The sequence below is a fragment of the Phascolarctos cinereus genome, unplaced genomic scaffold (assembly GCF_003287225.1).
Source record: "Phascolarctos cinereus isolate Bilbo 61053 unplaced genomic scaffold, phaCin_HiC Scaffold_4;HRSCAF=312, whole genome shotgun sequence".
Lineage (NCBI taxonomy): Eukaryota > Metazoa > Chordata > Mammalia > Diprotodontia > Phascolarctidae > Phascolarctos > Phascolarctos cinereus.
In genome coordinates, this window is record NW_027555847.1 from 158,374,331 (window position 1) to 158,657,789 (window position 283,459).

General features: G+C 43.9%; 10 protein-coding genes, 1 long non-coding RNA gene and 1 pseudogene across 25 annotated transcripts in view; 5 read left to right on the forward strand and 7 right to left on the reverse strand.

Annotated features, from left to right (window-relative positions):
• Positions 1-319: 319 nt before the first annotated feature.
• On the reverse strand, positions 320-11,404 carry LOC110201432 (uncharacterized). Of its 3 annotated transcripts, none has more exons than XR_002322495.2 (4): positions 10,920-11,404; positions 7,451-7,536; positions 3,828-4,494; positions 320-1,262 (listed from the first exon to the last, which is right to left on the reverse strand). It is a non-coding gene; the product is annotated as an uncharacterized LOC110201432 (long non-coding RNA). The 3 variants fall into 3 exon arrangements; XR_002322496.2 differs by having other exon boundaries at positions 7,451-7,583; XR_002322494.2 differs by having other exon boundaries at positions 7,451-7,629.
• Positions 11,405-11,636: 232 nt separating this feature from the next.
• Positions 11,637-111,444, forward strand: RUSC2 (RUN and SH3 domain containing 2). The gene is given in 14 exon segments (XM_078152710.1): positions 11,637-11,727; positions 12,307-12,361; positions 87,226-89,274; positions 104,939-105,613; positions 105,954-106,139; positions 106,418-106,561; positions 106,952-107,028; positions 107,353-107,379; positions 107,381-107,528; positions 107,706-107,811; positions 108,998-109,044; positions 109,481-110,273; positions 110,502-110,639; positions 110,725-111,444. Coding segments are annotated over 12 exon segments (4,524 nt in total). The 5' UTR covers positions 11,637-11,727; positions 12,307-12,361; positions 87,226-87,293; the 3' UTR covers positions 110,927-111,444.
• On the reverse strand, positions 94,400-132,038 carry CIMIP2B (ciliary microtubule inner protein 2B). Of its 2 annotated transcripts, none has more exons than XM_078152715.1 (9): positions 131,951-132,038; positions 116,262-116,362; positions 115,305-115,461; positions 113,746-113,886; positions 112,995-113,212; positions 112,571-112,779; positions 112,334-112,385; positions 112,035-112,226; positions 94,400-94,748 (listed from the first exon to the last, which is right to left on the reverse strand). In XM_078152715.1, the coding sequence occupies exons 4-9, from the start codon at positions 113,802-113,804 to the stop codon at positions 94,732-94,734; spliced, it is 747 nt and encodes a 248-aa protein (XP_078008841.1). In that variant the 5' UTR covers positions 113,805-113,886; positions 115,305-115,461; positions 116,262-116,362; positions 131,951-132,038; the 3' UTR covers positions 94,400-94,731. The 2 variants fall into 2 exon arrangements, with proteins under 2 accessions (XP_078008841.1, XP_078008842.1); XM_078152716.1 differs by lacking the exon at positions 94,400-94,748 and adding an exon at positions 111,488-111,618.
• Positions 132,039-132,140: 102 nt separating this feature from the next.
• TESK1 (testis associated actin remodelling kinase 1) lies at positions 132,141-138,562 on the forward strand. Its single transcript, XM_020977040.2, has 10 exons — positions 132,141-132,858; positions 133,074-133,195; positions 133,291-133,339; positions 133,705-133,851; positions 134,091-134,173; positions 134,472-134,562; positions 135,283-135,366; positions 135,541-135,630; positions 135,880-135,997; positions 137,253-138,562. Exons 1-10 carry the CDS (start codon positions 132,142-132,144, stop codon positions 138,176-138,178), a joined length of 2,427 nt encoding a protein of 808 aa, XP_020832699.1. The 5' UTR covers position 132,141; the 3' UTR covers positions 138,179-138,562.
• Positions 134,767-147,197, reverse strand: CD72 (CD72 molecule). 6 transcript variants are annotated; one of them, XM_078152712.1, is made up of 9 exons: positions 146,952-147,195; positions 146,082-146,189; positions 145,731-145,805; positions 144,933-145,022; positions 143,013-143,363; positions 140,792-140,967; positions 140,183-140,274; positions 139,314-139,457; positions 134,767-135,208 (listed from the first exon to the last, which is right to left on the reverse strand). In XM_078152712.1, exons 1-8 carry the CDS (start codon positions 147,031-147,033, stop codon positions 139,319-139,321), a joined length of 1,113 nt encoding a protein of 370 aa, XP_078008838.1. In that variant the 5' UTR covers positions 147,034-147,195; the 3' UTR covers positions 134,767-135,208; positions 139,314-139,318. The 6 variants fall into 6 exon arrangements, with proteins under 6 accessions (XP_078008838.1, XP_020832700.1, XP_078008839.1 ...); XM_020977041.2 differs by lacking the exon at positions 134,767-135,208 and adding an exon at positions 136,609-138,825; XM_078152713.1 differs by lacking the exon at positions 134,767-135,208 and having other exon boundaries at positions 136,609-139,406; positions 146,952-147,197.
• A 38,140-nt stretch (positions 147,198-185,337) lies between these two features.
• On the forward strand, positions 185,338-190,586 carry LOC110201458 (uncharacterized; annotated as a pseudogene). Its single transcript, XR_013485967.1, has 6 exons — positions 185,338-186,046; positions 187,210-187,344; positions 187,938-188,057; positions 188,527-188,583; positions 189,849-189,944; positions 190,044-190,586. The product of XR_013485967.1 is annotated as an uncharacterized LOC110201458 (transcript).
• On the reverse strand, positions 190,546-192,501 carry SIT1 (signaling threshold regulating transmembrane adaptor 1). Of its 2 annotated transcripts, XM_020977115.2 has the most exons (5): positions 192,285-192,501; positions 192,023-192,158; positions 191,813-191,871; positions 191,642-191,703; positions 190,546-191,546 (listed from the first exon to the last, which is right to left on the reverse strand). In XM_020977115.2, exons 1-5 carry the CDS (start codon positions 192,316-192,318, stop codon positions 191,304-191,306), a joined length of 534 nt encoding a protein of 177 aa, XP_020832774.1. In that variant the 5' UTR covers positions 192,319-192,501; the 3' UTR covers positions 190,546-191,303. The 2 variants fall into 2 exon arrangements, with proteins under 2 accessions (XP_020832774.1, XP_078008843.1); XM_078152717.1 differs by lacking the exon at positions 192,285-192,501 and having other exon boundaries at positions 191,813-191,900; positions 192,023-192,228.
• Positions 192,502-197,291: 4,790 nt separating this feature from the next.
• On the forward strand, positions 197,292-210,860 carry CCDC107 (coiled-coil domain containing 107). 2 transcript variants are annotated; one of them, XM_020977084.2, is made up of 6 exons: positions 197,292-197,571; positions 197,675-197,808; positions 197,942-198,005; positions 198,093-198,174; positions 198,265-198,371; positions 203,456-210,860. In XM_020977084.2, exons 1-6 carry the CDS (start codon positions 197,307-197,309, stop codon positions 203,716-203,718), a joined length of 915 nt encoding a protein of 304 aa, XP_020832743.1. In that variant the 5' UTR covers positions 197,292-197,306; the 3' UTR covers positions 203,719-210,860. The 2 variants fall into 2 exon arrangements, with proteins under 2 accessions (XP_020832743.1, XP_020832744.1); XM_020977085.2 differs by lacking the exon at positions 203,456-210,860 and adding an exon at positions 198,463-200,178.
• ARHGEF39 (Rho guanine nucleotide exchange factor 39) lies at positions 198,785-203,460 on the reverse strand. Of its 2 annotated transcripts, XM_020977082.2 has the most exons (9): positions 203,154-203,459; positions 202,883-202,977; positions 202,672-202,792; positions 202,177-202,292; positions 201,083-201,153; positions 200,782-200,910; positions 200,336-200,565; positions 199,179-199,267; positions 198,785-199,025 (listed from the first exon to the last, which is right to left on the reverse strand). In XM_020977082.2, the coding sequence occupies exons 1-9, from the start codon at positions 203,283-203,285 to the stop codon at positions 199,010-199,012; spliced, it is 999 nt and encodes a 332-aa protein (XP_020832741.1). In that variant the 5' UTR covers positions 203,286-203,459; the 3' UTR covers positions 198,785-199,009. The 2 variants fall into 2 exon arrangements, with proteins under 2 accessions (XP_020832741.1, XP_020832740.1); XM_020977081.2 differs by having other exon boundaries at positions 198,785-199,267; positions 203,154-203,460.
• A 7,897-nt stretch (positions 210,861-218,757) lies between the features above and the next one.
• On the forward strand, positions 218,758-227,583 carry CA9 (carbonic anhydrase 9). 2 transcript variants are annotated; one of them, XM_020977077.2, is made up of 11 exons: positions 218,762-219,447; positions 221,365-221,394; positions 221,938-222,108; positions 222,313-222,455; positions 222,560-222,652; positions 223,093-223,159; positions 225,079-225,236; positions 225,652-225,814; positions 225,909-225,935; positions 226,858-226,939; positions 227,390-227,583. In XM_020977077.2, exons 1-11 carry the CDS (start codon positions 219,084-219,086, stop codon positions 227,454-227,456), a joined length of 1,365 nt encoding a protein of 454 aa, XP_020832736.1. In that variant the 5' UTR covers positions 218,762-219,083; the 3' UTR covers positions 227,457-227,583. The 2 variants fall into 2 exon arrangements, with proteins under 2 accessions (XP_020832737.1, XP_020832736.1); XM_020977078.2 differs by lacking the exon at positions 225,909-225,935 and having other exon boundaries at positions 218,758-219,447.
• A 1,332-nt stretch (positions 227,584-228,915) lies between these two features.
• Positions 228,916-240,731, reverse strand: TPM2 (tropomyosin 2). 2 transcript variants are annotated; one of them, XM_020977080.2, is made up of 9 exons: positions 240,476-240,731; positions 239,274-239,399; positions 234,392-234,525; positions 234,167-234,284; positions 233,916-233,986; positions 233,146-233,221; positions 232,700-232,762; positions 232,441-232,510; positions 228,916-229,130 (listed from the first exon to the last, which is right to left on the reverse strand). In XM_020977080.2, exons 1-9 carry the CDS (start codon positions 240,587-240,589, stop codon positions 229,048-229,050), a joined length of 855 nt encoding a protein of 284 aa, XP_020832739.1. In that variant the 5' UTR covers positions 240,590-240,731; the 3' UTR covers positions 228,916-229,047. The 2 variants fall into 2 exon arrangements, with proteins under 2 accessions (XP_020832739.1, XP_020832738.1); XM_020977079.2 differs by lacking the exon at positions 233,146-233,221 and adding an exon at positions 233,572-233,647 and having other exon boundaries at positions 240,476-240,723.
• A 10,766-nt stretch (positions 240,732-251,497) lies between these two features.
• Positions 251,498-283,459, reverse strand: part of TLN1 (talin 1) — a 39,721-nt gene continuing 7,759 nt past the window's right edge. Inside the window, 58 exon segments of the mRNA XM_020977036.2 lie at positions 251,498-252,015; positions 252,018-252,111; positions 252,236-252,364; positions 252,562-252,744; positions 252,856-252,918; positions 253,035-253,160; positions 253,306-253,430; positions 253,661-253,766; positions 254,326-254,433; positions 254,557-254,742; positions 256,724-256,840; positions 256,915-257,040; positions 257,122-257,305; positions 257,500-257,666; positions 257,794-257,940; positions 259,442-259,561; positions 259,649-259,750; positions 259,860-260,009; positions 260,111-260,281; positions 260,362-260,463; positions 260,759-260,891; positions 261,015-261,196; positions 261,312-261,452; positions 261,681-261,842; positions 262,482-262,625; positions 263,390-263,512; positions 263,607-263,696; positions 263,869-263,962; positions 264,250-264,389; positions 264,665-264,862; positions 265,148-265,267; positions 265,754-265,792; positions 265,794-265,963; positions 266,085-266,187; positions 266,381-266,509; positions 266,707-266,841; positions 267,191-267,304; positions 267,461-267,577; positions 267,851-267,979; positions 270,730-270,896; positions 271,605-271,899; positions 272,169-272,336; positions 273,276-273,374; positions 273,599-273,807; positions 273,960-274,068; positions 274,172-274,285; positions 274,422-274,602; positions 275,129-275,205; positions 275,398-275,499; positions 275,905-276,060; positions 276,316-276,420; positions 277,094-277,154; positions 281,117-281,244; positions 281,399-281,541; positions 281,889-282,041; positions 282,145-282,274; positions 282,541-282,638; positions 282,988-283,150. Of these exon segments, the coding sequence (XP_020832695.1) occupies positions 251,981-252,015; positions 252,018-252,111; positions 252,236-252,364; positions 252,562-252,744; positions 252,856-252,918; positions 253,035-253,160; positions 253,306-253,430; positions 253,661-253,766; positions 254,326-254,433; positions 254,557-254,742; positions 256,724-256,840; positions 256,915-257,040; positions 257,122-257,305; positions 257,500-257,666; positions 257,794-257,940; positions 259,442-259,561; positions 259,649-259,750; positions 259,860-260,009; positions 260,111-260,281; positions 260,362-260,463; positions 260,759-260,891; positions 261,015-261,196; positions 261,312-261,452; positions 261,681-261,842; positions 262,482-262,625; positions 263,390-263,512; positions 263,607-263,696; positions 263,869-263,962; positions 264,250-264,389; positions 264,665-264,862; positions 265,148-265,267; positions 265,754-265,792; positions 265,794-265,963; positions 266,085-266,187; positions 266,381-266,509; positions 266,707-266,841; positions 267,191-267,304; positions 267,461-267,577; positions 267,851-267,979; positions 270,730-270,896; positions 271,605-271,899; positions 272,169-272,336; positions 273,276-273,374; positions 273,599-273,807; positions 273,960-274,068; positions 274,172-274,285; positions 274,422-274,602; positions 275,129-275,205; positions 275,398-275,499; positions 275,905-276,060; positions 276,316-276,420; positions 277,094-277,154; positions 281,117-281,244; positions 281,399-281,541; positions 281,889-282,041; positions 282,145-282,274; positions 282,541-282,638; positions 282,988-283,117 (7,629 nt within the window). The 5' untranslated portion in view covers positions 283,118-283,150 and the 3' untranslated portion in view covers positions 251,498-251,980.

Here is a 283,459-nt window from a genome sequence, read left to right on the forward strand (position 1 = left end):
ATACATAACTTTGTATTTCCAGCACCTAGCAGAGTGCCTTTCACACTGAAAGAACCTAATAAAAGCTGGCTGAATTGAATTGAATTGGATTGGATTGAACTGAATGACTGAGCTGGGCAATCACAGGGGGAAATTACTATCCTAAGCCTAAGACTTCCAGACCCTTAATTATGGGCTGGAGAGTTATATTCCAAAGGTCTAAGCATCCTGGATGGCCAGGAGAACTCGAATTGAATTACCATCAATGCCAAGACTGGATAAGAGATTAAAGAGCTTTTAAAAGAACAGACCTAATGCCCTATAAGAAATCTGCAACCTGTATTCAAAAAGTATTTATTAATAGCTCAGTGCCAACAATGACAGATGTCCATTATAGAGCCCCGGGGATCTGTGTTTGGTCCTTTGCTTTTAACACATTTATCACTGACTTGTATAGAGGCATAGATGATATGCAATCTTGAAAATGACACAGAGCTGGAAGGGAGAGCTAATAGATGCCAGATTCAGGATCCAAAAGCATCATGACATTGGACTGAGTCTAATAAGATGAAATTCAATAGGAGTAAGTGTGAAGTTTTACACTTGGATATCCCACCCCACCCCAAATGGAATTCACAAGTATAAAATGGGAGAGGCATTGATAGCAGTTCTGAAAAAGATCTGGAGATTTTAGTGGACCCAGCCAAAAAAGATAATACAATCCTGGGCTACAGTAAAGGACAAGACTAGGTCCATTATGCTCTGCCCTCATTAGACCTCATCTGGAATACTGTTTTGTGTTCTAGGTACCATTATTTAAGAAGGATGTTGATAAGCTGGAGAGTGTCCAGAGAGCAATCAGCATGGTGAAGGGCCTTAAGTCCATAACATACATTGATTAATTAAAATGCTTAGGCATGTTGAGACTTAAAAAAGAGGACTAGACTCCGGAGGGATATGATAACTTTCTTTGAGTATAGAAAAGGCTGTTATATGGAGGAGTAAGGATTAGATTCGTTCTGAATGACCCCAGAGGGCAGAACTATGTGGAAACCTCAAAGACGCAAATTTAGGTATGATGTCAAGAAAAATTTCCTAACATTTAGAGTTGTCCAAAAGTAGAATGCACTGCCTCAAGAGGTAGTGGGTTCACCCTCCTTGGAGGTCTTCAAATAGAGTCTGGATGACACATATGCTGTAGTGGAGATTCCTTTTGTGTATAGGTTGAGCTAGCTGGCTGCTGAGATTTCTTCCAAATCTCAAATTCTCTGATTCTGTGAGACCTAGGGGAAATTACAGTAGTAAGAATCCAGCAGGAGGCACCTGAGAAGCAAATCACAGGCAGCATGGCACCATAGTGAAACAATTTGCCAAAATGAGTTGCTAAAGAAAGCAGCAGTAATCCCTTGCTCTTTAGACCTAAGCCTTAATTAATGGCACCAAACACTTTCATCCAGTAATTTATTTAAGCTTCTTTTGAATCAGTTTTTATTTCTAGCCTGTACCTTCTCTTAGATAATGAGTTCCATAAGTTTACCCATGGATGAGAGTAAGACAGCCTTTGATTTGTCCTAACCTTATAATAACCTAAGGTTATTATAGAGATAATTAGGTCATCCCACTTGGAGGGAGGCCTTTAGCTTTGTAACTCTTAGGGCCTCCTCTGGAACAGCAGCAACTCACTCAGCTTCTTCACTATTTTTAATAACAGGTCATAAATTTGCAACCAGCAAATACCATCCAGTCCATATTTTAAAACTCTTATCTCTAGTTTATTGACTAGGTCTAGAGTCAGAGAATGTTTGAATAGGAAAGTACCTTAAAGATCATTTTAGAGAGGAAGAAACTGAGGACCATAGAAGTAAAGAGATTCTGTCAGGGTTATACAGTGATTTAGTAGCAAGTGGAACCTAGAATTAGAACCCAGATCTACTGGCTGCTAATCCCATCCTCCTTCATTAACAGTGGGTACCAGTCCAGTATTAAGGCTGTCCATCTAATATCCTACAATCATAATAATGACAACAGCAACAACACTAGTAATAGGTAACATTAATATAAAGGTTATAAGTGATTTGTCTGAGATAAGATTTGGACATTGTCTTCCTGAATCCAATTCCTGCAATCTATGTTTGGCTCACTTCCATTTCCAATCATACATTTTATAAATTACTCCCTTATGCCAAAAGGCAGCATGATGTAGTAGACAAGAGAGCCAACCTGGCAGTCAGAAAGACCTAGGTTTAAATCCCATCTCTGACATATACTATTGGCTATATGACACAAAGTAAATCACTTAATTTCCCAGTGCTGTAGGTGACTATAAAATGATATATTTCATAATACTAGCCTACCTGCATTTATAAAGGGAAGTTCTCACTTGGAGTTCCCTCTACTGATGAATTGCATGTTTAGACCAAAACAAAAAGTCTCTTATACCAATTCTAATATGAAAAGTATTATTTCAAATGTGCTGCCGCTTACTGCCATCAACCATTCATCTCTACATTGTCTTTTAGAGTATTGCAACTTGGATTCCTTAGAAATTATGGTGTTCCAAAATCATAACCATATATGACATTACCAAGAGAATGTGGAATTTTAAAAATGTGGGGTTTGGTTTTGTTTTGGGTGTCAGGGAGCAGCTTGAGATCATTAAGAATACTATGCAGTCTTGAAATACATCTTACTCTGCTTTCTTCCTTTGATTCAATTATGGGCCCAGGTCACTGTCCATGTGCAGTGTCTGTGCTAAATATACTTATTAATGTATTCACTCAATGGACTAACTATACAGTGGTCCACAAAACCAACCTATCATTTTCAGTCATACTTTTTAAAATGACATTCCTCACACAATTCTTTTAGAATTCCTGATTTATAAGGTATTATAGTCTGCTCATTCCCACCATGGCAATTCTATATTGCTATTTAGGTGTTCCACAATTTAAATTCTTCATTGGCTATAGTGTTTCACAACTCATAATAATATGAAAATATCATCGCATGTTATTTTAAGATGATCTTTGGTTTCAGAGAGGCTTGGGGCCACTAAAAAAAGTAGGAAGATTTATATGAACTGATACAAAATAAAGTTCGTAATAATCAGGAAAAATAATGTACAAAACGAAAACAACAATGAAAATGGAAACAACAACAAAGCAAAACAAGAAATGAATGCTGTGAAATTATAATGACCAAGCTTGGTCACCAGAAGTATAAGACTGTATAAGACTGTAACTTTTTTCACTTCTTTATGGAAGTTGGGGATTATAGGTGAGGAATATAATGTTGGACTTAGTGTTGGTTAGTTTTGCTAAACTTTAACATTTTTTATTCTTTGTTATAATGAATGGCTCCATAGAAGGAGGGGAAAGATATATTAAGACGTGAAAGTGATTTTAAAACAAGAGCCAATAAAAATTTAAACAAATAATTTTGAAATTTCCCAAAAGCAATCCAGCACACTTCTTCCTCTTCAGTTCTGTTCTCTAGGTTATCCATATAACTTCAATGTGGATAGTTAGGCTGCACTCTTTTTGAGCTTTTATGGATCACATTTAAGAGGCCCTTGCCTAAGTTTGAAGAAATCATCAAAATGTTATGATGGAAGCAACTGTTTTGTCTTTATCTTTGTAGCCCTAGCATCTAGCATAGTACCTGATACGTGGTATGCATTTAATATTGACCTGACTCCCAGATAGAAACATCTCAAGAACCTCATTCTCTATAGGAATTCCTGAGACTGGATCCTTCTGTGCTGGATCCAGCAAACAGCTAAGCAAACATACATCTCCCCGTTTTCTCCCTCACTTGATAGTAATGATGAAAGAATCAAACAAAGTTACCTCTGTTGTTACAGCTTTTAAAGAATTTTGTATAATGTTGCCAGTTGCGTGGTAGATACCTTGTTGTTGTAGAGCATTTACAGTGTTTTGTGCTACTGAACCAAATGTTTATTTACAGTCACCAAACAAGTACAGTGGGATCTTGTATTTTCTACATCTTTCAGTCATTTACCTAATGGTAAAGTTGTAGTCAACTGTGGAATGTCAATTGTGAAAGCCTATTTGCTTCTAACACCTCAATCAAGGATGTCCTCAGTGCATATGGAGATTATTCTCCTAAAAGTATTATTTAGATGGAAAAGTAGGCATATGGGCAAATTATTAATTGATCTTTTCTTGGTTGCCTTTTTTTGGCAATAAGGTGTGAGATTTTTTTTCTGGCCCTCTGGTATCTTCTCCTTAAAATACCTTGAGAATCTATTCTGGGACACGGCTTGGGAGACAAATGTGTCACCACCAGTACAGACTTCCTCTGTGTACACTTGATCTTGCCCAGCTCTTTTTCTTTTCTTTGTTTTCTTTGGTACCTTTTCTACTTCTTCTATAAGCACAAAAAGGACTCTGAATTCATAATCTAAATGTAATGGCTCCAGCTGGGTTTTTTTGGTGGGTTAATTTTTTTTTAAATTTTCAGTTTCAAATTCTCTTCCTCTTCTTCCTCCTGCATCTATTGAGAAGACAAAAAAATACATTACCCATTATACATATGAAGTCATGAAAACATAAATACACATTAGCCATGTTGCAAAAAAAGCAAGAAAAGGAAAGTAAAAAATATATATATATATCCTTCAGCCCACACTCAGAGTCCATCAGTTCTCTCTCTAGAGGTGGATAATATTTTTCATCACGAGTTCTTTGGAATCATTTATTGATTAGAGTAACTAAATCTTTGAGAGTTGATTATCATTAAAATATTGCTGTCACTGTGTATAATATTCTCTTAGTTCTTGTCACTTTGCTTTGCATAAGCTCATGTAAGTCTTCCCTATTTTTTGTAAACTATCCCCTTCATCATTTCTTACAGCACAAGAGTACTCCCTCAGAATCATATGCCACAACTTGTTCGGTCATTCCCCAATTGATGGGCATCCTCTCAATTTCCAATTCTTTGCCACCACAAAAAGAGCTGCCATAATCCGACCTCAGATACATGACACTTACTAGCTGTGTGACCCTGGGCAAGTCATTTGACCCCGATTGCCTAAGGAAAAAAAAATTTTTTAAAGAGCTGCCATAAATATGAGATGAGGAGGAGATAAGAGGGAGCTCTTGGCAAATGGCTTCAATTTTTTCAGTGAAATATGGGGTAAGGTTCTCAGCAGAGAGGGTGGGGGGAGGAGAAGCCATGAGAGGTTTGAGAAAGGATGAAGAGGTTTGAGAAAGGATGAAAACGTTTGGAAAGGCTGCTACGGTGAGTAGGATAGTGAACTGATTAGGGAGGTATAAAAGGATTGCCTTGCCATATTGAAAACCCAATTGAGATTATATAACATAAATTTATAGTAGACCTACTCAACACAGTTTAATCATTTGCTCTAGCTCATTCAGCAGCATGTAGTAGTGCAAAGGAAGTAGATGATGGAAATAACCCAAGGCTCACACTTGGCAGGGCAAGATCAGTAATAGGATGAGGGGGTCAAAGGACTCAAGGAAAATCAATAGTGTAAGAGGTGAACTAGTTCACCTAGAGGTCAGCACAGGGAAGGGAAGGAGAATATCCAGTATAAGGGTGATAATCTAGCAAAGAACTGAGGGGCCAAGAGATTGGAGGTCACGGTGAAGATCCACTGAACTATCTAAATGCTTTGACTAAAAAAAGAGCCTAGACATCATTATTTCAAGAAATCTTAAAGGGAAACTACCCAGATCTTTTAGAACTAAAAGGCAAAGTGGAAATAGAAAGAATTTATTGGTCAATTCCTGAAAGAAACCCCAAAAGGAAAACTCCCAGGAACATCACAGCCAAAATCTCAAGTTTTCAGGTTGAAGGAAAAAATGCTCCAAGCAGCAAGAAAGGATTCAAGGAGCCAGAGTCAGGATCATACATGATATAGCAACCACAACTATAAAGAAGATAACTTGGAATAAAATGTTCTAGAAGGCAAAGAGAGTGTGGGCTTACACAGAATAACTTACCCAACATGAGTACAATCCTACAAAGGAAAAAACTGACCTTTAATGTAACAGAACTTCCAAGCCTTCCTGATTAAAAAAAAAAAAAGACCACAGCTGCACAGAAACATTGAAGTTCAAACACAGGAGTAAATTGAAACATAAAAGGGTAGGCAGGAATGGACAATATAAAGGACTAAACAAGTATGAACTGTTTATGTTCAAATATGGGGTGATGATACACATGTTCCCTCTAAACCCCATCATCAACAAGGGTCAAAGAAAGAGTCTACTTAGACAAGGGCCAGGAGTAGTCGTTATAGCTCAATGATATTAAGGAAAAAATGGAAAGAGGAAGGAAGGAATACATAGGGTGGGGAGGGAGAAATGGTAAGGAAAATTATCTCAATCAGGGAGCAAAAGTAGATATCTATATAAACAATGAGTAGGGGAGAGGGAAAGGCTGACACTTGAACCTCACTTATCTGAACTGGTCAAAAGAAGGAGGAATACACACACACACACACACATACACACACATGTAACACACAAAGTTGGGTACAGAAATACATTTCACTCAACAGGGAAATGGGAGGGAAAGAAGAGAAAGGGTAAAAGGTAATGAAAAAGAGTACAGATTAAGAAAGACTAGCCTTAAGCAAAACAGATTCTAAGGATGTACAAAAATGTAGCTCTTTTTTGAGGTGGGAAAGAATGGAAATTTAAGGGATGCCAATAAATTGAGGAATGGCTAAAGCAATCATGGTCTCTAAATGCGATGGAAGACTATTGTGCTGAACTCTTATCAGCATAACAATCAACCAAGATAAAACATGCTACTCACCACTTTATAGAGAGATGAAATACTTAGAATGAAGAATAAGACAATTTCCCCCCCTGCGTGGCCAATGTGGAATTTTGCTTTGACTATACTTATGTTGTAATGGGTTTCATTTTTCTTGTGTTCTCACCCGGAGGTAGGGTTAAAAAGAAGATCTTGGCTGATTAAAACAAAATTTTTTTTAAAGGTGGGTGAAAGATCCTTTGTTTGGGGTTGTGGTAGTTAATTGGGGGAAGTGTATTACGGGCATAAATATTATGAGTTCTTAGGAGTCAATACCTGTATAGGTACTTTTGGTAGCTCCTGTGGTGGTTATTATGAGGAGGGCTAAATGGAAGCCCTTGCAGTTGTCTGATAATTAAACAATATCACGTCCTGGTGTTCGATGAAAGATACTTCCTCTCTAATAAAGGGAAAGAAGGAGGGTGGAGTACTTTTCTATACACACTTCTTTTATAGCAGTCCTGTAGGTAGATGGTACTGGGTAACTTCCAGCCAATCCATGGGAGTGGAATAAAACTGTCATGTCAGTTGCTGTGGCTAATCCTGACCCTATCCATGTAATAGACCAAATAGCTCAGGCCCCTTTTGAGTAGGTTACTGATCTTGCAAATTACTTTTTCTCTGTTCCTGTGGATGAGAGCAGTCAGAAGCAGTTTGCTTTTACCTGGGAAGAAGTTCAGCACACATTCACTGTCCTTCCTCACGGTTACTTGAATTGTCTTTCATATTGCCAGTTGTGCAGGCAGAGATCTGAAAGAGTTCCTTCTTCCTTAGAGCCCACTTCTGTATTGATGATCCTGGATGTAGTCCATAATAAACTACAGACACACTCCCCCTCACAGTCTAAAAAGGAAGCTCAGAGACTTATTGGATTCTGGAGAGTCCATATTGGCTACCTGGGTATCCTGACGGCCCCCATTTACAGAATCACTAAAGGGTAGGGTCTGGAATAGGCTATAGCCTTAGTAGATTTAAAGTAGTCCATCTAGCAGTTTATCCTCCTGCGTCTTTATGAGCCTGTAGGGCAGGTGAGAAGGTGGGGCAACTACCCCTGCATCTTGATGGGAGCTGATCAATGCATGCAAGCATTTCAGCTTGTGCCCTCCCCTAAATCCCCCCAAGCCTCAATGGGGGCCAGTTGAGGCAGGTACATGCCTCTATGCATTACCCAAATCCCAAAATGGGTTCCCCACTCACTGACCAGTGCCCCTGATTTACAGGGCAACAGACAAAGAAGGCATATTGCCAACATTAAACTCACAGGTTAACTTTAGCAATATCGTCATGATCTAGCACAGTGTAGGCATACGTTATGTCATCCCTATATCTCACCGTGCAAGTGTGGTGGAGATGTTTACAAACCATGACCATGAGAAATATTATCTAGGACTTGGAAACTAAAGACTGATATGGCCACGGAGCCTGGGAATTCAACTGTAAGAATAACAAAAATCCACCTTCTTTACACTGCCCTTTATTAATGGGTTATGTCTTCTTTGGAGGCTCCGTCCCAACACCAAGGCTTTGCTTTCTCTTCTTAACCAATGGAACCCTGTCAATGAAGACTCGGCTCTCCAGGAATGTTTTTTCACCAATAGCCCTGCCATTTATGAGAGAGGCATATCCACCTTGGTAGTTATTAATCCAGCAATGGGGGATAGAAACCTTGAGGGATGGGGGTCCTGGCAAGTTATCCCAGTGGGCCTAGCTGCCAGCTGTATGGCTGACACCCTATTCAGCAATAGGGTAAATAAGATTTTTTTATTTATACCAATTCCTGTTCGGTGGCCATAGTCCTGAGTGATCTGGGGCCTGCAGCAAAGTGAACTGGACAATTAAAGGCTCTTCATTTTGGTGGATCAATGAAGGGCTTTCCCTGATGCCTCCTTCCACATACAGTTGTTTGCAATTAGTGCCTAATAATGATGAACTGCCTTTGGCCATCTTCCTAGTTAACCCTCTCTGGTCTTTTCTGTTGCGGTTTTGAAGTTCAGGGGTGCTGGTATCCCAAAATCACAACACACAGGTCCTGCCCAAATGAATTAGACCCAAGCCTTTCAGCCAGAGACAAGGTTTATTAGAACATCCACCACACTGGCCAGACTCTTAAGGAATCTAAGCATTTGTATTGCTAACACAAGTAATGTTAAGAATCTGAGCTCTGGCTAGATTATAAGATTATATAGATTATAAGAATTTGAACGCCTTAAGGGAGACAAGATGGACCTTATATTACAGAAAGACTGTGAGGGATCCAGGAGTGGCCAAGTAGTCTGGGGTGACTGCAGGAGGGGTCTAAGGAGGATCTGGATGGGAGTGGCTAGTAAGCTGGGATGAACAGAATGCCAGGGACCTGGACCACGTGGCCAAGGGAGAATGGAGTCTAAACAGGATTAAGGGTGGGAAGTGGCCAGGGACAATGGGAGGTAACAGAACAGAATTGGGAGATTGGGTTTAGTCACAATGAAAGGCCAGTTGAGTGGATTATAGCCTCAGATTTGGGGAAAATCCAGGGATTTTCTTTTTTGGGGTCCAGATCCTAAAGGCATGGTCTTTTCCTTTTAGGGGTTCTGATCCCATCCCCATCATTTCCATATTTCATCCTGTGTAAAGTTACTGAGTCCTCAAGGTTTGTATCCCCTGAGAAGGTCCTATACAACTTGAAGAAATGGTAGTAGTGGTGGTGGTAGTAGTAGTAGTAGTAGGTTTTCTTTCCCCTAGGATGGTTCTTAGAAAAGGTTTGAGGCATCAAAGGGCAGAATTACTTTTTTTTTGGTATTTTGCTTTTTAATGATATTGGGGGGGTGAAAATAATGGGGTAAGTGAATTGGAAAAGTGGGGAATCCCTTGGAAAAATGGGGGATCTTTGTGCTAAATTGTTGGTAATCTTGAGCCTCTGCATTAAGGCAAGGCAGAGTCTTCATCTTAAGAATAGGGTAGCTCCTCAGAGATCTCTAAAGGAGCCAAAATTTGGCATCAATCCCCAGAAGAAGCTCTTAGGGACAGGGAAGTTTTGGCTGGTGCCATGGGAAACACTGAGAGGGTGGTGAGTCTTAGAGTCAACTCAGGCCCCAGGACAGGTTGCATGCATGAGGTCTGAGACATTATTAGCTGCTTTGATACAGATGACCCATACCTGTGCTAGGGACCAGAGATGGCAGTTGGAGGTATTGTCATTGTATTACATCTGTGCTACAATGTTCCTGTCGTTGCTCTGGGTCATTATGATTGTTTTTATATCATATCTACTTGGAACTGTCCCTGGCATTACCCTCACTGTTTAAATTATACCTTTTCAAGGCTCTTTTAAATTGTTTTTATCTTTTTATCATTTGTATTAAGCTCCTCCTCTAACGCTGAATATGAGGTCAGAGACTTTTTAAAGGCTTTATTTTAGTGGTGGAAGAACTTGGGGAAAATTTTGGAACTTTGCCATTGAGAGAAATGATTATTTTTCTACTATTAATAACGAATTATTAAACTAGGACTGAGGTTTTTTTTCCCTTTATTTCCTCATTCAGGGATCAGTCCTTGTAAGTCAGCCAGTCCCTGAAGGACAGGGCTGCGGATGAGATTCACATAATCTTCGGGGAACATCCTCCTCAGCCTTGGGTGGGACCCTACCCAAAAGGGAGAGGTTACTTCTGATTAAAGTGTAAAGATAATCTAATCTAGGTGAATTCCAGCCCTAAGAAGCATTAGGCTCACGACCTGGGAACTCGCCCTCCCACCCCCATTATTCAACTTCAAGTGGTCTGGGTGGAGATGGATCAATTTCTCCAGATATAGCTGAAGGCTGCTGAGTCTCATTATTGAACCATTCCTCAGCACAAGGAGCAGAAGGCTTTCAGCCCACCTCCTCATTTGAAAGTCCATCCCTGTTCACCAATAAGGGCTGATCTCTGCCTGACACGAACACCCACTTTTCCAAAGGTATTTAAGCATGAATACTCCCTACGCATGGGATCATGGTAACACCCATGGCCGGGGATTACAGATGCACGTATGTAAGTCTACCTCCCCTATTGGATAGTAAAAAGATCCGTTAAGTTTTCCAACTTTGTATCCTTAATACCTAGCACACTGAATATTTATTGAACGAATGAACAAAAGACGGCACGAATGATTCATACCTGTTTCACGGAGAAGCCTAGATCCTGCATTTTCTCTTCCTTGATCACAGAGCATTTCCTGACACTTCTTCCTTGGGGCAGTTTGCCACCTTCCGTTCGCATAAACATCCAAGTTCAGGTCTGGAAGAGGCGTTGGAGGTGAAGAGGGTTGCTGCTAAAGAACTTAGTAAAGAGATCCAGGGCAGCTAGACACTTAGCGCATCCTTACTTCATGCAAAGAAACTCTCAAATGCCCACGTTCTTCGCGCAAAGAAATACGCCTAAGCGCATGTTCAAGATTCTAGGACCAAGAGGCCCTCGGTGGAGGTGCGGGGTAGGCACGAGCCCCAGCTGGGCACTTCACGCCCGCAGGCAAAGTCCCACCCGCCCTCGCGCAGAGTTCGCACGCGGTGAGGGGCGGAGACAGCTTCCTCTAGGCAGAAAGAGCTGCAGAAGGTGGGGCTAGGATTAGTCCCGTCCCCTACGCTCCTGGGACAAACCGGGCGCGTGACTGGACCCCGGCCTGCAGAGGCCAGACCAACCGCAAGGGGGCAGGGCGGGAGAGAGGGCCGGGCCAACCAACCACGAGACAGGGAGAGGGAGACTGCTCGAGCTCTGCCCGCTCAACTGTCTGCCGGCCCGGCCGGGAGAACTGACGGACCGACGGAGAAAGAAAGGCTTGGGCCAGGGGAGCCCGGGACCGCACCATCCGTACTGCGGCCGGGGGGGGGGGGAACCGGCCGAACCATCAGCCCGACGGGACGGGAGGGAGCACCCTCGGGGCGGGAAGACGAGCCCCCGGCGGCGCGTGACAGGGCGAAGCGAGGAGGTAGGAGCCCCCCGCCATCCCCGAGTGGGGAGGCCTCTTTCGCCCCCCACGCCCCTAAGGAGAGGTCGCAAAGAGAAAAAGGTCCCTGCCCCTCAAGGGAGGAAGAGAGATTCCCTTGATGCCCTGAGGAAGAGGGGTCCCCCCCCACAGAGAGGAGGAGGGGTCCCCTGCCCTTCCAGAAGTACCTTGTCCCCACGGAGAAAAAGAGGACTCCCCTGCCCCCCCCCGAAAAGAACTACCCCCCCGGAGAGAGAGGGGCTCTTTCTGTCACCTCAGAGAGGTGCCCCTGGGCCCTAGGAGAGTCTCACCCTGTCCCCTCAGAAAAGGAAGCTCCTCGGTCCCCTAAAAGAAAGGCCCCACCCCCTTAGAAGATGAGGTCCCCTAGGTCTTCGCAGAGAGCACCAAGACAGCTGACTTGGGTCCCTCCTTCTTTTGCGCCCCTAACTCCCCCCCCCAGAATGAGAAGCCTTGGTCCTCCCTTGGCCCCTCAGAGAGGCTTCCTCCCTGTACTTCCCTTATGTTCCCTGCCCCAAGGAAATAATAGATATTGTCATCAGCATCCAAACTTTATTCCTCTAGTGAGCTGACACTAAACTGAGCTAACCAGGCCCATTCCTGCACAGTTGATCTTGAGGTAAGCCTTCATCCTTCCTACCCATATAATAATAATTACCACTCACTTGTGTCGCTTCACAGTTTGCAAGAAACCTTCTTTCTTAACAACCCTGAGAAGTAAGTAGTTTAAGTGTTATTATCCCCATTTTACAGATAAGGAAGCTGAGGCCCAGAAAGGCAAAGCGATTTGCCCGAGATCACACAGTAGTAACATCTCCAGGATTTATATCCAGATTTCTTGACTCCAAGTCCAGCTTTCTATCCACTGCACCATTCTGTTCACCCTTCTCCTTTGGCTTCTTACTCTCTAGGTAGACAGAGTATCTGGACAGAGGTGCCAGGCTGCCCTGTGGACTCTTGGGACCTTTAGGGAGTCCAAGGATAATCCTCTTCTTTTTAGTTTAGCAGCCACTGTAAGCAACCTTATTCTCCCTCTTCCTGACCCAGGGACACTGCTCTCTGACCTTTTATCCTGAAAGGGTGGTATGAATAATTCTCCTATCATCTCCAAGGTAACCATACCTAGCCTCCTTCCATCAAAGCCAAGAGCCAGAAAGGGATTTTTCTTTTTCTGTAGCTGTGCTGTGGCTGCCTAGGCCTTTTAGCCTATTATCCAGGCTGAGGAGTCTTCCTTTGATCCTTGAGGAGAAAAGCAAGAGATTTCAGAGCCTTGAAGCTGACTCCTTTAAACTCAGAGCAAGCTGGTAGGGGCCAGGGCTCTCCACACAAGGGAAGAAAGAGAAAGCAGTGTGTTTGCCATTTATGTTTATACCCAAATCCTTTTACTGAATATAAATCAAACAGTTTTTTGATGCTAGTAACAGCCTTTTTCTTCAGGTGCCTTTAAAGACACACAGATACTGCTGAGGCCGTGATCTGTGTTTTTTAAGGGCTCTTAAAGCATGCAGTTGAAAAGTACATAACCTTAAATGACTCCCTGAACTGTATTAGTAACATGGTAAATGGTGTGGGAATCTCAGAAGCAGTCATTCTTCAGCCAGTATAGCTGATGGAGCTTAAAACATGAGGATTCTTATTGGGTGGCTGGCACTTTGGACAGTTAGTTGGTTGAATGCTGTACACTCTCCAGGGTCAGATTCATGGATATTTCTCCACACTGGAGATAGAGGGGTCAAAACTCCCCAACAGGAGCAAACAAGCCCAAGTCCCATGGCCATTAGAGTCCTAATTACCAGCATGACTCCTGAACTATCCTGGGCTATTGATGTTTTAGGAAAGGGTATAGACAAGTGTACATAGTAGTAATTCTAATAAATCCTAATGAAATTGACACTTTAGAAGATATGTTGGGAGAACAGAAAACTGAAATTTGTTTTGTCTTTGATTTTGAGAAGGAAGAATTCTTTCAAAAGATTTGACAAAGGCAGATAAAGCCTAACTCACAAAATTTCACATAGAACAATCTTCATTCTAGGAGTTCTTAACCTTTTTTTTGTATCATGAATGCCTTTAGCAGTCTGTTAAAGATTGTGGATTCAGAATAGTTTTAAAATGCCTAAAATAAGCTATACATAAGATTACAAAGGAAACCAATTATATTGAAATATGATTTTTATCAAACTGTTTTAAAAACAAGTTCATGGACCTCAGGTTAAGAACTTCTGAACTAGTCCAACCTATTCTGAACCACCAGGCACCTATTGGATATTTCCAGTTAGATATCTTGTAGGCATCTTAAATTCAGCGTGCACAAAATGGGTCTCATTGTTGTTTGTCCTTCTTTCTCAGAAAGGACCAATGACATCAAGAGGGTGATATCACTTGCAAGTGAATTGGATTTAAGTGAGGCAGAGCTGTGCAAAGTTATCAGCCTCACTCTCTCCTCCTGGGTCATCTGAATTCAGTAGCAAGATAGGTCAGGATGACTGGAGATGACACCAGATCCAGTGGGAGACCTTGGCCTTTTTAAGCTAAGGTCTTTCCTAGGTCTAAGTTTGTCTGAGGTAACACCCATTCAGTGATTTAAGACTAGGTAAGAATTGTTACTGTGGGGACAGCTAGGTGGTGCAATGCATAGAACACTGGCCCTGAAGTCAGGAGGACCTGAGTTCGGATTCGGCCTCAGACCAAACACTTGACACTTACTAGCTGTGTGACCCTGGGCAAGTCACTTAACCCCAATTGACTTTAAAAAAAAGAATTGTTACTGTGTACAATGTTCTTTTTCTGCTCACTTCACTTTGCATCAGTTTATGTAAGTCTTTCCAGGTTTTTTCTTTTTATCATCCTGCTTGGTTTTTTTGTTTGTTTGTTTCATTTTTGCTTTTTGGTGAGGCAGTCAGGGTTAAGAGACTTGCCCAGGGTCACACAGCTAGTAAGTGTCAAGTGTCTTAGGCTGGATTTGAACTCAGGTCTTCCTGACTCCAAGGTCAGAGCTCTATTCACCATACCACCTAGATGCTCTTACAACACAATTGTATTCTGTGACAATCATATACCATAACTTCTTCAGTCATTCCCCAATTGATGGGCATTCCCTCAGTTTCCAGTTCTTTGCCGTTACAAAAGGAGCTGATATAAAAAATTTTGTACAAGTAGGTTCTTTTACCCTTTCTTTGATCTCTTTGGGATGCAGACCTAATAGTGGTATTGCTGGATCAAAGGGTATGCAGGGTTGGGGTTTTTTTACCCCTTTAGGCATAGTTTCATCCAGATTGTTCTCCAGAGTAGTTAGAATCGTTCACAACTCTTCCAGCAGTGCATTAGTGTCCCAAATTTTCCATATGCCCTCTAAGATTTGTCATTTCCTTTTTCTATCATGCTGGCCAATCTGATAGGTATGAAGTGATATCTCAGAGTTGTTTTAATTTGTATTGCTCTAATCAATAATGATTTAGAGTATTTTTCACATGACTATTGATAACTTTGATTTCTTCTGAAAACTGCCTGTTCATATCCTTTGACCATTTATCTGTTTTGGAATGGCTTTTATTTTTATTAATTTAGCTCAGTTCCCTACACGTTTAAGAAATGAGGTCTTTATCAGTACAGAGAAACTTGCTGTAAAAAAATTTTTTTCCCCAGTTTTTTTTTGTTTTCCTTTTCCTTTTGGCTGTACTGGTTTTGTTTGTGCAAAACCTTTTTAATTTAATATAATCAAAATTGGCCTCTATCTCGTTTAGTCATAAACTCTTCCCTTATTCATGGATCTAACAGGTAGTTTTCCATGCTACTGTAATTTACTTATGATATCACCCTTTATGTCTAAATCATTTATCCATTTTGACTTTATCTCGGTATACGTTGGTCCATGCCTAGTTTCTTCCAAATTGCTTTCTAGTTTTCCCAGCAGTGTTTGTCAAATGCTGAGTTTTTATCCCAAAAGCATGGATCTTTGGGTTTATCAAACACTAGATTACGATGGTCATTTGTCATTGTGTGCCTAATCAATTACACTGATCCACCACTCTTTCTTTTTTTTCTTTTTTTCTTTAGTTTTTTCTTTTTTTCCAATTACATGTAAAAATAGTCTTCAACATTTGTTTTTAAAAATGAGTTCCAAATTCTCTCCCTCCCTCCCCATCCCCCTCATTGAGAAGGCAAGCAATTTGATATAGGTTACACATGTGTAGTCATGTAAAACATTTACATATTAGTCATGTTGTAAAAGAAAACATAGACCGAAATAAAAACCCAAGAAAAATAAAGAAAATTAAAAATGTATGCTTTGATCTGTATTCAGACTCCATCAGTTCCTTCTCTGGGGATGGATAGCATTTTTCATCATAAGTTCTTTAGAATTGTCTTGGATCATTGTATTAATGAGAATAGCTAAGTCATTCACAATTGATAATTATACAGTTTTGGTATTACTTTATACAACTTTCTCCTAGTTCTGCTCATTTCACTTTGCATCAATTCGTATAAGTCTTTCTAGGTTTTTCTGAGAGCATCTAGTTCATCATTTCTTAAATCACAATAGTATTCCATCATGATTATATATCACATCTTGTTCAGCTGTTCCCCAATTGATAGACATCCCCTCAATTTCCAGTTCTTTGCCACCACAAAAAGAGTTGCTATAAATATTTGAAAACTTCATATTTTTTGATCATTTATCAATTGGGGAATGGCTTTTATTTCTATAAATTTGACTTGGTTCCCTACATTTTTGAGAGATGATGCCTTTGTTAGAGAAACTTGCTTCAGAAATTTTTTTCACAGTTAAGATTACTAACTGTATTGCCCTCCATCCTATTCCCCCCCACCCTTTATTCTGTTCTCTCTCTCCTTTTACCCTCTCCCTCCTCAAATGTTTGGCTTCTGACTGCCGCCTTCCCTAATCCCTCCTCCTTTCTATTAACACCCCTCCCTTCTCTTATCCCCTTCCCCTCTTACTTTCCTATAGGATAAGATAGATTTCTATACCCAATTGAGCATATATGTTATTCCCTCTTTGAATAGTTCCGATGAGAGTAAAGTCCAAGCATTTCCTGCCACCTCTCCTGTTTTCACCTCTACTGTAAATGCTCTTTCTTGCCTCATTTATGTGAGATAATTTACCCCATTCTACCTCTTCATTTCCCTTTCTCCTAGTGCATTCCTCTTTCTTAAACCTTGATTTTAATTTTTAGATATCATCCCATCATATTCAAATCATTCCTCTGCCATCTATCTATATATACTCCTTCTAACTGCCCTAATAATGGGAAAGTTTTTATGAGTTATAAGTATCATCTTTCCATGTGGGAGTGTAAACAGTTTAACCTTATTAAGTTCTTTATGATTTCCTTTTCCTGTTTACTTTTTTATACTTCTCTTGAGTCTTATATTTGGAAGTATGATTTTCTATTCAGCTCTGGTCTTTTCATCCGGAATGCTTGAAACTCCTTTCTTTCATTGAATGTCCATTTTTTTCCCCTGAAGATTATACTGTTTTGCTGGGTAGGTGATTTTTGGTTGTAATCCTAGCTCCTTTGCCCTCCAGAATATCATATTCCAAGCCCTTCAGTTCTTTAATGTAGAAGCTGCTAAATCTTATGTTATCCTGACTGTGGCTCTACCATACTTGAATTGTTTCCTTTTGGCTGCTTGCAATATTTCCTCCTTGATTTGGGAGCTCTGGAATTTGGCTATAATATTCCTGGGAGTTTTCATTTTGGGATCTCTTTCAGGAGGTGATTGGTGGATTCTTTCGATTTCTATTTTACCCTCTGGTTCTACGATATCAGGACAGTTTTCTTTGATAATTTCTTGAAAGATGATATCTAGGCTCTTTTTTTTTATCATGGCTTTCAGGAAGTCCAATAATTCTTAAATTATCTCTCCTGTATTGTTTTTCCATTGAGATTTTCCACATTGTCTTCTATTTTTTCATTCTTTTGGTTTTGTTTTATTGTTTCTTGATGTCTCATGGAATTATTAGCTTCCAGTTACTCGGTTCTAATTTTTAAGAAATTGTTTTCTTCAGTGAACTTTTGTACCTTCTTTTCCATTTGTCCAGTTCTACTTTTTTTTTTCATTTTAGGGAATTGGGGCTAAGTGACTTGCCCAGGGTAACACAGCTAAGTAGGTGCCATGTGTCTGAGGCTGGGTTTGAACTCAAGTCCTCCTGACTTCAGGGCCAGTGCTCTATCCACTGCGCCACTTAGCTGCTGCCCCCCATTTCTACTTTTTAAGGAGTTCTTTTCTTTAGTGAATTTTTGTGCTTTTTCCATTTGGCATATTCTGAGGGGTTTTTTTGTTTGTTTTTTGGGAGGGGTTGCTTTTTTTCTTTTTTTGGTGAGGCAGTTGGGGTTAAGAGACTTGCCCAGGGTCACGCAGCTAGTAAGTGTTAAGTGTCTGAGGCTGGATTTGACTCAGATCCTCCTGACTTCAAGGTCAGAGCTCTATTCACTGTGCCTCCTAGCCGCCCCAATTCTGTTTTTTAAGGTGTTATTTTTTTCAGTATTTTTTTATGCCTCCTTTACCAACCTCTTGACCCTTTTTCATGACTTTCCCTTCCAATTTTTCCTCTCCCTCTCTTACTTGATATTTAAAACCCTTTTTAAGCTCTTCCATGGCCTAAGACCAATTCATATTTTTCTTTGAGGCTTTGGATATAGGAGTTTTGACTTTGTTGTCTTCTGAGTGTGTGTTTTGATCTTCATTGTCACCATAGTAACTTTCTGTATTCAGAATTTTTTTCTCTTTGCTCATTTTTCCAGCTTATTTCTCAACTTTTAACTTTTTTTCTCTCTCTTTTTTTTTTTGGCTAGGCAGTGGAGTTAAGTGACTTGCCCAGGGTCACACAGCTAAGTAAGTGCCATGTGTCTGAGGTCGGGTTTGAACTCAGGTCCTCCTGAATCCAGGGCTGGTGCTCTATCCACTGCGCCACCTAGCTGCCCCGACTTTTAACTCTTTGTTAAAGTGGGCTCTGGCTCCAGTGTGGAGGGTGCACTGTTCTAAGGTTCAGGGCTTTTGTGCAGCTGTTTTCAATGATACTTCTAGGGACCTGTAAGTTTTATTTTCTTCTGAGGTAGTATGATCTAAGGAGATGTGCATTTACTTCTCTTCTGGCCTGTGCTTTGGTCTGTGAGTGACTACAAGCACTCTTTTCTGCCCTGGAACTGTGACGAGGGTCCCTGCTGCCCTGTGGCCCCAACCTCTGGTGTCTCCTTGCCCCGCAACTGCCACTCAGAACTGGGACCTAGATCCAAGTGTGGGCAAATGAAGAGAGTCCTGCCCTTGGTGCCCATGAAAAGACCCTTGTAATCTCCTTTTGACTACTTGTTTGACCTCCTTACCGTGTGAGTTCTGGAAGCAGTGGCTGCTGTTGCTGATTCAGTCCCTCCTAAGGCCTGCTCCTGGTTTCCTAGTGCCTGGTCTTCTCTTTTGCAGCCTGAATTGAACTTCACTCCACTGTCACCCAGGTGAGACAGACCTTTCCTGCTGACTTTCTAAGTTGCCTTGGACTAGAAAATTGTTTCACCCTGTCCTTTTGTGGATTCTGCTGCTCCAGAATTTTTTAGGGCATTATTTAAAATTGATGAGAGGAGTTTGTCTTTTCTCAGCCATCTTGGTTCTGCCTTCAGAATTCATGTTCACCACTCTGTTTCTTAGCCAGTACCAGATTGTTTTAATGATTACCACTTTGTAATATAGTATGAAATTTGTTATTACTAAGCTGCCTTCCTTTACATTTTTTTCTTTGATTCCTTTGATATTCTTGACATTTTGTTCTTCCAGATGAATTTTGTTGTTTTTCTAGTGCTTATAAAATAATTCTTTGGTAGTTAGATTGATATGTAAATTAATTTAGGGAGATTTGTCATTGGCTTAGCCTACTCATGAGTAGTTAATATTTCTGTAGTTGGTTATATCTGTCTTTATTTGTGTGAAGAGCATTTTGTAATCATGTTCATATAGTCCCTGTGTTTGGCAGGTAAACTCCCAAGTATTTTATATTGTCTACAGTTATTTTAAATAGAATTTCTTTTTCTATTTCTTCCTGTTAGGTTTTGTTGGTAGTATATAGAAATGCTGATTTATATGGGTTTATTTTATATCCTGCGACTTTACTGGAGTTGTTAATTGTTTCAACTTTTTTTTTACTGATTTGCTTGGGTTCTTTATATGTCATCATATCATCTGCAAAGAGTGATCATTTTGTTCCTCATTGCCTATTTTTATTCCTCCAATTTTTTTTCTTGTCTTATCTGTATAACTAGCATTTCCAATACAGTATTGAATAATAGTAGGGATAATAGATAATCCTTGCTTCACCCCCAATCTTACTCAGAAGACTTCAAATTTATCCCTATTACAAATAATAATTGCTCTTAGTTTTAGATCAATGCCACTTGTCATTTTAAGAAAGGTTTCATCCCTTCTCTCCATTCTTATGGCCACAAATATGGTTTAGGCCTTTAAAACTCTTCACCTGGGCTGTTGCTGTAGTTTTCTAATTGGTCTCCCTACCTCTCCTCTCCTCTGCTTTAGTCCATCCTCCATAATACAAGTGTCAAATTGATATCCTATAGTACAAATGTGACTGTTAGACCTGCTCAAGAAGTGCCAGCATAACAAACTCCTTCCTTCGTTTGATATTCAAAACACTTCACTCTCTGGCTCTGGCCTACCTTTCCAGCCTTATTGCACATTGCTCTTTTATATACACCACGTTCCTGTGTGCCAATGTGCCATTTTCTCTACGTGCCATGTTACTAAGGAACATATATTTAACTTTAGTGCTTACTAGTTACATGGTAGAAGCAGTAGTTAGCCATATCCTCACCATCATTGAAGGCTGTATCAATATGTAATGCTGTTGGAATTATTCCATCCCAGGGGGAAGATTTTTATGTGTGTGAAACAATCCCAAGCAGGAAAGATTCAATACTCAGTGACCAACATGAAACCCAATCCTACGTTAAGGTTTTTAAAAATTATTTAATGGACTTGTACTCCCAAACAGCCAGTATGGTGGCCCCTTAATTTCTCTATAGCAACTACCAGTTATTCACTGACTTTTAGGATTCTCTTAATGAGAGTAGACATCCTTATCTTTCTCCCTATTTTCACCCAAGACAAAACAGGTTGAACTTTTTAAAAATAATTTTTATGGGGGCCTCATGTGGCCCTCACTTACACTTATACTCATTGGTTGGGTTCCTATAAGACAGGTGCTTGCTCAGGTCCCTTGACCACTTATCTGTTGAGTAATGACTCTTGGCCTTACATATTTGAAATAATTTCCCTACATATCTTAGATATTAGACGCTTATCAGAGATATTTGATGCTAAGATTTTATCCCTTAAAATCAACAGTTTTCCCAGGAGAGGAAGCAGTGTGTCTTCTGGTGATAGAAGATGATCACTCAAATGGTTCATCGTGCTCTGAGGAGTAGCAGTAAGGCACTAAAGCCACAACATTGAGGGAAAGGGGTCCTGGACTTCACACTTATTATTAAAGCAAATTATTCAGATAATGCAGAAGATATTATTCAAGCCCAACGGGAAAGGGTTTACCTGTCTAGCAGCCCCAAATGTGTTTCCTTTTGGAGGGGTTCCAAGCCACTCAGAACAGTCCCTTAAGGCTAAATATTTATATGAGACTCTGGGATAAGAGAGGGACTTGAGAATTTTCTGGTATTGCCTGTGTAGCAGTCCCAGGTATGTTTTTCTTCTAGGTGGAGTTCAGTCCCCAAGGTGGCAGTTTAAGTTTGAGAGGGTTGAGGAACTGTATACCTCCATGTAACAGTTTCTACTGAAGTTCAGCTTTAACCATGAAAGACAGGGTTGAATTTAACCCTTCTCTGGCGGTTGAGATTTTCTATTCTCCATCTCCCTTTTAAGCTAACTGGAAATTGGGGAGTTGAGGTGGCCAGTGATGCCTGAGGGGTCTTCCAGCTCTAGATCTAGGATCCTATGGCTGTATTATAAGTAGTTTTGTGAAAAGTGGAACTCACTAAAAATGTTCCAGTGACAGTTCCATGAGTTTCCCTTCCAGAGGGAGTTCAAACTTCAGGCTGGAGCTAAGTCTAAAGAACTTTAAAACCCTCTGGAAAGTGAATGGAACTTTAAAAACTGGGAATATTGGATGGATTTTTTTTTTATATGAGTTCTGGCTTCCCAATACCCAATAAATGGATAAATGCCATGTTACCTTGAGTGTGCTGGATCTGGAGAACATTTTAAAACAAGAGTTACTCTTGTAATTAGTTTGACCCAGAGCCTTCCTTCACAGGGATGAGATGATTACTCATCCAACTGGTTTGCTTGAGTAACAGAGCAAGGCAGCTTCTATTCCGTGGTTTGTGTTGGTTAATGGTTCCAAATAAGCTCTTGGGAGAAGAACTTAAGTGCTGTCTTCTGGAAGTTTGGGGGCCCAGTCACCTGTTTTTAGCCTTGGAATAAATTCCTTAAGAGGGTCTTGATTTGAATTTATTTAACAGCTTTATTCCAAAAAGCCCTGAGGATTATAAACTCGTGGATAAAACTGTGTATTAACATTCAGAGCTATAAAGAAAAAAAAAAGTTAGAGAAGGAATAAGAAAAGTAGTCAGCAGATTCCAAACTTAGGTCAATAATGGAATTGTCCCGCTTAACCCAGGACTTTGGTAACCATTGTCTCTGAAACAGTGAACTTCTGGCTGCTTTTTCCAGGAAGCCAGGTCTGGAGCCCAGAGCCCTCCTAGGAAGGAGCTGTCAGTGTCTGTGTATGCTCTTTGTGGGTGGGGCCTCACAGACTGGCCTTGCTAACTAGCATGTTTTGTTGGCAGTGTGGTTTGCTTATCTTTGTGCTCTAGCTTTGACTATAAATGGACTAAGCTCTTTGCTGCCCTCAGATGACCCTAAAAGGACTGCAAGCTGGAAATGGGAGCACAAGCTATAGTTTTCTCTACGATTCTCCTAGGGTAGAATACAGTTTATAATAGCCAATCTGGGAGCTACCCTGTCACCAGTTCTCAGAGACAAAAAAAAAAATCTAAAACTTTTCCTGAAGCTCTGGCATTGTGCCTAAACAGTGTTCCTGGAGCTGTAGCAGAGCAGCTCCCAGTCACAGAAGAAAGGTTCTTAAGTAACCATGTAGACTACCCTTTTTAGGGAAAAACAAACTGTTCTCCAGCAAGGACTAGACTTTATGGTACACATTCTGCATTCTTCCCTAGCTACTCATCAGTCCAGCAGTCCCAAGAAAAATCCCTTGAGGTACAAAGGGCTGAGACTCAGAGAAGAATGGAGATAGGGAAAAGTCTGCAAAAAGCAAAGGAGACAAGTAAGGGGAAGGGGTGGGGGAGTGGAGGAGCAGGGAGCCTGCCACTGGCTGGAACATTCTGTTCTGGTTCTAATATAGTTGTGCTCACTTTGGCTCTGGTCTAGTGGGAGTTCCAGGGCTCAAAAAGAAAGTGAACTTGAGGGAGAGCTGAACCTGTAGATATTCCTTCACACGTACAACTGCTAATCTATGCCCCATATATCTCACTCAACACTGACAAGTAGTGAGATTGGGAAAAAAAAGTGAGCTTTGTATACAAGTGTCTCCTTGTATCCTCTATAGCCCAAAGAGAAAGAAGTTTGCCCTAGGGCCTCAAGAGAATATCAAGGATAAAGGTGTTTCCTTCCTGTGTAATGATTACAGGGAACCCCTTTTTTTGTTTCTTTTTTTTTTAGGCAGTTGGGGTTAAGTGACTTGCCCAGGGTCACACAGCTAGTAAGTGTTATATGTCTGAGGCTGGTTTTGAACTCAGCTCCTCCTCAACCCAGGGCCAGTGCTCTATCCCCTGCACCACCTAGCTGCCCCGAGAACCCCTTTTTTTGAACCGTGAATTCTACTATGTAATTTTGGGGGGTCTGGTCAAGCAATGAATAGTTATGCGGAGTTCCAATCTGTAAGTAAGGCTTGTAATTTCAAGATGAAGAGAGATAGCAGCTCCTGATTCACAAATGTTATTTCTTCAGTGCCTATAGCTGTGTCTGTTGCTTGCTAGATTGGGTGGAAGTCTTAATTTCCACAGATGTAGATAAAGTGATCCACAAGCAAGCAGTCAAGGTCATAATGCTTATCACACACACACACACACACACACACACTTACATACATTTATATGTCCCTATATATATCCCACAAAAAATGCAGAAAACACATAAAGCATTTGGAATAGCCCATAATTAGATGACACAATTCTCTCCACACTTCCAGTGAATCCTACCACATACAGGATTCTAGCTTTATGGCACTACCTAAGGGCTTACATTACTCCCAGAGAAGAAAATTAAGTTGAGGGTGCTGCAGAGGGAAATGCCTTTCCATCTGACCAGCACTGTCTTAATGATTAATGGCTATAACAGAGAATAGGGTCCATATCTTTTGCTTCCTCGTATCAAGGCTTAGTTAGTCCTTTGCTGCCCTCCTGCCCCACCCCCAACCGTGGTATCCTGTTCCTAAAAAGCTAGAGCTATCTAAGAGTTCTACCACTCTTCCGAATAATATAGTCCAAGAACTTTTCATTGTCCAGAAAAATCCCCTCTCCTCTCGATAGGAAGTTGGCATTCAGAACTCCATCACTTTCCTTCTAGTTCCACTCTCTTAGACTTTCATCTCTTAGGCTGAGATATTGTTCTGCCACTGCTTCTCCACAACTAGGAACTCTCTTCTAGGCCAGATGGGTGAGAGCACATGCAACTGGGATATGCATCTGCCTAAGTTTTGGTGAATAGACTATTTGGATTATTAGGCTTTTTCTGTCCCCCTGTGCTCCCATTTCTAGCTGCAGTGCTTTTAGGGTTATCTGAGGGCAGCAAAGAGCTTAGTCAGTTCTTAGTTCTGATGTTAAGGGATTGAGTCTCTTGGAATTTCTTTACAGGCACTAAACAAAAGCCTAAATCATTCAAATGAATGATAAGGTCAGAAGCCAGACTGTAGCGAATTAAGAAGAGAATGAAAAGGAAGTAGAGGCATATATTGTAAATGGCCTTTTCCAAGAATTTAGTCAAAAGGGGGTGGGAGAGAACAAGCTATCAGGGATAGATGAATCAAGTGAGGGTTTGGTTTTTTTTTAGGGTGGGGACAGATGGGGGGGTATGTTTATAGGCAGCAGAGATGCAGCCAGTGGACTGGGAGAGACTGAAGATTAGTGATAGAGTAGGGATGATAGAAGAGGCAATCTGCTGGGGAAGACAGGATTGAATGGAATCATTTGTACATGAATTGAAGCTTGACTTGACAAAAGGGACCACCTAATATGAGATGAGTGAAGGAGAGGAGATAGTGACAGAAGGCATCTAGGTGATGTGAGATGAGGAGGATATAAGAGGGGACTTTTAGCAAATGGCCTCAATTCTCTCACCTTTCTAACCACCAGAAAGTTTTTCTTGACAAAAGAGAGAACTGACTGGGTTTCTAGCCCATATAAATTGTACAACCCCACCCCAAGAATTCTTCAATGACCAAGCCAAAATTTAACCTAAGATGGATATGCAGAGATGGAAAACAACAGAATCTCTGCTCTCAAGAAGCAAGGTTTCAACATAAATATGATTCAAACTAGAATGTCATACAGGCAGAGGAAAGATCCAAAGTGTTTTAGGAAAGTTTAAGGAAAGAATGATCACTTTTACCTGGGAGGTGAGGGAAGATGGGTTTTTTTTTTGGGGGGGGAAGGACTGAACTAGGTCTGGAAATACAAGGATTTCAACAGATTAAGATGAGAAAGAAGTGCATTCCAAGCAATCTGTGTGAAGAGTGGGAGAGTGTACAAGATTAAAGAATAGCTAGTAGTCTGATTAGGCTGGCTGGAATGTCAGATATATGAAGGAAAGCAGTGTGAAATGAAATTGGTAAGGTAGGTTAGAGGCAAAGTGTCAAGAGCATGGATGCTAGATTGAGGAATTTGTCTTTTGTCTCATAAACTATAGAAAGTCATTGAAGACATTTGAGCAGAGTAATGATTTCGTGAGTCCTGTGCATTATGAAAATTATTTTGGCTAGGTGTGTAAAAAGATAGCTTGGATAGGGGAGCAACTGGTATCAGAAAGCTAGTTAGAAGAATATTATAGTAGAAAGAACAATAAAACAATTATGTAATTATAATGACCAGGTTTAGGCTGGGAAAAAAAATTTGAGAAAATGCTCTTTCTGCCTTCATTGCAGAGGTGGGGAACCTGCAGCTTCCAGGCCACATATGGCCTTCTAGGTCCTTGGGTGCAGTCCTTTTGACTGAGTCAAAGTTTTCTAGAACGAATCCTTTTATTAAAGGGATTTGTTCTGTGAAGTTTGGATTCCGTCAAAGGGCTACACTTGAGGACCTACAGGGCCACATGTGGCCTTGAGGCTGCAGGTTCCCCATCCCTAGTATGTAGAATATTGTTCTCAGACACCTTCCATGTGATTGTTGGATTCAACTATCTCTATGCAGATAATTCTCAGATTTGTCTAGACTTAACTCCTGACTTTGTCTAGACTTTCTCCTGACTTTCAGTATCGCATCTCCAACTGTCTTTTAGCCTTTTCAAAAGTAATATCCTATAGACATCTTAACCTCAACATCCCAAACTGAGCCTATTATCTTTCTTCCCAAGCCTCTTTTCTAACTTCCCTATTACTACCAAGGGTACTACCATCCTCCTAGTCACCTAGTCTCCCAACTTAGATGTTATCCTCATCTCCTTATTCTCACCCTTCTCAACACAATTAGTTGTCAAGTTCTGTTGTTTATACCTTTATAGCATCTCTTGCACATGCTCCTTCTCTCCTTTGACACAACCACCACCACCCTGGTACAGACCCACATCACCTCACACCTGGACTATTTCAATAGCCTTCTGATTTTTCTCCCTGCTTCAGATCTCTCCCCATTGTAGTCCCATCCTTTACTCACCTGTGAAATTGATCTTCCTAAAGCACAGTGAAAGTGTGACTGTATCACTCATCTCCCAACTCTGAGCATTTTTGCTGGCTGTCCTCCCATACCTGGAATTCTCTCCTTCATCTCTGCCTTTTAGGTTCCCTGGCTTCCTTCAGATCTCAACTAAAGTCCCATCTTCTGGAAGAAGCCTTTCCTAACCACCCCTTACTGTTAGTGCCTTTCTTCTGTTGATTATTTCCAGTTTCTCCTCTGCATATGTCTTGTTTGTATAGAATTATTTGCATATTATCTCCCCCATTATACTGTAAGCTCCTTAAGAGCAGGGACTGTCTTTTGCCTTTTTTTGTATCCCCAGCACTTAGCACAGTGCCTGGCATGTTGTTCAGTTGTTTCAGTTGTGTCTGACTTTTCATGACTCCGTTTGGGATATTCTTGGCAAAGATACTGGATTTTGCCATCTCCTTCTCTAGCTCATTTTTTACAGATGAAGAAACTGAGGCAAACAGGGTTAGGTAACTTGCCCAGGGTTACATATCTAGTAAGTATCTGAGGTCAGATTTGAACTCAGGTTTTCCTGACTCCAGGCCCGGCACTCAATCCATTGCACCACCTACTTGTCCACCTGGCATGTAGTAGATGCATAATAAATGCTAGTTGACTGCTTTTTTCCCCTTCCTTTTCATTCTTTGTTACAAGGGATGGCTTGCTGGGTAGGAATGCTGAGAGGGGATTATATTCAGAAGTGGTCATAGATTCAAAATTGGAAGGTATATTAGAGGTCATCTATTCCAATCCCTTCATTTTAACTGGTAAGGAAACTGATCCAGAGAGGTTAAGTGACCTGCTGAGGGTCATACAGCTATACACAGATGTCTGAGGGAGGGGTTGAACCAAGGTCCATCCTGGCTTAAAGTCCAGCATTCTATCCTATACACCACATAGCCTGTCAGTGAAGTTTCATTAAATGTTATATTAAAAACAAAAGTTATAATTTCTTTAAAAAAAAGAATATTACAATAATTCACAGAACATGGGATGAAGCCCTGGACTAGGGTTATGGCAGAGAGTGAAAAGGAAAAAACCTCTGCAAGATATTGTGGAGGTAGAAGCTTATCTGGCCACTCATGGCCCCTAAAGGGGAAGAGCTTTCCTTTGTGAAGAAGATCAGTGAGCTCAGTGTGCCATGACAATTGATCCTTTAATGCGATCTTTATGGGGACATACCTCGGTGTGCTGTACCTGAATGGAACATGTAACCTAATACAGATCCCTCCCAGAGATGGAGGAGAACTGGTTTTGATGCAACTCAGACAGTATGAGTATAAGATGATAACATTTGGTCTATAACATACCTGCCACCTTTCCAGCAGTTCATAAACATGATTTTTCACTCCTACTAGAGCAGGGAGTAGTCAACTACTTAAACATTATGATCTCCACAAATGAGATCAAGTAACTACAAACTTTAATAACTCTCCACAAATGCCACTTGTAGCTAGGAAAATGCCCATTTGGATAGTTAGAATTCTTAGGACACTGAGGGTTGCTAAAGTATAAAGGAGAGAACCCCAGAACATGGATGCAGTTTAACATAGGTAGCCTTCGTGACCACAGAATATTTAGCAGTTCGTGGAGTGCTCTTACTACTTCCATCACACATTACTCATCATTTTCTTCCCTTATTACTGACACTAAAGATCTCTTAGAACTTATAATGACTAAGCAGCAGCTCAGTTAATCTAGTAGTTCAAGATGTGCATCATTACCACTACCCTCATCCAGGCTTACCCTGATGCTCAATGTTCTTATGATGGAAGCAAATGCCTTCTTTATCAGTTTGGTGGTGATACTTTCAAAGATTGAACCATGATTTACTAGGCTTATTCTGTTCCTGGAAACTGTCTTCAGCAGAGCAGCCCTAGAAAGTCTGTAAGAAGGAGTTAATGCCCCCCCCCAAGGCTTCCTTTGAACCATGGCAACAGTTTCTCTAAGGAGCTCAACACCTAGTGGTGGTCCAGATTGATCATCATAATCTCATTGCATGCACAGTAATTCAGTGGAAATATGATCTTACCGGTATGCTAGGAGTATACAGATGGCAATCCATCCACACAAAAATTTCTTATCCTGTGCACCTCTTACCTATGTTCTCCCATAAGTCTTCCATAGGGAATCCACCCAATAGGATAGGTGTTGATTTTATTGGGACAATTTTAAAAGAATTGATGCTTATGCAATGTATTTTTTAAATGTTCGAAAAAGTTTTTCATTTCAACAGCCTTCCTCAAAGAACCTGAGTCTCCGACTCTTGATAGGCTACAGCAGCCTCCAAGATACTTTTGCCACTGGAAAGATATAAAGGATCAGGGATGGAATTTTGGCCTTTCTGATTTTGATCTGTTTCACAGGGATTCCATTTCCTCTTTGGAACTAATTCAGAAAACCTTGCCCTCAGCCTCAAGGCTTTTGCTTTTAACTTTTTTCTAACCTTTCCAGGTTCACTGACCCCAAATGGAAATAATAAGTCCCCTGGATACAATTTAACAAATTCAGTTCAAAAAACATTTTTTTAATTACCTGCTATATGTGAGATGCTATATTAGACAATGGATCATCCCTAGTCCTTGAACCTACTTGGGTTTCTGGGTTAGAAGTTCTGCCACACCTAACTCTCAATTGTCTGTCCCTTATCTGCTACTACTACCATAACCAGACAGCCAATTCTGACATCTGTGCCTTCTTTCTCTTCTAATCCGTCAGTCAGACATCTCATACCACCAAATTTGGGTCTTCTAGGTTTTGAGGGGAAAATAATATTCAAATTAAGAAATAACACACCAGGGTAAGATAATTAGAAATATATATAAGAAAGCTACTTAATAGCAGATTGGCTATTTTCTGACATGATTTTCTTTCTGACATAATATTTAACTAAAACTGTAGATAGATGGTATGACCCCCTGTAGGCCTGGGATAGCTGAACCCTAAAGAGAATAACATCTTTAAGGTTCAGAATAATCATTGCTAATCTGGGATTCACCTGAGTGTTCTGAATTGGGTCCATTGGTACATCCCACAATCCCAAGTTTGTATTCAGACAATTAGGAAACTTCGTAATTGGAGGGTATTTGATGAATCACTTACATGCCTCCATAATTATTGGTTATATAATTTCTTCAGTCTGACCAAGGGCTTATAAACAGGTTTTGACAATGTTTCCATCACCTCAAATCAAATACTACCACTTTGATAATACATGAAGATATACCAATCCACCACAAAGATGCATATACTGTTTTCTGTTTTGTCGGTTTAAAGGTAGGAAGAAAGATAGATAAACAATTGGTTACCCAGCTGCTGAAGAAAACCTTCTTGGACTCTATACTAGGCAGTAGGTTGGTGCCATTTAATGCATCTATTCCCTATTTATCAGTCTATTTGGAGAGATACAGCTAGTCTGGACATAATTAACCCATTGTTGTTCAGAGTCCCAGAATAAAGAGTGTATATATCAGTGAAGAACTTATTGGTATTCATAAGCCGTATATGAACTGTAGCTACAACAAAAGAAAAAAATTATTTTTTAATAAACACACAAAAACTTACATGTCAAAATGAGTAACATGTTTCAATATGTTCCCTTTGAAGGATATCAGTTTATTCTAAAAATTCTGCTATTGATCAAAAAGAATTAGGAATTGTGCATTTTGAACTTGGCTTCTGAGCAGAGAGGCCAGTGTACAAACCACAAAATTAATTTCATTACACTGACCTCATTTTGTACTCAAAATGATATTTCAAAGCTTCAACACTGTGAGAGAATAACATTTATTGTATTACTAACAGAAGTTATCTGTTCTTTTTAGTGTTTTGTATTTAAAGTCTGGAAAACCATTCCCTTGGGTGGGAAGAGAGGGCACCTGAATAATATATGTATTCAAAAACTTAAGGGATTCCACATTTCCTGCGTGATAAATTCTAAATATCCAAACTTGGTTTTCAGGACCCTCCCCTGATCTGGTCCTGTCTTTCTAATTTTATGTGACACTATTGTAGTCTGCTATTTAGACCAGGCCTGATTCAGGCCAGTTCACTGGTTCAGGCTCTGGATTTCAGTGTAGACCATGTCATCAGTGAAAAAGAAGTCAACTTAACAGTAACATGGAAAGGTTAACATCAGGTACATAGTATTGTTTCAGGAACACATAGTCCCCTTCATCTTCATTCAGAAACATCTGGGCAGAACCTGTGTTGGGTCAAAAGGATGTATTAACTTCTATAGTAGTGGGATGTCTGTCAAGTCTGAGGGGCTCTGATAGCTCATAGACTAGGCTTTTATGCCTGGGAAACCTGGTTTGAGTCTTAGACAAATCAAGACTCGAGGATGACTTCCTTAACTCTTACGGGAAAAAATAGCCCACCCTGTGTGGCAGGGTTCCTAGTGTATGTTGTTCCCACTATAGGTATCTACAATGGGGGGTGGGGGGGGATAATGTGGAGGGGATATGTGGGGGATGACTCTACAGTAGCAATAGCAACCCACATTGGCTAATATGCTGCCTCCCTTAGACCTGTGGGAAATCAGGATGTTACTTTATTAATTATCCAAAGAGGTAGTGCAATGTATGTATTATATACTTTGATGATACTATATTCAAGCTACCCGCCAATTTTCCTATCTGTGTTATGCTGGCTGCTCTGTGGAATAACTTCCCTTACAGGCTGCAGTACCGGCACTGGCCACCAGAGGGTACCTAACTTACAATTAATTGTTCCTACTTCTAAGAAAGATTGAAATGAATTTGTCCCAGGCTGCCTAGACTGACTAAACTAAGAGATGATGAAATATGGCTTTGAATTATTGGAAAATCATAGGAAAACATATGGCTTCACCTACACTTCACATCTGGAATTTCCCTTCTCAGTCAATGAACCTATAAATATAGTCCTTTAATTCACTGTGGCCACATTGGATATTATACATTAAAAAAAAATTTTTTTTTTGAAAGAAACTAGTTAGGTGATCTTAAATTCTGCCCATTCATCTCCCCAAACTCCTTCTACCTGCTGTCCTCTTTCCCTTTTGGGAAAGATCCCAAAATGCCCACTTCTACCATTTGTGGAGCAGGAATAAAGGAATATATCTGGGTAAGTACAGGACCCCAGCTCTGGACCTCATTTAAGATAATTTAAACAAGACAAGGGCTGCATAGGGAGAGAGATCAGCCAGTTTCCTAAAACTTGCTTACTAGTTCTCTGAGCTTCACGATAACTATAGTCTGGCATTCCAAATCGCTTCTTAATCCAATCCCCTGCTTTTACTCCCAATCCTGTCTGGTTGCTTCTGCCACCAGTTCTAGCAGTCAGAAGTAGAAGTGGCAGGGGTGGCCACTAAGGGAGTCTTAGTCTCACTCTCATTTGGCTCTGTTCCCTGTACTCCAAAGAATGTTCAACAGCAGGTTAGCATTGGGAACTCAGGACCCTAGTTCCCAGGGTCACCACTTAGCCACATGGTAGAGAGAGAGCCTCAGTCCCCTCACAGCAACTCTCAACCCTCTGCTCCCTGTATGGTTGGCAAGATGTCATTCTCAAGGGCACAGGAAGAAAAAAGAGTAAAACTAGAAATTGTGTAGTCATGCCCAAGGGTCTCCCATTTCTTAGTGTTTCTCCAGTGTTTTCTTCTATTGGAACTTCCCAGGGCTCCCTTTACTTCCATCAGAGATAAAATATATAGATATTACAGACACCTGCTATACTTATTTCCCACCACCACCCCTCATGTTCCTTCCAAATTGGATGATTCACCTTTCCTTAAACTCTACCAGAATTACATTTTTGTTATAATTAAAATTAGAAAACATAAAGAAGTTACAGCTAAATGAGATGTTCCTGTCTAGGTTTTGGCACTAACTTGCTATGTGACTTTGGACAAGTCATTTCACTTCTCTGGGCTGCAGTTTCCTCATTAGTAAAATTAATAGTTATGAGCCCCAAAATCCCTCCTACTCCTAAATTCTATGAATCTTTTCATCTGTTTTTCCACCTCTGTGCCTCTTCTGTTTCCCCAGAATACCTTGTCCTCATCTCTACATGTCAAAAGTCCTTCCCATTTTCAAAGCTCAATTTAAATGTAACATGCTAGACTTTTTGGTTCCTTCCTTGATTCCCCTCCAAGTGTTTCGCTCCTTCATGTAGCTGTAGCTACATGTAGTTCTCTCTCGGAACACTTTTCAGCACTCTCAGAGTGTGCTGATTCTTTCCTACCTGGCATTTTTCCTTATAATAATTTGTCAAAGAAACATTCTACCTTGTACTCTTGTTATTTGTGTATTCTTATTACCCTACTAGATTATAAATTCCTTGAAGTTAGAAACCATCTTATCTTTGTTTTCACTATTTTACTTAACACATTGCCTCACACATAGTAAAGTCTGAATAAATATTTGCTGAATTAAATTGAGCTGAAATCAGAGGAACCAGCAGAAAGACATGATCTTTGGACTTAAGCTTACAGCTGGAGGCATCATTCCATCAGGAAACCAGAGTTTAGAGTGGTCTGTTCAACTATACACTCTTTTCCCTTGTCTTTTTTCCTATCAAATATTTTGCCCTGCCAAGCATTAGTCTTAGATTACTCCCACAATCCACTGCCCTCACTCCTAGTCATATGCTACTGAATGAAGCTGGAGAAAATGACAAAACCATGCTGACTGGTCCACTACAAATTTATGATCTTAACCTAGCTTTCACTGTGGCAAGGCAAGCCCTTTTCACCTCCCTAACTGATTCACCACAGCAGTTTTTCCAAAACTTTTCCTCCCTCCTCAAACCTCTCCCGGGTCCCTTTGTCCTCTACCCTTTCAGCTGAGAACCTTGCCTCATGTTTCACTTTTTGAGGGCTTTTGCCAAGAGTTCCTTCTTTGTTTCTTACTTCATACTACTCATATGCTTTTTTGTCACCATCTCCTCCACTCATTTGACATAATGAAGTGATCTTTCTCCTTGACAGGGCTAAATCCTCTACGTGCATGAGTGATCCCATTCTATCCTGTCTTTTCTAGCAGATTTCCTCCTCTATCTTCTGTACTTCCTCATTTATCTTCCATCAATCCCTATCTACTGCCTACTTCCCTGTTGTGCACAAACATACCCATATCTCCCATCCTCAAAGAAAACTCACTTTATCCTTATTTCTATAGCTATCCTACATCTCTTCTCCCTTTTGCAGCTAAATTCCCTCAGAAGGCTATTTACAATATATACCTCCACTTTCTTTCTTCTCATCCTCTTCTTAACTTTATAGTTTGGATTCTGGCCTTTCATTTAACCAAAACTGTTTTCCAAAGTTACTGACCTTAATTGCCAGCTCTAATTACCTTTTCTCAATCCTCATCTTTCTTCACCTCTCTACAGCCTTTGACACAGTTGATCACCCTTTTCTCCTTGATGCTCTAGGTTTTGAGGATATTATTCTCTCTTATTTCTCTTCTTTCCTGTCTGACCTTTCCTTCTTAGTCTCCTTTACTGGATCTTTATCGAGGTCATGCCCACTAATGATGGGTCACTCACAGGGTTCTGCCCTCTTCTGCTTTTATGTCGTTTCACTTAGTAATCTCATCAGTTCCTATCATTTAAATTATCATCTCCCTTTATATTATTTCACTTTATATTATTAGTATGTATTTGTATTCTTTCTCCCTTTATGTTTATATGTTTATATATTATTTCACTTAGTAATCTCATCAGCTCCTGTGGTTTCAATTATCATCTCTATGCAAATAACTCTCTGAACTATTAATCCAGCCCTAATCTTTCTGCTGAGAGGCAACTGGGTGGCTGGGACCTGGAGTCAGGAAGACTTGAGTTCAAATCTGGCCCCAGTCACACACTAGCAAGTCACTTAACCTCTCTTTGCCTTAATCCACTGGAGAAGGAAATGGCAAACCACTCCAGTATCCTTGCCAAGAAAACCCCACGCAAGGTCAGGAGAGTCAAGACATGCTGAACAACAACAAAAATCTTTTTGCTGACCTCTAGTTCCATGTTTCCAACTGCCTTTTAGACATCTCAAACAAAATGTCTCATGGACGTCTTAACCTCACTATGTCCAAAATGGAGCTCATTACCTTTCCTCCCAAACCCTCCCTCTTCCTACCTTCCCTATTACTGTCAAGGGTATCACCATTCTTTTGGTCACCTAGGCTCAAAATCTAGGTGCATCCTTGACTCCTCACTTTCATCTCCCCACATCTAATCGCAGATCAAGTCCTGTTATTTCTACCATACATCTCTCAAATACAGTCTTTCCTGACAACTGCCACCACCCTGAGACGGGTCCTCAGACTCACACCTGGAATATTGAAATAGTCTGCTGGTTGGTCTCCTTGCTTCAGACCTCTCCACTCTAATCTATCCTATATGAGCCAGTGACACGGGCTTTCTTACTTGACATGACACACCATCTGGAGATTGAGCATTTTCAGTGGCTGTCCCCCATGCCTGGAATTATCTTCTTCCTCATCTCCACCCCCTGACTTCCCTGGGTTCCTTCAAGTCTCAGCTAAAGCCCCACCTTCTGTAGGAAGCCTTTCCTCATCCTTAATGTTAGTGCTTTCCCTCTGAGATTACCCCCAGTTTATCCTAAATGGATATATCTTGTTTGTTTATAGTTGTTTGCATACTGTCTCCCCCATTAAACTGAAATCCATGAGAGCAGAGACTGTTTTTTGCCTTTCTTTGGATCCCTTTGTATTCCTAGCACAGTGCCTGACATACAGTACACACTTAGTAAATGATATTTGACTGACTGGTCTATTAGGGCATTCAATTTTTGCAACTAGAAGAGATGAGAAGCTTCCTCACATACTTGAAGGGAACTGACGGGGTCCAGGAATGATTGTAGTAGACACTTGAAGACTTGGAGTGAAGTTAGAACAATTGCTAAAGAATCCCAGGATTCATGCTAGTTAATCAGTAAACATTTATTAAGCACCTATTATGTGCTTAAGCACTGGGGATATGACAGTCCCTGTCCTCAAGAAGCTCACAGTATAATCATCTAAGGGTTGAACTGGAGTGAACAAGTAGGGATCAGAGGTGAGGAGAGAACTCCCGTAGGCCAAAATCATAAAGACCACTAGAAGGAACAAAATACTGTAAATTAATGGTGGCAAACTCAGATAGAAATGGATCCTTGCTAGCCACACCTTGACTTAGAAAACCACAAATTAACAATATTTGTGTTGTATTTTTATTTATTTTATTAAACATTTCCCAATTACATTTTGATCTGGTTTGGGCTGCCCTCCAGGAATTTTGCTGGGCACTTGCAGTGGGCCATGAGTTTGACACCCCTGCTGTATATGACTGCCGTTGTCAGTTTAGGGATGGCATGAAATCCAAGGAACAAATTCTGGGGACCAGATAGAAAAAAACCTTCCTTATCCCGGGATCCAAGGATCAAACAGGACTAAAGCAGCTTCAGATGGGAAAGACAGTGCAACCTAGAGCTAGAAGAGACAACTTTGGTGGCTCAGAGCCAAGGAAAAGAGTAAAAAGCAAGTGCTTAGAAAGAATAAGAATCCCACCTACATAATAACGTGATTGTGCTGTGAACCTGAAGTACATGTAACTTGGTCCAGTATTCAACCATATAAAGCTAAAATTAGAAAAAGAATTTATATCTGAGAACTCCATTAACTAAGTCAAGCAGATCAACCTATAGTTAAGAAATACATTCTTTGTAAACTTGTCTATTTCTGTATTTTTGTATTTTTATTTTCTTTTGCTTCTTTTCAACTCAGAATTTATTTTGAAAAATTCCAAATGTGTTTCTGTGAACTAAGTGGAGAGAGAGTTTGTCTGTGCCTGGATTTGAATAGAGAGAAAGATCAGGGCACCACGAAAAGCCACATATATATGGTAGTGAATATTCATTCTTGAAATACTAGAAAAAATAGGTAGAGCTAAGGCAGATAGAAAAGTCAAAGTTTAGAATAAAATGAGCCCAGGATAGAGATGAGTGGGTTGATCCCATCCTGCCTGTGATTTTCTTTTATGTGGTTTTTCCTAACTAGAATTGAATCTGAATTACTTCGTCCTAGTTCTAAAAGCTAAATCCATACTCAAATGACTAAGTTTTGCTACCACTAAAAATATTCAAAGGAATGTGCTGCTGGTGCTTAAGGGAATTCCATAAGAGAAGTTTGAGAAGTTTTAAAAGCAATGCTGCTCCTTTGTGGAATATGGGTATAAGCCAACCAAAGTGATTACTTTAAAGGAAACAATATTCATTTGGATATATTAGTTTGGGAATGTTTTTTAAGAAAGCTGTAACTTAAAAGCTTTTATAATATAAATTTTTTGTAACTAATAACAAGGAAATGCCATGGGGCTCGATATGGGTGTCCAGCAAAAAATATACAAACCCATCCTTAGCTAAAATTAAAGCCACCAAACAATCACAGTCAACAGAGGTGATTGTCATCAAGGAGAAGCTTGTGGCAGAGGGTTGAGCAGGGCAATCCCTGATCAATTGAGTCTTCCCTTCACCACAGTGTACTTGATAAAATTACAGGACGTGGACCTTTGTCAAAAAATAGGTACCTCCCATGGAGCTGGACACATGATAATAGATTTAGAGCTGAAGAGGACCATCCTAATAATATTTTTATAGCATTTTAAGTTTTTAAAAACATCTTACGTATATTATCTCATTTGATACAACAACCCTATGAAGTAGGGCCATTTTATGGATGAGAAAACTGAGGCTGAAAAAGAAGGACTTGACCAGGATAACACAGCTAGTAGGTGTTTGAGTCAGGATTCAAACTTATGTCTTCCTGACTTGTTCACAAGTCTATACACTGGCTCCCCTTGAGTTCATCTAGACCAACTCATTTTATTTATTTTTTCTTTTTATTAAAATTTTTTCAATTGTCAGGCATTTTTTTTCTCCCTGCCATATCTCCCCCCCCGCCACACACACACACAAAAAGAAAAACTCTTTTAACAAATATGCATAGTCAAGCAAAACAAAAAAATCCTTATGTAGGCCATATCCAAAATACATGCATCTCATTCTCTGTATTAGTATATCACCTCTCTGTCAGGAGGTAGGCAATATTCTTCATTAGCTCTCTGGCATCATGAGTGGACATTCATGTTGACTAAAATTCTAAAGTCTTTCAAAGTTGTTTTTTCCATTTAATCTGTTCAACTAATAACAGAATCACAGGCCACTGTATATATTATTCTCCTAGTTCTGCTCTTGTTCAATTTTTTTCAGTCGTGACTGACTCTTCGTGACCACATTTGGGGTTTTCTTGGCACAGATACTGCAGTGGTTTGTCATTTCCTTCTCCAGTTCATTTTACAGATGAGGAAACTGAGGCAAATACTCAGCCTCAATTTTCTTATTTGTAAAATGGGAATAGAGAGTAATACTTGCCCTGTCTGCCTCATAAGGTAAATGTAAGAATCAAATTTAAAAAAACATGTGAAAGCGTAAAGGTGGGGTTAGGGGTTGGGGGGGGTGCAAGATTTGGTTTCTACCACCCCCAGATAAATTGATATGAACAACTTTCTCTGATTGAATGTGAAGAAGCAATGCCATTGGTCAGGCTAAAAATTGACCATGACTCTGTGGGCTTTAAATAGTTGAGTCTGCCAGCTGTTGAGAGTTTGAATCAGTCTAGACCAAAAGTACTTTGTGCAGTGTGACCCTTACAGGAGGGAGAGGATGGAAGTTATCCCCCTTCATTCCATCAGCCATAGCATGTAATGGAACTACTCACCTAGGAGATCCTTGTCCTGTAGTTGCAGAATCATTTCAAGAATGTTTAAGGCACAGTGGAAGGAACAGGGAGACACATACTCTCTCCAAGCAGATGCAGGTGCAGAGGCTTGGTCACTCAAGACTAGAAGCAGCTTCAAGGAACATGACCTCTGGCAGCAACGAAGAGAACTGGCTATGACTAGAGAGAGTATTATTCCTGGTAATCAAGAGCAGATGTGAAGAGAGAGAGGAGTAGACCCTGTTAACTCAACTAAGTGACCTACCCAGAGAAATATAATGTCCAGGTAGAAACCTCATGAGGACGACCTGAGGAGAGAGAGAACACAGTCTCTGCAGTTCTGGAAGTGAAGATGACTTGGCCACGTTTGTGTGTGCCTTGTGACCATTGTACTTTAAGTTTGTGCCTTCTGTTCCCATGGACATTTGTTTATTTATGGAAGAGTGTCCCATATTAAATCAGGGGAATGTTTTGTAGCTACTATTCTTCCTGTGTTGTTCAGTAGTTTTTCAGTCATGTCTGATTCTTCATGACCCCATTTGAGGTTTTCTTGACAAAGATACTGAAGTGGTTTGCCATTTCCTTCTCCAGCTCATTTTACAGATGAGGAGACTGAGGCAAATAGGGTTAAATGACTTGCCCAGGGTCACACAGCTATTAAGTGTCTGAGGTCAGATTTGAACTCAGGAAGATGAGTCTTCCTGAGTCCAGGCCAAACACTCTAACTACTGTGCCACCTAACTCCCCATTCTGCCTATACCGTTTTAGTAAATATCTTTACTTTGAGCTAATTGTGTCTCCTGGCTGACTGTTAAAGGCAATCAAATTGGTGGAGACTCACAAGCTATAGTGGTAAGAATTCAGACTTACAAGATACCCGAAAACCTGGGGACGTAAAGACCCAAATCACAAATCTGTGAGTACCAGATTTGGGGGATAGGTACAAAAGCACTTTGTAAAATACTTCACAGCCCTGAAGAATTAGGGAGAAGCAACTAGAAAGAGCATTAGGATGGAAACTGAAACTCTAGGCCTTGCTGCACTGTTACTGACTTCTGCAACTGATTTTAGTCAAGTTGTTCCACCTCCCTAGGCCTGAAATCAGAAAAGCACATGGAATATCAAAGTGTCAGGTTTCATATGCTCCAATCTGTACATGTTCCAATGTTGTTGTTGTTATTATTATTAATAATGAGGAAATAGGGTGAAAATATGCACATGTACTTGCCCTACCCACATACAAAACAAAACAAGTGAAGGGAAGAGGCTTGCAGCCTAAAACTAAACCCAGTGGAAAGTAAACAACCATGCTCCTCTGTGCTAAGCCTATTAGCAGCAGGAAATCCATGTTACTGTTAACAATTTTTAAATGCCAATTACTGTAGTAGGGTGATTTCAAAGATGCTGCTGCTGCTCCTGCTGCTGCTGCTCCTGCTGCTGCAGCTGCTCCTCCCAGGGTGTGATGTTTATTACCATGGGTCTCCAGCTGTGGGGTTAGGTTGCCCTGAATTTTAATTCCCATGGGCTTTTATTAGGCCACAGCCCTAATAGATCAGTAACTCACTTATCAATGTGATGTAGCAGAAAAAGTACAGTTCACAGTCAGAGGACTTAATATCAGATTTCACCTCTTCTACTTCATGTGTGATCTCAAGTGAATTGTTTAGCTTCTCTGAATCAGTTTCCTCATCTCTCAAGTGGTGGTTGAATTTAAATTATCTTTAAAATCCCTTCTGGCTATAAGCCTTGTGATCTTGAGTTTTGAGGTGTTTTTTTTTTCTTTTGGTCTGGGTAGTCAAAGAGTTACCCATTAGCACCTAATTGAATTTATTGGGAATTCCAGCTGAGGAAGTACTTTATACCAATATAGATCAATACTTGATCTTCAACTTATAGTTTTAGAGAGCTGCTTGGGACACTGTGAAATTAAGGAACTTGCCCAGAGCCATGCAGCTAGGAGGTGTCCAAAGGCAGGACTTGAACCCAGATCTTTTTGAACCTGAATCTGGCTTTCTATCCATGAAGCCAGTTACCTTCTCAGATTATATACATACATATATTACAAGTGAAAGTGGACCAGTATGGACAAGTATGGAAAGTGGACCACTTGAAAAGAATAATTAGCACATTTATTTAAGGTCCCGTAGCATATTACATAAAGGCATTGCCTGGGCAATATGGATGTCAGGCTGAAAGATGGAGCAGATTCCAGTTGAGGGTTGTATCACTATTGCATGAAATTAATGTGTTTTTCTGAAATTTAAACACATCATTCGTAGAGACACAGCATGGTATAGTGGATAAAGAGCTGGCCTCAGTCAGGAAGATCTGACTTCAAGGACTGCCTCTGATATATCCTAGCTGTGTGTTGAAGACACACCATCTTTCCAGCCACCCAGGTTCAAAACCTTGGTGGCATCTTTGACTCCTCACTCTTACTCCTCCTATACGTGTAATCATTTTCCAAATCTTGACATTTTTGCTTTTCTAGCTTCTCTCATATCCTTGCCCTTTTTTCCACTCACACAGCCACTTTCTTACTTCAGACCCTCATCACTTCTCACCTGGACTATTGCAATAGCCTTCTAATTGGTCATAATCTCTCCCTACTCCAGCCCATCCTCCACACAACTGCCAAAATGTTTTTCCTAAAGGGCAGGCCTGACCATGTCATTTCCTTATTCAGTAAACTGTAGTGGCTTTCTATCACTTCAAGGATTAAATATAAGCCCTTTACTCCCTGACCCCATGTAGCAGACACCTGCGTCCACTACGATGTTTAATCTCCGGTGAGGCGTAAAAGAGAGAAAAAGAGAGAGCAAGAGAGAGAGAAAGAAATCATGCGGACCAGGGGATAGCAAGTTATGAACAAACTCCGTTTATTGATCTGAGAGTTAAGACTTTTATACCCCACTCACGGGAACAGCATCCAGAGTGGAAAAGGCAGAAGTATCAACAATAATTTTTCTCATGGGAACAGTAACTGGGGGGAGTTCCCCCGGAGTCATCTCCTCACTTCCCGGTTATCTTTCAAGGTCCTTCTGTTCTCAAGGGAAAGGCAGTACAGGGGAGGGGTCAGAGAGCCTACTTTCAGACTTAGGTGGCTCTTAGGTTTTAGAACAGGCTGGAAGTAAAATCCGGCCTAGCCTATATTCCTCAAACCCATCAGTGCAAGCCCTCAACAGTCTCCCCCCTTCTGACTGTTTAACTTGAGAAGATGAAGGGACATAAAAATCTCACCTAAAGTATGGCAAGTGTACTTTAACAAGTAGGGAAGGAGGAAACACAAAATTAATACAAAATATAGCCAAGATGAACAATGTAATAGCAAACTTAATACATTCTTGAAAGGATCAAGTTGATCAATCCAATCTTAACAATTTGTTTGCAACATCTTTAGGATCAATACCATCAATACAAGAATCAGCAATTTCATGTTGTATTTTGGATAGGTAGCTAATTTTCTATGTAATAATTTTAGAGTGCCAAGCACCCTGGAGCTTCTTTAATATTTGTTCAATAGTTACATTAGTAAAGTTTGAAGACACATATGGGCTTACACAAATAGAAGAATAATGATAATTACATTTCAAATTGAGGTACATTGTTAATTGTTCTGTTTGTTTTCCTAAAGCCATCACTGACTGCTCTGAAACATCCAATTCTTGTTGCATCATACTATCTATTTAAATTTGATATTGTAAAATCGTAGACCAATTGTTAGCATACTGAGCAGTTTAAAATTGGCAGTAATATCATGAAGGGTATTAATATTGAGGGTAATATTAGAATTGTGCCATGCCTTCAATAGGCAGGTACATCTCTTGTCTCATGAAGCATCATAGGGTAGCAGGGTAATGTAAATACATGAATATTTATAACCATATTGCAATAGCAACCTTGTTGTCAAGGGTTTCTAACTTATTTCCTAAATATAATGCTGATTGCTCTAATAAATTGACTTTATACAATATATCAATAGCTTCTTTGCTTTAAGTACTAAACATTGCTAAGTAATATACAAATTATGCAGTTTAAATTTTAAATTGAAGCACAATAGATAAAACAGTAGTAGATACAATAAAAGAAGCAACAATGATTAAACCAATAACAAGGAGACCAATAAATTGTTTTGATTGACTTAAGGAGGAAGTAATAATTTTAGGAGCACGTTTTCCAGAGTTCTGGAACTATTCATGTGAAATATTAGTAGGGAAAATAACAAATGATTATTGTTTTACCAAAAGTACAATATAGTCATTATTATTATGATCAACACATTGTCTGAGAGTACAATTGACACAAGTAACGTTCCAATTCAAAAATACTATTAGATTGAATAAAATTTATATATCCATTAGACAAATGGGTATTAACAAATGATGTAACAAAGAAAAGACATGATTCAATATTGTTGCTAAATTTTGAAAAACGCATAGGTGTCCTGGATGCTAGAGATCTGAGGGTAATCGTAACATTGACTTTGTCCTGGAGATAAGGATCTTCTTGTCTTCCGAATATACAGGTGTTAGTATGTATATAGTCCCAATTTGTCCATATTTGTGATAGGTTGCAACCAGGGTGGAAAAGGAAAAAGAAGTCCAGTGCTGAGCATTCTGTACATTACACACTTGAGCAGAAAGTAAAGCTACTATTGCTAAAAATACAAGTTCAGCAGTCTTTTGTCACTCAATGAGAGGGAGCTTTCACTTGGCCTCTATGTGGGAAGGTGACTCGTCACTGTAGATTGGCTCGTTCTGCGCTTCCCCTGAATTCTCATACTCTGCATTTGAGCTGTGAGTTGTTGTACACACTCTGACATTTTTCTCCGGTATCCAGGCAGGTTTATCAAAGTTTTCTGAAAGAATATAAGCACGCCCTCATCCCCTCATTAGTAATAGATCCAGTAATAGATCTGGGCCTCTGGATGTTTTTAGGCTGGAGTGTATTCATCTTTGTTAATATTTAGAAAACTAATAGCCAATTGTAAAAAATATAACCAATTATCAAAAATTAATAGCCAATTGTCAATAAGGGGTAATAGCCCAGATTCCCCCCTTTTTGTAAAAAAAATAATAATTTTAATATTTTTGGTTTTAATTATATAAAATATTGGTGATTAGAGAAATGTAATAAAAAGAATAAATAGAAGAAAATGTTTAGTAACATACGTAGGAGTATTATTTGTTTTAATTTGTGTAAGTACACACAATAATTGTGAAGGCTTGTAAAATATGATTGATTACATGTTTAATTGTTCCACTTTTCTGAAAAGTGGCAAAAATGAAAGAAGAAAAAAATATCAATTATAATATGAATATAAGAAAGCTTTTCAAAAGAAGGCATATAAGTTACATTCGATTGTCAATTATGTTTGGGAGAAAAGCCTTTTGATATATATATATATATATATATATATATATATATGAAATAGGCTATTAATTAAAAAAATAATAATTATTCTTTATGCAATGTTTGTAATATTGTAGGAGTTTATTAAAAAAATAGTCTCAAAATATTTTCTTCTCAATAGTTAAGGTGGTTGTATTGGCAGAATATAATCAATAAAAGGTTCAATAAAAACTTAATAAAAAGTCAAGTGTTAGCAATTAATAACTTGTAAAAGTGTTGGGTAGAATTGTAATTAAGAATCAATAATGGTATTACTTTTCAGTAAAAAGTCTGGACAAATTAAAATGTACTTGTATGTAGGTAATATAGATAAGGTAATAACATGAACAAAATGAGTTTTGAAGTTGGTATAAAGGGGTATATAATTGTGTATTAGTAATATATTTTAACTTTGCAGTCTCTATATTTTGAGAGACATAAATAGATTATTTGCTAGTAGAAACAATATTAATAAGCTCAGCAAAATCCTGTTATATATTTGTATTTAACCCATTGGTGAACGCAGTGGGTGTTGAAGGAATGAGGTTAAATTTAACAATTTTTTGAAATACCCATGAATAATTAGTAAAAAGGGTTAATATTCTGAGAGATGGTTAGTGATTATCAATATCAATATGACCAGAAAAAATAATAACAGCAATTTGGCAATCTTTTAAAGAGGAAACAAGAGTGTCTGTTTATTTTTTATTATAAGGTTGATGAATAACTGCAAATACATTTTCTGTAAATTAAAAATTGTAGAGGACACTGGAGTACTAAGAATAGCACCTTGCACTTCTATAAAGAAATTTGGGTGAAATGAGTTTTAGGAATTTTTCTGTGTGACTAATTAAAGCTCATGTTTTGCTTTAAGAGTTAATATGCTAGGGGACTTTCAATAAGTATCTTCTCTTAATGTAAAAAAGAAATTATATAAATGTTCTGTAGTAATTTGGAGTGGTGGTCGGAGCCAATTAATATGCTCTAGAAGTTTTTGAAAATCATTAAAATTAAATGCTGTTAAAGAATTAAGAGGTAAATGTACTTTTTGTGGTTTCACTGTTGTTTTGGTGACAATATGACCTAGGTAAGGGAATGAAGATTTTTTTCTTAAACTTTTTCCAGGGCTATAGTAAGCTCAGAATCTTATAAAGCTAATTAAAGCTGAAATTAAAAAAAGGTGTGAGTTCACTTTAAATGGAACAGCTACAAAATATGTCAGTATATAATGTATCATTTTTAGCTTTTTGTAACAGAATAGTAAAAAAGCAATCTTTTAAATCAATAACTATCAAAGGCTAGGAAGTCATAAAGCATTGTCAATTTTCCTGATTTCTTTTTAATAATAAAAACAGGTGAATTTTAAGGAACCCAAACAGGTTTATTAGATTTCTTTTGTATTTTGTCAGTTTTATGCATAGGAAAAGCACAAACAGTGGGCGGGAGAAAATAACAGCTCTCATTAAATGTGAAATATTGTGCCCCACAAATTAAGGGGACTTAAGTTTCAAATGTTTTGTTCTACTAGTTTAAATTCATCTTAAAATAATTGATTAGTAGTGATCTATTAGGCAGGCTAAAGCTAATTAATATCTTTTAAAAAGTCATTTGAAAATTATTAAAAGTTTTAAGGAATCTTGACTAATTTGTAATATTTTGGTGGTCTAATTGTAGACTGTGAACCAATATGTCTAAAGTTTAAAGTAAGCAAAAGGTGATTTCTTTGGTACCTTTTAAGGAGTAATTATAAATCTATGAGACTGAAAGGCTTGTTAAAATTTAGGCATTAATAAGGAAAGTTTGGTAGTAGTAGGATAACTGTAAAGTTTATCATCCATATAATAAATCATTTTTGTCTAGGAATATTTTTGCATAACAGGTATAATAGTTTTTATGAACAAAATTTTGGCCCTTGGTGGGAAACATTCTTTCTTAGAAGAACATAATAAGAAAACTTCAAATACTGATTTAATGGAGGCAACTATACTTAAATTTAAACTCAAAACAAAATTAGTTATAGTCCTAAGAGTCTTTTACTTCAAACAGTAAGTTTTACTAATTATGGCTTAAAGCTATATACAGTTAATTTTATTTTCATGGAAGTGTAATAAGCAGTAAAGATTTACTAGGACACATATAAGAAATTTTACTTAACATCCTTTCTTTCCCAAATTTAAACTTGTCTTGGTGAAAAAGCCAATTATTAGAAATCATTTATATAAAGTTGCAATTTCTCAGTAAGCTAAATGAATTGTTTAGGAACTCAATAACATAAGCAAATTCTTCTCTCAGAGCAGACGACCTTGCTAAGAGAGCAGATTGCTAAGAGCCTTGGCAAACTTACAAAGTAAAGGGAATTGCCTTGTGCCCCTCTTTTTCACTCATAAGTAATTAAAAAGTCTAGGTTTTAACTTTAAAACAGTGACTTCAAATAACTTAGTTAACAATTTGGTAATTTTCATAAATGATATTTAAATTGTTTTAGCTCTAAGTTGTTTGTTAATCATAGGTAAAGATGGGAATACCTGATTTTCTAATTGACAGTTATAGAATATTATAAAACAAGATTAACTGGACTTGATAAAATATGCTAGCTGGCTTTACACAGCTTTCCCACTATCTTTTAGTTCACATTTTAATAACATCCAAATTATTAAAAATTGTCTAACATAACACATAAAAATTTACCAATTTGAAGCAATATTATATTTTTAAAATTTGAAACTAACATATTTCTAATTTGAATGAACTAAATTATCTTTTGATTGTGTTCCAATACTTAAAAACTTTTCTTTTTGATCGGAGGAGGAAAACTCGTCCTCCTTATCTTCTCGTTCTTTCTCCCCTACCGCAGTCTGGCCAGGGTTGGAATTTGAGAGAAAGGAAGAGAATATTTTTCAACAACTTATCTTTGATAATCTTTCAATCTTACACCCAAAGCTTTGGCCAGAGCTTTAGAATGCAAAAAAGAAAGAGAATTTTTCTCCAAAAGTTTCCAAATCTTTTACTCTCAAATCATCTATTTCTGCTATTCATACAAACAAATTATACTATTCTTTCTACCAATATTTTTCTTATTCCTGTATGCTTAAACTGTCTTGCCTTTTGTCAAATTATATAACCTAAATAATGAAGTACTTTTTCTCCCATTCTCTCCCCCATCCACCCACTCCCGGGAATGCGGCTGGTATTAGGGAGGGGGAAGAGGAGAAAGTCACTAACAGCATTTCAGAATCCAGTTGCAGCCCTTGGCTGCCTGGCAGTAAAAGATCAAACAAATTACAAACATTAATCACAGACCATCATTCACACAGACACAGACAAACATAGAACAAAATGACAGGGAGAATCCAAAAGCGAAAAATTTGTCAGAAATCCCCTACACAAATCAAATAATACTATTTTGATTATATTTTATCTCTTTTTTTATCTCTCTCTCATTTTACTTTTTTTATTTTTTTATGTTTTTTATTTTATTTATTTATTTATTTATGATAGTATGGATGTTATGGAAACCAGGCAAAATCTTTCTTAAGGTTTTGATGTTTATAAGAGGCAAAGCAATCTGTAGTTTTATAGAGATCGCTTGAGCCTTTTTTACAGCTCAGGGCGTGGAGAATGTGGAGGGTGTGTTGAAACTTCAGCTACTTTATTACTTACTTCATTTTTAATTTCTGTTTTGGTTAACGTTTCTGCAACTTTTTCCTCCTTTGTAGTGGAACAAGAGGCTTCTTCCTTAATTACTTTTGTGGCTAAAGACACCTCTTCTGGTTTTTGGAGACATATTTTAAGTATATTCCAAATTGCAAAAGTAGACACTGGAAAAGCACCAGGTCCATATTCTTGAAGATAGTAATCACTTAATTGTTTACCTACTATTTCCCATTTTTCTATGTCTATCATCCCTTCCTTGAAAAGCCAAAGACAGCATTGTTCCACTGTATCTAAAAATTCAACCAGCTGTCCAAAAGTGATTAATAATCCCCTGTCTATTACTAATAATTTTAATACTTGTAAATAATATTCTTTGCCTTTCTGCTCTGTTGATAAAGCTTGTCCCATTTTTTACTGCCTATATGTTCAAAACACACACACTAATCTATTTTTCTAATTCCACTTAACCTGGTGAATAGAGTTACTTAGAAAGAATTTACTGCCCTTACCTTATTCGCCATCTTCTTCTTTCAAATGACATGGATTGCCTCTTTTCCCTTCCGGCAATCCAGTCGCTGTCTTCTTTCAAACAGTGGGGGTCATCCTCTTTCATACAACCCGTTGCCCGTCTTGTTTCACACGGATGGAGCGCTCCTCATTAGGGCTGCTGGCCAGACAGCCCATCTTTGGTCAAGGGCCCCTCACCGGGGGAGACCACTCTTTCAGGCTCCCAAATGCCCCATGTTGGGCGCCATCTGTAGCAGACACCTGCATCCACTATGATGTTTAATCTCCAGTGAGGCGTAAAAGAGAGAAAAAGAGAAAGAGAGCGAGAGAGAGAGAGAGAAAGAAATCATGCAGACCAGGGGGTAGCAAGTTATGAACAAGCTCCGTTTATTGATCTGAGAGTTAAGACTTTTATACCCCACTCATGGGAACAGCACCCAGAGTGGAAAAGGCAGAAGTATCAACAATAATTTTTCTCATGGGAACGGTAACTGGGGGGAGTTCCCCCGGAGTCATCTCCTCACTTCCCGGTTATCTTTCAAGGTCCTTCTGTTCTCAAGGGAAAGGCAGTACAGGGGAGGGGTCAGAGAGCCTACTTTCTGACTTAGGTGGCTCTTAGATTTTAGAACAGGCTGGAAGTAAAATCCAGCCTGGCCTATATCCTCAAACCCATCAGTGCAAGCCCTCGACAACCCCAACCTACATTTCCAGCATTATTATACTTTATTTCCCTTGTTCACTATGGTCCAACCAAACTAGCCTTCTTACTGCCCATCATACAAGACAGTCCATCTGCCAACTCTATGCTTTTCCACTTACTATCACCCTAGACATAGTATGCACTCTTTCCTCACTTCCACCTCTTAAAATTCCTTAGAGCTCAGATCAAATGTCACCTTCCACGTGAAGCCTTTACAATCACCTCAGCTACTAGAGCTTCCCACCACCTATCCCTATTTGCCTTATATAGGTGTAAAGTCCCGCAGCCAGAGATAGAGTTGGATAGCACATGCCTGGCAAACCTCCCACCAAGGGGCCCTGGTTTTTGGATCACAAGGACCTTATTCAGTTCTGAAGGTGCCTAACCCCTAACAAAGCAGATCAAGTTCTTCTTAAACTCAGTGCCTCATTCTGTTCCCAGTAAAGAGCCTCTGGGAAAATCTCTTGGAGCTTAGGTTTTGTCTACTAAGATTTCCCCAGAATGGATTAACAGTCTCTTCTAGAAACATACTCAATATATAAAATAGATAAGGTATAGGACAGCTATTTATTTCCTCTACCACAAAAGAAATGCTTAAAATATAAATGACTCATAAGTGTGCATTGACACATACTTAAAGCATGACCCAGTAACCTGTGACTTTTATCATACTCTCCTGGGAGAATGATATTAAAATGTTGAAATTCGAAACCCTTTATAGGCTGTTAAACAGGCATAATCATCTTTATCTTAGCTGTGCCCTGCCCAAGCAACTCAATGAAGCTCTGTCTATTCTGGCAAGCTTGGCTTAGACTTATCCTCCTCTCAATGGTCATCTCCAAAAAAATGTGGAAATCACCTCCCACTAGGCAAATAGTATCTTGGTCAAGGAGCTTGGTCCTCTCAAACTCACAAGGTTGCTACCAAGCTACAAACAGTTTAGTCATCTGTGCTTAGGGAAGGAAGCACAAAGCAGAAAAGGCAGCTGGGGCCCTAAGATCTGATCTCAGATTCACCCAGACAAGCACATGTTCTTCCTGTCATAAGCAAGTGGCTATCATCTCTACTAAGGAGAAGAGGAAGATACCCCTTCCCCCACCACCATCCTCAGTGGAAGTCCAAAGGAGAAGCTCAAAGAGTCCTAACACTCTACAGATGGGAAGAGAAAGAGTGATCATAGAAATTGCCTTTCTTTTTAAAGTTACCTGAGTATTGTCCACAGTTCTTCCTGTGGCCAATCTTTTAAACAGCGCCCACTGCTGTCATGGGGACCAATCCCAAAGTGAAAGTGCTTCAGCACTGCCAGTGTAGGTGTGTCAATAGGAAGGGACCAGTGTGCATGTTCATGCTTATTACCCCAGTTACATCTGTTTTGTATATATTGTAAATATACATTTATATTTTCATGTCATCTCCCCAGATGGATTGTAAGATCCTTAAGGGCAGGAACTAATCTGTATCCCAAGTGGCTGGCAGCACATAGTACTTAGTAAATGCTGACTGATTGATTATGACCCTGGATAAGTCTCATTTCTCAGTGCTCCAGGCAGCTCTCCAAGGCTATAGAACATTCAGAGCAGCTGCCAGTCTGCATTGGGAGAGAGAGATTGCTTCCCAGGTTTCCATTACAGTGAGGAGAGGAGAGAGCTTTAGCAAAGGGGTGAGGGGCACAGGATCAGGAAGAGCTTCCCTCTAAGAGGAAGTAGCTCCTGAGCTGATCCTTGAAGGAAGATGAGAATTCTGAAAGATAGAGATGAAGGGGGAAGCACAGTATAAGTATAGGGGGCAACTTTGCTCATGTGTGGAACTGAGAAATGAAATGGTTGAGTTTTGAGAACAGCTAGAAGTAATCAAATTTGGCAGGAGTGCAGAAAGAATAAAGGAGAATAATGTGAAATAAGGCTGAAAAGGCAGAATTAAATCTAAATGTTAAGGAATTTTTGTATTTTATCCTAGGGGTAATAGAAAGTCACTGAGGGTTTTTGAGCAAGGGAATAGCAAGTACCTATTCTCTCTTGTCAAAGTTATGTTATAATGAGCATTACACAGCAGTACCAGAAAACTGGCTATCACCTGAGGCCTGCCTTACATTTCTATTCAGAAGCTTCACAGGTTATAGAGATAAAACTATCTGTGATGGTGAAAGTGACATTTCAGACAGGATTTTTGGCCATTTTGTGTTAGTGAGTTTTACTTCTAGTATATCCCACTGAAAAGGCCCCACCTTAACACCTACCCTGACCAGACACTAGTGATCTCCAACTGAACATTTGATTTCTGGATCATTACCCTAAGAGATCCAGAAAATGATCTGGGTTTGGGGAGTGGTAATTTAAAAGCAGAAATAGAAACACAAAGATGGCTTGTGATTTAGTCTGCACTCCAGGAGGATAGTGCAATAAGTGAAATTCCAGAGGAGCTTTTTGAAGCTCTATGTATGAGAGAAATGAGCCAGTCTGTCTGCTCCACCAGACACCCTCCCAGAATGATCAGAACACATTCCTAGGTGGCTCCCTCCACGGAAAGCAGGGAGGGAGCTGGGAACTGGCTTTGGAATTTCTAGATCAGCCCTAAAGAAGGGGAAAGGGCTTTTCTGCTCAGAGCTGTCAGGGACAGAACTTTGGGATTTTGGCCTTAGATACAAAAGCCTCAAAGTCCTAAAGACCCTTTTACTGAAAGGAGATAGTTGTCCCAAAGGTTTTCAGCTGGCAGAAGGTGGTAGTCAATCTCCAAGGAGATTGGCTTCTGGAGTTTATAGCATCAGAGGTCATTTAGAGGCAATACTGATACTTAAAGGCAAATTTGGGATTTCTGTTCGGGAGTTCAGAGAATTCAGTTTAATTCAACAAGCATTTACTAAATTCTTATTGTATGTGAGATGAGCTAAAGCAGGCAAAAAATCTACTGATGATTAAAGAGTAGAGGTTGATTTGGTTTTAAACCACAAAATTGCTTATGCCCTGACTAGACCAAAAACAAAACCATCACATGAGTGTATTTTCTCAGCCTGTTTACACAAAGTCGTTTTAAAAATCTTACTGCTAAATGCTGAATCTGCTGAAGTTTAGGATACTAGACAGTGTCCTGGGAGCCATAGGTAAAGGAGAAAGAATGAAGAGCAAGCTCCTCTCCCTTGGGAAGCACTGAGAACTGCCCTAGAGCAGGGCTTCTTAAACTTTTTCCACTCATGACCCCTTCAGCACTTCTTAAACTGTGGTTGTAACACCGTATGGGTTAAACCCACAGTTTAAGAAGGGCTGTTCTAGAGCAAGCTAAGAGAGAAATTTCCTTTTCTTGAGTATTTCCAGCTTTTTCCTAAGCACAGGTGTCCGTCCCTTTGTTTAGTGCTCCTTTTCTCCTCCCTACACAGTCTTTCTTGGTGTACTTATCACTGATTATCTCTTGAATCTATATATTCAGTCTTAATCTGTCTCCTAAAGTCCAGTCCCACATCACTGACTCTCTGCTGGATATCTCCACCTGAATATCTAATCCATATCTCGTATTCCACATGTCCAAAACAGCACTTATTATCTTTTGCTCTAAATCTGAATCTCCCTTCTATTTATTAAGGGCCTACTGTGGCAAAGCACTGGGGATACAAAGACAAGTCTCTGCCTTCAAGAAGCTTACATTTTCCTGAAGAGTGGGGATAGAGGGTATACAAGTAAGTAAAATTAGAGGGGGAGATTGTACCTGACAAGAGAGATGGCACCTGGGCTGATCCTCGAAGGATCAGTCAAGGATTCTTATAAGCAAAGGTGAGAAGGGAGGATGTTGCAGAGAAATGCAAACAGGAAGAGAGGAACTGTCCAATTCAGAAAACAACTTCCCCATGGAGGGCATTAGCATCTTCCCAGTCAGCTAGGTTCATGACCCTAGAGTCAGTTTCTGTTCCACCTCCTTCATCTATCATATGCAAAGTCTTACTGATTCTACCTCCACAACATCTCCCGTCTATCCTCTTCTCTCCACTTGTGTAGCCACTATGCACTTCTCCAGCCAGCTATTGTGATAATTGGTTTCCAGATTTCTAGTCTCTCCTCTCATCTGTCCTCCACATCCTTGCTCAGAAGCCTTCATTAGCTTCTGACATTTAAGTTGTAAGCCTCTACAAACTAGCTAAAGCCAACCTTATCTCATATTTACTCCCCTTCAGAGTACACTACGCGTTCCAGCCAAACTGGACTACAAGCTGTAGCCCAAACTTGACATTTCATCTACTGCCATGTATGCATTTGCAAAAGCCATCCCCTATAGTATCTAGAATGTCCTTTCTCCTCATCTCTGCCTCATAGAATCCTTACCTTCCTTCTAAATTCAACTCAGGAGTCACCTCGGTGAAGCCTTCCTACATATACCTAATTGTTAATGTCCTTCCCTTTTTCAAATTATCTTGAATTGATCGTAAAACATAGATTGTAATCCATCTCCCAGAAGAATATAAACTTGAGAGCAAAAACTTTTTGTCTTTGTAGCCCCAGCAAGTAACACAGTCTTTGGCATAGTGTTTGTTGAATTGAATTGAAATTTCCATTGTCCTTCAGTAGGTGTGATTAACTCATACTAGGGTTATAAGCATGCAGATTCCCGAGAGACTTAACCTACTTACTCTCCAAACCAGAGATAGACCATAACAGGTTCCCTTCTGGAGAACTGTAAGAATCCCAAGGCAGAGGGCACTGTGAGGTCCAGCCTAGCCTCCCAGCAAGCAGCCACTATTGTACGAAGAAAGCACCTGCCTTGGTAGAGCAGGCCTCTCCTCCCTCACCTGTCTAAAGAGTGCACAACTGTTATAGCCTGCCCTGCCAGTCTTAATGTTTGACTACAACTCATCTGGACAACAGTCCTGGGAGGTTGGTGAATTGTTGCATTTTATTGATGAAGAAGGTAGGGACAGTTCTCAGAATCACAGATACCAAGCCCCCAAGTTCCCCAAAGAAGCTAGGAGCACAGCTAAGAATGAAATCAAGTTTCCTGCCTTGTAGATCAGTTCTCTTACTTCTGGGCACCAGGCCTGCATCCTAGGCATGGCTAGCATCCACGCAGAAATGAGATCAAGCCCACATCTCTACAGAAGTTTGGTTGTTTCTGAGGTTATATTGTTTTTCCTATGGCTTGAAAGTCAGAAAACCTTCATGGAGTGCCTGCCCCTTATCCCCCCTCAGACTACTCCAATTCTTGGCTTGTTGTTTCTGTCATGGTGGTGAGTCAGCTGTGGGTGGAAAGCTTAGGAGTCACCATTGATGTGCTCATGGCTACATTCCTGCATTCCTGCCTGGTGTGCTGTGCATTTTTATCATTCCCCAGGAGCCCTGTGTCCACAGGGTGCGTGATTCATCCTCAGGGCACTCTGGCTTTCAGGACAATACTCCAGCTTCCAGCTGCTCCACAACTTTACCTGGTGGGAATTGGAGGAGTCTCACAGGGAGCTTCAATACTTTGACATGGTGGGCTGAGAAGTGTGGGGGCCCTGTCTCTGGCCTTTGAGGGCAAACGAGTTTTCAGGTGTGGCTTCATGGGAGCTGGTTGCCTAGGATGGATAAACATTGTTCCTCTGTGTTTGTTCCCTATATTGTCTTTTCTGGTTAAGTAGGAAAAAAGTTGCAGCCAAACAAGCTTGAACAAAATCCACTATTTTTATGATGTCCTATAAGCATGGCTCCAGTAGATTTTTTTTCCCCTTCTTTCTTTAAAATATCAGCACTCATCTTGAAACCATGACCACTTAGAGAGCTAATGCTGTTTTGGCTGTTGACAGTTCCTTAGTGTCGCCTAGGGATCTTTCTGTGTAAAAACAATGTACCTTTTTCTTTTCTTTTTTTCTAATCAAATCCATAAATATTAATTGAGCAAATAATCTGCATGACTCACAATCACAGCCTTTTAACTAGAGGTCATGGGACTAAAATTCCTGAACAATGACTCTCAAACTGAAGTCTACCAGAGATGTGATGGCAAAGCTTGCTGGATGCTGAGTTTCAATTCAGCCTCAGACAACCTCAGGACAAGAGTCCTTCCTCTAATCTTTATTGCTGCTTCTCATGGGGCATTTACAGAAAGACTCGGTTTTCTCTGGAGACCAACTCAGTTGTGCTGTTCCCATTGGCCCTAGAAAAGCCCAGGGCTGCTCTTGAAGTAGAAAGCTGCCCTGGATTTGGGCAATAACTAGTAGAACTTGATGCTGACGCCAGAGTGTAAAAATAAACACCTCCCACAGTGTCTTCTCAACCTGCTTGGCATCAGAGCTGCTATTATTAACCTGAAGACCTCACAGGCAGCTGTAATGGGCAGAAAACAGCCTGGACAGGACACATCAAGCCAGATTGGGAGTTTGTTGCCTTCTTCTCGCACCTCGGGGGGCCTGATTCAAGGCCCCAGGAAAAGTGTGGCCAATCTAAGAACATGCTGTACTTCAGGTAATGTCAGATGTGGGCCTTCTGGTCAGAACTCTTATACACCTTGAAAGAGTTCTGGATTTCAGAAAGCCTTATATTATTTGGCTAAATAGTTGCAGGAGTGATGGGGGAAGGGATGGAACATTACAGAGGAGGGAGATAAGAGATAGCATCCTTTCCTGCTCAAATTTAGAAGGTTCTTTCTTCTAAGCCTCTCTTAGCGAGTGTTTGAAAAGTGTAGGAACAAAGAGCAGGGTAAAAGAAGAAAATCCTTTCCATTCCACTTTCCTCTCCTCATCCTAAACTCCAGCAAACACCAAAATTCAGATTGGGGCCAGGCTAGTCCACATAGATACACTGGGAATGATGCTGTTGCCTGCCTTCCATCTGAGACTGGAATCTCACTCTGGGAGCTCCACAGCAGCATTGACATCCAAACTACATTGTATAGTCTTTGGGGATCTGAGCACTGTACCCTACCTTTATTTTTTCTTTTCTTCTTCCATGGTGGTAGAAGGGAGGTTATTGGAAAAAAGGTAGGGACCCCAATGACCACCTGCCAAAAGATGACCCAGAATCAAAGATTCAGAGCTCAGGTGGTAGAATTCCAGGTACCTGCATCTCCAGCAAGGTATTCAAATCCCTCTGTCGCTGAGTGGGCTGAGGTAGGTTTACGGTGTCCTAACCCGTTTGCCTCAGTTCCTCATCTGTAGAATGGGGACACACTGGAATAGGAAATGGCAAACCACCCCAGTATCTTTGCCAAGAAAACCAGGTCCATGGGGTCACAAAGAGTCTGACTAGACTGAACAACAGCAAAGGGTAGATAGGGGCAAAAAAACCCAAACAAAACGCCTCCACAATGCAATTGGGAAAGAGCTTTGACCCAGGAAATGGCCTTGGGGGCACTGATCCCTTTTCTAAGCACTTTGGCTGAGTCTTCTATCTGGACAGTCAGTGCTGCTGCCACAGGCAGAGGGGCTGGGACTTGACCCTTGGAGCTGAAGATTGGCTTCTTTTGCCTAACTGGGCACTGGACAGTGCTGAGGGAGAGGAGCATGTGAGTGAATGCCAGCAGCTTCTCCCTCCCTGGGCTGCCCCTCCCATCTTTGCTCTCTCTGTAACGGGCTCTGTGTAATCCAATCTAGATTCTTCTCTTAGCCCACTTCACTGCGCATCTGTGGCCCTTTATTTACAGCAGAGCTTCTGGTGAACCAATTGGGCAGCAGCTTGCCAGCCTGCACGCCTCAGTCCACTGCGTAGGGGGAGGGGAAAGAGAAAATACCCCGGCCTTGCTCCCAGGGCCTAGAAGCAGCAGTAACACCCCTAGAAGCAAGAGACTAGCCTCTTAGGACCGACAGCCTGAGAAGAGCCTGGCTTGTACAGTTCCAGCCCCACCCATCCCTGCTTCTGCCTGCACCATCAGCTCTGAAAAAGAGAGCGGCAGCCCTGAACCTCCAAAGCAAGCTTAACTCTGCCTCTCACCTCACACCCTTGGGAAAGGGCTCCTCTTCCTGCAAGGATCAGTGCTTTCTGCAGTTTGCTGCCTCCCAGATCTTCACCTGCAGCTGCCATTGAGAGGTTCCATTTCTTCATCCTTTGAGCCTGGCTGCCCCCTGCATTCTCCATCCTTACCTCCGAAGAAAACATTCTAGGGCCAGACTCAAGGTAGGCCCCGACTTTTCTAAGGCCTAAGTCCCAGTGGCCCTCCTCTTCCCCTGGGGGGGAACAGGGTTTGTAGCACAGAGCCCCTGTCTTCAGGGACTTATCAAAGCTCTGTTTATAATTGTGGCAGTAGAAATTAAGGCACTTGGGAATGTAAGTTATTGTTAAGGGGGAGACAGGATTTTATTCATGCTTTGCTTGTGGAGTCTTTCTCTTTGGCCCCTGGTGTTCAGCTTGGTTCAAAATAGAATCTTAGAGTTCCCAGGGACCTCCTGAGGTTGTCTGGCTTAGTTCTCTGCCCTCAGTCAGGAACTACTAAGTGAGAAAGTCTGAGGTCCACTGGCTGCCTAAAGCTTGGGAAAATAGTTGGTGTTTTCTAACCTGCAGGAGATAACTGTCTCTTTTGTCATGGGAATGACTGCCCTTGGGCAGAGGTTGTTTGGGAGTGGTTTGGAAACCACTGAGTCTGCCTATTATGGGGATAAAGGGAAAGGAATAACCCCCTCTCCCAAACCGGTCTCTGCCTCCTAATTCATTCCTGTCTCAGTTGAAATTCAGAATGGCAACTCCTTCCATCCAAGCCCAGCCTTCCAGCCCAGAGGCTGCAAGTTTGGGAGACTTTGGGCCTACCCCCCTGACTCTAGCTCAGATCACAGTATCCTTGACTTTGATTTTAATGAACTGTTCTTTGCCTGCCTCAAGGAATTTGGTCAGATTTATGTGAGGTCACTGTGGCTGGGCTTTGAGGAGAAAGTGCTGGACTTGTAATACAGGATTTTGTTGCTCTGGGCAGTAAGCTAAGGACAGTTCTTTGAGGGGAGCATCCTATTCCACCTAATGGGCAGTGATAAGTGATTTAGGGGCAGCCTTCTGTAGTGTTATGTTTGACTCTTTAGAGAGGGCTTTTAGTCAAACATTGACCTTCCCTATGAGTCCCTCGAGAGCCTTTGGATAGGAAGTGAAAGGAAGGTATTTTGCAGATAAATATCAAGACTAGCTGTGATCCTCTGATTCTAAGAGAGAGCAGTAGAATAAATAAGAAGCAACTGGGTGTGGGTGGGCTGGTTTTTTAAACTAGGGATCTCATTGCACATTCCCAGCATGCTGGCCTCAGATTTGAGTCCAAAATAACAACACACTGGTTGGGTCCCCGGGGTCATTGCTGCAGCAGCTCCCTTCTGCAGGGAGCAGTTTCTTGCCAGCCATAGGAGGCAAGAGCTGACCTCAAGGCCTTGGGTAGGGGAGTGTGGACTCTTATATTGTCATCACCAGGTGCCCTCTGCTTGTAACCTAACCCTCAGATAATCTTAGGGTCCAGTAGTTTACCAACAGTGCCTTAAACCTGAAAGTCTGTCTCTTCGTATTTCCCTCCCACTCCAGATCTAGCTAGGGCTTCTAGAATTAGAAGAGCAGGCTGATTGGTGCAAGATATGAAAGGGCTTTTCCCATTAGCCAGACCTACAGGAGAATACCCTTTTAGTCTGTTTTTCAGTAGCTGATCAAGAAGGCAATTCTTTCTCTTGGGAGAGTTAGCAAAGCAGTGAATGATTGCCCTGAGATCATACCACACCCTAGGTTTCAGACTTCAACAAGACTGGATTGTAGGGCCTACTGTTTCTCCAGCCCTGTGTACCAGTAGATCCATTAGAGGCTATCAAATGACAAGTAGCCAGTCACAAGGGGAATTAGCCCTAAACTGATGGAATAAGCACTTGCCTTTTGTCTGATTTCCAGACCCTGGCAGCACCAGTTTCCAAGGAACTTAGGGCTTTCTCTAAACCTCAAAATTGTTATTTCTGTAGAGCTTTGGAGAGGAAGAGAGACTGCATGGACTGTTTTACAAGTAGTAACTGGCCTCTAACACAGAGACCAATCAGTGATTCAAGGGAAGCACTATGGTACAGTAGAAAGAACACTGGGGGCAGCTAGGTGGCTCAGTGGATGGAGCACCAGCCCTGGAGTCAGGAGGACCTGAGTTCAAATGTGGCCTCAAACACTTGACACTTGACCCTGGGCAAGTCACTTAACCCTGATTGCCTCACCAAAAAGCAAAAAAAAAAAAAAGAAAAAGAAAGAAAAGGGAGGAAGACCACTGGATTTGGAATAAAAGGGCCAGGGTTCAAATCCTGACTCTGCCAAGCTATGTGTATAACCCCAATGGATAAATCAGCTTCTCTGAGACGTACTTTCTTTTTTGTTGTTGTTGTTTTGTTTTGTTTTTAGGCAATTGGGGTTAAGTGTCTTGTTTGGTCTGAGGCTGGATTTGAACTCAGGTTCTCCTGACTTCAGGGCCGGTGCTCTATCCACTGCACCACCTAGCTGCCCCTGAGACCTACTTTCTTCATTTGTAAAATGAAAGTATTGTGTCAGAGAATAATAGATGACAGTTATATAGCACTTGAAGGTATTCAAAGTTAGTGCCTGCTTTGAGTCAGGTCCCATTTAAGTCACTCCTCTTCCATAAAGCCTTCCCTGATCATCCTAACTCACAGTGACCAATACCTCCTCTGAACTCCTATAATACATATTGCCTGTGCCACTCATGAACAATTTAGTTACTGCAAACTAAATTGCAAGGTGTTTTTGGGAGCTCCACAGTGCCTTTCACATTGTAGGAGTCGCTAACAGTTTATTAACTGATGGGAAGACATGATCCCTATCCTCAAGGAACTCCTAATCAGAGTATTAGGTGGAGGCAGAGCATGTCATGGTTCAAATTGCTTTTTAGTTAGTTGGTCACTTTTCTCCCTTGTTGATGGATTGGTCACTCAGACTATATAAACATTAAAGCCAAACAAGGAATCAAATGGAAACTATCATTCACCCAGAGGTAACCTAACCTCAGTTAACATAAAAAGAAATTTTTTTCACCAGTTTGAAATGTGAACAGCCACCACAGTCCTTACTTTTCTCCAAAAGGTAAGAGGAAGAGTAGTGTTTATTAAGTCAAAGGCACTGAACTGCTGAGATGTGAGATGCTGCTTGCTTTCTCTTAAAGAGTTTGGACTTGGCCTCTGTGGGGCCCTAGCTTTCTGATGTATTTGTAAGAATTACAATTCAAAGTCTTCTTGTCCCTTTGTCACACTCTGTGTCTGGATCTAGTCGTCTTCATGCCATCCAAGTTTAATTTGTCTGAGGCCTTCTGTAATAGTCTTCGTTCTCAAAGCACAAATTTCTGTTCCTTATTCTTGAAATATGCAGTGCCAGAGCAACCCAGTCATTTCCAAAGTAAACTTTCCTTCATCTAATATACCTTTCCTCTTGACCTTTCTTTGCTTATTTTATCATTGAAATATTCCTTTTCCCAAACATACCATCATTTTGGTAAATTAACAAAAAACTTTTTAGAGTTTCCTTGTCCTTTGTGGATAATCAAGTAGCACATCTTGTTGAATGGAAAAGATTTATCACTTAGCTCTAGTAAATCCATAGCACCAAAAAGTGGGTGGTTTTAATCTGTGCCATGTGCTCTGCCATTCTCAGAGGTCCTTGGCAACCCCAGAGAAACTTCTAAGGCCTCAGGTTATGAGAGGCCTAGCCAACAAACACTTTGTCTTGCTATTTTCTCCCTCTACTGTAGACTTTAATTAGTGTTATTCCTTGCTCTCTCTTCCTACCCCATCCCTAACATGGCTTCCTTAAGCTACAGAATACAACCCTGGACTCAGGATTGTTCCCTAAGCCCTAGTCAGAGTCTCCTCAGAGAGAGAAAATGACCTCATTTTTTTTACAAGCTTTGCTATTGTTTATCCTCCCCATATCCAGGTTATTTAACAGGGGTATATAAATCTGCTGACTCAATGTGCTCATCTATGACCTCTGGACTTTTTTCTATCATTAAACATAGTCATCACTATCATTATCATTAATATCTTAAAATATTTATGTCCGCATTACTGTGCAGATGCTCTATGCTATATTCTGGTATAATCTATATGTGACTAAATAACAAGGTCATAGCCCCCTGACCTTATAAAGGTTACTGGCTAAGTTTAAGAGTCAATTCAATATTAAGTAACTTCTAGAAGTTCAACACAGGTAATAATAATAATAATAGGCACTACATTTTTTTTAAAAAAAGGCTTTCATTTTCTTTGCTGTTTGGAGACAATTTTATAGAATATGTTTTTTCCTGCTTTGTTGTATTGGTAGAGAAAATAAAAATTCATGCTTATATAGCACCTTAACATTTACAAAGCAATTACCTTACAACAAATATATGGGATAGGTAGTACAAATATTCAAATATTATTATTACTCTTTTATATATAAGGAAACAGACCCTGGGAAATTATTATTGTTGTTGCTGAGTCATTTCAGTTGTATCCTTCTCTTTGTGATCCCATTCGGGGTTTTCTTGGCAAAAATACTAGAGTGGTTTGCTGTTTTCTTCTCCAGTTCATTTTACAGATGAGGAAACTGAGGCAAGTAGGATTAAGTAGCTTATCAGGTCACTCAGCTAGTGAACGTCTAGGGTCAAATTTGAACTTATGAAGGTGAATCTTCCTGATTCCAAACCCAGTCCTTTATCCAATGGCTATTAAATGTCCTAGTTGGAATTCAAATTCAGGTCTCCTGATTCCAGGTACAATGTGCCACTATACCATGCTGGCTTGTAGTAATTAAGACAAAAAACAGGAAAGTTTGGTGGAAATCAAGAGAGAGAGGAAGTAGAAAAGCAACAGACTGACTAGTTGGGCCATTTAGTGATGGGGACATACCCTGAGCACTGTTTTAATATCTTGGGCAGGGGGACTCTCAGGGCAGTTTTATTCCCTGATAAATTTGAGCTTTGGGAAGACTAAAAATTACTATACCCCAGTTGATGCTTACAGTTCTTTAGAGGTCAGAAAGGGAATAAGACATTTTGTCTTGTCAACCCTTTTAGTTTTGGTGCAGACTGGCAAGCAAATTTGAGTAGGAACAGAGGAAAGATTACCCTTGGTCTAATAATATAGGCAAGAAGAGACCTTGTCCTCTCAGTGCTACTGTGATCAAAAAGAACTGTGCGTCCCTAAGACCAGAAATGGCCCAAGCTTCATAAGATCAGAGCTGGTCCAGAAACTCAGGGCACAAGGATCTCCGTATCTCCCAAGGCCTATAGTTAGCCGTCTGTGACCCAAACTGGCCTTGTAATAAAGAAAGTCTCCATTCAGTGTTATCCACTGGGTGAATTTTAATACTGGCCCCTATCTCATGAGTGCATGCACCTTACTATGGGATTAGGAAATGTGAGGTCTCCTAGTAATGACAGGTCTGAGGTTTTTTTTTTTTTAAAGGGAAACTTGTTTCCTACACAGAGACCCATTGTGTCAGCTGGGAACTATGCCAGGCAGTGTTGCTTCTTTGGGGGAAGCAGTCACATTTCCTAGAGTGACTGACTACGCGTATACACACACACACACACACACCCGCACCAGAAGTGCTCCAGTCAGTTAATCCCAAGGGGTCTTTTTGCTGATCATACTACCTTCTTGAATTCCAGGACATTGGCCCTCATAGTGTTCCTGGAGGAAGGACAGTGATATTGAGATAAGCTAGATATGTAGTCCTATAGCTAACAAAGCTCCTGGGGAGAAAAGCCCAAACTACTCTCTGACCCAGAGGCTAGAAAATGGAAAAAAGGGGCAAATGGGGACCAGAGAAGAATAAAGAAAATACCAGAACTATCATTCCGTGGCCATGATTCATTGCAGCCACCGGTGGAGATAGATGACAGAAGTAGATTGACTAATGATATCGCCTTTCTCTGATAGTAATTCTAGAAGGCACCTACATGAAGGAGGGGGCTGTGGGTAGAAAAAAACCTATAAGAAGATTCTTAGAAGGAAGGAGAGACAGTGTGATTTAATGAAAAGAGTTATATGGACTTGGAATCAGGAGGATCTGGGTTCACATCCTTAACTACCTATGTGACTTCTAGGAACACAGAGTAGTACAGTATGAAGAATACTGGTTCTGGACCTGACCTGGGTTCAGCTCCCTCCTCTGAAGCATCACCTTTGTGACCTTGAATGAGTGATTTAATCTCTCTGAGACTGTTTTCATATAAAATGAGGGGATTACACTAGGTGACCTGAGGTCCCTTTCGGCTCTAAATTCAGTGACCCTGGCCAAGTCATTGAACCTCCCTGAGCTCCAGTTTCTTTCTATATTATAGGGTTATCTTAAGGATCAGAGGAGATTATGTAAAGTACCTTGCAAACCTTAAAGGTTATATGAATGTTAGCTATTATTAATTAATTTCCTGAAAACCTGTTTGGAGCCTTCTGCTAATCTCAGGCCAGTTCCCTGAATATTGACCTATGTCAGAGCAGCTAGGTGGCACAGTGGATAGAGCACAGGCCCTGGACTGAGGAGGACCTGAGTTCAAATCCAGCCTCAGACACATAACACTTACTATCTGTGTGACTCTGGGCAAGTCACTTAACCCCAATTGCCTGGACAAAAAAAAAAAAGAATATTGACCTATATGACTTGTCTAACCTGCTTGGCCTGACATTCAGCAGCAGCATCAAACATTTGTTTAGCTTCTATCTATGCAAAGAGAATTCAGTAACATATAAGATATGGTCACTGTCCTCACAAGGCTTACAAATCTTGTTGGAAATACAAAATATACCAACAAAAAGGTAAAGAATAATATAATATACCATACTAATTTCCAATGGAGAGTACAAATAAAAGCATTAAAGGATTCAAGGTGAAATAATAGATGAATGTTAATAGAGAAATCTGGAGGAGGAGGTAGGATCTAGCAAGGGTTGGGGAGGACCTTGAAAGAAAGATAGGACTTAGACATGTATAGAAAAAGAGGGAAGGCAATTTAGGCAGAATAGTATAAGCAAAGGCAGAGGGACTAGAATGTATATGACACGTATAGATGACAGTGAGTAAGTAGATTAATTTGGCTGGATGTAAGTATCAGAAAATACAAGAGTAGTAAGATATAAGGTTTAAGAAGATCAGAGCCACGAATGCCAATGTTCATGAACGTGATGTTTTCAGAAGATCAGTATGGCTTGTGTGCATTATGAATTTGCAGACAAATGACACAGACATACACCAGTTAGAAGACTACTACTACTACTACTACTACTACTACTACGATTATCTAGGTATAAAAAACAGACCTAAGATAGTTAAAAGGAAAAAGGAAAGGAAAGGATGAATGTGAAAGATATTACAAAGGAGAAATAGAGATGACTTAGTAATGGACTCTGTGTATGAGTAAGGAAAAATAGGAATCAAAGATAAGTAAGGTTTTGAGACTAAGTGACTGGAAGAATAATATAGCCATTAACCAAAATAAAAATACCCAGAAAGGATACAGGGTTTGGGGGAAGGGGAGAGGAATAATAAATTCCATTTTGGACAAGTTGACTTTAAGGTGCTCAGGCAGGCCTAAATGAGGCCAGTCTAGTGATTTAGGATCAAAGTTAGAACGTAGTGAGGCACTTATTGAAAGGCAGAGAAGGGAGGGTGAAGCTAGGTGGTTCAGTGGATAGAGTGCCAGGCCTGGAGTCAGGAAGATTCATTTTCCTGAGTTCAAATCCTTTCTTAGATACTTATTAGTAGTGTGATCCTGAACAAGTCACCTAAGTTATTTCCCTGTTGAATGAAATGTATTTCTGTATGAGCTGTGTGTGTGGCTGTGTGTGTGTGTGTGTGTGTGTGTGTGTGTGTGTGTGTGTGCCTTCTTCTTCTGACCAGTTCAAATAAGAGGTTCAGTTGTCCGCTGTACTCCCCTCCCCTAACCCACTACTCCTTGTTTGTATAGATGTCTGCTTGTACCCTTTTTATGTGAGATACCTTTCCTGTCTTCCTTTCTCTCTCCTCCCCCTTAGTATATTCCTTCCCTTCTCTTTCTGTTTTTGTTTTTTTTTTAAGATCATAAATACATAACAGAACTACTCCCAGGCCTTGTCTAATTAGATTCTCTCTATTTGAACTCTAATGAAGATAGGGTCAGAGAGGATACATGTGTCATATCTTCATATCTAAATGTAAGCAGTTTATCCTTTAGTCCTTTATCATTGTTCATTCATGTTTACCATTTTATGTTTCTGTCACTGTTGTGTTTGAACTTCAAAGTTTCCCTGGTCTTTTCGTCAAGAATGCTTGAAAGTCTTCTGTTTCATTAAAGATCAATTTTTTCCCCTGCAGAATTATACTCAGTTTTGCCATGTGAGTTATTTTTTGGCTGTAAGCCTATGTCCTTTGCCTTCTGGAATATCATATTCCAAGTTCTCCACTCCCATACAGTGGTGGCTGCTAAATCACATACAACTCTGATTGTGGCTTTGTGGTGCTTGAATTCATTCTTTCTGACTGCTTGCAGTGTTTTCAGTTTGCCCTGAAAGGTCTGGATTTTGGCTATGATGTTCTGAGAGTTTTCATTTTGGGATTTCTTTCAGAATGGTGACTGGTAAATTCTTTCAATTTCTACTTTTTTCTCTGCTTCTAGGAGATGTGGGATGTTTTCTTAATATAATGCCCGAGCTCAACTTTTGGTCATGGTGTTCAGATGAATCTTAGTGCAGTGGTTCTTAATTTTTTTTTCCTTGATATGTTTCCAGGTCAGTTGTTTTTGCTTTGCAATCCTTTTATTTTCTTCTATTTTTCCAACCTTTTTACTTTTTTTCACTATTACTTGTTGTATCACGAAATCATTGGCTTCTATTTGGTTCATTCTAATTTTCAGGGAGTTTGTTGCTTGTGTAAGATTTTGTGCCTCTTGTACCAAGCTGTAACTCCTTCTCCAGTTCTTTCTTCCATGACTCTCATTCCTTCTCCAATTTTTCCTTAAGTTGCTCTCATTCCATTTATAAAAACATTTTTAACTCTTTTTTAAATTCTTGCTTCATCAATTCCAGGAAATCTAGTTCAGTTTGTGCCCAAGATGTGTTTTTCTCCGAGGTTTTGCTTGTAAATGTTTCCGAGTCATTCTCTTCTGCTTGTGTCTTTTTTTTGCGAGGCAATTGGGGTTAAGTGACTTGCTAGTAAGTGTCAAGTGTCTGGTCTGAGACTGGATTTGAACTCAGTCCCTCATGACTCCAGAGGCCAGTATTCTATCTATTGTGCCACCTAGGTGCCCTGCATTTGTGTCTTGAGTGTCCCCTGCCACCATAATTGGAAATTCTGATTGAGTTCTTTTTTGTTTGTTTGTTTGCACATTCTTCCAACCTGCTTCCCGACATCAGACTTGAGGTTAAGGCTGTGCTGTGCAGCACTTCTAGAGGAAAAGTCTGTTTTTGCTTTTTGGGAATATTGAGTATTGTGTTATACCAAGATCTCAAGGACAGGCTAAGTTTCTTCGAGCTGTCAGTGCTCTGAAATTGGATTGATCCAGGGCAGAGTCTAATTGCTTCTCCCTGCCCCACCTCTCTGTAAGTTCCTGACCTGGGTTTGGGTCTGAGCAAGAGCAGACTGCTGCTGGACTTCACCCCTGTCAGATAGCTAAAAAGCTCTATTGGTTCAAAGTGGTGGCAGAACTATAGGCTTACCTTTGGACTGGGATTCCTGCCTTGGTTAGTCTTTTGCAGGCTGGGCTAATGCTGGAAATGAGTCCCTGCTCTGAGTCTGGGGTCTTAGCCACACTGCTGCTACTGCTGCTGCTGTTGCTGGCTTTTGAACTTCATACTTTCTCATTACACTGGCTCAGGGAGCAATACTCCATGCACAAGCCCTATTCTCATTTCACACTGGGAGTGGGCAATAAATCTCTCATTTGGCACCTGTTCCAATTTCAGTGCCCTGGTATGGGTCTTAAGGATGGCTCAGTCTGAGTCCGAGACCTTCTGTTTCCCTTGTGCATAACGGCCTGAGCATGACACTCCTATACTGACTCTGTTCAGTGTCCACAGACCTCTCTGCCTATGCCGAGCTGGGCTGGACAAATGACTCACTGTGACTTTTTCTGAATTTCCCCATCAAATTCTGTCTGGTGGGGGAAAAAAATTCAATCTGGTGCATTTTCTAGATTTGTTTGGAGAAGTTTGTAGAAGAGAGTTCACTGCACTGCCTCTATCACTCTGCCATCTAGGCTCCACCTCCTGTCTTTCACCCACCTTAACTTGGGCAAAGGTGCTCCTTTCCTCAGCAATCTTCTCCCCACTTGGAAAAGTAGAGTATCCAATGGGAGGGTGCCCTGGTATAATAGTAACCTGGCTGCTAGCATTGTGCACCCTTTTCAAGACACAGTGATTTGAGGATATGGCTTCTAGGCCCCCTGTAGTCCTGCAGTTAGAATAGACTGAGATTTGGCTATAACCCTAGGGAAACTTATCTTAACAGTTCCTCAAATCTGGGTATAAAGATATGGGTGGTTTTGAACGACCAGATGTGTCTGGGGGCTGAGGAGAGGGGCTTTCAGGGATATCCTGAATTTGGGCAAGGCATTACAGCCCCAGTCCTGGATATCTTGATATAAATTTACTGATACCCCTACCAACTGATCATCAGTCATCATCATGTCCTCCTTGTGTTTCAAAAATCATACTCAAAGCTCTTTATGGGAAAGAGTATCACTCTCTACTTAACCTACCATCGTGGTGGGCACCTTGTCACCTGCCATCATCCCCAAAGTACCTTATTTATGTGGGCAGCCCTATTTGCCTAGACAGCTGCCCTTAAGACTTCATAACTTGATTTGCCCAGGCCTATATGGTGATCTGGCAGCGAAGACCCATAGCTAAAGGCTGACACCATACAGATGGGGCTCACCCCCAAAGGCACAATCTACTTGTATCTGAAGCAAACTGGTAATAGAAAGTGGAGAGTTGGTGAGATAGTTGGTGAGATACAACTATAAATCCAGTCCATCATAGCCATTTCTTTTAAAAATGCCATCTCTTCCCTTGCTTTCACTCATTGGGAAACTAGAGAGGAATTCTATTCTAACTCTCCATTTTAACCACCTAAAAAGGGACAAAGGACAGTACTCATCTTGGGCCTTTAATTAGTTCCACTGACTTTGGAAGTTCTAAGCCAGTGAAACTCTGCAACCGACAAAACTCTGAGCTGCCTCCATTAGAACATTAACCATGAGGTTTTGTTAACCATTGTTCTACTGATACATTAGCTTTCTGTTTAAACTTCTGCAGTGTCCCTAGTTCCTTGATGGTGAAAGCACATCCACCCTCTGAATCCTCTGTGGAGGAAATCACTCCCTGGAACCTAATAATGGGATAGGCCTAAGACTTTCTTACCACCTGTACTGGTTCCCAATCTCCTTCTCCTGTTCCTATTCTCTTCACTTATAGCCCTGATTCTGGCAGGATTTAACACATTTTCCAGCGAAGCATCTGAGTCATACTTCCATCTGTGACCTATCAGTCCGCACCCCAATTAGCATTATCTCTTTTGCTGTGTTCTTACTAGATTTTTAAACTGCTTCTCTTACCTTCAAGGTATGATCCTTAAAGATCTTAAGTTCCTTCATTTCTGCCTCTAATTGTCCAATACACAGGAGCAATTTCTGTCCATTTTCCTTATGTTGACATTCCAGCTTTTTAAAATTCATTAACAAGAGCCAAGGAATACTTAAATTTTTCTATATTTCTACTTTGCTTCTCAAACTCCTTAAGCATCCATCAAGTTAACCCTAAAAGGTAAATGGGAGCTTCCTCCTTACCCTACCAAGAGTATTCCCCATGTATCCCAAATAATTCTGCAGCTACAAGGTGCCAGGGTCCTGTGTATGGACGTCCAGTCACTTGAGGATTCTTATCTTCTGCAACACCTTTCCCCCACTTTCAATAAGAAAATCAACCATGAAATTATTGCAACCCCTGCCAAAAATAACAAATATGCTAGTCTAGGCCTAACTTATGCCAGTCTGGTATTTCAGGCTCAGCATTAGAATGCAACCAGTCACCTAAAAACTACAAAATCAAATAAAGCAATTTTATTGGTGACAAAGGTTTAAAAAAGGATTCAATTCCTAAAGGTTTGTTGATGTTGGGTGTTTTTTAAGCACTAGTTCAAATAATGTGTCTTTTCCCTTCCATTGCCCAGCTAGGACAGAAAAGACATTTCTTTGGGGTTTGGAAATTCTGCTAAAATCTCTTAACACCAACTCCCCATGGAATAGGCCTTGCCTTAAGTGGCAAGGATGGGCCACCTCCTTAAAGGACTAGCCCATCCTGTATAAAACAGGTGTCATTCCTATCATGCAGTGGGACATACAGGTGGAAATGTCCAGCAGGCAGTTGAAGATATGGAATGAAAACTGAAGAGAAGAATCAGGACTGAAGAAGTACATTTGATAGTCATCTTGATAGAAATGATAACAATGGGAGTGAATGAGGAAGAGTGCATAGAGAAGAAAGCTAAGGACAGGATCCTTTAGGGAATGCTTGCTTTTGGGGGTGGAAAAAGGTAGTGGAGACAGATGAGAAAGAGATGTGGGAATAATACCTAAACAATATAGTACAGAAGAATTCCCAGACAGAACAAAGTTTTAAGAAGTGCAAAATCTCAAGGAGAATGAAAAATTTTTAAAGTCCATTAAAGAAATAATTAGGAGGTCATTTCTAATCTTGAAGAGAGAATATTCATTGATGGGCATAGAAACTATATTTCAGGGAATTAAGGAATGTGTTTGTCCTTGGGGATAGTGATTCTAGACAGCTGTTATCAAAAATGTTGAAGAAAAGGGAAGGAGAGACATATCTGCCCATCCAGGGTCTTTGTGTCTCTAAGACCAGCAGTCAATTTAATTCTGAGTCTTGATTCCTGTGAGGTCTCTATATACCCCACTTCTTACCTCCCCATACCACTTAGCCTATCCTCCTTCAAGTTCCCTGAAGTCTTTATACCATTTCCTGCTTCTCTTATCCCATTTACTGGTGCTCTCACTGGCAGAGAAATTACTCTCAGCAACCTGCCTTCCAGCTTACATCTTGACTGACTTGACTCTTCTGCCCCTTTGTCTTACGTTGGCACTAGGAATTGCTGTTAACTCTTTCAAAGACTCCCATCCCAATTGATCTCTTACCCTACCCAGGTCTCCTGAAAAAGCTAGATGAGAAATGTCATCTTTCGTAGAATATCGTTTGCAAGTCTGTTTTATGCATTTATCATATCTTCATCATGGATGCCTTTGAAGCAAATTTATAATTTTATAATAATTATAATTTGTTTAATGGGTAGAGTTGGAAAAGTAGGCATGTATGTTAATAGTTATTCTCAGTTGCCTGATTTGGGTCAATAAGATCTGAGTTTGGGGGAGGCGGGGGTCCATGACTTCAGTATTCTCCCCTCTTTCAAATACCTTGGCAATAGATTTCTCGAAGCCCTCAAAACTGTGTCACCTCTAACATGGGTTTCTTCTCTAATCCAACTGCTTTTTCCACCTGTCTACTTTCTCAAACAACCACCTGAGACTGACATTATAGTACAAATGTGGTGGCTCCACTCTTAATGATAAAAAGAGATTGTTATAAAAAATCTTTGTAGATCTTTTCTGTTTTTTAATCTCTTGGCCTCCTTCCAATTTCATCCTCACATGGCTTCAGCATGACTTTGCTTAGTTGGATCTCTTGCCTAGTTTTTCTTAAACTTATTTTTCCCTACATTGCTTCTCACTGTTGGGCATTTCTACTTATATCATTGTTTTACAAACAAGTTCATATTCTATACCAATGTTATGCTTGGCTGCCATATTTCATCTCTTGGTTAGGTGATACATTTGCTAGCTGGAACAGTTTCTAGTCTCTTTTGGTCTCCTCATTATAACAGTTGATTTACATCAGTTAAGCTTCTTTAAGAAATTGCTATAACCAGTGTCAGTGTTCATTCTTCCATTTTTAAGTTCTCATTTTTAAGCATCAATAACCTTTTAAAAGGTCAGGTTAGAGTTTTAATTGCATATCTTTCTCCATTTTATTCTTTCTTCAGGATTTATATTAATTTTGATCCTTATTCTAAATATAAACAGGGCATTATTTCAGGAATGACTCCTGTATCAGTGATAAGTAGTTTCTTAACTGATAAAATATAATTAAGTTTCTTTTTGTGATATTATTTGGTGTTCAACAAGTTCAGCATCTTCTAACTGTTTTCCCAAAAAAATTTCTAAAAATAATATTTTATAAGATGCAGATATAATGCTTTGGTATAGTCTGTAAGCCTTTGGCTTCTTATGTTTCTTATTCCTGAACTGTATTTTCTAATGTGTTTTTTATCATCCTCCCCTATGCTCACCTTTGCTTTGAAGTCTCTGTATATGAAAGTATATATTGGTTCAATATGGAGAAGTTTAGTGAATTCTTCATAGAATTTCTGTATCCTCAGTCTCTGCAACAGAGGTTAGTATATAAACTATAATTATTTTATAGTGATATCATGAGTACTTATCATGGGCATCATAATACAAGATGACCAAGTGTCCCATGAAATTTTTTTAAAACATACTTCATTTATTTAACATTCATTTTTAAAAATTTGAATTCCAAATTAATCTTCTACCCTCTAGCTCTTCCCCTGCACATTGAGAAGACAAGTAATATACCAGTTATATGTATGAAGTCATGCAAAACATATTTCCATATTAACCATATTGGGGGGAAAAAAAGCAAAAAAAAGTGAAAAAAGTATGCTTCAATTTGCACTCAAGATTACATCAAGTTCACATCAGTTCTCTCTCTGGATGTAGATAGCATTTTTCTTCATGAATCCTTTGAAATTGTCTTGGATCACTGTACTGATCAGAGTGGCTAAGTCGTTCACAGCTGATCATTGTTACAATATTGCTGTCATTGTGTACAATGTTCTCTTGGGTTGTGTTCCCTTCACTTTATATCAATTCATGTAAGTCTTACCATGGTTTTCTGAAACCATTCCCCTCACCATTTCTTATAGTATAATAGTATTCTGTCACAGTCATATGCCACAACTTGTTCAGCTATTCCTCAGTTGATGGGCATCACCTCAATTTCCAATTCTTTGCCTCCACAAAAAGAGCTGCTGTAAATATTTTTATGTGTATAGATAATGTGTGTGTATTATACATTTGTATATATAGATCCTTTTCCTTTGATCTCTTTGATGTACAGACCTAGTAGTATTATTGCTAGGTCAAAGGGTATGCACAGTTTGATAGCCCTTTGGGCATAGTTCCAAACTGTTCTCCAGAATGGTTGGACCAGATCACAGCTCCACCAACAGTGCATTAGTGTACCTGAGGAAGGAGAGCATTCCAGGAAAGGGAAATGGCCTGTATTGAGTGATAGAGGCAAGAAATGGAATGTTTTGTGGATGGTAAGTAAACCAATTTGGCTGGAGTATATAGAAAGTACGTGAGAGGGAGCAATATGTATTTAGTCCAAAGACAGATGTGAGGGCCAAATTGTGGAGTACTTTGAATGCCAAAAGAAATCTGTGTTTAATCCTGAAGACAATGGAGTTACCAAAGCTTCTAGAATGTGGGAGTGGAAATAGGAAGATGTGTATTTTTAGAATGCCAGTTTATCAGCTGTATAGAATTCGATTGGAAAAGAAAGACTGTATGCAAGGAGATAGATAATATCCTTTATTTGGTGCAGCTAGGTGGCACAGTGGATAAAGCACCTGACTTGGAGTCAGGAAGACCTAAATTCAAATCCAGCTTCAGATACTTAACTAGCTGTGTGACCCTAAGCAAGTCACTTAACTTCAGTTTCCTCCAGTGTAAAATGATGGTGATGATAATAGCACCTACCTTCAAGGATTGTTGTGCGAATCAAATAAGATAATAATTGTAAAGCACTTAGCGTAATTCCTGGCACATAGTAATACGTAAATGTTAATAATTATCACTATTTGCCTCTCCAAGGAATACCTGTGAATTATCCTTAGTTCACATCAATTTAGATGCAATTTCCTTTTGTCCTCTGGTTTCATTTATAGCAAGAAATGTCAAAATTAATACAGTAGAGTTTCTTCCATAGAATAGCGAATTCTTGACCACTGGACAAGGATATTACATTTAGAGTACCAAAAGCTAAGAATATTTTTAAATGGATTATAAACTGTCTGATTCTTAGCACCCTTTACCTTGTTTCCCCTTATTCTTCCACCAAGAAGCAGAAGTAGGCTGTGTGGGCCTGAGGCCAATTTTATATTTCTTCATTTCATGGGTTGCATTCTGCAGTAGAACAAAGGAAGGAAATATTATTAGTGTGGACTGGAGTAGTCAAGGAACACTTTATAGTGGAGGTAGGAAGAAGGATGGGTAAAATTTAGATAGGGAGAAAGGATAGAGAAGAGCATTCCAGGTCAGGAAGAATATTATGGGCAAAGTTGTAGTTGGTGGGAAGGAGCAATATGTGAGGGGCATCAAGGAGACCCAGCCTGACTAGAATGAAGGGCAAGTGTTGGGCTCCAGGGGAAATAAAGTTGGGTAGACAAAATTGAGCCAAATTACAGAGGGCCTTAAAAGCCAGAGCAAGGAGTTTGCATTTGATCCTATAATCAATAGGAAGCCAGTGAGAAGGGGAAGTGACCCGAAGTGATGTGAATAATAGATGGATGGTATAGGGAGAAACTGGAAGCAGAATAGAAGACTGCTTATGTTTATAATGTGACAATTTATACATTTTGCTTCTGACAAATTAATAACTTCCTTAGGATGAGTCCACTGGTGTCTCATCAGAAGTCCTATAAATCCTACTTGTAAACTCCAGGAACACTTTTTTTTAGTGATGGCAACTGTATGTGGGTGTGGCAGGAGGTCTGTGGTATAGTTAAAGTGGGCCAAACCAATAAAATTAGAGAGCTGCTGTCCTGTATCAACAGCAAAAATAAATTCCTGAATGCTGGCTGTCCTGTGTGATTGAATCACAGAATTTTAGAATTAGAAACTCAGTGTACATCTAATCTAACCTATACCACCAAAATAATACCATAACATACACAACAAATAATCATCCAGCCTCTGCATTAAGACTTCCAAGTTCAAATTCACTACCCCTCAGAAAAGTACTTATGGCTTAGCTCTAATCTTAAGGACATTTTTCTTAACATCATGTAGTCCATGAGAAGGGTGCTGGATTGGGAATCAGAGGACCTTAGTTTGAATCCCAGCCCTGTCACTTACGACCTGTATAACCTGGGGCACTTAGGTCCACTTAATCTCTCTGGATCTCAGTTTCTTCATCTGTAAAATGAAAGTTTTGGACTAGATGGCCTCTGAGATCTCAAGCCCTAAATCTCTGGTGCCAGGATTCTATGACTACAGTAGATCCAGTCAAAGTCTTCTCTCACCTCAATAGGACTAGCCAGGCCTGAGACCTTCTTTGGCCTCTGATGGAATCTTAGAGTCAAATAACAGAGTGAAAAGATACAGTACTGCTGATTGTTGTAAATATAGTTCTTTTGGGCAGAGTTGCAGAAGTTCCTGGGATGACAGAATGTCTGCTATAGACCAGCCCAGCCCACCCCACCCTTCCCCTTTATTCATAGAGAGCTGGTCTTGAACCATGGGAGAAAGGGCAGGACTCTGCCTGCCTGCCAGAAACCCACCTTCCCACAGAACTCCTTCTGATGATCCAGGAGTTATTCCCTTTTCTCAGCACACTGTCCCTTAACTATCATCATCAGACCTTTCTCCAGTGGTTCTTTGGCTGACTTGAAGCCTCCCTCTTCAGCAGGGATGCCTGGGAGGATAAGGTTTGGCCCCACAGTGACTAAAGGCAAAACTGTAACATTGAATTTGGGGAGAGATCTCAGTTTTTGCTGCTGTATGGGATCCCAGTGCAGGGATGAGAAACTGAGCCCCATGTTGGGGCAGGGGGCCATTCCTAAGGTAAAGAACACAGGTTACTAGAAAGCCACCGCCCTCTCTCCATACCTTCACCTTCCTAGAACAGACCTTCATCTCTTAATCTGGGGCTTAATTGCAGTTTCCCCAGAAGTTGAGGCTGACTTCATTTGGATAAGAGATAGATATCTCCCCCAAAGAAGCCCTTCCCTCCAGTTAAACTACCTGGAACCCATAGAGAATGGGCATGTTGTCACTATTTGAATCCTGTTCCTTGGTCCTAAACCTCAGCGTGACTCTCCCAGGACTTGGTGAACTTCTATAAATGACTGCCCTGGAATCAATCCAGATATACTTCCTGGCCCCTCTCCCACCCCAATCTCCTGCACCTCATCTCATTCCCATTCTGGGCCCACTGAGGTTAAGCAAAGGAAGGTAGCATGGGGAGGAAATGAGGTAGCACTCAAAGGTGCAAGAAGGAGAGGTTTCCAGCCAAGAACTGAAAGGAGGGGCCCAGAGTAAAGGAGGAAACCCCAAGTCTGTCTCCATCCCAGGTTCTTTCCCAGGGACCTCCTAGGGAATGAGGAGGGCTGGGCCCAGCCCATCCTGCTTCCTCCTCTGCTGCTCAGAAAGAATCCTCCATCTAGTTCCGCCTGCCCTGGATGTCTGACTCCTTCCTCCTCCTTCCCCACCCCCCACTTTCCCTGGGCTGAGAGCCCACAGGGACTGACAGGGAGGGAGGCTGAATGGCTGTGCCGTGGGCATGCCTATTCCTTCCCTTTCCCTCTTCCCTCAGCAAAAACGTCACCGCAGCAGCAGCAGCAGCAGCGGCAGTGGCGGAGGCAGTGGCAGCGGCAGCAGTAGCAGCAGGGACACCGGGGGATGGAATTGCGCAGCCCCTCTGCATGAGCAGAGATGCAACTGTGAGGAACAGAAAATAGAGCTGAGGAAATCAACCAGATTCCCCTGCCCAGCCAGGCCAGAGCCGTCAGGAAAGAAGGTCTAGTTGAAGGCTCCTCACAGAGGTACAGCTGGATGGGGAGGGAAGAACAGGGAGGCTTGGATGGTTGCCTGGATCTTTCTTTTGCACCCCGAGATCCTAGAGGCTGGCTTTGTCTATCTGACTCAGGGCTAGGAAGATGAGGTCAGATAGAATAGCCGCCAGAACTCCTAAATCATATGTGTGTGTGTGTGTGTGTGTGTGTGTGTGTGTGTGTGTGTGTGACTACAGCACAGGGATAACAAGCAACCAGGCCAAAAGGATTTGCCGGTGCTGCCCTGTCAACGAGATAGAATGTCTCCCCCTCCCCCCTCCCTTCTGCTAGCCAAGACATCAGCATTTGTTTTGGTTCAGGGAGTCAACCCGCTCCCTCCATCCTACTGCACTCTATTTGGGAGAGGTAGACATACCCAAAGACAAAAGGCTGGAGTGTTAGGGAGTGGTGCCAAAGGAAGGCTGAGTCTGTAACATTCCCTGGTACAGGGTGGCCATGAAGGATTAAACTATCCCTCCCCCCTAATTCTATAGAGATCAGAAAGCCCTCAGTATAAGCGTTCCAAGTGTACTGACCTACAGTACTGACCAGAGATGCTCTGAGGTGTGCAGAACAGCCAGCAAGGGGGTTGAGGGTAGAGATGGACTGGAGTGGGGGATGGAGTAATATTCAGGGCAGCTAACCCGAAAGTCAATAACCTAAAGAGGCCCCTGGTATCACATTCAGACTCCCGGTGAAATATGTTCCCTTCTCCCATCCTTTCCCCTTCCCTGACCATGCCCCTTCACTCTGCCACCTGCCCGCTCAGGAGACCCTTTAGTATGTAATAAGTTAGCATTCCTATTGAGGCCCAGGTCCTTGCAGCCCAGGCCCGTCAAGCCAAGGTCACTGAAATCTGGGCCCAGACCCAGTGTTCCAACTCTTCATTCTCCCCACTTCATTTCCTACCTTTCCCTGGAGATGCCAGGAACTGAGAAAGATAGGCAAGGGGAGACCCAATAATAGGCACTAGGATTGGCTAGAAGATAACACTGGCTATAAGGTAGGGCCTTCCTCCCCAAATACTAAACATTTTTCTAGCCAGGAGTGGCCCTGGGATGTCCTATGGGTCTGAAAGAGGCTCTCATGGTGTGGGCTCACCCAGGAATAGGAAGAAACAGCTGAGTTGCGTTGATGGGAGGGAAAACAGAGGGGGCCTGGTACAGAGCCCTAACTAGTTAATTTTACGTCTCAGGCAATATCAAAAATTTGCACAAGCCTCCTCCCTCCACTTTCATTTATTTTGTATATTTTTTATATTCTTGTGGGGCATCTGAAGCAAGTACTTCACAGACCTTACCTCTGTTACAACTTTGTCCTAAAAGAAGAGCCCAAGGGAGGGTGTTGTGGTTTCTCCTGGTTGTAATCTTTTTTCCTGTTATGGTCAGTAACATGCTGCCCAGGAGTCCCCATTAGTTCCCTGTGGAAGGGGCAAGCAGGGATGGAGAAAGGGCCCCCCAAAAAATCTTCCTCCCTGGTCTTGGGAATTGAGACTTGTGGTCTTGTGTTGATTGAAGCCACAATTTGACAGCTAGACTTGTTAAAGTTATTAAGTCAGTCAACAGGCATTTATTAAACACTATGTGCCAGATACTGTGCTAAATTAAACATAAATACAAAGAAAGGCACTGTCCCTACCCTTAAGATGCTCATTAATCTAATGTGGCAGATAACATGTAAATGTCTCCTCCTCTTGTATCTCAACCTCAGAACTGTGGGAGCTGAAGGAAGAGAAAGTTATATGTGACTAGGTCTTTCCTTTTCTGGAGCCATCTGCCCCCCAGGAAGAAAAACCAGGGCTTCTCTGGATGGGAGTAATATCTTGGGGAGTCAGAGCAAACTCTGACTTGCCAGTAGCTGACCTAGAGTGCTCAGTTATTAAGTTTCCTGAACGACAGGGAATTAGTCTTCCAATAACTTCTCAGATGTGCCCTTTGACTCAATCTATCCTTATTCTGGGGATGACTCTTCCTCATCGATATGGTTGGCCTCAGACTCATCTTATTACAGAGGAAGTCACATCTGAGGTCCCTGAACAAAACTCTGAGCAAACATTTCCCAGATGGGAAATGGCAGGGTGGCATGTTGAGGAGGTATGATCCTGAGCACTCTTTGGTGAAGCAGCCAAGGCACTGGTCAGGAAGCCCTCCGTTCAGATCCTCCCTCAGACCCCATGGGGCCCTTCATCTTACATCTCTGCCTTTATTTCCTCATCTGTAAAATGAGGATAATAATACCATCTACCTCAAAGGGCTGTTTTGAGGATCAACCAAAATAATATATGTAAGGTACTTTGCATACCCTAAGGCTCTATAAAATTTTAGTTATCATTATTCTTATTAATCTTGGTAAATGTTCTCTCTAGGAGAGAGTCTACATCATATATATTTTGTGTTCCCATCTAGACTCAGCTGATCCGGTGAAATGAACATGTGCTGGGAACAAGGGGACCTAGGTTCTAGTCCTGGCTCTTCTAAAACCAGATGTACCCCCTTAAACAAGTGGCTGCCTTTCCCTCTGGGCCTCATCTGCCAAATGTAGATTGCAGCACCTAACCCAGAAGGTTGTTTTAAGGATAGAATGAGATTATAGATTTGAAAATTCTTCCAAATAGTAAAAGCTTCTGTACAACTCTAAGGTAACATGGAGATTATTTTGATTTTGTCCCATTTCCAGTGCCTCAGACACTACTACCACAGATAATAAATGAATAGTGTTTTCAAGCCTCCCTACCACCTCTTTACCTAAGCAAAACAAAGGCCCCAAGTGGCTTCTAGTTTTTCTTTTATTGGAGTTTGGTTTTAAATTCAAATCCATTTCTAAATGCCTTTTCAGCCCTTCATCTCTTCCTCCAGAGACTGGAACACAACTTCCCCACTGTGGTATTCACAGGATATTCTAAGGAAAGGGGCATCTTACCTGTATGTCTTTCCTTCCCAACCATACTATGAGCTCCACCAGAGTCAGGGATTATGTCTTCTCCTGATTCCCCCACAGCACAAGGGTGGGGACATAGGAGGTACTCCCTGTAGTCTGACTGATTGGCCCTAGATTAAATGAGGGCACAGGGAGGGAAGAAGGGACAGAATAAGCATTTACGTAGCACCTATTATGTGCCAGGCACTGTGGGAAGCACTTTTTACAAATATTATCTCATTTGAATACTCACAGGAATACTTCCTTTTGAAGCCTAGGGCCCGTTGTATGAATAAGGGAACAATCCCTGAAAGCTAAACCAACTACTGGCTGGTGAGGTGATTTCAGTGAGGCTACTAATGGGAAAACTCGCTCTTCTCAAGGCTTCCATAACCTACTCTCTAGCCTGAGCCTGGGAAAGGGGAAAGTACAGGTTTTACAGCAGTCCATGTGGGTGACCACAAGCTCAGTGTGAGCCAGAAGTATGCTGCAATAATCAAAAAATATCTCTTCTGGCTGCATTAATAGAAGCATAGTATCTAGATTGAGGGAGGTCATGGACATACTTATACTCTCTCCTAGTCAGGCCACAACTGCAATATCCTATTCAATCAGTCAGTCAACAAGCATTTACTAAGTACCTTCTGTGTACCAGGCACTGCACTAAGTTCTGGGCATACAAAGAAAGGCAGAGGACAGTCCCTGCTCCCAGTGAGCTCCCAGTCTAATGGGCCACCACATCTTAGGAGAATGTTGATAATCTAGAGGAGGAAGATGACCAAGCTGGTAAGGAGACTCAATATTGAGTCATCTAAGGTTGGAGGAACCAAGGACACTTATTTACCTTGGAAAGGTAAAACTTTGGTGGAGATACATAATAGTTAGCTTTGAGTATTTGCAAGATTATATAAAAGATCTATCCCTATTTTTTCCAAAGTTCACTGTCCTGGTAGCTGTAGACTAGCAGGGGTAGGGAACCTGCAGCCTTGAGGTCCCATGTGGCCCTCTGGGTCCTCAAGTGTGGCCCTTTGACTGAATCCAGACTTCACAGAACAAATCTGGATTCAGTTAAAGGACTGCACTTGAGGACTTAAAGGGCCACATGTGGCCTCAAGGCCTCAGGTTCCCCACCCCTGGACTAGGGGTTGATATCCTACCACTGTCCACCACTTGCAAAGTCTCTAGCCCAGGTTCTTAGGCCTTACTGATCTCTGTCAGTCTCCTAGGGATTCCAACTGCTTCTTGCAGTGAATTCAGATCATCTTAACCTTTGGTTCCACTGCTTTCATCTTTCTTTTTTTTATGTGGATCTTTTTTAAAATTTTTTATTAATTTTGAACTTATATACAAAAAGACATTTCCACGTACACAGCACAGAATAAAAAGAGGATTCAATATAAAACCATGAATTTTCATTTCACAGTTTGCTTTTTTTGAAAAACTATTATACAGGAAAATGAATAAATGTTGGAGATGTGGGAAAATTGGAATGCTAATGCATTGTCGGTGGAGTTGTAAACTGATTCAACCATTTTGGAGAGTAATTTGGAACTATGCTCAAAGGATTGTAAAAATGTGCATACCCTTTGACCCAGCAATACCACTTCTAGGTCTGTATCTCAAAGAGGTCATACAAGTGGGAAAAGGACCCAAGGTACAAAAATATTTATAGCAGCTCTTTGTGTGGTGGCAAAGAATTGGAAATTGAGAAGATATCCCATCATTTGGGGAATGGCTGAACAAGTTGAGGTATATGAATGTAATAGAATACTATTGAGGGGCAGCTAGGTGGCTCAGTGGATAGAGCACCAGCCTTAGTTCAAATGTGGCCTCAGACACATAACGCTTACTATCTGTGTGACCCTGGGCAAGTCACTTAATCCTATTGCCTAACAAAACAAAACAAAACCAAAAAAAAAAACAAACCAAGATATGATGAGCAGGTGGACTCAGAAGAACCTGGAAAGACTTATATGTAATGATGCTGAGTGAAGTGAGCAGAACCAGGAGAACATCGTACTCAGTAATAGCCACATAGTTCTATGACTAATTTTGATAGACTTAGTTCTCCTCAGCAATGCAAGGATCTGAGACATCTCCAAAAGTCTCATGATGGGAAATACTATCCACATCCAGAGAAAGAACTATGGAGTCTGAATGCAGATCAAAGCATACTATTTGCTTTTTTTTTTCCTTCTTTTGTTTCTTCTTTCTTGTGGTATTTCCTATTGATTCTAATTCTTCTTTACAACATGATTAATGTGAAAATATGTTTAATAGGAATGTATATGTAGGCTATATCAGATTGCTTGCCATCTTGGGGAGGGAGGGGGAGAAAGTTTAAAACTCAAAAGCTTATAGAAGTGAATGTTGAAACCTAAAAATAAATTAATTTAAAAAAAGAAAGAAAAACTGTGTTATAAATATTATACATTATTGTTAAAGCTGCCTGCTTTTCTGGGCTTCCTTCTAAGTTTTATTTTGTTCTCTGCTGTTCGTTTTATTTTTTTTTCTCCCTCCCTCTGCACCTTGCCCTAGAGAAAGTTACCATTAGACACAAATATCTGTGTATATGCAAACACATACTATACGTACTTCTATTTATCAATTGTTTCTCTGGATGTGGATAGCATCTTCCTTCATAGGTCCTTTGTAGTTGATTTGAGTACTTATAATACTCAAAATGACTGAGTCATTCAAAATTGTTTTTAGAATAATATTGCTGTTGCCATATACAACATTCTCTTGATTTTGCTCATTTCCTTCTTTATTATTCCATGCAAGTCTTTACATGTTTTTCTAAAATCAGCCAGTTCATCATTTCTTATAGAGCAGTAGTATTCCATCATAATCATTCCATTTCACTTAAATTGTCAAATTTATTGGCATGTAATTGGGCAAAATAACTCTTTATAATTGCTTTCATCTAAAAAAATTAAAAAAAATTTTTTAATAAAAAAAAATAATTGCTTTCATCTTCTAAGATTCCCAGATTACTGAGTCCCATCTCAGTACATTTCCTGAATCTTTCTAGTCCCTGAGCATTTTAGCCAACTCAAATTCAGAGTGCTGCCACAGCTAATCCCTAACTAACCTTCCCTCTTCTGCTGCTGCCACCATGACTGAGTGCTTGACTTTGACATCTTCTTCCTCTTTTCCTTCTACTACCCTTACCACTCAAATTACAAGACTGTTTCCAGAGTTTGGGCACTTAATACATGCTAGCTGATGGACTGACTGTTTAGAAGAGAAAATGATACATTCTCTTTTCAAAGATAATAGTAAGATTATTAGAAATACATATAAAGGGAATTTACCCGTTCCCAGACTAGCTGGCATTTATCCTGTCTTTGCTTCCCACTTTGTGTCCATTACCTCCCTACAATTGGAGCCTCACACCACGGCATTTGCTCTCTCTTGGCCCCGGAAGGGAATAGAGTCCTTGGAATCAAAATATTCCCATGCTGTTTTGGGGAGTTCATTCACTTGAGCTCCCCAGATCAAACTTATTGGCTAAATCTGCAATTCCAGGGTCATTCTCAAATAATCAAAAATCCTCTTGATTACATGACAGGTTAAGGGGGTTCCACCTACAATCCTATTTCATCATTGGCTACTTGATGACTACCACAGTGCCTTACATGTCATCCATGCTCAGCAAACATTTGTTGACTGAATAAAATTACATTAAGCAGAGCTGCCCAACAGTAGAATGACCTCTCTTGAGAATTAGTGAGTTCCAAGTCAAAGGGAGTGATTAAGCCAAGATGGGCTAATTACCTTTCAAGGATGTTGTAGAAAGTATTCATAGTTATAGATTTGCAACTGAAAAGGACTTTAGAGGTTCTATTATCCAATTTCCTTGTGTTATAGGTAAGGAAACGGCCTCAAAGAAGTCAAGTGGCAGCCATGATCACAGAGACAGAGCTGGTATTCAAATCCAGGTCATCTGACACTGAATCTAGTGTTCTTGCTATGCTGCCCCAAATGCCTACGTTGGCAGAAGTATTGTAATAAACTTTTTCTAGGACCTCATCTGCCTCTTAAGATTCTGTGATTCCATGATGACCGCTGATGAAAGAGTAGGTAAATTCATCCAGCTAGATACATGGCTTCTCTGGTTAGGGGAAGGTAATTTGACATAGTTTGGTTGCAGGGATGGCATCAAACTTTCAGGGAGGGTTAGAAGAGTGAGGAGTAGAGGGGTCAGTGAGACTGGAGTTGATTATCAGGACCAGGGTTTATATAGACCAGATGAGAGAAGGCCAAAGAGTGTATATTGAAACATTTTTCCCAAAGGAGGGGAAATTGGGAAGAGATTGTACCCCCACCCCCCCAAACCCACATCCAGGTAGGAGTTCTAAGACCTGAGGTACCAAGTTCCTTATGGCAGCAAAGGAAAAGAGGGAACTTGGCATTACATCATGCATAATCGAAAAGTGTACTGTGTTTTGAAGGAATAGGGTGGGAAATAATGGTTCTGTCTTTCAGGGAAGGTGGTAGTTCTGTTTCCCTCCCCTCTTTCTCAGTGTGGAGGAAGCTGATCTAGGATGAGGTATTTAGGGGTTTGATTGTGAATAGAGAGGAAGGTCAGTGAGACAAAATCAAAATGAGAAAAGAGAATTTGAAGTGTTCTCTAAGTCACCAACTAGGACCTGGATGTGGGAGAACAAACTGTCAGAAATTAGTTGTCAAAGGAGGAAGTTGATCATGAGATAAACATGGCCAGCAGTGGGAAGAGGGGAGGGAGGAAGGGATCTGCATGTGTATATGCACGTGTGTGTGTGTGTGTGTGTGTGTGTGTGTGTGTGTGTGTGTGTGTGAGAAAGTGAAATATGTGTATTCCATTTGAGTTTGAGTTTGTTAAATAAAACTGCCTAGTAATAGAGGAGACCTTCTAGCTTTGTATTTATCATTCCTGGCTCCAGCAGGCCCCTTTTCTACTTCAGTTCAGCCACAGGCTTTAAGGGAAAAAGCTGCTTTATTATCTGGCCCAGAGATCCATAATCATTTTGCAGACTTCTTCAGGCTAAACTAGTCTGTCATCTCTTGCTGGGTAGGGACAACAAGAGCAGCCCCCAAAAACCAAGACAATAAGACGTCACACCCCTTATCAGAATTGAGACACTGTAGCAGGATCCTGAAAGACAATTTTCCCTGGAATCATTCAATCAGTATTTATTTAATGCTGCAGTAAGCCATGAATTCAGGGTTTAGACCCTGGGTGGAGGCTCTTAGTGTAATTCTCACAGTCAAATATCAAAAGGTGCTATGCCCCACTTACACTTGTAGCTGTGAAAATGCAACCTGGCTTTAAAAGTGCTTAGCAGCAATTATCTTAAAAGACCACAGGATGGAGATGTGACTCCATGAAATTCCTTCTCTTCATCCTACGTCAGTAAGCACAAGGCCTAGCTCTATCTGTGTTGCCTTGCTTTTTGTTTGACTCCTCTCTTTGTTCTCCTTGTTTCCCGTTTTTCCTTCTCTTCATTATCCCGTAATTGACCAAAATATTGACTTAAATTGTATTGTATTTTTCATGTTTATTCTGTGGGCTGCCATGACCAAAGAAGTCATCAACCTCTTGTCACCTTTCTGGAGAGAAACCTTTCCTTACCTCACTGTGGGTTCTATCAAAGGAAGAATAGAATTTCTTGTTTTTCTAAAAGAGAAACTAGAGAGATAGATAGACTGACTGACCTGTGTATCTATATACATATACATGTACATCCCTCTGTGTTTTTCCTAAGGGTCAATGGCCCCTAAGAAGTAATAATAACAATTACAACAACAAAAATAGTTTTAAAGCTTACTGAATGCTTTACATTATATTATCCCATTTGATCCTGTGAGGTAGATGCTGTAGATAATATTATCCTCATTTTACAGACGAGGAAACTGAGGATCTGACAACTTACATAACTTGCTTGTGATCACATACTCAGTAACCATTCAGCTTGGAACTTGGGTCTCCCCTAACACCAAGTCCAAAGCTCTTTCTGCTGGACCCTGATTAAATGAATCAAAGCAGTTAACTATATTTAAGTGTCTTTGCAGTTTTCTGTTGTACATTTGTGTGTGAATGTATGTACCCCTGAGTGATTTAGTGTTTGTGTATAAGCATGTCACCATCTATGTATTTTTGTATGTCTCTGCATGGGGTGTGTGTGTGTGTGTGTCCCCTGAGGATGGAATTATAAGTAATCTCAGATGAGGATCCTGCATTGTGGTTATGATTTTGTAGAAAGAGGTACTAATATACAACCACAATAACTGACAGAAAACTATATATTTCTGCATATATCAAACTGTGAAGTAGTTTCCATGGCTATTGGGGTCTCCAATGACAAGGGGAAAGGAGAGCACCATTATCTATGTCCCCGTGAGCCACACAGACCAACACTTGAAAATGATATGTTAGGAACATATGAAACAGGAAAAGAACCCTCCCCACTGTACATCTTTGAATACTCCCTTTGCTGTGGAATAAATGTTGCAATGCATCACATGTGACTAGTTGTGCTCATGCGTGTAAATTCACAAGAGTTAAATATTTAAAAACAGAAAGCTGGAAAGTAGCATTAAACAGCAAATATCAGAATAGAAAGGTGATAAGAAAAGCACCCTGGAGTAGAAGATAGGAAAATAGTAATAAGGGAAGGAAGAAAGGAATGAGTGAGCAGTGAATTGAGTCAGAGATTCTGTTGGAGTGAAGACTATTTGATCAGGTAGAAACTGAGAACTCAGAAACAGGAAAACTGGAATTAGGGGAGCAGTAGGAATGGAGTTTCAGCCTCAGCCAGAATAGGAAACTGTAGAACCTGATAATAATAGTTAACATTTATGCAGCACTTTAAGATTTGCAAAAGTGTCTGATATGTCTTATCTCCTTTGATACTCACAACCCTGGAAGGTAGGTGTTATTATTTCCCCCATTTTACTGAGACGTGAACTGAGACTGAGAGAGACTAAGTTCCACAGCTAAGTAAAGGTCTGAGTCAGGATTAGAAGCCACGTCTTCCAGATTCCAAGTTCAACACCCTGTCCATGGTATTACTGAGCCAATGACCAAGAAGCCTCTAGAATAAGGCTTCTTCTTTTTTTCACTTAATAGTGTTTTATTTTTTCCAACTACGTGTAAAGATGGTTTTCAACATTCACTTTTATAAGATTTTGAGTTCCAAATTTTTTTCTCCCTGCCCCCTTTCCTTCCCCCCCTCCCCAAGATGGCATATGCTGTACATGTATAATCATATTAAACATGTTTCCGTATTAGTCATGTTGTGAAAGAAGAATCAGAACACAAAGAAAAAATAGATGCTTCTATCTGCAATTCAGATTCCATAGTTCTTTCTCTGGATGTGGATAGCATTTTCCATCATGATTCTTTTAGAATTGTCTTTGATCATTGTATTGCTGAGAAGAGCTAAGTTTATCGAGGTTGGTCATCATACTGTTACTGTATTCCCCTGCTTCTGCTCACTTCACTCAGCATCAGTCCGTACAAGTCTTTCCAGGTTTTTCTGAAATCCGCCTGCTCATCATTTCTTATAGCACAATAGCATTCCATTACATTCATATACCACAACTTGTTTAGCCATTCCGCAGTTGATGGGCATCCCCTCAATTTCCAATAGAATAAGGCTTCTTAACTATGTCTGTGTCATGGACTTGTGCAGTTTGGTGAAGCCTGCGGATTCCTTCTTAAAACAGTTTTTAAGTGCATAAAATAAAATGTATTAAGTTACAAAGAAAACAAATTATAATGAAATATAGTTATCAGAATATTTTTTAAAAGATCTATGTTTTGTTTTCTTAAAAGAAAGCCCACACTAAACCCTGAAGACTGGGGGAAAATGTTGAAAGATAAACATACAACATATGTGATATTATTAGTCTCTCAACATTATGCTTAAGTTCCAAAAACTGGGATGATGAATGTTTTTGAGGGTACTCTTATTGTCAACTCTTCCATCATAGCTACTTGGTTCTCTATTAGAGCCAATAATATTTGTTGAAGACTCTTCTGAATTTTTTCTTTCTTTTTGGAACAACTAACAGAAGATAGAAAAATTTCCTACACAAAGAATATTAAAAACATCTATTATCGATTGAAACTCAAGGGAGATGAAGCCTATAAGTTTGCCTTAATCTTCAAAAAAAGCATATAAAACTGAATCTAGGTTCTCCCAGAACATGTTTTATTCTCTCAGGAATAGGGCCCTATGGTGCTATAAAGTACTAGATTTGGCAAAAGAGAACAAATCTGAACTCTACCCCTTATTCCCTGTATCTATACACAGACCTCTTAGGCCTCAGGTTCAAATTCCTACTTTAAAGAGAGTAAGTTCTGGCTCAGGGAGCAGGTCAAGAAGGCTCTGGGATGTGGGCTAGGACTTAGAGAATGCAGGGGACAGTTTGAGATTGTGATGGCACAAAGCATACTGCATTTAGAATTAAACTGTATTTGTTCTAATCTTGGCTCTGTGACTTATTGCCTGTATAACTGTAGACACTTCCCATCTATGGGTCTCAGTTCCCTCATCTGTAAAATGAAAGTATTAGACTAGATGATCTCAGGTCCCTTCCAGCTCTAAGTCTTGTGATCCTAGCATCCTTCCAGATCTTCTGCCCCTGGGAATGGGGCAGGGTTCTGTGTATCCTGAGTACAGACAGGAAGGTTATGTTAGGTATGGTGGGAAGCTGTGTGTGCCCCTCACTTCTGGCAAGGTGACATTGGGTTCCTTTTCTCTCTTTTTCTGTCTCTCCAGGTGCCAGGCCTTCCTGATGAGATGTGTCCTGCCCCAGAGGGCTCCGGGGGCAGTATCTGGGGCCATTGATGCCCTCAGCCGAACTTTCCAGAATGGATAGTCCCCCCAAGCTGACAGGAGAAACCCTCATCGTCCACCATATTCCCCTGGTGCATTGCCAGGTTCCCGACAGGCAGTGCTGTGGGGGTGGAGGTGCGGGCAATGGAAGTACAAGGACCAATCCCTTCTGTCCACCTGAGTTGGGCCATGCTGACAGAGACCTGACACAGGCTGACTCTCTGCTCTATAGCAGAGTGCTCCCTGCCTCAGGGGGTGCTGTTGGGCCTGGGGATGGTCCTAAAAGCAAGAGCCGGGATGGGCGAGGTCCTGGAGTTCCAAAGCGGCACAACCCCTTCCTAATGAAGGAGGGTGAGCCAGAAGACCCATATGGGGATTGCGACAGTTCAACCCAGCAGTCCTTTCACCTACATGGAAGCGGACAGCCCCCCTTCCAGCTGGCATCACTTGGCCCCAGAACAGGGAAACCCTGGGGAGCCACAAACAGTCGAGCTGGAGTGGTAGAAGGACAGGAGCAGGAGCCTCTGAGCAGTTCAGAAGCACAGAAATGCAGCCATGGGCATCACTGTCCCCCAGAACTGGAGGCAGAGACCATGGAGCTAGATGAGGGGGGTGGCCCTGGGGCCAGTGACAACTCTGGTTTTTCCTTCGACCAGGAGTGGAAACTTAGCTTAGATGAGTCCCCAAGGAACCCAGGTGTCCGAGACTGTGGCTGTTCGGGCTCAGGATCCCGACATTGTCGTTGCAGCAGCACATCCAGCCAATCAGAGGTGGCCGACCAATCCATGGGCTATGTTAGTGATTCTTCCTGCAACAGCTCAGATGGTGTGTTGGTCACCTTCAGTGCCCTCTACAACAAGATGCATGGTCACTCCCGTGCCAATCTCAACTCTGCCCCCCTATCCTGCAGCGACTCTTCCTTCTGTAGCCACTCAGATCCTGGAGCCTTCTACCTGGACCTGCACCCTTCTCCAGCTGAGTCTAAGATGTCCTGTGAGTCCCATCACCCCGACAATGGGGGTGGAGATGAGGGCTGTGGCTGCCCTCACACCTCCTCCCCTGAGCTAGATGCCAACTGCAACTCCTACCGCCCACACTGTGAGCCCTGCCCAGCTGCAGCTGACCTCACCGCCTGCTTCCAGAGCCAGGCCCGCCTTGTGGTGGCCACACAGAACTACTACAAACTTGTCACCTGTGACCTGTCTTCACAGTCCTCACCCAGTCCCGCTGGCTCCTCCATCACCAGTTGTTCAGAGGAACACACGAAGGGCAGTCCTGGCCCAATCTCAGGCCAGCCCACCGAGTACTACCTATTCCAAAAGCCGGAGACCCAAACAGAGGAGCAAAAGGCCAAGAGTTCTCCAGCAGAAGTGGAATCTGGGACAGGCCCAGATTTGATAGAGGGACAGGTATACGTCAACGTGTCTCCTCCCAATCTCAGCAGCGGACGCCAGCGTTCCCGTAGCTATGACCGAAGTCTGGAACGAAGCCCCCCAAACCGGCTGGGCTCCCTGGAGCGCATGCTGAGCTGCCCTGTTCGCCTGAGTGAGGGACCCTCCTCATTGGCTGGGCCTGGCTCCCCACCCAGACGGGTCACCTCCTTTGCTGAACTGGCCAAGGGCCGAAAAAGAGGTGGAGGCTCAGGTTCACCTCCCCTGCGGTTGAGCACTGGTGACTCCTCCCTTGAGTTCTCACCCATCCCTGAGGCCCATCGGGATGGGGCAGGCCCACTGGATGAGGGTACTCGCTGTAGCCACAGCCTACCATCTCTTCCCCTTGGGCTCTGCCTGGACCCCAGCAGCCTGGAAGCCCAAGCTGACCAGGGCTGCAGGGATGGCCTTCAGCAGGGTCCCCAATCCAGTGAGTTGCAACCCACCAGTTTTGGAGCTGCTGGGCAGGCACCCCTGGCTCTTTTGATGGAGCCAAGTTCTCCTTTCCCAGTGATCCCAGCCAGCAACCATGCACAGAGGGATATAAGAGCTAGAGCTGACGGTAAGGATTGGGTAACCTAGATGAGCCACAGAGAGCTGGAATGCTACATGCCCGTACCTTGGGGGACCATTCTTGGCTGTGTCTGTGGAATACCTAAATAGATTCTGGAGTGGAGGGAAAGGATGAATGACTCTAGGGAAATAAAGAGCTTTGAGGACACTCCAACTCAGAAGTATTATGAAGATTCTGAGGTAGGAGGTGCTGTGGGAGAAACACAAGATGTATAAAATACACTTTCTGCACTCAGGGGGCCAACTGTCTAGTGGGGGACATAAGACCAACACGTATGAAACAATTACATAAGAGCACCTTATTAAATGATCAAGTTTCCAAATGCATTCAGAGGAGAAACAAATTGGTGTAGGGGAATCAGAAAGGTCTTCCTAGAGAAGATAGGACTTGAGCTTGGCTTTGAAGGAGGTGTAGGTATAGGGATTGGATAGGCAGATAGACTGAGTGGAGGGTATTCCTAGCTCAGGGTACATGAACTGGTACAGAAATGAAACTAACCACAACTTGCAACCTTCAGCAAGACACTGAAGAGACTTGACCAGAGTGGAGTGGAGGGCACATATTGGAAAGCAGGTGAAATCAAGTTGGATACTTAAAGGTAGAGTAAAATTATGGAGGGCCTTGAAACCAAGGGTGAGAAATTTAGATGTGATGAAGCAGGCAATAGACAGTCAGCATAGGTACTTAAGCAGGGCTGTGCCATGATGAAAGCAATGCCTTAAGAAGACCAGTCTAGTATTGATGCACAGTCTGGATTAGAGCAGAGGTTCTTAACCTTTCTTGTGTCATGGACCCCTTCTGGCTAGCTGTTGAAGCCTATGGATTTCAACCTTCTCACAATAATGTTTTCAAATGCATAAAATAAAATACACATTATTACAAAAGAAACCAATTATATTAAAATACAGTTATCAAAACATTTTTTAAAACAAATTTACAGACCTCAGGTTAAGAATACTTGGATTAGGGGGCAGCTAGGTGGCACAGTGGATGGAGCTCCAGCCTCAGAGTCAGGAGAACCTGGGTTCCAATCCAGCCTCAGACACTTGACACTTCCTAGCTGTGTGACTCTGGGCAAGTCACGTGACCTCCATTGCCAAAGCCAAAAAGAAAAAAACTTGGATTAAAGGAGGAGTCAGCCTGGTGCAAAATTGTGAAGTTTGTCCTCATAGTTTGACTGCCTTTCTTCTTCCTTCTGTCCCCTGTCCTCTCACTACCTTTGTTCAGGCACCCAGCCCTCTGGCTGTCCCAAATACCTCTAATTTGGCTCCCTCCCCAGTAATACTCAGTACTCCAAAATCATCCCCTCCCTTCTCCCAACACCCCATTTAAAACTCCTAGTCCCTCAAGAATAGCTGACTTAGCTAGTTCTTTGGAAGAAAGCTTCTTATGGATGTGTGACTTTAACAATTCACTGCTCCTCTCTGGGTCTCAGTTTCCCCCTGGCATAATGAGGGAATTGGATTAGAGGATCTCTTAAGACCTAGCTAAATTCTGTTATATTAGTAAACAAATTTGTATCAATGAATGTATTAGCTCTGCCAGGAGCATTTACCTTGTTAACTCAAAAGAAAAAAAAAGAAGTTATAGTGGTAGAATTCTTAAAAATGGTTTTGAGCAGGGATGAATTTCCAAATTTTTTCAAATCACAATATTATCACAAATTACAATTACCTATATGTAAGAATGACTCTGACTAGCCTGGAGGTAGGGAAACCATTAATATGATAATCCATGCATAAAGTGAAGAGGGCCCAACATATTTCATAGGTAAAGTCTAATGATAATATAGCATTTATAGAGTGTATTATGGGTTGCAAGCACTTCACAAATGTTAACTCATTTTATCCTTACAACAACCCTAGGAGGTAGGTACTATTATGATCCCCATTTTACAGATAAGGAAACTAAGGCAGAGGTTAAGTGACTTGCCCAGGTAAACACAGCTAGTGAGTATCTGGGGCTAGATTTAAATTCTGATCTTCCTGATTCCAAGTCCAGGAATAGTCCAAGTCTATTCACTGTGACACTTATATGCCTATGACTGTAAGATTTATCATTTGTGTGGAATGGCAGTGCTATTGACAGATAATGAAGCCTAAAGACAGAGCTAATTTGGGGGAAATGTAGAGAATTTACTTTGGATATCTTGAATTCATATAGTCATAGTATCTAAATCTGGAAGGGGCATCAGAGATCACACAGTTCAGACCTCTCCCTTATCTCATAGATGAGGAAGCTGAGTCTGAGAAGGGTCACATATGTAGAAAGTAGCAGAACTAAGATTGAATGCACGTCCCTTGAACCCAAATCCAAAGTTCTTGCTGCACCATGCCTCAGAGATACTAAGTATCTTTCTAAGTTTGAAATGATGGCAAGACACAACAGTAAAAAGGTATGGCATTCAGACCACTAGGCCACACATGAAGTAGGTCCTTTGATCAGTGAGTGCAACTATTGGCCCAAGAGCCTCCTATCACTATTTGACAGTCTGGGACCTAGGATGGACCTGAAGCCTTGATCCCCAAAGAACCATCCTGAACCTTGGAGCTACTCCCATGCCCCTCTAAGGCAACAGTTATTTCCCAGATTCTAAAATCTCCTTTAAAAAATGAAACACTCGGCCTAGGGCACATATGGTATAACTAAAGATATAATTTTTTTTGTTCAGTTATGTCCAACTCTTTGTGACCTCTCGGACCATACTGCCCATGGGGTTTTCTTGGGAAAGATAGTGAAGTGGATTAAGGCAAACAGAGGTTAAGGGACTTACCCAGAGTCACACAGCTAGTGAGTGTCTAAGGCTAGATTTGAACTCAGATCTTCCTGGTTCCAAGCCCACCACTTTATTCACTGAGCTGCCTAGTTGCCTTCTTAATATAGTTGTATGTATGTATACACTCACACACACACAGAACAGGGAGAATTTTTCAATGACCTGTATTCAGTACATGTTTGTATTTCTTCCATGGCCAAGTAATTTCTAGGCCCAAAGTGTGAATTGGTCTACCTCCTATAAGGGAAGGTAAAAGGGTTTGAAGAACTCTTCCCCATTCTCCACAGAAAAGGATATGAAAAGTCAAGAAGTAACATTAACTTGTGTCAGAAAATTAGAGAATGGAAAGATATGACACAAAAGAGAAAGGGAAGAAGGACCACTGAACATTGGAGGCTAAGTAGTAGACATTAGCCTCTTCCCAAAGAAAAAGGTTGATTCTCTGAGGAGGAAGCAGCTACTTGTCCTCCAATGCGTGATGATAGGAATCCAATGATACTATTAGATCACCTATAAAGAGAAAGAGGAAAAAACAAGCAGTGGTGACTGGTGACTCCCTGCAAAGGGAAAATGAGGCAGTTCTGTGTCTGCCTGGTAATAACAATAAAAGGATCCACTGTTTTCTCTCACTGTGTATTCAAGATGTAAGAGGAAACCACCCAGGACTTGTCCAATCAGTGACCACTTCCAGCTTCTGGTGATTGATGTAGGCACAAATGATGCTGCCAGAAGGAATGTTGGAATCACTGCTAACAATCAATCTTGGGCAAGAAACTGAAGAATTTATGGGCGTAGGTAGTGTTTTGATCACTTCTACATAATCATAGAAGACAAGAACTTCATAAGGGAAAGGGAGATTTGGGATTTGAACTAGTTAAGAAATTGGTGTCTGAGAATAGGATTTTAATTTCTAGGCCACAGTTTAAAATGATAAGCTTTTGACCAGGAAGGAAGTATGCATATAAAGACCAAGATTCTCTCTGGCTGGAGTCTTTGAATCTAATCAAAGGGGCTTAAAGTGAAAAAAGGAGGGAGAAAATTAGTTATGTATATAATTTTGGGGGGTTTGTTTTTTTTTTTTTTGCTTTTAGGCAATTGGGGTTAAGTGACTTGCCTAGGGTCACACAGCTAGTAAGTGTCACACAGCTAGTAAGTTTGGTCTGAGGCCAGATTTGAACTCAGGTCCTCCTGACTTCAGGGCCAGTGCTCTATCTACTGCGCCACTTAGCTGCCCCTGTGTATATAATTTAAAGAGGAAAGTTGAGCAGCATTAGAATTTTAAGAAGATGGACTCTTGTGAAAAAAAAAATTAGGATAAGGGGACAGCCTAGTAGAAAGCATTTGAATGAAGAACAATGGAGGTAGAAATAGAAATATTATTGTCATTGGAGGATATTAGAGCAGACAAGAAAAATAGATGAGTTCCAGAAACATTGCAAACCTGGCATAGAGGCATTATATTATAGTGATGGGGGAGGAAGGGTAGTTCAGTTATCCAAAAAATTGCTAGAGTGTGTGTGTGTCTGTGTGTTTTCTGCCCAAAAAAGAGGAGATAATTTTCTGGCTTGTCTTAATGATCATTTCGTACTTCAGAAGTTGCAGGAATCAATCAGAGAATCAGGAATCAATCAATCAATTCTGGACCTGACTCTCACCAACAAAGAGGAAATGGTTGTTGAAGTAGATGCTATGAAAACTTTTGAGGGAAATTGATTACTACATCACAGCATTTGTGAGAATGAGAGGAAAGTCAAGCATGTGCCCTAAATTCTGGGAGACTGTAGAGTTCAGAGGAAGATTAGGTAGGATACTATGGACTAAAAGTCCATAGGGCAAGCCAGCCCAGGAGGAATGAAAAGCTCTCAATAATGAAATTCTGAAGACAAAAAGAGTTCACTGGAGTTGAAAAGGAGGGCAGGGTTGTGTAAGGATACCAATTTGTGAGTGCTTAGAGAATTCACCAGCCAATAAACACTTAAAATAGAAAATGAAAGCAAGAGCAAGAGGATAGTTTTTTATTTTTATTTTTTTAATAACTACTGATAGCAAGAGAAAAAAAAAGTTTAGGAACACAGCTCCCACTAGATGGGATGATAACAATGGCTGTTAGTGAAAAGGGTGAATTACTAAATTCTCATTTTGCTTCTGTATTCTTATCCAAGGAGAATAGTCTGGACTTTGAAGGACAGGGGGAGAAAATGATTAGCAGGAGTAGAAACCCAAAATAAGTGAGGAGTTGGTCAGACAGCATCTAGCTGCCCTCATTGTAACCCCAAGTCCATAGAAACTACTTCTTGGGGTAGGAAAATGAAATAAATAGAAATAAAAGAAACAAGCACTTATTAAGCATTTATTATGTACTGGGTGGTTTACAGATATCTTGTTTAATCCTCACAACAACCTGTGAGGTAGGTGCTAGTACAATCTCCATGTTACAGTTGAGAAATGAGGCAGACAGAGGTGGAATGACTTGCCTAGGGTCACACAGCCAGTAAGTGTCTGAGGCTGGATTTGAACCCAGCTCTTCCTGATGCCAGGCCCAACACTCTTCACTGTACCATATAGCTGCTTCATAGATGATTGCTGAAATGCTTTTGATGATCTTGAACAATATTAGAAAACAGAAGAGGTTCCAAAGGTCTGGAGAAGAGGGTGAAGTCTGCAAATTTCTATTCCTGGAAGAATTCTAGAACGCATTATAGAGGAAATGTATTAGTGAAATCTTTCTGAATCCTTTGTTGTGTTTGCTTTACATTCCTTGAGAAAGCTAATTTCTTCATTAACAAATTTAGCTCTTTGATAAGGTATAAACTTGCCTTCCTCCTAACGACCTCTCACTTAAGGCCTTATTAAGGCTGATGGAGTTACAGCTAGCCATACCCCTGAGCTATGTATGCCTTACTTGGCTTTTGAAAGAGGACTGGTGAGATGGATGTGGAAAACCTGAGCTGAGAAATATTGAGAGGAAAGGGACTACACATGGAAACTATCATGCTCCATCACCAGTGTTGGAACCAGAGGAGTTCCCAAAATAGCCCGTATTAAGAACTCAAGGGGGCAGCTAGGTGGTGCAGTGGATAGAGTACGGGCCCTGAAGTCAGGAGGACCTGAGTTAAAATCCAGCCTCAGACCAAACACTTAACACTTCCTGGCTGTGTGACCCTGAGCAAGTCACTTAACCCCAATTGCCTAAAAATAAAAAATTTAAATTAAAAAAAAAAACAAAACTCAAGCCTGTGGCAGTGGGATGACAGTGGCAGAACACAAAAGATGTTCCTGGTCTGAGCCTTCTGGACCCAAAGAAGTTCTTGGATAATTCTGATTATCCCTAAACCAAACAGAAGCTGGTATAGAAGAGTATCGGGACAGAACTATGATGTGGAAAATTAAACTAGAACTTTTTCTTTTACTGGACCAATGAGTTATGTGGACTCTGCAAGTCCAAGAAAAGTGGTCAACTCCATAGTAAGTTATAGAGGAGGTAAAACTTGCCAGATGGAATCTCAGCCTGCCCTAGGAATTGTGTTATCTAGGAACTCTTCTTCTGGTTCCAAGAGTTTTGATCTAAGAATTCTTTTCCTTTTCCGAAAATTCCTCTATTACTCCACCGCTACTTCTCCATTCTATCAGTTCCACATTTCTGCAGCCACCAGTCTGGCCTAGAAACTCCTCAGTGTCTTGCCACTGCCTCCATCTAACACTATCTGGGACCATGTAGTTGCCTAAAGATAGTTCAGAGATGTGCAAACTTCCTTCCATTCTAAGACTAGCCGATATCATAGAGAGGTGGATTTGGAAGTGGTTGAATGACCATACCTAAAGAAACTAAGTGAATAATGATAGTGCAGTGCCAGCTTGAGTATCTATAGTTGAGTATCCTTGACCTGTGCTGTGTAACATTATATCAGTCACTTGAATAAAAGCATAAATGGCTTGCTCACAAAATTTGCAGATGTAAAGCTAAGAAGATCAGCTAGTATGTTGAATAACAAGCTAAAAACTGGACTGACTCTAACGAGATGAGATGTAATATGAATAAATGTAAACTCAGAAAAATCTACTTTAGTCCAAAATGGAAGAGAACTGAGTCTCCACGTATTGTCTGTCTGCTCTCCACCTCTCTCACATCTGATTCTCCCCATTTGTCTCTCTAGCTTTGCTTTTAAAGGCCAAGTCTGAAGCTCAGGCTATAGCTAGCCATGACCCTATCATTCTTAATATCTTGTTAAAGGGGCAACGGGAGCATATGATGCCAGGTGGGTTTATACTTTATCAAAGAGCTAAACTAATTTTAATAAGGATGGATTTACACCTTGTAGGGATTTGAAAGGGATTCAGAAAGGCCTTACCAGGTTCCACTTAGTCATTATTAAAAGGAATAATTCATGATAGACAGATATAAGTAGATAAAGCATGTAGTAAGTGTTTACTGTGTGCCAGGTACTATGCTAAGTTTTGGAGATACAAATAAAAGGCAGCAAGACAGTCCTTCTCCCTGAGAAGCTTATATTCTAACAGGGGTGATAATACATAAAGGGCAGTTACAAAGGGATATGTAAGTGTTGTCAAAGGTTTAAAATAGTGTCTGGGAAATGGTAGCCTAATTCTGGGCAAGATAAGGTAATAGTTCACTTTTCAGATCTTAGTATCAGAAGAGCAGAGTTACTGGCGGAGGGGGTTGGGGAAGAGATATGCTGAAATGTAGCAGATAACATAGTTCGAAAATGATGCCCAAGAAGTAATATCTAGGACTGGAAAGGAGAGTAGTGATCACTAAAAGCCAGAAGGACTTCTTCAAGTGAAGGCCATGCCAGACTATCCCCACCTCCTTTTTTGACAGGACTTTTTGACTAGTAATCAGGGAAATGCTACAAAGTATAGATTTCAGCAAAGTATTGCATGAAGTCTTTGATTCTAAGATAAGATGGGAGGATGTGGGTTAGATGATAGCAGAATTAGGTGAATTTAGAACTAGATGAATGGCAAGACTCAAAAAGAAGCAATTAATTGTTCAGTGTCCACTTGGAAGACCTGGGGTTAAGTCCTACCTTTGACACATACCAGGTGCGTGTCCCTAGGCAAGTCACTTAATCACTCCATGATCTTGGCAACTGTCTAAGACTGAGTTACTGATGAGGTGCTGACTTGCATTGATAGGAACTTCTCCATTCAGAGTTACCTACACCAGTAAAATCACAAGTTCAATCCCTATCACTATCTCTATATGGAAGAAGGTCTCTAGTGCAATGCCTTAGGGGTTTTCCCCATGGAAGAGGGATTAGATTTATTTTACTTGGTTCATGGGAGAAAAACTAGGAGTAGTGAGTGGAAGGTACAGGGAGGGAAATTTAAGATTGATGTACAGAAAAACTTCCTAATAATTAGAGCTATTCAAATATAAAATAGGTTTCCTTGGTCAGTAGTGCACTGGTACGCACTCACTGGAGGTCTTCAAGCCAAAGTTAGATGACTACGTTCTTGTTGGATGTGTTGTAGAGAGAATTCTTTGCTCAGGTGTAGGTTGAACTAGATAGTCTAACATACCTCCTAACCCTGAAATTCTGTATTTTTTGTGATTCACAAATATGCAGCACAAAAGTTCTTTCATAGAACAAGAGGTTGACTAGACCAAGAAGGGAAGGAACAAGCAGAAGGCCAAAGGAAAAGGAAATCCCAGGATAGGATTGGATCCCTTTGGATCTGTGTGATGCTATATGTAGATATAATTGGGAGCTGTGACTGGCTGGAAGGTGGGAGGAGGAAAGGACTTGTGGTTGTCACTTTCCTGTGATGGAAGCAATCCTTTTACATGGGAGTAGTAGCCAAGATTATCTCATGGGTTTTTTCCATCCAAGTCCATGTGTGCACCCTGGGGCAGAGAAGGGGAGGAGGTTGGCAAGAGAGAAGGCTCCTGGGTTCTGAGTTGCTAGTCTATTTCCCACTGGCATTAGGCACTTCGAATTATGGCAATACAGAGGGCCTGCCTAACCCTGATAGGGCTGTGGGTATATTCTATCCCATCATTCATTTCTGTCTTGGTGCAGTCTGTCCAGGGCCAAAAATCAGGGTAGAGCTTATAGACAGAGAAGCAGGGGATTCAAGCGTAAGCCGCTTCTGTTTGTTTGAAAACATTTAGTATCCTTCAGAATACAACATTAACCACTTTTAGCCCTTTGTCCAGTTGATCAACAAGAGTTTGCTAGATCTCTACTGTGTGCCCAGCCTTGTACTAGGTGCTATGGGTAATACAAAGAAATTTAAGACATTGTCTTTGTCCTCAGGAAGTCTGTAATCTAGGTGGGAAGTTAAGAGACACACATAACAGTGAAGAATGCAAGTATTATTAAATGCTAGATTATGTGTTTCATGCACCAAGTCCTACAGGAGGTCAGAAAACGGAGACATCCATGAAGGCTGGAATAGTCTTCCATTCCCAGTTCCAGATACTTCCTTTGGTTCTTAAGGTTATGGTCATTTGCCAGTTGGTTCCTACCTCTCAGGACTAATCATCCAAAGCCAACTTTATACTTTCTTTACACTTATCATAATACATAAAACCTAGAGTACAGTAAAAACATACAATTTCCACTGACAGTAATTCGAGTTATTGTAGCACAGCATATTATGTTTTTGGCATTGTACTAAAGCTATGTATATTCAAAGAAGTATAAAGCACAGTCTTACAGCCTAATATGAGAGCTAAGACAAATATGAGACAAGCTAACAATACATTATGGTACATGGCTGGTACGGACAGAAAGGAGTTCAGAGAAGGAAGTTATTGTGACCTGGAATGGCCATAGAAAGCTTCTCAGAGAAGGCAGGACTTAACCCAAAAAAGTGAAGAATAGGTAGGATTTAGATAGGTTAAGATCAGGGAAGTGAGCATTTCAGGTCAGTAGAGAATAAAATGAGCAAAGGCGTAAAGGTGAGCATGCATTTTAGAGAGAAGTAAAAGCTGTACTTGGAGCACAGGGTTATAGAAAAGGGTTATAAAAAAGCTTGAAATGCCAGGATAAGAAATTTGGGCTAAATCCTGTAGATAGTAGGGAGCCATTGAAAGATTCTGAGCAGGAAATTGAAGTGATCTGAGTAGTGTTTTGGGATAAATAGGACATCAGCTGGAAGTCTAGCCACAGAGCACCTTGATTAGCATAGTTTATGAGGCATGAAGCCTCAGTATCTTTTTCTCTGCTGCAAAATTGACTAGTTTAGATGCCAGAAAAATAAGTATTTATTATAAAAGAATTGATTTTACTAAATGTATTAAGAAGTACTTATTAAGTGCTTACTATATATTGTGCCAGGCACTATCTTAAGCACTAATATTACACAGAGAAGGCAGAAACAGTCTCCGCTCACAGACTTCAAGACCAAAAGGAATTTGAACTGGGACCCCTGCCATGTCTGATGAGGTTTCTAGCTCCTTCCAGAACCTGTTTTCTAGTCTTCACTCTGAACTTGAGCACTTAGACTGTTCCTTTTTGGCCCTGGTATGACACTGACTTTACACTGTTTTGTAATCACTAAACATCTTGAAAAGTAAGAGAACTAGATTGTCCTGAAGATTTTTTTCCTGAAATTGTCTCCTTGTCCCCTGGCTACAACCCCTAAAAGTTATATTCTCACCTCTTAACTCATTTCTCTCTTCTGTTCCATTTGTCTGAGGAACTGTTTATTTAATGCATATTGTTAAGACCAGTTGTGCCTCAATTGAAAACCCCTCTAAACCCTGGGCCTAGTCTCACGAGGGGCCAAATGGCCATCAAGGCATCATCGTCTTTGGAGCCTATATCAGTATTTCAGTTACCCCAATCCCCCCACCCCCTCTAGGAAACTTCCTTTTCTTCTAATTTCAAGTTTTTTGGTGTCCCCACTTAGACCTTCCACAGAGTGCCTATTTTCGATCTCTTGGATCATTTCCAGAGCACATAAATGATATATCATGAGTATGAATGATCAAGTTCATGTTACCAGCTCTGCCCACTTCCCTAGTATTATTTTTTTTTTTGTCAAGGAGATTGGGGTTAAGTGACTTGCCCAGGGTCACACAGCTAGTAAATGTCAAGTGTCTGATGGTTGGATTTGAACTCAGGTCCTCCTGACTCGAGGGCCAGTGCTATATCCATGCTGTCCCCCAGTAGTATTAATAATAACAATAATAATACAGTTCTTTACATTTGATAGAGGTTTGGAATTTACAAGTTGTTTTCATATGACATATTATGTAATGAGATGCCAATTAGGTATTTCTAGAGGCTGATTTTTTCTAAGAGCCTACCCTTACATTTTTATACTAAAATTGCTTTGTACATATAGTAACAAAAATTGTCAGTTTCTACTAAAAGAGGAGTATTGTTCTGTCAGTCTCATTCTGCTAAAATAATAATAACTGACATTGATGTAACACGTTAAATATATTATCTTATTTGATTCTTATAACAATCCTAGAGGTAAATACCACAGGTATTTTCCTCCCGTTCTATAGATGAGAAAAGCCCCACTCAAAGGGAGGTTTCACACAGCAGTGGGATTCAAACTCAGGCCTTTTCCTATTCAAATTCCATTATACCACACTGCCTCCCTAAAGAGCAGAAAATCTGATTAATTCTTCAGGTGTCTTACTGACAGTGGCGTCTTTCAGAAGATTAAAGAGACAATGAAAGAGAACTTTGTTCTATCTCCTATGAAAGAAGAAATGGTTTGTAAATTAAAGGAGTTAGGAAACTTGGAGAAAAGTAAGCTTATCATTTTAGAATTTCTAATAGACAAGGAAAGGAACACTGGATTGTCAGATATATACATAAACTTCAAGGCAGCAGATGTCAAAAGTTCAAAGGAGAGATATTTATGATGCTAAGGGCAGAGAGTACAAAAAGGAAAGATGACTTGAGGGAATGGATATGCTAACAATAAAAATCTTAAAATCAGAAATTATTCTAGTAAAGAAGAAAAGGGGAAGACTTCTAAAAATAAAAATGACTATGTAAGATGCTCTCTGATGAGCTCAGGTTTTGACAGCACATATGCAAAAGACAGAAAGGATAAACATGTGAAAGAGGATAAATACAGAGTGGCCAGCAAGGATATCAGGAAGGCTAAAACCAGAATGAGCTAAGGTTTATGAGAAAAGCTAGAAATAACAAAAAAAGTTATTAAAACTATGTTCAGAAGGAAAAGAAAGGGTTGGACCCACAAATTAAGAGATTATAAAGTGTTAGCACTTAAAAGAGAAGAATTACTCTGCTCCTGCCTTCCTTGAGTGTTTTTTACCTAAGAGAATGATCTTAAAACTAGAGTGGAAACAAATTATGATTAAGAGATAATTGAAGGGGCCACTCGTTAGGCAGTGGATAGAGCACTGGCCCTGGAGTCAGGAGGACTTGAATTCAAATCCAGCCTCAGACACATAGCTATGTGACCCTGGGGCAAGTCACTTAACCCCGATTGCCTCGAGGAAAAAAAAAAGAGAGAGAGAGATAATTGAAGCTCAAAACAGGTGTGGAGATAGAGAGTAGAGAAGACCTAACTCTTTTGAATGTCTTTTCACCAGGCCCAAATGAATTATAACCTCAGCTTCTAAAACAATATACCTATGTGATTAGCGACACTGAGGAATTATGAAGAATGAAAAAGGTATAAGAAGGCTGAAGACAGTTAAATGTAGTTTCGATTTTCAAAACAAAGTGTGCATTCTAGAAACTCCAGATCAGTTAATCTCTATCAACAGCAAAATTCTAAAACTAATTATAAAACAAAATGGTTTTTAGCATTTCAGAAATGAAGCAGTGATTACTAGAATTTAGCTAAATTAACTTAATTTCATTTTTTGTTCACTATTAGACTGTCAGGAAATGTTTTTGCTATTATCATTGTATCTTAAATTCAAGGCATTAGAATTATTATTGAATAATGAATGGTATAGTCTGATGTATTTCAGTTTAATTCAACACATATTAAGTACCTATTGTATGCAAAGATATAGAGTTTAAATAAGTTTACAGTCTAGTTACTTGATATGATATGTAAAAGCACCAATAATACAAATTAGTAGGTGATAAATGCGTAGAAGGGGAGGCAGGGTTAGGGAGGCCATTGACCAACTAGAAACATCAAAGAGATCATTGAGGAAGGCTTAATAGAAGAGAATTTTAATTGAGTTTTAACAAAGGGGTAGGTAAATTCAATAGGCAGAGGTGGTAGAGAGAAAAGACATTCTAGACTTGGGGGACTAAAGCACAGAGTCAAGTATATGGAGAGAATTAGTGTGGAAAAAGTACTGAAAAGATAGAGTGCCCCCAGATCGTGGAAGATCTCAAAAGTCAACATAATTAGTTTGGACTCTATTCTCAGCAGAGAGACATTTCAGGATTGCCAAAAGAGGATGTTCTAACTGGTTGAATGACTAACCAAGAATAGTTGATTAATGTGTCCACATGGAGAATAATCTCTAGGGAAATGCCTCAAAGAGCTTTCCTTTCCTTTGTCTCATTCAGTATTTTTATCAGCTTGGGTGAAGAGATGGATGGTGTGTTTATCAAATGTGAAGATGACACAAAAGTACCTAACGAGTATATTACAAGGCAAAATGTGACAGGCGCAAATAAGAATCCAGACAGCGTCCCAGAAAAATTTGAGGAAGGAGAGACTGCTGTCACCCAGAGAAATCAGAGATAGTTTCATGAGCCAAAGCAAACCACAGGGTGAACCAGATCTAACATGATACATCCCTGCTTTTAGAGTTAAAAAATTATTTACATAAGGAAAGAGCAGGGAAGAAACAGATTAACAACAATTCATGTTAGATAATGCATGCAGCTGCTAGAAAAAGCTTGACAGCCTTAGACTACATTAAATAAAAGCGTAAGTATAGAAATTTAGAAGTTAATAGGCCTTCTGTACTGCACTGATATGACCATGACTAGAATATCATGGTCAGTTATGGGCCTTATGTTTTTAAGGGATTAATGACAAAACCGAACCATAAGAAAGCAACCAGGTTGGTACAGTATCTGGAAACTATATTCTATAAGGAACAGATGAAGGAGCTTAAGGAAACTTGAGGACAGATGAGTAGTCTTCAAACATTTGAAAAGTATCACATAAAAAAGGGCCTATAGACTTCTTTAACCTACAAAGAGCCTATAACAGATGGATAGATGTTAAAGATTTTTTTTTACCTCAATGCAAGTGTAGCTTTTACTCCGAGATACTTCCCCAACTTCCCCCAGAGGGCAACTGCTACTCCCAGGTTCCAGGGAATAGTCTGTGGATCTGCACTTGTACTACAATTGCTTTTGAGCCCCCACCAATGTGCTTCCCAAAAATAGTAATTCAGTAGACACAATCGGTTATTAGCAGAAGCATTTAGTAAGATAGTAAAAAACAGTATACATAAAAAATTCCCCACCCCCAAAACCTGGGTCTCACTGTCTCACAAATATAGCATCCATGGGAAGGGTGAGCTCAAATTTAGCATACAGTAATGAGGCATACATGCAGTGAACACATATGGCCAAGGAAGACCACAACTACAAGATTCTCTCTCTTTCATGAAATTGTCGTGAAGTCTACCCACCCCACCTTGGGTTCATCATCTCTGTTGAACGGAGTTGATTAGGTGGGTTCTCATGGTTCACCCCTCCCAGCTGAACTTGTGATTACCAGAGTTAACTCTTTCAAATCCATGCTCTCTTCTCTGCTTGAGAGGCTGTGCGCTTTGAAGCTGCTTCTGGACACAGATGACTGTCTCTCCTCACATATTTCTGTCTACAGAGTATATCTTTGCTTCCTCAACTGTGTCTCAAACTCTTGAATTGACTTTCCAACTGCTGGGGGGGGGGAGGGGTGCCCCTTTCTAAGCAAGTTCCTCTCACCACTAGATGTCTTGACCAATAGGGCATAGAGGAAGGAGATATCACCTCTCCCCACCCCCTGCACAGTTCCTTCTCAGGGACCTTCCTCAACTGCTAACTCTTGCCTAAAATGCCTCAAACTGATGGGGCATATTTTAAGGGTTACTTGGGTTCATGACTTCAATGACATGGGTCTCTTCTGAGTCAAAATGTTCATACTTCATAAAAGGATAACAAAGTGTTAAGATCCTATGACTACATTAACTGAGATGGAAAGGTAACCAAATCTCCTCTCCTTTACACAAGGAAGAACTTACTAATTATCATTATTGAAAAATGGGCTGCTGTGTGAACTAGGGAGTTCTTCATAGCTAAAAATATTTCAGCAACTGTCAAGAATATTAGCCATAACTTATCCATACACATGAGAAGGGTTAAAATAAATGAGCTCGAAGGTCCCTTAAAACTCAATCCTAGAACTCCAGATTGAGTATGGGAGACCAGGATAGGAAAGGAAGGAATGAAAACCAGTTTTGGAGAGACTGTAGTGAGTGCAGTTTTAAACATGATGATTTCAAGGTGAAAATGGAATATCCAGGTAAAAATATATGAAGGCAATTGGAAATAGGGGCTAGAGCTCAGGAGAAAGCCTTGGGCAGTGGGTGGGAATGAGGGGGACACTGAATAGGAGAACAGAAGAAAATTGATGACTGATTTTTTTGTGGTAAACATGCATTAAGGGGGAAGGAAGAGACAAAAAAGCCAGACAAAGAGCAGTTAGAGGAGTAAGAAGGAGTTAATAGAATGGAAGCTAGGAGAGGAGAGAATTTCATGAAGAAAGAAATAATCAAGCATCCCATGGTACAGCTATCAATATTATTCCTTCATCTTTCTCTCTCTCCAGGTCCTGGTGATATCCCCATTTCCCACTAGGTTTCATTTTCTGTCCTTGCTTCGTCACCATTTTTTTTCTTCATTCTCATTTTTCTACTTCTTTGATTCCTTTCCCTTCTCTCTACAGGGGGCAGTACTGAAAATCGGCCCATCTTTCGCTACAGCAAGGAACAGAGACCAACTACCCTGCCCATCCAGCCTTTCGTGTTCCAGCATCATTTCCCTAAACAGCTGCCCAAGGCCAGGGCCCTACATAGTCTCTCCCAGCTCTACAGCCTCTCTGGCAGCAACCGTTCACAGCCACCTGTTGTGCTGGCCTCCACATCCCAGGCCCCCTCAACACGGCCTCCTGCTCCTGCTCCCCGCACAGTGGATGGAGCTGCCTCCCTCCCTGAAGAAAGTACCAGAAAGGCTGCACCTGACCCAGACACCTCTCGGCCATCCCCTCTGGGAAGCTATTCTCCCATTCGAAGTTCAGGCCCCTTTGGGCCCAACACCGACTCTTCATCTGCCTCCTGTTCTCCCCCTGAGCACACTGTGGATGGCCCCCCACCACGAAGCCATTCCTGCCCTGCCGCAGCCAACCTGATCCCTGTCCGACAGGCCCTGATGCCTGGCCCCGCTCACCAGCTGGAGGCCCCCGAGAGGCTACCACCAGAGCCCAGCCCACTGCTCTCTGAGTATCGGCTCCATGGGGCAGGCAACCTGTCCCACCTGGGTCCCACAGGACCTAGCCTGAGCCGAGCTGAGAGCCTAGCCCGGGGAGGTGGTGAGGGCAACATTGCATCCCGGCTTAGTAATGGTACTAAGCATGTCTTTCCAACCTCCCCCAGCAATACCCATATGCATTTAGAAACACCCCCAACATATCCTATGGGGACAATTCCCACCCTTCCTAGTAAATGGGGAATAGCTCTTTGCCCCTCACTTGGGTGATCCCTTGAGGAACATTTTCCCAGGGTCCAGACTCCTGGTCAGAGGTTAAAGAATGTTTGGGGCCTTCTCCCCCCTATTAGGAATGCCTCCTCCTACCCTAGCACTCCACAGGGCCCATGGGACAAGCAGTCTGATGGGTGGAAAATGCTGGTAACTTGTAGTTAACTTTCCTTCTCTGTCTCCCTTGTTTTCCTGCCATGCCATAGCCAATCACCTATCCCCTCAAGCTCTCAAGTGGCGAGAATATAGGCGGAAGAACCCACTGGGGCCACCAGGTCTTGGGGGAAGCCTAGACCGGAGGCCACAAGAGACTCGACTGGCCCGGAGAAATCCCATCTTTGAGTTCCCTGGACCCCTCAGTGCTGCAGGTCACCTGCATTGCCGCCTAAATGGTACATGCATCAGTGAGAAAAGAGGAGTGTATGGACTTTTGTAGCTGAAAGCTTGAGAGAAGAAGGCTGGAGATGAGGCCAGCAAGCCAGTCCCAGGGGCACAAATTCTAAATGACACAATCCCCAAGGGATGAGCCACAGGGATAAGCCAAGAAAGTCAGGGGAATTCATGAGGTCAGAGTCAGGGAAATAAGTAGGCTAAGGTCAGCATCAGGGCGGGGATCAAAAAGTTATAGCTAGAGTTGATTGAGTGATTGTCTCTCCCACCCTCCTTCCAGGTCAAGCAGTGAAGCAGTTGCCATTGAATCATACTGATTTCTTCTCTGACCCCTTCTCCTTGGCTGAGAAGCCACCAGCTGAGTTCTGTCTCTCGCCGGATGGCAACACAGAAGCTGTCTCCATTGATCTACTACAGAAGAAAGGTGGGAACCTGGGCCAGAGGCACTGCTGTCAATGCCACACCCCACCCTTATCCTAAGCTGAAGAGATCCTTGTCTCTCCACAAACCCCCTAGATCATCTCCTTGCCCCAAAGTTTATCAGCCTGGTGCATCCTAGCATGAGGAAAGGAACCAAAAAAAAAGCTGCCTGTTTAATTGTATGTATATATGTATACATTAAAATCAATATTTGCCTCAGCGCAGAATTACTAGAAACACCAGAGCTTCTGGGACTCTTCCCATCCTGGTCTTTGTGCTCCCTCCCTATGACCTCCCTATCTTTGTGGTGTCACTATCCTTAGACAATGTTGGAAGCAGTTACTGTGTTTGGGGGTCTCCATCAGCAGAGCCACTTTATCTGTCTGTTCTCCAGGACTAGTGAAGGATGTCAACACTGCTGTGGACCTCATTGTGGCACATTTTGGAACCAGCAGGGATCCTGGGGTTAAGGTATTGAAAAAATTAATAGGACAATTATGTCTTGACTTTTCTGACTAGGGAAAGGGGAAATGTTCCTTGCTGGGTTGCTCTATTTCCAACATATCTTGCCTCTTCAGGTTTGGCCCTAGAATGTATGGGGAAAGAAGGATTTGAGAAGGAATGAAGGTTTGGGGCTGTGGAAAGGGAGAAACTATGAAGACTAACCCTAAGGAAAATAATTAAAGGGGGCTAAGGAAGGGACCAGCGATGAGCTGAGAGTCACTGTCCTCCCCCTTTTCAAAATCTCCTGTGCCCCTATATCTTCACCTCTCCTTACTCCTATTCCTTCCTCAGGCCAAGCTGGGAAACAGCTCTGTAAGCCCCCAATGTGGGTCATCTAGTGCTGAAATACCTGTGTCCAGCTGTTCAGGCTGTGCTGGGCGATGGACTCAAGGCCTTCGTGCTGGATGTCATCATTGGGCAGCGCAAAAATATGCCCTGGAGTGTGGTTGAAGCTTCCACGCAACTTGGTATGGGGTGGGGGTGGGGGGAGGGAAGGAAATGGAGGGAGAAATTGAGAGGAGGGGAAGGAGGGAAAGGTTGGGGGAGGCACAGGAAGATTATTAGAAATGGGAAGACTTGGGAGGCACAGTGCTGAATCCAGTACTTTTGAGACCAGACACCTCCTTCCCCTGGATTCTCCTTAGGTCCATCTACCAAGGTTCTACATGGCCTCTACAACAAGATCAGCCAGTTCCCAGAGCTCACCAGTCATTCTATGCGTTTCAATGCCTTCATTCTTGGCCTTCTCAAGTGAGTACATGATCATATACATACACCTGAGTTTATGAACCCAGCCCACCTCACTCCTGCAACCCTACCACTGAATATAAGCAGAAAATTCCTGAGCAGAAACACAAGGCACCAGTCCCACAATTGGTCCCGTACTCATTGCCAGGGTTCTATCCTGCAGCCTCTCTCTGGCATACTAGCCCTCTTTCCCTCATACACACGTGCCTTCCCTAACAAACATCCATGGAAATCACTTCAGTTTACAAAACCAGCTCAAAATGTTTAAACAGGAATATTTACTGAAAAACTAAAGCAAGACAATAGAAGTCCAAAAAGGGAGTTAAGAGTACACTATCTAGCTAAAGCTAAATAATATAAACTAGCCATAGGTTGTATCTTCAATCCCACCCAGAACCTATCAGGTCTTTTCCCCAGATATAGGCCCTGAAGCTATTACTTCTGGCCCTAGACTACAAGTTCTCCTGATCTGTAGTTGTGCTGCCCCTTGGGTCTTGTCCTTATCTCTTGACCCAGAAAGAATAAAGATCCCTTCTGTGGCTTCAGGTCACCCCACAATGCTTTTGTGTTTAACAGCTTCTTCACCCCCTCATGGAGATCTCTATGGCTTTTCCTAATCCTTAAAAGTCCTATACTGTCCCCTGGAGCTTTATCTGTCCTATTTAATTTGCCCATATATTTAGTTCACTAGCCAGATGTTAAGGCCAGTTCTGCCTTCGTTAAAGCTTAGTTTCACTTGTTTCCATGCTTGTACTGGGCTCTGGATCACAAGTTGCCATATGGACCATTGGCAGAAGTCGTATTGATTCCTCATTCATTTATTCACATGGACAAGCATTGTGCACCATCCAGAAAAAGACTGCCCTTTTACTGTTTGATAGTTCTGCCCTTCTCCCATTCAGCCACTAGGTTTTTAATTAATTCTGAGCTCAAGAAATAATCAAGCTCACCCTCCTGTTATAGCTACTCCCTGAGGTTACCAAGCTTTCCCTACTATGTATGTGACTGAATGATACATGATCCAAGTGCTCCTCAGCCTCCACAATGGACCATTGGTCTTCCAAGTTTACAATACTTTCAGTATAGTCCTGTCAAACTCCCTGTATCTATCCCACACATACCCTCTATACAACTACAAAGTGTAGGGTCAAAGCTCAAAGCTCAGACCTCTGCTTTCATCTCCCTTCAGCATTCGTTCCCTGGAGTTCTGGTTCAATCATCTTTACAACCATGAAGGTAACACCACCACCACCACCCCCTAAAACATGCCCTCCAATACCAAACTTTGGCCCTAACCTTATAGATTTCCTTAACTCTGCACTACAACCTTCTTAGAGGCTGGGCAGAATGAGACACCTGCTCCCTTCTGGTGTTTATCACCAAGCAGCCCTAAGCAGAGAACTGTTCCATGTTCCCCAGCCCCAGCCTGGGTGGGAAAGAAACAGCCCAAGACTCAGAGCTGTGACTCTTCTGAACCACTGCTGGCCTGTCCTCAACACCCAATCAGCTGGGGAATAAGAAAGGAACCCAAGGCCTTGTGGGGAAGTTGTTCTCAAAAGCCTCCTGTTCATCAGTGTACCAATGCCTCCTCTTCCTACATACACCCCACCCCTCCCCTCTTAACCCTTGTGTATCTCTGGGTGGGTCACCCACCGTTCCCTCTTCCTTGCAGATATCATTCAAGCCCATTACCAGCCATGGGGTTTCCTGAGTGCAGCTCACACTGTGTGCCCAGGACTGTTTGAAGAACTGCTGCTACTGCTGCAGCCTCTGGCACTGCTGCCCTTCAACTTGGACCTGCTGTTCCAACATCGGCTCCTCCAGAATGGCCGGCAGCAGCAACAGCAGAAGGAGCTGCTCCGAGTGTCCCAAGGACTGCTTCTCTCAGCCCACTCCACTCTGCAGCTGGCACGCTCCCGGGAACAGGAGGGCCATGGGGGCACAGATGGGGCAGCCCCGGGGGAGCGGGTGAAAGGGGTGGGTGCCCCAGCAGGAGGTGAAGAGGAAGAGAAGGTGGTGGCAACTATAGCAGAGGTACAAGCAGGCACAGGACAGGGTGGGCGGGCACGAAGTGGGCAGGCTGGCTGGTGGTACCAGCTCATGCAGAGCTCCCAAGTCTACATTGATGGCTCTGGGGAGGGCTTCAGATTCCCCCGGAGTGGTGAGAAGAAGAAGGGAGCGGGGGGCTCCCAGGCCCCACCCCCCCGGGAAGGTGTGGTGGAAGGGGCTGAAGCCTGTCCCACTGGTGAGGAAGCCCCAAGCCGAGACAGGGGCTGGCCTTTCTGGATGGGGAGCCCTCCAGACTCTGTGCTAGCCGAGCTGAGGCGAAGCCGGGAGAGGGAAGGACCTGTAGCCCCCCAGGGAGGCAGTGAGGAGGGGACCCAGGAGTCCACTACCGGAGGTATCAAGTGGGGACACCTGTTTGGCTCCCGGAAGACCCAGAGAGAGGCTCGACCACTCAATAGGTGAGAGAAGTCACGGGATACAAGGGGAAGGGATAGAGCGAGAAAAAGGATAGAGTTGGGGTTGAGGGCACCTTGGGTATAGTCAGAGTCCTGATGCCTCCAATGATATTATTGCTCAGGCATAAAGTTGGTCAGTGATGGAGAGATACTGGTGCTAACACAAAGAGCAATGCTTGGGGGAGAACCTGAGGCCCTGTCTCCAATCCTCTCCCTTCCACCCTCCCACAGGCTGCCCTCAGACTGGCTAAGCCTAGACAAGTCAGTGTTCCAGCTGGTGGCGCAGACAGTGGGCGCTCGCCGAGAGTCAGAGTCCAGGGAAGGCCCTGAGGAACCACCTGCCCTGGACCTGCCCCCGAACCTGCCCTGGTAAGCATGGAAGGAGGTGGGAGTGGGGATGGATATAGGGCCATTGGCTGCAGTGGATTTGACTTCTATTTCTTTCTCTTCCCAGCGAGGTGCAAGCACTCTGCCACCACTTGGCCACAGGGCCTGGGCAACTGAGCTTCTGCAAGGGGGACATCCTGCGGGTGCTGGGACCTGCTGGGGGTGATTGGCTTAGGTGTGGCAGAGGCTCTGACACTGGCCTGGTGCCCCTAGCCTATGTGACACCGACCCCCACCCCAACCCCTACCCCCAGGGGCACCCAAGATTAAGGCCCTTGTGCATGCTGGAGCCCACCAGGCACCTTCACTTTCCCTAGGGACTCAGAGCCCAGGATGGGGCACAGACTTGGCTCCCTTAACCCCCAGGATCCATTAGCCTGAAGGGCCATGTCTGTGTACCCATGCCTGCCCTCCCCATATGCTCTGTATTCATTAATCCCTCATAATCTGTCCCCATGACCCTGGCCCAGACCACCCACCCCCAGGGAAGAAAGAGGACTAGGCCCTGGGATGCCAGGACTTCAACTCCTGCCCCATCTTCTAGCGGGAAGATGCCCAGCTGTGAGGCTAGGGTACAAAGAGAGGGGTTGTGGAGGGGCCCAGGGGGCACTCTGGGCTGGTCAGTGCTGTGGAGAGGGGGGAGTAACAGTATTGGGGCTGGCCCCTCCCAGCCCCCCCCAGCTGTAAATAGGCTGCTGCCAACACCCTGGCCATATGGGGGAGGGCCCAGGCCAATGTTTATTTATTTATTTATTATGCATATTAATAAAAAAGGTGCTCAGCCTCTGTCCCTGCTCCTCCCCCATCCTCAGACATCTCTCCCCACCCCATTCAGTATGCCTGGCGTTGGGGAAAGTAGGATTGGAGCTGCTTTTGGAAGTTTCTGAGGCCCAGAGCCTCATGGGTGAGAGGCCCATAGGTGTGACCAAACTGGAACTTATAGCCTGTGGAGCCAAGGGAGGCTGTCACACAGAGCAGAGACACAGAACAAAGACAGTGGTGTTGGGGGTATCTGGTGTGTGCCTTGGAAGCATTTTTTCTTTCAGCCAGGCTCTGCCTAGTACCTCTCCATTCCCAAACACCCCCAGACTGTCCTTGCCAACAGAGAAAACTCTAAGAACCTCTCTCAGATCAGTCACTAACTTGGACCTTAGGTAAATCCTCTTTTGGTGCCTCAGATTAGACTAGATGATTGCCAACATCATACAGTTTGTAACTTCGTGTGGAGCTGATGTTCCATCCACCCCATCTGGTATTCTATAGCAGCCCCAACCTGTTTTAACCCAGGCTTCTAGAACCTTTATTGTCCTGTCCCTCTAGCTCCCCAAGGATTTCTACTCCCCCCCAATCTGATTCAAACTTCTACCCCAGGTCTCACCTGGCACATAACCCTTATAGCAGGGCACCATGTTCTGTAAGTAGGTCCTGGAAAGGCTGGGAAGAAGCTTATGGTCCCTCTGGCCCCTGGCCCCTGGGCACATCTGCCCAAATTCTTGCAGAGCCTGATTGGTGAGGATAGGGAAACTAGAGCCGAAGTGGAAACGGGCTCGGGGCACATATCCAGTAAACCCTGTGAGGAAAGAAACACCCAGATTCTAAGAGGAGGGCCCCCCACTCTTCATCCTCTGCAGTGTTCTCCATTCCTCCACCCAGCCACCCACCATACCCATCATTCACCTGAGATGAAGAACTTATCAGGATCTCTGTCATCCATGGAATAGGGGGAGGCCTAAAGGTACATCAAAGGAAATTGGGGACAGAATTAGAGAATCTGGCCCCATCACACACACACACGTTCTAGAGGAACACAGACCCTTGGGGCAGCTTCCTCCTAAAAGGGTAAGAAAGGAAGCCCCTCTCCCTTCCCCATCGCCCTTGTCAATCTCTTCCATCCTTTTGGTCATAGCCCCTCACTTTTAGTTTGTGCTCTGGCTCCAGTTCCAGCTTCAGGTGCTTTTCTGGCTCAGGCTCCTGCTCATCTGTCTTAGATTCCAGTTTCTTCCTCTCAGCCTCTGGCAGCTCTTTATATCCTGTACCTAAATGGCTAGTGAAGTCCCTCAAAGCTTCAGCCCAGACCTGGGTGCATCTCTTGGCAAAGATGTGCTGAGACCGGGGCACAAAGCCTGGAAGGCCATATTGAAGAAGATGATTAGGGAGTCCTGTCTGCAGGGAAAAGGAAGTGAATGCCCTTTCAAGGCAGTGAAGATAAGAGCTAAATATTGAGGGCATGTGCCTATTTCCCTGGGGCTTGGAATGGGGAGGAATGAGTATTACTCATGTGTCATTTTCCCCCAGTGGGTATCTGAATATCAAATATGCCTATTTGAGATGGCCATACCTGTGTACCCTGGGATCATGTTGGACTTAATCCTCTCATGTCCATGCCAGGAGTGCTTGTCTGTCCCAGGAGATCCAAGAGTATTGATCAGGGGCAGAAGCATGCGGTGGGCGGGGGTCCAGGCTAGGCCAGAGGGACCAGACAGCAGCAGCCGTCCAGTCAGTTGTCCATAGGTTTTACCCAGGCTGAACCCAAGTTGTGGGCAGTGTCCAGTATACCTATGGTATAGGGTTCATCCACTCAGTCCCTGCCTTTAACATCTGCCCATCATCCCTGTATTTCCCATACCATCATATACTGTTGTGGCAAACGTGCTTTCCTGATGATCCCTACATATATCTGATATCACCATACCCCACTACACCACCCCCTCCATAGAAGCAGAAGAAAACAATTCTCCAGGCCTCAACTGTCCCTTATCATCCAAGGGACAGGTGAGTGTATTGGATAAAACAGGCTACCCATCTCAGAGCTAAGGGGCCCTTGGCTCAGCGGTCATGTTCTCCAGCTGTTACCGAGGAGATGACAACATGCTAGTAGGGATGGGAGTTGGGAAACTGCTATTGTAATTTCCCTGCCACACTGTCCCTGTGCTCCTGGGTCCTTCCACCCCATTTTGTCTTCTAGGCCTGATGTCACTGATTTGATCATTACCACCGCCACCACCACTACCACCCCCGACACTCCTAGCTCCCTACTCAATCCCCCTGCCACCTTAGGTAGAGGAGTACTTATAGTGGAGAAACCTTACCCTGGGATGTAATAAGGACCTCGAGGTGGTAGCCCTGGGGGGAAGGCAGAGCTGGCCATGGCCCTGCACTAGAAAAGGGCTCTCTTCTCAGTCAGGCTCCAGCCTGTGTATACCTGTTGTGTCCAGGGCTGCAGGGCAGGGCTAGGGGGAGTGGATGGAGCAAGGGGAGGGACTTAGAAGAAAGGGGCAGGTTGCCTTAGAGTCAGAGACAAACAGACCCCTGTAAAGCAGTCCTATTTGCTGTAGTACATCTGCCACATGTAGCCCAGGGTAAATTAAACCCTGATGCAAACACAGCCTTATCTGAGAGGATAGGATGATATAGCAGGAATAAGCATTGTCCTTACAATGAGAAAATTCTTAGTTCAATCTCTGAGCCTCAGTTTTCTCTTTAAAATGAGGATAATACTTCTTACACCACCTCACAGGGTAAGTGAAGAAAGTGCTTCAAATACTTTGTGAGTGAATGCATTATCAGGGAGAACACAGAAAACTCAAAAAAATTACACCCTTCTATTCCCCTTCTCTGAGTTAACTGAGTTAGAGGGCACCTTTCACAAGAGGGAGAGAGGGGGCAGCTAGGTGGCGCAGTGGATAGAGCACCAGCCCTGGATTCAGGAGGACCCGAGTTCAAATCCGGCCTCAGACACATAATATTTACTAGTTGTGTCACCCTGGGCAAGTCACTTAACCCCCATTGCCCAACCCAAAAAACAAAACAAAACAAACAAAAAAACACAAGAGGGAGAGAGGGATAGGATCCCATCCCTGCCTTGAGCAGATTTTGTCTACATCCCTTCTGGAGCCCTTGGTCCAAAGAGGATAACATAGTTTCTGTCTGTGAAGAGGCCCTGATCTGGTGGTGATGGGGTACACAGGAAAGCAGTCTGATTCAGTGTGTAGTAAAGATAAAGCCATTATTTGTGAGGCAAAAGAAGGAAAGGTAGAAAGAGAGACAGGAAGGTTGGGCTGGGGAGTGTTGAGTGACTGCTGAAAAGGGGTAATTTTTTAAAATTATGCATAATGCAACAAGAGATTAGTGGGCATTATATAACCAAATCTGTGCTAATCCACTGCAGAGGATTCAATTATGACACTGTCCCTGATCCTCAAAGGGTTCACACTCTCCTAGACACAGGCTGTGAGTACACAGAACATTTGTACAACGTTGTATTGGCACTAGATGACAAAATTAGTGGCATACAGAGCAATAGGAGTCCAAAAGAGAAGCACTGAGGATTAAGGTGGAGCAGGCTAGGTGGCGCAGTGGGTAAAGTTCCAGGCATGGAGTCAAGAAGACTCCTCTTCCCTTCAAATCAGGCATCAGATACTTAACATTTTAATCCTGTCTGTACTCAATTCCTCAATAGTAAAATGAGCCGTGTAAGTAAATGGCAAACTACTGAAGTATTTTTGCCGAGAAAACCCCAAACGGGGGTACCAAAAGTCAGACACAACTGAAAAATGACTAACAAGGATTAAGGTAAAGAAGTTTGGTCTTTTCAGATTCAGATTCTGGGAGAAGAGACTAGGAACCCATGACTAAGATGGAGAAGCACCTGGATTTTCCTTGGTCAGACCATTTTGGAGTATTGAGTTCAGTTCTGAGAGCCACAGTTTAAGGACACCGAGGAGCATCCGAGGGCAACCAGGATGGGAAACGGCCTTGAATCCGTGGGATGTGAGAATCAGCTAAAGGAACCAGGGATGTTTAACCTAGAAAAGACAAGACTCATGGAGGCCATGATAGCTGTGTCTGAGTTCAGGTATCTAAAGGACTGCCATGGAGAAATTACACTTAATCTCTTTAGCCCAGAAGGCAGAATCAGGAGCAATGGTTCCAAGTCACAGAAAGGCAAATTTTGCCTTAATGTCAGAGGAAGCTTCTTAACAATGAGAGCTATCTGAAGGCAGAATGGGCTGCCTCCAGAAGTCATGAGTTCCCTCTTCATGAAGGTTTCCAAGCAGAGGCTAAATAGCTACTTGTTGAATATGACACTCTAGAGATTCCTTGTGTGTATGGGGTTAGACTAGATGACTGCTGAGGTTCCCTTGCAGCGCTGAAATTGTGTGGGTGACAACTGCAGCTTTTTTACATTTGGAGAATGTTCCATATGATTGACACCTGGGGCACTGCCCAAGTCAGCTGGTACTCTGACTTCTCGAAGCCTGTGGAGAGACTCTCATTTATCAAGCAAGAAATTATAATATCCTCGAGATGGCGCTCTCCTCGAGTTACCAGATCAGTGGACTCATTTGAGTTTGTCTGGCACACATGGGTGAGCCTCTTCTGCCACCAAGCCATGCAATTTAAAACACTGAGGCAAGCAGAAACTCCTGGCCAGGATTCAGTATTGGTCTATGGAATTAAGTGAAATATTTCTTTTTTATTTTTTTTTAAGTGAAATATTTCTCAAAATTATTTAAAAATAGGAAATCTCTAGTTCTGTCCCCACCCCATATCTGGCCTTTCAGAATATCAAACAGCATTCACAGAATACTGGCAATCAACATACCACAGGCACACATAGTCAGGGAACCCAGGGAAACTGCAAGAATTGTTATGTCCTCCCACACGGAACCCTTCAAACTCCTCCAGATTAGCTTCATCCTGCACCTGTATATTGTGGAAAGGATTAAAGGAGGGGTTATATTCTGGGACTCCAAGATCAAGATATCTAGAGTTAGATTTGGATCCCTACCTCCGTAAGTTATCTTCTGGGCAACCTTGAACAAGTACATCACTTAACCTCCGTGGACTTCAGTTTGTTTATAAGACAAGGGGGTTGAAAATTCAATGGCCTCTAACGTCACATCTAAGTCTGTGCTTCTAAGTCATCTCCCCTCCATCTCTCCCACCAATGGGATTTTCAGTAGGTGCCAGTCCCTAACACTCTGAATCTACCTTGAATGATCCGAGTTCTGCAATCTGAGTCTCAAGGCTCTGTGAAGCCTTTCTATAAACTGACCATTCTATGTGGTCAGCTTCCCCTATGACCCTGACCACCAGAAGGCAGTCTGTAGACACATTGGCTCAAGTGCTGCAGCCCTCTGATTCCCACTGAAACCCAGGTATCCAGCTCCCAAAAGTTGTCTGCTCTTGCCCACATAGTGGCAGGCAGGCCAGGAGCCTCAGTCCAAATGCAGAAGTTCTCTGCTCCCCAGCTTCTGCATGGTAGACAGAAAGACTTTCTCAAACGCAAAAAGAAGAAAGAGAAAAAGTCCCATTCTGGAGCCAATGTCCAGATCTCATTTCCCTCCTAAACATTTCTTCCTGTTCTTAGGACATAAGCTTTCTGAAGCAGTATCACCCTCCCTGTAAGTTCAAATACTTCAAAAGTTAGAGGGAGAAAGGCAATCATCCATAATATCCTACCAATCATAAGAGTCATTGGTGTAGAGCTAGAAGAGACGGCCTTAAAGGCAAGCTAGTCCAACCCCCCCCCTCCCATTTTATAGATGAGAAGACCTAGAGAAGTTAAATATCTTGCCCACAGTCAAACAGGTAGTATCAGAAACTTAGGGTAAATGATTGAGTTATCTTTCTCTGTCACCAGGTTATCATCATCCTGGACCCTAAGATTAATAATAACTCAGAATAGATAAGGGAACTGTCTAGATACAGGTTATACTCAATTCCATACAGAAGGAGGGTCATCCTTATTTACAAGTGGATTAATTAAATGCTTCTCTACTTGTGATATAAAAGATATGGAAATCTCTTAACTAGGCAACAAAGTGCTTTAGATTCTACCATTAATTCCTTTAGAGGGCATACATATCATTGGGAAGGATATTTGTTGGGTGTTGGGAAGAAAAGATTTTTAAAAGATTCAGAGAAAGGATAAGTAAGCCCCAATGGCCTAAAAATCTAAGGGGGATATTCTGAATACACAAATTATTCCAATAAAGAGAAAGAGGGGACACTGTCTAAAAGAAACCAATGTGGAAACAGGAGTTCCACTGACAAACTCTGATCTTAACAAGACAAGTAAAGAAGATGGAAGTAAGAGTAGGTAATGATGAATGACCTTTAAGGCCTTTGAGAATAGTGTCAAGAGCACTAAGACCTAGAATGAGCTTTACAAGGCCAACAATGAGCGCTAAGGACATTAAATGTATTTTAAAGCTGTTTTGAGGCAAGAGGAAAATTGATGAATAGGGATGGCTATTTTGGACTATATTATTTAAGACTATATTATTAAAGGAATAGTTTTATGAGCATTGGGAAAGGAAAGCAGTGGTCACTAAAAAGGCTGATGTGGCTTCTTCATCCAGAGCAGGTCATGCCAGATTAAGTTCACTTTCTTGTTTTGACAGGTTATTGGAATGACAGATCAGATGAATGTTGTAGTATACCTAAATTTCAAAAAAGCATTTAACAAAAAAACTTTCATAATTATCTTAATTACCTGAGCAAGATTGAAAAATATGAATTAGATGTAAGTATATGACAACTTGAAGGAAAATCTCTGGAGAATGGTTCCAATGCTATTCAACCTTTTTGTCAACAATTAAATGAAGCCATAAAAGACTGTCAATGTTTGTCAAAACTGCAAGTGACACAAAGCTGGAAAGGATAGCTTACACACTAGATAGCAAGAGTCAGAATCCAAAAACATCGAGACCTTAAAACAATGATGCAAATCAAATAAAATTTAATTCAAATTTAAATGTAAATTTCTACAGTTGGATTCAAGCAATAAACTTCATAAGTATAGTTTAAGGGAGACATGACTAGACAAACCTGCGTGAAAAAGACTTGAGGATTTTAATGGATTCAATGATCAATATGAGTCAATAGTCATGATATGGCAGCCAAAAAAGCTAATGCTATTGTAGGCTATGTGGTGTCCAAAACAAGGGGAAAATAAGTCCCCCTACGCTGTTCCCTGGTAACAGCACTGTGTTCAGTTCTGGAAACTGTTTTGGGAAAAAATATTGACAGGCTAGACTATGTCCAAAAGAGGGTATCCTGGATTGGTGAAGGGAACTGAGAACATGGTATATTAGTACCTGCTTGAAAGACCTGGAGTTGTTTACTTTAGAGACAAGACTTGTGGGAATATAATGTCTCAGTTATTTGAAGGACTATCACATAGAAGAGGTTTTATACTTGTTCTGAGTGGCCTAGAGGGCAGAACTAACAAAAGAGCTTGACATAAAGAAAAACTAACCCATGAGCTATCCAAAAGTTGAATGAACTACCCCTAGTATTTAGTAAGTTATATCTCACTGAACATTTTCAAATGGAAGGTCAATAATCAAGCCAACAAATCATATCAACAAGAATTTATTAAGCCTTTACCACGAAAGGGTACTGTGCTAAGAATTGGGGATACAAAGGAGAAAAAAGGCACATTTCAATGGGGGAAACAAGCTGTAAACAACCAGGTAATCTGAGAAGGCAGCCCAGGGGATCAGGAAAGGCCTCCTATAGAAGACAGAATTCTGAGTTTTGAAGGCAAGAAACAGAGGTGAAAGGTCAAGAGTGTTCCAGACATGAAGAAAAGGTACAGAGCTGGGAAATGGAGTATCATGTCAGAAACTGCAAGTAGGCCAGTATTGCTGGGTCATAGAGTGTATGGAGCACAGTGAAATAGAAGAATTGAAAGTAGGAAGGGGCCAAGTTGTGAAGAGATTTAAATACCAAATAAAAGAGTTTCTGTTTGATCCTGGAGACAATAGGGAGCCCCTGGAGTTTACTAAGTGACACTGTGGTCAGACCTACAACTCAGAAAAAAGTTTTATCATGGCTGCTGAGTGGAGGTGGGAAGACCCTTGAGAGAGAACAACCAGAACTGGCTACTGTAATAGACCAGGAATGAGATGATGAGATGAGGAATGAGGGTCATGGTTATGTGACTGGAGAGGAGAGGATGTTTATGAGTTGTTGCAAAGGTACAAACAACAATGGATTGGATATGTAGGGTGAGAGAGTGAAATTGAGTATAACACCAAGGTTACAAAGCACAACTGGGTGAATAAAAAGATGGTGGTGCTTAGAAGAGGGGAGGGTTTTCTGGGGGAAAGATAATGAGTTCTATTTTGGAAACAATAATAACAAGATAGATAGATAGATATAGTGCTTTAAGGTTTTCAAAGCACTTTACATACGTCATCTTATTTGATCCTCGTGACAAACCTGTGAGGTAGGTATTATTATTATCCCCATTTTACAGATAATGAAACTAAACCTGAAAGAAGTTAAATGATTTGCCCAAAAGGACACTCAGCTGTCTGGGACAGGATTCAAATTCAGGCCATCTTGACTGCACCACCTAGCTGCCCTTACATTTTAAATCTGAGATGTCTCTGGGACATCTAGTTTGAGAGATCCAAGGAACAGTTGATGATGGATGACTACATACATGAACTATATATGAACAGACTAGGGATGGATATATAGGTCTGGGAATCATTTGCATAGATATGATAACTGAACCCATGTGAGCCAACGAGAATATATGAAACCTATGGACCCCTTCTCAGAACAATGTATTTAATTGCATAAATTGAATATATAACATTACAAAAGAAACAATTATATTGAAATATAGTTATCAAAAAATTTTAAAACAAGTTTATGCACCCCAGGTTAAAATCTTTTGGCATAAAACAAAAAGAGAAGATCGTCCAGGATAGAGCCTTTGGGAACTGACTCAAGATGTAGGTGTGATGTGGGATGAGGAATTAGCAATAGAGATACATCAGTGTCACAAAAACCCAAAGAGGTCAAGAGTATCGAGGAGGAGAAAGTGATCAACAGTATGCACATCTTCAGAGGTCAAGAGGATAAGAACTGAGACAAGGTCATTAGCTTTAGCAATTAAGAGATCTTTGGAGAGAACAGTTTCACTCAAATGATGAAGTACAGAGGGTTTTGAATTGAAAGAAAACAAAGTGAAGGCACTGATTGTGGGTGGTTTTCTCAAGGAGTTTAGCCATGAAGGGGAAGAGAGTCAGAATGAAAGCTAGTGGGGATGATAGGATCAAGTGAGGGTTTTGGTTTTTCTGTTTTATTTTTTTTTTAAAGATGAAGGAGACCTGAGCTGTTTATAGTTGGCATCAGGGTAGAAACCCAGTAAATGGGGAGACATTAAGGATAAAAGAGTGGGGATGACAATAGGGGAAATTTGCTGGAGAAGTTGAGAGGGATTAGGATCAAGGGAGCATGTAGAGGGATTGTCCTTAGCAAAGAGAATCAACACCTCTTTTTCTGAGATTGGAGTAAAGGAAGAGATAGTAGGGAAGATGTCTAAATGATGTGAGATGAGAAGAAAGACATAAGAGGGAGGTTTCAGCAAATGAGTTCAATTTTTCATTCAGGTATGAGGTAAAGTCCTCAGCTGAGAGGGTGATCAAGAGAGGGAAGCATCATGGGAGGCTTAAGGAGAAACAAGAATGCTGTAGAGTGGGATAGTGAATTAATGAGAAAGGAATAGAATGTTTACATTCTGCAGTGAGGACCCAGTTGAGATTGGATGGCATATTTGTAGTGGACTCAGTCAACATAGCTTCATAATTTCCTACAGCTTCTTTCAGCAGGTGCATAGGAGCAGAGGATGTTGATATTGGTAGTAATCCAGAGTTGAGGTTTGACAAGGCATGATTGGTGATTGGACAAAAGAGCAAGAGAATGGTCTGGGAAAGAACTAAAGGGTTAAGGAAATAGAGGTCAAAGTAAAGACCAAAAAATTGGGTAGGGATTGTAAGGCAAAGGGAAGATGGACTAGTAAAAGAACTAGCTCGAACCAGTTAGGATTGAGAATTCTTATTCAAGTATAGGTTGAATAAGTTGGCCTCTGAGGTCCCTTCCATGATTCTGAAGGTATGATAGTAAGACCTCAGCATGAACTGAATTAAAAGACTGAGCCCTGGTTAAATGTCTGGGGGTCCAAGAAGATAAGGCTTAGAGCACCCAGATTTGTTTTGACTATTTTACAATTCTGACACATGGGCTATGGTCAGGAATAATTTAGGACAAGAACTGGACATGATTCAGAGTTAGCAAATAGTAGTATATAAAGATTGTGATAAGAATTAGTCCACCAGTAAGGCCTCATCGTGGTGAGACGATAACCTTGTTCTTGAGGTTATGTCAATGGTTCAAGCTCTGAAAGGTCCTGTAAAGTTGAAAGGCTTCAAATACAGACAGATTCTGTGATAGGTATAACTTACCTGAGGACCAGATTAGCTAAATTTGAAAAGGAACATCACTACAAGGTTGGCAATAACTTAAATTTTTTAACCACAGAAATTCATGTAGACTAAAGTAGAGAAGGATTTGTTCTACACCAGTGGAGGGAGTTAAGTTCTGTCTCCCTGAAATATTGAAGCTTGGTTAGTTAGAATTGAGTACAGGGTTAGACTTGGGATTAAAGAATGAGTGAGGTGAAGTCATGGGTTCCAGGTAGGGTTAGGGCTCTCTTAGCAGTAAGTAAGGGAAAGGAAGAGAAATGAGATTGGGAGAGAAAGAGAGGAGGAAAGGGCAATAGATGAGAAAAGTGAGTTACTGTTAGGCAGTGGGATGATTGAGATTGTAATAGAGCCAGGGGAGGGAGGAAGAGGTGGGAAGAGTCAGACACAGTATGTTACTAAGGGAAACAGGAAGCTCAGGAGGATTTAGAACTAGAAGGGAACTCAAAAGATCATCTTTTCCACTTCCCTCATTTTATAGAGGAGGAAACTGAGATCCACAGAGATGAGCTGACTTGTCCAAGGTCTCATAGTAGCTAGCAAGCCAGAATTTAAACTCAAATCTTCTGATTCTGTGTCCAACACTCTTTCTAACATACTGCCTCCCTTGAAAAAAAAATAGGCCAAATAAGGTGTACTGAGGTTAGAGTTGTGGTTAGGTTTGAGATTAAGGTCTAAAATAGAAGGAAGGTTATGACATATTTAAGGGGTGGTTCAGATACTTAGAAAATAGGGTGCATATTGGAAGAATTAGGGTATCTGAAGAAAAAACAAGTAGAGAGAGAGGCAGCAGTTTGGGTTAGGGTAGGAATTAAGCCACAAATTAGAGATCAAATTTGGACTAAAGTTGGGATAAGGAAGAGGGAGAGAGGGAAATGAAGAGGGAGAAAGAGAGAGCTACAAAGAGATATAGATTAGATAGAATGATAGATAGATAGATAGATAGATAGATAGATAGATAGATAGATAGATAGATTAGACAGACAAGTAGGGCATGTATTGAGCACTGATTAATGTGCTGTGCACTCTGCTAAGTGCTAGGAATACAAATACATGCCATTGACAGTCCCTGCCTTCAAGGAGTTTACATTCTAATGATGGAAAATAACATAAAGGAACAGAACATAAATAGATTGATTACACATTAGTCCAGGAATTAGCAAATTTCAGAGGAGACACTGTGAAGAAATGTCCCTAAACTTCAACCTCCTTTCCCCAAAGAGTCTCTTCCATTTTTCTCTTTATCGTTGTCTACCCTAGACCACCAAGGAAATTGAATGTTCCCTTTAACCCTTAGAGACAGATGTCAGCAAAGTCTCTTTTAATGCGAGGCATGATGGCAGTCATAAAGCTTTACTAAAGAATAAAGGGAAAATATATTTAGGATGAGGGCTTCAAAATCTAAAAAAAAGTTGGGAGGGACATATCCATATTAAAAAAAAATCAGCAATGTAGCTAAGCTGGAAGAAAAGAAGGACCTTGATCTTTAAGCTTTCCTTTGTTCTGATATGCTTCTTCTCCCCTCCCCGACATCAATTTGCACTGGAGATCAAAATATTCTTGGAGTTGGGAAACCAGGAGATCTCCCCGCCAACTCCCACCAAGCCAAATAACCCTTGACTGTTTTTTTTTTTTGAAGTGCAGCTTCTAACTTGATGTTGGCTAGGCACAGTTTATCATTTGGAAATTAAACTGGAAGCCACAAGAAATTTCTAAACCTAAGAGTGAAAAGACCCCAACCTTTGGTGAGCAAAAGTAAAGATTAGAAACATAGATTTAAGTCTGAAGGCACTAGCAGGATGGGACCATTCTGTGTTCCAGAGCTTGGTTCCTAGGACAATCAGTCTCCCTCTGGGGAGAAAATACATATTCTAGCAAAGACTTTTTGAGCTGGGGTTTTTTTCTGTAGTCCAATGACTGGTGCATGTTAGGGCTTTCTGCCTTTCTAAATGAGCCATAATATAGGAAAAGGCCTCTGTACTCTAAGCTCAAGTAGCAGCGTCAGAGTCCAGTCCTCCATTTATGACAAAGAAGTAGAATGGCATCACTCTCCTGATGTCATTGGTCCTCTTCAAGAACAAGGATGAATGACAGAACCTCAACCAAGGAGCCCTCCTGGAGCCAGAAGGTGGAAAAAGAGAGAATCACCACAACATCATCCTCAGAGGACCCATAGTGGTCACATGAGACCATCGAGAAAGAGCTCCTAGCAGAGACTTTGTGCCGTGAAAGAACAAGAGGGCACAGCCCTACCAAGGACAGCAAGATAACCTCAGCCTTGTAGCATCGATAGAGGCTCAAATTGGTCTTCCATGTATGCATCCTGGCTACACGCTTTGTGTGTGACTTTCCACATGGGCCCTACCACAATGTACCACACATATGTGCCTCTGCACATGCATTCCTTGGGTGCATTCACTCTTCCCACTAACGATGTATGTATTTGCAGGAGTCTATGTCTAAGTTTTTACTGGGGTGTAATGCTTATTACTCACATTACATCATTAAATCACTTTGCTTTTAACTAACTATATCCTCTGGTTGACTAGTAAAAGTAGACACATCAGTGGGAGCTTGTGACCTATGGTTTGAGTGGCTCTAAACCTAGTGGGGCAGCTAGGTGGTACAGTGGCTGGAGTGCCAGACCTGGAATCAGGAAGACTTGAGTTCAAATCTGCCTCAGACACTTACTAGCTGTATGAACCTGGGCAACAAGTCACTTAACCCTATCTGCCTTAGTTTCTTCATCTGTAAAATGAGCTGGCGAAGGAAATGGCAAACCACTCTAGTATCTTTGCCACGAAAACTCCAAGTGGGATCACAAAAAGTTGGACACAACTAAAATCAGTGAATGAAAACCTAGTGATCTTGAATCTAGGCCACCCTTGTTTGGGAAATCATTAAGCAAGTTAGGTCAGTCAACAAGCATTTATCTATCTATTTAGTTAGTTAGTTAGTTATTTTCAACAAGAATTTATGAAGCACATATTATGTGCCAGGCACTGTGCTAAACACTGGGGCTATGAAGAAAAGCTATTAAAAACATGGCCCCTGCCCTCAAGAAGCTCACATTCTAATAGAAGAGAAAACATGCAAACAACTATATAAATACAAGATATATAAAAGACAAATTGAAAATAAACAGGAGGAAGGCACTAGCAATGGAGAAGAAGAAGGGCCAGGGAGATATGAGCTGAATCTTGAGGGAAGCCAAGAGGTGAAGCTGAGCTGGTACAGAATTCCAGGAATGAGAGACAGTCAATGAAAAGGCATAGAATCAGATGGAGTGTCATGTATGAGAAACAAGTAGATCAGTGTCACTGTATCATAGAATACTTTATAAGCTATAAGAAGATGGCCCTGAAGTCAGGAGGACCTGAATTCAAATCCAGCCTCAGACCAAACACTTGACACTTTCTAGCTGTGTGACCCTGGGCAAGTCACTTAACCCCAACTGCCTAAAAATAAAAAAATAAAATAAAATAAAATTTTAAAAAAAATATAAGAAGACTGGAAAAGTAGGAAGGAGCCAGGTTACAAAGGACTTTAAAAAGCCAAACAGAGGATTTTAAATTTGATCCTTGAGGTAATAGTAAGCCACTAGAGTTTATTGGGTAGGGGGTGCCGTGATCAGACTTTGTGCTTTAGGAAAACCAATCTGACAGTTGGGTAGAGTACAGACTTGACGAGAGACTTGAGGCAGAGAGACAGTCCAGGCATTGTTGTTTGTTCTTTCTCAAAAGAGGAGGTGATGCCGTGACATGCAAGTGAACTGGATCTAAGTGAGGGAGGGCTGTGCAAAGTCACCAACCTTACTTTCTCCTCCAGAGCCATTGGGTGAACCCAATGGCAAGATAAAGATCAGGATGACTGGAGAAGGCCCTAGATACAGTGGGAGACCAAGGCCTTTTTAAGCTAAGGTCTTTAACAGGTCTCAGTTTGACTGAGGCAACACCTATTCAGTGTTTAAGACTAGGTAAGAAATGAGACAGAGAATGGCCTCTTTAAACTAGTCGAAAACAAATAAATAAATAAACAAACCCGGGAGGAGAAGACCCTCAGGGTTTCTGCCAAAACAGAAAGAATTGCTATTAACATTCACTCGGAGTCAATCAGGGCCCAAACAATGACCTAGTGGGGCTTGGCCTGGGACCTATTGTTGACCAAAGAGAGCCAGAGTGATTTGGGTTTAAGGCATGGTCCTTAAGAAAGAAATCTAGCCGGCAAAACCCAAGACATCTTGAGGTTTCAGTGATAAAAAAAAAAAAGTATGTTCTTTTGGGCAGATAAAAGAAAGAAAGAGAAAGAGAAGAGAGCTGTGTTGCCTATCTGGCCAATTCCAGTACTCACAGAGGCTGTGGTTGTTTGTCCTTCTTTCTCAAAGAAGACTCTCTCTCCCCAGCCATCTGGGTCCAGTGGCAAGACATAGATCAAGACAACTGGAGATGGCCCTGAATGGAATGGGAGACCTTGGCTTTTTTAAGCTAAGGTCTTTAACAGCATCAATAAGGGCCTGCACTAGGATGGTGGCAGTGTCAGAGAAGAGAAAGGACATATATGAGACAAATTGTGAGGATAAAATTTGACAAAAACAACTGAGCTGAAAAACAGATCAAGGAGAAAAAAATTTGAGAATCATCATACTATCTGAAAACCATGACCCCAAAAAACAGCCTAGACATCATATTTCAAGAAATCTTAAAAGAAAACTGCCCAAAACTCTTAGAACAAGTGGACAAAGTGGAAATAGAAAGAATCCACCAGTCACCTCCTGAAATAATGAAATGAATGAAAGCTCCCAGGATTATCAGCTAAAAACCAGAGCTTCTAGGCAAAGGAAAAAATACTGCAAGAAGCCAGAAAGAAAGAATTCTAAGAGGCCATATTCAGGATCATAAAAAATTTAGCAGCCACCATGATAAAGGAGCAGAGAACTTGGAATACAATATTCCCGAAGGCAAAAGACATGGGCTTACAGCCAAGAATAACACACTTAGCCAAACTAAGTATAAAGCCGGGGGGGGGGGGGGGGGGAGGGGGCGGGAATAAGACTTTTTAAAAGAGAACTTCCAAGCATTCCTAATGAAAAGATCAGCGCTGTGGAGAATTTTGAAGTTCAAACACAGAAATTTAGAGAAACATAAAAAAAAGTAGACATGAACAATGATAATTGATTAAACAAGAATAAACTGTTTACAATCAAATATGGGGATATGATACATGTGTCCCCTCTGAACTCTATCATCATAGGGGATCTTAGAGGAAATGTAATTAGAAAAGGCCTGAGAGTGGTTCTGTTATGCCTCAAATGGGAAGACAAGAGAAGAGGAATAATACACAAGGAATGGGGGGGAAGGGAAAAGAGGTTGGGGAAAATTATCTTACATAGAGTGGGCAAGTAGACATTTATACAGACAAGGAGGAGGGGAGGAGGGGAGCAGCTGACACTTGAAACTTAAGTCTCATCTGAACTGGTCAAAGGAGGGAAGAACATACACACACACAAAGTTGGATAGAGAAATACATTTCACTGAACAGGAAAATATGAGGGAAAAGGGGGAAGGGAGGAAGGGGAATTATCATGAGAGTAGATTAAGGGAAAGATTAGTCCTAAGAAAAATACACATCTCTTTTTGAGGTGGCAAAGAATGGGAGTCTGAGAGGTTGCCCTTAATTTGGAAATGGATGTGCAAGTTATGGTTTACAAATGTGATGGAATACTATTTGGGCTGTAAGAAACAATGAATGGGATGGTTTCAAAGAAACTTGGGAAGATTTATGTGAACAGATGCAGAACGAAAACCACAACAATTTATACAAAGATATATGCTAAAGATAATTTTGAAAGAATTAGTAACTCTTATCAACATAATGACCAACCACAATTCAACAGGACTAATGATGATACATACTACTCACCTCCTAAAGAGGTGAAGGCCTCAAGAGTGCAAAATGAGACAAATTTTTTTTGGACTCAGTCAATGCAGAAATTTGTTTTGCTTAACTATACATGTTTGTAATGGGATTTGTTTTCCTTTTGTTCTCATGTGGGAGGTGGGGGAGGTGAGAAGGCAGATTTTGCTGACTGGAAAAAGGATTAAAAACAAACAAAAAAACCCAAATGCAAACCTTCAAGCCCACTCTTCCTAGAAAGCATTTATCTATATATTTTAGAAATGAGGCCCTTATCAGAGACACTGGTTGTAAAAATTCTTTCCCAATTTTCTACTTTCCCTCTAATCGTGGTTGCATTGGCTTTGTTTGTGCAAAAACTTTACAATTTAATGTAATCAAAGTTATCCATTTTGCATTTCATAATGTTCTGTTTCTCCTGTTTGGTCATGAATTCTTCTGTTCTCCATAAATCTGATAGGTAAACTATTCCTTGCTTTTTCAGTTTGCTTACAATATCAGCCTTTATATCTAAATCATGAAAGCATTCTGACTTTATTTTGGTATATGGTATGACATTTTGGCCTATGCTTAGTTTCTGCCATACTCTTTTCCAGTTTTCCCAGCAGTTTTTGTCAAATAGTGAGTTCTTATCCCAGAAGCTGGGGTCTGGGTTTATCAAAGAGTAGATTACTATAGTCATTGACTACTGTGTCTTGCATACCTAACCTATTCCAAGTATCCACCACTCTATTTCTTAGCCAGTACCAAGCAGTTTTGATGATTACTGCTTTATAATACAATTTAAGATCTGGAATGGCTAGACCACCTTCCCCTGCATTTCTTCTCATTAGTTATCTATTAGGTGTCAGCTATAAGGCCACATAGATCCAGATTCACTGAGGGCTCAACATCTCTCCAACCTAGGAGTGCCTGATTGCCTCTTTAATCACTTGTTGTCCTCCCCTCCAGCTGCATCTCCCTCTCTTTCTCCTTTATTTCCATGATATTCTCTGTGTCTCTCTCCCTGGTTCTCTTGGTTTGATCCAGTCACCTTTCTGGGCCTACAAATTTCACACATCTTCCTCTGTCTCTGTCTTTCTCCCACTACCTTTGTTTTGCCTCTCAGTGTTTGTCTCCTTGCCTCTGTACCTGCATCTGTCTTTCTTTGTCTTTCCCCTCCCCCTTCTCTCATCTTTTTTTTTGTCTGTCAGCCTGTTTCTCAAATGTTTGTTTCTGTCAGTCTTTACCTCTGCTTTTCTGACCTCCTTGGTCTATGTCTCAGCATCTCTCTTTCTGTCTGTGCCTGACAGTCTTTCTCAATCTCATTGGTCTAACTCTCATTTTCCCTCTATACCTCTTTGTTTCAGTGCCAGTCTGATTCCTCCTTTTGGTTTCTCCTTTTTGGTGCCTGATTCAGTCTTCCTCAACCTTTTTCTACTTCCGAGTATCTCTCTGTACCTGTTTGTCTCTTTGCCCATCTCTACCTCCATGTCTCCCGGCCTCCATCTGCGTCAGTGTCTCTATCTGTGTTTCATTGTCTCTGCTTCAGTGTGTCACTCTCTACCTGTCTCAGTGGCTGTCTCTGCCAGTGTCTCTGTCTCTCCTATGTCTCTGTCTCTATTTCTCCCTCTCTGTCTCCCTTGTATCTTTCTCTTTGTCTCTGCCTGTCTCTCCATCTCTGCCTGTCTCTCTGTCTCTCCCGGGTCTTTGTCTGTCTCTATCTTTGCCTGTCTCTCCAGGGTCTCTGCCTGTCTCTCCAGGGTCTCTCCCATGTCTCTGTCGGTCTCTGCCTCTCCTGGGTCTCTCTCTCCATCTCTGCCTGTCTCTCTATCTCTCCTGGGTCTCTGCCTGTCTCTCCATCTCTGCCTGTCTCGCTGTCTCTCCCGGGTCTCCGATTGTCTCGATCTCTCCCCGTCTCCTCTCCCCCCCCCGCCCCGCCCCGCCCCGCCCCGCCCCGCCCCTTCAGCTCTAGCTTTCGCCTCCCGAGCGTGCCTGCCGTAGGGCGGGAACCGACTGGAAGCAGCAGGTGGCGCGAGGGCGGAGGAGGACCCTGAGCTTTAGCGCATGGCGGAGAGCCTACCCAGCAGCCAGTGACGTCACCGATTTCCTTTCCACTATTGGCTGCCCCTTTTCTGACCCTGAGGAGAGTCGAGTCGACCTGCGACATTTTAAGGCAAGGCTCCCCTGAGAGCTGAGCCTGACACCAGGCAATATGGGGAGGGGGCACGCGGAAAAAACAGGTTATCAGCCAGGCCCCTCCTGGCTGATAACAGACAGAGACACGGGAGAGACAGAGACAACCACCTGTTACCTACAGCTCTTTGAGTGGGAGGGGTCACAGTGAGGGGAGGGGTCACCTTTAGGGAAGGGTAACAGACGAGGGGGAGGAGTCACGAAGGGAGTGAGGCCACCGGGTAAGGCACAGTAGGGGGTCCACATTAAGGGGGAGGGTTCGTATTAAGATAGTCGCACAGAGAAGGGAGGATTCACACCTTAGAAGGAAGGGTCACATTAAAGGGAAGTGTCTGGAGGGAAAGGGAGAAGAATAAAGAGAAAGAATAGGGTCAGTCTAGGAAAGTGACAAGTCTTTGCCTCCCTCCAGAAGGTTCAAGGAGATTTTCCATCCCCCCAAGTGTGAGTTGGTACCTTGGAGGCTTGGAACACACATAGAGGACCAGGCCAGCTTCCGAATTTAGGGTAAATTGAAGAAATCTGACTGACCAGTGATAGGACTTGAAAGAGTAGGAACATGGGACCCAAACGGTGACTAGCCCAGTGAAAAAGTAGGAAATTTCATGGGAATGATGGGATCAGGACACCAAAATATTTGAAGGGATCTGCTCCTCCATCTCCTCTCCTTAATTCATTTCACAATTACGCTTTGAATGTAAAGGCCATCACAGCACCCCTTTCCACTTCAAAAGAAAGTGGAGGAGAATGGTGCTTTAGTTAGTGCTTTAAAAAAAATAGACCGTAATTCCCAACCATTATTATCAAAGGAAACAGGCCTATTCCCTCCACCCTTATAATAGGGTAGGTGAAAGCCCAGCATGACTGCATTGTGGTGCAGTGAATTTGGTCGTTGGGGTTAGGAACCCCCAATCTGAGTCCTGCCTCGGTCATTATCCTGGCTGTACGTCCTAAGGCAAGTCATTTTAGCTCCACATGCCAGAGTTTCTATATCAATAAAATAATGAAACAATTTGGGATAATGAAAAGGGTGAAGAACTAGAAATCATTAGACTAGGCTCTAATTCCACCTCAGATACTTTGCAAGCTTGTGATCTTGGGCAGGTCCCTTACTCTCTCGGACATTGTTTCTTTATCTCCAAAATGGGAATAATAATACTTGCATTCATTGCACCGTAGGGGTAACAAGAAGAAAGAACTTCACAAACCAAGACTATGTAAATGAAAGTTATCAGTAAAATGGGAAGGTTGGACTCTGATCAAGGCAGTGACCAATTAAAGCTCCAGTAGGCTAACCAAATAGATGTTTCCCACCTCTTCGATCTCTTGAATAGAGTAGAATAAGACACATTTTCGGATTTAGGCTAGTGTGTTGATTTGGTTTGCCTAACTATACTTATTTGTTACTAGGTGGCAGTGACAGTGATGCAAAAAAAAAAAAATTTCCATGAAAATTTTTTTAATGAAGGGATCAGAAAGAAGTTCAGAAGGGGACAGGAACAAGCCAGGTAATTTTGATGCTGCCATGTTAAATTTAACATACACTTTAAAAAACTACACAATGAGTTCTCAGTTTCATAAACAAATCTCTTCTGTTCTTTCTATATTGACTAGTTATCTTTATTAGTTTATAAAGTTCATAATAAAAAGAAAATTATTAAGAGTTGAATTTAATATCTAACGAGGCTTCCAAATCTAAATCTCTGATAACATGAAACCCTGGCTTTTCCTCATCTGAAGAAAGCATTTTGTAAAACTTAAAGCAAGCTATAAAACATTAAATGAGTTATTATTTGTAAAAAGCAAATGATAACACTGGCACTACCTACCTCATTAGGCTGTTGTGAGGAAAGCTCTTTGTTAAATCTTAAGGTACTCACTACCTAAATGAAAGTTATATTATTATGGGAATAATGCCTACCTCACTAGGCTGTTGTGAGATCAAAGGAGATCATGTCAGGGAGAGCCACTGGTTAACGTGGAGGAAGATTGGCACCTTTTGCCCTAAGTCTGCAGTCCAGCCGCGCTAGCCTGGCCCGCGCGCCCCAGACTCTGGGGCCCAGGGCCAGGGCCAGGAGACGAGAACAAAGAGAAATCCTCACAGCAGCAGGGATGGAGGTTAGACCTGGGGAGGAGGCTGGGAAAGAGGCTCAAGGGCGGGATGCTCCGGGCGGGAAGGAGTTAAGCGGAGGCCGGGCCCCGCCCCCCGCAGGCCGCAGCGCCCGAGCCCAGCCGGAGCCCGAGCCGGAGCCCGAGCCCGAGAAAGGAGAAGACGCCGGCGGCCTCCGAGCCCGCCACCCCGCGGGGGAGCGAGCCCGCCCGCCCGTCCGGAGCCTGGGGACTGTCGGGCCGGCCCGAGCCCAGGGCCCTAGTCTCGGAGCCGAGCGGAGCGCAGCAGAGGGCTGGGCCGGCCCGGCCCCGGGCTGCCAACGCCGGGGGCGGACCCGGGATCCCCCAGATCCCCCCGATCTCCGGGCCCCGAGCCCCAGCGCCGCCCCGCCTCCCCCGGGCCGGATCCCCCTCGGGGGATCCGGCGCGAACCTCTGGCCTCGCCAAGAGGCCCCTGCCGGGGCCCCGGGGCCCCCGAGATGTGAACCAGGGGCGCGCGGTCCGGCCATGGCCGGAGAGCGGCCCCCGCTGAGCGGCCCAGGGCCGGGGCCCGGAGAAGGGCCCGGGGAGGCCGGGGGGGAGGGGCCCCCGGCGCCTGGGGGCGGGGGCCGCCCCTCCTCCTACCGGGCACTCCGCAGCGCAGTGTCCAGCCTAGCCCGGGTGGACGACTTCCACTGCGCGGAGAAGATAGGGGCCGGCTTCTTCTCAGACGTGTACAAGGTGCGGCCTGGGGCAGCGGACCAAGGTGGGATGGGGTGGAGAAGAAAAACACTCGAGAGAGGGGCAGGGGGAGTGTGCTGCTGCTGTCTGTGGATAAAAGAGGGTGGAGTGTGTGGGGGGGCACTGGAAGAAATCGTTTGGTATGTGAGTGGGGAACGGCAGTTGGGGATCAAATGGCCTTCCCTGCCGCCACCACCCCCATATTATCCCCCCAGGTCCGACACCGACAGTCTGGACAGATCCTTGTGCTGAAGATGAACCGGCTTCCCAGTAACCGGGGAAACACACTTCGGGAGGTGCAACTCATGAACCGACTTCGACACCCTAACATCCTGCGGTGAGGGCAGGGAGCTGGGTTCCAGAAAGTAGCAACAGGACTGGGGTGCGAAAGGTCTCTTCTCTAACCCTACTCTCTTTCCTGTCTTTCCCCAGGTTCATGGGGGTCTGTGTGCACCAGGGGCAACTTCACGCCCTAACTGAGGTGAGGAGGGATCTGGGTAGTCTGAGAGATCCAGGAGCAAGGGGAGGGGGGCTGTCAAAGGCGGGGGAGGGGCGGAGCTGTTAGAAATTGGGGTCGTTAGAAAGGTATTGGATGCTGAAAAATCTGAGCCCTGTCAATACAGGAGAACTGGCAGAAAAGTGATTAGGAAGAGAAGTGACAACGTTTATATGACCCCTTGGCTGCACTCCCTCTTGGATTCTTGTATACAAAGAACTTGCCCAGGCACTCACTCATCTGGTCCTGCAGAATTCCCAGTATCCCCGTACAGGATTGGAGAGGGACCTGGAGCACAGCCTACGGCTCCTCTGACCTTTTTGTGCTCCCACAACTCCTATGTCCTACAGTACATTAACGGGGGAACCCTGGAGCAGCTCCTCAGCTCCCCAGAGCCTCTGACCTGGCCAGTTAGACTCCGCCTGGCCCTGGACATTGCCAGGGGCCTCCGCTACCTACATGCTAAGGGGGTTTTCCATCGGGACCTCACCTCCAAGGTAGGCCCTTTCTCTTTGACACAAAAGTGAATAGACACAGGGATTGCGGCAGAATTAGGAGGTGTTGGAGTTGGGAGAATTGATGAACATGGACAGGGGTTTAGGAGACATGAGGGATTGGGATTGTTAGAAAGGTATTGGATGCATGATGAAGGTAATGGGAGTGTTGGTGATGTGTGTGTGTGTGTGTATATATATATACATATATATGTATATATATATATACACATATATGTCAGAACTGCCTGGTACGCCGGGAAGAGGAGGGCCTTACAGCTGTTGTGGGTGACTTTGGGCTGGCAGAGAAGATCCCTGTGTACAGGTAAGGTGACTAGTCCTATCTCCTCTTGATAGCGGCCCACCCAAGACCATCCTAAGCATGTGTGTGTGTGTTGTGTTGTGTTATGTATATATTTCCACCTCATTTGCCAAATACCTCCTACTGAAATATCTGCCTCCATAGAATACTTCCAGTGGAACTATGCCCCTCCAAAACTATTTCCCTGAGGGTCATTCTGGATTTTGGGGTGGCTCATGGTACCCCCTTTTTTTGGGAAAGAAACAGTTAAAAGGCAGGGTGTGGAGTGAGTCTAGTCTAAGAGGCCCTGTTCCACTTACAGAGAAGGGGCAAGGAAGGAACCATTGGCTGTGGTTGGCTCCCCATACTGGATGGCACCTGAGGTACTTCGAGGAGAACTATATGATGAGAAGGTGAGACCCCCAGAAACACCCCTCCTCCATTCTTCAAGATCACTCAGGACCTCTCTGAGGTGTAAATGGTGTCCTGTCCTCCAACCAGAGGCGTCTGACTTTGGGGTTGTCCCGTATGAATGCATTTGACAATGAGGTCATGTAGGCAGAGTTTGTCTCTTAGTCTAGACCTTGTACCTCCTCTACCAAGCTAGTATAGTACTCTTTATGCAAAAGGTACTTTATAATTTAATGAATAAATGAATGAGAAACCCCTCAGCACCACCTCTAGACCCTCCAAAGATCCTTCAGGTTGATTTTCTAGCTACTGCCTAGAGTTTCTCCCACAGAGTTTCATCTTTCAGAGACTGCTTCAAAAGTCTAATGACCCCACAACCTCTCAGAGAGTCATTCCAGATACCTTAGAGACTTCTAAAGCCCCCACATAATTTCTCCCCTCCCCCCAGTATGCTACTTCTGATCCCCTCAGGGATTCTGATGTTAGAGCCCCAATATTTCCCTGACCTCATCAGACATATCCCCCATGCCCTAGCCAAAACCTGCATTCTTGAGAAGCTCTTCTGTCTTGGGGCAAGAGCCCCAGGTATCCCAGGGATCATAGTAGAAAACCAAGAGTCCTCCTGAGTTCTTTCACTCCCATATACTCCTGGCAATGGAAAAGGGAGTTGTTAATCCCATCCTGTGTTTCTCTCCCTCCAACCCCCCTACCCCACACCCCAGGCTGATGTCTTTGCCTTTGGGATTGTCCTGTGTGAACTCATTGCCCGGGTGCCTGCTGACCCTGACTATTTGCCCCGAACTGAGGTGAGTGCTATTGGCTGAGGAGAGGAAAGGAGCAATATAGCTTTTCCTTTAACTAGGGAGAGCTTGCTGAGGGAGGGGACTCTGAATGAGGGATGGGGGTTAGTACCAATGGTTGGGTTGTGGGAAGGTTGAGAAGCTAATTGGGAGGAGGCCTGACCCCTTCTCTCTCCTCAGGATTTTGGTCTGGATGTTGCTGCTTTCCGTGCCCTGGTTGGGGAGGACTGCCCCCCACCCTTCCTCCTCCTGGCCATCCACTGCTGTAGCGTAAGAGCCTTTACTTCTCCCATCAAGCCCCTGAGCCTCACACCTTCTCCCCACACACACAGACTCATAGCAATGACAGTCACCAACCCTTTAGCTTCATAGAAAATCCTACATTGTTTCCTACTTGAACCAGGTTCATGCCCAGGACCTACCAGCACTAACCTCAGAGGTCATTGGGCTGGAGGTAGGGAGGGTCTCACGTTGGGAAGGAGTCCTGGACAAGAACCTCAAACTCCATCTCCTCTCTAGATGGAACCTAGTTCCCGAGCCCCCTTCACCGAGATCACACAGCATCTGGAACACATCCTGGAGCAGTTGCCTGGGCCCCAGAGTCTGGTTAAGCCGGCCCCCTCTGCCCCAACCCAGGGTATGGAAGAATCAAAGTGATACGTGGGGGCACAGAAGTTGGGATGGAGGAAGATGCAAAAGGTCCTGGACCATCAGGGATGGGCAAAGAGGAATTTTGAAAACTTTCATTAAAACAACAAGCCCCTATCGTGTGCAAAGGCACGAGGGATACACAGTGCCTGCCCTTGAATCCCTCCTACTGGGGGAAATGAGCTTGTTACAGATAAGTTAATGAAAATCTATATGACATAACGTAAACAAAGTAGCAAGTCAGGGACCAGAGGGTGGCAGTAAAGCCTCACTTGTCTTCTTCCCTTAATTGTCTGGGAGAATTCGACTTTGCTCTTTGATATTTCATCTATTGTAGGAGTAGTGTATGATGGACTCAAGATACAAAATAAGACACAAATTTTCATAGAGGGCCAACACAGGGGGTTGTTTTGTTTGACTGTGTATATTTGTTACAAGGACTTTTTCTTCTCTTTTTCCCCCTACATGGAAGGTTAGGAGTAGAAAGGAGATGTGGGAGGGATAGGGATGGAATAGCAAAAAGAAAGAAAGAGAAGAAAGTCAATGAAATGTTTTTTAAAATGTACAAAACTAGAAAGAATCATAGGACAACTTTGAAAGTTATTTGTTGAATTGATCGTTTCTTTTTTAAAAGCCAACTTTACATAACAGATCCAACAGTTTCATGTGCAATCCTCTTTTCTGTTCTCCTATGTATACAGAAATGCCCATTTTATTTCCTGTTTGCTAAATATAGAATTAAAAAAAATATTTTTAAAAGAGAGAGGGGGTAGGGCAGTGTAGTGTAGTGGAAGACCCAGGCTCAGATACCAGTTCTGCTTGGGCAATCATGTAACCTATGTGGGCCTCAGTTTCCTTAACTACAAAATGAGGAGAATTCAACTCGAGAGGGAAGATGATCTCTAAGCTCCCTCTCAGTTCTTGACCTATGATCCTGCACTGAAAGTCAGTCAGGATGGGCAGGTAGTCATTTGGGTGCAGTGGGGGGAACCCTTGGGACCTTTCTGCTTGCCACTCCCACAATCCATCCTCTGTGTGATGACATAGGAAGCACTTTTCAGGCTCTTTTGAGCTAGGGTGTAGGAGTAATGAGAGGAGAATTACTTTACTGGGCCCTTGGACTGATCAGAAGGAGGTTTGTCAAGAGCTTGTGAGGGGCTCAGGCAAGGGTTGGGGAAGTCTTTGGAAAAGCGGGATCGTGGCTAGGGGCTTGAAACATTGACCACCACTTTCTCTGTCCACAGCGTCAGCCCCAAGAGATGGTCCATCTACTGCTCCTCCTCAGCACTTGCCACTACCCCCTGATCCCCGGCTTGCTCGCAGCCGCTCTGACCTATTCCTTCCACCATCCCCAGGGTTGCTCCCTTGCTGGGGAGATACCCAGGCCCGAGTCAACCCCTTCTCACAGAGGGAAGACCTTTGGGGTGGCAAGATCAAGCTCTTGGACACACCCAGCAGAAGGGCCATCCCCCTGTTGCCACTGCCCACTGCCACCCCAACTCCGGTGACCACACCTGAGCCTCTGGTTCAGCTACCTTACTCCCGCCCCGTACCAGGAACCCCTGCCCGAAGATGCCGCTCTCTACCCTCCTCTCCAGAGCTGCCTCGCCGGATGGAGACTGTTCTACCTGGGCCTGGCCCACCTCCTGTGGGCCCCTTTTCTGAGGACGGGATGGATTGTGGGGGCAGCAGTCCTGAAACAGAGCCCCCAGGGCCTAGGCCCTACCCATTCCCTGCTGAAATCAACGACAATTTCATCAGCACCTGTTCCTCAGCCTCCCAGCTCTGGTCCTCCAGGGCAGGACCGTCCACAGGACTCCTGATTAACAACAATCCTTCACCTGTGGTAGTGAGCTCCCCTACAGGCTGGGGTGGCCAACCCTGGGGCAGAGCTCAGCGGAGCCTGCCCCAGGCCACAGCCCTAGAACGGACTGAGCCTCCTACCCTTCCCCCGACCATGGCCCCCAGGGACCCAGACGAGGGGCTGCCCTGCCCCGGCTGTTGCCTTGGCCCCTTCAGCTTCAGTTTCCTGTCCGTGTGCCCCCGACCCACACCTGCTGTAGCCCGCTACCGCAATCTGAACTGTGAGGCCGGCAGCCTCCTCTGCCACAGAGGGCACCATGCCAAGCCACCCACGCCTGGCCTACAGCTGCCTGGAGCCCGCTCCTAGCAACAGGGAGTGGGGGAGGTCTTGTCCCTTGTGCCCTGAACTTTGGTCTTCAGAAAGCTGATGGACTATCTCCTGAATATAGCAGTTAGAGCCTGGGCAGTGCCAGACTCAGCAACCCACTCCCTGCCTAGGTTCAAGAGACTGGAGTCTGCTGTTGGGCAGTGGTGGCTGGGACAGAACTGGTAGCCACAGGACACCCTCCCCAAACCAGCTTGGACTCCAAGGCTAGAGCACTCCTTAAGCCAAACCCCAGGACCCTCCAGGGTCCAACACGGCATCACTGACGTGGACACATATGGTGTGGCTGACACACAAGACTAACACAAATTATTTAAAAGTATTTCAATAAAACTGCCTGGCTGGCTCCGGGCCGCCCGCACCCAATCTGCCCATGTATCCTCTTCCCCCTGCTTCTTACCCCCTCCCTAGAGCAAACACCTCTCGTGGAGGCCTAAGATTGGACCAGGGGCCTCCATGAAGATGCTAGAAGCCAAATCCCCCTACTTGAGGCTGGTGCTCTCTTGAACAAGATTTGAAGTAGAGGATGGGATCAGATGTGAATACTGCTTTAGAGAAGTGTTCATTCAGTCCTCAATCTAGGCACTGACCACACAGGCCTAGAGGACTTGAGAAGATGAATCCTGAAGCTTTGGACCAGGAATAGGGACAGGGAGGAGAGAGAAAAAGGGAGATTTCAATGACAAGATCTGAAAGAGTAGAGCTCCAGTGAGACTCTACTTTGTTGCCCTTCCCTACCCCCTCCCCAATTTCCTAAGCTGGGGAAATGTGTAAAACTCCCCACTTTCCCCTCTCTCGAGGTCTACCAGAGAACTCCACTGGGCTCTGGTTGACCATCTCAAAGGCTTCCTATAGTTTTGGTCTTGGACCTTGACTCCCCTTACACCCCAAAAATACAGAGTATGAATCTGCCCCCTGCTTGCCCATTGCCCCTCAACAATCTCACAACCCTCTGTCGGGGCTGGTATTAGAACTTTGGTAATCCTTGGTCCCCTCTGTACATTCTAGACCCCTCCTCTGAGGGGAGAGGGGGCGATATGAGAAGCAAGAAAGGGAGCTGCCACGTAACAACCACCTAGTTACTCTAAGCCTCTCTGGAGCTGCTCCCTACCCTTACCCAGCTCAGTCAAAGAAGTGGTCCCCCATCTCAACAGGATATATGATGGCTTCTTTCTCACAGATGAAGGACAAAGTCTCGTCACAGGAGTCCCTTGAGTAGTAAGTGTAAGTGTAATGTTTCAAAGTTGAACACAATGTATTTCTGGGGAGCAATGAAATGGAGTTTGTTTGAAGTGGAATCACCCTCTTTTGGTGACTCCAACCTTCTCCCACTCCATAGAAGTCTACTGAAATCACTCCCTCTGCTTAACCCCTTCAACATACCCTTCCCCCCCCAAAAAAAATAGCCCAATCCCAAATCAAGTCTTTGAAGGAGAGGTGGGGGCGGAGGGCCATTGTTACAGGAGGGGTATGGAAACAGGATAAAGTGGCTGAGTCAGGTCTATGAAGCAGCAGGGTCTACAGGGGGCTTTAGGGCCAACAGTGGCACCACAATGAGGGAGCTGGAAGAGGAAATGGGAATTATCAGATAATTACTTCTAGACTAAAGATCTGCCCCCTCACACTGGTTTTGGGATCCTGGAATAGCCACCTCTCAAGTTGGGGCCCCTGAAATTCCCACTTTTCTTTCTCACTGGCAGGGTTCATCACTGCCCATGCTACCCTCAGAGCTGACCCAAGGGGATCCTCTGGTCACCCACACTTGGGAGCATTTTGGTCAGAGACACTATGTTAGGATGCCTGGGTTCCTTTTCATCCTGCTTAGGGCTTCGTGAGCTACTTGCTCATTTAGCTTCCCTCCACTCTTAAGAGGGCTATGGCCAAAGTTACACCCGGCCATGGGGTGATGTGATATTGAAGTAAAGGACTTGGGTAGAGAGGAGAGCTGGTAGGGGGACATGGTTACTATGTCTACAGGAAACTTACAGATCTCGATCTCTCTTGTTCTTCATTTGCCATCCCTGGATCCAGAAATCACCAAATGGTTTCTCTCTGATAATTATCTGCCTTAAGGATTCCTGGTTTGAAATACAGACTGGGTTGGGTGGAGGAAGTGCAGAGGAAAAGATAAGTAAAGTTTATGGGAGAATGAGGACACCTCAGGGAGGCCTACTAGTCAGGGGAACTGTGTGTGCCTTCATGATACCAGCACAAAAGGTGGACCCCCTCCCAGTGGTTCATCCCAGCTTCTTTCAAACACAGCCCTGAAAACCCTGGGTGAGCCCTACAGTAGGCTCAGCTTCAAGATAGGGAAGGACACTCACTAGTCCTAGGCCAAGAGGGTGAGCCAGTTCAGTAGGTTTGGTCTCACTCTACACAATGAGCCTCCGTGACCCTAGTTCATAAGATTGAGGAGCAACGGGGGAAGGGGAGCACCACGAGTCCTATGATAGCCAAGGACCCCTATTGCCACTGCCAGTCACCCTCGAGAGGTCACAGAGCTGGCCAGGGAACTGTAACAATACATGTTCTATTTTGCCAGTCTGCTAGGGGAGCAGAGAACCTATGTGAAGCCCTAGAACAAGGAACTCTTACTTTTTCTTGCAATGACTCAAAAACCAACAGCTTTGAGGATAGAGATTGACAAAACAATTCACTCTCCTTCCAAGTCTTCCGGCTACTTGAGACGTACAGGCATTTCCTCTTAAATAGCATCCACCCCAAGGGACAGCAGTTTTCTGGGAACTGGTGAAGATATCTCCTCTCCTGGCCTAGGAAGGAGATCACAGCACTGGTTTAGGTTGGAAATGGCTCCTTAGTATTCTATGACTGAGGCATCTAGATGACTCAGTGGATGGAAGACCTGAGTTCAAATCTGTCCTCAGACACATATTAGCTGTGGGACCCTAGGCAAGTCACTTAACCTCCATTTTCCTCAGTTGTAAATGAGGAGCATGATAGCACCTACCTCCAAGAGAGGAGGATTAAATGAGATATTTGGAAAGCACGTAGCCCAGTGCCTAGCACATAGTCGGTATTTAATAAATGCTTGTTCCCTTCTCTTTTCCTCCACCTTTCCCACTCACCCCCACCCCATGGTTCTTTTCTATGACTGATTAGGCAGTGCAGGTGATAGTGACATGGCCCATGGGATTGCATCTTAGCTTCTTCTTGAACTTCTAGTCCATGTGGTCTTTGCTATTATCCTTCCTCTCTCTTTTTCTCTGGAGGTCATCTTTATACCTGAATAAGTCTATATACTTTTCAGAAGACATTCACAAGTTCTGTCCCAGTTGAACCTCACAAAAGTCTTATAAACTTTACAAATATTATCTCATTTGATCCTCAAAACAACCCTGAGAGGGAGAGGCTATTATTATCCCCATTTTACAGTTGAGGAAATTGAGGTTCAGAGAGGTTAAGTGACTTGCCCAGAGTCACACAGCCAGTAAGCCTCTGGGGCTAGATTTGAATTTAGGTCTTTCTAACTTCAGGTCCAGTGCTCTAACCACTGCACCACCTATCAACCTCTAATGGCATGCTGGACTTTGAGCTGGGAAGACACGAATTCATATTAGACCTCAGACACTAGCTGTGTGACCCTGGGCAAAAAACTTAATCTCTGTGAGCCTCAGTTTCCTCAACTATATAATGGGCATAATTCTTCAGATGAGGAAACAAAAATAAATATCCTCATCCCATAATGTGGGGATGGTAATAGCACCTATTCCACAGGACTGTTGTAAGATAATATCTAAAAAAGGGGGTTTGGGGGCAACTAGGTGGCGCAGTAGATAGAGCACCAGCCCTGGAGTCAGGAGGACCTGAGTTCAAATGTGACCTCAGACACTTGATACTTACTAGCTATGTGACCCTGGGCAAGTCACTTAACCCCATTGCCTAGCCAAAAAAAAAAAAAGGTTTGCAAACCTTAAAGCCATATAAATACTAGCTATTATTGTTACAAAGACCAAATTCCTTCTCCCAATGATTCACAGCCTTAACCCTAATCCCAACCTACATTTCCCACTACTCCCCTACATTAGGAGGATAAGATCATAGATTTGGAGCTGAAAGAGAATTTAGAGACCCTCCAGTCCATCCTTTATATTTTAGGTGCAGAAGCTAAATCCCAGAGTGGCAAAGCCTTACCCAAGGTTACAAAGGTCATAGGTGATAGAGATTCCTGGGATCCCAACCTGGGTCCCCTCTCTCCATTGTACCATGTCCACTTCTCATTACCTCAGTGCTATAGCTAAACAGGTCTCCTCATCAAGCAGACTTTATGTTGTCCAACCTCCATACACCCTGGATGGAAAACCCTTCCTTTCCTTTCTGACTGTCTAAATCTTACCCATCCTTCCAGTCCAATCAATGAGAGTGGTGAAGACAAGGAAAATTCCAGGGAGAGGGCAAAGAAGGAATCATCAAGGTTGAGGGGTTGGTTGACAGCCAGATGGCACTAGTCTATTCCACCTGTGTGACATTTGTCAACGTTCTGCCCTGGATTGAGCAATCCATCTACTTGTCCTTCTTCTCACTCCTAGACTTTAAGTTCTTAGAAGGCCAAAGACTGTGTCATGAATTTTGATGCTCCCCTTAGTGCTTAGCAAAGTATCTTGTATATAAGATGCTCAGATATTGAAAGAATGCATAAGGAGGCATCAAAGATTACGAGTTATTCTAACTTCTAGTCTAACATTTTCCCCACTACCCCATGCTTTCTGTCTCCCCACATGTTCTCCACAGTTGTCTTGCTGGTCTCTTATCAGCTCCATCAATCTCCCCTTCCCTACCCTTCCACCAAACCCCGTACCATTTCTTTGGGATGGGCAACTGAAAAGGGGCTGAACTTGCTTCAGCCTATTCTGCAAGGTTTTCAGCTTTTCTTCCAGGTTTTTCTTCTCCTCCATATTGTCCTTCAGGCTCAGTTCTGTCTTATTCCATTCCAACCTGCAGGTCAGCAGGTAGTTCTCAGCAGCTTGGTGCTGCCCCTTTTCTACCTCCAGCTTTTGCTGGGTCTGGGCCAGCTCCTCCCTGGCAGCCTGCAGATCCATTTCCTTCCTTGACAAGTGGATAACCCCCATTTCGAGCTTCTGCCATAGGCTACCATTGGTGACTTCCAGGACCTGGTTGGTATTTCTAAGCTGGTGGGATATCTGCATATCTTTTGGGCACAGAAAAACAGGGATGGTGAAAAAAGCTGAACTCATGGTTTTTCCAACCTTATAAGTATTTATCATTTTTCTCTATTTCTTGCAAGTTTCAAGACAAGTGACATCTTTCAGCTACTTGTCTTACTGAAATTGGGTTCTTGTGGACTCAATAATGGGGGTTTAAGAAGCTAAAGGCTCAAGAAAGAGGTGGATCTAGGAAAGCACAGAGCTATAGGGACCACCACCACAATAAACATTCATAAGTCACCTGCTATGTATAGAGAGCATCATGCTAGGTGCCAGAGAATACACAAGATCTAGCCAAGACATAGTCACTACCTTCATAGATAAATTGCTAATGTATTTATGCAATTATAAGTAGGGGGATAGGGTATAGAGGTAAGTAGCAGGAAGAAGAGGAAGGAGAGGGGAAATGTCACAGAGTATCTTACATTATCATGGATTCAAGTTGGAAGTACTAGGCAGCATGGACCCAATGGAGACAGGAAAATGCATGGAGCAAGGTGAGGTGGGGGAGGAGAGGAGTTTGAAGTCTCATTTTTATAGGTTTTGGGGGGGGACATATTCTTACCTGTGCCACTTTGAAGTTAGTTCATTAACATATCCAAATCACCTCAAAGTTGTCAATAAAACTTCAAAGTTAATATATCCACACCAGCACTATTGTCATACTGGAGATGTGTAGAACTTATCTGAGATTTACGTATCATAGAACCCAAAGGTCTTCAAAGCCTAGATGGCTTTTCCCCAATTTAGCACACATTCCCAGCATGTGATTTTTGGTTATGTATGATACAGTTTGCATATTATGCTCCTTTGATCTTTGGGATAGTCTGTACATGACTTCAGGTTCCCCTTTGCAATCTTATTTACTGCTATTACCACTTTGTACTGGCTCCTTATGAACTTATTCACTATACTGACTAGAAGGATGGGGGTGTGGTGGGTGGGGCAGGGGGACCAGAACAAGATAGAATTTTAACACAGTCTAGTAATAAGGAATAATATTTGGAGATTTCCCAGGAATGAAGAGTACAAGCTAGAAGTGGTTGGTGAATCAGGCAGAGGTGTATGCCTCCAGAGAGGTAGAGAGGGACTAGAGATAAGGAAAGGAGAGGTCTTGTGTCCCTGCCCAAACCAGCTCCTCTGTCTCCATTCAGGGTGACTATTAAAATAAGTTACAAGGAAGTAAAATGACTAGAACCAGAGAACAATTTATAACAACAAATATAAAAACAAATAATTTTGAAATGACTAAAATCTCTGATCAATGCAATGATCTACTCTAATTCCAGAGACTGATGATGAATGGTGCCAACCTCCAGTAGAGAGGTGATGGACTCAATGATGCAGAATGAGACATATATTTTTGGACATAGCCAATATGGGAATTTGTTTTGCTTGACTATGCATATGTGTTTCAAGGTTTTATTTTGTTTTGTTTTGATGGAGGCTGGGGAAAGAGAGAGGGAAGGGGAAAAAAAAATGAATGCTTGATAATTGGGAAAAAAAATAATATAATGTTTAAAAGATGCTCTGCAAAAGAAGACCATACTCACATTGAATGCCCAGGCTGATAGTAGTGACCCCCAACAGCAAACAGCTGCCCAGCAGGCTCAGGAGAATGTGTGGTGTCCAGGCCACAGGGCCTGAGGAGACAAAGGTTGGGATCATAGGCCAGTCTGTGTTGGGAGGGTGTTGGGGTTTACAGGATAGAAAGGGACAGTTACAGAAGGGGTCAGTTATAAGGATGGGGACCTGATAGGGATAGTAGGGGTATGTGGCAAGGCCCTCTTATAGGAAGGGGATTGGGTCAAGGCACAGTTTGGTGGGTATTATAGGGAGGGAAGGAGTTTAAGGGAAAGGATGAAGGGATCAGGACAAAGGTAGGGTGGGTGCTCTTATAAGAGGGGGCCATTATGTGGCTGAATTTGTGCCCCCGGGACAATAGGAATCACCTGTACTAGGCTCTTTCTCATCATCTAGTCCCACCTAGTACTGGGCATCCAAGGATCCTCTCCTCCATCTTTCCTCCCCTGGCCATTGCAGTACCCTATATCCAAGTCCAATACTGGAGTGGAGTGCAGATTCTGGGGTGTGTGTTCCAACTGTGCACTCTCTAAGGCTGGCCCCAGAGTAGTACTAACAACATCAGTCCTAGAAATCCTCTCCTAGGGCCCAATGCCCTGTGTTTCTAGGTCTTGGTGCTCCTTTTTTTCCTGCCCCTTTCTTTCTCTTAAGGTTATCCCCTCTTCTTCCCCTGCCCCAACTTTTTCTGTTTCAGGATTTCCCTGCCCCAAAGTGCTCCCACCCCCAGACTCAGACTGGCCTCAAAGTGCCTGGTGATTATTACTTACAGGGCAGAATCCTCCTGGCAATTGGTGTTGTCACTGAATGAGGTACAGTAACAGGTTTTTCTGTCTTTTCCCCTCCTGGGGATAGAAGGGTAAATCCATCTTCAAAGTATCCTTCCATGGCTACCCCTCTATTTCTGAATCTTCCCATATCTCTCTAACCACCCCCCTGGTTAGTCCCATTTCCCCAGGGACACTTCCATCTGCCTTGGTCCTAATTCCATCTTCCCCAGGTATATGCAGGATCCTCTCCCCTCTCCCTAAAGTCCCTAGGGACCCCCTGACAATCCTCCTCCACTCTAACCCTACTGGTCCTCAGTATGCAGTCCCCTCAGAGTGTCCTGGAACACCTACCTGTTTGTTCCCCAAGACCAGGCTGAGCTGGGCTGGGGAACACATCCTTGGCTGAAGGCACCTGCACATTTTCATAGGTGAGCTCCCCATCTTCATCCACCTCAGGGTCTGGAAGAGGGGGGAGAAAGATAAGGAAATGGCTAACTGGGGATGGGGTCAGCGTATGGGGGTTAGTCACTGAGGAGTGCTGGCCAATAGTAATAAGGGAGTCAATAACAAGATTTAGGGGATGGGACCAGCACAGGAAGAGTAATTAGTGATTGGAAAGCTAGATAATTGCATAGGGGCGGGAGATGGGTTAGAAAAGTGGGGATAGCATATGGGAAAAGTCACTGGGAGTTAGAGCCAGTGAGACAGAGTCATTGTGGGGGTATCAGTTAATAGTGTGTGGTGTCGACATAAAGGAGTTCAGTCACTGGAGAAATGGAGTAGTCAGTGTATGTGTTGAGTGGGGTGGGGGAGTCATTCAGGGATTGATGGAGTCAGTCAGTGGGGGAATGGGATAAGTCAGTGACCAGGATGGGGTTAGAGGGAGATATACTCAGTCAGAAAAGGATAATCAGTCAATCAATAAATATTTATGGGCTACAAGGCAATGAAGGAGAATGAACTTATGTTAAGGAGGATGGACTGTAGGAAAATGGTTTCTTAAAGGATGATGAACTATAGGGAGATGGTGTAAGTAAAGGGGAATGGGGTATAGGGAAATGGTGTCAGTGAAGGGAAATTGACTATAGGGGAGTGGGTTCAGAAGAGATGGGGCATAAAAGGAGTCAGCTTCAGAGAGGGGAGAATCCCAGGAGGGTGGAGATCAGAGTAGGGGATAGTATCAAGGCTTTGTTAAGGTTGAGAAGTTTCAAGGGCTCTTACCCTGCTTCAGCCTAGCTGAAAGAGTCTTCTTCAGAGGGGATTTCACAAAGCGCAGATGTGCATAGGTGATGGACTCAGCCATGCTCCTGAATTCCTTATGGTCCCTCCCCTCCAAACCTCTCCCACCGTCTCTTCACCCTTTCCCCTTCTTCTGTCTCCCTTTTGCTGTCTGCCCCCTTCTCCTTATCTGATCCCCCTCCTCCCTTGCCCACTTTATGTCTGCTCCCCTCCGTCCCTCTGAAGCTCTCTGCCCACTTCCTACTGAGAGCATGTCACACTGCGCAGCTCTTTACCAGATGATTTTTAGTCTCAAAAAGAGGAAGATATAAGAAATTACCCTCCAGCTGGAGTCAGCAAAGCGAGAGGTTTTCTCAAAATTTCTCAATTTCTCAAAAATAGAAACAGAATGGTATTAGTGACAAGAAGGGAGGGCACAGGGGAAGGAGAAACTGAGGCTCAGGAGAAGGAGCAGGCTCAGAGGAGAGGGGCCAGAGGCAGGAGACGGGAAAACTGAGGCTTGGGAATGGGAGCAAGTTTCATAGGATCATTTCCTCCAGGATGCCTTCTCTGTCTAACTCCATTCTCCCCTACTCTGACCACCCCCACCCACCCCCACCCCTCCCCACCAATGCCTTCTACTCTGTATTCTTTGAGCACTTAGGGACTCTAACCTGTCTCTCCAGCATATTGACAGGTTCAGTCTATGGGGAGTTACAGGGACTATGTCGTCAGACTAGAGGGTCCCCCGAGAAATGTCTATATCTTTCTAACCCAACTCCCAAAAAGGGAGACTATTCTTCCTCCACTTAATTCCCTAGGATGGTGTTATCAGAACATGATTTCCCCCAAAGATGGGAACCATGTTCCCCATTTTTCATTATTATTCCTTCTATAGGGCTGTGTATACAGAAGGTGCTCAATCAAAAGTGTTGGTTAACTGACTGTGATGACAGTTCTGTATTTGCCAGCACCCAGCCCACCCAGTCTCCAGAGTCAGATTCTCAGGAATGTGGGACTAGAATCCTCCAGGCATTGGGTACCTTGTGAGGACTCAGAGGACCAAGGACCAGGCGGTCCCTCTCTAGCTACCACTAGCAGTCCTGCTTAGGGTTCTTTCCTTCCCCATCTCCCATTTTGGCCACCCTCCTGCGTCATGGATGAACGGTCTATTGACAGAGCTAGAATGGAATTTAGAGATCATTTCTAGACCAACACTTTCATTTTGCAGGTAATGAAATTGACATCCTCAATTAAAGTTGCTGCTCTTCACTAACCCCTAGCCAAAAGAGGTCCAGGATGCTAGAACTGGCCCCTAAGTGTCCTACTCCAGGCTATCAAGACTGATCAATCAATCAACCACCAAGCATTTATTAAAAGCCTACTAAACACTAGGTGATCTGCTAGGTACTGAGAAAGCAGAGGAAAAAAAGTAATAGTTCCTGCCCTTAAGGAGCCTGTATTCTATTGGAGAATAACCCCTGGAATGGAAGAAATCATTGTGGCGGGCAGTACCCAAGAATCAGAGGGGACTGTCGGTCACAAGAATGGGCATGGGCAGCGCAGAGAAGCAACCTGAAAACAGCCTCAACGGTTTCTTTCTGAAAGTGAGAATCTAGTCACAGAGACAGTGACACAGAAGTGGGGAAATAATGGGTCAATGAAGGGAAAAACCCCATCCCCTTATTGGGTTGTCCCCCACCCCCATCCCCTAGGCTCCACCCCTCATGCAGCTGTGGAGAGGGAGGAGGAAGAGGAAAGAGATCATAGTCACATCTGAACAACATTTTGACAGATGACTAATCATGAATGGGGCTTTGACAGGCCCTGATAAATGCCTCTGAGCGTGTGTGTGTGTGTGTGTGTGTGTGTGTGTGTGTGTGTGTGTGTGTGTATGTGTGTGTGTGTGTGTGTGTAATGTGTTAGACTTTGTCCATATCTAAATATATGTGAAGTATTAATACATAAAATATATTAATATAGTATATAAAAATATAAAAAGGCTTTGGATCTCTCCTCCCTTGGGAGAATGATAAAACTCTAGAGAATGGTAGCCTCTACATGTAACATGGTGGGGGTGAAGGGAGTGGGGCAGGGTTAGAGGGGACACGATGTCCCTATATGGAATAGAGTGAAATATGTGTGAGAAGATACTGGTGTGGGCATGTAAATAGGACAATAATGAGTGAGAGACTGAGGGGAGTCCCTCCCTCTGTAAATATCCTCACCTACCAGGAAGCTGCTGAAAGGGGAGGTAGGATGGGGGACAAGTGTACTAATAAAGGAACCCAGAAGGATTCATGTGGTTCCCAGGGAAGACAAATCTTTCTTCCTGCTCCATCCTAGGATGACTCATGTCTGCCCCAAGGAACTTATCCTCTCTAGCCTAGGGTGTGGATATTAAAAAATTCTCTTCTGGTTATAATCTCTTTCTATTTACACTCTGTAAGTCACTTCAGGTTGGCCAATGGATATGGTCGTGGAGTGCCCCAAAAGATTTGTTACCTGTGATGGATGGGGCGTTAGAAATCATCGCTTTCCTGACTCTCCACCTTCTTCTCACTGGAGGCTGGATGCATCTCCCACTTTTCTCAGACTAACTGGTTTCCCCAACCTCTATCTGCGTTGCTTGCATAGATGTGCAACAAGGGTTAGTGGCTACATAATTTCTTTTATATAAAGGGAGACTATACAATAATGAGGAACAAAAGGGCAAAACGGAGGCTGTTTATTGGATATAGAGTGGCTGGCATGAGGAGCTTCTAACTACAGGAGCAGAAAAGGGCATTGCTGATTAGGTTTCTCCCTTCTTGTGGGAAGGAGAGAAAGGTAGACCTTAAAGGCATTGCTGAGTTAGAAAAGTAGCGTGTTTCCCCAACTCAGGCAGGGAAGATAATATTTCTGGGGGTTGCTAAGTTTATCTCACCAATCATTGTCCTTATCAGGACAATACCCTCAGCAGATGCAATTCAGTGACTTGTCATTGTCCCCCCCGTAAAGTGAGGACCTGGGAGGAGAGGCTGTTTTGAGAGGAGTTATAACATATTCTGTTTGGTTCTTCATGGGTAAAAATCGCAAACAGGCAACTTTAGGCTTGAAGGAAGGAAAAAAACTTCCCAACAATTCAAACTATCCAGAAGTGAAATGGGTTACCTGGGGAGGCAATGGTTTCCTCTTTACAGAAGGTCTTCAAGCAAAGACTAGCTGACCCCTCGTAGAGTACTTGGTGAAGGGAACTTTCTTCAGGCTTATGTTGGAGTGAATAACATTGGCGATTCCTTCCAAGTCAAGTTAATTCAACAAGCATTCATTGAGCTGTTACTATTTGACTCTGGTGCTAAGCAGTATGGGTAGAAGGAGAAGCCAAAAAGAAAGCCGGTCCCTACCTGTGAGAAGCTTACATTTCAATAGGGAAAAGACAACACATAAAATAAAGCTGAAAAGCAGAGGGAGGGGGGAGGAAAAAGTCTGGAGGATCAACAATAGTCTCCAGAGAGGAATGAAGAAATCAACATGGCTAGCCTTCAAATGGAGGTTCCAGGAAGAAACAATCAATCCAAGGAAGGGACCATGGGGGCAGAGGGATTTTCCCAGATGAGAAGGCTAATGAAATACAGAGGTGAAGGCAGCTTCCAGGGCAAGAAGCCTACAGGAGCATAGCAGCCATCTATCTATCTATCTATCTATCTATCTATCTATCTATCTATCTATCTATCTATCTATCTATCTATAGCAGCATCTCCCAGAGGAGGGGACTGCTGGAGCATTGTGGAGAAAGAAGTCCAGGGGGGCAGCTAGGTGGCGCAGTGGATAGAGCACCAGCCCTGAAGTCAGGAGGACCTGAGTTCAAATACAGCCTCAGACCAAACACTTGATACTTATTAGCTGTGTGACCCTGGGCAAGTCACTTAACTCCAATTGCCTAAAAAGGAAAAGAGAAAGAAGTCCAGAGAGTCAAAAGTGTACTCCAAAAAGAATGAAGTAGAGATTCCATCTTAGGTTCCAAATCTGAGATTCTGTGATAGGGTTTCTTTTAGTAATAGATATGAATGTTATATGACACAGTAACATTTTAGGGGTCTCAGAACCCTGGAGGATATGAATGTGTATGTGAATATATAATTGGAGCACAAGTCTGTGTGACTACATTCCCCTAGGCTAGAAACCTGTCATCCTTGACTCTCTATATAAAATAAACCCACATAAATCATCAGCATTTCTATATATTAACAACAAAGTCCAGCAACAAGAGTTAGAAAGAGAAATTCCTTTTAAAATAACTGTAGACAATATAAAATACTTGGGAATTTATTTGCCAAGACAACCCAGGAACTATATGAACACAATTACAAAACACTTTCACCCAAATAAAATCAGATCTAAACAACTGGAAAAATACTAATTGCTCATGGGTAAGCCTAGTCAATACAATAAAAAATGATAATTCTACTCAAATTAATTTACTTATTCAGTGCCATACCAATCAAATTACCAGGAATTGTTTTATAGAGCTAGAAAAAATATAATAACAATTCATCTGGAAGAAAAAAATGTCAAAAATATCAGGGGAATTAATTTTTTTAAATATGAAGGAAGGCAGACTAGCCATGCCAGATCTCAAACTATATTATAGAGTGGTAACCACTGAAATGACCTGGTACTGGCTAATAATCAGTTGGAGGATCAATTAAATAGATTAGGCACAGAAGACACAGTAGTAAATGACCATAGTAATCTAGCATTTAATAAACCCAAAGATCCAAGCTTTTGGAATAAGAACTCAATATTTGACAAAAACTGCTGGGAAAACAGCTTGGCAGAAATGAGGTATAGACCAACATCTCACACTGTATACCAAGATGAAATCAAAATGAGTACATGGGTACATAAAGGGTGATAACCATAAGTAAATTAGGAGAGCATGGAATAGTTTCTTTCTCAGATCTATGGAGAAGGGAAGAATTTATGACCAAACAAAAGATAACAGAACATAACTAGATGTAAAATGGATAATTTTGATTACATTAAATTAAAAAGGATTTGCACAAACAAAACTAATGAAACTAAGATTAGAAAGAAAGCAAAAGGCTGGGGAAAAATTTTTACAGCAAATGTCTCTGATAAAGACTTCAATTCTCAAATATATAGAGAACTGAATCAAATTTGTAAGAATATAAGTCATTCCCTAATTACCATAAGTGGTCAAAGGATACGAACAGGCAGCTTTCAGAAAAAAAATGTTCTAAATCACTATTGATTAGAAAAACGAACACTAAAACAACTCTGAAATACCACCTCACACCTATCAGATTGGCTAATATGACAGAAAAGAAAAATGAAAAATGTTGGAAGGGATGTGGGAAAATCGGAACACTAATGCAGTACTGGTGGAGTTCTAATCCAATCATCTGGAGAGCAATTTGGAACTATGCCCAAAGGGCTATAAAACCATGCATACTGTTTGATCCAGCAATATCTCTACTAGGTCTGGACACCAAAGAGATCAAAGAAAAGGGAAAAATAACCTATCTGTACAAAAATATTTATAGTAGCTCTTTTTGTGGTGGCTAAGAATTGGACATTGAGAGGATGCCCATAAATTGTGGAATGGCTGAACAAATTATAGGTATGATTGTGATGGAATACTATTGTACTATAAGAAATGACAAGCAAGATGTTTTCAAAAAACCTTGGAAAGATGTACATAAACCGATGCAAAGTGAAACAAACAGAAACAGGAGAACACTGTACACAGTAACAGCAATATTGCATGATGATCAACTTTGAATGACTTAGCTATTCTCAGCAATCCAATGATCCAGGACAATTCCAAAGGACTCATAATGAAAAATGCTATCTACCTCCAGAGAAAGAACTGATGGAATCTGAATGCAGATTGAGGCATACTATTTTTCATGGTGGTTTTTTTTTGTCACTGTATTCTTTCACATAGAAATATGTATTTTATGATTGCACGTGTATAACCTATATAAAATTGCTTACCATCTTGGAGGGGAAGGGAGGGCAAGAATTTGGAACTCAAAATTAGAAAAAAATAAATGTTAAAAATTGTTTTACGTGTAATTGGAAAAAATAAAATACTATTAAAAAAAGATTAGGAAGGAAGTACAACAAGGCTGGATATTGTCACCTTATTTATTTAACTTATATACAGAGTACACCATGTGAAATGCCAGGCTGGACAAATCAAAAGCTAGACTTAAGGTTGCTTGGAGAAATATCAACAATATCAAATGTACGAATGATACCACTCTGATAGAAATATGTGAGGAAGATTTAAGAAGCCTCTGTTGATGAGGGTGAAAGAGGAGAGTGTAAAAGTTGGGCTGAAGCTTAACATAAAAAAAAACCCACCAAGATTATGGCAACTGGTCCCATCACTTCCTGGCAAATTGGTGGAGAAGAATGGAAACAGTGTCAGGTTTTCTTGGGCTCAAAGATCACTGCAGATGGCAACTGCAACTATAAAATTAAAAGGCACCTGCTCCTTGGAAAGAAAGCTATGGCAAATATGCACAGTATACTAAAAAACAGAGACATCACCTTGCCAGTGAAGGTTCATATACTCAAAGCCATGGTTTTTCTAGTAGCAATGTATGGCTGTGAGAGCTAGCTTATAAGGAAAGTTGAGTGCCTCAAAATGGATGCTTCTGAGAGAAATGATTATTAATAACCAATATCTTGGGGAGATTCAGAGTTCTCCCCTTCTTTCAAAATTGTGATTTTAATGTCTCCTGAAGGACATTACTGATAATGAGATTACATTAACTCTTCTCATCTTGGTCAGACCGCACCCAATTTTACAAGGAATTTAACCTAAGGTGGGGAAGCCCATTGTGTTCTACTCAAGCCTGGTGGAGATGATCCTTTTGTCTGAGTAGAGAGATTATTTCTCTGTCCAAGGGTTACTTTTAGTCCCTCATTGACCACCTACTCTTCCAAAGGGTATATGAACTGTGAACCCACCACCATAATTATCTTTGATCTAAGAGAGATGGCCAAATGACCATCCTTTTATTAATAATTTTATTAATTGCTGACATTATTAATAAAATGATTAAATTACCCAGAAACTATGTCTCTCAAACCTTTCCAAATGTCACATTTCCAAATTGTGGTGCTGGAGAAGACTTTTCTATTCTTTTTTTGGGGGGTGGGGAGGTGCTAGGCAATGGGCTTAAGTGACTTGCCCAAGGTCACACAGCTAGTAAGTGTTATGTGTCTGAGGCCAGATTTGAACTTAGGTCCTCCTGAATCCGGTGCTCTATCCACTGTGCCACCTTGCTGCTCCTTGGAGAAGACTTTTGAGAGTCCCTTGGACAGCAAGGAGATCAAATCAGTCAATACTTAAAGACATTAATTCAGGCTATTCATTGGAAGGTCAAATACTGAAGCTGAAGCTTAAATATTTTGGCCCCTTAATGAGAAGATGCTACTCATTAGAAAAGACTCTGATGTTGGTAAAGATTGAGGCAAACAAGAAAGGGACAGCAGAGCTTGAGATGGATAGTGTCATGGAAGCAATGAACATGAACTTGGACAGACTTCAGGAGATAGTGGAGGATAGAAGAGCCTGGCATGCTATGGACCATAGGGTCACGAAGTGTCAGACACGACTGAATGAATGAACCATAACTTCTTGACCCCAGACCAAGTGCTCTATCCATTAGACCACCTAGCTGCCAAGTACCTTATAAATGCTCATTGAGTTGACTTGACTCTACATCTCTTCTCAAATAACTATCACCACTCAAATATAGACACATATCTATACCCACCCTTTATTCCTAAGCAGAAGCTGGTTGCATCAGCACCATGGACCCTGCTTAGAGAGTCCAACCTACCATGTGGAAAGTACAAAACCATAAGAAAAAACAACAATGACAAAAAACAATGCGCTGATACCTCTCTCCCTTCTTTGCAGGGGTAAAGGATTATGGGTGTGGAACATTGCGTAAATAGTAAAACTCAGTTGATATATAAGTTTTGCTGAACTGATTTTTTACCTCTCTTTCTTTTCATTCTTTGTTGCAAGAGATGGCTCACTGGGAATGTGAAAAAGTGAAATATATTTTAAAATGAAAATGATACTAGTGCACTGTTGGTGGAGCTGTGAACTGGTCTATCAGTCCTGGAAAGTAATCAGTAGCTTTACCCAAAAAGTTACCAAACTGGGCATACCCTTTAACCCAGTTATACAATTTCTAGGTGAATAACCCCAAAGAGATCAAAGAAAGAGCAAAATGATCCATATGTACAAAAATATTTATAGCATCTTTTTTTATAATAGTCTAAAGTTAGAAACTAAGGGACTGTCATCATGTACAAGAATAGCTAGATTATGGTATATGAAAGTAATAGAATATTATTGTACCATAAGAAATGATGAAATGGACAGTTCCAGAAAAAAACTGGAATGACCTCTATTCACTGATGCAAAGTAAAGTGAGCAAAATGAAAACAATCTATATACGTGATAGCAACATTAAAGAGAAAAATAACTCTGAAAGACTTTGAAACTCTGATTAATCCAACAATAACAATTCCAAAAGAATGAAGATGAATCATGCCCCTTACCTTTTGACCAACAGATGATGTATTTAAAATGCAGAAAGAGACAGATATTTTTATACATGACTAACATGGGAATTTGTTTTGTCAGACCATGTATGTTTGTACTGGGTAATTTGTTGTCTGGGCTTGATTTTTTTTTTTTTGCTTATTGGGGGGGAGGGAGTAAGAGATGGATTGACCAAAAATATTTTTTTAAAAGAGAGAATGATTATTAAATAACCAATTATTGGGAAGATCCAGGGTTTTTTCCCTTCTTATTTCCTCATTCAGAAACCAGAAACCTGTAGGTTGTTAAGCCTCTGAAGGACATTGTTTTTGGATAAGATTACCCAAATCCCCCGGGTACATTCTTTTCAATCCCGGGCTGGAAGACCCTACTCAACTAGAAAACTTTATGAAGAATTTAATCTAAGGTGAATTCTGGCCCATTGTGTTCTACTCAGGCTTGGGTTGAAGGGTAGCTCCTTTAACTAGATTGCCTGAGTCTAGGGGGTAGCGGGGAGAGGGAAGGAGACTGTAGTTTGGCTTGAGATAGTTTCTCTTTGTCCATGAGGGACATAATTAAAGTCGTGTCTCCAAGCCCCTCATTAGAATAGGTCCACCTCTCATTATAATAGTCATTCTTCTCATTGACTGTTAACCAATCAGAATTGATTGCCACCCTTAGAAACACCCACTCTTTCAAGGGCACATAAGTGTTGAGGAGGTTCCCTGAGGGGTCTTTGGCATTCGAGAGTGTCATTGATCCCTTTTATTAATTATCTGCTAGAACAATTAATAAAATGATCGATTCCATGGAAATTATGTCTCTTGAACTTTTTGTGTGTCACAAAAGACAAGAAAATGGTAGAGTTAGCCAAGTAACAGATTGACTAAAAATTAGAATAGGCCAAACAAAAATTAATGCCTTCCTGAAACAGCAAGAAATATTAGAACAAGATTAAAATATTGAAAAAGGAAAAGAAAATGTAAGATAGCTGATTTTAAAATTGACCTGGAAAACAAGTTGATAGATCATTTAAGAATCACTAGAGTCACTGAAACCAACGATTAAAAGTCTTGGACACTATTTCAAGAAATCCTAAAGGACCAAGATCTATTAGAACTAGAGGGCAAAGAGAAAGCAGAATCCGCCTATCACTTCCTGAAAGAAACTCCAAAAGGAAAAGTCCCAGGTTACAGCCAAAATCTAGAGCTCGAGCATAAAACGACGATGACGACAACAGCAGCAAAACTATAAGCATCCAGAAAGAAGCAATTCAAGTACCAAGGAAGGCGGTCAAGATTACACAAGACTTGGAAGCGTCTACTATAAACAGAGATCTTGCAACATATTATTCCAAAAGGCAAAAGATATAGGCTTACAACCAAGAATAGTCTACCCTGCAATGCTGAGTATCATCCTACAGGGTGAAAATTAGACCTAATGGAGTGGAGAATTTTCAAGCATTTCTGATTTAAAAAAGACCAGAGTGGAGTAATAACTGCGAAATACAAACACAAGAGTCTAGCAAACCCTAAAAAGTCAATTTCCTTGAGCAATTGGAAGGAACCATATGATGATGTAGTACTAAGATTCTATTAGGGGGAGAAAAAACAAGAATCCCTTCATGTTTTTGAAGAGTATTGAGGAGATTAAATAAGAAAAACAGCCAAGAGAGTGAATTTATCCTGTTCTGAGAGTTTGAAGAAGGAAAAGAGAAGGGAAGATAAATGGAATACATTAATGTGGAAAGGAGGAAGAAGTAATGCCAATAAAACAGAAGGCTGAAAACATTTTTTCTTTTTGTTAGGCAGTGGAGTTAAGTGACTCTTCCAGGGTCACACAGCTAGTAAGTGTCAAGTGTCTGAGGCCAGATTTGAACTCAGGTCCTCCTGACTCCAAGACTGATCCTCTATCCACTATACCACCTAGCTGCCCCTGCTTGAAATGTTTTTATGCACAGAAGAAAACAGATAGAAGTTCAGAAGGGAGAACAAGTAAATAGAACAGTTTTGAAAGTAACTTCTAGAATTTTATTATACACTTCTTTAAAAAGCAAATAGTATGAAACAGAGATTCACAGTTTCTTATAGACTCCTCTTTTTGTATTCTTCTGTGTGTATTGAAATACTCTACTTTTGTTGCTTAAGTTTATGATAGAAAAAAAGAAAATAAGGTAGAGATCAGTCAAAAGCATTTGCTATGCCTTGACCATGAGCCAGGCAGCATGCTAAGCACTATATGGCCACAAAGACAAAACTGAATCAAGAGCAAGAGACACATCTTTTTTGAGACGGTGAATTGGCAGTGTGAATTTGAAGTGTATGTATATATATGGGAAGGGGGCAGTCTGCTCCAGCAATTTGTCTGGTGACTACATCTCTTGGCCTAGTGGTGACACTGGAAGACACCTAAGGAAGATATAGAAGGAACCTACCAGAGATATGGCAGGAACCTTCAGGACAATATCAGCCTGCAGATCCTCCTGCAACCAACCTATTGGTCCACTGGGCTTCGGTGATAGGTATGTATGGTCCTGCCTTCCCTACAGGAGTCAAAATGGAGGACTGTAACCTAAAGAGCAATGAACTAGGATGAATAATATAGTGGGAGGGTTCAAGACCTTTCTTTTCACCTTTGTGACTCTGAGACCAAATATGCTTGAGATAAAAGCATTTGGGGGGCATAACTGAGTTTTCAGGTATTATTAGGAGTGGTGAAGAGCTGTCATTCAAGAGTTTTAAGGCAAACATTGCTTGTTTTTGCTACAGTAAAGTATCTAGGAAGCTGAGAATTCATACATGACTGAGAGAGGAAGGGTGTCAGCAGCTGGAGATGTCTAATACTATTCCTTTCACTTCTGATTTCACCCAATCTGTGATACCACTCTCATTCTGCTACTGTCCTCTGCTGAACATAGAGGTCTGGGCTTTCAAGCTAGGGAGCAGAAGAGAAAGTGATCTGATGCAGCTGTAAGGGACAAAGAGGAGGCACAAGGAAAGGGGAGAAAGAAAGGGATTCAGAAACAGTGTGGTATACTGGCAAGGGAGCTGGGTTTGGAGTCAGAGGCCCTCAGTTCAGATTCTGGCTCTGCTTCTCACTCTATCTCTGTGGGCCTCAGTTTCCTTTTCAGTAAAAATGAAGGGATTAGACTAGATGGTGTCCAAGGTCCTTTCCAGATCTGATCCTATGATTCAGCGATCCTGGATGGGGTCACCTGGTGAATTTCCTAACCTTGCCCTGTGCTGGGTTAGCTCTAGCCAGATAGGTCAGAGATCCATGCCATCCCCCAGACAACCAAGACCAGGGAACCTTCCTGAGCTACTACTTCCTGATGGCAGATTCCAGGTGCATTTCCTTATACCTCGAGTCCTGGGTCCCAAGTTCCTCCAGACTTTCTGCTTACACTTCTAACGAGACAAGCAACAAATGCACACTCCTTGTCCTGTTCAAAGGGGAATAGAAATGAGAAATAACAAATTCTCACTGTATATTTCCAAAAATTCCTCATTCCAGATCAATCCTATGTCTAGGGGATTTCTGGGGCCTGGAAGAATAGGGGGCCTGAAGTACCATTTGCTGATATTTTATATATTTATTATACATTGTCCTCTAGTTATCGCACACTACTTATTGGCTTACTAAGACTAGGCTTATATAGTAAACACCTCTTATAGTGTCCATGCAAGTTTGGCAACTCCTATGGACAACCAACTTCATTACGCCAAAATCGATTAGGGATTACCAAAATATAGCAAGGTCTAAAAAGGAGGCTGGCTTTCACAAGTGGGGCTCAGAGCTATATTTTAATTAGATAAAACTACAAATCATTCCCCAGTTGAGAAATGGTCAAAGGGTATAAACAGGCAGTTTTCAGAGGAAGAAATTAAAGCTATATATAGTCATATGAAAAAGTGCTCTAAATCACTATTGATTAGAGAAATACAAATCAAAAGGACTCTGAGGTACCACATCACACCTATCAGACTGGCTAACATGACAAAATAGGACAATGAGAAAGGTCGGAGAAGATGTGGGAAAATCGGAACACTAATACATTGTTGGTGTGGTTGTGAATGGATCCAACCATTCTGGAGAGCAGTTTGGAACTATGCCCAAAGGGCTATAAAATTGTGCATACCCTTTGACCCAGCAATAGCACTTCTAAGTCTGTGTTCTAAAGAGATCACATGTACAAAAATATTTATAGCAGCTCTTTTTGTAGTAGCAAAGAACTGGAAATTGAGGGGATGTCCATCAACTGGAGAATGGCTGAACAAGTTGTGGTATATGAATGTAATGGAATACAATTGTGCTATAAGAAATGGTGAGCAGGCCAACTTCAGAAAAACCTGGAAAGCCTTACAGAAACTAATGCTGGGTAAAATGAGCAGAACCAGGAGAACATTGTACACAGTTACAGCCACATTGTGCGATGACTGACTTTGATAGACTATGGCTCTTCTCGACAACGCAAGGATCTAAGACAACTCCAAAATACTCACAATGGAAATTGCTATCCACACCCAGAGAAAGAACTGTGGAGTCTGAATGCAGATGGAAACATACTATTTGCTCTCCTTTTCCTTTGCTGTTTTGTTTTATTGCTTAATTCTCGTGGTTCCTCCCATTAGTTCTAATTGTTCTTTACATCATGACTAACGGGAAAATATGCTTAATATGAATGTATAAATAGAGCCTATATCAGATTGCACACTGTCTTGGGCAGAGGGGGGGAGAGAAGAGGGAAGGGTAGAAAATTTAAAATTCAAAATGTTATGGAAGTGAATGTTGAAAACTAAAAATAAGTAAATTATTGAAATAAAATAAAACTACAAGTCCACATGTCCCATAAATGGGTATCACCCCATTGAGAGAGGCAGAACTGAGGGGATGCATCAATGATTCTCTAGAAATCATAGAGAGCATAGCATTTAGTGCTTCTACAAACCTGGTCACGAAAATGGCACCAGCCTAAATGTGGAATTACCCACTGTCAACACCACCTCGTGGTTAGACAGTAAAATGAATACTACACAAACACATATATACACACCTGTGTGTGCGTGTGTGTGTGTGTGTGTGTGTGTGTGTGTATATAGATATAGATATATCTATATATACACACACATATACATATATACATTTATATATGTGTGTGTGTAAGTTGTTTTTAGAGGGTCACATGGTATTGAGCAAGAGACATGCAGTTTAAATAGGATAGGGGCTAAGCCAAGTTAATAAATTATGAATTTATTACTAATGATTCTTTAACTTAAATTGTTGTTCAGTCACGTCCAACTCTTTGTGACTCCACTTGGGGTTTTCTTGGCAAAGATACCAGAGTGGTTCGCCATTTCTTTCTCCAGCTCATTTTACAGATGAAGAACTGAGGCAAACAGAATTAAGTGACTTGCCCAGGGTCGCACCCTAATAAGTGTCTGAGGCTGGATTTGACCTCAGGAAGATGAGTCTTCCTGACTCCAGGCGTGGCACTCTATCCACTGAACCACCTAGTTGCTCTAAACTTAAATCACACTAGATCAATATAGACTGAAGAAAGTCTAAATGCCGAGATACTTGGGCAAGTCCCCTACGCACATATGCAAAGGGACTTGGGACATAGAATCAGGTAAGGTACTGTAGATGCCTTCACAAAGGGAAGGAACTAGAATATCTCAAAACCAGAGAACATTATCTTGTGGTTTACCTTAAGGTAACATTCTGAATAGTTATTCTGGCCCTACCTCCCAGGGGATGCATAATATACAATCGCACCCTATTTGAGATCATATACTTTGCCCTCTATCTGCTTTTTTATCTCTCAGAGTCTATGTCTTCTATGGAGAGGAGATTGGAGAACTTTCTACTTTGAAACCAAGATGGAAGCAAAAACTACAACAATTCAGAAGCCATTCAACTTACAAATATACAATCCACAGTTAATGCTTAACATTTGATGGGCTTGGTTAGAATAGTTTTTTGAGCACACATTTCCATCATTCCTGTCTGGTAAACACTGATTCAAAATCATCTCTTCAGCCCAAACTTAGATCTAAGAATAGTCAGATCTGAATCTGATAGAGATAAAAACATGAAGACATGGAAAAAGAAAATAATAAATGTTGAAGGAGATGTGGGAAAATTGGGATGCTAATGCAGTGTTAGTGGAGTTGTGAACTTAGCTAACCATTCTGGAGAGCAATTTGGAACTACGCCCAGAGGATTATAAAACTATGTGTACCCTTTGATCCAGCAATATCACTACTAGGCCTGGACACCAAAGAGATAAAACGGGGGGGAGGGGAGCGAAGGACCTATTTGTAAAAATATATATATATATTCACAACGACTCTTTTTGTAGTGGCAAAGAATCGGAAATTGAAGGGATGTCCATCAATTGGGGAATGGCTGAACAAGTTGTGGTATATGATTGTAATGGAATATTATTGTGCTATAAGAAATTATTAGTGGGCTGACTTCAGAAAAACTTGTAAAGACATGAACTGATGCAAAATGAAGTGAGCAGAATCAGGAGAACATTGTATACAGTAACAGCAATGTTGTATGATGACCAACCATGAATGACTTAGCTATTCTCACCAACACAATGATCTAAGACACTTCCAAAGGATTCACAATGAAAAATGCTATTCTCCTCCAGAGAAAGAAGTGATTGAGTTTGAATGTAGATCAAAGCATACTATTTTTCACTTTCTGTATTTCTTTTTTCATTTTTTTTCCTTTGGTTCTGTGTCTTTTTTCACAATATGACTAATATGGTAATGTTTTGCATGATTGCCCATGCATAACCCATATCAAATTGCTGACTGTCTCAGGGAGGGGGGAATGAGGAAGGGAAAGAGAAAATTTGGAACTCAAATTTTTTTTAAATGAATGTTAAAAAAAATTGTCTTTACATGTAACTGGGGAAAAGATTATTTCAAAAAAAAAAAAGAAAGAAAGACAAAAAGAAGATGAAGACAGAAAACCAGGGACAGCTGAAGTTTCTGATTCCTTCCCATCTGGGATTTTCTGCTCACAGGAATTGAATTTAATCCTTGGAGGATGATTAAAATTTGGATAAGCAACATTGAGTGGTTGGCAAGATTATTGGATATGGAGTTAAGAAACCTGGTTTAGTTCTCACCTCATCACTTTCTAGCTGAGCAACCTTGGACAAGTCACTTAATCTCCATGAGCCTCAGTTTCCATATCTGTAAAATAGGGATAATAATACTTATGTTTCCTAGCACGGTGTCATTGTGAGGAAAGTGCTTTGTATAACTGTTAAGGACTATAGAAGGTATTCCAAATGTCTTAGTGCAGTTTCAAGCTAACTTTTAGAACACCTTATAGAAATGTGAACTATTATTATAGGCATAGTAGAGCCTAGAGGCATTCAGTGTTAGTAGGGAAAATAGCATGACTTGTAGGACAGACCATAAAGAAACCAGTCTGTAGACACCAACATACTGTTGCCAGAGCTCTAAATTGGTCCAAGTGTTTTATAAAGCAGGAATTTTACAAGTGTGGAACCTGGTTGTGGCAATTCCCTGAAAAACACAGACATCCAGAGTTTTTCTCCTGTAATCTCCTGGATCTTTTCAATATCAGAAAGAACAGGAAAAAAAAATTATTGTTTTTTCAGTTATGCCTGACTTTGTGACCTCATTTAGGGTTTTCTTGGCAAAGGTATTGGAGTGGTTTGCCATTTCCTTTTCTAGCTCATTTTACAGATGAGGAAACTGAGGCAAGCAGGGTTAAATGACTTGCCCAGCATCACCTAGGTAATAAGTGTCTGATTTCAAATTTGAACTCAGATCTTCCTGACTCCAGGCCCAGCACTCTATCCACTATACCACCTAGCTGTTAACATAGCATTAAGGTATGTAACATAAACAGAACACCTGAAATCATTCTAATGTTTCACTCTGAGGGGGAAAGGGAAGAGGGAAACATTTAAAAAGAGTCACCATGCATTACAAGGAAGGTGCCTGATACACCAGAAATAACAAGAGGCCAGAGAGAGAAGAAGGTGGAGACAGCATGTAGTCATACACTGACTTGCAGGAGTAGTAGAGACTCTTCCTAGTCTAGGGACCAGCTTGTAATATCATCAGACCCCAGGTATTGCCAACCAGAGAATTCAGCTCATCCATTACCACCAGGCATATTAGGTAATGGGGAAGCCTCTAGCTCAGCGAGATGGTTCTTACCTTCACTTATCCTTTGGGCCTATGAGACCAAGGAACACTGGGCAAAGGGCTATGGGGTACATTTAGCTCAGTGATGACCATGAGGGGCAGAGTACAAAAAGAAAAAAGGAGAAGTTAAAAAGTTCTGATTAACACAGTAGCTGTGATTTACTGAAGCCGTAAGAGGCTTAATTATTTTTTTATTCTGAACTTAACAAACATCAAAAAAGGAATATTTTTATATAAAAAGTAGAATAGAAAAAGAGGATTATATGTGAAACCACATTTTTATTGTGTCTAGCATGCTTCCTTTTTAAAGTATATGATAAATTCAACTTGTTAATTTCAAAACTCTCATGCTTGTCAGTTTCCTTCTAAACTTTCTGTCATTCTCTGTGCATTTTAAAAAATGCTTCAATGCTTCTTTTCTTTTTTTTCCCTAGCTCCCCTCTCCTTTCTCAAACTCTACCTCAATGAAAAAAAAAAAAGAAAAAAACAATTCTTGTAACAAAAAGCATAGTCAAGCAAATGAAATCCATATATTTGCCAAAAATGTATGTCATCTTCTTTACCCTCACATCAGCCATCTGTCAGGAAGTGGGTTCTGTGAATCAAAATCAGTCATCTAGGGGCAGCTAGGTGGCACAGTAGATAAAGCACTGGCCCTGGAGTCAGGAGGACCTGAGTTCAAATGTGACCTCAGATACCTGACACTTACTAGCTGTGCGACTCTGTGTTATTTAACCCCATTGCTGTGCAAAGAAACAAACAAACAAACAAAAATCAGTCATCTAGAGTCATATTTGGTCATTATATTGATGAGAGTTCTTAAATCTTTAAAATGTTATTGTTCCCACACACATTGTTCTGGTTTTTTTTTTGTTGCCTTTTGGTGAGGCAGTAGGGTCTAAGTGACTTGCACAGGGTCACACAGCTAGTAGTGTCTAGTCTGAGGCTGCATTTGAACTCAAGTCCTTCTCACTCCAAGGCCAAACCTCTATCCACTGCGCTACCTAGCTTCCCCCACATTGTTCTCTTAGTTCTGCTCACTTCAGTCTGTATCAGTTCATATTAAGTCTTCCCAGGTTTTTCTGAAACCCATCTGAAACAATAATATTTAGTTACATTCATACATCATAATTTTTCAGCCATTCCCCAAATTGATGGGTACTCCCCTATGTTTCTAGTTCTTTGCTATAGCAAAAAGAGCTGCTATAAATATGTTTGTACATATGGGCCCTTTTCCCATTTCTTTGATCTCTTTGAGGTATAGGCCTAATAATGGGATTGCTGTGTTTAAAAATGTACACAGTTTAGTGACTTTTTGAGTATCATTCCAAATTGCTTTCCAGAGTGGCTAGACTAATTCTCAACTCCATTAATTTTTCTTTAGTGTGACTTTTCCCATAGGACCTCCACTAACTGTCATTTTCTTTTCTTCTTTTTTTTTTTGACTTCTTTGTCACTCTAAAGAATGTGAGGTAAATCCTTAGAGCTGTTTCAAATTTGCATTTCTCTAATTATTGGTGACTTATAGCATTTTTTTCATCTGATTGTTGAGAGCTTGAATTTCCTTTGAAAGCTGTCCTTATCCTTGGATAATTTATCTGTTAAGCAATGGTTCTTGTTTTTATAAATTTAAATCATTTCCTTATATAGATTGGTTATGAGATCTTTATTGGAGAAAACTGATGCAGAGTTTTTTCCAGTTAGTTGTGTTTTTTTTTTTCTAATTTTAACTGCACTGGTTTTGTTAGTACAGTTTTTATATGTAATCAAAAGTCCATTTTGTTATGATTCTTTCTAAACCTTGTACTGTGATGGACTCTTCACCTTTCAACAATGGGAATGGTATTTTCTTCCTTGCTCCTCCAATTTGCTTATGAAGTGATCTTTTTTCTCTAGGTTATATACCCATTTGGAGACTACTGAGTGTAACACTAGGAGTCATTGTTTCACTAAATGTGTGTGTGTGTGTGTGTGTGTCCCACACATATACATACTCAATGGGGGAGAAAGGGAAGGGAAGGGGGGGAAGAGAGAGAGGGGGGTAGAGGCAAAAAGAGAAGAAGAGGGAAAGGGAGAGGGAGAGGGGAGAGAGGTCAGACTGGAGAGTAAAAAAAAAAGCAAGAAAGACTTGGAAGAGAAAATGAAAGAGTATCTTTTCTAAATTCCTCCCACCTTCTTCCCAAAGCCCCCCTCAGTGCCTTATTAGTGGGCCAATCCCCCAAGTCACAACAACAGTGAAAATTAATGTACTGGGAAGTGAATGATCCCAAACTCCCACTTAAATTTCTGCTTTGGGGAGATTATTACTACTAATGAGAGCAATGAATATGGGGTTAGGGTTCCAAGTCAGCTAGGAAAAAAAAAATTACCCAGTGTATGTCCTTCTATGTGACTAAAATTAGCCTTCCCTCCTCTGCTATATACTCAGACTAAGAGCAAAGGAACCCAAGGAAATGCACATGCCTGGGTCAGCCACAAATGTTTATGAAAAATAGAACTAGGGGCTGGTAGATGATGAAGTGGATAGAGAACTGGCCCTGGAGTCAGGAGGATCTGAGTTCAAATTTGGCCTCAGACACATAACACTTACTAGCTGTGTGACCCTGGGCAAGTCACTTAACCCCATTTGCCTCACCATAAAAAAAAAAGACTAGGACAGTAAAAATACGTAATTAACAAGAGGGAAAATGAGTAGGCTTGAACCAAGAACCAGTTGAGCCCAGCAGTCTTATGCCTTGCTGGTTCTCCTGATGCCTTTCCTTTCTCCTTGTTGGCTTGAGTGAAGAAACTATATTTCAGGGTCTACCCTCAGCGCTGCTGCTATTAAAACGTGCTCTCAACTACTTTTCAACTGATGTACCTTGTGGAGGAAGACTCTCTTTCTCTCTTGGTCTTTCTCCTTTTTCCCAGGACTGTGCATATCCTGACCCCCCTCTCAAAACCTTACATTGGAAAATGAACAAAAACTCAAAATCCACGAATTCTCTGCAAGTCCAGACTACACCTCCTGCCTATGGAGGAGATGTTACAGGGGTAAATGGTATGAAATTTAGATTTAAACTCATGGTGCAGTGGATAGACCACCAAGTCTAGAGTCAGGAAGATACTGGTTCAAATCCAGCCTCAGACACTTCCCAGCTGTGTGACCCTGGGCAAGTCACTTAACCCTGTTTACCTTAGTTTCCTCATCTGTGAATTGACCTTTTATTCCACAGTCACAATTTACCTTCCAAAGACAGAGTCGGTTTTGCTTATAATTAATCCTTCCCTTAATCTATTCTACTTTTTAATCCCCATTTCTCCACTCCTATTTCCTGCCTAATTCCCCTTGAGTTTAGCATAATTCTAACTTTAGCATCAAACTCAACATGCATGTATTCAGCCCTCCTTTCTTCAGTTTAGATGAAAGTAAGATTCATGTGTGGCCAGAATTCCTTCCCCTTTCTTCCATGTTTGCACAGCCTCCTTATCACAAAACCTCAATTATGTGAGATAGTGAATTCTACCCTTTCCTCCTACTTTTCCCCCTAGTGTATTCCTTTTCTCTTTCCCTTTCTTTTTTTTCTCTTATAATCATCATACTACAATAAAACTACATGCATACCATCTGCTTTAATCTCTTGAAAATTTTGTTTCTCTTCCTCATTAGAACATAAACATTTCATCATCACGTAGACTCTTCCAATGGCTCAAATGCATTTATTTACCTTCCATGCTTCTATTGACTCAATAGCTTTGATCTCATCAGCAAGAATACCTAGAAGAGGCTATCAAAGGCCATTTTTAAAAAAATGCTCCAAGTCATTAATAATTATCAAACTGCAAATTAAAATAACTCCAAAGTTCTGTCTAACACCGATCAGTTTGGCAACAATGACAAAAGAGGAAAATTACAAGTGTTGGAGAGACCACTAGAAAATAGGCACACTAATGTGGGAAGTTGTGAAGTGGTCCAGCCATCTGGAAGGCAATTTGGAGCAACCCCCAATAGGTCACTAAACTGCATAACCTTTGACTTAGTGATAGCACTATCTGGGCTATACCTCGAAGAGATCAAAGAGAGAGGAAAAGAGCCACTATGTAAAAAAACAAAAAAAATTATAAGCTCTTTTTATAGTGGCAAAAAATGGGAAACTCAAATTGGGAAATTAATAATAATAATAATAATAATAATAATAATAATAATAATAATAATAATAATAATAAAAATAGCTAACATCTGCATACTGCCTGCTATGTGTCAGGCGCTGTACTAAGTACTTTACAGCTATTATCATGGGGCAGCTAGGTGGTGCAGTGGATAGAGCACCAGTCCTGAAGTCAGGAGGACCTGAGTTCAAATCAGGTCTCAGACCAAACACTTGACACTTACTAGCTGTGTGACCCTGGGCAAGTCACTTAACCCCAACTGCCTTAAAGAAAAAAAAAACCCAACTATTATCTCATTTGATCCTCACAACAACCTTGGGAGGTAGGTTAATTTATTCATTCAATAAACATTTGTTAAGCTCCCACTATGTGTTAGGCACTGTACTAAGCGCTAGAGATACAAAGAGGCAAAAGACAGCCTCTGCCCTCAAGGAGCTTACAATCTAATAGTGAAGACAACATGCAAACAAATATTCACAAGCTATGCACAGGATAAGTAGGAATTAACTAAAGGAGGGAAAACACTGGAATTAAGAGGAGTTGGGAAAGGCTTCCTGTAGAAGGTGGGATTTTAGTTGGGACTTAAAGGAAACCAGCTAGGTCTACAGTCAGGGCAGAGGAAGGAAAGTGTTTCAGGCCTGGAGGCCAGCCAGAGAAGATGCACAAAGCAGAGAGATGGAGCGTCTTGTTCACTAGCCCAGGGTCGCTGGATCATAGAGTATGTGTTGCTAAATCGGGTATAAGAAGACTGAAAAAGGATGAGGGGCTCTGAATGCCAAAATGAGCATTTTGTATTTGCTCCTGGAGGCAATGGGGAGCCACTATAGTTTATTGAATAAGGGGTGACGTGATTAAACCTGCATTTTAGGAAAATCACTTTAGTGGTTGAATGGAGGATGAATTGGTGTGGGAAGACACTTGTGGAGGGTGGTCACACCAACAGCTATTGTAGTAATCGAGATATGAGGTGATGACAGTCTGTACCATAGCAGTGGCAATGTCAGAGGAGAGAAGGGGGCATATTTGAGAAATATTGCAAAGGTGAGATTGACAGACCTTGGCAACAGCTTGGATATGAGGGATGAGAAAGTGAGGAATTCAGGATAATTCCTAGTTGCAAACCTGAGGAACTGGGTGGATGATGTTACCCTCTACAATAATAGGAAAGGTAGAAGGGGTGGGGGAGGGTTTAGGGGGGAAAATAATAAGTTCTGTTTTGGACATACTGAATTTAAGCTATCTACTGGGACATCCAGTTCAAGATGCAACTGGATCAAAGGCAGCTGGAAATGTGAGATCGGAGGTCAACAGAGAAATTGGAGCAGGTCAGGTAGATTTGAGAATCACCAGCACAGATGTCGAAATTAAATTCATGGAAGCTAATGAGATAACCAAGTGAAGTGGCCTAGGGGAGAAGAAGGCCCTGGACAGAACTTTGAGGGACACCTGTGGTTAGAGGAAATGATCTGGAGGAGGATTCAGCAAAGGAGGCAGAGGAGGAGGGGTCAAATAGGTAGAAGGAAAACAGGAAGAGAGCGGTATCCTAAAAACCTAGAGAGAAGAAAGTATCAAGCAGAAGAGTGATCAACAGTGTCCAAAGGCTGAAGAAAGGTCAAGGAGAATGATGATTGAGAAAAGGCCATTGGATCTGGCAAATAAGAGACCATTAGTAACTTTGGATTAAAGAATTTCAGTGGAATGATAAGGTTGAAAGCCAGAGTATAAGAGGTTAAGAAGAGAGTGAGAGGAGAGGAAGTGGAGGCACTATCATAGATGGACTTTACAAGGAATTTAGTTATGAAGGGCAGAAGAGATATAGGACAATAGTTGCAGGGATAGAAGGGTCAAGTGAGGGTTTTTTCAGGATAGAGGAGATATGGGCATGTTTGTAGGCAGTAAAGAATGAACCAGTAGAGGGGGAGAGATTGAAAATAAGTGAGAGTGTTATAGTGAAATACTATTGTGCTATAAGAAATGATGAGCAGGCAGAATTCAAAAAAACTTGGAAAGACTTACAGGAACTGATGCAGAGGGAAATGAGCAGAGCCAGGAGAACACTGTACACAGTAACAGCCACATTATGGGATGACTGACTTTGATAGACTTGGCTCTTCACAGCAAAGCAAGAATCTAAGACAACTCCAAAAGATTCATGATAGAAATTGCTATCCACCCCCAGAGAAAGAAATATGGAGTTATGGAGTCATAATGCAGATGGAAGTATACTATTTGCTCTCCTTTCCCTTTGTTGTTTTATTTTATTGCTTCATTCTTGTGGTTCCTCCCATTAGTTCTAATTGTTCTTTACGTTATGACTAATGGGAAAATATGCTTAACATGAATGTATATGTACAGCCTATATTGGATTGTACACCGTGGAGGGGGGGAGAAATGGGAGGGGTAGAAAATTTAAAACTCAGAATCTTATGGAAGTGAATGTTGAAGACTAAAAATGAATACATTTTTAAAAATAAAAAAAAAGAAAATATGCGAGAGTGAGGATGACAGAGACAGCAATCTATTGGAGAAGAGAGGGCATGAGATCACCTGAACAAGTAGATGGGGTAGCCTTGGTAAAGAGTAAAGCCACTTCATCATGTGAAAAAAAGGGTGAAGGAGATTGTGGCAAAAGGCACTTGAGTGATAAAAGATGGGGAAGAAGGGAGAAAAGGGAGTTCATAGTGAATGGCCTCATTTTTTTTCTGTAAAATATGAGGTAAGGTTCTCAGCCGAAAGTGAAGGGGAGAAGGAACCATGGGACATTTGAGGAGGGATGAAAAGGTTTAGAAGAGGTGATGTGAAGAGTGAGAGAGTGAATTCATGAGGAAAGTATAGTAGGATTGCCTAGAAGTAGTGAGGGCCCAGTTGAAGCTATGTAACATGAATTTGAGTGGACTCAGTCAAAACATTTGCATTATTTTCTCTACCTTCTTTTAGCAGCACATATGTAGGTGTGAAGTGACAAATGGTGGGAGTAATCCAAGGCTGAGGTTTGACTGGGCATAATCAGCATTATGATAAGGAAATGAGGGATTCAAGAGAAAGAGAACGGTATAGAGTTGAATTAGTTCACCAAGGAGTCCGGATAGGGAGAAGAGCAGAAAGTAGCTAGGGCAGGGGAGATAGCCTGGGAGAGAACTGTGGGGTCAAGGGATTGGAAGTCACAATGAGTATGAGTAGGATTATGGGAGGGATGGCAGAAGGAGAGGTGAAAAGCAAATAGATTATGGTCAGAAAAGGGGATTTCAGAATTCTTGAATATCAAGATGATACATTTTTGGGTGAAGGCAAGATTGAGAATATGACCATCTTTGTGTGTGGCCAAGGCGGGGTGGAAGAGTAGATCATGGGAGGTGAGTAGGTTGAGGAACTGAGTGGTTAGAATATTTGAAGGAAGAGTCAATCTGTATGTTGAGGTCCTCTAGTATGAGGGGAGGAGTTGGGAAGGAAAGAGAAATAGTAAGCCAGGTTATTAAGGAAGGAAGAAGAGTAACCTGAGGGTTAACTAGGGGTTTTGTTACCAAGGAATTACCAGGATTTTGATTGGGTGGTAGATATTAATAGTATGAACCTCAAAGGAAGAGAGGTTACTGAGTGAAGGAGGAAGCGGGAGAACTTGGAAGTGGCAATGGGAATTAGGGAGTATTCCAACTCCCCTGCCTTGACTAGTGAGCCAAAGAGAATGAATGAAGGTACAGCCAGTATTGGAAAGGGTATTCAGGGAGGCTGTGTCATGAGGGCAAAGCCAAGTTTTAGTAAGAACTAGCAGATGAAAGGAGCGGGAGAGGAATAGATTCAAAATGAAGGGAAGCTTGTTGCCTATGGAACAGGCATTGCAGAGGGCACAGTGGGCAGGCTGGGTGGAATTATTATATAGTTTGGAAATGGGAATGAGGAATCAAGTGGCAGGAGGTGTGGAGTGGGGTTTGGATAATGCTCTGTAGGAGTTCAGAGTCACTGGGATGTGAAGAGTATGACCAGGAATAAGAATGGTCATCACTGGTCATCTGCACCTCAATGGACAGGCGCAGCAGGAGATGGGAAATTTGAAGCTGAAGGGAGAATTGCTCTTCTTTTCATTGGAGGTCCTCCACATCCCAATAGGGGGATTGGGCTGCCAGCAGCAGCAGAAGATGCCTAGCGATGGTACAGAAGAAGTGGCTAATTTGGGGCAGATACAAGATTCCTCACCTGACCGCTAGTAGCCCTTCCCCAAGGGACATACTGCACCAAATAGGCGATAGAAGGCTCAAGGTGCTAGCACATCTGTGAGTCTTCTCACCTGAGGAGGCTGGCTATGAGGTGATAGCAGGAAGTGGGAGACTCTCTATGTAGAGGGAAAATATCTGCCTACCCCCTTATAACCTTTCACCATTTTAGAGATGAGCAAACTGAAGGCAGAAGGAGGTTAACTGATTTGCCCAGGGTCACACAGCTATTTAGAATCTGGGGCTGGATTTGAACTCAGCTTTTCCTAACTCCAGTCTCTGTGCTCTACTCACTGTGCCAACTATCTGGTAGAACAAATTATGGTATACGAATGTAATATGTATTACATGTAATGTAATAGAATATTATTGAGCCATAAGACATGATGAAAGATAAGGTTTCAGAGAAGCCTGAGAATGAATGAACTTGTATAGAGTGAAATAAGCAGAACTAGTAGAACAATGTATGTAATAACATTGTAAAAGCAAATAACTTTGAAAAACTTATGAACTCTGATCAACACAGTGATCAATCACAATTTCAGAGGACTGGTGATGAAGCATGCTACTCATCTTCTGAGAGAGGTAACAAACTCAGGGTACAGAATGACTCGTGTATTTTTTGAACATGCCCAATTTAGGAATTTATTTTGCTTAGCTACCCATGTTTGTTACAAGAGTTGTTTTGTATTGTATTGTTTTGTTTTGAGGGAGGCAGGGCAAAGATAGGAGGAAGAAAAAAAAGATTTTAATTGAAAAAATAAAATTAATTTTAAGAAAAGTATGCTTAGTAATGCTCTATTCCATTAAAGGTCCAAGCCCCCCACCTCCTACAATGTTATATTTAGTGTTGCCAGGTAAGTCCCTCTTGATTGTAAGTCTTTACCCAATACTTTCTGGAATAATAAATTCCAAGTTCTTCTCTTCTTTATAGCAGTAGCTTCCAGGTCTTGTGTGATCCTGACCTTGGCTCTGTGGAACCTGAACTCTTTTTCTAACTACTTACAATATTTTTTTCTTTGACCTAGAAGCTCTGGATTTTCTTATCTTTTTTAGGAGGTAGTTTTATTTATGATTTTTTGAAATATGTTATCTAGACTTTTTTATGATTGGAGTTTTTAGGTAGTCCAGTGATTCCTAGATTATCTTTCCTTGACCTGTGTTCTAGGTCAGTTGTTTGTGATAGAAGATTCCTTACATTTTCTTGTTTTTTCCAATTCTTCAATTTTGTTCTATCTTGTATCTTGTCTCATAAAATTATTGATGTCTGTCTGGTGCAATGTAATTTTCAAGTTATTTTCCCCGAGTAAGGTTTTGCACCCTCATTACTAAGATATTTATTCTCTTTCCAATTCTTTCTTCTAAGCTTTTCTTGCCTTTCCTATTCTTTCTTCTAGAACTATCTTTTTATTTAGAATATCATTTTAAAATTCTTGCTTCATTTCTTCCAGGAATTTCAGTAAAGCCTGTTGAAAATCTATAATTTTATTTAAGGTTTTACTTGCAGATGTTTTGAAGTTATTTTTTCTGGGTTTGTGTCTTAGTTGTCCCTGTTTCTGTAATACACCTTTATCTTTTTTTTTTTTATCACCATAGCGTATCTTCTATGTAGTCATTTGTCCAGCCTTATTTCCTGATTTGAGCTTTGTGTCAGGGCTGGGCTCTGCGCACTTCTGGAAACAATGATATGACCTTATTTGGTCCTGATCTGTATTATCTGTGGTTTGAGTAATGAGGGCTGTGTTCTTCAAGGATCTCACAAGTGGCTCTGGCCAGCAGTTGGCAGAAGGCCATTTAGTGCCAAGGAAATCTGATCCAGAACGTGCCCTGATTATTGCTAGCTCCAATTTAAGTCCCATAAGATTCCCAAGTTCTGATTAAGGGTCAAAACGACACAAGTGTCAGCCTCCAGGAGTATCTGACTAGATCATGGTTCAGGTTTCAATCTCTCTGCCCCTGGGAACACATCTGTACTCTCCAGACTTCCTTGGCTTGCCTTGGTCTTCAAACTGGAAGGTTTCCATAAGCCTTATTCCTGGGCTTGACTTCTCTTTCTTTAGTGCTTACAGCCTTTTGACTATCTTTGTGCAGACCCAAGCTGGCAAAATGCACTTAAAGTAGTTTCTCCTTAGATGTATTGATCATGACTTGTCCCGGTTTTTTTATTTAATTTGTTTTGTTTTTCCAGCCTTGCTAGAATCAGTGTGAGAGAGCTGAGCTGTTTTACTTCCTCTCATTCCACTATCTTGAGAAGTGTCTTCAGCCAAGTTGTGCTTTACTATTGTACCTCTCACTTTCAACCTGATTCAGTAAATTTACTTGAATCTACTTGTGTATTAGTACTATTTGGGGGTCTTATACAGTTGGGAAAGCAGTTGAAATTCTGTGAAAATGGAAACCTGAGACATCTGAAAAGTTAGTAAATTCTTGTTGGAAATATTCACGCACTGAGGCAGAAACTTGGGCATAACAATTAGGAGGACAATGGACTTAGCATATTCGGTAGGTGAACAAATCTGATGATTCCAAGACTAGAACCTAAAAGTTGTTCACACTTGCACAAAGGAACAGAGCTAGAGCACTTGAGATTGGAGTGCCATCTACTGGCTCACATTGATAATTGCAAGTCATGCCACTACTGGCTTGCACAAATAATTGCAAGTCATACCCTAGGATGCATATGAAGGAATGGTTTCCTCCTATGTGTGGGCAAGGGATCAACCCTCATATACCTGAACTTTGGGTTCTTTACCGGTGAGAGAGGGGCAGAAGCTGGGGCTCTGCAAAGAAGTAGTGCCCTAGACCATACACATACAGTATCAGGAAACAAGTTGGTGCTACTCGAAAAGCATTCTATGACTCTGTTAGAGTTAGAAGGGCTTATGTTTCCACAGGTAGAATAATGCAGAGATTTAAAGAACAACAGCTCCAGGAAGTAGTACACTGTAGGTGGGCTCGGGCTTAGCCAATAAAAAGTAAGTGGATTGTTCCAAGAAGACCCCAAAATCAAGATAGGGGTCGAGCCAGCTCAGACCAGTTAGGGTCAACCTGAGGACACCAGAAAAATGTTAGTGCGCCTGCTTAATGAACTTCATTACTATTATCTGACACACCCCACATAAAATTAGAGCCTCATTAACGAGTCATGGGACGCATAACCAAGGGAGGGGGAACATACTTGAGCATATCAAGGGGAAACATGTAAGGAAAGGTGTAACCTGGGAAGGGTTGGACCAATCCCAGCCTGGGAGGTTTCGTGCCAAATTCAGCTGCATAAAAGCACACTTTCCCTTGCACTCAGGGCCCACCCCTCCTGAAGAGGGGTGGAGCCCGCTTCTGGCCAGAAACCTCTAAATCCTCTGGACTTTCTTTGTAATAAATTTTCTTGATACTAAATTTTTGGTGTCAAGCCTGTTTCTAACAGACTCCAAAAGCATTACATGCTGACTTTGGGCCTATGGGTCAAGAAAGAACCCTAGAACTAATAGAAACTTATTTTACTGCCCTAAGATGACAACAGACGTCACTAAAAAACATGAAACCCATGCTCAATCTTTTGCTGTTTACGTAGAGTATAAAGCCAAACAAGGCTTTGGAGCTTATATGCAATAACTTTATCTCTGGAAGCAGATAGGAGGATTATAAATTGGAACAAATCACCTTTCCCTCAATGCCCTAGCATACTCAACCAGGAACCAAAGAGCTAGACCTAGTAAAGTCTTGTGAGAGGAAATACTTGTCTGTATACAGATTCACTGCCAGGATTCACTCTGGATCTCCTAAAGAAACCATTGGATTTGGCAGCATGAGAATAATTTTGAGCTGAAGTCATGGCTGGCTGATAGACTTTTTTTAGCCAGTCTCTCAAGAAAAAAGATATGTTGTATAATAATAAAGATTATAATAGAGACATGTTATATAATAGTTATTATAATTGTTATTGCTGTACATGTGGACTAGAAATGCCACGTGTTGACTCCATTGAGATTTTTGCTCAGGTCTCAGTGTTCCTAACGTGTTTATCAGAGTACAGTTGAGGTATTTCAGGTTATTATGATTGTCTTTGGAGACAAGGAGGTGTGGTTCTGGACTCCTTGATTTCTTGCCAAAGCAAACATTTCCATGAGCAGCGTGTTCTCAAAGTTTCTGCCTTTGTCAGAATGAATGTTTTAAGGGCATCCATATGCTGAGGAATACTTCTTCCACACCATATTAATAACTACTGTGGAAGCTTTCTGGTTCTTGATTGGGTATGCTTATATACACCTGGTAAAATAATCAGTCACTTCTAAAATACGGCTTTTGTTCTTACTATTTTCTTCAGAGATTAAAAAGTCAATGAAGAAACTAGATAAGGGAGATTAAAAAACAATAGAACTCAACAACCCACTGTTTGATAAAGTGGAAAACATACATTACCTAGGAAAAAAACTCTTTTTTTGGGAAAAACTTCTGGGAAAACTGGAAAGCCCATACGGCAGAAATTAGGCTTAGACCAACACCTTACACTATATTCTACCATATATTATAAGTGGATATGTTACTCTAATATTAAAGATAAGACTATAAAAAATTAGAAGAGAAACAGATATATACCTCTCATGAGCAGGACATGTATTTTTTGTTTTACTTTTTAAAAAATATTTTCTAAAATTCATTATTTTAAAAGTTATTTTCTTTTTAAAGTTTGAGTTTCAAATTCTTTCCCCCTCCATGACCTCTCTCACCTATTGAGAATGCAAGTAATATAATATCAATTATACATGTGAAATAATGTGAAATATATTTCCATATTAGCCATATTTTTTTAAAAGCAAGAAAAATAAAGAAAGTGAAAAAAGTTTACTTCAATTTGTACTTAGAGTTATCAGTTTTCTCTGTGGAAGTGAATAGCATTTTTTCATCATGAGTAGGAGATACATTCTTAAACAAACAAGACAGAGGCAATTACAAAAGATAAAATAGATAACTTTGATTACTTGAAACTGAAAAACTGCTAAGCAGACAAAATCAATACATTTAAGATAAAAAGGAAAGTGGTTGAATGGGAGGGAAAACAACCTTTGTATCAAATTTTTCTGGCAAGGGTTTAGTATCCAATGTGCATACACACATATTAGACACACACACACCCTATGCCCCAGTAGATAAATGGAGTTATACAGCCTTATTTGGTCCTGATCTGTATTATCGGTGGTTTGAGTAATGAGGGCTGTGTTCTTCAAGGACCTCATAAGTGGCTCCGGCCAGCAGCTGGCACAAGGACATTTGGTGGTCAAAGAATATGAACAAAGAATTCTCAAAAGAATTATAAATTATTCACAGCCAACAAAAGAATGTTTCAAATCATTAAGAATAAGAGAAATGCCAATCAAAATAATACTGATGTTTTACTTCACACCCAGCAAATGGGCAAAAATGACCAAAATAAAGTGAATAAAATGTCCACACCCTTTGAACCAGAGATTCCATTATTGGGCTCATACTCCAAGGAAGTCTTCAATAGGATACTTCAAAATATTTATAGCTATATTTTTTGTGATGGCTAAGACTTGGAAACAAAGTAGATGCCCATCAACTGGGGAATGGCTAAACAAATTGTGGTGCATGAATGTAATAGAATATTACTGCACTGTAAGAAATTATGTGATGATTACAGAAAAGCATGGAAAGAGCTATATGAATTGATGCAGAGTGAAGCAAGCAGAGACAAGAAAACAAAGGCAACTATAACCATGTAAATGAAAAGAATAAAAATCAAAAGTAAATGTAACAAAATTATAAAGATCAAGCAGGACTCAGATGAAGAGATATGAGAAGACACCTTCAACCTACCCTTTCATAGAGGTAAGAGGTCCACAGGTGTTACATGTTGCATATGTTTTTGAACTTTTTCAACATATCAATCAGTTGTGATAATTTTTTTGCCTTCTAAAAATATAATTTGTTGTTATAAGATGGCTCTCTGGGAGGGGGAAGAGGAGGGACATGAGATAACTATGGTGATTTAATAAACAGAAAATATCAATAAAAACTTATTTTTAAAAAATGTCAGTGAAGATAAGTTCCAAAGGCATGCTAATAGTTAGATTCTTTAAATATAAAGCACAATTTGGTAACAATTTTCTTTGACCACATCAAATACAAGTCTCATACTTCTGGAAATGAATAGCATTTTTTCTCATGAGGAGATATATGCTTAAACAAATAAGAGATACAAGTCACACATTTCTGGAAGTGAATAGCATCTGCTACTATCGTATAATGCTTTCAAGGGCATAAAGAAAAATGTCCTGAGTGCCAATTGTTAGCAGCACTGTGTATTAGATCAGGTATAGTAAAGCATTCCATTGGAGATCACCAACCTTCTACTATAGTCTCAAAGATAAAGTACCTTCTAGGGGATGGACCTTGAGTCCCTTAGCTTCACTCCATTGCTTCTTGGCTTGTACTAATGCTCATGGTTCATCAGTCATCTGATCTTACAACCAGTCCCCCAAAGGACAACTGAGGCAAAAAATGAAACAAGATTCACATTCGATGCTGGCATGCTGTCTGGTCAAAATCTCAAACTCTCTGTGGCATGTCTACATTTGCAACCTTCATTATCACTTCTCTGTAGGGTCCTGTGAGTCCAGATGGTATGGACCCTTAAGCAACTGACAAGGAGATCATGCTTAATGTTTTCAGAGTCCATTGACCTCCCTTACTTTTTTTTTCTCTTCCCCTCATACTTGTCTGAGAAGAGAACTGAGCGGGGAAAGGGACTCTGAGGAAGCAAAGGAGAGAAAGAAGCTGGAATAGAATTCCACTTGATCTCACCAACAGCAGCTATTAGTTTTGTCCTGAACCAATTGACATCATATTATACACCACCTCCTCCAGCCACCTCCAGGCTCCATGAATGGTTTCATGAAGGTATTTCATTCACAGCACCACCATCATTGTAATAATAGCTAACAGTGCCAGGATCTTTACAATTATTATCTCATGTGATTTGCACAGCAACGCTGGGAGGTAGGTGCTATTATTATTCCCATTTTACAGATGAGGAAACTGAGGTAAACATAGGTTAAGTGACTTGCTCAGGGTCTCACAATTACTCAGTGTATGAGATCAGATTTGAACTCGGGTCCTCCTAACTTCAGACCTAGTTCTCTATCCACTGCAGCATCTAACTGCCCATGAATATAGAGCTGTAAGAGACTTTTGAGGCCATGGAGTTCAATTCCCTCATTTTGAAGATGAGGCAGCTAAGGCCTAGAGTTGTGCAACATCACACAGATAGTACCTGGTACAGCTAAGGTTATAATTCAGAGCCTGTGATTTTTTGAGTATGCACTTTCCACTGCCTCATGGTTCATAGGCACAATTCACCCATGCTCTACTTTCTTTCACATGGCGCAAAAAGCTTGGACTTCATTTGACTTTTTTTCTCCTACTCTCTGTCGATACGCAAAGCTCTAGGCAGACATCTAGAAAAAATAAAGAAAATGGAAACCCAAGAACATAAAGTCCAACACCTCTCCTATTCACTTGCTAGCAAAGGATGCTGGAAGAAGTCACACAACCATGTTGATGTAGTCCAATGCAGATTTGTTATTTAATCTCAGCTCAACCTGTAGTGAAGTAAAGTAATCTTCTAATTCCTCCCTAGTTGATTTTCTACCATAGGCATCAACTCAGACTTTCTTGAGATAATATGACCTCCCTCTTCTACTTTTTTTTACACCCCTAATACATTGATACATCCCCCATTATCTCTTCTTTTATACCAGATTTTGATGAAAAGATATTCCTTCTCCTCAACAGCCCTCCTACTTGTCAGCTAAGGTTGGATGGATGCCTTGTGACTTGACTCTAATAATGTCACTTTGGTCCCCTTTGAGAGTGAAGGAAAAACAACCACTGCCCTTAATCCTATTCCCTTTGGCTTCCTCCTTCAGATTTTACCCACAATCAGCTACTATCTCTCCCCCTAATCTTCAATTTACTATTTATGGCCTAAGTCTCCCCGGTGTATAAATATGTCCAGGTCTCTCTGATGCTTAAAGATAGCTAACTTGGCTTTATAATCCCCTCAAATTATCTTTCAATATCTCTCTTCCTTTTCACATCCAGATCTTTAGAAAAAGCTATATCTATAGTTGCTGCTTTGAATTCTTCTCTCATTCACTTCTCAACCCCTTGCAATCTGGCTTCCAACCTTCCAACCATTCAACTAAAACTGTTCCCTCCAAGGTTACCAATGATCTCAGTCATCCTTGATTCCTTACTCTTTTTACTCTACATTTCCATTCAATTGCCAAACCTTGTCCTTTCTACCAAGGTACCATCTCTTGCATCGATATATACACTTCTCTCCGATCACACAACCACCACCCTAGAACAGTGACTAGTCACTTTTCTCTTGAATTATGGTAATCCTCTCATAATTGGTCTCCCTGCCTCAAGGGTCTCCTATATCTTCCATATATTTACCAAAGTAGTATTGCTAAAACACAGGACTGACCAAGTTTCTTTGCCGCTTAATAAAGTGGCTCCCTATTAATTCTGGCATTAAATGCAAATTCCTCTGCTGGGAATTTAAATTTTTTCACATCCTGGCTATGGTCTACCTTGCCAGACTAATTATTATTAATATTATTATATTATCATTATTATAGTGATATTATTATGCTATAGAGTAATATTATATATCAGATATAGTAATATATTGCTATAATATATGAAGACTTATCATATATATACATCTATATCCCCTTCACACACTCTTAATTTTTGGCCAAGCTAATCTACTTGATGGAACAGCCATGTAGATGATAAGGCAAGTGAGGTGAGCCAAGTCAGAGAGCATTCCATGCTGTTTACCTTTGAAACCAAAATGCTTGAAGTCAGGGGAAGAAAAGGTGATCCCATACTAATATAGTATCTAGGTACACCCGGTGAAAATCAGGCATAGAAGACTGCATGGGGGAAACTGAAATTTTATATTTTGCCTGGGAGTAAATAGCCTCTGTTCTGGGAATCCTGTGCTTCAATAATTTTGGCTCTGTTTTTGTAAATGTTCTTTAAATGAAAAATCTTTCAGCGTCATATGACTTGGGAAAGAGAGTAGAATCTCAAAGGAACAGAGGCGAAGTATGAAATTTGTGAGCTATCCTAGAAAGATAGACAAGGAAAGCACTGGGGAAAGCCCAAGCTGGCAAAAACTGCTGTTTCATGTAACACCGAGAGGGAGGTAGTATAATTCAAGCTATGAGCACCAGCTAGTGGTTTGATCAGGTACTAACTCACCTGAACGGTTGGCACATGCCTAATAATCGAGCTGAGGCTGCTTGAGCCTAGAGTGCCCCCTGGTGGCTCATTGAGACATAACACCTTGAGTAGCAGTTTTGAGCTCTACCTACTGGTGTTGCTAACAAATGAAACAGTTGTCCTGCCAGTGTCAGCGTGAAGCAAAGCGTTTCAGTGGTTTATCTTTATTTATTTATTTATGTGTTTGTTTGTTTGTTTATTTATTTATTTATTTGTTTGTTTGTTTATTAGGCAATTGGGGTTAAGTGATTTGCCAAGGGTCACACAGCTAGTGTCAAGTGTTTGGTCTGAGTCCGGATTTGAACTCAGGTCCGGTGCTCTATCCACCGCGCCACCTAGCTGCCCCTTAAACTGAACCAATTTTTTTTTTTTAGGTAATTGGGGTTAAGTGACTTGCTCAGGGTCACACAGCTAGTTAAGTGTCAAGTCAATTGTTTATTTTTTTTAAGTCCACAAGTACAAGGTAAAAATGGACTGGTTAGATAACAACTTGGAAAAGATCCAGGAGTTTTAGTTGACTGCAAGCCTAATATATTGCGATGTGGAAGCCAAAAAAAGATATAATGCTCTTGGGCTGCATAGTTGCCAGGACAAAAGAGGTCTTGATTTTGAGTTGCAATAGTGGATTATTGTCTCCTTGTTCCTAGAAGCTTTAGCTCTCAATTGTGTTAGTCTTTTGGCCATCATGTCACACTATTGACTTGTATATGGGCTTAAAAACTCAAGGTGTCTTGTTTTTAGAAAAATTGATTTGATTTGATAACTATAAGTAGTTCACATGTTTATAGAGGGATAGCCTATAAAGTAAATAAGTGTATGTGTACACACACATATATAATTGTAATTTCCATATATACATATATCTGTATATACACACATCTGTACATGTATACATATTTACACAGTACAGGAGGAAGAAAGCAGGCTGGATTGCTTTTGGGAAATTACAAAGCTCTTCTGATGATCCAGAATTATCAAATGTTAACCCATCCTTTTAACACCAAGGAAGAAGGGAAAGAAATAAGCATTTATTAAGTGCCTACTCTGCATCAGTCACTGAGCTAATTGATTACAAATACTATCTAATTTGATCCTCACAACAGCCCTGGGAGGTAAGTGCTCTTATTATCCCCATTTTACAATTGAGGAAACTGAGGCCAGACAGAAGTTAAGTGACTTGCCCAGGAACACACAGCTAGTAAGTGCCTAAAGCCAAATTTGAACTCAGATCCTCTAGATTTCAGGCCCAGAGCTCTATCTACTGTGCCACCTAGTTACTAATATTCCTGTAGTGGAATTGTATGGCTTCGAGTCATAGAATATTATAGTCTCTAAAGAATTAAAGTTTAAAAACACTCAAAGGGCAATGGAAAGCTGAATGGTGATTATGAGCAGACTGTAACACTAGGAATTATGTAGAAGCAGTATAAATGATGTCATTAAAGAAATATTTGATCAAAAAGATTGGTCAGTCACATAATCAGAGCAAAGGATAACCATGCTCCAGTGTTATATTCACAAGAGAATACAAGGAGAAGGCATCAGAATTTTGAATGGACCCTCTGTGATAAAGGTATGGAAGACATACACAGGTTGAGCAAACAGTAAAGGGCTGTAATCTGCATCATTGGAAAGAATATTCACATCAACAAGACCCCAGAATATTTAGAATATTGAAATAGTGCTATCCTATGCTCTGATCAGACTACATTTACAGGTATTACAAAATGCTGACCAATCATATTTGGTTTGGAACACCATATTTTTTTTATTAATTTATTTATTTTTAGTTTTCAACAGTCACTTCCATAAGCTTTTGAATTTTAAATTTTCTCCCCCTCCCTCCCCAAGACAGTGTGCAATCTGATATAGGCTCTACATATACATTCCTATTAAACATATTTTCATGTTAGTCATGTTGTAAAGAAGAATTAGAATCAATAGGAAGAACTATAAGAAAAAAGAAACAAAACAAAACAGAAGAAAAAAAAGAGCAACTAGTATACTTCGATTTGCATTCCAACTCCATAGTTCTTTCTTTGGATGTGGATAGCATTTCCCATCATGAGGCCTTTGGAGATGTCTTAGATCCTTGCATTGCTGAGAAGAGCTAAGTCTGTCAGAGTTAGTCATTGCACAATGTGGCTGTTACCGTGTACAACGTTCTCCTGGTTCTGCTCACTTCACTCAACCATCAGTTCATACAAGTCTTTCCAGGTTTTTCTGAGTCGGCCTGCTCATCATTTCTTATAGCACAATAGTATTCCATTACATTCACATACCACAACTTGTTCAGCCATTCCCCAATTGATGAGCATCCCCTAAATTTCCAATTCTTTGCCACCACAGAAAGGGCTACCGTAAATATTTTTGTATGTGTGGGTCCTTTCCCCATTTTTATGATCTCTTTGGGATACAGCCCTGAAAGTGCTATTGCTGGGTCAAAGGATATGCACATTTTTATAGCCCTTTAGGCATAAGGAACACCATATTTTAGAAAGAAAATTTCTGGAGGGGGTTGGAAGGTATAGATAAAGGGCATGAATAAGCTCTGGTAAAGTGAGAAGCCTCTTCCTTGGCATCTTATGGGAAGGAAGAAGAACTGAGTGGAGATAGGACTGGGGAAGAGGGTAGCTAAAGGTGAATATGGTCTTCTCAGTAAATATAATCTTGAATAACTTTGGGCTTCTCAGTAAAATAGGAGTTTAGTTCATCTGCTGAGATTGAGGTGTGGGAGTGGAACTGAAAGGTTACAGAGTATGAAGAACATTTCTGACACTTTAGGGAACTAAAATGATTCAGAAAATGATTTCTGAGCACGGAAGATTCATATTGAGGGCAGAGAGTATGAATTCAGAGTGGATTCAGTAAGAACTGTTTTGTAATTTTCATCCTCAGAATTTGTTGGGGACCCTAGAGAAGGAGAAAGTAGCTAGGAAAGAGGAGAGAGAGGTTATGTGTAAGGAATTGTTACAATGGTATAGATGTGAAGAGAGAAAAAGGAGGAAGAAGGAAGGAGGAAAGGAAGAAGGAAAGAAGGTAGGGAGGGAGGAGGGAAGAAAAGAAGAAAGGAAGGAAGGAAGGAAGGAAGGAAGGAAGGAAGGAAGGAAGGAAGGAAGGAAGGAAGGAAGGAAGGATGGACAAGTGCAATGGGAATGGAAGGGAAGGAGGGAAGACACTGGAGGTAGAGACACAAGTTACCAGGCTACAATAGTCCTGTGGTAGCAGAATGAGGAGAGATAGGAGAGATATTGCAGGACGTGATGATTGGAAGGCCAGCTGCTGCCATGATGACTACAAGGTTTTTCACTTGAGGGAGACAGGAAGAAAGATAAGCCAGTTGGCCCAGACCTCTGGACCACCCAAGGGTTGTGGCAAGGAGCATTTAACACCTGTTCCAGTATCTCTGATCTTAAGGGCAGAGACATTTTTAAGGCTCAGGTTTCAGCAGGCAGTTTCGGCTACTTGAAGATCAAAATTAGAATTTAGATTCAAGTGTCTCTGAAATGATGTAATAATGTAAATCAGTGAGACAGTATCAGGGAGTTGTAATGCAAAGAGTGCAGGATTTGGAGCCAAAATCCCTGGGATGGAATCCTGCATGTGCTGGTTACTTTCTGTGTACTTTGGGTAAATCATTTGCTTCAGCTGAGCCTCACTTGATTCTTTTACTTTAGAACAAACAAAAACCTTCTTTTTGCATTTTTTTTTGTAACCTGGCTAATATGGATATGTTTTGCATGATTTCACATGTATAACTCATATCACATTTCCGGCCTTCACAGTGGGTGGAGAAGGGATGGGAGAGAGAATTCAAAATTCAAAATTTTTTTGTTAAAAATAGGTAGTTTTGGCGCAGCTAGGTGGCACAGTGGATAGAGCACTGGCCCTGGATTCATGCAGACCTGAGTTCAAATATGACCTCAGACACATAACACACTAGCTGTGTGACCCTGGGCAAGTCACTTAACCCCCATTGCCCACCCCCCCAAAAAAAAGAAAGAAAAAAAATGCAGTTTTTTTGTTTTTAAATCGGGTTGGACTAGATGGCCTCTTAAGACTTCTTCCAGCTCTAAATCGATGGTCCTTTGCTCCTATTATCTTATTTACCACGGCTTAACGCAAATTTTAAAGAAAAAGGGTATTCCCTGGGGAATCCCAGGCTCTCAGAAATGAAATGAAGCGCAGTTGTTAGGGCCACAGGAATCCCCAAATCATCCCCGACCAGACGTCACCACGGTTTCACCAGATGAACACAGGGGAAAGGAGACACAGGCCTCAGCGGTTTTCAGAGGGCCCGACACGAGTCCAGGACTCCATTTCCCAGAATGCAGAGGGCGGAAGGCTTTTCCAGACTTCACTTCCCAGAATGCCTCGAGAGGAAGGTTTTCCAGGGCTCCATTCTCCCGGATGTAAGGGCCCGTTGTGTCAATGGTGCGGGATGAGGGTGTGGGGAGGTCACACATGCGCAGTGTTGTTTCGGGGGGCTTGTGCGCGAAGACGGGGCTGGGCTTGGCATTCGCCCTAAAGATAGGGAGGCTGAGGAAAGGGGCTAGGTTTTTGGCAGGAGCCCGGGCCGAGCGGGGTTGGGCTGCTGCTGCGGGGAGGGCGCGGGTCCTCCTTCCCACACTCCTGCAGGTACCGACCCAACCTGAGCTGGAGGCGGCCCCACCCATCCCAGGCTGCCCCTGCCCGGGGCGCCCCTCCCCCCCCCCCGCACCCTGCACGTCCGGGCCCTGGCATGCCGACCCTCCCCCCCCACCCACACGATGCACATCCCCGGACCCCTCCCCCGGACCCTGCACGTCCCGAGCCCTGGCCCCTCCCCCAGACCCTCCCCCCATCCGTGCCTCCTTCCGCCACCCCACATGCACACAAAGCACATCCCCAGCCTTGACCCCTCCCCCAGACCTAGTTCGTCCCAAGGCCTGCCTTCTTCCTCACATGCAGCACATCCCCAACTCTCTTTCCCTAGACCTTCCCCTCCCCCTTCCTAGCCTCCCTCCACCCCCACCCCACACTCAGTGAACATCTCCAGGCTTACCCCTCTTCCAGACTCTCCTAACACTTCTTTACACACAGTGCACATTCCTAGGCTTGACCTCTTCCCTAGACTCTTCACATTCCCACTTCCTTTCCCTGCCTTTCCTCCCGACCCCAACTCCCCCCACAGTCACACACTCCACAGCTTGAGCCTCAGGAATGCAGATACTCTCCACACCCTGCACCCACCCAGTCCATAATCACACAGTCTGTCTCCCCTTGACCTTCCCCCTATTTACACTGCACATACTCAGACATGTTGACACTCCCATCCCCACCTGTTCTCCTTCCTTTAAGGACTCACACTCAGTACATTCTCCAGCCCCAAGCATGCTGACATCTACCCCGTCCCTGGTCTCTCCTCCAGATCCTGTCCAATCCTACCTACATACCCTACAGATGCCAGTTCCCCCAAAGCAATCCCCTACCTAGGTCCCTCCCCAGAAGCTGCTGCCCCAGGTAGGTTGACACTCTGCATCCATTCTTGGTTATCTTTACTCCCACTTTCCAGTTCTACCCCCAAGCTCCCTGAACTATGTCCCCTTCCCTATAAACCCTCCCTCATCCCCGCCAATGCCTGGAGATTCACCTTTGGACGGGCTGGGTGCCCTCCTCCAGTTATCCCAATGGTCCCCATTCACGTGCACAGCCTGATATCTGATTACCTACTCTTTGGTGACCATTCACACTTCTGGGAGGATTAGGTCTTCAGCCCAGACAAGGTGACATTTCTTATCCTCAACTATTCCCAATCCTAGAGGCCCACCCTTGCTGGAGATCCCCACACACACTTTGCAGCTCTGTCCCCAGGCATCCTGAATTTCCCTCTTGGGACTCCCCATCTTCAGTTCTCTACCGGAAATCCCTAGCTGGACTGTGCTCCTGCTCCCCAGGTATCACACCTCACTCCTCTCGCACATAGACTGATAACCAGCCTATGGTGTCCATTCATATCTTTTGGACAAACCATCTCACCAAACTAGCATTGTTCCTGAACAGCTACAAGATCCTTGACCCGTCTGGTACTTCATTTCCTTCCCACCAGATCCCTTGAACCCTCCCACATGTCAGTCAATGAATACACCTCATGTCAGACCTCTTTTCTTTCTAGTACCCCAAATCCCTTCTCTTATTCCATTTGTCTCAAGCAGCCTACCTCAGTCTTTTTGTTTTTATCTGTATCCCATAGGCCATCTGTGACAGCCCCCTCCCCCAAGTCTCTCCTTTCCTGGGGTCTTGGTGCCCAGTATAGAGAGAGAAGCCTGAATGATGCCCAGGGGCCGGGCCTGGACCCAACAGGAGATCAGCTGCCTCCTGACCCTGATCCAGGACTCTGGGGAGGTCACGTTGCTCATGGCCTCCACTTCAAGGCCTAATGAGGCCTTGTGGCAGTCCATCTCCCAAGGGCTGGGGGCATCAGGCTACGGTCGAAGTGTGGCTCAGTGCCGATCCAAGTGGAAAGCACTGAAGCAAGCCTTCTATTCAGAGTGGGAGACCAGCCGCCAGGCAGGAGGTCCCTCCTCTCAGCCCCCGCCCCACTACCGCACCATGAAGAGACTGTGGAAGGCTGCAGGAAGGCCAGTTTTTGGAGAGCGTCGCCTGCCAGGTAAGGGGATACCCCTGGTGATGGAGAGACTCATCAGAACCCAGAGGCTCCATGTTTTGGCTTCCTACCTAAGGTTTCTTTATGGAACTTCCAGGACTAGCAGGAAAAGGAGAAGGGTTGCAGGTCCTTCCCTTACACTCCTGACATTCCTAGTCATTCCCTCCCCAGATCTGGTGAAGCTCCTGCCTGGGAAGTGCTGTGCTTAGCTGGAGGTTCCCACCAGAGCTAAGCTACTTGGTGAATAGGTAGGTGGGGAATGGAGAAGGGGAGGCACATTTGATCCACAGTCATCTACTAAGTGCTGGCTGTGTACTGTGTAAGCCAGACGCTGGCTTTCCATTGAGGATTCAAAGACAAAAATAAAACACAGCTCACGATGCAATCTTGGGAATGATGCAGAGTTTCTGGAATTGGTGGAGAGCAAGGTGTCCTAGCCTTAGGCTGACACTCTTCTCTCCCAACTGCTCAGGTTCTGACACAAACCTTGAAACAGGACCACGACTTTGTGCCAAGAAAGAGTCCACCCGTGAGTATTCCCAGGTGCCATGTGGAAAAAGCTGAGAGAGGCTGAGGCCTATGGGACTTGGTGGGAGAGCAGAACTGAGACAAGCGTTTGTGTGCCCAAGGCAGGGTTGGGCTCCATCAGATGCCCAGGTTATCTTATTAAGTTCTTACTATGTCCTTGGCACTGAGCTGGTTGCTGGAGATTCAAAGACAGAAATGAAATGGTCTCTGCCCTGAAGGAACTTCTGTTCTTCTGGGAGGAAACAACATAATTTGAGGACAAGACAGCTGGAAGCTGGTGGGGATCAGGGAAGGTTTCACAGAGAAGGAGCAGGAGTCACAGGCACCTGAGCTGAGCTTTAGAGGAAGCTCAGTCCCCCAGGCTCCCTACCTTCCCTGGAGGACACATGACTTAGCACAGACTCAATGCCCATGTGCCACAGAAAGCATACTTTTCTGGGATTTCAGTATGTACATTTTACAAAATGTGCCCTCTTTGGCATGCTTCCCCTTCTTGATTGGATTATACACTGTGGGACCAACTGACTAGTCCTTCCCTAACTCTAGCATGTGGGGAAACCAGATGAGGAGGTTAGGTTAGGAGATCCGCGGAGGACGGGGTCAACGTTAGGGTCACTAGGTAAAGCTGAATGTGTCTGTCCTCCTTCTCCTGAGGAGAAGCAGGCCAGCCCTGCTCCCTCTCAGATTCCAGGTGAGGCTGATGAGTTTCATTTTTCTTAGGTGACATGGGGCCTCTAAGGCCATCCTGGGTAGGGAAGGACACAACCCCAGCAGGGAGGGCATGAGGAGGGAGCAGAGAGGGGTCTCCAGAGGAATGAGGGTATTGCAGACAGAGAGGAGATGGGAACATGAGGAAGAAAACCCCCTGAGGGGTGGAAGTGAGAACTTGGAGTTGGGGTGGGGGGAATCTGTTGGCAGAAAGCAATAGCATGAGGAAAGGGTCCTAGAAGGTTGGGTCACTGGACTTTCCAGGGGCTCTTCCCCTCGAGTTCCTTAAGAACCCAGTCCCAGTTCTCATCTCAGGTGCTTACTTCTTTAGAGCCTTTCTTGCCATGACAGAGTCAGCTAGCTTTGTCCATTGATCCCTTCTCTGTCCTCAAGGGAGCTTAGAACAGCCCCTGCCTTGCAGCAGATAGATGAACAAGGGGGTCCTGACTCCACCAGTCTCACAGAGCTGAGGTGGGACAGAATCCTCATTGCAGTGGAGGAGTATGTGGAGATGGAGCCTGACAGGGCTTAGCACGGTTTTTTTGCCTCCTACCCCAGAAGAGCCTCCAGCCTTGGTGCCAGAGATTCCGGTCAGGCCAGATCTGGTCCCTCAAGGAGCTAGAGAAGAGCCCACCCATGTATCAGGACTGCAAGGTAAGCTTCATCCCTCCTTCCATCCTTCTCTGGGGCTTGGGGCCTGGTCATGGGGGTGGCAGGTGGAGGCCTTGACTGCCCACTGGTGCACTGTTGCAGGCCCTGGGATGGTGAACCTCCTCCAGAACATGCAGGAGCTTCTGGTACAGATCTTGCGAACATCGAGGCAGCAGCAGGCGCTGCTCGAGAGCTTGGCCCAAGACACCGTCTCCCACCTGCATCTCCTGTCTGATGGCCTGGGCCAGATGGGCCAAACCTTGCAGGCCCTGCTGATGCACAGCCCCAACTGGCAGAGCCCCCGGTCTCTGCTCATGCCCACACTCGCTCCCACTGGACCTCACCCCCCTGCCCTGGGCCTTCACTCTTCCCATACCTCCTGTGTTCCTGTTGCCCCTGCCAGCCCCTGCCTAAAGGAGGAGACCATCCTTCCCCCACCCAGGTTTGCCCCATTATGAATCTGGACCCACTCTCCCCCAAGCTGTGGTGAGAGCTCAAGCCAATAAGACAACTCTCTCTCACCTTCCTTCTACTGCTGGTGAATACAGAGCCCCCGGCCCCAAGTAGTCTGTTCCCAAGGCTGGAGACTTTTATGTAAATGTCCTCATATTTTAGAAAATATTTAATTTAAAAGAGAAACATGCATCCTTTTTTTACAGTGAGAGATTATTTGATTAAAAAAATCAAAATAGCAGGAGAGGGGACTGTGCCCCTGACTCCACCCCTGTTCTTTCAGTTTCTTGGAACCTGTCTTAGGGGCTGAAGATAAATGCTGCAGGCATCCCCATCTTGCTTGTACCTGGCCAGAATGACACTTGCTCACACATACAGGCAAACATCCTGACTCACATGGCTCTCACATCTATGCTTGCTCTCTTGTGCTCTTGTGTATACATACCTGTTCTTGCATAGATGCTCCCAGGCACTCATGTCTTCTCAGATGCACACAGATACGTGTGCTTGCCCACCCCCACCCCCCCAGAACACCACCCCCACTTCCTGTATTTCTGAAGAAACTAGAGAAGTGTAGTTGGGGCCGGAATTGGTTAACCTCAGAGGGAGGGGCTATGAAAGCAATATCCACCCAAGCAGGGGGAGTTTGAGGGGGGAGTTGGTCTCATGTCCAGTCTGGAAGCTTGCCCTGCTTTCTAGTATAGACACATAGGCTTCTATCTATTGGAGGTTAGTTTCCGGTACTCCAAAGAAGCCATTCCCCTGTTATCTCCTGTGGTCATAACTCAAATTAAAGCAACTGTGGGCCAAAAGGTAAAGTCAAGATAGGTCTTCTTCCTGTGGATGATGGCCTCTTTCCTGTCTTCCCTCCCCCCAAGATGCATCTGATACTTTGATCTGGGTCTTCCCTCATCCATCTCCTGGCTGGCTGTTGGCATAGTCCTCATTAGGAAAGGCTGCTCGGCGGGTCTGGGAGCCCACAGAGGCGTAGAGTTCAGGCTCTGGGAGCCGGGGTGTGGGGGCAGACTGCTCAGGCTCCAGCATCAGCACTACCTCTGAGTACTTGATGGGTGGCCCGGCACTGGGCCCTGGGGGTCGTCCTTGAGGGGGCTGCAGCTGCAGGCTGGCATAGCACATAGCTTCCTCCCTAACCTAGGGGTACAGAGGCAGGTTAGGGTAGGTGAAGGGGACCCCAAGACCCCCTCGTCCTTAGATTCCCCACCTGCTGTGCACCAAGTCAAACTTACTCGAGGGATGTCTCCTGCTGATTGCTCCTGCAGGATGGGCCCTGGCTTCTGTGGTAGCCGCCCTGAGACAGGATGGAACAAGACCCTCATTCACGAGTTCCTAAATCCCTCTATCCCTTTTTCACTTGCTCTGCAAACCCCTTTGCCTTACCCGACTTCCCTCCCCCTCACCTGTTTGCAGGTATGTCAGGTTTCCATAAAGTGGTACCTCTTCCATAGGCCTCTTGGGGCTGCAATATAAAGGGTGAGGAGTGATGTTCTGGAGTGAACAAATAAGACAAGAAAGTTGATGGTGCAAAAACATCTCTCTGGCGTTTCTGAAGAATTAGGGGTGCCTGAGGGAAAGGCCTCTGTCTGGTGCCATTCACTGACAGTACTCACCTTTCCTGTTCCTGGAAAGCCTTGTTCTTTTCTCTGGTCCATCGGGCTAGGTGTTCAGCCAGTGCCAAAAGCAGCAACAGGGTCACCACCCCCAGCAAAGCCCACAGCCCAAAAGCACAGTGCAAGCCCGGGAACCCTGAAAGCAGTAGTCACTGGGCCATCACCACACCCTCTTCATGGCCATTCCCTCCCCCTCCAGCCATACTATCCCCCATCTCCAACCTGGTCACACCCATCCACCCTCCTGTCCCCACCTCACCACCAGCTGTAACATTTAAGCATTCTTTCGTATACATTAATGCCAAAGATATCTGGGCATGAGCCTCCCAGGAGAAACAGGCACAGCTCCTCAGTCTCCAGTGGCCAGGTGACTTTGGGCTCAGAGCCCCAGCTGTCTTTCCCTCAGGACCAAGTTCACTCTGTTCCTGCCTCAGTCACCCTGTCCCCTGAAACTCAACTACTCAGCCACAGCTTCGAAAGCCACAGGAGCTTCCTTCCGGAGTGCAGAGATGGGGGAAATGCTCCCCCCTCCCCAGCTGTGGGAGTCAGATTAAATATCTCGTGCTCTCACTCCCTTTCTTCTCTTCAGTTTGACCTAATTGCTTCTGTGGAATATTGAGGGAAGGTAATTCCATGTTGACTTAAAGGCAGGCGATTTCAGATCTATTGACCCAGGGCACTATGGCCCAAGCCTCTTTATAAGTGTATCTACCTTGCCTTCCTGTCACTGCCGATTCAGAGTGAGTAGGTCTTGCAGTGCCCAGAGACAAGGAGCCACAAGGGATGGAGGGGAGGGATGAAATTCAGGAGCCGTCCTGAAAACTGGTTCTCGTTTCTAGCTTCTTCATTACTAGAACCACCCAGCTCCATTCTCCATATTAGAAGGAACCTCCTCCCTCTTACCCCTTCTTTAACTAAGCCTTTTCCAATTCTGTATGCTACAATGTACCTACCATTCCCAGAATACCCACCTTAGTTTAGACCTCTCTCCCCTTTCTTTGAATTCTAACTGGTCCCCCCTGCTACCAGCCTCTTTCCATCTACAACATGCCATCCAATTAATTTTCCTAATATACAAGTCTGATATAACATAACTCTCCTTGCCTTCCCTCAGCCAGGTTTTAGCAGCACCCCAATAAAACCTCCTTGCCCTCTTTATTCCATCCCCAGCCTTCCTTTTCAGCCACCTCACCTTAGTTTCCCTTTAATCTGTAGTCAAAGGACAGAGCATAAGCTTCCTTTAGACTTGGTTAGCGATAAACAGGGCAAGTGATGAGCTCCGGTGTCTCCAGGCTCTGCATTCATCTCTTCCCTTGCTGGAGGTAACCTCTCCCAGCTTTCTGGTGCTCATAGCTACCTTCTCTCCAGCCTCCTTTCCCTGTCTATGAAGACAAGTAAGACTGAGCTCCCCCACTACTTTCTTTTTTATGTCAGTGGGACAGGTGAGAAGGGAGGCACAGCCTTCAAAAGTTTTTTCCATTAAATTGCATTCCTCCATCTAGGCTGAGCGTTATTTGAAGATGCTTCAGAGCTGGGTTGGGGTGGGGCACTGGGCCAAAAGCTTTTTGAAAAGAAATGGTATTGCCTTCCATTCCTATTAGTATAGTGCTTCTATGCTTCTGTAGGCTAGCCTAGGAACTCAAACTCTTTATGATATTTTTATTACAAGAAAATGGAATAAGAGTTCAAAGTACCCTATTTAAAACAGAACAGTTGAACTATTACTGTTAAATTTAGGCACAGCCTGTCTAGAATCTCCTGCTAACGAGCTCCTGTTCTTTTCCCACACCTATCCATTCTCCACTTTGTCTAAAGTGATTTTCCCAAAACACAGATCTAACCACATCTCTCACCTACTCAGTAAACTCCAGTGACTCCCTATTGCCTGCAGGATGCTGTGTTTGGCATTCAAAGGCCTTCATAATCTAGCCCCATCTTACCTTACCACTCTTCTTACACATTACTCCCCACCACATTCTCTTCCATCCTGGCTGTTCCACAAACAAAACACTCCACCTCTCTGCCCTGGACATTTTCTCTGGCTATCCCCCAAGCCAAGAACACTTCCCTTCCTAAGCTCTAACTATCAACCTTATTTATGTAAGGGACAGCAGAGGAAGAGGTGAAAAGCCAATTAAAATCCCACCTTCTACAGGAAGCCTTTCCCAACCCCTCTTAACTCTAGTGCCTTCTCTCAATCATTTCCTTTGTATCTTGTATATAGCTTCTGTGTTGTTCCTACCAGCTTCTGTGACCTTCCTGAAGTTGGACGCTGTGTTTTGCCTCTTTTTTGTATTCCCAGTGCTTAACAAAATGCCTGGCTGGGCACTTGATAAAATATTTATTAACTGACTCTCCTCCTCAAATTCTGTCCTCATACTAGAGGTCTTCTTACATACATATTGATTCTCCCTCAGATACCCAAACCACCTCAGTTCCTCAACCTGCCCACTTCAATTGACCCATTCCTCCATCCAACCTCAGCCACAAACAAAGATAGTCATACTTCTGATCTTGTCATCATTGGCAAAAGTACCACCCACCACCTCCATGTTCAAGAATTCTGAATCCCCTTATCTAACTATAATCTGTTGGCTTTTCACCTCTCTCTGGGCTGTCCCTTAGATAACCCTACTCTTCACCCTCCCTGTAACTGACAATCCCTTGAACTCTCAATTCTGTCCCAGGTCATCTCCCCCGCACCAGCCTCTCTCTCCTGGTCTCCCCATCTTAACTCGCTGATGAACCTATTCAGCTTTACACTGCCCTGTTCTCTTGAATCTCTGGCCCCTTTATCATATTGCTCATTACACCCAGACAAGCCTTGGGTCACTGCCACCCTTTGTTGCCTTTGTGCCTACAAACGTGCTGCTGAAAGAAGGTAGAGAAAAATCACATGACATTCTGACTGGGGCCACTGCAGATTTATGACACACAACCTCATCTAGGCTGTCACTACTGCAAGACAATCCTACTGTACCTCCCTCATGAATTCAATATCCCACTCTCCATAACAGTGCTTCCAAACCTTTTCATCCTGCCTCAAACCTCCCGTGTTTCCCTTCCCTTCCCCCCCCTCCAGTTGAGAACTTTGCCTCATATATTACAGAAAAAAAATGAGGCCATTTGATATGAATTCTTTCTCCCTTCTTCCTCATCTCCTATCACTCAGGTGCCTTCTGCCACTCTGTCCTCCTTCATCTCTGTTTCACATGAAGAAGTAGCTTTCTCCTTACCAAGGCTAAGCCATCTACCTGTTCAAGTGATCCTATTCTATACTGGCTCCTCCCATGGATTGTCCCCTCTGTCTTCCTGACTCTTTCACTTATTTTCAATCTTTCCCTGTCTACTGACTCATTCCCTTTTGTTGTTCAGTCATTCCTACTCTGCCTGAGTCTTCATGTCCCCATTTGGGGTTTTCTTAGCAGAGATACTAGAGTGGTTTGCCACTTCCTTTTCCAGCTCATTTTACAGATGAGGAAACTGAGGCAAACAGGGTGAAGTGCTTTGCCCAGAGTCCCACAGCTAGTAAGTGTGAGGCTGGATTTGAACTCGGGAAGATAAGTCTTCTATACTTCCAGACCCAACACTCTATCCACCAGGCCACCTAACTACCTGATTCATTTCCTACAGCCTACAAACATGCCCATGTCTCCCCTATGCTGAAAAAATTCTCACTTGATCCTTCTATCACTGCTGTCTTCCTGTATCTCTTCTGCCCTTCCTAGCATCTACAATATAGATGCTTCCACTCTGTCTTCCTCTCTTCTTAACCCCTTACAGTCTGGCTCCTCCCCCCCATTTTAATTTTTTATTTTTAGTTTTCGACATTTGCTTTTATGAGATTGTGAGTTCTAAATTCCCCCCCTCCCTCCACTCCTCTTTCTCCAAGATGGCAAGTAATCTGATATACGTTATACATGTATGATTATATTAAACATATTTGCACATTAGTTATGTCGTGAAAGAGGAATCAGGATAAAAGGGGAAAACCATGAGAAAGAAAAAAACAAAAAACAACAACAAAAAAAGAGAAAATCCTATGCTTCGATCTGCATTTAGACTCCATAGTTCTTTCTCTAGAAGCAGATAGAATTTTCCATCCTGAATCTTTTGGAATTGTCTTAGATCATTGCATTGCTCAGAAGAGCTAAGTCTAACAAAATTGGTCATCACACAATGTTGCTGTCACTGTGTACAGTGTTCTCCTGGTTCTGTTCACTTCACTCAGCATCAGTCCACACTAGTCTTTCCAGGTTTTTCTGAAGTCCGCTTGCTCATCATTTCTTGTAGCATAATAGTAAGTATTCCACTACATTCATATACTACAACTTGTTCAGCCATTCCCGAATTGATGAGCATCCCTCTCAATTTCCGGTTCTTTACCACCACAAAAAGAACTACTATATTTTTATACTTGTGGACTACAATTTGGCTTCTAACCTTATCATTCCACTGAAATGCTTTCTCCAAAGTTACTAGTGATTTCCCAGTTGCCAAATCCAATGGCCTCTTCTCAGTTCTAATTCTCCTTGACCTTTCTGCAGCCTTTACTTGGTTGATTTAACCTTCCCCAAACCGTTAATTTCAGTGCCTTCCCCTTTAAAAAATGTTTCCTATTTATCAGGTAATATGAATTTCCTTCTTTGGATTGCAAATGCCTTCAGAGCAGAGCCTTTCTTTTTTTGCCTCTTTTTGTTTTCCTTTGGCCTAGCATAGATTGACTAGATTGACTCAAACTCAATTGCAGGTTACAGCTGAAAAATACAGACGCGCTGAGAATGAGCCCCGTTCAGTTAGTGCGCCTCGTGCACACTGCCTGCGTAACTATTTTCTTGACTAAGGTCGGCCTCGCCGCGCTCCTTCCGCTCAGCGCTTCCACCAGCGTAGAGGTGCTTCTTGGCGGGGAATACAAGAGCTACGACAGCGGCCAAACGCACATGCGCGCGTGGCACTTTCTGCCAGAGGTCCGGGGACTTTCCCCTAGGCGCAGGGTGGGGAACACGTCCCCCGTTTGTAGCCTAGGCAACAGGCCTTCAGCAAGCGCCTAAACTGCGAAGCACCACAAAAAGTTTATAAAGACCCAGAAATTGTACACCCTTTTATAGTATGGTTAGAATAATAATAACAGGTTCTCCGAAATGGAGCTTTTTACTTGAAGACAAAGTAAGAAAAGTAGCTTATCGCGAAAAAGTTATCGAAAGAAACAATACCCCAGGAGAATTTGAGAGAGAAAGGAGTCCAACATGCACTCGGTGACGAGTTAGGTGAATATATTATGTAAATGAATGCGTTAGCCACCCTCTTCCTGAGCTCGCTGCGTTGTTATGGGCGGGGTCAGCTAGGCGCACATACGTGTGTCGTCACAGGCTGCGTCATCCGTCTGCCCCCCGCGCTGGTGGCCTGCGGGTTCCGGCTCGCGCCGCACTCTGACATGCGGGCCCCGGGGCCCTGCGGCCCCGTGCTACTGCCGGCCGCCCTGGCGCTGCTTGTCATGTCGGCAGCACTCCGGGTCTTCGAGGGCGGCGCCGGGTCGCGGCCCCCCGCAGGTAATGGGCGGCGGGAGGAGGGGAGGGAAGGGGCGCGGGCGGAGGCTGGGACCTCCCGGAGCCACTCTCCCGTCGTGACCCCGACTGTGGACTCACTCTGCAGGGGAGCCAGCCCGAGACGGGCTGCGGAGGACGCTGGAGGAGCCGCGGGCGGCGGGCCGGGCGTGGGGGCCGCTGCCCCTGGGAGCCTTGTACGCCGTGGGCATCCTGGCCTTCGTGCTGCGCCGGTGTCTGCAGGTGCCGGGGCCGGGACGGGGCTGGGCCGGCGCCGGGAGGGGAGCCCCGCGGCGAGATCCGCCTGGGCCGGGGGGCGGCGCAGGCCCCCGGGAGTGGTGTGCTGGGGGAACCGAGCCGCCCTGCCTCGTTTTAGGGACAAGAGGAGGCCGAAGTTTCCTCGGAGGACAAGTCCGCCGAGAAGGAGCTTCTGCGCAGAGGTGAGGGCCGGGCCGGGGGGATGGTCAGGGGCTTCTGCCTCCGATGCCCTAAATCCGGTGGTAAATGCCGTTTCTTATATCCCCCAGAAGAGCAGCTGGCTCAAGAACTGGCCAAGACGGAGCAGCTCCTGGGTGGTGTGCTGGACCAGCTGGACCCTCTGTTTGAACGGTGAGAGCTGGTGGGTCCAGGTTGAGATGAGGGTGGCAGCAAGGGCAATGGAAGAAAGCAGGTAGGAGGCCTGACTGGGCATCTCTGCAGTGTGGACGCTCTGGCCGGAGCCCAGCAGGACCTGCTAACCCTGAGGCTTCACACCATCAGCCAGCTGTTAAAGGACAAAGGGCTGGACACCACTCTTGCTTCTCAAGGTAGGGGCCCTTGGAGTAGAATATCAGATGTTTGGTGTCTGATGTTATCTGATTTGAGGACTCATGCTACCCCCTTCCCCTCCACACACAGAGTACAGTCCCCTTATCCATGAGGACCCGAGTGCTGAGGAAGATGATGACAGTGACCTTCAGACCAGGGGCTGGAGGGAGGAACCAAAGGAGGGAGTAACTGAGGCCTGGGCTCCAAATGGCTCCTGGGGCCAATTTGGGGAACATGGGAAGGCGTGGGAGCTCAGGAGGAGGAAATGGATTGAAGGGACACAAGTCACACACTGAGAGAGGGTGTAAGACAAAACCTCATGAGTTAAGGGAATGGTATCAGTTTTAGAAAACCCGGTAAGGAATCAAAGCTCAGATTTGAGGAAGTAGGTTCTCTTCAAGGAGCCAAGACATTTTATTAAAAATAAAATTTATTCCATTTAAGTATACAACTTGATCATCCAAAACATTTGTGCTCAAACATAAATGTGCTCAATCAAATATAAATATACATATCATACACACGTCACCATATTCTTTACCACAAGATAGTGGCCAGCCACACATTCTAGTGATGCTGAAGCTTCAAAGCAGTCAGACTTCCCATATCTAACTGGAAACAGCTGTAAGGTGCTCTTCTACCTAGTGTGGCTGCTGTAGAGAAAGAATACTAAGTGAGCCATATCCCCAGTTTGAATGAAAACACTGGGAGCCTGAGAAAGGTAGAGTACATAAATGGTGAGGGGAAAGACAGTAGCTGCACATCACGAAATCAATCCTTAGAACCAGGGGAGATTCAAGGCATACCTGATGGCTATGGTCAGACTGTGGTACCAATGGGATAGTGCCTCTTGGTCCGTAGACATGAGCAGCAACTTTTCATGGGGAAAAGAAAGCTGGGGGCAGGAAAGAACATCTAAGTTGCCTCCTCAGAAAAGGCAGTCCTGAAGCAGAAGGTGCTACTATCCAGGGGAAAGGATGGTTATGTAGATGCAGTTAAGGATGGGGATAGGGACTGGACTTGCGATACTACTGAAAGAGGGAACCTCCAAGAGAGGTCTGTACCTTCTCTACAATTTACAGAGTTGTCTAAAGCAAATTATAACCCATGGCCTTTTCTAAAACTTGTATTTTAAACTGTAAAGACCATTCTTAGCTTACAGCAGTACAAAAACAGAAGGCAATCCATTTGCCATCCCTTGGTCAAGGGTACTACAGTGATTTGCCCAGTCATCTGTATATGTATGTGTGGGTCAGAGTTGGGACCTGAAGCCAGGTGTTACTGGTTCAAAAGCTAGCTCTCTATCCATTGAACCACACTGACTGTCACTTACAGAGCTTAGTGGTGGTAGCAGACAGAGTCAAGGTCTGAGCTATATGGAAAGGACCTTTTTCCTTAATCCCTGGAGAAGACTTAGGGGAAGGAGTACTCAGGGGGTGCAGTCTGAGTCTGTGAGCTGGAAGCATCCTTAAAGTTTGTCTAGTCCAGTCCCCTAATTTTACAAATGGGGAAACTGAGGTTCAGAGTGGCTAGCTAATGGCAGAAGTGGGACTGAAGCCCAGGTCTCCTGACTCCTTGTTCAGTGCTCCTATACAGTGTCTAAGTTTTAAAAGAAATTCCTAAAGATGGTTCTAAATATGTTACTCAGGGAAGTCTGGGGCCCTATCTCTGTCTTGTAGGATTGTCAGATTGGCCATAGTGTGCCCTCTACAAATTGGGGCTTGACTTATTGTTCTGTTGATTGTCTAGACTTAAAGTGATGGATGTTAATAATGCTGCAGATTAAACTCAAAAGTGTGTCATGCATATGTTTTTGGTTTGTTTTTTTTTAAAGAGCAGCTGTTTAACATTTATTTTGGGGGAGGGGGTAGTTGTGGGCCTGATCTAGAGACTGGGAATAAAAGAATTGTGGGCTTACCCAGGGAACAGGCTCCCTACCCCCGAGCCCAGTCTCATGACTTACACTGAGTAGGCCACCCCCTGTTGCCCCCGAGTGACCAAAGATCCTCTGGAGCTGACATTGGGCCATGGGATAAAGGGCCTGACAAACAAAGGTCCCTCCATGCAGGATATGTAGGACAGACCGGGGCTTGGCCATCAAAAGCGCATCAGAGAAGAGGAAGAACATTCGAGACTTTGGCTCCCCCTTAGGAGGGACCACTAGTAGCCAGCCCTGCCGAAGGAACCAGCGCCCTGTGGTAGTGAGAGAGAGAGAGAGAGAGAGAGAGGAGAGAGAGAGAGAGAGAGAGAGAGAGAGAGAGAAAGGTGGTTAGCATCATTCACAAAGACCAGGAATGACACTGGGTTATGTGCTACTTCCCTAAAAATAATTTTGAGATGTTGGGAAGAGTCCTATAGGCCTGTGTGGAACAGAGGTACCAGTGGGGTAGGGGGTTAGAGCTCTCTGACCTTTGGTCAGACCTTTAGCCCGATGGCCACTGAGTAAAGTCTGAATACGATGGAGCTGCCGGCCATTCTCATGTTCTCGACCAATAGCACTAACCTGCTGGGTGACCTCACTCAACTTCTCAGCAGCCCCTAAAATGATAACACCCCCCCCAAAAAATGTCATTTGATTAATAAAGCAACTGGAAACAAGGTATTAAGCAAAGAAGAGAAGGAAAAATGAGACTAAAGATCAGGGTTCTAATTGTGGGGCCAGCTTTAGAGTCTGGAATATATTAATGATGTTGGCTCAGGGCAAACATACTTGTGAGCTGTTGATAGTCAGAACTGTCAGGACCTGTATTTTCAGCCAAAGCTACAACCAGGTTTTCATATCTGAAACACAAATAGACTGAGGCTTTAGGAATATTAGTCCCAACTAAGCCTGGGAAAATCATCCATTATTCAGAGTGCCCCCTTCCCACGAAGCATAGTGTTACTGACACATCTGGGTTTTGCATTTCCTGGCTCAGAAGGGATTGGTTTCTTGCAGCTCTGGCTTGAAGCTTCCTTTACTTTCTCTATTCCTACACCAATCTGTAGCTCAGAGTATGTCCTCAAACCTTGTTCTTCCATCCAGGACTAGAGGGCACTCTTTCCCCATTTCCCTGACTGAAACCTCAGGAGACCACAAGTAACCAAGATGGAATTTCAGAGATATTTACTGAGCTATGGGGAGAGGGAATGAATATAGGGAGAATTCTACAAAGGACTACATATCACTAGCCCTTACTTCCCTGGGGTTACTTAAGTCATAATCTTGTTCATATTCCCTAAGGACAAAGAGAGTTTATGAAAAGGGAAGCAAGTGGCTGAACGTAGTCTTTTTTTTTTCTTCTTTGCAATGGGGTTAAGTGACTTGCCCAGGGTCACACAGCTAGTTAAGTGTCTTGAGGCTGCATTTGAACTCAGGTCCTCCTGACTCCACGGTGGGTGCTCTATCCACTGCGACACCTAGCTGCCCCCTGAACCTAGTCTTAATAATAATAGCTGACCTTTTTCTAGTGCTTGAGATTTAAAAAACACTTTGCATACTTTATTTTATTTGATCTTTACAACAACCCCAATCAGTATGTACTACCGGTATCATTCCTATTTTATAGAGTTGGAAACTGAGGCCAAGGGGGATTAAGTGACTTGCCCAGAGTCATAGGCAGTATCTGAGACAGAATTCCAAACACTGGTGTTACTGATTTAAGCCCAGCACTATCCACCTCACCTTGACCTTAGTCAGGATCACTTCCCAGTAGAAGGTATGGATCTGAAGAATACAAATACTTGTGCAGAACTTAGGTAAGGGTCAGTGAACGTAAGTCAGCATCACAGCAGGGAACAAGGTGGAATCTGAGGGTCACTTACTGTTGGAGACGTTTCAGTGGTAAGGGAAGCAGATCCAGTAGCCGAAGGCCCCCAAACTCAGGACGCCCCTCCTGAAGCTGTACAAACTTTCTGAAATGCTTCTTCCTTAGCCACTTCTAAGTTCAGGTGGGGTTTGGGATACAAAAAAAGCAGTAAGAGGGTCACAGATTGGTATTCATGCAGCTTTTACATTTACTTGTTGCACATAGCTAATCTATCCAGACTATTCATTTTCTGGGACAAGGGTCTTGTCTGATTCTACTAGGTGTAGCACATAACAGTAGATGCACAATATGTATTGAAAGAAAATAAAAGGGCAGCTAGGTGGTGCAGTAAACAGAGCTCTGGCCTTGGAGTCAGGAGGACCTGAGTTCAAATTCAGCCTCTGACACTTAACACTAGCTGTGTGACTCTGTGCAAATTTTAAAAAAGAAAGAAAATAAAGAATGGACAAATGCCCAAAGTGGGAATACCTCTCTGAGAAATCGAGAGTACCTGGAGAGTGGCCCTAGATTGCTCCTCGTTGGCAGCAAAGCAAGTGTAGAGCTCCAGGTGGTGACAGAATCTCTCTAGGCCTGCCCCCCAATTTCCAGCCTCCAGATGCAGAAGCAGCTTTCTGCAGATGGGACAACACAGACTCTGCCTTCCCCCAGGCACACCTCCATCCCACCGTCCTCCCACAAACATCCTTTCTGCCCTTACTCACTGGCTGGCAGCATGGATGGATTCCCAGGGGCCAAACACAGCCTGAAGCTCAGCTGGTCGCAGGGTCCCTTTAGCTCTCAAAATGCACAAAAAGTACTGAGGAGGGAGAGGGAGAGGCGCGGGGTGGGCACACGTCTCCCAGCCAGGGAGAGGGAGGAGGGGGCGGACCAGACCAGGCACAGGTCGGCCAAGCGCGGGCGCCGCCCCAAGCACGGCCCGGGCCAGGGATCCTCCCGATGCTCCCCCGCCCCGGCCCGCGCGCCCCCGCGCACCTGAGCCACCAGCCCCAGCTGCTTCTCGTAGCGCTGCTCCGTCTCCAGCAGCTCCAGCGCCGTGCGGCCTCGCTTCCTCTCCCAGCGGGCCCGCTGCTCCCGCACCGGGCACCGCGGGCCCGAGCTCCACATGGGGGGCGGGGTTGGGCCGGATAGGACCACTTTGGAAACAGTAACAACCCTCCTCCCCCACCCCCAGGGAGGGGGCACTTGGTCACCGGGAAGAAGAGACCCCCTATCTCCCCGCTCCTGCACGCTCCCACGTCAGGCGCGAGCTCACCCCTCTACTCCAAATGCCACAGGTACCCGGACCGGCCAGGATTCAAATTCCAACCGCCACCAAAGGAGGCGGGGCCGCGGAAGGGAATTCTGCACTGCGCCCCCTGTCGCTTCGGAGACCAAGACTTCGCCGATACTGCGCATGTACGAAGAAGGCCTCGGGCTGCGGTGCATTCCTCTCTTCTTGCCTCCTCCGGCTTTCCCGCTGTGCGCATGCGCACACTCCTCCTCTCTCTCCCCCCCCCCCCCCGGTCTGTGCTTGGGTTGTTCTAGGTGGGGTGAGTAGGACCTGCCTCCACGCCCCATCCCAGAACTTGGCTGAATCCGATGGGGGTGAGGACCAGAAATGCAGGCCTTTGGGATTTTATGGTGGGAGCCAAGTAGCCTAGTGATTCAGTCCCCGTTTTATTGATGATGGACACGAGGTTCAGAGAGGCTGAATGATTTTTCAAAGTCACACAGCTAGCAAGTGGAGCAGGAAGGGCTTTAGGCTAAGGCCTGCTGACTACTCATTGCCAATGTTCTTCCCATTAATTCAGTTATACTCAATATTTATCAGCTGCCTTCGAGCCAAAGACAGAGGAGGTCTGTTTCCAGGGACATTGGAGCTGACCCAAGGGACTTTGCCCTGGGTCCCAGCCTATCCTGTTACTGCTTTCTAAACTTCATTGGCTCCTAAACCCAAGCTAGCTAAAGGCAGCTAGGCTCCTGCCTCTTCTGATGCCCGAGTCTGCTCTCTGCGTACAGAGATCCGCCACACCCGCTGGCTAGTTACCTGCCTACTTCCTCCTGTTGTTGTCACTGAGCTGCTGTTCTTAAAACCAGCACCCTCATTTCCTCTTTCCTCCCCCCCCAAAAATGTGATCACACAAGCCAGACCACAAGAAAGCTCTTTGTTTTTGCTCACAAGCAATTTGCTACACGAATAGCAAGGATAAGGATGCTCCTAGAGAATGTCATCCAACCTCCTCATTTTCCTGATGTGGAAACTGGGATGCAGTGACCTCCCCAAAGTCAGAGGAAGCAGGTTGCAGGGCAGTGATTCCAAACCCAGGTCTTTTTAGATGCCCATCAACTGGGAAATAGCTAAACAAATTATGGTGCAGGAATGTAATGGAATATTACTGTGCTGTAAGAAATGATGATACAAAGAGGCAGGGAACATGAATGTATGAACTGACAAAGAGTGAAGTAAGCAGAGCCAAGAATATACTAAAATGCTACAAAAATATAAACGGAAAGAACCACCAAAAAAAGGAATTCTACAAAATTATAAAGAACAAGTACTTTTTGAAAGAAGAGATGAGAAGACAGTCTCATTCCAAATCCTTTCAGAGGGGGGAGGTCCATAAGGGATGTACATAGTACTTATTTTCAGACTTTTCTAATATATTGATCAATTAAGCTGATTTTTCCCTCTTTTTGATCTTTAAAAACTATTTGTTATAAGGGATGGCTCTGTGGAATTTGGGAGCAGGGTAAGGATACTGGGGAAAACTACATATGTAAGAAGCCAAATCATCAATAAAAATTTATTTTAAAAAAACCCCCAACAACAACAAACAACCCAGGTCTTCCGTCTCCAAATCCAATGCCCTTTCCAGTGTGCCACACTGCATTGCCTTCAAGGCTACGGATAGAAGAAAACCACCCAGCAGTAGTGTAGATGGTATTCAGATTTCCCAAACTATTAACTCATTTTTTTTAAATCACTCTTTAAGGTTTGCAGAGCATTTTCCTCACCTCCCAGTGAGGTAAGTAAGGTAAATAGTCAGCTCAAACAAACATTAAGTACCTAGTCTGATACCCATTTTGGAGATGAGGAAATGAGGTTCAGAAAGTGTACTTAGTATCAAATAATGATATCGCCAGGACTGAAACCCAAGGTTTCTGATTCCAAATCCAAAATTGTAAATCCAGTAGGCCAAGATGCCCTTCTTAAAAATGGCTCAAGTTTCTACAGCATTTTAAAGATTGACAATGTACTTTTTGCACAGCAACCCTGAAGCAGACGGTGCAAGTATTATTATACCCATTTGCTCTAAGAGGCTGAGTGACCCAGTGGGAAAAATGTTGTATCAGAAATCAGAAAGACCTAGATTTAGATCCCACCTCTGAGACTTATTAGCTGTGCTACAAAGGGTAAGTCGCTTAAAATTCCTGAGCCTGAAACAATTCTTTAAGACTATATATAATTAAACTTTTTAACCTTTTTTGTATACTGGACACCACTGGCAGCCTGGTGACACCGTCTCAGAATTATGTTTTTAAATGCATATAAGGAAATCTGTAGGGTTGCAAAACAGTATTGAAGTAGAATTTATATGTATGTATGTGTATATATAATGTGTGTATGTATATATAAAACGTATGCATATGTGTGTATACATATATTTTATATTCACGGACCCCAGGTAAAGAACTCCAATAATAAGGTATTGTTTCTCACTAATGCTTCTGAGCCCAGCTTGGCCCCATGGATCTCTCTAGTCTTAAAGCCCAAGTATATTCCTCTCTGGCAGGATCCCCCAAGAACAGTAGTATCTTCCTAGCACCGGAGCCCCTCCAGACTGATTTGGGATTCACCTGAGTACTTTCTCTGGAGAAGAAAGCTTGCTTTTCCACCACCCCAGGACCCACTTTCTGGAAGTTTCCTGATTGATTGCAGGCTGCCTTTGGGTGATCTACCCACATTCCTACTTAATCCCTTGACTAATAGCTGACTAATACTTTCCCACATATTTTAAGGGTCCATGCTTTCATCGCTGTGGGTATTAGTTCTATTAATTCATATCACAAACTTTCCATGCTTTAATTTTGCAAGTTTAGTAAGGTGATGTAGTTGTAAAAAAAAATCCTCCCCACTTGGTTACCAAGTTTGAGGCAAGGAGCCTCTCCAAATTTAGCCGGGTTGGTCCTTAGACAGCAGGCTTAGACATTCTGCTTTAAAGCCTTGTCCTCAAAGCCCTTCCAACTGGGAAGGACCTGTTGGAACATGCTTTCCCCTGGTATAGCCCTCCAGAGGCCAGGTTTACCTCCCCACCAGCATGAGGAATCTTGGAGGAGGAGGAGGAATAATTTTTTAAAAGCTTCTTACTCTGACACACAAGGCTATCCATGATCCAGTTCCAACATGTCTAGCTTTTCTTACGCTTCTCCTCTTAAAACATAGCCAAACTAGTCCACTGTGCTCCGCTTTCTTATCCTTACCTCTCTTGTCCCTTCACTTTTGCTCACATTGTCCCCGATGCCTAGAGTGGATGTCCTCTCCACCCTATCCTCTCCATCTGATCCATGTCCCTTGCTATCTGTTGAAGGTCCCTCTTTTTCTTCAAAGCTCAGTTCAAATTTTGCCAAAGCAAACACCTCTGTCTGCACATATGATCTCATTCCAGCCCATCTTCAGCAGATTTCCAACTCTTTTCTTACTAATCTTCAATCTCTTGTTGTCTACTGGCTATTTCCCTGCTGCCTACAAACAAAGCCCATGTCTCTCCCATTCTTAAAACAAAACAAAACAAAAAACCATCACTTGATTTGCCCACCCCCTCTTGCTACCATCCTATATCTTTCTTCCCTTTCCTGGTTTACCTTCTCAAGAAAGCTGGTTATAATTGCTGCCTTGACTCCCTTTCATCTCACTCTTTTCAACTCTACAATCCAGCTTCCAACCTCATCATTTAGCTGAAAAAGCTCTCTCTGAAGTTACTGGGGTTCTCTTAATTACCAAATCTGTTGAAATTTTTTCCTTAATTTTCGTCTTCCTTGACTTTTCTATTACCTTTAACCCTGTCCATCACCCCCTTCTTGATACTTTCTTCTTTTTGGGTTTTTGTGGCACAGCTGCCTCCTGTTTCTCCTTCTACCTGTCTGACCACTCCTCCTCAGTTCCTTTTTGCTGGATCTTCATCCAGGTCATGCTCGATAAAGGGGGGATATCCCCCAAAACCCTAGTCCCTTTTCTCTTCTTCCTCCATACTGTTTCATTTAGTGCTCTCATCAGATCCCATAGATTCAATTAACATTGAATCCTCATCATTTATACAGATGATTTTTTTTACAGATGATTCTCAGATCTGTTCATCCAGCCCTACCCTCTCTCCTGACCTCCAGTTTCCTGTCGCCAGCTGCTTATTGGATATCCCTGACTGGATGTTCTATAAACGTCTCAAACTCAACATATCTGTTTCTCCAAAACAGAACTCATTATGTTTCTTCCCAGACCTTTTTCTCTTCCTAATTTCCTATTGCTATCTTAAAGCACTACCATTCCCGGTCACCAAGGCTCACAACTCCTCTCCTCCTCAACTTGGATTGATATCACATATCCAATCTGTTGCCAAGCTCTTTATTTCTACTTCTACAACATCTCTCATATATGTTCCCTTGTGCCACTCACACAACCGCCTTCCTGGTCCAGGTCTTCATCGCCTCTCATCTCCAATAGCTTTCTAGTTGTAGGCCCTGCCTCAAGTCTCTCCCCACTCCACTTAGCTGCCAAAGTGATCTTTTCTAAAGCACAGATCTGACCATGTCAGCCCCAATTCAGTAAACTCCAGTGGTGCCCTATTCCTTCAGGATCAAATATATAACCCTCTGTTTAGCTTTCTTGGACATTAAATCTGATTCTGGAGCCTAGTCGTCTAGCCAGAGAAGGAAGATGACTTGGACGAGGACAGTCTTAGAAGTTGCCTCATGAGTGGCCCCAAGTTCTAGATTCTTGGAATCTTTTCTTCTACTTAAAGAAGAGGATTTTCCTGTATCAAATTGTCCTAAAATCTAGCCCTCTTGCCATAAAAGGGAGTATTGGGCAGCCTTGGCATCTGCATTGAGAATAGTTCCCAATTTCAAGAGTCCTAGAATTCAGCCAGACAAGGGAGATTTCCTAGGCAGCAGGATCTCAGAATCTAGGCTTTTTATCCAGAGATTTCTTGATCAACACAGGTCTTAGAGACTGCCTTGTTAGTATACCCAAGCTTGAAAGTTTGGCTATCTGAGCTTCTGAGAGAGATGATTTCCTAACCACTGTGTATCCTAGAGAAAGAAGAGGATTGCCCACATGGCCCCTGCAACCAGAGGAACAGGAGGGGTTAAAGCCATGACCTGAGGGTTATAACTTTACCACACCTTCTATTCCCAGGAATGATTCAGTTATTGGTATGCGGGGGTGGGGAACCTGTGACCTCAAGGCCACATGTGGCCTCCGAGGTCCTTGGGTACGGCCTTTTGACTGAGTCCAAATTTTACAAAACAAATCCTGTGAAGTTTGGATTCAGTTAAAGGACTGCACTTGAGAACCTAGAGGGCCATGTGTGGCCTCAAGGCCAAAGGTTCCCCTCTCCTGGTATAGGGGGTTGTCTATCCAGCCATTTCAAAGTATATTTGCTTTCTGGGGAAATCCAAACCACAGGGGGCATTAACAGAATGGAAAATCTAGAGACTGACCAGGATGCCAAAGGGATCACAATGACAACCCCAAGTTGAATCTCTTCTGGAGAGAACTACTATGAGTGTGCTACATGTTTTTAGGATAAGTGCATGGCTCCTCTGTCTTTGCATTTTCCATATTTACTGTTGGGTAAAATAAATGCTATTTTGGAAGCATATTTAAAATTTCCTTTTTAACTAAAAATATTAAGAAATAAATATTTCTCTAGTCTAAGTCTCTTGCAAACTTTTCCCTTTAGGAAAATAGGTAGAAGGCTTTCTTCTATTTAAAATAGATTAAGGATTGTAGCTGTATTTACTTCTTATCTTACCCTCCCCTCTTCCTAACTTGCCTGTATTGTCCAGGGTACCACCTCCTTTCAGTCACCCAAGCTCCCAAATAGTTGTCTTCCTTACCTCCTTCCTCTCTCTCACAGCCCATATCCAGGTCAAGTCCTGTTGGTTTTGCCTTTGTAACATCTCTTAACTATTCTTTTTTCTCTCCTCTGACACTACACCACCCTGGCGTATATAGACCCTCATCACCTCGTACCTGGACTACTGCAATAGGCTGCTATCTGCCCCATGTCTCCACTCCAGTCTATCCTTCTCTTCACTGTCAAATTGGTCTTGATTAAGACTTCCTTAAAGTGTAGGTCTGACCATCTCACCCTTCTATTCAATAAACTTCAGTGGCTCCCTATTACCTCCTGGATCAAACATAGCATCCTTTGTTTGGCTTTTAAAAGCCTTCATAACCTGGCCCCCTCCTACCTTACCAGTCTTCCCAGACCTCACTTAGCTCTGCATGCTCTGCAACTTATGCTGTATACATCTTGCTTATACGTAGTAGTTTGCTTGTATCATCTCCCCCATTAGACTATGAGCTCCCTGAGGGTAGGGACTGCCTCCCTTTCATTCCACCCCTAGTATATTAGGGGCACAGTGCCTGGCCCTTAATAAATGACTCATAGTAAATACTGACGGTCTTGGTTGGATCCTTGCGTTCCCCATCCCCTGAGGCAATAGGTCTGGCAGATAAATACCATCTTCTGTTATTCAGAAAGAAAAGAATTGTGATATTAATATTGGTACTGAATCCAAGAGCAGCTAGGTGTCTTAGTGGATTGAGTGCTACACCTGAGTCAAGAAGACCTGAGTTCAAAATCTGACTCAGATGCATACTAGTTATATAACCCTGGGCAAGTCACTTAATTTTTGTTTGCCTCAGTTTCCTAAACTATAAAATGGGGATAATAACACCAACCTCCCAGGGTAGTTGTGAGGATCAAATGAGATAATATTTGTTAAGTGCTTAACACTGTGCCTGCAATCATATTTTATATGTGTGGATATATACACATACACACCTGCATGCACATATATGTAGTATGTGTGTATATATATATATAAAATACACATATGCAGATTCACTTACACATATGTGTATATGTATCTGTATACATACATTATTGTTCTAGATAAAACAAATGCTGTTGTGGAAGTATCTTTACATGTGTGTGTCTATAGATATGCATATATAGATACACATATACATATGTACTCACCACTGTGAGTATGTATGTAAATATGTGTATATATAAATATTTATAGACACACATATATACACATCGCTGTGTATATATGTGTATAAATATGTATATATATTTATATATACATACATACACACACATATATATACACACATACTTCCATAAGCAGCATTTATTTCACCCCACAGTAAAATATATATATGCTATATACATGTTTATTTCCTTCCCCCTTAATCCAAAACTGTAATTTAACATATTATAGCCATTTCCTTGTTCAGTATTCCTATAAATGTTACCTCCCATTAGTTTGGAGTAGAGAAATGTGTCTGAGGGTATAGTAGGGGATCATGGCTGTGTGGGCATTTCTCTCTCTGAGCAAAAATGCTTGGTTTTAGAATCATGTTAAATTGAATTAAATTGTTACTGGTTGACTTTTGCCTAAAACTCAGAGTATAGCGTTAATGTTTTTTTTTCTTTGAGACTGCCTTATACCTAACATGAATTTTTTTTTTTATAAGCAAGACTTGTATGGAAGCTGAGGATCCTGTTGTCCACATTTGTGGATACCTAGACACAAGCTGTACTTGGGAGATTTTCCTAGAATAACTCTGGGAGAGAGCCATGGGCTAAAAGAGAAATGACCTCTTTGGGAGTCAGCCCTGATATTGAACCTTGTTTATTCAAGCTAGAGCCCTGGATCATGGGTTGCAGTTTTTGTATCTTAGTTCTTTATCTACTTGTCCTTCCTTCCGTTTGACTGTATACTCCCTGAGGGTAGGATCCATATCATATTTATTTATGTAGCCCCAGCACAGGGGTTTGCAGACAGGAGGTACTTAATGACTAGGTGTAGCTCCCTTCCCTCTTCCCAAACAAGGAAAGGAATAGGAAGAGATAGCCATTACCCAGCAAACAAAGTAATTCGACCTGATATTCGCCCTCAAGTTTCAACAAAAGACATCTGCTTGCTTTCATAATTCCTCCTATTTGCAGAGCACTGTGCCAGGCACTGGAGGAGATAGAAAGACAGATAATGCCTAATCTCTACCCTCATGAGCTAATAAGAGGATATGACACGTACACAAATAACTACTGTAGAATACAAAATGGAACACCAAAGTGCATGAGAGAAATGCAGCTTAAAGCTCTCAGAGGAAAAGACCATTATATCTTTTCCCCCCAAAACCTACTCCTCTCTCTAGTTCCCTTTCCTCTGTCAATGCCACAATCATTCTTTCTGTCATCTAGGTTTGAAGCCTCAGCATCGTCTTGGACATCTCTCTCCTTGGTCCCATACATCAAATCAATCACCAAGTCCTGTAGCTTCTTTCTGTACGGAATTGCTTTTGCATCCTTCCCCCGGCTGACCATTTCTTCTTTTTTCAATGTAGTTCATTAACTCCTGCCTTGACTATTGCCTTTTCACAGATCTCCTGCCTTCCAATCTCTTCCCCCTCCAATCTGTTCTACACACCACTGTGGAATTAATTTCCTCATTCATGGCTCTGTCCATACTTAGAAACCCCTATTGCCTACTGAATACAATCCAAAGTCCTTAGCCTGGTATTCGGTCCCTCTACCGTCTGTCTGCAACCTACTTCTCCAACCTTATCTCCCACTATACCCGTCATGTATTCTATTTTCCAATCCAATTGCTGTCCTAGACTCCAGCCTCAGAGTTTTGGCCCTCCTCTGTTCCCTGTGCTTGGAAGCCTTTCTCAGAGTCCTACCCTTCCTTCTAGGTCCATCTCAAATGCTGCTTCCTTTGCAAAGCTTTCCCTAATTACTTAGATTGTTGTTTTCCCAAGCTTAAAATATAGTCTTTCCTCACTGAGGTGGTCTAGTGTAAAGAACATTAAGGCCTCAAGTCAGAAAGACCTAAGTTTAAATCCTGATTCAGACACTTTCTAGTTGTGTGACCCTGATCAAGTCACTTAACATCTGTCTACCTTAATTTCCCTATCTATAAAATGGAGATAATAATAGCACCTACCTCCCAGGGTTGTTGTGGAGATTAAATGAGATAATATTTATAAAGTGCCAGCATGGTACCTAGCACTTAGTAGGTGCTTAATAATGTTTGTTTCCTTCTTTCCTTTCTTCCTCCACCGGTGAGAATTCCTGGCTTCCTTCAAGGTCCAGCTCAAACACCATCTCCTACATTAAGCTTCTGCTGTTACTAATAATGTTCTCCCTCCCTATGTTATTGCATATGTGTTTTATATTTAATTATGTGTGTGGGTGTGTTGTTTCCTCCCAATAGAATATGAATTCCTTGAGGGGAGAGATTATATCTTATTTTTATTAGCATCTCTCTCCCACTTCTTAGCATAATGTGTTCCATATATTAAGTAGTCATTGTTGCATGAATTTTAGGGGCTAGAGTGGAAAAGAATCACGGAAGAATTCCTGGCAAAAGCATCATTTTAGCTAGTTCTTGAAATATAGGTAGTATTTCCATAGGAAATGGGGTAGGGGGGATGACAGGAAGTAATATGTGGAATGGAGAGTGTGATTAGAGGATCAGAGTCTGGAATCAGGGCTTGACCTGGGGCTGGGGTCCCCATAGCTTATGGATCATAGGACCATGCAACTCCTCCCATAAACCCTCCAAGCCTCCATAAACAAATTAATGAGATGATATGTTTAAACAACACAATAAAAAGCCCCTCACCTGGTGGCCAACCCTTTGGCTTTGAGTCTCTCCAAATCGGGACAGCAGATAAACAGGCTCGTCCTTGAAGCCCTTCCACCTCTCTCCCTCCCTTGAACAAGTATTTTGTACCTCTCAAGGGGCAGTTGACCTTGTAGGTGGCTTATCTCCCCTACCAGATGTAAGCTCCTTACTTGGGGGACACTTGGTTCAGAGTGAACAAAAGACTCAATCCCAAGTGACTGGAGAGGTAAGTCCTAAGTAATTAGATGTGGCAAGCTTTGAAATTGCTGGAGACAAGATGGTGAAGGCATTGACTAACGATAGACTCACTTTTGAATGACGTTAAAGACTTAGCTCCATGTTCTGCTATTTCTTGCTGAATCAAGGCATATGATGGAGGAATATAGATAGTCTGAGCAAGTCCTAAGAAGAGGCTCCTTCTCAAGTTATAGCTGGGCTGAACTTTTAAAAAATTTTTATTTATTTAATTTTAGTTTCCAATATTCACTTCCATAAGATTTCGAGTTCCAAATTTTCTCCTCATCTCTCCCCTTCCCCACCCCAATATTGGTGTGTAATTTGATATAAGCTCTACATATGCATTCATACTGAACCTATTTTCACATTAGTCTTTAGAACCAATGAGAGAAAACACTGGAAAGAAGAAACAAAAAAAGAGAAAAAGAGAGCAAATAATATGCTTTGATCTGCATTCAGACTCTATAGTTCTTTTTTGGATGTAGATAGCACTTTCCATCATGAGGCCTTTGGAATTGTCTTGGATCCTTGCATTGCTGAGAAGGGATGAGTCTATCAAAGTCAGTCATTGTACAATCTAGCTGTTACTGTATACAAGGTTCTCTTGGTTCTGCTCACTTCACTCAGCATCAGTTCATGTAAATCTTTCCAGGTTTTTCTGAAGTCTGCCTACTCATCATTTCTTATAGCGCAATAGTATTCCATTACATTCATATACCACAACTTGTTCAGCCATTCCCCAAATGATGGACATCCTCTCAATTTCCAATTCTCTGCCACCACAGAAAGAGCTGCTATAAATATTTTTGTACCTGTGGGTCCTTTTCCCATTTGTATGATCTCTTTGGGATACAGACCTAGAAGTGGTATTGCTGGGTCAAAGGGTACGCACATTTTTATAGCCCTTTGGGCATAGTTCCAAATTGCTCTCCAAAATGGTTGAATCATTTCACAGCTCCACCAACAATGCATTAGTGTTCCAATTTTCCCACATCTTCTCCAACATTTATCATCTTCCTATTTTGTCATGTTGGCCAATCTGATAGGTGTGATGTGGTACCTCAGAGTTGTTTTGATGTGCATTTTTCTAATAAATAGTGACTTAGAGCATTTTTTCATATGACTATAGGTAGCTTTAATTTCTTCACGTGAACGGGCTGAACTTTTTTAATCTTTTGAGACGACAAAGTGATTGAGGGTAGCCCAGACCATGTGAGAGAAATGAGGATATACAATGTTGGGAGCTAAATGAAAGCATACCATGACCACACTAAAGCAAGCAACTTGAGAAGACTTCAGAACCCTGATCAATGCAGTGACTCAACATGACTTCAGACAAGGGATAACAAAGCTTGCCTCTGGCTTCTTAGCAAAAAAGGTGATGCATTGGAAGTGCAGAACAAGACATCCATTTCCACATATGACAAAATGTGTTTATTTGTTTTGTTTGTAACTTGTTTGTTACACACACACATACACTCACACTCTTGTAGGAGCTCTTGTAGGAGCGGTGGGGAGGGATAAGTTAGTGGTAAGTCACAGAGATGCGAAAAAGAAAAGAACACAAAATTCAAAGAGAAAATAAAAAATTCAGAATGGGACACAGAAATAAACCAAACAATTTCATTACTACTGTGTTGAATTGAATATTAACTTCTTTCAAAACAAATTACCTGGCACGTAGTTGACAATTTCACACAGTCTCCCTTGTTTTGTTCTCCGGTTGAGGGAGGAAGGGGAATTAGCATTTAGTAAGCACCTACTATGTGCCAGGGTATGTACTAAGCACTTTTTACAAATATTATCTCATTTGATCCTCACAACAACCCTAGGACGTAGGTGCTGTATTCATCTCCAGTGTACAATTGAAGAAATTGAGGCAAACAGAAGTTAAGTGATTTGCCCAGGGTCACCCAGAAAGTAAGTGTCTGAGGCTGGATTTGAATTCAAATCTTCCTGACTCCAGGCTCAGCACTCTAACCACTGAGCTACTTCTGAATGTTGTCTGAATATTGATTATTGTAAAGTTCATAACAAAAGTGGAAGTTTTAAAAAATAAATGAAGTTGAGATGCAAACCTGCACCAGTGGGTTTCAGCAACCAAGCTGTGGCTTGGAATATCCTGGAGAGTGAGGGGCTAAAAATTAATGGGTAACTGATGGTCAGAAAGTCTAGCATATATTTTCATTGTTGCCCCAGAAGGAAACAAGGTTTTCCAGAGCCCTTCACAATAGAAATATCTAGTCCATCCCTAGCCTTTAGAAGTAATGACAATTTTCCAGAAGCAAAGCAAAATTGTAGGCGTAGAATCCTGATCCCCTCAGTGACCAGAAACCAAGGCCCAAGGACTGGAGGCATGACCTCCCTGGCTGAAAGTAAGGCTCTTGAGTAACTAATTACAAACATTGCTTCAGAGTTACTCAAGACATAAACCCTAGATGGCTGGAGATACTTCTGTGAGTGATCCTTGACTCACCAATTCCTAGGAATCCCAAGGCACTGGAGGAATGGCCTCTAGCTGAGACACATCCCAGAGTTGTTTAAACATATCAGAAGATACAACTTGAATCTGACCCCTGAGTGGCACCTTATAGATGAATTTCCTCATCTGTAAAATGGAAGGGTTGAACCAGATGGCCTCCAGGGTCCTTTCCGACTCTAAATATGATAACTTAGAGACACAGGGAAAAACAACAACTCTGTGTGACATTGTGGAGTCCAGCTACAATGGACAAGAGGGACCATGCTCCATGTTGCTTGATGTCTTAGGGACCAGACACTTAGCTTGAACATGATAAAAGACATGATGCTAAGTGACTGGAGATACAGTCCTAGTAAAAGAGGCCCACCCCACTCTGCCCCAATCGCCAGACTTGTACTATGGTCCAGGATGTGGGTGAGGTATAGGGGAACTGAGCTAATTGAGGGGATTAGGCCTGCAAATGGTTAATTGTGGGAATTGAGTAAACCTCACTGACTCCATCTTATGAATCAATGCTGGAGCTAGTTCAGTTCTCTTTCTACTCAATTATGGATCTAGTCCAAATTCTGTCTTGTAAGAAAACTTTATTCAATTGTAGGAATTGGGAGAAAACCTTATTGCATTGTTTGAACCTAGCCCTGTGTGGCTGGGAAGCTGGACACCTCTCCCTCTTGCTTAGAGGCCCTTAACTAAGGACTGATGAGAAACTCAGTCAGATCCAAAGACTGATGCAAGAAGTTTTCTCACAATTATACATCTCAAGCAACCCATATGTGTTACCTGAAAACTGGCTCCATACTGATCAATCACTTATTTTTCCATGTTCCTTTGATTCCTTACAGACACTTGTGGGGAATGGGACATCTCTTTTTTCTGAATTCAGGGAATCGTATCTGAATTGGAAAGTTCCTAATCTTTCATTCAACTAGAAATCAGGTTACTTAATGCCATATTGTTTCCTTTTAATTAATTGGTCTTATTTGATTAATTGTTTTTAATGTCTCTCCTTATATTCGGGGTCCAGGACTAAGTTAAGGAGGTCTGGACTGGGTTTGTTGGACAATTGCCATATATTGCTTAATAAATCCATGTGTTCAGAAGATCAAGCCTTTATTTCCTCAGGCATTTCATCTTTCACTCACCACAAGTGGAAGGCTAGAGGGAGAGTGATTTGTCAATATGGGCTAAATACATCCAGTTCAACCCTTTGTCCACTCAGAGAACACATTCTGAGTTTCCAATAATGAGCATGGGCTTAGGGTCAAAGTTGACATCTTTACCTAGGCAGTATAGTGACTAGGGTGCTACCTTGGTATCAAGAAAACTTGAGTTCAAATCCAGCCTCACACACTTACTAACTCAATGTGTGACTCTGGGTAAGCCACTTAACCTCTCTCTCAGCCTTAATTTCCTCATTTGTAAAATATGGATAATAATAGCACCTGACTCACAAGGTTATTGTGAGGCTCAAGTTAAATAATATACATAAAGTGCTTTAGAGATGTTAAAGCATGATATAAATTCTAGGTGTTGTTATTATGATGATCATTATTGTTGTTCAGAGACTCTAAAGTTAGAAATATTGAGAGAGACAGAAAGAAAGAAATATGCTCCACTATTGTGAGGAAGGGATGAAAGAAAGGAAGAGAGAAAGAGGGAAGCCAAGGCTCAGGGGGAGGGGAAAGGGAGAGATTATGAATGAACAGGCAACAGTAAGCCATATTCAGGATTAATGAGACAGATGGTAGAAGACAGAAAAGGTTCTTTCTTGCCCAAGTGAGTAAATCCTGAAGTTAGAACTTGAGCCCAATTCTTTTGTTTCAGAATTCAAAAGTTCTTCCTACTATATTGTACCATTGTTTTAGACATTAGGCAATGAGATTGAACAGATATGGAGTCAGAGGATTGGGGTATGAATCACGTCTCTGCCACCTCTTACCTACATGACTTTAAACTCTCAATTTCTTCATCTGTGAAATTAGGCATTTAAATTCTTAATTTCTTCATCTGTGAAATAAGAGATTTAAATGAAAGGATCGTTAAGGTCCCTCATGGTCCTAGATATTAAGACCAAGGGACAAAGTGTAAAAGGGATAAAAAGATAAAGTGAACCAGAAGGCAGAAAGACCCAGGAACACAAAGGTCCAAACTCTGGCTAGCTGCAGGATTCCCGTCTGAGCCTCCTGGTCAAACGAAACGATTGCTTGTGTCCTACTTCCAGTTTAGGACTTTGCGCTCTCTTTGAGTGACCCTTGGACTAGAAGCAGGTTGGTAGAAGCAGTAGGGCCGCCATAAGCCGGTTTTTAGTGGGGAGGGGGTTCCACTGGGAACTGAGATGGTCCCAGTGAGCAGCCAAGTCATTAACATTGGGCTTGAAAACAAGACTTTTAATGAAGCTAGAACGCCTGACCTAAGGGCAGAAAGACTAGGGGGAAGAGGCTTGGGGGAGGGGGAGCGATGTTAAAGCTGTGGATTTCTAGGATGACTAAGGCAGACACAAAGACAGGGAGAAAAAACAAGACACAAAGCCACTGTAAGGTAGAGTCAGAGATAAGAAAGATGGATTTACCCCCAGCCACAAAGACATAGAACTGATTCCAGCATTCAGTGAGACAGACTCAGATGCAGAGTTTCACACATACATAGACGTTCAGGGACATAGCAATCACTCACCCTGAGATATACACAGACATGGTGAGATTCATACACATATTGAGATAAATACACAGAGATTCCTCACATCCAAAGACACTCACATATACCACAATTCAGGCTCCCGGTTCAGTCTCTGCCCCTCCCACACCTCACAGTTCAATCAATCAAGTCCTATCTGAGGGCAGACCCCACCCCCCATTCCCACCCTACCCCCTCCAGACCCTGTGACTTGGGAAACAAAAAGATCTCTGGAATCTTTCTTGCTGGCCCCCCCCCTCCTTCTGCTCCGTTTGTGCCCCATTAGCTGAAGGAAAAGTTAGGTCAGACAGGCAGTTTTGGTACCAGGAAGGAGAATGTCCCGTGTGCAACAGTGCCTTGCGCTTGAGAGCCCAAACTAGAACATTGATAAACTCTGCTTAAGCACACACCTGCCCTGCCAACCCTCATTGCACAGGGGGCAGTGGGCCAGGCCAGGAAGACTTTGGTTCCATCACTATAAAAGGGCTCTCTCTGTGAGTCACCCTACTCCCCTGCCCCTCCCCACACAGCTCTGGCTCTGCTAGCACGTACAGACCGTAGGCACCACCACCAGGGTATTCACCTCCCAGTCTGCAAGCAGCATGGCTCCCCCTTGTCCAGGCTGGCTCTCCCTCTTGTCCCCAGCCAGGGCCCCCATCTTTCTGCTGTTGTTCCTCCTGTTTCTGGTCCCCTCCCACCCCTACAGCTTGTTGGGAAATGAAAGGGATTCATCTGAAGAGGAGGGAGATCCCCCTGGGGCAACAGATGTACCCCAAGAAAAGAAGCCATCCGGAGAAGAGGAACTTTCCAGTGAGGGAGATACACCTGGACCGGGTGAGCCATCCAAGGAAGAGGAGACACCCAGGGAGGAGGTCCCACCCAGGGAAGAGGATCCGCCCAGAAAGGAGGATCCACCCGTGGTTGAGGATAATCTTGGTCCCCACAAGAACATCCCAGGAAAGAAAGGTTAGTTAGTCTCTTTCTGCCTCACAATCACTCCCTTGTCTCACACCCTCCCCCAGGAGCTAAACCCAGGGTCCAAGTATTGAATTCCTCCTTTCACTCTGCACAGGGTGAGAAAGGCAGGAAAGAATGAGAGAGAAAAGAGTAGAGACTGCTTTATGTTGGGGTAGGGAGGAATGGCACATAGGGAAGAGAGGGGGAGGGAAGGAGAGGATGAGGGAAAGGGGCTTGGGGCTTTGCAGTTTTGTCTAGAACCCATATCTTCTGCAAGAAATGGTATACCTTTGTTTCCCTCAATAACTTTTTCTTTCTAAATATGTCGGGGAGAGGGAAAAGGGACGGGGAGAAAGGAGGAAGGAAAGAAGAAAGAGAAGAAAAAAGGAAGAAATGAAAGGGGTGGAGAGAGAAAGAGAAGGGAGAAAGGAAGGGAGAAAATGGGAAGGGTTGGAGGGGAGCAGATGGAGTGAGGCAGAAGAGGGAGAAGAAATGAGAAAGGAAGGGGAAAAGAAGGAGGGGATAAAGGAACAAAAACTAAGGAAAGGTAAAGTGAGGCATATGGGAGGGAAGAGGAGAGGTTAGGGGAAAGTGAGGAGGTGAGAAAAGAAAAGAGAGATGGGCAGCTGGGTTGCACAGCTGATAGAGCACCAGCCCTAGAGTCAGGAAGATCTGAGTTCAAATCCAGCCTCAGACACATGCTACTCACTAGCTATATGACCCTGGGCAAGTCACTTAACCCTGATTGTCTCAAAAAAAAAAGAGGGAAGGGAAGAAAAAGTAAGAAAGAATGTGAGGAAAGAGAAAGAAGAGATAAGGAGAAGAAAGAGGAAAGGGAAAGACAAGAAAAAAGAGATAGATGATAGATAAAGTCTTTATTAAATGCTTACTATGTGCCTGGCACTGTGCTAAGAGCTAGTGATACAAAAACAAGCCAACAAGGGAATTCCTACCATTATGGAGCTTATATTCTAGAGAGCAAGAACAGCATAAAGGGGAATTGCAAAGTGGGGTAGTACAGCATGGTAAGGAGATATGTGAGTTGTGGGGTATCCCTGGAGGCCTAGTTTTGTTAGATAGCCAGGGAATACAGGGTAAGGAGAGGAGATAGGGAAAAGGAAAAGAAAGAGAAAAGTGAGAGATGAGGGGAGGGAAGAGGAGAAGAGGAACAGAGAAATAAGAATGAGATGGGAGGAGGAGAAAGGGAAAGAAGGGAACAGAAAAAGGGGAGATAGGAAAGAAAGAAGAGAAAGGAGGGAGGTGGTGACAAAGAAAAAAGGGGACAAGAGAAAAGAAAAAGAGAAAGAAGGCAAGGATCCTCTGGCAAATAGTTGATAAAAAAAATGCCTGTTGATTGATTTAAAAGGAAGGAAAGAGAAAAAAAAAGGAGAAAATGAAGAAAGAGGAAAAGGAAGGAGCATTGAAATGGATTGACTAAGGTCACAGGGTTAGCGGCGAAAATGGAGATCAGAATTTAAATGTCCAACTCCCCTTTGTATTAGTCATAGGAAGAAGGTATTTACATAATGCTTTAAGTCTTGCAAAACACTTTAGTTTCCTCATACTGGGGTTCCCTATACATAACATCACAGAACCAATCTCCAACTGAGACTCTCAACAATCCTGGTACTACCAGCATTATTGCCTCAGTGATGAGGAAGATGAAGCTCAGAATGGCTAAGGGTCCCAGAGCTAGTAATTGTCAAGAGGCAGGATTGGAAAATAGGTTTTCCTAACTCCAAGCCCAGGGCTAAAGTCATGCCGCCTCACAAGAAGAGGGAGGAACATGAACAGAAATGGGAGGGAGTGGATGTGCAAAGCAGAGGGTTGGGAAAGAAGGTGAGGATGAGGCAAGCTGCTTTATCAGTACTGAGCCATACATTGTTGGCCATGGGGGAACCAATGTCCTCATTCTCATTCTTGTAGATGATGACCGTCAACACTGGGGCTATGGAGGTGAGATGTCACTTAGTCTTCTAACACCCGCCCCCTTCCCCCTTCCAAGATCCCCACCTTTAGTCATTCCTGAGACCCCACGGATCTTCAGGTTTTAAACTGATTATCAGTCCTTTCCTCATTCCAGCCTGGCAGTTGCCTCTATTCCTGAGCAACCCTGAGCCCCCACCACCTTCCATCTCCATTTCCTCCCTTTCTGCCTCCCATCATTCCTGCTCTCCTTTTCATCCCTCATCGCTTCCTCTCTCCACTGTCCTCTTTTCTTGCCTTTCTCTTCTTTATCTTATTCTTTCTCATATCGCCTTCCTTCCTTCTCTCTCTTAAGCCCCTCCGACATCCAAATAACCTGACCTTGCTCCTGCCAACTTGAGCCAATCACCCCGACCTTTGGCCCCCTCTAAACCTCTAGACCCTATCACTCTTCTCCCTTTCTGGCCCCTCCCTTACGCCCCACCCCCCTTTTCCTGACCCTCACTGTCGCTGTCCGCAACTTCTCCCTGATCTCCACCTACCCACCCGGGCGCCTTTTGGCCCGGTTCCCAGGCGGCCCCCTCTGGTCCCGGGTCTCCCGAGCCTGCGGGGGACACCTTCAGTCGCCAGTGGACATCCGGCCGGACTCCACCTACTTCAGGCCTGACCTGGTGCCTCCCCAGCTCCATGGCTTCTTCATCTCCCCGGATCAGCCTCTCCAACTGAACAACAACGGTCACACAGGTAAGACAAAACAGGCGGCTGCCCTGGGAGGGTGGGGCTGAAGGGGAGGAGCCATGGCCAAGGGTGGGATTCTGGAGGAGGGAGAGGGAGGTGCGAGTGTACCGGTGCGTGGCCACGGAAGACAGGGACCTCGAGCCAGGAGATGAGGTCTTGGGGAGTCCCAGATGCTCCTCTTTCCACTGTATCCTCCCCTCTCTTCCCCAGTGCAGCTAACACTGCCCCCGGGATTGTGGATGACACTGGGCCAGGGGACAGAGTACCGGGCCCTGCAGTTACATCTGCACTGGGGGGCACCTGGGGTGCCTGGCTCAGAGCATACTGTCAGTGGTCACCGGTTTCCAGCTGAGGTGAGCAGTAGGTTGAAGTCCGCGGTTGGGGTTAGGGTTAGTGGCGGCAGACCGTGGGAGGTTTGGTTTGGGGTTTTGTGGTCAAATGTCAGTTCTCATTCTAGATTCATGTAGTTCACCTCAACACCCAATATGACACGGTCAAAGAAGCCTTGGGACAGCCTGGGGGCCTAGCTGTGCTGGCTGCCTTCCTTCAGGTACTCACCCTGGGAATCCTGTGTCTGTAAGACCTTGAGCCTGGAGCCTGCAATCTCTGTACCCTATTACCCAGCAACCCTTGATCTGTGCATTCTGTGACACAGGATGCGTGATCCCCAGGGACAATCCAGATTGCTCACCCTCAGTCTTCCCTCTTCTAAGACCCTTGTTCCCTTCATCCCCAAATCCACAGCCTTTTGACTGGGATTTCCAGTTTCTGCACCCTCTTGAATGCTCCAATCTTTTCCCATTCTCTTGGGACCCCAGAACCTGGTCTGTAAAGGCCCTTCCCCCTTCCCTCCCACCTAGGTAACTTTCAGGAGGAAAAGCCTGGGGAGGTGGAGGGGATGGCATTGGATGGAAGTTCTACTGGGGCCCCTCTTTCACCAGGTCCCCCCCCAATCCTGGTCTTGTGTCCCAATGTGTGTCTCCCCCTAAGGAGGGTCCAGAGGAGAATGATGCCTATCAACAGCTACTGTCACGTCTTGGGGCAATTGATGAGGAAGGTTAGTTTTTGCCTTTGTCCATTTCCTCACTCCTGTCTTCATAGGACAATTCTTAGAGAGCCTGTTGTCTGATGGTCCCTTCCCTAAAGGGGCTCAGGTAATAGTTTAGACACTACATAATTAGTGGTAGTTTCATTACTCTAACATTAAGGAAGGCAGGAAAGAGACACCTACCAGTAAAGAAGTACAAAGAAGCAGCATGGTATAGGGTGTGGAATATTGTGGAATCAGAAAGACCTGGGTTCAAACCCTCTCTTTGATCCTTACTAGCTGTGTGACCATGGACATTCACTACCTCTCTGCCTCAGTTTCCTCATCTGTAAAATGAAGGGGTTCCACTAAATTGTCTTTACTCCTAGCTCTAAATCTGTGATACCCCAGGGCTTTATACCAACCAAAAAAACCGTAAAATCTCACAGTAAGTTTAAAATTTTCTGAGTGGCTAAGGGTTTAACTTCGTTAAGCACCACAATTAAAAAATTATCCATGTTAGGTGGATAGCTTTCTAATATGTAATGCATACTTTCTGGTCCTCTTAAACAGAGGGTACGAACAGAATATATTCTATCTTGAAGACTTGGTCAACATTTATTTTAGACTAGACCTGTGATTTTTATTGGTGTAGGGAGCTCCCTTTTCTAGGACAGATCAGCACCTGCTTTTTATTCTTACAAAGTTCCTTGGGGGCACTGAGGGATTAAGTGATTTGCCCCTACACAGAGCCAGTATATGTCTGAGGCTGAGGACTTGAACCCAAGGTCTTTCTGACTATAAAGTCAGCTTTCTATCTACCCTGTCATTATCCCTCTTGTGGTCATCATTAGGAAGACTAATTGTACTGTGCTTAGATGCCTTGAGGATTTGTTGAGATAGTGATAGGGTTGACTGCTCATGCTTAATTTGGGGACTTGGGAGATGAAAAGCAGCAGCACCTCTGGTTGGATGTGCTTTTTAAAGTGATTCTAGGGGCAGCTAAGTGGTGAAGTGGATAGAGCACCGGCCCTGAAGTCGGGAGGACCTGAGTTCAAATCAGACCTCAGACCAAACACTTGACACTTACTAGCTGTGTGACCCTGAGCAGGTCACTTAACCCCAATTGCCTAAAATTTTTTTTTAATAAACTAAAGTGATTCTGAAAAGAAAAATGATTCTGTCTGCCTCTGATGGTTCCATGCTGCTAGGGTACCAGCTTTCACTGCTGTCTGCTTGGCTGCTTTTAGGACCTCCTATTCCCACTTCTAATTTGTTTTTACTTAGAAGCAATCATATAACCAAGTTTATTGGTACTGTGCATAAAACAAGAGTAAATAGGTTCATAGAGAGGGTGTCTGTGTGGGTGGCGCTCCTGTACGTGGGCTTTATTGCATAAATCTTGAAATATCTAATTTGATTACTGAGAGATCCTTCCCCCCCCCCCCCATAGTGAAAGCTCCTTGTGTCTTTAAATGCTAAAAATGATCCAGAGTAAAGAAGTGATCAGAACTGGGTGGGGTTAATCAAGAAACAATTCTGGTAGGAGGCATGGGGTAAAGAATGCTGGACCTGGATTTTGGAGAGATCTGAGTTCAAATCCCCCCTCTGCCACTTACTATCTGTGACAATGGGCAAGTCAGTTAGATTCTCTGAGCCTCAATTTTCCCTACTGTAGAATGGGAACAACATCATCTATAGATAGTAGCTCAGTTGTGAGGATCAAATGAGATTATATATGGAAAGCATTTTGCAAACCTCACAGCATTAAATTAGTATTATCATACTCAGAGGAGGAATGTCTGGTGTAGGATGAGATTCTGAGCATACTTGGTACAGAGAGAGACAGAGAGACAGAGACAGACTCAAGTAAGACCTGAGAAAATGGAGAGAGGGCCAAACTTCCCATGATGATCTCCTGTGGGTGACTGCTCCTTCCTTTTGGACAGATTCAGAGACGTGGGTCCCAGGGCTAGATATATCTGCACTCCTGCCTCAAAACCTCCACCGATATTTCCGCTATAAAGGGTCTTTGACTACACCTCCCTGCTCCCAGGGGGTTATCTGGACAGTGTTCAACCAGACGGTGCTTCTGAGTGCTGAGCAGGTGGGTTTATAGGAGAGCATGGAGCTGTGGCCGGGAGAGGGAGAGGCCAGAGCCCATGCTCCGGGAACATGTAGGTAGAAGAAAGGGGAAAGGGTACATTAGGCCTAAGGAGAAAGATTGGGATATATGAGGTGGGGGGCAGCAATAGGAGAGGTGAAGAGGAAATAGAGGGGGAATGGGCAGTGTGGTATGTAGATAAGGCAGGTGTCTGGGCACAGGGAGTGGTGCTGTTAGGCTCATGATGCAGTGAGTACCATTGAGGGTCTCTGGACATGGGGAATAGGGGTGTTGGTGGAGAGTGAGACTTCTCATCTCCCCTTAGTTCCCGTGTTTGAGTCCTCTCCTGTGACTTACCTATGACTTTTGACCAAATCATTCCATCCTTTCCTACCAACCCTATTCCTGTCACCACCAGCTCCAGATTCTGACTGAATCCGTGTTGGGCCCCATGGGCTCCCGGCTCCAACGGAACTTCAGGTTAACCCAGCCTCTGAATGGAAGAATGATTGAAGCCTCCTTCCCTACTACCATTGCCAGCAACATGCCACAGCACCCCAGGGGCCCAACTGCTGAGCCAGGTATAGCCCCTTTCCCTGCATCTGTGGATTCCTGGGTCCCAGAATCTTAGCTTCAGGCTCTGACTTTGCCATCTTCCTTTTCCCTCCCATTCAGTGCATGTGAGCTCCTGCCTGAGTGTTGGTAAGTTTTGGACAGAAAAAACCTTTCTTCCCCCTAAGGCCTAAGGATCCCTTGTGGGCTTCCTCTGGGGCCTTCTTAGATGGCTGTGGCAGTAACATTGGCCAAGAAAATGGTCCATTTTTCTCTTTTTACCCTCCTCTGCTATCACCATCTTTGACCTAATTAGGAATCATATAATTAGCCCCCAGTTTATCCCTATTACTACCTCCAATCCAGTGACCTGTAGAGCATGTCTACTCTGATACTTCCTAAGGGTGTGTGTGTGTGTTGTGTGTGTGTGTTCTGCTGGGGTGGAGGATTGGTGATAGGAAGGGATGACAAAGAGGAATTTAAATAAAAAAGGAAAAGTTGACGTTCCTGAGATTTCATGGGAAAGGTTAGGGTGTCTGTGGATCACCTGGTGCCAGTTTGAATCTCTGAGGGACCTCAGAACCATTTTACACATGGGAAAACTGAGGCCCATAGAGCTTAAATAACTTGCCCAAGGTCTGATAGGTTGTAAGCCTCAAGAATTTGAACCTAGATCCTCTGACTTCAGAGGCAGGGCTCTTTCCACTGTATTATACTGTTAAGTGTTAACTTTGCTGTTCCTTCCCCTTGATCCCACCCCTCCATCACCATTTCCTGCCCCCATGAACATGTATGACGCTTCTTGCTCCATTATCCACACATAGCTGAAAATCCTGCCCTTTTAGTTAGTGTCTGATTTTTTGGTTTTTTTTTTTTTGGTAGACTCTATAGGTAATTCTTCATAGGAGACCCCAGTACATAGATTAAGTTGTTAGTTGCACCAAAGGCTTGGATAGGATTAATTAGCTTTTCATGGAAAAGGCCCAATCTACAATGACCTTCTTTTTTCACCTAAGCAGCCTCCTTCTCTCTTGTATCCATCACTCCCACCCCCAACATTTCTTTGCTACAGGTGACATCCTGGCCCTGGTCTTTGGACTTCTCTTTGCTGTCACAAGTGTGGCCTTCCTTCTATACATGAAGCACCAGAAGAGGTAAAGATGATATCATTTTTGAGTCAGAAGGAATTTTAAGGTCATGTAGGACAACCCCCTCAGTTTACAAATGAGGAAACTGAGCCCCCAAGAGAGGAAAAGCATCCATCATTACACAGCCCCTGTTAATATTATCTTATGTCCCTTGAAACCCAGTTCCTCTTTCCTTATTTCATTCAGCACCTCTGACCTCCCTCCCTGTTCCTTATAATTCCATCCCTTTACCGTACACATTGTTTAATTCTCATCTTGTATGTACATTCTGGACAACCCCAAAGCTTCCTCTCTTTATCCACCATCCCCTGCCCCCAGGGCCTTCGCCATCTTAATCCAGCTGATCCCAGAATCCCTTGGGCCATTTCAAGAGAACATGCAAATTCCCTGACAGCCTAAGCACTGATTATATTGGCTTATGATTAGCATTTGACCCTGACCCTCTCTGTTTCTTAGGCCCAGCAGTGTTGCCAAAGAGAATATCATCTACCACCCTACAGAGATGACAGAGACAGCCACCTAGCCAGGGCTGCAGATTGAGAGATTGATCACAGAGTCCCAGACAGCTGGGGGTGGGGATGGGCTCTTCCCCAGCCACTTCCCTTGCAACACCCCTATATTTTTTTTAAATAAATGTTTCTAATAAAATACTCCAAAGTCTCATGTTATCATCCAACCTTGGAGGAGGGGAAAATGGGGTTGATTCCTAGTCATTAGGTAGCTGCTACTTGTCTCTGGGAAGACACAGGGGAGGGAGATTCTACTGAAAGAAATCTTCCTTACAGGGAGTCGGGCTAATAAGAGTAATAGCTAACATTTACACATTGACTTAGAGCTTACAAAGTGGCTTACGTGTGCTTGATCCTCATGACAACTGGGTAAGTCCTGTTATTATCCTTGTTTTATGGAAAAGAAAATCAAGGATGAGAGCGATGTCAGTGATTCATCTGGGGTCACCTAGATAGCAAGTGTCAGAGGTAGGGTTCAAATTGAACTGTTCTAAGTGCTAAATCCTATGATCCACTTTTTAGATGTCTACCTGAATAGGTTCCTCTTTCTATAACACCCACTGCTAGATGATCTGCAAGGTCTCTTTCAACTCTAGGGTTCTTTCAATTGACCTGTTCCTGCCTTAGGGAGATACTGTTCTGAAGAGGAGATATATAACCCCAACCCTCTAGGATTCCTGGGGCTTATTGGGTAGGGTAAAGGAGAGACTTGGTTTTGACTACATCAATAAAAAACCAGAAGTAATAGTAATTAATTCAGGAAGATACCAGGAACTGAACTAGATAAGCTTGGTGGAGACAAGGGGGAGATGGCGGACGTCACTTCATGAAAGAATCATGGGTGGTGTATTTTTTTCTCCTTTTCCCCTGATTTGGTATGAATCTGTTTAGTTTCTCGCCATTTCAAATCTTGCTTTCCAGTTCAGTTTCCTGCCTATGACTGGCTTCGAATCCCTCAGTGGGATGTGGTCCTCTCTCTTCCCCACCCTCCCTGGTATTTGATGTCTAGGGCAAGAGGGAAGTCCCAGGAAGATCAGAGACTAATGTGGCTGTAGACCTGATTGTTGAGAATGCAACCTGAACATTCTCTTGGCTTTATCTGGTTGCTTCTCCTGGAGATTAAGAGTTTCCTTCCCAGACAAAGGTTCCAGGTCCTCTTTTCCCCCACAACTTCCAGTGAAAGGCATAGCTAGCCAGCGACCAAGATCCTCTGGGTTTGTAAAGCAGTCAGGTTATACAATGAAGTTCTGCCCTCTTGTGCTCACATCCTGGCGAGGCAAACCTCCTGGACAGCCTTTGAAATCTCCCCTTCCTCCAGAATGGTGGCCTCATCCCATTGTAATCAGGAGAATTGAAAGAGAATCTGGAAGGACTTGACTCGGGTGTTGCTAGAAAAACCATTCAGGCGTCTGTTCCAAGTTCCAGAACTTTCTAACAACCCTTTCCTCTTTCCCTATCAAGAAATAGCACATGTTGGTTGAGATGGTGGTTTTAATGGGTTTGAAGTGCAGGGAAGAGTGCCCTGAGCAGGGAGGGAGGGAGGGAAGTAAGGGAGGGTAAGGGTAGGGGCAGCCAGGTCCACCTGGGCTGGGCTGGGCTGGGGTCTCACAGGTTGTTGAGTTCCAGCAGCGTCTGGTCCAGTGTCTGGTGAATTTCTACGTTCTCCTCCTTGGCACTGGCCAAGGTCTCTGTGAAGGGGGTGAGGAGAATGGCAGACACACAGGGAGAGACACAAGGGAGTATGAGGGGAACATGGTAGTGATGGTGTGAGGGCATGGGATACATGGATTGGACATGAACGTTAGGAGGACATGGAAGACAAATGCAAAGGGGAACAGGACATATAGCAACAAATGTGAGGGAGATACAGAGAAGCATGCATGACACATTGAGGCAGGAAGTTGAAACACAAAGGTGACATGGTGGAGATGGGGAAGGGAAGACACACAGATGGACAGAGAAGATGGGGTGGGGTCACGGGAGATGGGAGGATGGAGACAGGAAAGTGAAACAGGAACAGAGACAAGACGATTTAATTAGTCACCTCAGACACCAATGCCACCCCACCCTATATGTAAGGGCTGGAGAAGACAGTTGCAACCTGTTTTATGTATTTAAGTTCCTGAAAGAAGAAACTGAATCAGTTTAAAAAGACAAAGACAGGGACAGGCTCAAAAGCAAAAGATGGATCTTCAGAATAAGGAAAAGCTTATGCCTTTAGCATTTGAGAGACTGCCTCACCCATCCCTCCCAGGATAGCACCTCCCCCTTGCGCACTTAATCCATTGCCTTGGGCCTCAGGCAAGGTTATGACTGGGTCCATTGGGTAAGTGTGAGTGCACAAGAGTGCTTTGTGGGAGGGTTGGCGTGATGCTAGAGTGGGTCATGATAGTGCTCCATGAGATCATATGGGACAGTGAATCATATGGGTATTGGGGGGTCAGTGATATCCACGCAAATTATGGTGAAATGGAAGGTGACAAAGGTATTCTATGGTAGGTACTGGGGTCAGTAGGGAACATAGTGGTGCTCTGTGAATTTTTAAGCAGCTTAGGTCATAGGGATACAATGGGAAGATTAGAGGGGTGCTTGGTATGGAGAATTATAAGGGTGAGTAGAGGTCACTGGGAGTGCTCAGCGATGGGCACATGGAGTATCATGCTAGAGGGGATGGTGAGACAAACGTGGTGCAGTCCAAGTTGAAAGTTTATTAAATAGCAGACATAGATGGATGGATAGTGAATGGCAGGTGTGGGTGGGAGTGGGGCAAAGGTGGTTCTGGCCAGACACCCCCCAGCCCCAAGCCTGACTTTATGTGCATGGTCAGCAGCTTTGACTCCTCCTGCTCCACCTCCCCATGAGAATGGAAAGAAGATGAGAAAAGAGGGGTAGAGTAGAGAGAGGGCCACGTCCAAGGATTTGGGGCTCAGGTCTTAGAGGGAGGTGATGTCATTGAGGGCGTTGTCCAGCTCTTCACTGATGGCCTTGTACTTCATCTTCTGAGCATAGACCTCATCTGGGGTGTTTGGGAGGGTGTCAGGGTCGGGGTGGGGTAGGGTGTTGGTGGAGGGATAGAGAAGGTGAGATAAGGAAGGGGTGGGAAGATGTGCAGGAAAGGAGGAGGAAAGGAAGAGAGTGGGTAAAGGAAAGAGAAAAAAAATGAAAGTCAGAGCCAGAGAGAGATAGGCCAGAAAATAGTCTGGAAAATTAGAGTTCTGGTCTAGAACTCCTTCCTCCCCATCCCCAACCTCCCAGTTCTTCCCCTCTGCACCTAAATTGGTCTTTCTCCCTTCACCTGTCCTCTAAGGGGCTTCTGTTCCACTCAGGTAGCTTCTGTGTGTGTGTGTGTGTGTGTGTGTGTGGTTTGTTTTTTTGTTTGTTTTTATAGTGTAATCCCAATCTCAAAGACCATTGGTGTGGTGCTTCATTCTTATTGGTGAAGATCAATGCCCAGTGGCGAGTCCCATACCAACGGGCTTTAGGACTAGGGTTACAATAGAGAATATGTGGGTGGGGGCAGGTATATGGGGGAAAAAACTTGGGTTCTAGATGTTTACAAAAAATTGGATATTCTACATTATTTAATTTATATTTAAAAGTTTCCAGAAGAAGAGAAGGTCAAAACTCCTTGAGAAGCCATTTGGCTCTTACCAAGTGCCAACACTGTTCAGCAGAAACCCAGGGGCATTACAATGTAGGGGGCTGCTACTCTCTCTAAAGGAATGAGAGCCCAGTAGCCAAACAGGATATCCCAACAGAGTAGGGGTTGTTTACTTGGGTCCACAAATTGTAAATATATGCATATGTATACATATATATATATATATATTATATTGATAACTATTTCAATTTAATTGAAATCCTATATATTTTATGTTATGTCTTTAAAAGTATCATTCTGAGAAGGCATTTATAGGCTTCACCAGACTGCCAAAGGGGTCCATGAGAAAGAGAAGTTTAAGCCCCTCACCTCACCTTCTAACAAAGGAACACTAACTATCACAGGGATCTAGAGTCCAGAGGCACCTCAGAGGCCATGGAGTCCAATCTTCCTCCTCATTTTAGAGCCGAGGGGCCTCCGAGGGAGACCTGGCCAAGGTCATACAACCAGGAAGCCTCTGACTCCGGATCCTTGCCACCCTACCATGACGATTCGGTGGCAGGTGTTAATATTAAGTTTTAGTTTCAGTTGTGAGGTAAATAGGGAGCGGCTTTTTTCCTGCTTCCAAGGGATTGGAGAGCTGGCAGGCTATCCACCAAGGAAGAACAGCCTTTGAATCAGAAACAGGATTTTAAAATTCATATGTTGTTCGAGCTGGAAGGGACCTTCTAGGGATTAGTTCAAACCCCTTATTTTTAACACACAGGGAAACAGGTTCAGAGAGGTAAAGTGATTGTTCAAGGTCACACAGCACATTAATGGCAGAGTTAGGTTTCCAACTAAAGCCTTTGGACTCCAGTGATCTCTTTCCACTTAGCTTAGAGTAATTAATCACTAATCACTCGTTAACTTGTAAAGCCTGAGCCAGCAGCTATAAAAAAGAAAAGCTTCGAGAGTCATAAAGGCCAAAGCTTGTCCGGAGGCCAGGAGGCAGGTTTTTTTGAAAGTTGAAGGACTTAAAATAAAAAGGAAAATGAAGGTTTATCTAAATGATTGTTGATAACATTGGGTATCTAAGCTAAGGCAAGTACCAGCCTGTACCTGGCTACTTGTGTTTCTTTAAGTTTTATTCTTAGTATTCTTTTAGAGTTGAAGTACAAGCACTGGGAATTAGTGTTTCCTCCAAGTGTTTTATTTTTGATAAAGGGGCTTTATCTCATATATCTCTACCCCTATACCTCATCTTGGTGTGAGGGTGACCCTGGATTCTTGCTGGATAAGCAAAGGCAGTACAAACTCTGGTCATCTTACCCAAGCTAGAGAGGGTTCTAGTGAATTAGTATCTAAAGGAGAAATGGGGTTCAAACACAAGGTTCTTGGAAGGGGTTCCCCTTTACCTTCCAGATCATCAATGGTTTTCTCCAGCTTTGCCACAGATCTCTCAGCAAACTCTGCCCTGGTCTCAGCCTTGGTGGGGAAGAGAATTGGGGGAGAGGGGTCAGACACTCTGAGGGAGCCCCTCTCTTTCCCTCTGCCTCACTCCCAGGCTGTGCCCCAGGGGTCTATTACTGCATGCAGTGGGGCTAAGGATGGTGTCATGGGTTTGAGGAGGTGAGCACGGGCAGGTTGGGTGGGAGGGGAGGAGGGAGCTCTCACCTCCTTCAGTTTATCTCCCAGCAGTTTAATCTCCTCTTCATATTTGTCTTCTTTGGTGGAATACTTTGGGGTAACACAAAAATACTCAGTTTCTGTTCCATCTCCCGAGAGGCCTCTTATTCTTTCACTGACCCTTTACAGGCTACTTCTCTTGCCCCCTGTCCATCATTCCAGGACACACAGTATACTTTCTTCAGTGGCTCCTATCAGGCTTGATTCTCCCTTCTCCTTGGGCCCAACTCCACCTACAGAGGTGGGCTATGACTCCGTTGTCCCCATCCTCCATCTCCAGTCTTCTTCTTTATGGTGTCACTTCCCCTGCCCTATCCTTAATCTCTCTTGCCCTCACCCTGACCCTCCTCACTTCCTTCTAGTTCTCTCCATTTCATCCTTAAACAACCCATTCTCACTGCCCCGTCCTTGACGCCCTCTCCCGCCTCCTCTACCTTGTCCGCTTGGGCCTCCAGGGATTTCAGGTTGTTGGTAACAATTTTCAGTTCCTCCTCTAGGTCCCCACATTTACTGTTCAGGAGTGGGGATGAGAAGGAGCAGAGGAGACAGTGGGGGAGACCGATGGGGGGGAACACAAAGGAGAGTGATGGGGGCAGGGTGGAGAGAAGAAAAACAGGAGAAGACAGGATTGTGAGAAGGGGATTCAGGATATCGGGAGTGGAGGGAAGATTGTGGGGAGAAAGGAACAAGAGAGCAGATAGATCTGTCGTATCAAGCCTAACTCAACCACCCAGTCCGTCCTGACTCCCCCAAGCGGGTGGCAGCGCAGCCTGAGGTCCAGTAGTGGTGAGCAGTGAGGCAGTGGCAAGGATGCAGAGAAAACCCAGAGCTACTGCCCAGCCAACCCCATAGGCTGCTACCTCCTCCTCCGAGGCTATCAGGGACTTGAGGGCCTGGTCCATGGTTCGGAGCTCTTCTTCCAGCTGCCGGGCCCGGCTGGGGGGCCATGGTGGGGCAGGGAAGCAGGTGAGTGTATGGGGAGGGGGACAGGATAGAACCTATCACTGAGGGCTCCCAAGCCTGTAATATGGAGTCCCAGGGACCCCCCACCCCAATCCTGGATCCTTGTTCTGTCACTCCTGGAGCCCCTCACATCCCTTTACCTGCAGAGGTGAGCCCCTCCCCCCACTTCCCTCATCCCCCATGAATGCCCTTACTTTGGACATCCATTTCCTCCCCATGTCCCTCCTGGCCCCCTCCTCACCTCTCAGCCACTTCTGCTCTCTCCTCTGAGCGCTCCAGCTCCCCCTCCAGGATCACCAGCTTCCGGGCCACCTGAGGGACAGGGTGGGGGACCCAGGCTATATCTGAAGGTGTCATGGGGATGTTGGGTGGGCGTGGGGTCCGAATGGAGGAAGGGCTGGTGGAGACTAGGAATTCCAGGGAAGAGCTGGGCTATCGTTGAGGGAGTCTGGGAGGCTCTGGGGGTGCTAGGGAGCATCGGGTGGCCTTTACCTCCTCGTATTTTCTGTCGGAATCCTCTGCAATGTGTTTGGCTTCCTTTAGTTGCATCTCCTGCAGCTCCATTTTCTCCTCGTCCTTCATGGCCCGGTTCTCAATGACCTTCATTCCTCTGAGTAGAGGAGGAGAGAAAAAGAAGGGCTCAGTGTTGGGAGAAGGCCCTTGGCCTTTCCTCAGGTCAGTGGGCCCCCTCCCCTAAAAAATCAACAGTCCACTGACCTCTCGCTCTCATCCGCTGCTTTCTCTGCTTCCTCCAACTTCTGAAGAGCCGTGGCCAGACGTTCCTGGGCCCTGTCCAACTCTTCCTCTACCAGCTGGATACGCCGGTTCAGGGAGGCCACATCTGCTTCAGCCTAGAGGAGGTAAGAGGTTACAGGTTAGGGATACCATGCCTATGGCCAGTTGGGGTCAGAGGTCACAAGATCTCAGTTCATTCCCTCCCCCAAGGTCTTGGCCAAATATACTTGTGGGTCTGGCCAGAAGGAACCCAAGATTTGCATTCCTCAATCTGGGACACAGACCTCCTTTATGCTACTTGGAATAGGCAATGGTGGGGTCTGATCTGAGGACCAAGGGAACACATAGCTACTGTCCTTACACCCATTTCCTGTTTCCTCTCCATCACCTACTGGAGCTTGGATATTCTTTATGGACACAGGATTGCTGAAGTGTAGTGGGGATAGGGGCCTTGACGTTGAAATTTGACACAAAGCCTCAGGGTAACTTACCCTGGGCCCCAGAAACTTCTGACTCTGAACTCTGAGACCCTAGGCTAAGCAGACCCTAAAGAATACATTTTGTGATGGGGGTGAACACACAGGGACCCTAACCTGCCCTACCTTTGTGACTGACCCCTCCCCATTTCTACTTGTCCCAGGAGAAGAGGCTGAGTGAGCCCTGCCTCTGTCCAGGAAACCTCAGGGCAGAGCAGGGACTTCTCAATTTTGCATGACATCATTGATGCCAGATAAATTCTCTCCCTTAACTGCAGGGCATGGAATATAATATTCCGGAGGGCAAAGGAGATAGGATTACAATCAAGAATCACCTACCCAGCAAAACTGAGTATAATCCTTCAGGGAAAAAAATGGTCATTCAGTGAAATAGAGGACTTTCAAGTACTCCTGATGAAAAGACCAGAGCTAAATAGAAAATTTGACTTTCAAATACAGGACTCCAGTGGAACATGAAGAGGTAAACAGGAAAGAGAAATCATGAGAGACTTATTAAGATTGAACTGTTTACATTCCTGCATGGAAAGATGATATTTGTAACTCATGAGAACTTTGTCAGTATTAGGGTAGTTGAAGGAAAAAAAATATATGTATATATATATAGATAGATAGATAAAGGGCACAGGGTGAATTGAAGATTAAGGGGTCATATCTGGAGAATAAAATTAAGGGATGAGAGAGGATGATACTCGGAGAAGAAAGGTAGAATGGGGTAAATTATCTCACAAAAAAACCAGAAAAGTCTCTCACAGTGGAGGGGAAACAGGGGAAGGTGAGAGGGAATGAGGGAATCTTATTCTCATAGGATTTGGCTTAAGGAGAGAATAACATACACATTCAATTGGGTATGGAAATCTGTCTTACCCTACAGGAAAATAGGGGGAGAAGGGGACAAGAGAGCAGGGGGATGATAGAGAGGAGGGCAGATTGGGAAAGAGGGTAATCAGAAGCAAATACTTCTGAGGAGGGACAGGGTCAAAAGAAAGAATAGAATAAATGGGAGGGCAGGATAGGATTAAGGGAAATAGAGTTAGTTTTTCACAACATGTCTACTATGGAAGTGTTTTGCATAACTGCACATGTACAACCTATATTGAGTTGCTTGCCTTTTCAATGAGGGTGGGTGGGGAGGGAGGAAGGGAGAAAATTTGGAACTCAAAGTTTTAAAAACACATGTTTTAAAAAAATGTTTTCACATGCAACTGGGAAATAAGAAATACAGGAAATGGGGTACAGAAGTCTATCCTGCTCTACAGGAAAATAGAAGGGGAAGGGGATAAGAGAAGGGAGGGGGGAGAGATAGAAGAGAAGGCAGACTAGGGGAAGGGGTATTCAGAATGCATGCCATCTTGGGGTGGGGGAGGGGTAAGGAATTTGGAACTCAAAAACTTGTGGAAGTGAATGTTGAAAGCTAAAAATAAATAAATTTATATTTAAAAAAATAAAATAAATTCTCTCCCTTAAGTAACTTGTAGCCACCAGAATATTTCAGCCCAATGCAGAAACCCAGAGAATCTGAAAACTCAGAGACAGAGGGAGAAATACTAAGACAGTGAGATAGAGAAAGATGCAGATACTGAGGTAGACAGAAACTCTCAGATGGTAGCAGAGACCTTGTGATACTGTGAAAAAGAATGACAAAGCAATCCTAAGACAGAGATGCTGAGAATAACCCACATTTGTGGGTTACAAAGTGATTTCCTCACAACATTATGAGGTAAGTAGTGGCTCTTATATCTCTTTTACAGTAAACAGACTCAGAATTGCCTTGGTCACAGAGCTTGTAAAAAGTCAGAGGTGGGACTGGAACCTAGGTCCTTGGTCAAAGGGCCAGGAGCCACCAAGATATTAAGATAGGCAGAGACAGAAACACAGAGATATTGAGATAGCACCAAAGAGAGAGACACTGAGACAAAGAGATATTAAGGTATTGAGAAAGAGAGACACAGTCACTGAGAGAAACAGGAATGGGCAGTGAAATACTGAGCAAAAACAGAAGCAGACATAAAGGATGGGAGAGGCAGAAAGGGAGAGAAATAGAGACAGAGAGAAAGAATAAGCTAGGCTAGGGCAGGACAGGAAAGACAGAAAGGTTCAAAAGAAGGGAGAAGCACCAAGAGGTGACCACTTGGCAGGAAGGACAGGCTGGCTTTCAGTCAATATCCTCCATCCAAGTCCATATGATATTTAGGTTTCATCTTCTCCTGTAATGACTGAGAATGGCCAAGACTTGGCCTTTCTCCCTCTAGTTAACAGCCATGGCCCTCTGTGGTTTTGATAGTTTTTGTTGCTTTATAATTCCCAATTTATCGCCACCTATGACTCCAATACCAACTAACCTTCCTGCTCCTGTGAAAGGGGGAGATCTGGAAGCAGCCCTTATATCTTCCAACCGGTAAATCCTGAAAGGTCTCCTCTTGGCTGCCTCGTCTCCCAAGTCTCTCAACACCCCTGCCTCCATGTACCTCTCATTTCATTTTTTTTCCCATTAATTTATTTATTTTTAGTTTTCAACATTCACTTCCACAAGATTTTGAGTTCCAAATTTTCTCCCCATCTCACCCCTTCCCTCACCCCAAGATGGTGTTCATGCTGAATACTCCTTTCCTTAATCTGCCTTTCCTTCTATCACCTACCCCTTCTCTTATCCCCTTCCCTTTCTATTTTCCTATAGGGCAGGATAGATTTCTATACCCCATTGCCTGTATATCTTATTTCCCAGTTGCATGTGAAAACAATTTTTAACACTCTCATTTCATTTGAGGGAGGGGGCAATTAGGGGAAATTGGAGGCAAGGAAATGATTCTCTGGGAAGGGATTCTCTGGAAGCAGATACTTTCTTGGAAGGAGACTCTCTCTGGGAAGCCAGGGAGTCCTTAGACCACTATCTACCCCTGAAATGCATGGGAGTAATCTTGATTCCATTAGCCTGTTTCACTTTATTCCTTTCAGCCCCTACCATGTCCTCTCCAGGCCCCACCCCCTCGCCCCAGCTCCTTAGGTTTCCAGGCTAGCCTCCAGTACAGGGTCCAGGGTTATTTATAGGGTGTCAGATGGCTGAGGGGTCGTCTCCCCCCATCCCCCCACCCAGCAGCTGCAGGTCAGTCCCTTCCCTAGTGGTCCAAGCTTGATATGGAACCAAGGGCGTAGGCTGGGGGAGGGTTTTGAAAAGTGGTTGAAGGGGACAGGGAATAGAATATTGAGGGATTTCAGAGTATAAGTAATAATTAGCAATAAATTAAAACCATTAATAATAGCAGTAATAATAGGATTAGCAATCTCTGGCTCATATTAATAATAGTGGTTGACATTAATATAGTGCTTTAAGGTTTACAATGTACAATATCTCATTTGATTCTCTGATGAGCTAGCTACCACATTCCCCATTTTACAGATCAGGAAACTGAGGCTCAGAGAGGTTGAGTGACTTCTCTATGGTCTCGATGCTAATTAATTGTTAGAGGAAAGATTTAAACCCAAGTCTCTCCTGACTCCAAATATAGCTATACCACATGTACACCAATGTATACAAGTAATTTTAATGTACATTATCTCATCTGAACCTCACAACTGCCCAGAGGGAAGGCAGGGCAGAAGCTATTGTTTCATCCGATAGAAAAACCAAGGCTTGGGGAAGTTAGTTGCCTTACCTAAAGTCTCACTGCAAATTTGTTTCAGTCTCTTAGCTCATAGTCCAGCGCCCTATCCTTTAGACTATGATGGGAGGTCTCTGTTAGGCAGGGATATTAGTGAAGTGGGGTTGGTGCAGGGCTGGCCAAGTTGGCTGCCTCAGCACCCATGGGTCCTGTGTTCCGCTGCCCTGGGCCCTGGCAAGACCACGGATCTGACAACTTAATGAGGGTAAATGAGGAAGGGAGTACGAGCCCACTGAAGGGCAGGGACAGGACCCTAGATCAGTCACTACCCCTGGCAGTAGGCAGCCAGAGCCAGGGGTCAAGGCCGGGGAATTTCTAGTAGCCCCTCAGAGGCTGTCACTCACTCATGTAACCTGACCCAGAACTTGATCCTTTGATCCCTGGTACACCCTTCCTTCCAGTCCCTATCTCTGGGTTTGTTCCTATCTCTGTAAGCTCCTCTTTCCCTGCCCTCTACCCTGATCCACCCCATATTCCTGTGTTCCTTCCACGTTCAGTCATATTCTCCATTATGCATTGGAGATTATCTGTGGCAGTGGTTTACTTCTAATTTCAGATAATCTGTCCAACTGCTCCCTTACTCTAACGCAGATTAATCCAAACCAGACTGTGGCTCTTGGGGAGAGTCTGGGGAGAGCCCTGTATTCTCTTCCTCCCTAGACTGACTGACCTGTGGTCCCTGCTCTTTGCTTGCTCCACACACATACTCACATCAGTGGCTTTTTTCTCCGCCTGCTCCAGTTTCTCCTGGGCATCTTTCACAGCCTCGGAGTACTTTTCCACCTCATCCTCTGTCCCCTTGAGCTTCTTCTGGAGTCCCTGCTGCTCTTCTTCCAGCTGGGAATAGACAAATCTCCATCAGGTTGGGTGGGACAGCAGGATCAGGGCACAGGAAAGAGTGAGTTTGAGAAGGGGGGGTGTCGTCAGTTTAGGGGAAGTAGAGTGGCATAAGCAGGTGAGAGACATCATAGAGTCCTGGAAAGGTCAGGGAGCCTAGATAAGATCGAATCCAGAGGTGGAGAAGCTGCAGCCCTGAGGCTACATGTGGTCCTCTAGGTCCTCAAGTGCAGTTTGTTCTGTGAAGTTTGGATTCAGTCAAAGGGCTGCACTTGAAGACTAGAGGGCCACGAGTGGCCTTGAGGCCAAAGGTTCCCCACCCTTGATCTAATCCAAACCCCCCAATTTACAAATGAGGAAACTGAGGTTGAGAGGGTCTGTAGACCTGGCAGAATGGTGAGTGATGTTAGAGAATAAGGATAGCTTTATGGGGTATGTATAACAACATGATGGTGGGCATAGAGATTAGGAGGTATGTAGAAGGAAGAAGATTTTATGCCTTGGGGTGTGTATATATGGTACTGTAGGAGAAGGTCCTGGGTTGGTTGAGTAAGATATGACAGGGAGTAGAAAGAGGTATAGGAGTGGGGGAATGGAGATCTTGGAGGTAGGGCAGGAGAATGAGGGAATTGTTTCAGGTAAGTCAGCAAACCTGGGGTACCTATCCTACTTCAAAGATAATGCCTCTGTGAAGGGGGCAAAGTGAAGATTTGGGGAGTCATCTGCAGCTTAGGGATGATGATGAGGTTAGAACTGAAAAACAAAGAGGGTGTGTGTGTGTGTGTGTCTGTGTGTGTAGTGGGTGGGTATCTGTGCATCTGTAGGGTATTTGGGATCCCCAGATGGGATCCTGAGAAAACTGGAAGGCAATTTGGACAGTTTGAGTGGAAGGATTGGGGGCCCACATCAAGCATCCTGGATGTGGAGGGATGAATTCCAGGGTAATTTGGTGAGAGGTCCGAAGGAGGGGGCTGAGACAGCCTAGGATGGAGTATTTGGGGAGGGGACTGGGGGCTCAAGACAGGCTGAGGTGCTATAGGTTTGGGGACACACAGTCCAGAGTTTCGGGGCCCCACCTGCTTGCAGCGGTCTTCTGCTTGTTTCTTGTCGGCTTCTGCTTGCTCGGCTCTGTCAATGGCATTCTCCTTATCAAGTTTTAGCATCTGCATCTTCTTCTTGATGGCGTCCATGGCTGCGGCTGGTAGTGGGCTGGAGAGGCTGAGCTAGGGCGAATGGGCTGTGCGGACCGGGGTCGGAACGGGCCAGGCAGACGGCTGGCTGTATGGACCAGGAGGCACTGAGACGTCCCAGCCCGGAGCCACCGCCTAAAAGGCGGGGAGGGACCGGGCGGAGCCGGGGACCCGGGACCCTCCCCCACTAGCCGCCCGAACCTTGTAGGGGCAGAAGCAAGATCTGGGCAAAAGGGGGAGGGGCAGAAACGAGGTGTGCGTGGAGGGGTAGGGGAGGGAAGCAGGCTGGAGGGACTTTACCTCTTAGGCCCCTACCTTCACAGCTGCCCCTTTGGATCACCCCAAACTTCTCTGACACAACTGCCCCCACTCTTAGTCCTTCCCTGGCCCCGCCCATTGTAAATGACCTGGGCTGGAGGCTTGAGGTCTGGAGCTGTGACCCTGACCCTCGAGGAGGCTAGGCATGGGGGGAAGTGGAGTCGGGGAGAAGCCCCCAGGAACAGGACAGTATGCTCCCAATATGGGCAGGGGGGCTCCGGGGTCTTTAAAGGAAAAAGCACCAAGGGTCAGGGGTCCGGGCTGAGTGACACGGGGCAGCTGCCGTCTGAGGCCCCTGGGGCTATTTCGGGGCGTGAGCTCACGGCAGCTGGCGGGGGGGGGCAGTCACTCCCCCCTCATTCCCCTACCCCCGCCCTCGGCTTACAGCAGTCGCTACCCTTAATTTAGATATTATCGCTAAATCCACCCCGGAAAGAATGTCTCCTGGGAAGCTGTCAGGGGACGAGCAGCGCTTATGCCTAGCCTCCGCTCTCCACGTGCCTCAGTTTCCCCCTTGAGTTTGGTATTCTGTTGAGAACGAGAGAAGAGCAAGGAGCAGGAGGGCAGCTGCGTAGCGCTGAAACCTCAAACCTCGGTTACTTCCCTTGGCTCACCTCTCTTTTTTGGGACTGGCAGGGAATGCCTTTGCCAAGGATCTTAGGGCGAAACTGAGGCCAAGAGGGGCGCGAGGCAAACACCGGGGGTTGAAATCCGACCGGGCAACCTGGGCACTCGAGGCGTCCAGCGGGGGCGTGTGATCCTAGCCCGAGAACCAGTGCCCTTCCCGCCCAGACCCCAGGCGGCTGGCACGACACTCGCGACGGATCCTTCTCGGTGGCAGTCCGGCTTTCCCAGACCTCCCAATTAATGGCCCCTCACGCGGGACCACAGTAGTCCTCCCATTCCTCTCTGCTGCCTTCCCTTCCCCCTTCCCTCACTTTTCCTCCCCTCCTTCCCCTGGCACTGGGACACGCCCCTCCCTCCACGTGCCCCGCATTTTTTCCACGATGCCTCGGGCTGCCGGAGCCCTTCACCCCAGTTCCGAATCGGTGATTGCCAGGAGCCGGGGCTCCACCTTGGGTTTCTGTCCCTGGAGACTGTCATGGGACGGAATCGCTCCACTCTGGTCTCAGGCCCCCCCACCCCTTCTCTTCCTCCCCTCCTCCTCTCCATCCCACTCTCTCCAGCTTATTCCCCCTCCTCCCTCCCATTCTCTCCGCCTCTCCAGCTTCGCAGGCCAACTTTGCTCTGAAATTTCTTTTCGGCCCTTTTTTGGGTTCATTTTCCGCGGAGAGGCGGGGCCAGGCTAGGGCGGAACGGGGGAGGTACTAGTACCCAGGGAGTCTCCTCTATGCCCCGCTCCCCATCTCTGCTCTTACTCTAGCCAATAGGGGAGATCTCGGAGCAACCCCTCAGAAAAAGGGGAAGCATCTTCGGAAGCTAGCCTGGGTTGGTCATTTGATCTTCCCATGAATTAGGCTAGGAGACCCTTCAGGGACCAGGGCTTCGGTGGGGGCCCACGGGGAAACCAATCGTGGTCTAGAGTTTCAGAAGTCGGGGCGGGGGCGAGAGGAAAAGCTGTTTTTATGTATTTTTAGTCTTAATCCCAAGGATGATGAAGAAAGAGAGGATGGCAGGATTCACAAGAACTAAGCAAGGTGGGGAGGAGGGGGCTGGAGAAAGTCAGTGCAAGCTCAAGTCCCAGGGCTGTGGGAGTGAGAAGACATTTAAGGTTTGGAGCTGGCGACCTGACAATGGGGATCCATGGGAGGGGAAATACACTGAAGCTACATGGTCTTGGTCTTTCCCAGAAGTCACTACTGACTACTACTACCTCTGTAGAAGAAAGCCGAAATGCCCAAGAGGGAGACATCAGCCAGCCTCCATCCCATCCTGCCATGGGGGTGGAGGGGTAGGATGTGGCAAACCAAAGATTCCAGGATTAGTGAAATGCTGAAAGTCTGTGTGTAGGTTCATAGTATGAATACATAACTTGTGTATAGGGGTGGGGAGCAGTTGAGGGACATAGTGCCGATGTGGCCCAGCCTCTGGGAGGTAGATACTTGACCTTGATTTCTTAATTACAGTTACTGCGACTGGTCTGCATAGGAAAGAGCTGTTGTTGATCAGAACAAACCAAGCTCTTCTCTTACATCCAGCCTTCTCCTGTCTCTGCCTTTGCTTACACAGCCCCCATGCTTAGAATACACTGCACTTTCCAACCCTCCCCAACATCTTCATATCACATTCTCCAGCCCACTTTCCCTGCCTCCCACCCAGTTTAAATCGATCTCTCCCTTCAGACCTCTCCTTCAAATTTCTCCTGACATGTCTATAACTATAAAAAGTCTATTACATTTAACCTTATTTCATTACTTTGGTACAAATCATGTTCCTTTGCCTTCCCCATTAGACCTTTTGATAGCAGAAATCCTTTATAAAAGATCTGAGATTTAGGATTGGAAGGGACCTTAAACATCATCTAGTCCTGCCTCTTCATTATATAGATTAGAACATTTAAGCCCAGAAAGGCTAAGTGAGATTTGCATACACGATTAGTAAATATCTAAGGTAACATTTAAATTCAGCTCTTCCCAATGCCAAGTCAGGGAACTACTTGACTGTACCTTATATTAATCTTTCAATTGAAAATGCCTAACTTGGTGCCTTGTACTTAAAAGGTGCTTAAAGTTGTTGAAGGAAACGGAAGAGAGGGTCTAGGTGGGTTATTTCTGATTGGGGGATACTTGACCCTACACAATATCCCCATTCCTCAAGCTCTTTGTTGCTGCCTCCCATCCTCCTCTGGGCCTGGGTCATCCCTTCCAAAGATCACTCAGGCCCTCAGTCTGCAGAGGTCATACTGGTTTTCCCTCTACCTCTACCTCACCTCTTTAAATCATTTAATAGGTATTTATTCCACACCTACTATGTGCTATGTGCTGGGGGCTACTTAGATACCTCTCCTAGAGGTAGCTGGTGGCACAGAGGCACTAGTCCTGGAGCTAGGAATACCTGAGTTCAGATCTAGCCTCAGACCCTTACTAGTTGTACGATCTTGGGCAAGTCACCGACACTCTGCTTCTATTTCCTCACTTGTAAAATGAATACACCTACCTCCCAGTATGGTCGTGAGGATCAAAGGAGATAATATTTGTTAAAAAAAAAAAAGGACCTAGCACAGTACCTGGCATATAGTGGGTGCTATATAAATACTTATTTCCTTCCCCTTTCCATAAATGAACAAGACCTGGTCTGCTCTTAAGGAACTTACTGTCCAATAGAGGAGATAAGGTACCGCAGAAAAGAATTATACCAGAAGTCAGTTAGTGGGAATTAGGAGGGCAAAGGGATCTGGTTGGGTTTGGAACTGTGGGTGGGCAGGCTAAAGACAGCTTCATGAAAGAGGTAACATTTTATTTCAGCCTTGCAGAATGAGCAGAATTCCACAGGTAAAGATGAGGTTAAAAAACTCTGCTGAGGACATGAGAGGGGGAAACCTCAAAGAAACAATGTTCAGAAGCTTGGAGATGCCAAATTCCAAAGATGTAGTTAGTTAGTGATTTTCCATCTGATCCCACATGACCTTGTCTGAAGTCTGTTCTTGTTCACGATTTTTAAAAGCGTAGCACCCGCTCTAGAAGCACTGTACAATTAAGTTTTTTTTTTAATTTATAGGCTGGAGTCCCCAGGAAGTGTCTGACTACTTCTTCCCTCAAGGTTTTAGGAGTAATGCCAAAGGGGTGAGGTTTCTAGTATTGTTATTCACATGCCCCCACTGGTGTGCTTCTCCATTGTTCTCAGCCAGTGGCTTTAACAATCTTCTTAGCAAAGGTATTTACTAAATAGTATAGTAAAAACAATTGGTACAAAATAATTCCCTAGGGGCAGCTAGGTGGCAGTGGATAGAACACTGGCCCTAGATTCAGGAGGACCTGAGTTCAAATCCAGCCTCAGACACTTCACATGTACTAGCTGTGTGACCCTGGGCAAGTCACTTAACCCATTGCCTAGCCAAAAACAAAACAAAACAAAACAAAATAATTCCCTACAAGGTAATAGGGTGGACAAGAAGACTATAAAACATGGTGAAGAAGTCATTGTAGAAGGTGGGAGTCCTGGAAGTAGATGGTTCAACCTTTGAAAAATGTTTTTGAATGACTCTGATAAAGTCAATTCCTAGGAATGGCAATGGAGAACAAGGAGTATCCTAACTAAGGAGTCAGGAGGATTAGGAGTAGAAGCCTCCATTGAATATAGGTGTGAAGAAAATTGGAACACTAATGCATTGTTGCTGGAGTTGTGAAATAATCCAACCATTCTGGAGAGCAATTTGGAACTCTGCCCAAAGGGCTATAAAAATGTACATACCCTTTGACTCAGCAATAGCACTTCTAGGACTGTATCCCAAAGAGATCATACAAATGGGAAAAGAATCCACATGTACAAAAATATTTATGGCAGCTCTTTTTGTGGTGGCAAAGAATTGGAAATTGAGGGGATGCCTATCAATTGCGGAATGGCTGAGCAAGTTGTGGTATATGAATGTAATGGAATATGATTGTGCTATAAGAAATGATGAGCAGGCAGACTTCAGAAAAACCTGGAAAGACTTGTATGGACTGATGCTGAGTGAAATGAGCAGAACCAGGAGAACATTGTACACAGTAACAACCATGTTGTTGGATGACTAACTTTGATAGACTTAGCCCTTCTCAGCAATGCAAGGATCTAAGACATCTCCAAAGGTCTCATGATGGAAAATGCTATCCACATCCAAAGAAAGAAGAGCTATGGAGTTTGAATGCAGATCGAAGCATACTAAGCTGCTTTTTTTCTTTTGTTGTGTTTTGTTTCCTCTTTCTGGTGGTTCTAATTCTTCTTTTGGTTCTAATTCTTCCCTACAACATCACTAATGTGAAAATATGTTTAACAGGAATGTATATGTATAGCCTATATCAGATTGCTTGTAGTTTTGGGGAGGGAGGTGGGGAAAGAGGGGGAGGAAAATTAAAAACTCAAAAGCTTATGGAAGTGATTGTTGATAATTCAAAATAAATCAATTTTTTTTTTTAAAAAGAAGATAGGTGTAAAGGAAGAGGCACGAATTTGGTTGTCCACTTTCTCTGTTCCTATTCTGCTGAACAATGTTAAATCATGTTGACTGGGAGTATATATATATATATATACACACACACACACACACACACACACACACACACACACACACACACACACACATATTCATTCTCTGCTATGAAGAAAAACCTGGGCAGGAATGAACTAATGTGCTCAAGCTATCACAACTCTTCCCCTGTTGTGATTTCCCTTTCCAGCCCCAGAATATTGGCTTTATGAATCCAGAAGACCTGAATTCGTAAGTTCATAGATTTAGATGCTGGAAGGGACTTACCACCTAGTCCATCCCCATCATTTTACAGATGATGAAACCAAGGTTCAGAGAGATTAAGTGACTTGCCCAGGGTCACACAGCTGGTAGGTCTCTGAGGCTGGATTTGAACTCTGTTCTTTCTGACTCAGATTCTAGTGTTCTATCCACTGATGCTTATTACCTTTGGGCAAGTCAAATTAATCTCCTTGCATGTTAGTTTTCTCAACTGTAAAATGAAAGCGTTGCACTAGATGATTCCTATGGCCCCTTCCAGTTCTATAATTTCTATGATCCTTAAATCTTCCTTCTAACCCCAATTCTACCCAACTCACTCTGAGCAAATGACCTGAACTCTTTCCCTACTCGCTCAGCCTCATTTCTTTCTCCCCTCTTATCTTGTCCCTCCTCCTTTCCTAACTCTTTCCCCTGTCCTTTTGATCCTATTCCCTTTAATCTTCTGGGGGTCCTTATTCCATTATTTCCTTTCTCCAGTGAGTAGTACAGTGCTTGGCACATTGTAGGTGCTTAATAGATGTTTATTGATTGGTTGATATTTTTTCCATCTTCAGTCTTTCCTTCTTCACTTATTTCTTGTCCCAGAGGTCAACAGAGACCTCCCAAGCAACCATCCCCAAGGAACTTTTTTAGTTTTCATTGTTCTCCCTCTCTGCAACATCACTCCCTCTTGGTCACCCTCTTTCTTGAAATTTTCTAATTTCTTTGACAGTTTCTTCAATTCTTTTCACTGGTTCCTCTTTTCTTTTTCAGTTTCCTAAGCATACGGGGTCCTTAAGCTTTTTACCTCGGTGGTCTTCTCTTTTCTTACCTAATGATCTCATCCACTTCCATGGTTTCAACCCTCACTTCTATGTCACAAGATTCCCAATCTTTATCTCCAATTGTGTCCCCAAGTTCCAGACTAGCATTTCCACTTGCCTGCTACGTATTTCCTTTAGTGCTGTAAATTTATTTTATGCCAAAAGGAACTTAGAATTTCTTTTTCCTCCAAAAAATGTCTAAGTAGCTCCTCTTCCTCCAGGCTTTCCCATTTATGTTAATAGCTCCATTAATCCTTCCTTCCTTCAGGATAAAAACCTGGGTCATGTCTTCAACTCTTTCCTCTCTCTCACCCCTTACCATTTATTCAGTTCTTTTCAAAGGTTTTTCTTCTTCCCAGTACTTCTTATAGTATCCCTTCCATTTTCAGTCCCATTGTTACCACCTTAATTCAAGTCCTTATTATCTTTTGCCAGAACCACTGTGGTTGCTTTCTAACTTCAGTCCATTCAATACCTGGTCACCAGATTCATTTTTCTAAAGAACTGCTTAGATCATTTCATTCCTTTGTTTAAAAGAAAAATCAAAAGTGTTCTATTATTTAGCTTAATAAAATTAAAAACCCCTTAGCCTGGCATGCAAGAACCTCCTATATGGTATCAATAAACCTTGCCCATCTTATCTCTAGTTAGTTCTTTAAATGTACCTTCCACACTAGTCAGGCTGACACATTCATTGTTACCTCCTTTCTATTCCCCAATCTGTAATGGCTGTTTTCCCTCTCACTGAAACTCTTCGATCTTGCAAGGTCCTTCTCAAATGCTTTTTCCTGTACAAAACCTTTTCTTATTTACAAGCAGATGTGCTCCCCCCCAACCCTTAGGAAATTGTACCTCTCGAAGTAATATGACCTCCTAATCTCCAAATTCAAAGGCAATTTTTCAGTACTCATCCTCAATTTCTAGAGCTACCTACTGTAGGTAGCTGGATAATCTTGCCTTCTTGGCTTTTGATATACCACATTCTCTTTTTTGTCCCCTATTCCTCTAACTGCTCCTTCTCTGGATTTTTGTATCTACCAAACATTTGTTGGATATATTGTTTTTAGCCTTATTATTATTATATTTTTTTGGCTAGGCAATAGGGTTAAGTGACTTGCCCAGGGTCTGAGGCTCGATTTGAACTCAGGTCCTCCTGAATCCAGGGCCAGTGCTCTATCCACTGCGCTTTAGCCTTATTTTTAATCTGCATTCTCTTCCTTGGAAACCTTATCTAGTACCAAGATTTTTTTTTTTTGCAAATGACACAAAAATCTCAGTTCTAGTCCCTGCTTCTGAACTACTTTCCTAAATCTCCAATTGTCCCCGACGCATTTCCACCTGAGTACCTCAATACCACTTTAAACTCAACATGTCCGAAACTGAGCTTATTTTCTAAATGGCTAGATGGTGCAGTGGATGGAGTCCTAGGCTTGCAGTCAGGAACATTTGAATTTAAATATAGGTTCAGACACTTAGTAGCTGTGTGACTTTGGGCAAGTCACTTAAAAAAACTTTTGCCTCAGTTTCTCCAACTATGAAATGGGGATAATAACAGCACCTCTCTCTCAGGGTTTTTGTGAGGATTAAATGAAATAATATTTGTAAAGCACTTACCACAGTACCTGGTACATAGTAGGCACTTAATTAATGCTTGTTCCCTTCCCCTCTCTCTCAAACTTCTGACTTTACTATTTCTGCTTGTAGGCACTACCATTTACCCCATCTCCCATTTTTGGAGCTTTGAGCTTCTTTTTTAATTTTTCCCACTCTCACCTCCTACCCAGTTACCAGGTCCCCTCCATGCCACTTCTCCAACATCTCTTGTATCTATTCACTCTTCCCTATTCCCATTATCACCTCGATGTTGGCACTTGTTACCCCTTGCCTAGACTTCTATATAGCTTCCTAATAGGTGTCCTCCTCTCATTCAGTTTTTCATTCCAAAGATAGAATTTTCCTAATAGGCAATACGTAATCATGACACTCTTCTGCTCAAGTCTTCAGTATTGCAGAATCAAAAATTAAGAGTTGACAGGAACCTCAGAGACCATTGACTCCAACGTTGTAGTTGACCTACAGAGTGCAGCAGGACTGCACGTCCTTGGGTCTAGATACTACATCTCTTAATGCAGCTTGTGTTAGCTTTTTTGGCAGCCACCTCACATTGAGTTTGCACTTAACCAATCTTCTACTCCACTCCTCTTCCCTCCCACCCCAATCTTTTTCAGAGGAACTATTGTCTAGCTCTGCCTCCCTCATCTCATTTGATCTGGCTCATTATTCTAGCATATCAGAATCTTTTTGGACTTGACTCTTCTGTCTCATTTGTTACTGATTCCTCCCAGTATCACCAGCAAATCTGATAAAATACGACCCTCTATAACTGTCACTAATTTTTAAAAAGCCATAACATAAGGCCAAAAAGAGACTCCTGGGGCACTCTGTTAGGAGCGGCTAGGTGGCCAAGTGGCGAACCTAGGGGTCAGGAAGACATCCTCTTGAGTTCAAATCTGGCCTCAGACACTGGGCAAGTCACTTAACCCTGTTTGCCTCAGCTTCCTCACCTGTAAAATGAGCTGGAGAAGGAAATGGCAAACCACCCCAGTATCTTTGCCAGAAAACCCCAAATAGGGTCACGAATAGTTGGACACAACTAAAAAAGGATTAAATAACTGAGTATAGTTCTAACTCCTCTGCCTGGTATTTAAGATGCTCCATAAACTGATGCCTCAATTCCAAGTCTCCATGCTTCCCATCAAATTGACCTACTCTGACACACTTCTGTCTCTATTTCTGCTCACTATTGTGTTTGGAGTGCCCTCCCTCTTTACCTGCTTAATTCCTACCATCCCTTTAAAATGCATCTCAGATGTCATTTCCTTCATAAAGCCTCCCATGATCTCCTAAGCCAGTGATGTCCATTCCACAATTTGGCAACTCTCACCTATTTTACCACATGATTCATCTTATAGCTAGCTGCTTGTATCTTAATTCTCCTATTAGAGGGCAAGGTTTTTGAAGGCTGAGATGGCATCTTCTCTAAACTTTCTACCTATCCTCTCTAGCAAGAGTTCCAAAATATTGAATGTATACTTCTGGTTTTCGGTGTTCTTCATACTTAACTTTCTCCTACTAGACTGTAAAGTCCATGAATGCAATACCCAGGGCTCATACATTTTTATACTGTAGAAACTTTTGCACAGTAAAAGGTGACCGAGTGCTTTTTGAACAATTGGGGAGACTGGTATGTGAAGGGGATAGTTTTAATAGAGGTTTGGGAGACCAGTGGCAGATGAAGCCAGTTTGGGTAGCGACATTTAGTGCTCAGTGGAAAATGAGGCAGCAGAACGGTGAGGAAGGGGAGAACCCATAAGCCCTGAGGCCCAGCTGCTTTTCCTCTGGCCTAGAGCTGGTGCTGTGAGAATAGGATCAAACAGCCAGACACTTTATGGATCCAGAGAAAGGCATTAAAGGTATTCAGGTAAGATGGCACCTTCTTTTTGCTTTGGGTTAGTGGGGAAAACTTCCCAAACTAGGGTGGAAGGGAAATATGGGGGCTGGAGCCAGACTTGTGTTGGGATGACAGAGCTGAAGGGGCATGATGTCCCTTTAGGAATACAACCTGATGGATTTTACGAATGAAGTTGAGGCTGAGGGAGAAACACAGAATTCTAGCTTTACGCCCTTGAGAGACCTAAGACCTTTAGTCCACTCCACTTACCTTACAGGTGAGGAAGGTCAGTGAGGACTTGCCTAGGGGGTCACCTACCTAGTTAAGGGTCGGAGTTGGGACATGAACTCGTCTTTCTACCTCAAACTCAGCACTCCTTTCTCTACGTCATGGCTGTGTGGTTACCAAATAGAAGAGCTGGGACTCAAACTTCGTTCCTTTAGGCCCATTTTTCAATTTCTCAGTTTCAAGAAACTGATGACTCTTTGGAGTGTTCAAGATAAGAGGCATGGTTGAGGTGGGGGTGATGATGGTGTGGGAGGGCAGGGATACAGAGCACTGGATTGATGCATGTCCCTGGGAGCATGCAACAAGGCAAATGAGGGGATGGGTGATATGGGGTATGGCTGTGGTGGTGACTGGGTGAGGAAGAATCACAAGATAGAAAGGTCTAAAGCCTGGATCAACCAGGCTGGAGAGTGCACATGGATGGAGACAGCCATGTTTGGCGGTGTGGTATCTGTGCCAGGGAGACAGGTTTGGAGGTAGCTCTTCTGGTCCAGTCAGCAGGTATGTTCCTCGTCCCTCCCCTCCACCACTAACATATGACGTCTGTCTGGGGTGGCAGGCTGCACTAGCAAGGGAGCTCTCTCCCCTCAAACTCCAGCCTCCTTGTGTGGAGGGCAGTGATTTCAGAACCAGGTAGGAGCTGGCGGTAGAACCACCTTTATTGGGGGGTGACCTGTTTTGGGGTGGGTGGAAGGGTGGTGACCCTTGCAGCCCCCACACATGGCTAGGGTAGAGAGGACAGTATCAAAAAAGGCGAGCGGAGCCAAGGCTGTGGGGACTGGCTGAGAGCCACTGAGGGTGAGGCTGGGGCTGGTGCAGCCCCTGGCCGTGTGAGGTGCAGCAGCGTTAATACTCTTGGAGCCAGCGTTAATACTCTGAGAAGGGCTAGGCACTTAGGGGACCCCGGGGCTGGGTTGAAGGCTGAGCCCTAGGGCATGAAGGCACTTGGACAGGGAAGGGGCAAGGGGAAGTGCAGTGGTGCCGGGCAAGGCCCAGCCCCAGGGGTGGCAGGCACTTTGGGAGCGCTGGGGATGGATCCCTCTGGGCGCAAGAGGCTTTGGGCCGCAGGCAGCTGGTTGGTACAGTCTCTGGCCTAGGTCTGCATTAAATAGAAGTTCCTGCTCTCAATGCTGTCCCTCATCCCGCAGCTCTGAAGGCAGAACTTGTACTGCTGCTGTCGGATCTGGGCCAGCTTCTTCCGAGCTTCTTCCAGCTCCCGCTCCTTCCGAAGCATCTCCTCTTGAGCTGCAATTATCTGGGGGAAGGAGGAGGAAGAGCTGGCTCAGTGCAGGGGCAGGGGCTGGCTCTGGGAACTAACTACTCCTCCTCTCCCTCCTCCTCTTCCTCCTCCTGCCACCGTTCCCAGAGGTAGCTCTCACCTGGGCAATGCCTCCAACCATCCTTTCCTTCACCACAACTGTCTCGTTCTCTTGGTCTTCAAAGGCTGCGGCCTTCTGTGCTGCTTTCACCAGGTTATCTGAGGCTCGCTTCACTGCATTGCCAGCCGCCTGGGAGGAGGGCAGATCGAGACGAGGACGTATCAGAGAGATGGGGTGGTCTAAGGGAAGTAGGGTATCCTAGACGTGGACAGGTGGGGTAGAGGAGACCCAAACACAGAAAAAGTGGTCTTTGGGTGACAGTCCAGATGCACTGCAAGCCAAACAGCTGCCTACGTCTCCAGGAGGTACAAGGGGAGGGCTCTCACCTGCAGCCGCTTCATGGCCTCTGAATCCTGATCAGCCTTGACTTTGCAGGCCACGAGCAGCTGGGCTGTGGAGGCAGCCACCTGCTTTGCGGATGAGATGAGCTTCTCCTGACTGGCGTGACCCTGCACAGCTGCATTGGCCGCCTCACACAGATTGTTGGTTGCAGCAGCCACCATCCGGGCCTGGAGTGGGTGGAGGAACAGTAGTCAGATCCAGCTCTGCCCATGCATCTCCCACACCCCATCCTAGAGTATGACTACCCCCCCAAAGCCTCATGCATCTTGGGTACTCACAGCAGAAATGAGGCCCTGAGACCACTGCCCATCATCCAATGCATTGGCTGGGATGGCACCCACCTGTGAGGAGAGATGAAAGGGTGTCCGGTACCCCCACTCTGTCCCAGTCAGACAGAAGGCTGTGGAAAACGAAACTAGCGTATCCATCTACACTGTATCCTTCCATGAGACCTCACCTTCCCCTGAGCCACCAATTCCCTCTGAGCAGCAGATGCCGCCTTCACCAGGGCACTGGTTGCTGCCGCAATGGACTTCGCTGCTTCTAGGATCTGCTCCTCAAAGTTCAGGGATTCATCTGCTTCCTGCAGTGGAGTATGAGATTGGAGGGCATGTGACAGGAGAAGAAAAGGTTCAAAAGGAGTGTAATGGGGTATGGATGGGCTTGAGATTGGCCAGTGCATGGCAGTAGAGGCTAGAGGCATGGCGGAGAACAGGGCAGGGGCTGACCTTGGGCTTGGCCCGGGGCTTGAGCTGTTCCAGCTTCTTGGCTGCTGCCTCAATGGCTGCTGCAGCTCCCAGGAGTTCATTTTCGGCAATGACTGTGGGGTCCTCAGGATCCACCCATTCTGTTCCTGGGGGGACGGGTGGGGCAAAGCAAGTGGTCATCGACATTGGTGGGAGTGAACCCAGGCCACTGAGCTGGGCTTGTGTAGAAAACTTGGTGAGTAGGTGGGCAGGGGCTTGGTGCAAAGCCCTATTTCTTTCTGGATCTGAATGGCTCAATGAGCCCTCATGAGGAGGAGGGTGGCATAGGCTGAACTGCGGGGCCGCTTCCCACCCTAAGCCTGGTGTCCTTCCTCACCCTTCATGGCCTCAGCTGCTTGGATGAGCTCAGTGACAGAGCCAGCCACACGCTTGGAATGTCCTGTTAACTGCTGTTTCAGTTCTGGGCTCGGTTTCTGCAGGGTCTGTGGTGGTGGTTACACAGGAATCAAATCACAAGTCCTGCCCGACCAACTCTTCCCTGCCTAGAGAACTTCAGACCCTCATGATACACACAAGGGCCCCTCCTCACACCTCTTTTACCCCTCATCCCCTGACCACACACACACATCATGCTCCCTTCAAGACACATCACGGCAAGCCCTCCAACCATCACGCCCTCACATATCATCCAGGCCTTGAGGTTAAGAGGCGCTCACCGGCTGATAAAGATCAAGAAGAATGAAGAAAAAAGAAATGAGTGAGAATGGTGAACGAGGAAGAAGAAAGGTGTATATGCTGGGGGAGGGATGGAGACAGAAGCAAATGAAGAAGAGAAAGTGAGAGAGGTAAAGAATCTTGGGCTGGGAGGGCTATGACATTTTGGAAGCCATCAGGAATTTCTGTGGGGTGGGTGCTTGGGCATTATTTACATAAGTGACTGGAGCCGGACACGGTCCTCAGGGGCGGTGGGAAGATGGCAGGGAGAAGGCAGCGGAGGGGAGGGGCAGGGCATGGGCACAAGCCCAGCAGCTCCTCTCTCACCAGTAGCACATGGTCCAGCAGCTCGAGGTAGCCATTCGCACACTCCCGGCCATAGTGCAGAGCCCGCAGTCGTACTTCAGGGGCCACTTCGGGGTGATAGGCGGCCTCCTGTTTACCCAGAGAAAAACCCGTCAGCATCAGGAACACCCTACAGCCTCCCTGTCCGTCCCCAGCCAGGACACCTTCCCTGTGGGCCCTTCCGTCGCCACCAGCTTTCTCCCCACAGCACACCTTGCAGGCCCTCAGCATGTCGGCTATGGCTCTTCGGCTCAGGTTGGCTGTGGCGATGACGTCTTCTTGGCGACAGGAGTTGCCGGCAGCGACAGCCTTGGCAGTAGCCATGGTGATACCTTTGGTCATTCGGATAAAATCCTCTGGGGTGGAGGTCTTGGCAGGGGGCTCTGGGGAACAGAAAACCTGCAGGAGCATGAAGTCATGCAAAGTCATGCAGCAGTATTCGGATATTCAAATCCCATGTGCTCGCGCTCAGGGAGACTGATGTTAATGGAGCCCAGAGAAGTAAGCTAAGAATGAGAAAGTGATTTCTCCAAGGTCAGAGAGTCAAGGAGCAGCAGCAGGATTGAACCTAGCTCTTCCAAATCCACTCTTCTCGCCACTGGATTCTAATGAAGAATCAACGTATCAGGACCTCTAGGGCAATTTCTGGTGCTGGGCATGTGGATTCACTGATTCACTCAATAACATTTATTAGGCATTAATCAATTAACTGGTACTTATTAAGCACTTACTCTGTTGCCAGGCACTATGCTAGGCACCAGGGACGCAAATACAAAGAAGGAGACAATTCCTACTCAAAAGGTGCTTATATTTTGTTCAAACCTAAGATACAATGATGAATGGTCCCTGGTCACAAGGAAGTTAAAGTCATTTCAGGGAGAGAAGACATACAGTGTTTCTAATAATACAGTACACCCTTCCCTCCCTTTTAAAAACAACGTTTTTAGGTATTTAAAGGAGATTTACTGTGAAGCTCCACAAGAAGATATCCAAAGGGGACAGGTAGGTCTGAGGAGGGGGAGAGGTTGAGGGTGGGGCAGGTTGGTGATAGGAAGAAAAGTTTCATAGTTAACAGATTACCCCCACTCTTTCAGCTATACCACATTTGTTTAAATACTCCACACTTCAGGAGGCCTTTCCTGGCCTTCCCAGTGGTTAGTGCCTTTTCCCTTTGAGATTTCCTTCCATTTCTCTCTATATCTGGTATGTACCTAGTCATTTATTTATGTGTTGCCTCCCCATCAGAATGTAAGCTGCTTGAGGGCAGAGATTATTTTCACCTTTCTTGTATCCCCAGCAACCAGTACTCTGGGTACTGTGTGGGCCTGGAGTGACAGGTGGGCTATTCAAGAGAAGAAGAGATTTCAGGTGGAGGAAATGGCACGCCCAAAGGCACAGGAGTTGGGGAGCCCTGGATATGTTCAGACAATGCTGAGTGTGCTGTTCAGCTTGGCTGGAGCCCAGGGTCTGCGCCGGGGAGTAGAGGCAGATTTGGGCCACGTTCAGGGTCTCGAAAAAGAAGGCTGAAGCGGCTGGACTTGATGAGATAAGCAATGGGGAGACAGTGAAGATTTCTCAGCAGGGAAGCAATATGAATAATTAGGGAGATTAATTTAGCAGCTAAAGGAGTTGGAGGGTTGGAGAGACGGGGACTGGAGTCAAGAAGGCCAGTTAAGAGGCTGATACAAAGGTCCAGACCAGAGGGCTTGAATGGGCTAGGATGCCAGCAGTAGGAACAAATGAAAAGATGGGGATGGATTTGACAGATGTTGAAAGAAGAACCAATAAAACATGGCAAATGACTGACTACATATAGGGAGAGGAGATGAGGGGGAGGAGAAAAGGAAGGGGGAGGGTGGGAGGAGAGTGTGTGTGTGTATACACATATACATATGGACATAAGCATGTATACGTACCCACATATGCGTGTATATATACTTGTACATATTCATATATACACACATACATATATAAAACCAGGAATGACCCAGAACAGAACTTGGGGAATGCCCCTGAGGCACTGAGGAGCCAGTAATGGAGAAAGAAAAATGGTCAGAGAAGGAAGAGCTAAATAGGACCCTGCTGTGTCATGGAAGTCAAAGGAGAAGGCTTCAAGCAGGAGGGTTTGGGTCAACAGTGTCACGGACTGTGGATGCTAGGGGACATGAGAGCTGAGAAAAGTCCTGGGCTTGGTAGTCGGAAGTCACTTGGGAGAGTGGAATAATAGGGATAGAAACCGGACCCTCCAATATTTAGAAGGAGTGTGGTGGACTCACTTTGAGGGTAAAGAAAGGAACGTGTGTGCATAGCTCTGTACGTGCATTTCTGGGTGACCATGGGAGTTTCAGGTTTATTTAACAAGCCCTGACCCCACTCTCACCGCCAGCTCCTGCCGAATGTGTTCGGTTGTAGCTTCTAGAGCCCGGGTGCCTTTGGTGGCCTCATCCTCCACAGCTTTCACAGTCTTGAGCAGGGACGTCACATTGGTTACCATCACCTGGGGGAGTCAGAAGTGTGAGGGCTCTGCTCTTCCTTTCCCCTTCCTTGCCCACTGCTCTCTCCCTCACCCACCTTGGCAGAGTTCTTGAGCTGCCACACAGCAGGGTCATCTCCCACTTTGCCTGCTGCGGCCTTGGTGGCACTGATGAGGTCCCCCAGAGCCTTGGCCACGTCCTTAACTGCATTGATCAGGACCACCTGTGTGAGGAATGAGAGGCTGTAGCTCAGGGTGATAAGAGGGCACTTTGGTCAGGGACAGGAGTGGGATTGGGCAGATACCTGGGTCTCGGGGTCCTCGGCACCCAGGCTGGCAGCGCCTAGCTTGACCACATCAGCTAAGCGGGTAATAGTGCCCACGGAGGATTGGGCAGCCTGGGCCAGCTTCTCCTGGCTTGCAGCTGCATTCTGTACCAGGACCTTCGTGTCCTCCACCAATGCCTTTGCAGTCTTCAGGATGCCCTCCCTGAGTGGAAAATCACAGTGAGCCCCACTCAGTGCTTCCCGTGGTGCTTACTCTGTCTTCTTTAGTCTGCCCTGTCCCTACGCCCCCTTTCATTCCAGCTTGGTTCCCTTGAAACAGTTTCTCTCTACTACCACAAAACCCGTTGGCTCCTTCTTGGTCCATCTTCCAAACCACCATCCCCAGGTTCTCCTCACCGGTGATCGGCAAAGGTCTCTGCACCCTCACGGTTGAGTGTTCCTGCTGTGGCAAACATGATGGTGGTGTCGAGGTCAGCAATAATGCCAGACACCGCACTGGCTGCTGTGATGCAAGCCTGGGTGCCACGGTTTCCAGCTTGGAGTGCGGCCAGAACGTGGGAGACCTGGAGGCATTGGGGAAAAGAGAGGACGTTGTCATCTGGCTTCTGACAGGCAGGGTGCTTAGCGTGGGGGAGCTCCCACATGGCCATGGGGTGTTAAGGAAGTGAACACAGAGCCTGTGGGGGTTACCTTCTCAGACACACGCCGGGCACACTCCATCAGTTCTTTCCTGGTGTAGGCATCACTGGGGCTACACTGCAGGGCACCTGCCTTTGTGACCAGGGCCGCACAGCCATGGCCCAGCTCCTGCACACGGTGCTTGATGTGGGCACCAATCTGTGAGCACACAGAAGAAGAGATATACAGGGAATGCATGGGTGTCTCTTGGCAGGTCATCTAAGATACTGAGAAATTCATATGGAAGCAAAAAGGGAAAACATACAGGTACTTGGTGGGGTCACAGAACAGTCACAACAGCTAAAATACAGGGCATATGGGGGCACAGAAGCTGTGTTTGAGGTTTTAAAAAAACCAAACCCAAACTACCCACGACCTATATCTTCCTGCATATATTACCCTGTAGACAGAAAATCCTTACATGGGAAAATGTACTATGCTCAAAGGCATACACATGAATGCAGAGTTCAACGGATGGGGAAGAAGATGAGAATGATGAGATGGAGGGACTGTGAGTCCAAGGTAATTGAACGTTAGGTAACAGTAATGACTCACATTTCTGCAGCATTTGTTACTGCTTACCAAGAGCTTTCCTCCCAATAATCCTTTGAGGTAGGTAGTGAAAGGGTTATTCCTCTCATTTCACAGAGGAAGCAGAGATCAGAGACGTTACGTGATTTGCAGTCTTGCTGTTCATTCATGTCTGACCACTCCTGACCCCATTTGGGGTTTTCTTGGCAAAGATACTGGAGTGGTTTGATATTTCCTTTTCCAGCTCATTTTACTAATGAGGAAACTGAGGCAAACAGGGTTAAGTGATTTGCCCAGGGTCACACAGCCAGTAAGCGTCTGAGGCTGGATCTGAACTCAGGTTCTCCTGACTCCAAGGTCAGCACTATCCACTGAGCCACCTAACTCCCACAGTCACATGCCACTAAATGTCAGGGTAGGGATTCCAATCCACGTCTCCCAAGCCCAGAAATCTTTCAACTGCATCACACTTATGAAAAGAGATGGTGTCTGGAAAGGCAGGGAATGCGCAGTCACCAGGAGCTGGCTGGTGCGACAGGGACTAGACCAAGAAACTTCCACAGGTGCTCAGTGGCTCCTAGAGAGAGCTTAGTAAGACTGGGAATAGAAGCAAGCACAAATATGAGACCAAGGGAGAGAACTCCCAGGGCTCAGATGGGCATGGAAAAATGCAAATGTTGGAACAGGGACTCCGAATCAAGAAATCTAAGTGAGATGGGTCCCAAGCCAGAACAGGCTGGACTGTGTCTCTAGTTTGTCTCAGTGACTGATGACCCAAGGAGTTTGTGTGTGTCCAGATCATTCCTTACCTATAGCAAAAAGAATTTCTTGTTGCCCTGACGCTGACTGACCTGGGAGTATTTAGTCCCCAGAAAAGGGATGGGATTATGCTTCAGAAGGGAGACTCAAGTCCTTGGGTGGTAGCCAAGAAGGTACAGAGGGAGCCCCAGTCTGTTACTCTGGGCTGAGGGGGAGGATGGAAGTGGGAGAGGAGGCACATGGGGGGAGCATCACACTATTATCACATAGGAGGCTCATGACAGGTAGACACAAAGTGGGTAACATGACAGGGTTTCACAGGCTGGGGTCAGGGGAGGGACTGCCATTCAGGGTCCCAGTTTTCTGTTACCTCCTCGTTTTCAGCAGCCATGGCTGCAGGCTTGGCTTGTAGGGCGAGGCGGCCATAATCACTGGTCAGCTGGTTGGCCAGAGGGCCGAGCTCCTCTGGGTTGGTACTTGACTTGGTCACCTGGGAAGAGGGCAGAGGAGTTCATAGCAAAACACGTTCTTCCCCGCCCCCTCCCCAGGCTCACCCCGTAGTGTCTCCTGCACTCACCATCTCCTGTACATTGACTGCAATAGCTTTGGCTGTCCGTACCATGGTCGTCTGGTAGTCCACAAAGGAACCATCTGGCTCTCCCATCGGTCCCTCATCGAGCTGGGACAGGAGAGGGATGGAGAAAGGAGAGTTCAGAGCTTGCCTCTGGCTGAGCCAATAAACTAGCCCAGCCCAGGGTGGCTGCCCTATACCCTACTAATGTGAGCACCTGGTTGATTGCCTGCGTGATGGAATCCACCATGCCCCCCACTACACCAGCTGCGCTGGCTGCCTCATTGAGTGTGGCCGTCAGGTCTTCCACAGCTTCTGTTACCATTTGCACAGCCTCTTCCAGAGCCTCCTGAGTGTGGGCTGCTTGCTGTTTGGGGATTGGAAAGGAGAAAAACAGAGGGGGCAGCAGTGAGAAGAGTCCTTCTACTTCCTTGAGGTTTGTCCTCCCCCCAACCCCCATCCCCATACCTTGGGGTTGCCCCCTGCCTCTTTGGCTGTGTAGAGCAGCTGGAGGGCAGACTCTGCCAGCGTCTTGGTCTGGTCTAACAGTGCCATCTGCTGGGGGTGGCTCAGTGTCTTGGAGGCAGCACCCACAGCAGCCAGGGTAAGCGGTTCGAAATACTGGGCCATCTGGGACACCTGAGGTAGGGTGGGGAGAGGGGTCAGCCTGGAAAGGGAAGATCCCAGGAGCCTTCCCTTGACTCCCCCTCTCCAGGTACCTTGTGTCCCAGCTGGGAGGCCTCAGCACGGGCAGCACTGGCCAGCGGCTCAATGAGGTGGGAGATCTCTTGTACCGCTGTCAGCATCTGAGTGTGCAGGGCCTAGAAGGGAAGGGCCCAGCAGCGTTAGCACTTACTACCGACCCAGGACAGAGAGACAGAGGGATGACCCTGACCTCTAAGGGTGACGGATGGAAAGAGCCAAGGGCTGAGCCAAGGAAGGAGATGTGAGACTGGTTTCTTGGAGGGTCTTGTCCCTCGATCCCTAGATCTATACTGACCTCTCCTACCCTCCCCTTAAATTGGACTTGGCCCCTCATTTTGTCACCTCGCCCAGCCTTCCAACCCTCTCTCCTCTGTGTGCTCTGCTGCTTCTTGACACCCCAGTCTGTCTCACCTCTTGGGAGATGCCTTCTCGAGGTGCAAGCTGCTGGCTGATGGCAGCAAGGGAGGCCTGGTCCAGATCACGAAGACAACTATTCAAGGCTGCAATGGCTGCCTCACACTCCCGCTGACCTGGAGCCTTGTCCCTAGGAAGGCCACATCCTCTCAAGTCACGCCCCACCCCCTCCATCTCCACACCCACCCAACAGGTCACTGTGTTTTTCGGGGCACCAATGAGGCACCTCCTCTTGCCCCCACTGTGATCCTACCTCATACTGGTGATGAGCTTCTTGATGGAGTCCGAGACTGTACGAGAGTGTCCAGCCAGTACTGACCAGCGAGGGGGGTCTCGGGGATTGACTGCTAGGGCCCGGGCTGTTTGGATCAGTCCCCCTGCACTCTCTAACATGGTTTTAGCTGAGACCACTATGGGCTCCATGGCAGCTCGACCCTAAGAGGAAGGAGCAGGTGGTTGGAGAGCTGTCCCATGGAAAGCGGAGGACCACTCTGCTCAGGCAAAGTGGGAGGGTCATCTGCCCATGCCCCACTCCCAGGCCTCCCCTTACCTCAGGGCTGATTTGGGCAGGAATGCTAGAGAACTCAGGGTTGGCTGCAAAGGCACTCAGGTTGTCCACAGCCTCCAGCAGGGGGGCTGTGGCTGCTTGGCACTGGGCCCGATTCTCCTCTGTGAAAGCCCCATCCAGTGCCTGAGGGTTGGGGAGGCAGAGTTTGGGGCATTAGAAATAGGGTGTGCAAGTCTATAATCTCCCCCATCTTAGACTCTGAGCCACGTGGGTCTGTGAGAGGGGAAGTTAGGGAAAACAGCACAGGTACTCTGGGTCTGATGACAAACAGTATACAGGAAGTAGAGGCAGAGAAAGGAGACTGGGTGGGGAGCAAGGGAGGAGATTGTGAGGGAGTATGGCCATGAAAACCTTGATGGTCTTGACAAGGTTGGCAGTGCTGTTGGCCACCTCCTTGGCTGACTGGACAAACTGTCGTTTGGCTGTAGGGTTGGCTGTGCGGGAAGAGGCCAGACGGCAGCTGTTACACAATGCAGAGGTGTGTTTAGCCACAATGGTGGCTGCGGACAGCACCTGGGGACACAGAAACCCATGGAGAAGGCATAATGAATCAGGATCACAGAATTCAAAGCTGGATGAGACCTTGGAAAGGGCCACCCCCTTCAGTTTATAAAGGGGAAACTGAGCTTTCAGAACTAAGGTGACTTGCCCAAGGTCTCACAGATAGTTAGGAGGGCAGGAATTAGAACCTGGGTCCTCTTTCCTTTTTATGAGAGGATAGATAAGCCATCAGTAACAGGAACCTAAACAACCCTTCTCTGGGAGCAGTGAGGTGGCTCGGTGAATAGAGCACCAGCTCTTTAGTCAAGAGGACCTGAGTTCAAATCCAACCTCAGACACATAACACTTACTAGCTGTGTGACACTGGGCAAGTCACTTAACCCCAACTGCCTCGTCAAAAAAATAAAGTAAGCAACCTTTCTCTGTTATGATGGAAGATAGGACAGACAACACAGACAGACACTAATCGGGAGGCACTGTGATTGGAAGGGGGCAGAGGCTGTTGTCTCTTTATTAGCTCTTCTTCCACCCTGGTACCACACGCCTTCCTTGGCTTGCTCTGTGCTGCCCTACTCTTTGTATGGGCTATTGTCCTTAGGACCCACAATCCCCCTTCCTATCTGCCAACCACCAGCCTCCTTCCCAAGTTACCTGGGCCTGGGTGCAGCCTGGCTCCCCTAGACTCTGACAAGCCATCTGAATCGCCTGGTTGGCTCTGGCAAACTGGGTGGGCTCCACCAGCCCCTGCTGTCCTGCTTGGCTATTGGGGTCCGAGATGCCAACCAAGTATGCAGCCTGGCAGTAGAAAGGCAAAGAAGGGTTGGAGATAATGAGTGAAGAACAAAAGGATGAGTGAGGAAGGGCTGGAGTGAAGGATAAGGGTTAGCTAATAAAATGTCTTTGGTGTTCTCTTCAAAGGGACTTTAAGCAGCTCTGAGATTCCAGGAGCAGGAAGGATGAGTGACTTGGCTACAGAAGCAAATCTTCTGCCCCAAAGTGAAGCAGCCCTGACGCCAACAGTGCCAAAGGAAAATCCAGAGGGAAGCGTGTCACTACCTTTCACACTGAGCCCTTGCTGGGGACATCAAGGCCAAGCAGTGATTGGTAAGAGTGGAAATGTAATGAAGAAGCTACTGCACTGATGTGCTTGTATTTCTCTTCAAACCAGTCTATATTATATCCTTTTAAATTTGCTGTGCAAACGGTAATCACAGATGGTTTACACTGTAAACTCTTACTGGTGTAACTTCACTGGAGAGTTTCATTTTGATAGAGTGGATGCTCTGTGAGTCTATGAGCTCCAGGTTATCTTAGTGGCTAGGAGTCGTTTGGTCCATATAGACTGACCCAAGGGGATGCCAGTAGTTTGGGGTGGATACAGAGCTTCTCTAGGATGACCATGCCAAGTCCACCCTTCCTGTGATGGCTGGAGAGCATGCCAGGGATTTCTGTCAGGCCCTCAGGCTCTGGGGCTGGGGGGGAATTCAGGGTAGCAGGCTGGGCAGGAGGGAGCTTGGCCAGGCTTCAGGAGCCTACGTGGCCAGGGCAGGGAGGCCTACCTGAGCAGCTGCCTCCGTGAAGCCACAGAGGGCTTTGGAGGCTGTGCGGATGGCCTCTCCAAACTCAGGCAGGTTGCTATTCTTGGCATTTTGGGAAATTCCAGTCATGGCCTCACCCAGGACCTGGGGAACATATATCAGATCCAAACTTTAGAGAGCAGACTAGGTAGGTCCCAACTCCTGGCCCATTCTTTCTCCTGGGTCCCTTCCCACATACCTTAGAGTTCTCCATGACGCTGTCTAGGCAGCCAAAGTAGGACATGTCATTAATGGGCTGGGCTGGGTTTTCCAGGAGCTCTCGTACAGTCTGGGGCAGGATAGGGAGAGAAACTGGGGCATGTGAAAGTCTTAACTTCTTTGATTTGTCCCCCACCTCATTTCTAGCTTAACCCATGAATATCCTTAACTCCCTTTACCCCAAAAGACACCCCTCCCTCCCACACCAACCCCTGACCCACACTCACTGGTAGAGTTCTTACCTCCAGCTCCCGAAGGGCATTGTCACACTCTTTCTGGCCCGGTGCCTGCTGGGTACACATGGTGATGAGCTGGTTGATGCTATCGGTGACAGCTCTTGGATGTGGAGAGGGAAATACAAAGGTCATTCCTGTAGCTCCCCAACCCAGGAATTCTTCCCTCCACCTGATTCATGCCTTTTACTTTTCATACTGTATGAGCCAAGACTTCTCTTGTGAATCTAAATTACTCCCTCTCCCATTCCAAGGGACAAGGCTGGGTCTGATCTCAAGACTTGTCCTGTCCTTCCATCAGACTTTAGCTAGATGTAGACTTCTCTGACCCACCACCACACATACACACTCCAGCACTGAGACTACCCCACTCTGTTCATTCTTCCTCACCTGGCAGCTGCAGCCAGCTGACTCTTAAGGTTAGGGGCGGCAGGGTCTGTGGATAAGGCCTTGGCTGCCAGCAGGAGTTTGCTTGATGACATGGAAATGCCCTTCAGGTTGGATACCACTTGGGCTTGGTCCTCTTGGCTCTGTCCAAGGATTGAAAGAGAAGGAGAAGTGTCACATGTCTTCTGGTCCTATTTCTTTCCTTGGGAGGACATGTATGAGTATGTAAGATATACAGGGGGTTTGGGCTTCTTGGGAAAGTAAGGGCACAGGTATATAAGGCTAGGGGAGCAGCAATCTGTCTCCCATGGGTGATTCTTCTATTTAGACATTTCTCTCCCCAATCTATGGTCAACCAGGCGTCCTCTTATCTCAGAAGACACTGTGGTGCCACAGTCCTTGTATCCTCTCTCCATACCGGAGCCTGTCCAGCCATCTCCACGCCTGCCTCCAAGAAGGTGTTGAAGTCCTGTCCAAAGCGGCCAGAGGCTCGAGCCAGATCCTGGGGGGTCCCCCTGGAGGCCTGTACCAACTCTGTGGCTGCTTGGTTCAGTCCTGCAGCTGCTTCATTCAGTCGGCTCTGAGCCTCTTGAAACGTCCCAGTGCTTGGTGGAAGCTGGAGGGGGACACAAAGAATGTCAAAGGGGTAGTTGGGGAATGAAGAGTGGGCAGAGGGAAGGTGAACTGGGGAAGTCTAATGAGAGAACTTGAGGAAAATGAAGGCAGAAATGGTGGGCAAGAGGATGACTGCATTTCATTCGAGTTGGGGAAAGCTGGATAGAGAGATGAAATGGGGGCAGAAGTGAGAGGTGAATGCCCCAGGGAGGTAAAGGAGCCTCAGTGTGACAGAGGCTTGGGGTCTGTCAGCCTCTCTGCTCTCCCACCCAATTGCCCTCCTCACTGAGTCGCTCAGCAGGCGCTTGCTGGCATCTCCCACGGCTCTCAGGGCATTGTCCACATCACGCTGGCCTGGCAGGCAGCTGACACAGCGGTTCAGAGCCTGGGTCACTGCTTTTGCCACCTGAAGGAGAGATGGTTAACATTATGGCAATACCCTAGGGACTCCTCTACTCTGCACAGGAGAGGGGCAGTCAATAGCTCCATCATTCCTGATGGTAGAGTGGGGCAGGGTGGGTGGGATCTGTATCAAGAGAAACTTTAGTTAAACTAATCAAACAGTATTGAAGAGACTGCCCTAATCTTGGTAGAGATCTAGAATGGAAGACCCTGAAAGCATTGCTCCATAGCCTTTAGCCATAGTTTAAGGAAGACCAACAATGTGGACAAACAGGAGTCAGAGAAGCAGCTCATCAGGCACAGGGACCAGCTGCTCTTCACTACATAGAGTTGAAGAATTGTCCACTGGTCCATCTGTCTGTGAGTTAAGTCATGGGAGACGCAGGGGCTGAAGATGCTTCTATTCTCAAAATGACAGGCCAGTATATCTGTGTTGAGGGAGGGAGTTGGCCAGTGACCTATGGGGATGGCTGCCCTTCCTGAGGCTGACCTGGGCTAATCGCTGCTGGCTCTCGGGGTCCCCAGGCCGGCCGGGCTGCCTTCTTGGCCTCCTCGATCAGGCTGCTGGCCTTATCCAGGACATCACTGGCTGTGTCAAGCACTGCTGCCTGGACTGCAGGTTCTGATGTCAGGGCTGCCACACCTCTCGCTGCTTGGGCCAAAGCGCGTAGTCCTCCTGCCACGTCTCGTGCTGCTATGCCTGGGAGGAGAGGACCCCCGGATCTGTGCCAGGACCCCTGCTTCTCCCTGCGCTCTTCGCTGACTTGTGGCTCTTATTTTCTCTCCCACCACTACTTCCTTGACCACATCAGTGCACATACCTGCGTAGTTCTCATTGCCTTGGGCCACCTCCCCCAGCAGCTGGGCAATGGAGGAGCTCACAGCCTTGGTGCTGTTCCCCAGGTCCTGTGCACATTTCTCCATCTGGAAGAGAGAGATTGAGAGGACTCAGGGGGCCTCTACAGTCTCCAAGGAAAGGGGAACTGGAGTCACCTGCGGGTGGGGAAAGGTCAAGGGAACTGGAAATATGATCTGAAAGGTCTGAGGGGAAACTGGGGTGCAACCTGAGAATCTGGGGCTTGGAGTATAATTTAGTTTGTGCTGTACTGGTCCTCACCGTCTCCCCAGGCAGGGGTTTGAGTCTGCCGTCTCTAGCTGCTGCCTTTATTTCTTGCAGGTCGCGCTCCAGGCTCTGTACGAGGCTCAGCGCAGAGTCCATTTCCAGGGGGCCACACGCCTCCTGAGCCTATAAAGGGAGGGGCTCTGGGTGAAGAGGGGCTCCTGTGGGGGTGAGATCCCTGCTGAAACTTCCGACTCCCGCTCCCCCAGCCCCCAGCCTCGCAGTGGATCCTCTCCACCCCTCTCTCCTCACTCAAGCCTCTAGGTTCTCAGATTTTTCTACTTTGCATCTTGTATCTTCCTAACATCACCACCTGAGTGTACCTTCTGGGCAGCGGTGCGGAGCTCAGCCAGGGCAGTGCCAAGAGTCTTGGCACACTGACTCAGCTGCATGGCCGATGCCTGGTCCTGAATTGTGGGCACTGAAGCCTTCGCTGCTGATACCATCTTTCCTCCAGGCTGTAAGGGGGAGAAACAGGGATGACACAGTGGGATTGAAGATACCATCCTTCTGAAGGGTGGAGGAGGCAGCAAGGACAACATCCTCATGGAAGAGAGGGCCTAGAGTGAGGATGCTATCCTTCTTTGGGGTAGAGGGACAGTATTACATAAAGGGCAAACACATGGACAGAATGAGCTTTGAACTACCTTAAAGGAGAGTCACAGGTTTCTGAAGGAAGCATATGAAAGATGATCTTAAAGATGTTTTGGTCCCAGGGAGACTACTCTTAAAAGGGGTCTGAAGCAGCAAGAGGAAAGGGATAGTACTTGGCATGGTGTGGCACAACAGGGAGAGAGGATTCCATACCTGTAGGAAGCTCTGGCTGGCAGCAATGAGAGCAAGTTGGGCACTGGGACTGTCAGGCTGGGCTTGGCTTCCTCGGACACCCTGCACCAGCAGTGGGATTTGTTCTGCCACAGCCTGGAGGGCACAGGAGAATTTCATTAATCCTATTCCCCACTGAATGGGGCAGGGTCAGGAGACTACCCTAGCCCCCTCATTAAATGTGGGGTATGGGAAGACTGCCCTCAGCCCTTTTGCATACACCCTACTCCCCAAGGGTTGCTGTGGTCTCACCTTGCAGCTCTGGACTAGCAAAGGCTGGGGGCCTGCGGGGGCCTTGGGAACAGAAGCTGCATGCTGAGCGGCTGCAATGGTCTGGGTAGCTGAGGCTGCAGCCTGTTTGGCTGCGTGCTATGGGAAGAAAGCAGTCAGGACTAGTCCCCTTTCATTAGGCTTGCTTTTGACCCACCGATCCCATGATGTCCCCTTCCCCCACTTTGGGACCCCTGCTTGGTCTCTCCTAGCACCCCACATCTTCCTCTCAGCTGACTCCTCCTTTGTCCCTGTTCTTTTTCTTCTGCTTATCATTTCTCCCTCCCTTATCTCTTGTGCCCAAGCTCCCCCCCGCCCCCGTTTCCACAGTTCCTCTTTTATATCCCTGTGTCTTCCCCCACCCCCACTGACCTCCAGCCGCTGCACGAGCTTCTTCTTGATGGCATTCTGGGCAGCTGCATTGGTTGCCATGCGCAGGCCCTCTGCTGCCTCCCTCAGCCGCTGCTGCTGCTCCTCGCTGTCAGGGTGGGCAGCTGCCCCCTGAGATTTACGGATAAATGGACAGATTATCTCCATCACTCTGTGCTAGTACTGTCTCTCTAACCATCCATGTCGCTATCCCGTTTCAAAACCTGTCTCCTCCATGAAGTCTTTCCTGATTGACCCCACCTCAATCTACCATTCCCTCAGTTGGCATCCCTTGAAAAAAGGCCTTGGGTACCCTGCCTGCTTTGGCAAGGGAAGAAGGAACCAGGAAACCCAAGGAGACTAAGCTTTTCTGTGTAATTTGAACAATTCCTACATCAATCCCTAGCAACTATAACAATCTGACATTGTCACCTTTGGGTCCCACTGTCTTCCATAAAAAGCTTCTTCTAGGAGAAGGGGATAAGAGAAGGGGGTGGGGTGTGTGTGACAGGAGGGCAGATTAGGGGAAGGGGTATTCAGAATGTATGCTGTCTTGGGGTGGGGGGAGGGGCAAGATGGGGGGAAAATTTGGAACTCAAAACCTTGTAGAAATGAATGTTGAAGACTCAAAATAAATAAATAAAAAATTCTTTAAAAAATCACTTAAAAAAAGCTTCTTCTAGAGAATCTACAAAAAGACAGAAGGAGTGTACAGAATGCAATCCCCACTTTCCCAAAGAAGGTGAAAATGAGTCCAGTTTTGCAATGCCTCAGGTTCCCCCCAACCCCCCACCTGGGGCAACCAAGCAGGCAGGACTGGGTAGAGTTTTGTCAGGACACGTTCTAAGATGACCTTCCTATGTGAAATGGGAAGGTACTGAGAAAGTGACATTTCCTGTAAATGAGTCTCATTTAAAAAATCTCAGAATGGCAGAGCTAGAAGAGCCCTGAGAGGTCACCTATTTCAAAACTTCAGACTTAATTCAGATGTTTTATCTTATGAATGAAGAGAATCAAGGTCACATAGTGGAAGAGCCAGCACTGGAACCTGACCTTCATTTCCGTACGGCTTGTGTTACACCACAATGCTTCCCTGTACCTATGGTCCTGTGTCTCTGCTCCATATAGGGATCCTGGATGTGAAAAATGGTGGGAGTGAAGGGCGTGGTGTTTGTGTGTGTGTGTGTGTGTCTAGCCAGAGTCATTACTGGGTACTGAGTGGCTTTCAGAGGTGAACAAGATAAAGAGATCAGTCAAGTGAGGCAGCCAAGAGAGGATGTGAGAGAGGTTAGGCCTAGCTCCAACATTAACAGGAATCACTCCAACAGTGAAACTTCTTGTAATTTTATAGTAACTTTTACCTTGTTTGTTATTTTTTTTACCTCACACTTGTTTCCCCTTAATCCCTTTAGGGTTCCCTTAGCCTAATTCTCCCCTCCACTTTCCAGTCCTGACTTATTGGGAGTAAAAACCCTTAGAAAATCTTGAGAACACGGTGTACCTATTTTAAAGATAGGGGTAGGAAAGAAGCCGAGAGACATGTTCTTATTCTACCGTGGGCATAACAGAGAAACCCAAGATCAGGAACCATGGGAGGTGGTGGCTAAGAATGCAGACAGGCCAGCCCAGGGAGGAGAAAAAAAGTGTGACTGGAAGTCAGCCTAGTGCTAAAAGTGTTCTGGGGGGTTGATGCTGTCTGAAATGGGTGACCTCTCAAGAGCTCTTCCAGCTCAGCCATTCTAAGATTTTATAAATGAGATTCATTTACATTTCAGGAAACGTGCCTTTCTCAATACCTTCCCATTTCACATAGGAAGGTCATCTTAGGACAAAGGTTTCCCAGTGAGAATTTGCAAAACCTTTATAAACTTTCCCTTTCCTTTTTTGTTTGTTTGTTTTACCTATTCCCATAATCCTCTAGGAAAGCCATTCCCTAAGGCCACCACGTGATGATTTTTCTTTTTTGGCCACAACTCATTAAACTGTCTACTTATGCATGGAGGAGGCAGGTAGGTAGCTCAATGGACAGACTGCTGGGCCTGGAAGACCTGAGTTCAAATCTGGCCTCAGACACTAGCTATGTGACCCTGGGCAAGTTACTTAACCCAGTTTCCTTCAGTTTCCTCATCTGTAAAATGAGCCGGAGAAGGAAATGGCAAACCACTCCAATACCTTTGCCAAGAAAACCCCATGAACAGTATGGTCCCTGGGGTCACAAAGAACTGGACATGACTGAAGGACTAAACAATAACTCATGTATGGAAGGGCTATGATCTGTACTGGCAGAAAGGGTGCTCCCTGAGTCTTTAAGTACTAAAGTGAGTATTCTCTTGTTGGACAGAGGTAGGAACAGATTTCATTGGTACAGAGACCTTCTTGGTGAAGAAACTCCCTCTACCAATGCAGGCAGCATCACCTCTGCAACATATAGTCTTAAAGAGCTGGCTGGAAGGTTAAGTCTCCCTCTTCTCCGCATTTAAAATGAGCACTTTTTACTTCCTTCATATTGCTTTCTAAATGGGGTGTAGCAGAATAAGCCCTAGGCTCCTCACACTATTTTGGCAGGCCCACTTACTCTTAATCTCTCTGAGCCTCTATCTTCTCACCTTTAAAATGAGGACAATGATCTCTGCATTCCCTTCCCAGGCTGTAGTGCGGGAAGCACTCCCTGAACACTGAAGTGCTCTGCATGGGAAGGCCCATTTCCCCTAGACCTGAGGGATAGGGGCCCTGGCTCGAGGCTGTCTTTTCTTAGCAGGCCCACCTCAGATCAAGGGCTGCCTCTCTTCTGTCATCTATTTTCTTCCTGGGCCTGGAAAGGGATCTGCCTACAGGAAGTGACTGGCTCAATGGAGCTTCCTGTTAGAATACTGAAGCAATACCTTGGCAGCTTCCACCATCTTCGCCGTGGCATCAGCCAGGATTTTGGCTGCACTGAGCAGCTTTCGTGAATTTTCCAGGTCACTCTCTCCCTCAGCATCAGCCTTGATGGCATTGACCAGGTCAGAGGTTGCTTGGGCCAGAATTCGGGCTTGTCGAACCATTTCTCCTGAAAGGGTCAGGGATGTGGTTCAGCATGGGGAGGCTGGAGCCAAGGGGACAAAGGGAGAAAGGACTTTCTGAGAAGGTACAGGGGAGAGGAATTGAGAGATCTGTTCTCATAAGTGGTCTTCCTGGGGCCATTTCCCCCTCAAGTTTGGGATCTCAGAACAGGTTGGAGAGACCTGAAATCCATTTTGTGAGGAAGAGGGAATCTCCATTGGCTTGGTGGGGCAAGGAATGTATCTGGAAGTCTCCAGGGTAGATACCAAAGGAAAAGTCACAGGATTATAGATTTAAAGCTGAGAAAGACCTTAGAGGTCAACTAATCCAATCCTTCCATTCTATAAAAATGGCAGGTAGTCCCTCTCACACTGAGGAGAAGAAGAGTCTCTGAGGGACTATATGGGGACATCGTGGGGATGGAGTGGAGTGAAAGGAGAGAGGGATCTCACTAAAGACCTTCAGGGTGGACCTGTCAGGAATAACTAGAGAAAGAGAAGTGGTTTTCTTAAGGATCTCTCTGTGTGCCTTAAACCAGAGGGGGTCTTACTGGGAATGTCTGGAGAGGATCCTTAAGCAGGGATCCTGGGGAAACAAGTTTTCTAGTGTTCTATGGAAGAGTCTCTCTCAGGAGAAAAGAGTCTTAAGGAACAGTTATTTCACTCAGTAAAGATCTAAGAATTGAGGCGGGGACATTTTCAAGGGGTGTCCTCACCAGCATCACCCATGGAGCTAAAGATGTTCTCCGTGACAGTGAGGATAGTATCCGTGGCTTGGTCGTAGCGTCCAGCGGGGCGCCCTCCTGTGGCGTGGGCTCTTACGTGCTGCAGCAGCTCATTCAAGGCCTGGGTTACAGCAGTAGCCGCTGCTCCAACACCCCGAAGCAGTGACCCATCTTCCGTGGCTGCTTGGGATGCTGCCACACAGCCCTCCACCGCCTTAGCCACTAAGCGCCCAGCCTCCACCAGCTGCTCCTGACACACGGGTGAACTGATTGTGGGTGCCACCACCTGCAGACAGATTTCACATCAGGACCATTGGCTGAAGGAACATGAACTGTGGAACTGCTAAGGTATATTGGGGAGGGGGGAGGGTTGTGGAGTAAGGGGAGGGTGGCAGCAGGAAGTCAGGAGGTCCCAGAGAGATGATGGGACCATATGAAAGGACCACAAAGAGAGTGAGATAGGAGGAAGTCACTTAAAAGGACTGAGTCCTTGGTATAAGAGTGGGCATTACTACCTACCACATCTCGGAACTTATAGTGCTCTTTTGGACTCACCTTGGTACAGGCCACAAGTTGGGATGTGGACAGAGCACATTGTGTAGCTGCAGCAATAACCTGGGTCTGCAGCCCTGAGTCCTCTGTCCGTTGGGCAACACTCTTGGCCTTGAGAACCAGTGCAGCTGCAGCACTGGCCACTGCCTTGGCCAGTTGCATCAGCATGTCCTGTAGAGAAACAGTAATTGGCGTGGCCCTACCTTGTCCCCTTGGCCCATGATTCCAAGGCACCCAAGGTAGAAGTTGATCGATGTCCCTGTTGACCCTGATCACAAGATAGTATGCAGAAACCACCAGCCACCAGAGCATTCCCTAAAGCAAATCTGGAGCCCTGAGTAGGACAGAACCCATACAAAGAGGAGAGAACCCGCACCCAGGAGATAAAAGGTTCGATCATTAGGAGCCCCCAAACCAAAGGGAAAGGCGTATGAGGCGGATACACTCGGACAGTGATGGGGGTAGAGACCAGTGTTGTGTGTGTGCAGGTGGAGGGAGGGAGCTGCTCTTGCCTCTCGCCCTTCTTTCACTTCCCTGTCTGTTTGAGGGGACAAAGCCCCATTCATTCTCCTCCCTTAGCCCATTTCTCTTCCTACTTAGTTCCTGTGCCCGGTTCCTCTCCTCTCCCATTATTCTGTCCTTTCCTCCTCCTCACACCAGGAAACGGGCCGGGGGAGGTGGGGGGGAGGGGGAATATCAGTCGAGTGTATACGGCTCAGGGAGGACAGAGATGAGAAGGCCCAGGCTAAGGGGCCATTACCGTAGGGGGGTCAGGGGGGAATCGAACCCCAGACCCTCTGGGCGCAAACATCTGCATGGGAAATTGGGGAAAAAAGGTCAGCTGGAGAAACAGATGTGGAAGTAGGCTGGCTCTAAAGGGTGGTGGGGGTGGGGTTAAAGCTGTCCCCATTAATATGGACAAGACAAGAGGATCACAGGTGGGAAGGACAGGGGCTAAATTCATTTGCATTTTAAGGGCTGGATTCTGGGGTCCAAAAAGCAGTATTAGGGGCTCATTCCATCAGAAGCAGGGGTTGGGATTCAGGGCATAGGGGACATTCTCCTAGATAGGGACTAGGGGCGGTATTCACAAAGTTTGCTGTAACCTACCTGGAAGTGGGGGTCAGTGTCACTCTCTCCAATTTGCTGCAGAAGTTCTCCACTGGCCTGTCCCACATTCCCAGCAGCCTGCAGAAGGTTCTGACGGGGCTGAGGGAACCAGGCACTGGTCAGACGCCACCCACATTCTGTCCAAACCATGGACGCTGAGCCCAGTTCTGTGTCCCACATCCAAAGAGCCCGTTCCTCCTTTCCTCAAAATCTCTGACCCTTATTTAACCACAAAAATGGCTAACTAGGTGCCGAATACCAATTCGGACATGGCCCCACGCCCACGGCCCGCCTTACGCCCCCCAAGCCCTCCAGTGCCTGACCTCAGCACTGGCCGGCTGGGCGCTTCGCAGCAGTTCTGACACGGCTCCGGCCAGGCCTTTGGCTGCCTGCAGCAAGGGCCGCCCGCTTCCCCCCTCATCCTCCAGCAGAGCGGCTAGCATCTTCACACCGCGGGACATCTCAGTCAAGTTGGAGGAGATCGTAGTCACCGCACAGCCCACAGCTGTGTAGTCAGTCTCTGCAGGATCTCCTAGGGGCAGAAAGGAGAAAGTGTAAGGGACAGAGTACTCAGCACTCACAAGGTGGAGCTGAAGTTGCAAACACAGTAAAATCTGCCATTCTTCATCCCCAGCTCCACTCTCCAAACATTCAACCAGGACTAAAAATCCTTGATCATCACACCTGCGGTCAGATTCACTACGGAGGCAGTGCCAGCTGTGATGGCATCCACTTGAGAGTGGATCTCATGTTTTGACTCATCCATCTTGTTCTTACGCCAGGCCTTGGATGCCTGAGCAAAAGAATGAGAGAAAGAAACACCTCTGGCCCCAAGCTCTACTGCTGGAATTTGAGGGTGCTCACCCTTCTGTTCCCAAGTCCTTCCCCACACTCACAGCATCCTGGCCAAGTGGGGGCAGAGTCTCAAAGTCGTCCAGGGTGGCCTGGGCAGCCTGCACAGCCTGCATGCTGGAGTTGATGGTACCAGTGAGAGCCTGTTGAGCTGAGGTCTAAGAAACAAGAGAAAGGATAGAAGAAAGAGATAAAGAAGAAAAGTAAGGGAGGTGAGGAAGGGATGGGGAGAAAGGCCATAAGGAGCACAAAACAGGGATATGGGAGCAAAGTCTGGAGATGTGGTGCTCTTACCAAAGGGGGCATGTGCCCACGGTGCATCTGACCGCTGGTGATCTGCTGCTGAGCAGGTGGCATGCTGCCCACCTGGAAGTTCTCAGGGCCAGAAGCTCCGGAGCGCATGATAGCAGGCAGGGCCACGGAGCCATGCTCTACCCTCCCTACCCGGTTATATTGCTGTTGTAGGACTGTAGACCTGAAAAGTTGGTGAAGGAAGAGATAACAAACTTTTGACTGACAACTCACATACTAATGTATCTAGGCTGCAGGCATGACCTAAGAGACTCAGAAAATACTTCTCATCCTTCCTGTATTCTTCATTCTTCCAAATCATACTGCTATTATACAACTGATCACTGGAGCTAGGGACTTGAGTGGTACAGGGTTCTCAGAGTGTTTGCCTCACCTCTGTTTCTCTCTGTTGGTTACACTATCACTGAAGGGCTGAAACTTAGGGAGACAAGTTGGAGATATCTCAGGTAAGATACACAATCTTCCTCCCACCCCTAACCTCAACCAACAAATCTTCTCACTACAGCCTGTACCTGTGCTATAGAGGGCATCATACATCGGGAAGGTGTTGGCTTAGATCACTTCCAAGGACCTTTCTGACTCCAACGCTATGACTATGCTCCTAGGGACCAACCTTCCTACAGCTGTTGAAGTCACACCTCTCCTCTAAAAGATGGGGTTTCTCCCCCAAACCTCTCCCCACTGCATACTTCTTGGGAGACACGGAGTCCTCCAGCATGGTAGATTCTTCATCTCCTTCTAGACCAAAGTGATCCTTGCTCTTCTTCTGCAGGGAGAAAGTGGCCCCAGGGAAGAGACAGGTCAGTTAAAGAAGTTCCCGGTAAGAGGATGGGGAAGGGAAGCAGGGGCCTTCTTTTCGGGCCCCAACCTTTCTGGTTCCCCAAGATCTTGGGCTTCTTGCCTCCTAGAAGCAGGTGGAAGATTCAGGTTTGTGGAAGTAAGGTTAGGAGGTCCTCACCTTTTTAAGGATAATGTCAATATAACCAGCAATGAGCTGAGCAATCTGCTCTCCTTCTGTTGTCTGCACCGAGTAGTAGCCATCCTGGTAATCTCCAAAGTCCTGGGGGCAGAATGTGGGTGTTCAGGAGAGGCCCTAGGTATATACCAAGTAGGAGAAGACAGGGTGGGGGCTCCTCCAATCGAGACAGGATGTGCACACTTCTCTTGTGCTGGGAGCGCTCACTTCCTCATTCCCTTGAACTCATGCATCCACTGTGGGGAATGCTGCCTTTTAGTCTAACTGTCTTGTCTCTTGCTGAAGGGGCAAAGGCTGAACTCCATCAACCCATGACCCCTACGTCTCTTCTCTCCTCACTGGGGTTGTGCTTTCCAGCCGTAAACTACCTGAGACAGACACAGGCCCAGTTTGACCATCTTCCTGTTGGTACTTCCCCCTTCCCAGTCACCCTGGGGCTTACTTCTGTGGGTCCCCACAGATTTCCTCTACCCTTGAAAGGCCCCTCACCAGAGTGAAGCTCTTTGGAGAGGCAGCCCAGCGCTTGATATTTGTAAGATTCCACTCCTGGATCACTTCCTTGGTCTTCTCATCCACTCGCATCACACATTCTTTGGTGATACCCAGTAGCCGAGGAACTAGCTTGTTCTTACCTTTCATTTTCTCCTGTCAAGAGCCAGAAGGGCAAGCAAGAGGTCAGATGCAGAGCCATGAAGGAATTCTGAGGTGGAGGCAGAGTGGCAAGAGACTGGGGAGATCGCAAAGGTGGGGCAGAGGGAAAGGGAGAGGCTCCATGGAGAGCAGGTCTTTGCTGGGTTAGGGTTGAAAGGGAGGCAAGTAAATGACTGGGAGTTTCCCGAGGGTAAGAAAGGCAAGCAAGAGTGGGAAGTCAGTCAGTGGAAACGGATGTTCAGAACTAACCTTGACCAGGAAGAAGGAAACACCATACGTCTTGAGGGAGCGGGCAAGCTTCACGTAACGCACCTTTGCTTCAATCTCACTCATCTGCCCGCAATTCTTGTGGGCCTAGGGGTATGGGGAAATGAGGGGTGATGGCATAGGGGAGAGCTGGAAGGCTCACAGGGAGGAGTGAAATAAGAGGGAAGGATGTTTTAGGGACAAGGGGAAGGATTGATGGACCAGGAAGAGCCAGGATGGGGGAAGATTAGAGGGAATGAAGACAATGGGATGAAATCAGGGAGTCAGGGAGTGGGAAGTGTAATGGGAGACATAAAGATTGATGGACCAGAAGGGAATGGTCAAGGAAGCCTGGGTGTGTTATGCGGCGATGGACAGAATATGTGTGTGGGGGCATGGTTAGGGAGTGAGGTTATGCAGGGATAACAGGTAAGAAGGAAACAGTAAACCTGAGGGGACAGAAAGAAGGCCTGAATGGGTAGTCTCATGAGGTACTAATTATACCACAACCTTCCACTGGCACAGTGCTCTATGCTCTTCAAAGTGCTTTCACTTATATTATCTCTTTTGATCTTTAACAGCCTCATGTAGGGCAAGTATTATTAACACCATTTTATAGATGGGAAATTGAGACACAGACAAATTAAGTACCTAAGATCCCATGGTGGAGCTGGAAGTGGAAGTTTAGGTCTGCTGCCTCCTGAAGCAATGAGGCCCAGAGGCAAGTTCAGTGGAGGGTGGGGGGCAGACTAGGCCCCTCCTCATAGTCTTCCCCCCTTACCTGGAATATTTTTCGCTCTCCCTTCTGCTTCACATATTCCTTGGGCAAGAAATCTTTCAGGCTACAATAGAAAAGGTGGGCGGTAGGTCAGTTAGAAGGAGGGGCAGGGATGGGGCATAAGCCTTTGGATCGGGATCTATCTGTGCATGTGAGGAAAACACTTTAAGACAGCCTTTCTTTGTGAAGAAACAAGACAGACTGAGCTTGAGATTCCTTTGAAATATGGCTAAATGAAGAGCTGGTCAGTCAATAAACATTTATTAAGCACCTACTACGTGTAGGCATTGTACCAAGCAATGGGGATACAAAAAAAGGGAAAAGACAGTCCTGGCCCCTCAAGAAGCTTACAATTTTTTTTTTTTTTTGCTGAGGCAATTGGGGTTAAGTGACTTGCCAAGAGTCAGAGTCACACAGCTAGTGAGTGTTATATGTCTGAAGCCAGATTTGAACTCAGGTCCTCCTGACTTCCAGGCTGGTGCTCTATCCACTGCGCCACCTAGCTGCCCTTGAGCTTACAATTTAATAGGGGACTCAACAAGCAAACAAATATGTACAAAGAAGCTATATTTAGAATAAACAGAAAATAATCAAAAGAGGGAAGGCAATAGAATTAAGAGGGATTGGGAACAGCTTCCAGTAGAAGATGGGATTTTAGTTAAGACTTAAAGGAAGTAGGCAGAACAAAGAAGAGAGAGCATTACAGGCATGAGGGATAGCTAGAGAGAATGCCTGGAGGTAAGAGATGGAGTTTGTAGAACAGTCAGGAGGCCAGTATCACTGGATTAAAGCCTATGTACTGGGGAGTAAGGTATAAGAAGATTGGAAAGATAGCAGGGGGCTAGGTCATGAAGAGCAAAACAGGATTTTGTATTTGATCTTGAGGGCAACAGAGCCCAATGGTAGTTATTAAGTGGAGGTGTGTTAGAGTGACAAGGTTGGACCTATGCTTTAAGGAAAATCATTTTGGTGTCTGTTTTGTTCTGTTTTGGCTAGGCAATGGGGTTAAGTGACTTGCCCAGGGTCACACAGCTAGTAAGTGTTATGTGTTTGAGGCCGGATTTGAACTCAGGTCCTCCTGAATCCACTGCATCACCTAGCTGCCCCTTCATTTTGGTGTCTGAAAGGAAGACTCTGAACCTTTGTGCAATGCCCCTTTTCCCCCCAACCACGGTCCACTGTTACTGTTGGCAACTGTACGGGCATCTGATTACCACTTCCCCAACTTCAGGGTCCGGTGTTCAGGGAAGAGGAAAGGGAACCCAAGATGGGGCCTTCTTTAGCAAGGGGGAGGGGATCCAAGAACAAAAGCAGCACAGGGTGGTACAGAAGAGGACAGGGTTGGAGAGCACAGTGGAGCTGAGAGAGAACAGGTCTAGCTCCATTTATATTCAAGTAAACCCCTCACTACAGTCTCACTCTGAGGTCTCATCATGAAGTGGAGATGAGTGAAATTTCTGGAAATCTATGTCAGCAGAATGAGAACTTTGGTGGGTCCTGGGAAGTTGGAAATACTTCAAGTAGGAGTCCTGCAGAGAATTCGTGTGTATTTGTGCTGTAAGGACAAGCCTAGCTGGATTGCAGAAAGCCTCACTGCCAGAGTGTTGGCCACCAAGGGATGAAATTTTTTAACCACAGCAACTCATTAGCAACATTTACACCATTACTGTAAAAAGGGTTACAATCCACATAGGCAGAGGGAACAAGCACATTGATTAAACAAGAAATCCTTTAATTATTGTACTTGGGTTATGAATAACTTGTATTATGAAACCAAGACATTTCATAGCTTTCTCTGGGCTTATTTTTTTCTCATCTGTTTTCAACTGGGTCCTTACAGTAGCAAGATAATCCCTTCATTTTTTCCTAATTGATTTTTCGTTCCCCCTCATCACAGCAGCTGCTCCAAAACTTCTCTTCAAGCCCCTTATTCAATCCCTCCTCCCACCCTCTCAGGTGACTCCTCTGCTTCCTAATTTGCCAAAAAACCTAAGGCCATTCACCATGAGCACCTTTCTCATCTTGCAAGTCCGTCATATAATCTCTCTCTTCCTATGCTCCAGTCTCTGATGAAACAACTACCATACTCTTGATCCTGTCTTTCCCAGTAGGCTGAACCCACAATCATCCCTTTTCTCTAATCTTCCATCTGTCCCTAACTACTTGTTCCCTCCAAGCTGCCTAGAAGCATACTTAGTTCTTCACCCTTCTTTAAAAGTCCTTGCTAGGCCCGATGCTCCCCACAAACTATGGTCTTATATATCTTCTTCCCTTTCTCAGCCACACTCTTCGTAAAAGCTGTACACATTTACTGCCTCCACTTCTTTCCTCACAATCTCTTCTAAGTCCTCTGCACTCTACCTTCTGACCTCATTTTTCACCTGAAATTCTTCTCTCGAAAATTACCAATGACTTTTTTTTGTTTTTGCTAGGCAATGGGGTTAAGTGGCTTGCCCAGGCTCACACAGCTAGTAAGCGTTATGAGTCTGAGGCTGGATTTGAACTCGGGTCCTCCTGAATCCAGGGCCAGTGCTCTATCCACTGTGCCACCTAGCTGCCCTACCAATGACTTCTTAATTGCCAAACCTGAGGGCCTTTTCTCAGTTCTTATGATCTTTAACCTCTCTTCAGTACCTGACCCTGCTGACTTCTCTTCCTCCTAAATACTACTTAGTCTCTAGGTTTTCATGGCACCATCCTCTCTTGGCTCTCCTCTTACCTCAGTTTCCCTTGCTGGATCACCATCCATGTTATGATTCCTAGCTCTGTCCTACAGCTTCTTTGTTTCTCCCAACAGCTCCCATGTGGTGAACTATCTCTAGACAAATGACTCTCAGACCTGTACCTCTAGTCTTGAGCACCAATACCACATCACCAAATGCCTATAGACATTTCAAACTATATCTCCTATATGTATCTCAAACCCAACATTTTCAAAAGAGAACTCATTATATTTTCCCCCAAACTCCCTTCCCTTCTGAACTTATCTTTTCTGTTGAAGGTATTATAATTACCAGGGTTACAAATTTGATGCTTCATTTTCCCCTCACCCCACATATTTAATTAGCTACCAAATATTGTAATTTCTGTCTCTATAGCATCTCTCCCATAATTCCCTTCTCTTCACTCTCATTATCACCACCCTAGTTTATAACCTCATCACCTGTTGCTTAGACTACTGCAATAGCACCCTAACTGCATATCTTTTGTCAAATCTTTCTGCATCCATCTTCTCTATAGCCAAAGTGATTTTCCTAAATCACAAGTCTAGTGGTTCCCTAACACTTATGGCAGTTTTGTATTTAAAGATCTTCACAACCTAGCCTTAGTTTATCTTTCCAGACTTATTACACATTGGTCCTCTCCTTATCTTCTATGGTTCAGCTAAACAGCCTTCATACTGAGCCTCATACACAGCATCTACCGCCTCCCTAATATTGTACTTGGGCTATCCATTATGTCTAGAATTCATTCCCTCCTTACCTCTGCCTCTTGGAATCCCTGATTTCCTTCAGGGTGGCTCAAGCGCCACCTTCTATGTGAGATCTCTCCTTGCACCCCTGGATGTTAGTACCTCTCCCCTACCCTGTTACCTTGTATCTTTTCTGCATATACCGATACAGGTGTATATTGTCTCTCTTGTTTGAATGTGAGCTTACTGAGGGCAGGGACTGTTTGTTTTTTATCCCTAGTGACTATCCCAGTGCCTGAGTGCCTAGGATATAAGAAGCATTTAATCAGTGCTTGTTGATTGACTGATTCCTTATAGTTACTATAGTTACATTACCTTGAAAGGGTTATAGGTAAGGAAAAGGGGAGGTTATATTTCTCTTCTTTAGGGATCCCCAAAAGAAACTGGGTTTGGAAGCCATTTGTGATAACAGCTAAGGAGGGAGCAAGAAGGCCAATCCCTGGGCCCAAGGGAGAGAAAGAAGAGTCTGAAAGGGAGGCCAAACTACGATTGAGAATCATTCACGATGGAGAAGGAGGTGCCTAACATCCGAGTGGGGAGTACAGGTCACTTACTCAAGGAAGCCAGGCTTATGCTTCTGCTCATTGTGAGGTCCAAACTGAATCTGGCACTGGAAGCCAGCAAACTCACAGGCCTTGTCAAAGGAGACAGGGTGGGAGCCATTCAAGATGTCATCTCGTGCCTGAAGAATACAACAGGACATTTAGGTTGGGCCTCAAGAAGACTCTGTTTGGGCCAGAACTACTAGCCTAGAGGGCATTAACATGCTTTCCTACACAGCACCATCACTATTTTTGCATTCCCCTTCCCTACCAGCTGTGCCCCCATTTTCACACCTGAACATAGAGGAGATTCAGCTGTACAGGGTCCCGGGAGTCCACGTTTTGGTCTGAGTAGAAAAACTTTCTTCGAAGGAGCAATGTTTCATGCTCTTCTACACCTTGTTCCCTCAGTGTCCGCCCATGGTCCAGCCAGTTCACTGGAGCAAAAAGATACCCCCTTTTCAGTAGTGAGACCTACGATAACCATCAGAGCCCTCACTGACAGGACGGCTCCCAAGTATGGACTCTCCCCTACTGATCCAGCTGTCCCTCTCCCACCTATCTCTAAGTTGCTTTAACCCGTTATTGCTCCAGCTGCCTTCCCTGACCTGTCCAGCTGCCCTTCCCACACTGCTTCAGGAGCTCCTTCCCTACTGACTCAGAAGCAGCAACCCTACCTGTCCCTTTCCTACCTGTCTAGCTGCCCCTCCCCCCCCTGTACCAAGAGCCCCTCTCCTCTCTTCCCTTCCCCTACCTCTTCTGGTACCCTTCCCCTACTGCTCACACTCATCATCCGTGTGTAACTTCTGCTTGAGCTTCTCCATTTTTTTCTCATCCCGCAACAGTGTCTTATCCTTCCGCAGTGTTCCTGTTACCTCCTCTTTTTTCTCTTCCAGGAGCTCCCGAACCAGGGAGTATTCCTCATGGTTGGTGATACCTGGGCAGGGGTGTGTTCAGAGGGGTGAGGGGGGTGGCTGCAGGGGTGGCAGGTGGCTGGCTGCCCTTCGTCAGCTTCTTTCCCCTCCCACCCACCCTCTTACCAATGCGGGCACAGATAGTCATGAGCATGTCGGTGACCGTCTTAGAGTCATCCACCATGATGGTCTTCACAGCTCCATCCAGCATTCTGATCTTCAGGGGCCGCTGCTTCTTTCTATACTCCATAGTGTCCTAGGTGGGGCCAGAGAGGAAGGCAGCATCTTAGGCTGGTGGATGGGGCGGGCGGGCAAGGAGGAGACAACTTTTTGATTGTTTCAATATCCAAAATGTGAGAATCAGTTTGTACAAAAGGGACCAAAGAGGCAATAAATGATCACAGATTGAAACGGAGTTCAACAGTCAAAGCCTGGCTCTGGTCAGGTGTGCAGTGATTAGAAGGGGAACTAGAGACAGGGTTGTAGGGTTTTTCAAAGACAAGGGAGGTCAGAAATACTCACTCCATTTCGAAGCATGTAGTAATCTAGGGCCTTTCCAGCCTCTAGCCAGATACCCTTTTTGGGGTCATCATCCGACAGAAACAGCCCAAAGTCATTGGCTGGAAGAGAGCATTTGTCAATCCAAGGCAGACTCACCTAGAATTCCCCGCCCTTCATCCCTATGACCAAGCTGCTCCTACAACCCAGAAGGTTCCATGGTGTACTACTGACCCTTATGGTGGCAGGCTGTGGTTCGTTCCCTGCCCCTAGTAAATATCATAATCCAATACCAGTAACAGAGCAATAGTCAGGGGAAGGAGGGCCCAATCCCTTCCTACTTGTGGGACCGTGTGAGGAGCCAACTGGAAAGTGACTAGTTGGGTGTTATTAGGAGGGGATCTGTGTAAAGTTGTCCCAGAATTTAGCCCAATGTCCCCGCTTTCCCCCATCCAGTGCCTAGAGACTCACGAGGGCCAGCTAGCGCTTCTGGGATGCGCTCTCGGATGATTCGGCAAGCATCATACACCATGGTAGATGGCTCGAACTGCATCGTCTTCACGACATTGCCAATGCTGATTTTCAGTGACAGTGCAACCATGTTGGCGGCTTCTCTTCTTTCTGGCTACACCTGCTGGGTGGGCAATGGGATGTCAGCTCCATGGGTGAGGAACTGGGGGATTCTCTCAGAACAGAGAGTTGGGAGGTAGAGAGATAGTGGTAGGAAAGGCGATAGGGCAAAGCAGGGAGGGTGTTTTCTCTAAGAAGATAAAAAAACATAAATAACCCAAACTTTAAAGAAGAATACCTTAAAATGAGCTGTCCCCACCTCTAAAACACCTCAGAAAGAGAAGCCAGCCTGGAGTCTGTTGCTCAACATTCACTTCCACAAGATTTTGAGTTCCAAATTTTCTCCCCATCTCGTCCCTCCCTCCACCCCAAG

What these genes read in the sequence shown, in the direction of transcription:
- SIT1 (XM_020977115.2), bottom strand. Translation starts at nt 192,318, where the DNA reads ATGTATACGAAAGAATGCTTAAATGTTACAGCTG. An exon ending in ATGCTTAAATGTTACAGCTG is followed by an intron (nt 192,159 to 192,284) that starts GTGGTGAGGTGG and finishes TACTGCTTTCAG; the next exon opens with GGTTCCCGGGCTTGCACTGT. An exon ending in CCTGACATACCTGCAAACAG is followed by an intron (nt 191,704 to 191,812) that starts GTGAGGGGGAGG and finishes ATCCTGTCTCAG; the next exon opens with GGCGGCTACCACAGAAGCCA.
- CCDC107 (XM_020977084.2), top strand. Translation starts at nt 197,307, where the DNA reads ATGAATGCGTTAGCCACCCTCTTCCTGAGCTCGCTGCGTTGTTATGGG. An exon ending in CGGGTCGCGGCCCCCCGCAG is followed by an intron (nt 197,572 to 197,674) that starts GTAATGGGCGGC and finishes CTCACTCTGCAG; the next exon opens with GGGAGCCAGCCCGAGACGGG. An exon ending in GAAGGAGCTTCTGCGCAGAG is followed by an intron (nt 198,006 to 198,092) that starts GTGAGGGCCGGG and finishes TATATCCCCCAG; the next exon opens with AAGAGCAGCTGGCTCAAGAA.
- CA9 (XM_020977077.2), top strand. Translation starts at nt 219,084, where the DNA reads ATGGCTCCCCCTTGTCCAGGCTGGCTCTCCCTCTTGTCCCCAGCCAGG. An exon ending in TGCTGGCTGCCTTCCTTCAG is followed by an intron (nt 222,653 to 223,092) that starts GTACTCACCCTG and finishes TCTCCCCCTAAG; the next exon opens with GAGGGTCCAGAGGAGAATGA. An exon ending in TGGGGCAATTGATGAGGAAG is followed by an intron (nt 223,160 to 225,078) that starts GTTAGTTTTTGC and finishes CCTTTTGGACAG; the next exon opens with ATTCAGAGACGTGGGTCCCA.
- TPM2 (XM_020977080.2), bottom strand. Translation starts at nt 240,589, where the DNA reads ATGGACGCCATCAAGAAGAAGATGCAGATGCTAAAACTTGATAAGGAG. An exon ending in CCGACAGAAAATACGAGGAG is followed by an intron (nt 233,987 to 234,166) that starts GTAAAGGCCACC and finishes CCTGTCCCTCAG; the next exon opens with GTGGCCCGGAAGCTGGTGAT. An exon ending in TGGAGGCCCAAGCGGACAAG is followed by an intron (nt 232,763 to 233,145) that starts GTAGAGGAGGCG and finishes GTTACCCCAAAG; the next exon opens with TATTCCACCAAAGAAGACAA.
- CIMIP2B (XM_078152716.1), bottom strand. Translation starts at nt 113,804, where the DNA reads ATGGCCAGCTCTGCCTTCCCCCCAGGGCTACCACCTCGAGGTCCTTAT. An exon ending in TGATAAGTTCTTCATCTCAG is followed by an intron (nt 112,227 to 112,333) that starts GTGAATGATGGG and finishes CTTTCCTCACAG; the next exon opens with GGTTTACTGGATATGTGCCC. An exon ending in CTATAAGGGTTATGTGCCAG is followed by an intron (nt 111,619 to 112,034) that starts GTGAGACCTGGG and finishes TCTGTGTGACAG; the next exon opens with CCTCCCTTGGCTCCACAGGC.
- CD72 (XM_078152712.1), bottom strand. Translation starts at nt 147,033, where the DNA reads ATGGCTGAGTCCATCACCTATGCACATCTGCGCTTTGTGAAATCCCCT. An exon ending in TTCAGCTAGGCTGAAGCAGG is followed by an intron (nt 146,190 to 146,951) that starts GTAAGAGCCCTT and finishes CCCCTCTTCCAG; the next exon opens with ACCCTGAGGTGGATGAAGAT. An exon ending in TGGTCTTGGGGAACAAACAG is followed by an intron (nt 145,806 to 146,081) that starts GTAGGTGTTCCA and finishes TTCTATCCCCAG; the next exon opens with GAGGGGAAAAGACAGAAAAA.
- TESK1 (XM_020977040.2), top strand. Translation starts at nt 132,142, where the DNA reads ATGGAGGTTAGACCTGGGGAGGAGGCTGGGAAAGAGGCTCAAGGGCGG. An exon ending in ATCGGGACCTCACCTCCAAG is followed by an intron (nt 133,852 to 134,090) that starts GTAGGCCCTTTC and finishes CATATATGTCAG; the next exon opens with AACTGCCTGGTACGCCGGGA. An exon ending in GAGAAGATCCCTGTGTACAG is followed by an intron (nt 134,174 to 134,471) that starts GTAAGGTGACTA and finishes TTCCACTTACAG; the next exon opens with AGAAGGGGCAAGGAAGGAAC.
- ARHGEF39 (XM_020977081.2), bottom strand. Translation starts at nt 203,285, where the DNA reads ATGTGGAGCTCGGGCCCGCGGTGCCCGGTGCGGGAGCAGCGGGCCCGC. An exon ending in CCACTGAAACGTCTCCAACA is followed by an intron (nt 201,154 to 202,176) that starts GTAAGTGACCCT and finishes TTTGTGTTTCAG; the next exon opens with ATATGAAAACCTGGTTGTAG. An exon ending in CAGGGGGTGGCCTACTCAGT is followed by an intron (nt 199,268 to 200,335) that starts GTAAGTCATGAG and finishes TCCTGCCCCCAG; the next exon opens with CTTTCTTTTCCCCATGAAAA.